The following is a 277,106-nucleotide window of genomic DNA, read 5'->3' as shown; positions in this document are numbered from 1 at the left end:
GAAATATTCACTCATCTACTGTCACTTTGGCTCGTCCCGAAAAGAAGGATGCTCCTAATTTTCCGTCTGTAGAAGGAATGGAAGGTGGTCGTACCGTCTGATTGGCTAACTCGGTCAACGAGTATTGCCATTCTCATTGGCTTACAAATATCTCTGTCAACTTATCTTTAGATTTACTATTAATTCCACCAATCACACTCCATTTTCTTGTATTGTCTTATCCATTCATGTTTATCCATTCATCTATTCACTTTTTAATGCTGGGATTGCATTAGATTGCCATATTTTTTGCCATAATATTGCCATTATAAATCTGTTTCTTTTATCACTATTTCGGATGACAATATCTTATTTATTTGTTACTGGCTAGTTAAAAATTATTTTTATTTCACTATCTGTTCAACTTTGTGCCATATAAACCTGGGTTACACCAGCTTTGGTGAATCAAGGTTTGTTTACACCCTGAATCCAGCAAAACCTGGCGAGTACCCCCTTGAATCCTTACCGGTATCCAGTACATCCCCTCCTGACCAGGGGAGGGGGCTGGCAAGCCTGCGACCTGCATCACTAGCCCCACTTCCATCAGGGGACAGTCCCTGCGGAAGTGGTCGGGCCACCCACAACGCCAGCACTCCTGTCCAGGCATCTGGGGAGGTCTGTGGGTGTCCAGTGCTGCCACCACTGAGGTCGGGGGGCTGTGGGGGAACAGGGAAGGGGTTGTGGGGAGATAGGGTATTGGGGAGAAAAGAGGCAGAAGAGGCATGTCTGATCTACACCAAATTTGGTACACACGCAAAGTACATTATTTTGAGGAAGCATGCAAATATGGCACCTCTCTGCTAATAGTTGACGTTATAAGAACCAAATAAGTTTAATAGTCTATCACTCTTCAAATGTTTGACTAATCAGGCTGAAATTTTGTATTCAACATCTCTGTGAAAGGCCCCAGCAGCGACCAAAAGATATTTTAAAAAACATGGCGGCCTTCAGCCAATCAGATACCAGCAGCCATTTGACAGGTTTAGCAATGGCCGATCATCATGACACTTGATGAGTATATTGACTTGATACTAACTAGGAAAATATGGGATCAGTTGGCTATTAGGTGGCACTATAGCAAATATGCAGGTTTTGAAAAAATGTAGCTTTGGCTATGATTAATGGAAAATCATGTGTCACACACCGTGACTACCCTGGAAGGGACGGAAGAGCTGGACACGGGGATATGCAGAAATTCTGGATACTCCGGCATTTTATTGCGAGCGAGAGAGCAATCAACAAAACACAAACGAAAAACATTCGCCCGTCACCCTCACGGGATCTGGGAAGAAACAACAAACTAAAACAACAAAGACAAAATAATAGAAATTATACGCGTCACTTTTCAGCTGGATATGTTGTACGGGCTTGGGTTCTCTCTCTCCATCGTAGGGGATCCTGGTCTCAGACTCCTACTGTGGAAAGAAGCACACTTTTAAATCCTGTACTGATTCGTAATATCATCCAGGTGATGGTAACTACTTATCTAGTAGGCGTGGTCTTCCAATTACCCTGAATTCCTCCTGTAAACCGAGCCGTGCCACATCATCAAAAAACATCAACATCAACACCATCCATTTTGATTTTCTGCCAGTTTTAATTTTTACAAAACCTACTTTCGTGAACTAGCTAAGCTAAGCCATTAAGCTAAGTATCACCAAATTTGGTGTGAAAGAACTGTGGAGTCTGAAATTAAATACTCAAAAAAATGTTGAACTCTGAAAACAATATGGCCACCAAATGTTAAACAGTTGAGGGCATAGCTATTGTACAAAAGGCCAGCAGGACCGGGGGTTGGGAGCCACATTCAGTAGATTAGGGCTGTTATCACCTACCAGAACTGGTTTTACTGCTTCCGGGGGCCCACTTCTCCCCCCTGCCTTGGGTCAAGCGAAGGCTGCATTCACACCAGGAAAGGCACTGCGGCAAAAACGGCAGTCTTCCCATTGATTTGAATGGGGGTAGTGCGTTTAGGCTGCGGCAGTGTGGACTGCATGGGGTGCCGAAAAAAAACGCAGCAGCCTGCGGCAAGTTGAACCAGAATCAACTTTTGCCATAACGCAACCCAACGTCACACTGCAGTGGCCAATCACATAAGTTGTTTAAATTACCATGTAGCAGTCCGCTGTTTACCGAGCAACTGTCAGATGAATTACTGACGCGATTCATTACATTGAATTACTGACGCGGTTCATTACATTACATTACAGGCATTTGGCAGACGCTCTTATCCAGAGCGACGTACAACAAAGTGTATAACCATAACCAGGAACAAGTATGACGAAAACCCTAGAGAGAAGTACCGGTCCAAGTGCAGGGAACAACCGCATAGTTCAACTTGGACCCTGAAGGTTAAACTGATTAACACTAACACAAACGAGAACAGCAACAACGCAGTCTATGGAAAAATACAAGCAGTAATTAAGACAGGTGCATTAGCTAAGTCACTTACGAAACAGCTACCAAGTTACAACCCTAAGTTTACAGTCATTTAGGAGATTACAGGGAGGTAGGGAAGGATGGGGAGAGGTGCAGCCTGAAGAGGTGAGTCTTCAGTCGTCGCTTGAAATGGGTCAGTGTCTCAGCTGTTCTGACCTCCACGGGGAGGTCATTCCACCATCGTGGGGCCAGAACAGACAGGAGAGGTGTTCTGATTTTTGAACCAATCCGACAGCAGCCAATCAAGTTTTGCGAGCGGAGAAAAAAAGTTCCGTGAGCAATGCAGACCAACGGTCAAATCATAGAGTCAAATTCAGAAAGACGACGTCGAAATGTTACCGAAGATAATCACATTTGCGTATAAAGACTACGCCGTGGTCAACAAAAAACGAATTGCAATATGCAAAATCAGCATTTGAGGCTACACAAAGAACGGTAAATTGATAACACTAGTTAGTTATCTAGGGATTAGGGCATTGCGAAGAGCTCTCGACACAGTTTAGCAACATGATGATTACACCCAATAATTGGTAGCCTAATGTTGTCTTATGAAATCAATCAATAACGTTAGCTATCTGCCATTGCTGGATGACCAGCAGTAGCCTAATGTCACTGCTTTATGGCAAGCCATTTTAGTTTTAATTCATTTCTAGAGGATATCGCAAATTCAAATTCTAACTAGTTAGAATGCAAATTCTTCATATCAGAAATTCAACTGTTCAATTTTCAAATTCGATTTTAACTAGTTAAAATGCATATTATTGATATCGGAAATTAAATTTTAACTAGTTAAAGTTACAATCTCGAAGATTTCTGTTTCGTTCTCTTTGGCATTACCAATGGCGAAAAGCAGTAATTGCAGCTGTGTTTTTGGACCTCACTTCCCAGAGATCCAACCGAACCCAACCAGTGTCGCCTGTGTGACGTCAGTCATTACTATTTACTGAATAAAAAATGGTTGTTATAAAAGTAACGTTATGTACACACTCATTCATTGTTTAACATTAGGCTAACTTAAGATGCCTTTACACTGCCGAGCTGGGTTAAAATGCTGTAGCAGACCTGGGGTAGAATTAGTGATGATCAATTTCTACAGACGTTCTTCATCCACCTGTTGCCCGGTATGAACATCTTTACACTGCAGAGAAGAATTTGTGGTATTCGCTGCGGCTCGTACAATTATGTATCTCGTGCACACTAAACAGTCTTTCTCGTGAATGATTGTTGTGTGATATTTTTGAAACAACTGCCTTGCAAAATGTTACCGCTGGTGTTTCTGGTTTTGCTAGCAAACTGTTCGAGAATAAAGCGGAGCTGGGTGTTAAATTAGCAATCAGAACAATAGGCTAATAAAATAATAACGCTAATCCATACTGCTGTATTCTTTCATTTAGTTTTCTCCGGTTTGACATTTTACACTGAAATCAGACCTGGCTCTGCTCCACTTATACCCCTGGTTAATGCTCTGTGTAAAGATGGCTTTATTCCAATCATTATAATATATTGATGAACTTGATGGCAATGTAAATAATGGTAACGTTAAGGCCAATTCAGATCAATGATTCGCAACGAGACGAAACGGGTTTAGAATGTTGCAGAGAAAATTGCAGTGGTGTGAACTGGTTAGTTGCAGAGCGTCTGAAGCCGTTGCCTAGGGTCTCAAAAGACCAACCTTGTCAAATCGCCAAGTGCAGTTAGAACGTTTACAATCAGACGTCTTGGAATTTTGCAAGTTGCATCCAGTCTCGTTGTGAATCATTGATCTGAACTGACCTTTAGTTAGCTACATTGCAACGTTGCAACAAGGTAGCATTGCATTCGAGAGACATTTGCGAGGTCGGTACCAGTCGGTAGCATTAGCTAGTGTTTTTTCTAATTGTTAGCTGACAGTAAATTCTGTTAATTACATTAGCTAGCTAGCTAACGCAACGTTACCTGATATGAGAGATGGATACTGTGTGCAACGTTGTCTAAACTAATGTTGCCTTTCTTGACATGGTCCTGTAGCTAGCATTAGCTGTGCAAATAGCTAGGCTATGTAATTTAGTAACGTTACATTGTCATCAAATTTAATACGAAATCTACATCAACAAATAATATGACCTCTCATGTTACACAAAAATATTTTAGGGTTCCATAACCCCCCTTTCTCTGTTATTGTAACGCTAGCAGACACCGGAAAAAAACAGTACACCGCTCACACACAAGTGAGTTGAAGAGCGAGCCTACCCTCTCTGGCGGACCAACCACTGATGGGTGATGGAAAACGCGTCACTAACTATGTGCCGCTTGTGATTTTTTCCCGGGAATGTCGCCACAGACACCCAGTTCTTTAATCATAAATTATTATATTAATAATAATATAAATTAATATAATAATAGGCTCAATCACCATTGTGTTACCTAATTCGGCGATAGATAGTGACTTAACAGACATTTATTTTAATGAAAATCTTTGAGATTATTACTTTAAAATGCCAATTCTTGATATTGGAAATTCTATTTTAACTAGTCAGATTGAAAACGTTTTTCTCATTCATTTCAATGGGAGTTGGAATTTGACCTAGTTAAAATGCCAATTTCTGATATCAGAAAATCAATTCCTGATATCAAGAATATAATTTTAACTAACAGACCTATTTCTGATATCATGAATTCAATTTTAACTAGTTTTAATTAGAAGGTCCAATTTTAACTAGTTAAAATAGGAATTCTTGATATCAAGAATTGTATTTTAACTAGTTAAAATTTAGTTCTTGATATAAAAAATGAAAGGTCCCATTGAAATGAATAGGGAACACGCTTGAATTATAACTAGTTATAATTGAATTTCTGATATCAAGAATTTGCATTCTAACTAGTTAGAACTGTATTTGTGATATCCTCTAGAAATTAATTAAAGCTAAAACGGCTTTCCATACTGCTGTTCCTAAAACCATTGACACGTTACTGCAACGGTGACAGTGTCTCTCTCCCGCCCCTTCTCTTTCCCTCTTTGATTTTCTGTGTGGTTAGGTGAGAGAGAGGGAGAGGAAAAGTAGGCGCGAGAGAGGGAGTGTGTGTGTTAGGGATGAAACGGTTACCAGTTTTAATGATAACCACACAAAATTCCCAATGGTTAGTATTACCGTTTCAAATTTTAATTATGATTAAAACCGTGTTTGATTACCGCTCTTTGAAAAACTCACGGTAGGCCTAAATACTGTCCAGACTGTTCAGTATCAACCAAAGTTAGCAACAGTCTCCCAGGCGCAGGCGCACCATGCAACTTTGGGTTTTATTTTTATTTTTTACATTGTATCCATTTATGTAGCTGGATATATACTGAAGCAATTCAGGTTAAGTACCTTGCTCAAGGGTACAATGGCAGTGTCCTACTCCGCTCTTATGGCTCGTTCCCAGTCCGAACCATTGCAAAGAGAGCAAACTTTTTTATTTTTTGTCAGTGACATTCCATTTTCACGACCCCAACGTTTTTGCATTTTTGTTTAGACGCTTTCAACGGTAACAATATAAACAAACGTTACTGCGCATGTGCGTTGTTCTGGCCCAAACTTAACTTCCGGCAGACTTCCGCAAACAATCAATAACAACAGAGTCCCTCTAGACTATTTCTGATAACAAGCAAAATAAATAACAAGTAAATTACGTTAGCTAGCTAGTTAAAACTATGTCTACCCAGTATTATTTGAGGTTACCAGTTGAGGAAAAGAACCGTTACTCGGCCAAACTCAAATGCGATAACGTTACGCCGGGCACCCACCGCACGCGTAGCGTAAGCAGCGCGAAGCAGCACGGCGCAGCAGCGTAGCGTAAGCAGCGCGAAGCAGCACGGCGAAGCAGCACGGCGCAGCGCGTCGTGTGTCTACACGGGTTCCGTCTGTGTCGCACAAAGGCTTGCTTAAAGCTCTATATTCCTAGTAGCTCTCGCAGTCTGCAGTGGGATTACATTGTGTATTTCACACTTGTTCACGACTGTTGATTATGGGTCAAGTGAATACTTTTTTCAGTTTGTTAATTTGGTAATATTTTGTTAACTCATGTAAATACGTGAGAAAGTAAATGCTTTAAAGAATTACCATAAGCTTAAATCGCAACGTAGCCTACATAATAAGCAATCTCAGACTGTATTAATTTATTTGCTTGGTTAACAAGCGTGCCAAATTTATGAAGAATATGTAATGATCATAATAATAATAAATAATCCATAATCAACCATTGGGAATTCCCATGTCGTCTTGTTATTCACGTCAAAACATTTATATGATCAGATTTAGTAAAATCAGTTAATCATCAAAAAGATAGCGTAACAGTTTAAACTTGAAGGGATATGAACACCACAACACCATGAACACCGGAAGCTTTGAAGTACAAGTGCAATAAAGGCTTGCTTACAACTTCATTTATAAAATAGGTGCATTTTCATCAGCAAGACCACTAAATCTGATTTTTTTAAAGCTCTGTGGATTATCAGATTTTTTATTAACAAGCCCCTATTAAAAGCACGGCGAACGAAGACATTGGAGAAGTCAAATAGGCTGAGTAATGGTTGGTTAAAAACTACCTTCCAACACTCAAGCTAACAAACCGCTGCTCGGTGCATTCACTTCTACATCATTCAATAGGCTACGTCTTTCTGTGGTGTATTTTCAAATTTACCCCACCCCCTCCGCAAAATAAGATAGCGAATCTAAGTTTGCATTTTTCCCAGGTTCCAGTTTTTTTTCCCCCCCCTGCAAGGACAATACTAAAACGAAAAGGCTTGTATTTTTTAGCTGCTTATAAAATATATGTTAGGGAACTAGGGACACACCCCCAATAGCCTAATATAAGGATGAAATATAAATCAGAGCATGTATACCTAGCATTTTAGAGCATATTTCTGTGTATAAACAGGTCATCATGACGCGCAACAAGCCAAAAAATCTGGTGTAGAGGACGTCGCCCGCTGCCGTTGTAATAACAGTACTTCAACTACGCTTCAGTTACGCGCGTAGTGCGCTCGCGGTCGATACGCGTGCGGTGGGTGTCCGGCTTTAGAATCTTTATCGCCGCAGAATGCAGCAAGGCTGGCAGCATCGGCATAGCAACGGACGCCGCAACGAAACTTCAAGCATGTTACAGCGGGTACAACAGCTGTTTTAGAATGTCATTGCATCATTTTTGCAGCCCGGATCAAAATCAGATGAGACATTTGTTTAGTTTGTGCTTGCAGTGCCACATCCAAGACACTAAAACCGCAAAGCTACACCAAAGCTACACCTCCAACCTAAAATCGGTAGCCAGCTAAGTTAGGTACACATTAAAGTAATAGGCCAATATAGCTTGCTTTGTATTAACTTACCTTTTATTGTACTGAATAAAATATTACTCTGGAACTCTTTTATTGGTCCATGTGGAAAGGCAATCTTGGTTGTTATCCTACCTTTAAAATGGATATGGTGATCCTTATTTTTTTTCAATGAGCTACTGAAATGCTTTACTCAAGCAGCTCTTTCCCAAATGATCTAGTTGGAAGACTTACTTACCCCGATTCTGATTATTATTCGATTTTTTTGAAATTAGTGTTTTTCCAACAAGTTGATCATGAAATTAATAAGTGATACAGAGTAGAGTAGTATCACAATTCATACAGAGCGGTCTGGCATTTTCTGACAACTGCTTGATATAATTCTCTTACAGATTTGAAGAATACCAGATGAACAAAAGTGAACCACAACAGCCTCCAATCTCACAGGCTGTTGTGGTTCATGGAGAGCTGTGGAGTGCAGTACAGCATGAATCATCCACAGCAGAAAGCTATCACCAATGCGATACTCTAATCGATTGCAACTTGCCCCTGTCTATTGTGGAAAACAAAAGTTTGTCACTTTCGGTCAGTGGCTGATAGTAAGTACAGCCCAGTGTGTCACAGAACAACAGAGAACCTTGCTGCAGAGAGAAGATCAAAACTGAAAACTCAGCTGAGCAACAAAGACCATCTTTTAGTCACAGTGGACATTTGGTCTGACTGAAAGATGAGGGGCTTCCTTGGGGTCACTGTGCACTATATATGGAGGAAGACAGAGAGGATACAGCTGAAGTCTAATCTCTTGGCCTGTGAACGTTTCAAAGGGCCACACACAGCTGAAATAATCTGAACAATTTGAAGCCATATGTGATGAGTACAACATTAAAACAAAATTGGACTATCATTAGTGACAATGCTGCCAATATGAGAAAAGCATTCACAGTGTGCTTCCCCATTAAACAAGATGAAGTACATGAAGATCACCTTGATGACCCACAGCTCTGGAATGACCTAGCCCTGGAAGACCAGGACACAGTAGATGCTGCAATGGCAAAAACGCAGCGCTTGCAGTGTTTTGCCCATACTCTCCAGCTGGTGGTGGGAAACGGCTTGAAAGAAAAAAGAAAAAAAAAAAAAAAAAAAAAAAGTGGTGAGCCCTGCGCTTTCAAAGTTATCAAAACTCAGTACGCTGCTGCACACAAGCACAACATTCAAAGACATGTTTGAGGCTGAATTTGGAGAAAGAGGCATCCCTGCTGCAGTCAACACAAAATGGGACTCTACACTGAGACAAGCTCTCTCAGTGTCACAGGTCGAGGTGAGGTGGACCCAAATGCAGACTCAGACAACAGAGTGGCGAAACTCCCGTAGGAGATGTTCAATTCGGAAGTACACAATACAGCAGGCAGTCTCGTAGTTAGTTCGTGCAAAGATCAAAACCAGAAAAATCCACCGGGGCAAAAGTACAAAATCGGAAGACAAAATCAAAGTCGGTAAACAGGCAGAGGTCAGAACAGGAAATCAGCAAAACAAAGACAGCAGGCAAAAATCGGTGGTCGGGAAAACAGGCGAGATATAAACACGAGTGAAACAAACGAGAGGGTAAATGCGGGAAAGGCACTGTAAACAGAAGCACAATTTGGCATGGAAAAATAGGGGGACAGAGAATATATACCAAGGAAACCAGGTGAGTGAAATGAGAGATAATGAACATAGCATGAACATGCAAACAGGGAACAGGTGAATTAAATGACTGATCAACCAATGTGCGAGAATGCGGCCAGAACAGGTGACAGTGATCAGCTGAGGGGCGAGAGAGTTAGAGGAAAAACCACGCCCACACAAAAATCGAAACAAAGATCGTGCAGGAGAAAAACAGATAGTTAACTAAAAGGTGACGTGAAACAGAAACATCACACTCAGGTTGTTGAAAAGGCTGGGCACAAGGAGTTGTTCACAGTACGGGAGTGGAATCAGATAAAGAAGTTGGTGGACGTCCTGAAGCCGTTTGGAGAAGCAACAGATTTGACACGGGGAGAAAATAGTTACAATCAGTTTTGTTGTTCCCTCTGTCTTGGCCCTGAATCACCACCTGGAGAAACTGAAGCTGCAAGTCCGTTTCATGGGGGGCTTGGTCAGAAGTCTCCAGGCATCCCTGAACAGAAGATTTCTTGGAATCTTCATCAATCTGAAAATGGCCAAGACACACAATGTTCAAATTCTAGGCCTACGTGAAGGTCAGTAGCAGTTGTTTTGATGTGGCTTTTAATAAATGATTGTAAGAAAGTGGCAGAGTCTTTTCTGATGCCTAGAGTATCTGTGGGGAGAGAGGGACAGAAAATTGTTGCTACTTTGTTTACACTACTTGTTTTTATTATGTTCAGTTGCCCTTGTTTCATGAAAAAAGTTGTTTTTTTGCTTGATATTGCCTTTCTCACAGCTACCCATGTATTCCTATGGAAATATAAAATGTATTTGGAAAGTAATAAATACAAATGTTAAAAAGCATTCATGATTTGCATACGTTTATTATACTTATTAATCTGTTGTTAAAATTTTTAATGGTTTAAATTTGGTAAAGAGCATCTTATGACTTGATTAGGACTTGATGCTCAAAGTTTATGACTTCGGACTTGACTTTGTACTTGTCGGTCTTGACTTGGACTTGACTTGTGGCTTGCCTGTCTTGACTTGGGACTTGACTCGGGACTTGAATGCCAAGACTTGAACTTACTTGTGACTTGCAAAACAATGACTTGGTCTCACCTCTGGTATTCACACTGGTCAGTGATTTTTGCTTTGTAAAGCATTTTTTTTACTTGACTACACTCAAATAATTCCATAATTGGATTCTGTATCACACAGCAGTAACCTGAGCATATATGCAGTGTCTTTGGAAAGTATTCAGACCCCTTCACTTTTTCTACATTTTGTTACATTACAGTCTTATTATAAAATGGATTAAATTCATTTTTATTATCATCAATCTATACACAATACCACAATAATGACAAAGCGAAAACAGGTTTAGAAATTTTAGCATATTTATTAAAAAATAAAAACTGAAATATCACATTTACATAAGTATTCAGACCCTTTATTCAGTACTTTGTTGAGGCACCTTTGGCAGCGATTACAGCCTTGAGTCTTCTTGGGTATGATGCTACAAGCTTGGCACGCCTGTATTTGGGGTATTTCTCCCATTCTTCTCTGCAGATCCTCTCAAGCTCTGTCAGGTTGGATGGGGAACGTTGCTGTATAGCTATTTCCAGGTCTCTCCAGCGATGTTCGATTGGGTTAAAGTCCGGCTTGGCCACTCAAGGACATTCACAGACGTGCCCCAAAGCCACTCCTGCATTGTCTTGGCTGTGTGCTTAGGGTCCTTGTTCTGTTGGAAGGTGAACCTTCGCCTCAGTCCTGAACGCTCTGGCGCAGGTTTTCTTCAAGGATCTTTCTGAATTTTGCTCTGTTCATCTTTCGCTCAATCCTGACTAGTCTCACATTTCCTGCTGCTGAAAAACATACCCACAGCATGAAGCTGCCACCACCATGCTTCAATGTAGGGATGGTACATGGTGATAAGCCAGGTTGGCCAGGTGATAAGCGGTGCCTGGTTTCCTCCAGACATGACGCTTGGCATTGTAGCCAAAGAGTTCAATTTGGTTTCATCAGACCAGAGAATCTTGTTTCTCATGGTCTGAGAGTCTTTTAGGTGCCTTTTGGCAAACTCCAAGCGGGGTGTCATGTGCCTTTTACTGAGGAGTGGATTCAGTATGGCCACTCTACCATAAAGGCCTGATGGTTGTTGTTCTGGAAGGTTCTCTCATCTCCCAACTCTGGAGCTCTGTCAGAGTGGCTATCAGGTTCTTGGTCACCTCCCTGACTAAGGCCGTTCTCCCCCGATTGCTCAGTTTAGCTGAGCGGCCAGCTCTAGAAAGAGTCCTGGTGGTTCCAATCTTCTTAAAACTGATGGAGGCCACTGTGTTCTTCTGGACCTTTAATGCTGCAGACATTTTTTGTACACTTCCCCAAATCTGTACCTTGACACAAGCCTGTCTCGGAGGTCTACAGACAATTCCTTTGAATTCATGGCTTGGTTTTTGCTCTGACATGCATTGTCAACTGTGGGACCTTATATAGACAGGTGTGTGCCTTTCCAAATCATATCCAATAAATTTTATTTACCACAGGTGGACTCCAATCAAGTTGTTTAAACATTTTAAGTATCAATGGAAACAGGATGCACCTGAGCTCAATTTTGAGTGTCATAGAAAGGGTCTGAATACTCAAGTAAATGTAATATTTCATTTTTTATTTTTAATAAATTTGAAAAAATTTCTGAAAAACCTGTTTTCGCTCTGTCATTATGGGGTATTGTGTGTAGATTGATGAGAATAGAAATTAATTTAATCAATTTTAGAATAAGGCTGTAACATAGGGGTGAAGGGGTCTGAATACTTTCTAAAGGCACTGTAACTAAATTTTGGTCGCCTTACAGCAGTGGGCATGTGACAGCCTTAGCAATGACTGATCATCATGCAATTTCTATGTACGTTGGTGTCTTCCTTGTTCTGCTTCCTGCTAGACTTAACGTGACACAGGCATTTCGCAGACACTCTTACCAGAGCAACTAACACAACATTTTGCATAGCATTTTACATTGCATCCGTTTATGCATGTGAATATACTAAAGCAATGCAGGTTATGTACCTTGCTCAAGGGTTCAATGGCAGTGTACTACCCAGTAATCAAATCTTTGTGAGGTTTCAAGGTCAGCTCTTTACACACTATAGTACACTGTCACCTCAACGTCATGGGAGCGCAATTCAGAAAGAGAAAACAGTCAACTTACCAAGGAAGATTTCACAGAGTGACTTCATTGGATTTCACATCCAATCCCAGGACCCCAGTTCCAGCATTGAACCTAGTGGTTTTACACAGTCTGAATGAAGACACAGAATGGTATGCATTCCAAGATCTGCATGATAAAGACTGTTTCTGTGTCTGTGTGTATTGTATATAGCCGGGTTTCCACCCAAAGTACCCGGAACTTTTAGTCCCAGGAACTACTTTTCAAGGAATTAAAAGGTTCCTTCAGTCCATTGTTGTCTGCGTTTCCACCGCGGTCTAAAGTCCTGCGACGATTAGGCAAATTAGCCCGCTGACGTATGAAAAAGCGACGTCGTTGGTCCATCTGTCATATGGTTTCTTCTGTAACTCCATACAGTCACCAAAGTATGTTATTTTCCAATAATGCGACAGCCCGGATGGGTTTATTTCACTTATACAATGGGTTACCAACAATGACTATATATGGTTACTTTAGTATTTACTGATTTTTATCGACTTAATCACCTGAAATTGAAATATTCTTCCGTGGCTGTTTGGGCATATTATTTTACCGTTGCCAAGCAAAACTCTCATTGGTAGTTCGACTTGGACCGTTGTTATGCAACAAACAGGATATAACAGATCAATATACAGATTGTAGCTGTTTTATATATCCTCTCAAACACATTCATTATGTTTTTATGCGAACATTCACTTTCATGTCTTGACATCCGAGGCGACAGAATGCATTCACATTCCACAAATAACTAGTAACAGCATTTATAGCAGAAAACATGCACACGTCGTAAACAATTGGCTGTTGAATTGATTAATTTGACTCTCATCATCATTTCCATATAATCGCAAAATGACAAGAATAAATAGAATGAAAACTCGGACTTGCGTGAAAATTTAAATTAATATTGCAGTGGCAAAGCCACCGTTTGCTTTTATCTTTTAAAGTTACTGCTAGCGGAGCAGCTAAATACTGTGTGCCCTCCAGATGCAAACCACGCACCATAAATTAGAGTCCATCTAGAGTCTTCCTGGTCTTTTTGTGGAATTGAAGAATCGCATAGTAAAATTATGGCAGTTTGAAAAAGCAAAAGGGACGATTACTAGAATTAACCCGTTATTTTACCCTGACAAAAAGCGCGGAAGGTGATTTTTTACAGTTTGCTTTTACTGTATTCCCAATGTAAATTACGCATAACTACTGCATACCTCACATAACCGTGTCAAGCGTTTTGAGTCAGTTATAACGGGCTAACAAAGAAGGTCCGGATGAAAATATTCAGCAACGAATTAAATTGTTTGAATGTTTTGGAATGTAATATGCTGTCCCAGCACGAATGCTTAATATTTTATACAACAGACTTAATGCTAAAGCAAGAAAAGAACAGAAGAGCACACAAAATAATCCTCAATCTTAATTTCTCATTTGTAGACGTTGGAAGGCTATAACCAAAAGTAGGCTACTGTGCCGCCTAACATTAAGTTTGAATTCAAGTTATTATTTTGAAAATAATAAATTGGTTTGCGGCTGGAAATTTTTAAAAATGGTGATTGAAATAAAATGCTGCGAGTACTTGACCAATCAGAAATGTTCAGCATTTTTGTCTCTATGTGCAAGAGAAAAAGTGATAGGGAGAGAGATTGTGTGAAAATGTGGGAAAGGGATAGAGGGGAGGTGGAATAGAATGTTCAGTTCTTAATGAAACAGAGGGATTTGTCTTATATATTGATAGATGGCCATTCAGCCCAGTGATCTACTTGTCATTGTTAAGATACAGTCAGACAGAGGAGTACCAGAGAAAGACATAAATTGACATAAATGACCTGATGTGGTGATCTCTGTCTCTGAGTATTAGCCTCAACAGCTGCCTCTAAGGTCCAGGCTGATATTACAAAAACACAGCAGTCTGAATACAGCCGATGAGATGTCCACCATTACAGTACATAGCAGATAAAGGGAAACCCAAATAGGAAACAGGAAATAAATTTGGGTGACCAAAGTGTGTAATGAGCCATGGCATATGAACATCATGCCATGCAATTTATGTCACACTCTATTTGACATTTTACTTTTTTAAATTAGCGGAAAGTGTAATTTGTATAATTTCAATGGTCACCTTTTCATCAGAGCTTGATATTGTGAATGCCACGTTTGGTTTCATATAAATTTGGTTGTTAGTCTGTTATTTGGAGGTCCATTTCTCTGAGGTTCCGCTGAATGTATTGACACTGGTCACTGGTTTTTTCTTTGTAAAGTTTTTTAAACTTAAAAACACTCAAATAATTAATAAGTCCATAATTGGATTCTGTATCACACAGCAGTACCCTGAGCATACTGGCAGCACAATAGAAGTGCATGTGCCGTCTGCTTAGGAGGAGAAGAACCAATGGCAAGCCATTTTAATTTTGTTTCCATTTCAACATTCTCGTACCAGTTCAGTTTTTAATTATTAGAATGATAATGGAGCATCGCGTAGTTCTGGCAGGCCACGAGAGTCAAGCGCTCCGGCTGAATCAGCTGATGGCTCAGCTGAGTGATGTTCGCCTATCACAGTACATTCACTAACAGGGCGGTCTACTTAAACAGCCTCCCTCTACTCATTCGGCTGCTCCTCCTGCATGCAAGCGCTGCACGTTGCTTCGTAAATCGGCGCTTCTTCCTGCAATCCAGCTACGGCATGCTGCTAGTGTAAACCATGTCTGCTTGCTACATGTTAGCTGCCAGTCTAAGCTCACAGCCTAGGCACTATGAGGAAGTCTTTTAGGCTATTTATTTGCATTGCTCCTTACCTCTAAGCTCTATAGCTGCAGCAGGCAGGCGATCCATTTGGGGCCAGCCACGCAAAGCGTTGTTTAAGCGGCATATTCCAGATATTGAGAATACCGGTGCACTGTCTTCACTGCTAACTGACCAGGGAGCTTCATTGAAGGAGCACTGCTTTGCGGCCGCCACCGCCCCTCCATGGAGGACGCCATGTTCAAGCCTGGAAGCTGCTGTCACGTCCATATCTGCTAGCTGCAGATTCTTGCCGAGTAATGTCATCAACCTTATTTAAATTCTGCTGAGCTCTGAGTCTAGCAGTAACGCATAATATACACAGTGTTGCCAACTATTTCTATTGAAAGTAGCTATGGCCTCCTCTAAAAGTCGCTAAATTGACAACACCGAATATACACATTCGATTGCGGGGACGTCTCACAGAGGGGCTGGTTTCACGAATATCGCAAGTCTTTCACTAAAAGCGGAAACGTTCCAACATATGCGGGCACAAGTTAATGGCATGCTTATTGTCGAGTTTCTCACCACCAGAGTCAATGCTAGATGCTGTCACTGCTAAAGAATCCCTGGCGTGAATGCTTTCGGCTACCTTCCGGAACGCAGTAGAATTGGGTCGTACGCTATATCCTCTACTTGATCAGAGCGGGGTCTTCCAATCAATCGTTTTACGCGAATTTGGGATTCGTGCACGTAAATCTAAGCGGAAATGTCTGAATTGGGAAAACGCCAAAGTTCTCACGCTTGGCTGAGATGGAAAAGTAGGTGTATCGATAAAGAATCTTTGTTCATTGTGAACGGCTAATGGATTAAGGGCAGTCGCTACCACGCAGCTACTAGATAGCCCCCATGTCTCACACGGGCTATAGTTTGTGTATTTGTAGGCTAATGGCCTACTTCCTGGTGTAAACAGTTATTCCGGAAAGATTGGGCTGCGAGATGGCAGTTAAACTCTGGCTGTTATAGGTTTGGCAGATTGAACATGGGCGGCAGGGCGCGTTGCAAAGAGCAGAGATGCAGAGTCATCTAAATTGTTCAAAGCTGCATTCTACCCTTCGCTGAATCGCTACACTACAAGGAGTGTTGGACTGTTACCGGCAAGTAGACTACAGCCAATGTTGTAAATGCAAACCAGCTTCGGCTTTCAACTTTCAGAAACAGAAAGTTTTCTCCACTGATTCACGATTTGCGCTTAAAAAGCCGGTTCCCTATCGGGACCCAATCATCGCGACAGAAAAATGAAAACATTAAATTCATATTGGTGTTAAATCTGCGAGGATACAATTTGGTTGGCTATCTAATTTAGCTGTCAGATCACGATGCTGAATGTTTAGGGATTGCTAATGTCCATTGTAATGAGACAAATTAGGCTAACGTTGTCTTGTCCAGCTGGTTCTCTCAATATTGTGCTGTTGCAAGACGCGAATGCGTAGGCCTACGTTCCGCATTCATAAGTGTATCGTTGCATTCCATGACACCTAAACGGGCGTTTGGGCTTATCACAGCGGAGAAGGGATTTCATGTAGCCTTCTCCACGTCACTGCTCTGACCTCTTCACCGTGCATGTGATCAGGCATGTGACCACACGACTGAGCACACATGTTGAGGAAAAAAAATTATACCTCCTGCTACGGACATGCTCCACATAGCCTAGGTATTGGCCTCGCCGTCTCTACAATTGCATGCTCACGCGAATGGCGTTGCGCGTCATCCTTGGATCTGCTCCCGGTTATGGCTGGTTCCAGGCAGATTTGTAGCATGTGCTTTCGCAACTTTGTCATAGTTTCTTTAATCGTACATTGCATTTTCGTCTAAATAGAGTGCAATACGATGGCTAATAAAATTAAAATAAATAAATAAATAAATAAAATTTAGGCTCGCCTTAGGCTTGCTCCTGTGGGGGTTCAGGTCAGGGTTGTCCGTAAAGTGCATTGTGACAACTGCCGTAAAATACACTATACAAATAAATTTGATTGATAGAAGCCAAGGCCATACACGTAGGCATAGCCTTCAACATTACAAATAGTATTTTCCCCTGGTTTAAATTTTACTCTTGCTTCAGGGGAAAGGTCAAAAAAAAAGCCACTCACCCACAATTTTAGAACGGCCTCGAGCTGACCGGATGAAGGGCCCTTCCGGTAGCCGAATGGCGTTTCACATAGTCATCACTTCAGCCGGAGACTAAGTACTAACAACATGTCGGCGTATGGTTGTTTTGGGGGTTTTTGCTGCTGCCCCCTCCCGGTCTTGTCCATGCATGCTTGTATGGATGGCAATGAGTGAGGATTCATTTACACTGATGCAGGTAGTAGCATATTTCCCCCGGTTTAGTTTAAATCTCGGCGCTCGAGGGGAAATACCGACAAGCTGTCGGTACACAGCCTAATATTACATCTCACATAGTATGTTCCCCTGGTTTATTAATTAATAATTAATCTAACTATTGGCCTCAGGGGAACGTCCAACATGCTGTTGGTACACATAACCACTGATCCATGTAAAAAATAGACGGCCTCAAGCCGAAGGGCTTGACTGGACGAAGGGCTTCCTCCAGGTGGTCGTACACATAGTCATCACGTCATCGTTGAACACGTGCTTCACATCACTGCTCTTACTGCTGCTGCGCTATGGCTCCTACGCTGCTGCGTTACTGCCACCGCGCTCCTGCTGCTGCTACTACTGACTCCTCCAGTAGGCTTATGCAACGAGTGAGGATTCATTTACACTGACGTAGTCGGTAGTATATTTCCCACGGTTAGTTCAAATCTCGGCGCTCGAGCGGAAATACCGACAAGCTGTCGGTACACATAGCCTAATATCATACCACACATAGTATGTTCCTCTGGTTTATTAATTAATAATACATCTTAAAGTATTGGCCTCAGGGGAACGTCCAACATGCTGTTGGTACACATAACCACTGATCCACGTAAAAAATAGACGGCCTTAAGCCGAAAGGCTCGGCTGGACGAAGGGCTTCCTCCAGGTGGTTGTACACATAGTCATCACATCAGCCGGAGACACTTATTAATAGCACGTCGGCATATGGGCCTCCCGGCGGCTGGCCTCCCGGCCTTATCCACGCGGGCTGCGTGGTTGGCGGGAGAGCTCCAGAACAGAGCCATACCGCCAAACATAACTGTATTGCCTTTATTGTCAATAAAGTTCTACTTTGATGACAGTGGTCCTGACAGAAACATGATTAATTCCAATTCATGGTTGTGAAGGTATCATAAGCACAGCATCATATAAATATGTGTGGCTTTAATTCCAGTCACCTTAAAACACGACAGGAATTGGATAAGAATGTTCAAAGCACATTCTGAGAAAGGAATAGAAAATCTACATTCATTATTTGCCCCAAGATGGAAAACTGTGCAACAGTAGGAAAAAATGTTAGTACATTTCCTTGTTTGATATATTCACGGCAATTTGTTGTGAACTTCTGCATTGGTCAAAGTCTTTCCTGATGGAAATGTTTGAGAATATACAAAGGAAAGAAGTTAAGGTTTTTCTGAGAATATTAGCCTATTTCTGTCCCAAAAGAAATTAGTTGTGGAGGGTCCACATTGTCTCTTGTTAACTATATACTAATGGGAACATTCGTCAGAGTTGACTTAGCTTTGATAAACCTCATGGATCTCTGTCAATCTCTGTCAAACTGTGATCACCAGGCCCTGTAGGGCTGTGACAGTGATTGACAGCCACTTTGGGTTGGACACTAAATGTCAATTTATCACATGTGGCAGTTGACCTCTTTCTAAATCATTTTAGCTGGGCTGACTTATATATTTCCTAATTTCTGTAGCAGAATATTTATGGATTTGTTGAGGCAAACTGTACTGCTGGAAAAGCACAGAAACAATCAGCTCTATTTTCCAGCCGGCCCATGACGTGTTGCGTGCCTCACACTGGCATTTTTGTCAGATTTTGACACACCTAAGCCAATTGTTAATTTCCTGACTCACCGCACAACAAAATGGGAGGAGATTCACTGCTGAGGGTGCATCAGTCAAGATTGAGCAGCAGACTGCAATTCTGGTGCAGTTAATTGAAGTTTTTCCCGTCCATCTGGTCGGTGATTTGCGCCCTTGCCACCTGCCTTCTCAGACTTACGTCTACGGCATGTATTTGCAGCCCAACATAGGGCAGATTGCTAATGTCAGGGCAATGCACTGCACACATGATCACAGCCTATTAAAAAGCCAATCAATGGTTTTCATGGATCACATGCTGTCCAATTTGACTTTGATATAAATACCATAAGCTGGAAAAAATAATAATATGCATTTATTGTTCATTGTCTTTTTTCTTTTTTGTAATTTTAATTCCTGCATTTATTTGTTTTTAATAGTTTATGGATTTTCCTATACTGAACTGTGGTCCTGGGGGTATAGTATTCTGTTATCTGTCTTACACCTGACTGTATGGACAATAACAATAAATGCAACTTAAAAAATCTTTTCATTTTAATTATGTATCTGCAGATAAAATGAATGTATGAGCCATGATGCCCCAAGAACAAAATTCATGTGAATATTTCCAAAGAAAGTTATCTTCATTAAAGGCTTAACATTTTACTAATTAGGCTGGTTACACCTACTTATGTATCAGTATCAGGCCTAATATAAAAGTAGCTTTGACTAAGTGAATTGTATATGACGCTCATGCAGATTAAGGAGACAATTCAAGGAAGATCTGACAAATTGCCAGAAGGATTATTGTATTTGGCAAGACAGAAAAAACTCTGTTTTTGTGATTTCTTTAGTCATATGTTTATTTGGATGACTATTCTTTATTTAAATTTGTTGGCATAATGGTGTACATAATTGCTCGCCACAGGTGCAGAAGTTATAAAACCGAGATATTTAAGCATTGACATACCTTCTGTGAACTGACTGATGAAGAGTAAAAAAACTGCATCTATCCCCTGCCATGTTGAATGAGGTCTGTGGGATAGTTGCAGCTGACATCAAGGGCAACACAACAGGTTCCTGCACACTCCCACTTGTGCTCAATGTAATATCAGTTCTTGACTTTCTTCTATGAGTTTTGTGGCTGGTGTGAGCCAGAGCTCTGTCAATTTGGTTTTTCATGCAGTTTGTTCAAGTTTAGTCCAACATGCCAGTATGTACATTGTTTTTTCTTCATCATCCAATTTCCCAAGGTTTTGGGTGCCATCGATTGCAAATATGCGTGTCTACCCAACCACTCACCTAGGTGAATCAAAAGGGGATCCATTCCATTAACATTCAGGTAAGTGATTCTAATTAATTAGTAAATGGACGCAGGAGGAAAGTATCAAGACGGTCGGATCCTGTCGCTGTTATGCCTTCACCATCAACTATGCGCACATTTACAACACTTGCGCAAGGTGGGTATAAACTTGGTACATACAGACGGGTGACAAATTAAAGAAAAAACCAACATAAAATGTCTTAATAAGGCGTTGGACCACCACAAGCCACCAGAACAGCTGCAATGTGCCTTGGCATAGATTATACAAGTCTCTGGAACTCTACTGGAGGAATAGAACGCCATTCATCCAAAAGATACTCCCTCATTTTGTGTTTTGAAGATGGTGGTGGAGACTGCTTTCTATCACGTTGGTCCAAAATCTCCCATAGGTGTTCAACTGTGTTGAGACCTGGTGACTGTGAAGGTCATAGCATATGATTCACATTATTTTCACACTCATCAAACCGTTCAATGACCACTTGTGCCCTGCGGATGGGGGCACTTTCAACCCAGAAGAGACCACTCCCATCAGGATGCAAATGTTTCATCATAGGATAAAGGCGATCACTCAGAAAAACTTTGTATTTATTTTCAGTGACCCTTCCCTCTTAGTAGACCCAAACCATGGTTTTTGCACCACTGAACTCTCAAATGTGCATTCATATTGTAGAAGCTTTTATACGGGTGTGTGTTCATATTGTAGAAGCAGTTGTTGAGGCGTGTTCATATTTTAGAAGCTGTTGCAGATGTGTGGATTCATATTGTAGAAGCTGTTGTACTGGTGATCTGGTATCAAGATTTGCATGGATTTTGAATCCAATGGTCAAAGGCAGAATTTCTATGAGAATGCTGTTGACCTTCAGGCCAGATGTTTCCCAGGAAACAGGACACTGACCGGGCACATTATCAGCCGTTTTGCATAGGACAGAGGACACGGCTCCTCCAGTGAACCAGCAGGACATCCCAGTCTTCAGCCAGCAACTAGACAGCTTGTGTATAAAATCCTCTGATAATTAAAGGCTTGAGAGTATAAATATTGTCTCTGAGCATAACATTTTCCTTCTCTCTTAGTTCTCTTTGTCTTTGGTAAATGAATGTCTTATGTTAAAAAGTGTCCTGTCTCTTTCTTTTTATATGCGTGCTGTATTGAGCTAAACAAACTCAAATTAAAGGTCTTGGTAGTTCACTCTTAAATTATAAAAAACTCTTCATGGTAAATAATTAGCTGGTGCCCTGTTGCCGGAGAAAATACTTGAGCCAACTCAGAGGTAGAAAACTAGAAGGGTGGAGTAATACAAACTAGCTAATGCCACTAGACTTCCAATGTCCCCTGATCAGACTTACCTCCCCATTTCCAAAGTGTCACACTAATCTAATCAGTTTCAGCAAGCATATACTGTCTCAGACAACCATTTAATAAAAATTTGTTTAGTTATCCACCCAACCCCTTCCCCCGTTTTCTCCCCAATTTCTGATTACCTGATCATGCTCACCACTGTCAAAGGTTCAGAGGGAGGAAAGATGACCCCTCAATAATTACCCACCAATCATCAGGACAGTCTTCAGTGGAATATGTACTTACCATAAAACGTCCAATAGATTTAAAGTCTCTAAAAATCACTAGTCTCTAATAATAAAAATTATGAGACCATGATGCGCAATGTTCATTTTGAAAGCAAGCATTGTGGTAACCATTTTCACAATCTAAAAAGATGTTTATGTTTTGTCCATGTCCATGTTAATTTGTACCATGATCATAAACATATTTTTTGTGCACCATTTGTTGTAAAATGGTTATAAGCAAATGTATCAGGAGAGCTAGCACAGACTTAAAGTACTTTTCATAAAACACATCATTTTCATGCACATTTTTTATTTAACTCCATACGTCCATGTAGTCTCATGACCTGTTGAAGACCAAAACCCTTCATCAGCTCAGAAACCTCGAGTCACATGGATGGCTAACAGATCAGTCAACAGGATGATTTTCCACCATATGACAAGTGGAATTGTAGGCAGGTGTGATGCTGATTGTTAGGAAAGTTAGGAAATTTGTGTTTGGTCGGTCATATCTCTGTTGTCACTGTATTATTAGCATTGCATGTTACATCATTGGAAAGCATGTTTGTTTCCCTTTCCAATGATGTCCCATTTGTAAGGATCATGCATTTGTGGGATGAGCAGCACAGCTGATTATGTGGGTGGGGTCCCAAGTGAAATGTGCCAAATTTCCCTGCCAATGTCAAACAGTGTATTGTCCTGTTGGTACTGACTCTATTGTTTTGAGTTGTTTGGGGGATTGGATGATTGAACTCTCTATCAGTAACAAGGAACAAACAAGACATATTGGTAATTTTACGCTTTATTCATTGAACAAACAGTCAGGAGCCTCAGTAGCGGGTGGAAGAACCATACGCAGCCACAACAGCCTGGCACCTCCTCCTCATGCTGGTCACCAGCCTGGTCACGCATTGCTGTGGGATGGCATTCCATTCCTCAACCAGGATTCGTCGCAGGTCAGCCAACGTGGTTGCGTTTGTCACTCTAGCACGTACAGCACGCCCGAGTTGTCCCACAAGTGTTCAATTGGGTTGAGGTCTGTGCTGTTCGCAGGCCATTCCATTCAACCACGTTGGCTGACCTTCACGGAAATGAACAGACTTTCCAATGGTATAAGATACAATGCTAATAATACAGTAACAACAGAGATATGATCGACCAAACACAAATTTCTAAACTTTTTTTGAAGAGTTTATTAACTGGAGTGCCATGAAAATGTATTTGCCCCCTTCCTGATTTCCTCTATTACTGCATATTTGTCACACTGAATGGTTTCAGATCTTCAGAAAACGGGAAACTGACTCAAGACAAAACACATTTTATAAATTATTATTTCATTTATTTAATTAAAATAAATTATCAAACACCCATATCATCATCCATGTGGAAAAATAATGGTCCCCTTAGTTACTCAGTCAACCAAATAACCACATTCCATTGATTATTAGATTCAGCTGACTGAACACAGCCAGGCTTCGTTGCAACCCGCCCTGTTCAATATAAACATCACTCATATTGAACCTTACCATCAGAGTGAAATAGCCACCACAAAGTTCTACAAGCACACAATGCCATGATCAAAGGAAATTCCAGAAGAGTTGAGAAAAAAGGTTGTTCAAATATATCAGTCTGGGGTTACAAAGCCATTTCTAAGGCTCTCTGACTCCATCGAACCAAATGGAGAGAGCTTGAAACATTGGTGAATCTTCCCAGGAGTGGATAGCCTGCCAAAAGTTCTCAATGCGTGCAGTGACAACTTATCCAGGAAGTCACAAAAGGTCCCAAAAGAACACTGAAGAACTGCATGCATCTCTATCCTCAGCTAAGATCAGTGTTCATGACTCCACAATAAGAAAGATACTGGGCAAAAATGGGATGGGAGAGTAACAAGGTGGAAACCACTGCTTACCAAGAGAAACATCAACGGACATCTCGCAAAAAAGCACCTGGATGATCCCCTTACCTTTTGAGATGTTGTTTTATGGAAAGATGAGTCAAAAGTAGACATTTTTGGATGACACAGGTCCCATTATTTCTGGTGTAAAGCAAATATGGAATTTCACTTTAAGAATATCATACCAACAGTTAAACATGGTGGTGGTAGCGTGATGGTGTGGAGATGCTTTGCTGCCTTGACATGAACAACGTCCTGTTGTTGAAGGGACCCTGAATTCTGACAGACAATTCTTAAGACAATTCTGTACCAGACAATTCATATGGAGAATGTGGGCATCTGTCCGTGAGCTGCCGCTGGAGAATAATTCAGTTATGCAGCAAACCAATGATCCAAAACACAAAAGCAAATCTGTTCTGTCTTGAACTCAATAGAGATATTGTGGCAGGAACTTAAATAAGCAGTTTATGCTTGAAAGCCAATTAATTTGTCTGAATTAAATTTCCACCAAGAAGAGTGTGCTATAGTTCCTCCACAGTGATGTGGAAAGACTGATATCAAATTATAGAAAATGTTTTGTTGCAGTTATTTCTGCTTACAGTGGTGCAACCAGTTAAGTTTAAGGGGGCAATTAATTTTACACACGGGTGATATGGGTGTTTGATAACTTTTTTCATTAAATGAAACAATAATTTTAAAAAATGTGTTTTGTGTTTACCCAGGTTCCTTTTATCTAATATTACATGTTGTCTAAAGATCTGAAACCATTAAATGTTAAAAATATGCAATAATTGAAGAAATCAGGAAGGGGCCAAATATTTTTCACGATATTTGCAGTATATATTGTAGTGAGATTCACTCAGATGAATGGAGTTTCAACAACTTATTGAAATAACACAGACACGACAATGGTTTATAAATGAAGAATATACATTTATTGATTATGATAATGAGTTGGTAACATGCTAATTGAAAACAATAATTTGTATAATATGATGAATAAGATTATACAAGGAAAGGATGATTTTGCGATGGCTAAACATAGGAGGTTGGCAGTACTACCATTTAACAAAGGTTAGTTTGTGTTATTGATTAGTTACACGCTACTCTGTTACTTGGTTAATTTGTTGTATCAGTCTCATAAAAATAAAGTTTAACAACGTAAACTATAAGGTCAGGGAATTTGCTATGCCCAACCAACATACGCACAACAAACCAAACACAATAACAAACAGCAGTAAAATAACCTAAACAGGTATTTAAAATTTTACTCTATGCTATACTTTGATGTCAGTGTCAAATATGCGTTTCAATACTCAACAGTGATAATAAGGGAAGCCAGTCCTTAATTCCGTCAGGTGATGCTCGTTCAGCTCGTCAGCTGGTCCCAGGGGTCTGTGGCAGGTGCGCAGAGACCTGGGAAACGTCTTCAGTGAAGTCGGGGTTGCAACGGTTTCCAGTCAAGATGACAGATGTGCACAAATCTTCCACTTGGGTCTCAGCCGCAAGGGAGATACGGAAGAAAAGTATGTAGATACGTGTTCCTCAAACAGCTGTAGGTGGAAAATAAACCGGCTTGGTTTATTTCGCGGACAATGGCAGGCCAAATCAGGCAGGTCTCCAGCGAGGTGTGAGTTGGGAAGCGCAGCAGAGTCCAGCAATGTCCTTAAGGAGATGCGCGCCTGGTCGTTTAGGCAATGTCTTACCTCAGAGCAAAGTTTTTTTGGTTACTTTTATGGCTCAAAAGTCACTGATGCGACGGAACCCCACGTGTGATCTCTGAAATGTGATTGGTTTATTATTATGGCAACACAAACATTTGATTGGCTGGTGCTATTGCAGCGGTCAATGAAACATGGAAAGATAGACCATTGATGACTGCATTAATGTTTAAGCTTGTTAAATCGGGCTCCCCATTCCTCCAAAATGGGGGTGTTCCTTGCCCAAAGCTGATGCTTAATTGATCACACAGAGAGTTTATTGCAGTGTCACAAGAGGAAGGGGATTGGCACGTACTTCCTTGGATGACAAAGAAAGTTAATGATTCAGTCTCGTGGTGTGGGAGCCAGAGGCCCCAAAGTTCCTGTGTATAGCTATATATTGTTACAATATACACCGTATAATTACACTCAGACGCCACATTATAATGTACACCAATCTAGAATGGCGTAGGACCCCCCTTTTGTCTCCAGATTCAACAAGATGCTGGAAACATTCCCTGGGGATTTTGGTCCATGCTGACTCGATAGCATCACACAGCTCCAGCAGATATTTTGGCTACAAATTCATGCTGCAAACCTCCCGTTCTGCCTTACCCCAAAGGTACTCTATTGGATTGAGATCTGGGGACTGTGCAGGCCACTGTAGTAAACTGAAAGCTCTGCCATGTTCGTGGAACCAGCTTGAGAGGATGCATGCTTTGTGACATGTTGCATTATCCTGCTAGAACTATCCATTTTCAGAAGGGTAGACTGTGGCTATAAAGGGGTGCACATGGTCAACAACAATATTTAAGTAGACTGGAATTCAAATGATTCCTCCATTGGTATCACTGGGCCTAATGTGTGCCAAAAAAAACTAGTCATTGTAATATCCTATGTTGCACTGAGTCTAGGAACTCAGGTGGATGACGCAATCAAGTGCGCCACAGTGTGGAATGGAAGTAAAATAAAATGGTTGCACGAGTGTGCTGAACGTGACTACTAGTTTTGTTTATTTGAACAATTCACTGTCGAATAGAACAGAACATTACAGTCATGAACCATTATACCAAGACCAGCTGCCTGTACTGTTGACAAGGATGGATCCATGGATTCATGCTGTTTACGACAAGTTCTGACCCTACAGCAGTGACCTGTCACAGCAGAAATTGAGATTTTTCAGACTGGACTATACTTTTCCAAACTTTAATCATTTTAGTGATCACCTGCCCACTGTACCCCCATCTTCCTTTTATTAGTTGACAGTAGTCAGCTGCTGTAACTGAAGGTTCAATACGTTGTGCATTCAGAGATGGCCTTCTGCTTGTCACTGTTGTAAGAAGCTGTTATTTGAGCATTTGTGGCCTTCCTGTTGGCTTGAATAAGTTTGCCCATTCTCCTCTGACCTCTCTCATTAACAAGGTGTTTTTTCTCACAGAAATGCTGAACACTGGATGTTTTTGTTATCACATCATTTTTAGTAAAGTCTAGAGATTGTAGTGTGTGGAAATCCAAGGAGGGCAGTTGTCTCTGCAATGCTGGAACCACCACACCTAGCATCAATCACCACAGTGGGCACTGAGTGGGCATATATAAAAAAATAATGTATTTACAGAATTCATGTCAAGGTTTGTAAATGGGAAATGGAATGGATTCGTAGATTAAAATATTGGATTTTGAGAATTCATCATTATATGTGTGTGCGTGTCTGTGTGTATTTATACAAACAGTGTGAGTATATATTTATCTGCCATGTGCAGTAGCCTATATGTGTGTGGCACGCGTGACTTTAGCTCACGCAGCACATGTGAGAGCACTACTCCAGTGTGCACGTGCCAGGGAAGTCTGCTGTCTTAGAGACACAGCCCTCTCTGCCCACCTCCCCAATGGCTGCCCCCTTTCCCTAATTACCATCTCCTGATTCCAGTACGGCATACACCCCCACAAGCCCCCTGGAGCTACAGAGCTAATTCTGAACACATTTTTTCTTTTCATCTGAAACAGTTTCTCCCTCTCTCTCATTCTGCCTGATCCCATGGGACCCATTCCTCGCTTCGCTCTTAAGAACTGGTGTGAGAATCCAAAAAGAGAGGGAGCGAGAGAGAGAGAGAGAGAAAGAGAGAGAGATGAGCTTCTGCAGCCCCCCTCCTAAAACATTTCTCCCAAAACAACAGCAGCTTCCTGCAGTCTTTGCAGTGGTACTTGCAGAAAGGTAGCATATTAACAGATCTTTTCAAGTTACTTTACCACAAAGCAACACCAGAGAGGGTCCTCAGGATCCCTAGGCATTATTACACCGCCATATTGTAATGAGTGCTTGCGCACCACTACTGTATCTCTGGAACAGACATAACCTTTTCCTTGTGGCTCTTCTCAAGACGCCTAAGCTCATGGTCCCTCAGACCTTACTAGGACCATATTGATAGTCATATTGCATGGACCACTGGGACACCGCAACCATATTCAGTCTTTCACAACATTTATGGACAGAATGGACCCCCCAACACACACACTAGCAGCATGGCTATGAATATATATCTCATAAAAAACACGTTTTCAACGTACAAAAATGCCAAGTTACTCACACATACAAGACATACACCGTCTATAACTCATTCATTCACACTGCCAAAATCCAGGCCTGCCATTAAAAGTATTGATATCAAAATGACGCCAAGTTACGGTACTACAAACAATATAGGCTATCTTGCCTCACCGAAATTAAATAAGATGTATTCCAAAGCAATGCTACCCAATATTTCCTCAATTCTTTCAAGTCACTTGGCAGGCCAAACATATGTGTGGATGGTTTTCTCACAGTCAAGATTGATCGAATAGGCGTCTACATGTCCAATTTGTATTGGTATGTATGTATTTCACTGCCCAGCCTTTCTGTTGCGTGAATGATTGTATGTTTCTTGGTATAAATGTCTGTTCATAAATGTAACATGCTGCGAGGGAAATGTCCCCATGGGGATAAAGAAGTTCTCTATGTATGTATGTACAATATGTATTTCACATGCAGTATTTATTGTACGTAGCAAATATACAATAACTTGTACATTTACTCAAATTCAGTTCAGAAGCAAGTATAAACATATGTTTTCTGGAGAAATATGCTTCCTGTACTTTCTACATGAATTCCAATGTGTTCCATGAGGCAATTCTAAATATTTCACACTTTGATCTCACACAAATTTTGCATGACATTGTCAAATGGTAAGATTACAAAACACAGGGCCAAGTGACTTGAAAGAATGAGGAAATATTGGGTAGCATTGCTTTGGAATACATCTTATTTAATTTCGGTGAGGCAAGCCTATATTGTTTGTAGTACCGTAACTCGGCGTCATTTTGATATCAATACTTTTAATGGCAGGCCTGGATTTTGGCAGTCTGAATGAATGAGTTATAGACGGTGTATGTCTTGTATGTGTGAGTAACTTGGCATTTTTGTACGTTGAAAACGTGTTTTTGATGAGATATCATTTCTTTTTGCAAAGCGTTTTATTATGAGAGTGAGAAATGCGAAGTGATCCTGTAAGAAACAGTTGTGGATTATGGCTATCGTTGTGTGAATTTGTACAGTCTGATGAGCGTGTACCGTTTAGCAGTTTCGGTTTGCTATATATGTAAAAGAGTGGCTGTGACAAAGGGTGCGGTGGCGTAATCATAAACGCATCAGAAACGCAGGTGAAATATGGCCAGTATGTACTCACGGATTTGACGGCCATCCAACGAGCCTTGATTGACAAAATAATCAGCAAGCCCGTAGAATTAGAGCTCCTTAGGTCGCAACTTGTGTACCCTTCTGTCCTGCTCCGTTGTCTGTTATTTCGTGGAGATGCACTTTTAGTGTTTGTAAGGTTTATAAGGCATTTTGATAGGCTTATCTGCAGGTAGGAATTCTCTTCGCTGTTTTGCTAAGCTAGAACCGGAAAATTTGATAGTGGAGAATAGGAGCAGACGCATATGTCCCAGCAGGCTATGCATATGAGAAAATATCAACAGTGTGAGAGAAATTAGGAGAAATGATGAAATTGCGTAGTTGAAACAATATGTTTTTAGCAGAATGGGCATGTAGGTGAAGGTTGACATGATCACAGACTATAGTGCGAAGTAAATGAAGTGACCATGAGCGAGCTTAGTTTCCTTAGCGAACGGTATATATATGAAATCTGTAGGAAGCATTAGTCGTTAAAGTGGAGGGTTAAATAGCGGGAGATCTATTGCATTAATGTGCTTTTTGTCATGTTCAATACTAGTAGTTATAATTATGAGTGAGTCATGATTTTAAATGTAATGTTTTAATGGGAAGTTGCAGAACGTACATACGTAGTAATTGTTTGTATGTGGCTAGATAGAGAACAGGGCGAGGTAACATGAATGTAGAAATGTGGCGTTTGTTGATAAGAAGGTTTTGTACGGTAGCCAAGTGAAGAAATATAGTTAGTAGAAATGGCACAGTGGTGAACTGAGTTTTGGTAAAGCAAATGTAAGCGTAAGAAAACGTTAGTGTGAAAGAGGAAATGATCTGCCTGAGGGCGAGGCGGGATTCAATCCTTCAACCGGAGGTTTACCAGTCTGTGACTTTGTTAGTACAGCACCATGACATAGCTATGCAATGCGTGAAATATCATTAGCAAACCTGTCCGTGGTTTTAAAGAAGAACACAGGCCAGTAAGCACAGAAGAGCTCCCTTGAATCCATATGGCTTTGCAATATTGTAGCCGGTTAATAACTGAACGTGCAGACAGTATGTCATAATGCATTGTATACGTTCGGTGAACGGCGGGTAGATATGGTGCAAAAGCAATAATTGAGAAGTAGTAGACAATTATTAGTGAGGGTAAAAGCAGGTTAAAGAAACATGTTCCTCGCTAGGCTTGAACCTCGTACCCCGTGTTCCCAAGACTGTAGACTTTTTGATTGGGTCGTGTAGGTGAAGATTTGGCTGGTGTCGGTAAAATGTCCAATGGGGAGATATGTTGTTAGTGGGATAGGCGGCAGGAAAAATAATAAGAAGAAGAAGGAGAAAACGCAAAATCCCCTTAGTTTGGGGCTTTATTGTGTGGACATGTGAAGTTATTTATGAATTCTGTCTGTTGAAATGGGGTGAGAATGTACAGAATTTAATGTTTTTAAGGGCTGAGTGTCTGTGGCTGTTGTGGTTATTTCTGTGGGGAACCCTGAAAAGTGCCAAACTCTCGGTGCTGTATAGGTATGGGGCATGCCCCCGCCAAGGCGTAACTTGGCGGGATGGCATACCTGCCATCCCAATCCCCCCTGCCTTTGCGCCAACTGTTCAATATTTAGCTGAATATTTTACTTCATTTATATGGCAGTGCATTTATGGAAGCTATTCAGGTTTGCTACTTTTGCTTAAAGTTTACAATATATTGCAGTATATTCCATGTCCATATTTCCATAATGGAAGACCACCACCACTCAAACTAACCTGCTGTCTCTACTCACTAGCCCAAAGACACCAATTGACCTCCTCTCACAGAAAGATACTCAGAGGATGTTTTTTTTTTCTTGCCATTTTCTCCCCAGTTTAGTCGTTATACCAATTCCCTGTGTGTATCACAGTCCTGTCGGTCTGGAGAGGGTTTAGACTACCACATGCCAGCCTCCGATACATGTGGAGTCGCCAGCCACTTCTCTTTAACCTGACAGCGAGGAGTTTGACTGGGAGACTGTAACGTGTGCGGAGGTTCACACTATCTCCCCCAGATCCCCTCCCTGCTGGACAGGGGCCCCAACCAACCAGTAGGAGTCCTAATGCAATGATCAGGACCCATACCCTCACTGGCTTCCCACCAGTGATTGCCAATTGTGTTCGTAGGAACGTCTGACCAAGCCGGAAGTACCGCTGTCAGGTCTACCCAGACGGCCAGAGGATGTTTTTTTAACAGGACATTAACCCCTTAGCGCACATGCCAAATTTTGCCAGTCCTTGTCAATTTAAAGCTTTATAACTCCAGATGTGAACACCACAGAGACTTGAAAAATGGTTTAAATGAAGCACAACATTTGTACAATTTACAATACTAACGCAGATTCGTTTATATTCATAATTTTTGAAGAAATAAAGTGCCACAAATGCAATTGTCTAGACAAAAAATCAAAAATTAATTTGCACTTTTTTAGTTTGCAATGAAATACTGAGAGATTGCACATATACATGAGGTTAAACTATACATGTGCTGGATCAAAAACTTCTTGACCACAAGTTCATAAAATCTAAGGATGGATATGTAGAACTACTATAGATGTATAAAGCAAAAACAAAGCATTGTAACCCAGCGTCTCCAAATCTAAAACGTCTAAATTATGCATTTCGGTAAATCACAACATATTCATGTATTTCACTACAAATCAACTGTTTTGACTCAAGGAACTCACTGTTGCATCATTTTCAAGTGGGAATTACAAGCTTTCTGTCAGCACAGTGGTCTAAAACATCTAGGGGTCCAGAAACATATCCAAAATCTCTCCAAAAATGAATAAAATGCTTTTTGTCCATTATAAAGCATATAAATGAGCTCCTTATGAAGGTTTAAGATGAAACATTGCTATCAGATAAAAAATATAATGCAAACATATTGTCACACAATGCGGTACAGTACCTAAATGTGTAATAATTAACTATTGTATGTATTTCTATACTCTGTACTCTCGTATGTTTTCTTGTATGGGGATGGGACAACATGAAGACAATTTTCAACTGTCCACAACGTTTTGGCAATGTTCCAACTCTCACGTCATCACTGTTGTATGCTTCATGAAAACTATTACACTACTAACAAACGCTTACGTTACAGTGTGAAATATCCACATTATATAATACCACTAACCTATTTAAAGACACTCAATTTCAAAAATAACGTATATAACCGAAATATTTTGAGCAGTAATACTTACATAGCAATGATGAAATCTTATCTATGTTCAGTAGATGGAGACAGAGACAGTAAATCAATGATACTGATTTGCTTCTGTTTTGCTCCAGAAAACGATGTCAGCTAGGTCTATCAGCAAACATATGGCTTAGCTATGCCCAGAAGTCCTCAATAATAATAGTATTTTCCAAGAAATTACAAAAAATCGTTGACCATGTTTCGTTAGGTGCAGCCTCTTTTACTGCTACCACAGAGTGAATGCGTAAGTGAATGCGATGATAAGAAAAAATTTGGCTATGCAGACCTAAAAACACTATTCCAAAAGCAAAATTAGACATGTTATACATCGTTAGAAAGCTTATACTCTCACCTACTGAATAAATGAATTGTCAATCAAGCCAGACTACACTTGGTATTAGGCACAGCTATTTTGGAAGGTACCCAGGCATCACAAATTTGTGTATATTTCACAAACGGATTGTCCAAGACAATATATGACCACTCAGTCTCAAAAGGGACATCTCTACGCGTAAAACCAAAGGTAAGGTTGTATATTTATTCAATATTTAGTCCCAGATATTGACTGTAGAATGGTGGTATCATTTTAAAAAATGTTTTCTTGTTTATTTTGTTATTCAGTGAGCAGTGTTTTCACTGCAATATTGGCATATCTTATTATGGCTATTGTCGAGTTTATCTTGTTGCTATGACGGAATATGATTTTTTTAGTGGTGAAAGAATATTTTTATGAATACCGATATAGACAATATTGTCCATTATGTCATGGGTGGGGGGTGTAGTTGAAGATGAGACTGCAGGGAGGGGGTGCGTGTTAAATGAACAACCAGAGCGACAATGGTGGCGCTGCGAAATTCCGTAATCGGCATAGTTGTCCTGTATCCTCTACTAATGAAACCAAAACAACGCGTTTCTGTTTTTAACTCATACTTTGGTTGCATTAGCACTGAATGTCTGAGTTTAGTAATCTAGGTATGCCGGCGTGCCGACCACTAGGGGCTTTGCGCTAAGAGGCTAATGGTCTGTTTCATTGTGTTGCCACTGTTCTCTTATTTATTTGTTTTTTTAAACTTTAACTTTGGTAGTCACATTGAGGTCTCTTTTGCAAGTGAGCCCTTTGTACCATTGGGAGGTATTAATGTTTTACTGGTTATTCTGTCAAAACAGGACATTATTTACTGCAGCCAGCTCCGCCTGGCCATGGCAGATTAGCCCAGTGATCCTTTCTGACCGCTCTCACATACAGCTTTGAAAGAACCTAGAACAGGATTCAGCAGAGCACATTCTATGTATGTGAAGCCTGGCAGAACTACACCTCCGGCTCTGAAGTAGGAACCACACTACTGTTGGCTGCTTTGCTGATGTCAGAACAGCCAACGGCTTTTGGCTTCCTTTTCAATAACTTTCTATCCCCCTTTTGCTTTAGTCCCTTAGCTTGAAATCTCCAGTACTAAGGTATACAAGTTTTCTGGACAGCGCAGAGTAGCCTGAGCCATCCTCGAAATGCCATGTTGAAATGTGCAGAACCAGCCATAGTGGTATGGTCATTGCGTCAGATAGCACATTACATTACATTACATTACATTACGTTACAGGCATTTAGCAGACGCTTTTATCCAGAGCGACTTACACAACTTTTTACATAGCATTTTTACATTGTATCCATTTATACAGCTGGATATATATACTGAAGCAATGCAGGTTAAGTACCTTGCTCAAGGGTACAACAGCAGTGTCCTTACCCGGGAATCGAACCTGCGACCTTTCGGTTACAAGCCCAGTTCCTTACCCACTGTGCTACACTCCGTCTTAGGTAGCTGGAGCACGCATAACGCAGACACCCAATCGACCAGAGAAGTCACAAGTGAGAAGGGGCTTGAATGTTTTAGTTGAACTGGTCATTTGACAGCTCTGGTAAGTGATACTGGGAAAAAAAACATTTTAATTGTACATTCTATTGTACACAGACTGGCACTGGAAGATACACTGGACACTGGAAGATACACTGGTTTGGGATGATATCCAATTCCCACAGTCAGCAGGCCATTATTTCCATGTACTATACAGGGATAGCACACCTCTGGGAGTTTATTCATATTTCACTTGTAATGTTTGGTTTTAATTGCCCAATACATATTTATTTGTGAAGAAGGATATTTTACATATTTACAGAGTTTCTCACATCCTAACAGGCTCACAGCGGCTGGTATGGGGCAACAATGAGTTTGTAGTTTACATTCAGGTCCAGAATTACTGGAACCCTTGATGAAAAAGGGTTCCAGTAATTGCAAAAAATTAAGCTTGCAAAAAATTAACAACACAGAAAATGAACAACACAGAAAATATGCATTTTTTATCAAAAACATAGGTGTCAAAATCATTTTCATGACCAAAGATTATTTTAATTTACTCAAGATTATTGTCTTGTAGTTATTGAACTTGCATAAACAGGTAGCCAAAGTCATAAGCCGCGTTTCCACCGCAGGAACTTTACCCCGGAACTAGGAACCTTTTGAGGAACTCAGTGCGTTTCCACCGCAGGAACTAGGGTCTAAATTTAGTTCCGGGGGCTTTATTTTACCCCCCAAAAAGTTCCTGCTCGGGGGGTAGTACTTTCCGAAAGTACAGGAACCTTTTGGGTGGAGCTTGCAGCGCTGAACATTTCTGATTGGTCGAGTACTCGCAGCATTTTTTTGTGTTTGTTTTCAGCCGCCATGTTTAAAAATATGCAGCCGCAAACCAATTTATTTTCATAATAACTTCAAATCAAACTTGTATGTTATGCGGCGCAGTAGCCTAGTTTTGGTTATAGCCTGCCAATGTCTTGGAATTATAACGTGTGCTCTTCTGTTCTTTTCTTGCTTTAGTATTCGTTTTATGAATTTTTTTTATAAAAAGCATTTGTGCTGGGACAGCATATTACGTACCAAAACATTCAAACGGATTAATTCGGTTGCTGAATATTTTCTTCCAGATTTTCTTTGTTAGCCCGTTGTAATTGACTCAAAACGTTTGATACAGTTATGTGAGGTAGGCTATGCGGTAGTTCTGCGTAATTCACATTGGTGATACAGTAAAAGCAAACTGGAAATCACCTTCCACACTTTTTGTCAGGGTAAAATAACAGGTTAATTCTAGTAATCGTCCCTTTAGCTTTTTCAGACTGCCGTAATTTTACTCTGCCATTCTTCAATTCCACAAAAAGACCAGGAAGACTATGGACTCATTTATGGTGCATGGTTCGCAACTGGAGGGCACACTTCGCTGCTCGGCTAGCAGTAACTTCGAAGGAAAACAAACGGTGGCTGTACCACTACTAATTTAAATTTTCACGCAAGTCCGAGTTTTCGTTCTATTCTTGTCATTTTGCGATTAGCCTATATGGAATTGACGATGAGAAAGTAATCAAACAGCAAATTGTTTACAACGTGTGCATGTTTTCTGCTGTTGTTGCCAGTTATACATGTGAATGCATTCTGTCGCTTCGGATGTCAAGACATGAAAGCGAATGTTCGCATAAAAACATAATGAATGTGTTTAAGGTATATCCTTACAAACAGTGATTGAACTCTATTTGTAGCCATTTGCCTCTAACAATGGGAAGCAGTTACAGAGTGTGAGTGTGGGAAGTCACAGAGTGTGAGTGTGGGAATGTATATTCAGATGAGTTTAAGACGCAGATAGGAACTGAATTGTTTAAACCTATCACATTATTATACAATAACCTATAATAACAATAACCACTAACCTATTTAAAGACACTCCATTTAAAAGATAACATCCCAGCAGCAATACTTACATAACGAAGATGAAATGTTATCTGTGTTCAGTTGATAGAGACAGAGACAGTAAATCAATTCAGTCATTCTCTCCTCTTCTGTCTTACTCCAGAAAACTATGTCAGCTAGGTCTATCAGCGAATATATGCCTTACCTATGCTCAGTTCTGAAGAATAATAATATTTTCCAAGAAATGACTAAAGTCTTTGATAAAGTTTCGCCAGGTGCAATATACTTTTACTGCTACCACAGACTGAATGCGTAATACAGCGATAACAAAACAAAACTTTCATTTATGCTATGAAACGCTATTCCAAAAGTAAAACTAGACATATTATACATTGTTAGAAAGCTTATTCTGTCACCAATTGGATAGATGAATTGTCAATCAAGCCAGATTGTACTACAAATGATGACAGCACTGTAAACAACATGTGTGGTATTACGCACAGCTATTCTGGAAGGTACCCAGGCGTCACAAATGAGCATATATTTCAACGGATTATCCAAGATAATATATGGCCACTCACTCTCAAAAGGAACATCTCTGTGCGTAAAAACAATGGTAAGGTTATATATACTTATTCCATATTTAGTTGCAAATATTGACAGTAGAATGACATGGTATAATTCTTGAAAAATTCCTCTTGTTAATTTCAGTGTTCAGTGAGCAGCATTTTTCACATCTGTACTGGCATATCTTCAGCTATTGTTGGCTTTATCTTGTTGCTACAACGGAATACAAAGTTTTATTGAGGAAAGAGTGTTTTCATGTATGCCCAGATATACACTATTGTCCAGTGTATCATGCGTGGGGGGTGTAGTTACAGATGAGACTGCAGGGAGGGGGTGCTTGGTAAATGCACAACCAGCACGACAATGGGGGCGCTTAGGAACTCAGTTTTCAGCATAGTTGTCCTGGATTGTCTACTAATAAAGCTGGAACACAGAGTTTGTGTTTTCAACTCACAATTTGGTTGCAGGCGCAAGGATGTCTGAATTGAGCAACCTAGGCATGCCGGCATGCTGACCACTAGGGGCATTGTGTGAAGGGGTTAATTTTCACTGAGCTGCTGACACTATTGGATGTTTTCGTTGGTCAGGCAGCAGGAAACACAACTGCCTTTCAATGCTAATTGTGTCTGTTTGAGATTAACATTTCTAGAATATTATCCATCCATCATCTATACACACTTATTCCTGTTTAGGGTCACAGGAGGTGCCGGGGCCTATCCCAGCATGCATTTGGTGAGAGGCAGGAATACAGCCTGGACAGTGTGCCAGTCCATCACAGGGTAAACACACCATTCACTCACATACACACACTCATATCTGGGGGCAATTCACCAAACCTGCATGTCTTTGGACTGGGGAATGAAACCAGAATACCTGGAGGAAACCCACGTGGACACAGGATGAACAGGCAAACTCCAAACAGCCCCCTCTCTTCCATTAGCCCAGTGGTAACCAATCCTGTTCCTGGAGATCTATCATCCTGTAGGTTTTCATTCCAACTCTAACAAAGCAGACCTCATTCAACAGCTAGAGACCTTGTTAAGCTAATTAGTAGAGCCAGGAGCGCCAAATTAGGGTTGAAATGAAAACCTACATGATGATAGATTTCCATGAACAGGGTCAGTTACCACTGAATTAGCTTAACTGTCTATGACTACCTTGTTTTTTTAGACTCCTATCAAAGTGCTAACACTTACATAATGCCTCGGGAAGATTAATCAATTTATATTCTGTGTATTTACATACCGTTTGCATTGCTGATTCCCTCTGGAAGATATACCACCATGAATGGGACTTAGCCTGGTATATTTAGGTTGCTGGTTTCCATTACCTGTTCACTGATTCTCCTGCCAGAGGTCGGTAGCGCTTATAGCTGCTGACACGTAATTTGTGCCTGATATTTGTGATATCACGTCTGCTTAGTTAATTTCATATCGCTGTCGTATCTATTGCCTTGTACCATTTCGATGCACAGGAAATAATGTGAAGACGACTGTTGACTGGCATATTTTATATTAGCTGCATCTCTTGCACAGTATTAGGGATCCAAGCAGCGAAGCTGGTGGAACCCTATTGTATCTGTTAGGATTATTATTATTATTTTTCTCCGCTAAAAGTGTCTGAGGCTCAGCAACCATAAGTCATTGAGCAACCAAATTTGGTAGGTGGGTTCCTACTCAGGCACTACAAATCACCTATGTCGGCCGGAAGATGGTGCTATAACAAAGGGTCATGCATAAAAGGCCATAACTCCCACACCATAAGTCAGATCAACACAAAACTTCATCAATCTATGCATCTGAATGTGCTCTACAACTTTGCTATTGGAGCCACCTATGTCCGCCATATTGTTTGCCAGCCATTTTAACTTTTTAGTTGCAGCATGGAAGCTTTCTTCGCTAAAAGTGTCTGAGGCTCAGCAACCATAAGTCCTAGACCAGCCAAATTTGGTAGGTGGGTTCCTATGACCTCCCACTACTCAGACACTACAAATAATCTATGTCGGCCAGATGGTGGCGCTATAACAAAGGGTCATGCTTAAAAGGCCATAACTCCCACACCATAAGTCAGATCAACACAAAACTATTGGGACCACCTATGTCCGCCATATTGTTTGCCCGCCAATTGGACTTTTTTATTAGTTGTGGCACAGAAGCGCTGCAGCTCTAGATCTAAGTGTTACAACATGCCGCCGAGGTGTTACGAAATAGTAAAGGCCTTTACGGCAAGCGGCTAGGAGACATCCATTGCGACGCAACTAAGTAATCCTACACCGTCAGGTCTAGTTTTTATCAGTGAGGGAAGAATCTGAACTTCATAATGGACAATATTATCTATCTGGGCATTCATAAAAATATGCTTTCACCACTCAAAATTCATATTCCGTCCTAGCAAAAAAGATAAACCTGACAATAGCCCTAAGATATTCCAATACAGCAGTGAAAACGCTGCTCACTGAATAACGAAATAAACAAGACAAAGTTTTAAAAAATGATACCATGTCATTGTACAGTCAATATCTGGGACTAAATATTGAATAAATATACAACCTTATCATTAGTTTTACGCGTAGAGATGTTCCTTTTGAGACTGAGTGGTCATATATTGTCATGGACAATCCCTTTGTGAAATATACACACATTTGTAATTCCTGGGTACCTTCAAAAATAGCTGTGCGTAATACCACACCTGTTGTTTACGGCGTTGTCGCCCTTTTTAGTACAGTTTGGATTGATTGACAATTCATTTATTCAGTATGTGAGAGTATAAGCTTTCTAACAATGTATAATATGTCTGATTTTGCTTTTGGAATAGTGTTTTATAGGTCAGCGTAACCAAAAATGTTCTTATCATCGCTTTCACTTACGCAACATAAAGGTTGTTAATAAATCAGGTTGTTAATAAACCGTGAATTCGAAAATGAGGTCAATCCTTGTGGACATTACGTTTCTGATCTATTAAGGATAATTTCAGTATCGTTAGGTACCGAGTATCGAATCAGTATCGTTTAAGTTTCAAATATCGTTTCAGTATCGAGTATCGTGATGCTAAACCTGGTATCGGTATCAAAGTCAAAATTTTGGTATTGTGACAACACTAGTCTGACACCTTTTTTAGTTGCGGCGTGGAAGTGCTGCAGCTTTACATACACGCCGGGCCATCTAAGTGTTATGACATGCCATCTAAGTGTTATGACATAGTAAAGGCCTTTACGGCAAGCAGCTAGGGCACGTCCATGGCAATGCAACTAACTAATCCGACAGCATCTCTTACCACAAAATTGGCCATAAGTGATCAATATTTTATACAATCATCATGATATTCAGTAGATATGTTAGGTGAAGGAATATGAGTTAACATGAGGACAAAACCATTTTAAAATCGCTCCATAGGGGCCGCGTGCGGCTTTAATTGTTTTTGCTCTTGTACCGCATATAGTACACAAATGCAATACTGGTTGGATGTGGTTGGATGTGATTGGATATTTACCTCAATGTACCTAGTTAGGCTAATGCGATCTCGTTAGTTTTGTATTTGGCAGGATTGTTTTGTCTGATTCTGATTAGGCAAATGTGATTGCAGTGCTAGTTTTGTACTTGACAGGATTGTTTTGTTTATTTGCTCAACAGGTTACCCTACAGGGTTGGAGTCCTGACCTATGTGGTCACTTCTGGCACTATGATCTTTACTTCACTCTAGTGTGTTTTTCTGCACCTCTGCACTTTGAACTGATGCACTTGTTGTATGTCGCTCTGGATAAGAGCATCTGCTAAATGCCTGTAATGTAATGTAATGTGCATATTGTATTATTGTAGCCTATTGTGAGTACATTATTGCTGCTAATTTGTTTCTTTGCATGGGATTTGGTACATTACTACCTTATATAGCATAGTCTTATCACATAACACAAAATCCAATTAATTTCTTATGGTGTTTCAGTAGTTTATTCAAATTAACTTTATTACTTTCTAGAGTTTGTAGATTTGATAATGTGTTCCAGCTTGCCGTTGCTTGATTAGTACTTGCTGCATTGAATTCTTTCTGCATTTTGAAGCAAATGACTTTGACAAATGCCTTGTGGAATAATTTGCGCCTGTCTGAGCTGAGGACAAATTCTTATTTGTATTTCTGGACATTTTGTTATGGATAGGTTCTTTAAAAGCAAAGTAATTAATAGATTATCATTTTAACAGCCAATTCAAGCTGTTATGTATTATTTGTGGCTATATGGACCATATTTACCATCAGTGGCGCAGAATTCTGCATCACCGCATTTTTTCAATTATGCTGGATATTCTCTAAGACTGGTGTAAATGAGCACAGCCGCAGCAAGTTCATTTAAATGCACTGCTGGTATTTAATATGGGTCCTGCGCATGGCAGGAAAGCAACTTGTTGTACCACTCCATCACTGGTGAAGTTGGGTTTTGGACAGGTGTCAGGATCCATGGATGCAATGGATAGACATTGTCACCTTTAAAATATTAACAGGTCTCATTAGTTTAAAAAAAAAAAAGTTAGAACCCAGTTTTGATATTTCAGGTTGTTTAATTGTGTACTGAATAGCCAACCATCCCCAGAGTCACCATTTCTTAGCTTCTCTAACAAGCAGCTGTTCCCAAAGAAGAAGGAGTCAAGTGTTTTTAAATTATTTTTAAAAATTCTCTCGGATTTGCCAGAAATGTAGTGCTTGATAAATGTAACACAATAACTTAATGTAAAATGCAGCTATCATAGCCTTTTCTGTTTTGTACATCCAATTTAGTCCCCTACCTCCTCCCAAAGGAACAGTGCAATGTGGTGTCATACTTCCAAAAATTGTTTTTGAGTGAGCTAAGTAAAAATCTATTCCGGAAATGCGCACAAAAATCCTTAGTAAATATGGCCCTTATTTGTCCTACATCATCAAAAAGTGCAGATCCTGCCACTTTATTTTGTGCTTTATTAATTTCTCTTGTTGCTGCAGTGGACCAAAAACAGATGAGCAATCTAAGGGCCATATTTAGAGAAGATTTGCAGGGCTTTTATAGACGCTAACTAGACAAATAATGTTTTTGCCGTAAATGTTTGCACTGGTAAAAGGAGAGATTTGCGAGTTTGATTTAATGCGTCAAATGTATTTTAGGACATTCTGATGGTAGACAAGAAGCACATGGAAGGAGAGAATGTAAATGTATGCATATGACCTGCTACAGATGATTTATCATGACTGGTGACCCTTACAGCAAAGGTCATTGGCATCTGTTTTTTAGCATCTACTAAAAGCGGGTGTTAACTTCTTTCCGGCACATGATCAGAATGGCCATTTTTAAGAGTTGCCAAAGTTAAATATTAGAGTTTAGGCTAAGGCTAAATGTCCTATCGGTTCTATTCCTTTGGTGTTCTTGGGTATTATGTGAAATAGTAATTTCATTCAAACTTCCCTGCCCAGAGAGAAACTCTCTTGCATTACCGACATGACCTCTTTTATGTCAATATCATACAGAGCATTACCAAACATGATTTACTTCTTTGTTGGGTCATTTTAATTTTGCAATGATGAAAATTCAAGGATTGGGATGGCAGGTATGCCATCCAGCCAAGTTATGCCTTGGCAGAGCATGACCCATACCCAGGGCCAGATTAAGAACACAAAGGGCCCTGGGGCTACACCTAATCAAAGAGCCCCCTCAAAATTATCACACAATCTTTTCAGGCTCTCTCAGGTCTTGGCTTCTTAAATGGAAAACAAACAAAGTGGCTTGGACCGAGCCATACACTATTCCAGCCAATCAACACGTTGCTTCAGGAGCATGGAAGGGAGGGGTGTAATTTGATTGGCTGTTGAGCTCAATTATCAACAACCTTTTGCCAGAATCGAGGACTGTACCTTTAATCTGAGTTGAAAACACAACAATATTAAGAAAGACGAATAGGTATGATTAATGAGTAAACAATTTATTTTGTGGAAACAATTATTTCTAACCTGAGACATGGACAACATCAAGGCTAAATGTACAGGAAATCACGGCATAACTATAACATAATCAAAATCATTGTGCAAATCACTGGAGTATTTTTCTTGTAATTTCATAGATGCTGAGCGAAGCTCTTGTCCAGAATGTATTTGGATGTTATTCAAGAAAGAAACGTGCTCACTCACATCCTTGTAGGATGCGTATCTTCATTCAAGTTCTGCTAATAGCCTGTCATTAATGACATTAAATACGTCCACAGTAAATTTTTGCCTGCTGGTCATTGATAACTCGGACTCAGGCGTTTCATCAGTATGTATTTTATGCATGCGCTTTCTCTGAGTCTCGTTTTTATATGTCTTAGACACAGCAGGAGACGTACTAAGTGCTGCAGTTTCAAACCTATCAAACTGGTCTCTCTGTGTTGCAACATAGTCTTTTAATGAGGAAATCAACTTAACTGCATTCACGAGATCTAGATCTACCCCTTGCAACATGACACTTATTGTCTCAAACCTCTGCAGCACACAATTCCAGAATTGGCAAAGGAGAACTATCTCCAATTTGGTCATTTTCTTTGCAAGGGCTCGCTTGCTCATCAGCTAAAGAAAGTACTGTTTCAGTTACGTACTGTAAGGGTAGCTACGCAGTGATGTATTCGGCTGAACAAGCCAGCAGCAAGCTAGCAAAGCTAGAAAAATTGATAATGATACCCCAGTGCATTATCCATTTAGCTAACCTAGCTCCTAACGTTAGCGTGCAGACTGGGTGTGCTGATCGTTACCCGTGTGGACACTCCGATTTAAAACGGTTATCTACCTACTTATAGCTATATTTAATTTTAGGCCTCTAAAAATGACAACTACCTTTAACAGAATGAACCTGTGCAAAGGGTACATAATACACTTTAAATAATTAACCAAACACAGGCTTACATTTTCTGAACCTCAGTGATATAGTGGTGTAGCTAAGACTAGCTTCTAGCGCTAGCCAGCGCTACGATACCATCAACACAACGCACACAGCACTCATACGCCGGTATGCACTTATAGCCACCTCTACAGCATTTTCAGTAATACAGGAGTATGCAGCTTAAATCCTCTATGGAAAGCAACCTCACAGCGATTTTATCTACGATCAGTAGGTAATGTTGTGCTTCACTTTGGGGTGTTTATTCCGCTGGAAAAGAGAGAGAGCCAACTTTTTATTTTTATTTTAGTCAGTGACATTTCATTTCCTATGACGGCGATCGCGACCACACCATTTATTTTGCCTTTTTGTATAGCTATTTTCGTGGATAAAATTGCATTTATTATTATTATTATTATTATTATTATTATTATTATTATTATTATTTATTAGTAAAAACATTTACTTCATATCCAGGGAGGTAGCCAACTACTTGAAAGTTAGATGACGTGTAGTCGTTTACTAATACGATTGCATTTCAGGCTGGAAAATAACCAGTTAAACCAGAGAAATTGCTGAGTTGTCTTAGAATCTTTATCACAACAGAATGTATCAAGGCTAGCAGTGTCGGCATAGCAACGGACGCTGTAACAAAACTTTAGTACGTCACAATGGGTAAAACAGCTGTTTTAGAATGTCAAAAACATTCTAAAACATGAACGACGAACGGGCTGCAAATTTATAGGCTACCGAACCAATGTAGGGTTACTTCCACTGTCAACCAGGGCCCTGCCAGCCTGCGGGGCCTGGGGCTTAAGCCCCCCTTAGCCCTGTTGTTAATCTGGCCCTGCCCATACCTATACAGCACCGAGAGTTTGGCACTTTTCAGGTACAACTTTACCTATGAAAACTTGGACTATGTCCAAAACAGACTCCTAACTACTGTGTCCTCAAAATATGTATGCTGTCTAAGCATACTGTTTAGTCTATATTTTTTAATATGCCTGTGCAATGCGTAAAATGAAAATTAATTAAATAACTATTATTATTATTATTATTATTATTATTATTATTATTATTACTATTATTCATTAATATCCTCTGTCATGGATTTTACCTTCAGTGCAGGCAAATAATTTAGTCAGGTCACAGAGTAATTCAGCAATATAACTTTTATTTGGCCAAATTGGAGAAACTGTTCAAGCACTCATTTCAGAGTTCAAGAAGAGAGTCTCACTTCTGTTCACAAGTTCTGCCTTTTATATCTTTCTGTGAGCTATCTTTCTGTGAGGTAATTCGTATGGCATGACACTTTCTTGTTCCCCTTCCCATACCAACTTTCTGTTTTCCTGAGGACGTTTTTGCTTCATCCCAGAAATTTTGAGGAAATTCCTAGTTTCCTGGCGCCTCACGGCGGGGGAGTGTGTTCCTTCTTAGACTAACTTCTTATTCTCCCTTCGCAATACAGTCTTGTTTTGTACAGCTTGTCTTCATTTGACATCATACACAATACATGCAGTATTCAATAGAAATACAGGCTATTGATTAGGATATGACATTTTGTAAGCAATGGTCATACATATACCACCTGATTATATGCTTATAGCAAATGTACTTTTGAATGAATTTTACTCCATTTACAAATTGTGGGTGAATTTAACATACTGTCTTTTCTTTTGTCGAAACTTACAAAGACGACTTGTTTTGAATGCATATCTTTATGTCTAGTGCCTTATCTTAGTTTACTTGCTGCCCAACATATAGTTTGGGTAGGTGGTCAAGTATGTAACCTCACATTTTTACTTAGATTCCTTAGAAATATTTATTGTTGTTCCTTGTCTTTCAAAGAACTATGCGTCTATCTGCCAGTCTAGAAACTATAAAACCTGTTGAATAAACTGTATTCTTCAGAGAACTACACAGAACCCAGACTCTGTATTTCTCTCCATGATATCATGTATTAAAGTTATTCCTTGACACAAAGTATCCCTCAATTCATCTTTACATACATGTGACCTTCTCAGACATCTGTGTCAAGCATCTTGTCGCCCCTTTTGTACCAAAAATGATTGCAGTTGAAACTTTGCCGTATGTCCAGAACGTTATCTATCTGACTCCTTCAGCTCATCCACATTTCTTCCTCCTCGAAGGTCGTTCCTTCCCAGTGCCTTTCCATTTTGCACATTTAGTTACATTACATTACATTACAGGCATTTGGCAGACGCTCTTACATACATAGTTTTGTTATAAACAACAAAAAAACAACAACAAAAAAAGTTAAACACAGACAGTAAGGAAGCTTGTTTTCACACCTCCATACTGTAATGTGGAAGTGTCCTAAGGTTCTGTCCTTGTACTCATGCGTCATTGAAGGAAATGACACATGAGTACAAAAGCCTCACCCTTTTTTCCTCCATACATAGCGCTGATCATTATGGCCAAACAGTTCAATTTCTTTTCATCTGACCAGCGAACACTCCTCCAAAAGGCTAGGTCTTTGTCCTGGTGATCTCCTGAAAACTTCCTTCTGGCTTGTTTTATGCCGGTCTTAGAGTAGGGGCTTCTTCCTTGTGCAACAGATTTTCAGGCCATGGCGATTTAGGATTCTTTTAATGGTGGATGTAGATACTTTGGTACAGGGGTGGCCAACCCTGGTCCTGGAGAGCCGCAGGGTCTGCTGGCTTTTATTTTTACTCAGTGCTTAATTGATCAATTAAAGCAGTTGATTACACAGTTAACTCACCTCACCTGGTTTCTTTTGTCTAAGTGGTTGTTGTATTTAAGGTGAAAACAAAAACCAGCAGACCCTGCGGCTCCCCAGGACCAGGGTTGGCCACCCCTGCTTTGGTACCTGATGCCACCAACTCCTTCACCAGTTCCTTTGTTGTTGTCATGGGGTTCAGTTGAACCTTTCGGACTAACGTTCGTTCAGACCCAGGAGTTAATTTGTGCCTCCTTCCTGAATGATGCAGTGTCTGTGTGGTCCCAAGATTTTTATATTTGCATACAATTGTTTGTACAGATGCTCGATGATTCAGTTGTTTGAAAATTGCTCCTAAGGAGGAACCAGACTTGTGGAGGTCCACAATTTTTTTTTTCTCAGGTCTTGGCTGAGTTGCTTCGATCCCATGCTATTAAGGGCAAAAAGGCAGTGGCTCTAAAGGTAGGTACATATATACATACATAAATACAGCCACAGGTGCCAATTAACTCCCAATTAACTCCTAATTATGACAAATGGCCAATCAGAAGCTTCTAAAATGTCATTACATCAATTTCTGGAACCTTCCAGACTGTTTAAAGAGACAGTAAACTTGGTGTATGTAAACATTTGACCCACTGGAATTCTGATATAGTGAATTAAAGCTGAAATAAATCTGTCTCTAATCGATTATTTTCAAAATTACCTCTGATGTGAACAAAGTAGATGCCCTAATTGACTTGCTGAAAGAAATGTATGGTAAGCTGAAATGTGCGGAGTTGTGAAAAACTGAGTTTGAATATTTTTAGCCTAGTGTATGTAAACTACTGGCCTCAACTGTAGTACCTTAAGCAGATTTCATACCAACACTGAGGTACTCTGTCTCATACAGCCACTGAGATATTCTAACTCATAGACACTGAGATCTACTGACTCATACCGACTTTTAGGTACTCTGTCTTATACAGACACTGAGATACTCTATTCCATAAAGACACTGAGATACTGTGACTCATACAGATACTGAGATATTCTGACTCATACCGACACTGAGATACTCTATTCCATACAGACACTGAGGTACTTTGTTTCATACAGACACTGAGATACTCTGTCTCATACAGACACTGAGATACTTTGTCTCATACAGACACTAAGGTAGTCTGTCTCATACAGACACTGAGATACTCTGTTCCGTACAGACACAGTGACACCTTTACTCCCCATTTTGCATTTTTCCTGAAGTAGATTCTCTTATAGTGCCAGGCCTCTTCCATCACCATTTTATCATAGAGAATATTTTAATATTTACAATATATATAGTCCTGTGAGTTCATACATGTTGAAGGCTCGGAATAAAGTTTTAACATTAAATATTAGTAAGTGTCATAAATATCAGATGTGTTCCAAACATAAAAGAAAACACAATGAAAAATTATTTTTAAAAAACCTCAGATTTCTTTTGCTGGGAGAATGACTCACGTTATTTTGAAGCATGCACTGTAATCTTGTTTCCATGGCAACCGGTTGCCGCAGAAACCAATGCAGGCTCAGCAGCAAATGCAGCAAAGATAGGCTCTCCAAAGGAACAGAACTGAAAGATTACAACACCGCAGTCATTACTGGTTCAAAACAAAAAAGAAAAACTTTGCAAAAAATGTCATATTAAGCACAAGTCTATAAGCAGTTTCTCATGGTGCTTCTTCTCAGCAAATATTTAAGGTTATTTAAGGTTGTTCAAATTAACATTTTTTCCCCATTCAAGATTAAAATGCAGTGCTCTCACAGGTCTTTGGTGGCGATCACATCAGACATGTTTTAACAGCTTGAGGGTGCCTTTTTTCTAATTATTATAGATGTGTTTGAATCGTCTTCTGTGCTGCTTTTGCGCACCAGGTGGCTCACGTTTACCTGCCTTGGGCACCTTGTTGTTTTTAGGTGCGCATGAAGCTTAAAATGATCCTATTTTGATGCACTCCGGAAAAAAAGCAACCTACGTCACGTCATTCTTTTCTGTGCTGTCCAATCGCGTGAATATAGAAGTGGGCCCTGATTCTGCCATTAGCTTCCACTGTAAATAAAGAGGAAGAAAGAGATATTTGTCACAGTTTCTGGGCACTCAAATCATAAAACATAATCAAGTGTTGTAACAAACAATAACAAAAATAAATGGTCCAAGCCATGGCGACAAAGGCACGGGGACAATTTTATGCCATGTGGATGTAGATGGCAAGTTATTTTTGGGTGAAATTAGTTAGCTAATGCTGTTAAATATGTAATGCAAGTGATTGACAGGAGCAGAGTGCAGTTGCCCAGCAACAGCAAAAACTGAAAAAAGGCACTCCTCCTGTGCCTTTTTCAGAGTAGGCTTCTTACAATCAAGATAGGTAGTGCATATTATGTTTTCAAGCCAATAAAATGTATCCATTGTGATCACAGCCTTAAGCAGGTGTCTATTGTTCAGAGAATGGATTGACTGACAATGTGAGGTGTAGCTGATATACAGTAGCCAGAGCAGTCCTTTTGTGGTCTCTCGGCAAAAAACATTTGGGGGCCCCTCCAAAACATTAGCACCTTCTGATTGGCAGATTGGCACTTTTTGGAAACCAAAGTCAAAGGAAGGCAATAAGGTGTGGCCCTAGATGCAGTGCCTGATCTGCCTAGTGGGAGGGACGGGTCTGACAGTAGCATAAGACTGTGAAGTCAAGGCCAGACCCAAAGTTGACATTTTGTTGGGTAGCTCTGCCCCTCAATGACTCTGCATAGATAGGTTGCTTTTTCTGAAGAGTGATGCGCACTGAGCGGAAGTATGATGTGCAGTATAATAATGTAATCAAGAACAATACAATGCATTTGTGTAATTACTGTAACACAATGCAGTGTCATGTCTTTAGTCTTTTGGGCATAATATCAGAGACAAAATGATGTCATAAGTTCCTTAAAAATTCAAGAGACAAATATATGTATGGGCTATGCATGGGCTACAGTTTCCAAAAGGACTCACTTATCCTATCCCACAGTTTGATTGTGTCCATCTGAGAAGGAACCTTCACAAATATCTAGAAAGTCAGCCATTGCAATTCCCTTCTTTCAAATGTTAGAGTCTATAAATGTGGTAAACTATATACCTGCCAGCTTTCTGTCTGTTGTAACTAAAGTTTCTGAGAAATGGGTCCTTAGTCACTACATCCAATGTAGTTCAGTTTCAGAGCTCATCATTCAATGCTAACTGCCAATTACTTTTGCTTGTAAAACACTAAGTCAAAATTGGACAATGGTGATTGCAGAGTCAATGTTCCTAAACCTAAGGATGATGTGAACCACATACAGTGAGCTCCATAACATTTGAGAGCAAGACATATTTTTTCTATGTGTTTAAAATGCAGATTTACAACTTTTATAAACAGGTATATTTGTAATTTTGGTTTCACCAAACAGAAATTACAGCACTTTTTATACATAGTCCAATCTATTTCTCATTTGATACAATTAACTGGAGTATGGCTCAACTCAACCTGGTAAATCTTTTCTATATTATAAATGACCTGACCAGTGAAACTACCAAGCTCTATTCCAATGTTTTTTCCTATCCAACTTATCCTGTGACTAGACTCTTTGACAAACTTTCTCAAATGAGAAAGTCTGTCAGCAGACTGTTTCAAGACATGAAATGACTAATTGAAAATGTAGGCAAGAACTCGATGTTGGATGTGGCGGAAGCTGAGTAGGCTCAACCAATCACAGTTACTGTACATGGTGCTCAAGAAAATAGAACCCATGGAAAACACCACATGGGTTCTGAGGGTGATACTGATTGTATCGATAGGAAGTGCCTGAATTACCTGAAAAAACACCCCAAAAAATTTAAATAAATAAAATAATGGAGGCGCGAAAACCTGCTCCTCCATAATGGACCAAAGCAAACTGACAACCAGCATGATGGCATCTTCTTGCCAGTGGATCTCAGAGAAGTTCTGAGCTAGTATTGTGCAAGCTGTGGGCCATCTCGCTTTCCCAGTAAATATCTCATTATAAGGCACTGGTATTATAAGTGGTTTGAAACTTCAATACAATGTAAACTTATAATTTGTTATATAATCCTGTTGAAAAGTTGTTGTTTTTTCTTGTTCGAAGAATTGCCAGTCGGACTATGAACAATGCAGGACTTCCACAGAGAATGCTCCTTGGACGGATATGGTATGCCTACATCTGCTGGGGTACTTCCAATTCATTGTGTCGCCCCCAGAGGTTAAATAACAATTCTAACTCTGATTTAGCCGATGGGTTCCGGGATTGTCTTGTGACAAATTGGTCATAACCAGGAATAACCACATTTAAGGCCTGTTGAGATTTTAGCAAACATTGAAAGTCCTTGAGAGGCAGCCTAAGTGACATCACCACTGCAGTATCCTAAGAAAGTCCAACCTCCTGAGATGAAATTAGCAGATTCTTTCATTGTTTAAAAAATTTTTGCATGGTAATTATTTTTGGCTGTTATTATATTATGTCATTATTACCCATTCTGGCCTGTGCTATTATATTTTATATGCTATGCTATTGCCTTTGAGTGTCTGTGCTATAAACTGTATTGCTGCCACTAAATGTGATGTAATTACATGTTTGAATCTGCTATTATTATCCTGTAACTTAATTTACCTATTTTTTTAACCTGTTCTACTACTGATGAAGATATGCTTTTCAGCTAAATCTTGCAATATTACATGTGTGTAACTATTGTCCCAGCCAAATAAAAGTAATAAAATAATGTTTAAATGGACCTGTTAGTATAATCTGCAGCTTGGATGCGATTGTGTGGTTTTTAGCTGCTGTTTCCCAACCTTTTCAAGAGACCTGAAGGGCAAGGTTTCATTAATATTCTGGTCATCTCTCCCGTTGTTGGATATATTAGACATTATGTAACTTGGGTAAAGTGCTGATAGCCCTGTGCTATGCTTTGCCTGGGACTGCTGTTACATAAGCCTGCTCCTTCGCCATACAAAAAAACAGTCTAAGATTGCAAAAAAAAATTAAAATCTTCTCAAATATCTTGCCGTGCAAATGTACAACTCATTTAGCGTTTATGTGATGCACCAAAAAAAAAAACAAAACCAGGCCCCCTTTAAGATACAAAAAACACATTAGAATGATGAATCAAATTTAAGGCCTTGGTGCTTGCATACCAGGCAGCTAAGGGGTCAGCACCAGGATACATCCAGAGGATCATCAGACCCTACACACCAGCCAGACCTCTCCGTTCTGCCACCTCTGGACACTTGGCACCTCCCCCTCTTCGCGTCTGTACTTCCCGCTCCCGTCTGCTGTCTGTCCTGGCCCCTCGCTGGTGGAATGACCTCCCCGTGGCGGTCAGAACAGCAGAGAATCTGACTACCTTCAAACGCAGACTAAAGACTCATCTCTTCAGGCTGCACCTCTCCCCACCCCTCCCTAGCCTATAGTTTAGCTCAATGTACTAGGCTAATACGATTGTTAGTTTTTATTTGGCAGGATTGTTTTTGTTTTTGTCTGGTTCTGATTAGGCAAATGTGATTTCAGTGCTAGTTTGTACTTGGCAGGATTGTTGTTTGCTGAACAGGTTACTCTACAGGGTTGGAGTCCTGATCTATGTGGTCACTTCTGGCACTACGATCTCTACTTCACTCTAGTGTGTTTCTTTTGCACCTCTGCACCTTGAACTAATGCACTTGTTGTACGTCGCTCTGGATAAATGCCTGTAATGTAATGTAATTAAATGTGCAATGCACACCCCACCCCCTCCATATATAGAGCTCAAGCAGTACTCCTACAACCTAAGGTTATCTGCAGCTGGAGAAGACATTTACAACAAATCAAAAATGTTAAAAACTAAAAAGATATTTGGTGAAGCTGTGGTGCTTATTAAAATACATATAAGAATGAGCAAATTCTGTTCTTTTCATCCATAACAATGCTGATTTGTAAGCCAGTTTTGATAGCTTAATTTTAATGGTGGTTACAGTCCTGTAGACATTTCTATACCATTGTGCCATATGAGGTCACATACTGTGATATCATGCAAAATAGTGGTGCAAACTTCTATGCAATACTCTGAAACACAACATTAAATAAAGTTGAATGATGGTAAGCAATGATTGGTTAAAATATAACTGAAGTTGCATGTGCAAGAAAGTGTTGAGTAGACAGAATGTCCTGTTAGATTCCATCTATTGCGCATGTAGTTTGCTTCAGAACAGTTTGCTATGCTTTGCAAAACTCCTTGGGAGTTCTGTGGGTGTGTCATCGAGATGGGAATGTTGGCACCACTGAGTTGGCTGGATGTTGGCTACAGTATAAAGGCCAGACACAATCACCTTCCCAGTACCCATACTAGCAATTTACTGTAGCTATGTATTAATTTTTGCCCCATTTCTGTTTTATTACATTCACATAGTGCTTTGGTGCTCTTGAATATGTCCATTCATTCAAAATGATGTAAATCAAATCTTCCTGTAGTGGGCAGTATTACAACATTGTTGTTTTCAAGAGAAAACAAAACTTCTACTGAATTAAATAGACTTAGTATCACAGTATTTGTTTGTTTTGCAGTTGTCTCAATGTACTCTGAAATTAAAGTATAGAACAAATAATCATTTGAGATAAATAAAGAAATCAAGCAATTCTGTTTAATACAATTTAATCTAAATTTTTGACTCATCAAAGTAGCCACCTTTTGCAGATATAACAGCCGAACACACTCGTGGAATTCTTTCTACAATGGAAATCAAATATTGTTCGGAAAGTTCTTTCCAACACTGCTGCAGAAGTTCCCACAAATGTGTTGCACTTGTAGGCAGCTTTGCTTTCACCCTTCTGTCCAGTTCATCCGAAACCAGCTTGATGGGGTTTAAGTCTGGAGGCTGTGCTGGCCATTCCATGATTTGAAGCCTACCGTCTTGTTCTTTTCTTCTAAGGTAGTTCTCACATAGCCTGGAGGTATGTTTTAGGTCATTATTTTGCTGTAGGATGAACCCTGAAAATGTTCTCTGCCTCATTGCCTAGAGCATATATACGGGTGCTAACCTGTACTTGCCCTTCCTCCTTGTCAAGCTTGGTAGCCGTCCTGTACCTAGCAAAACGTGTTCTCCATTCCATCCATTCCGTTGGTCGATTAAAACTGAAATTCTCGGGTGGGCTAAACTTTGCCATCAACCACTTTTCTAGCAGAATGAAACAATCCTGCTTCTGACACCATGTAATATGCTTTTGTAGACCGAGAAATAATCAAATGTCCAGGCAGAGGTTTAGTCTTTCTTATAACCTTTACTCACACTCTCAGTGTCTTATAACAACCGGGCTCGTCATCACATGGTGACCTCTTGGAACTTTCCGTGCATGCTCTGACAGTGTCAACTGAAAAAACAAGATAATTTCTGATATAAAGATAAAATTTATGTAATGTTTTTTTTACACTTTATTAAAGGGGACATTTCAATTGATATAAAAAGCTTTTAAAAATAGATTTTGGTGACCCAATAGATAAAATACACTTAAAAAGGTCAGAGGGACTCAAATCATACCGGTTTCGTGGAATGACTCATCTGCATGTAAAAATTATAGCTAGTATAATTTATGTGTTATAGGCCTATAATTTATATGTTATAACTATAGCCCCAGTGCTGTACACACACATCCATTTCCAACATAGGGTGCAAATCAATAAACAATGCATTCACAAATTTATTGAATGAGTGCAAATCCTTTATTGGAATGAAAGCAATTTGCAAAAACACACACGTGAAACTTCATCGTGATGATGCAATGTCATTCAAACCAATTCTAACACTCCTGTGATTAAGAACATTGCTTGCTTGCTAGGTTGATAGCGGGCCTAATGCGGCTAGCCGAGTGCCTTTATAGCAGGGTTGGTGAAGTGTCTTCATGGCTGTCTCCCAGAGCACAGACAGAAGTTAGTTTTAACTAGTAACTAGCAAATGAAAGTGCCTTTGTTTAGATCCAACTCTCAAACATTTGCTTGATTGTTTTTTAATAACTATTATCATTAGCGCATCAACTAGATAACGCTAACTAGGAACATCGCTGATTAAGAACCTACTAGCCAGCTTGCATGGCTAATGCCGCAGGCCACAACACTCAGTTCCCAGCCAGCAGAGCTGTCTCCCTTATTACTGTCACTTAGAAAGTTTTAACTAACTACTTTACACATGCCAGTGCCATTGTTTTGATCCAGCACTCAAACATTTCCTTAATATTTTATTAATTATTCAGCTGACATTAGCAAATTAAGAACAGCACCTGCTTGCTACAAAGCTAGCAGATCTAATGCCTCTAGCCACCTCACTCGCAGTTCCCAGTTAGCACTTGGTCTTTATGGTTAGGCTATGTCTTTGCACACTGACAAAGCTGGAAAGGTGGTTTTACCTAGGGACTAGAATAGAAAGTGTGGTTAATTTTGGTTCAGCATACAAGCTTTTGCTCAAATCTTTCATTACTTTTTTTGGTGTTTTCACCCATGTAGTGCAAAACAAAACATCCCGCTGCCCAAAAAACCCAGAAAATTATTTTCTTGTTGTGTATGTCTGCATCATACAGTCAGTAGATGTATTACCTTGCCCCTCCTATCTGAGTATTATAACGTCATAGCATTGAAACAAACTTTATCGTGAAAATAACAGCGGTGAAGGGAGATTTATTTAATTATTTCAAGATAAAATTTATTTAATTATTTACCAATGCATTTATTAATTTACAGTGCCTTTGGAAAGTGTTCAGACCCACCTTTTTTTGTTACCCTACAGCTTTATTCTAAAATGGATTAAATTCATTTTTATTCTCATCAATCTACAAACAATACCCCATAATGACAAGGCGAAAATAGGTATTTAGAAATTTTTGCAAATTTATTAAAAATTGAAAAAAAAAGTATTCGGACCCTTTGCTATGATACTCAAAATTAAGCTCAGGTGCGTCCTGTTTCCATTGATCATACTTGAGATGTTTCTACAACTTGGACGGAAGCCACTTATCAGTAAAAGGCACATGATAGCCTGCTTGGAATTTGTCAAAAGTACGGTGACCGAGACGTGTCAAACGAACTGCAAATTCGAAAAACACAAGCGCATTAACGGAAAACACAAATGCAAAAATCACAACATAAGTGAAGTGAGCAACAACGAATGTTGACAATTAAATGACTATTATTAAATGGAGCTTAGAATGTCGCCAGCAGTGTATGCGCGTAATATAGGCTATAAATGGCATGCGGTTTCTGTCAAAACATTTGATGGATTGAAACTCCGCCCCTTTCCCCGCCCCCTGTAGTAACTGTCAAAAAGTTTGATGGATTGAAACCCCCGCCCCTTTCCCCGCCCCCTGTAGTAACTGTCAAAAAGTTTGATGGATTGAAACCCCCGCCCCTTTCCCCGCCCCCTGTAGTAACTGTCAAAAAGTTTGATGGATTGAAACCCCAGCCTGTGTTTTATTATTTTTAATAATATATATATATATTTTTTTAATATAGTCATTGTTTAATATCGTTTTATTTAGGCTTGTTGGTTTTTAGCGTAGCACATGCGTGATTTGGCATATATTTTATTTTAATGGAAATGTTCGTTTTTAAAAGTAATCCATGAGGGAAAGTGTTGATTATGTTTGTGCTTTTTAAACGTGTTTGAAAAGGGTAGTTTTGTGTAAAAATGCTTTAGCAACTTAAAACACTTTATTGTTTTGAAACACCAATCGCCACCAAATAACCAAAAAGGCAAATGAATGCGTTAATAGGGTTACATGCGTTAAAATGTTTAAAACAAGTACAAATTATGTTAGAAAGTTTGGTAGTTGTTTCATAAAGTAGATTAGTTTATTAGTTAGACGAGGAGACAGCATTGTGTGTATGAGCATTAGTTTTGTGTCAAATAGAATTTAAGAAAAGCGAAAGCGTGTTAACATTACATTACATTACATTACATTACATTACAGGCATCTGGCAGACGCTCTTATCCAGAGCGACGTACAACAAAGTGTATAACCATAACCAGGAACAAGTATGACGAAACCCCTAGAGAGAAGTACCGGTCCAAGTGCAGGGAACAACCGCATAGTTCAACTTGGACCCTGAAGGTTAAACTGATTAACACTAACAACGAGAACGGCAACAACGCAGTCTATGGAAAAAATACAAGCAGTAAAGACAGTTAATGCACCTAAGTCACCTACGAAACAGCTGCCTAGTTACAACCCTAAGCTTACAGTCATTTACAGGGGGGTAGGGAGGGATGGGGAGAGGTGCAGCCTGAAGAGGTGAGTCTTCAGTCGTCGTTTGAAATGGGTAAGTGTCTCAGCTGTTCTGACCTCCACAGGGAGGTCATTCCACCATCGTGGGGCCAGAACAGACAGGAGACGTGTTCTGGAAGTGCAGGTGCGAAGAGGGGGAGGTGCTAGGCGTCCTGAGGTAGCAGAACGGAGGGATCTGGCTGGCATGTAGGGTTTGAATATCTTGTGGAGGTATGCTGGGGCTGATCCCTTGACTGCCTGGTATGCTAGGACCAATGTTTTAAATTTGATACGAGCTATAACAGGCAGCCAGTGGAGGGTAGTGAGCAGGGGAGTGACGTGGGAGTGTCTGGGGAGGTTGAAGACCAGACGAGCCGCAGCATTCTGAATGAGTTGCAGGGGTCTGGTGGCAGATGCCGGTAGTCCAGCCAGAAGAGAGTTGCAGTAGTCCAGGCGGGATAGAACCATTGCTTGGACCAGGAGCTGGGTTGAGTAGGTGGTGAGAAAGGGGCGGATTCTGCGGATGTTATACAGGAAAGATCTGCATGCCCAGCTTACTGCTGCAATGTTCTTGGAGAGGGACAGCTTGTTGTCCATCACCACTCCGAGATTCTTGGCACAGGGTGATGATGTCACTAAGGTGTCCCCTAGGGAAATGGAAAAGTCGAGGAGGGGAGAGGATAGAACAGGAATAAAGATTATCTCCGTCTTTCCCGGGTTGAGCTTCAGGTGGTGATTGTCCTTCCAGCTCTGTATGTCCCTCAGGCAAGCGGAGATGCGGGCAGGGACCTGTGTGTCCGATGGGGAGAAGGAGAGAAAGAGTTGCGTGTCGTCGGCATAGGAGTGATAGGACAAGCCATGGGCAGATATTACAGGGCCAAGGGATCTGGTGTACAAGGAGAAGAGAAGGGGACCGAGGACTGAGCCCTGGGGAACTCCGGTGGTGAGGGGACGGGGTGGTGATACCTTACCCGCCCAGGCAACCTGGAAGGAATGGTCAGAGAGGTAAGACTCAATCCAGTCAAGGACTGTGCCGCAGATCCCTGTTGCTGCCAGGGAGGACAGGAGGATAGAGTGCTCCACAGTGTGAAATGCAGCGGAGAGGTCTAGAAGAATCAAGACAGAGGAGAGGGAGGCTGCTCGTGCGGCATGGAGTGACTGACCGAGAGGAGTGCAGTTAACTCCATCCACAGGGGATAAATTAGGCCAGCCAATCCCATCAAGACTGCATTATAACTTAATTCCACTGAGAAGCCATGATCGATGGACAGGAAACACTCGGGCAGCCTATCAGGTATGTAACTTGCTAGGCCTATAGTTTAATTTAATTTAAATTCTATAACTACATGCATAAGAAAATTATTAAGGCTCGACGTCTTGACTTATTTCGCAGATTTAAAAGAGTTCCTGCTCGCGACAGACGCACCCGATTCAACGCTTCATGTGTTTGACCCGTCAAACTTTCATCTTGCGTGCAGCCAGGAAGGGTCTATTCGTCAGAGTACGTTTGTCAGTTCTGTGTGTGTGTGTGTGTGTGTGTACTTTTAAAATGTTTATTTATTTATTTATTTATCCACTTTTAGCCGACAATCGACAGAATCGACACCCGTAGTAGCGGATTTGGAACGGCCGACGCAATTGCTAGAAGCACAGGTTCACGCAGCAGTGGGCACCGAAATATACAACTTTCTACAGAGTATGAAACTTGAAATTTGAAACATGAAAATTTATGTTCACTTTTTAACTTCTATTTTTCTGTCATCTGAGTTGTGTTATTTATTTTTTTTAAAAGCCCCTGAAAGTCAACCAGAAGCGGTCACTGAGGCCCCGACTTCTTCGACGGATACCGGTTTGGTACACTTTCCAAGTCTGAAGAGAAAACGCGGTGAGATTTTATTAATTTATTATTTTGTAATTTGTGAACCTGCAGAAACAAATGTGTTCAAATCATAGTTAATTATGAATTTCTTTCTTTCTTTCTTACTTTATGCCACAGAGAATAGCATTTCAGACTCCAACACGGATTTTCTAGACGTGGAATTGGATCGAGAAGCGCTGCTTCAACCTTCGGAGGCAGTACTGAGCCCCGGAGCCGCAACACCATCAGAGGGCACAACGCCAGCAGCAACACCCCCGACAAACGTGGAGGCCCAAGAAACCGAAAAATCAGAACTGTGTATGCAAATTTTGTCGCTGTTGAACCGTGAGTTGGACGCTTCCAGACAACGTTTGAATATTTTAGAAAAAATATTAAATGGCACCGAAACGCCCGCAAGATACACGCTCTGGATCTCATAGTGATAAAAGACACAATGATGACAACCGGATGTTGATGCTAATCATGATACTAACCATGACACTAACAGTTTAAACTTGCAACAGCAGCAAGCAGAGGTTAACCTTCACCTGTTACACGTTATGAATGATCTTAATCGAGGCACAATTAACACGCATGCAGAGGTTGAACCTGTAGAGCATAGGGGTGATGATGTGTTTGGGGGGCTGCTACGCGCTTTGGACGCTGTAAACCGTGCGATAGGTAATTACGTAGAACCAGAAATAAGACCTAACATTGTTGACAATAACGTGCATGCGGCTACAGATAGTACTAATGATGACCAAAATGGTGGGGGCCTTAACGATAGAGATGCAGGTGATACGCAGACCACGTTTCAACAATACAGAAATTAGGTTACGGTTTAACTTTGCATATTTGTACGATGTGGACAACTACGCAGTTTTATGTTCATGTTTTAAACACCCTAGAACATTTAATGAACAAAGTTCACAAGCTGGCGTCCCCCGACAATGTTGTACAGTTAGAGTTGCGGGGGGATTCTCTGTCTGAGGGTGTAACTGTGCAGTTAACAGGGGGTGAAATTGATTTGGATGTTTTTTTAAGCATGACTGAAAATCTGGTTCACTGAAATTTTGAGGTGTTGTCTGATGATACTTTGGAGCTGGTGGCTCACATTAAAAACCCTAATAGTGGTGTTGGAACCCGTCGAAAATTGTCAACGTGTCTCAAAAATCAAATAATTTGCAAGAAATTACGCCATTTAATTGTCAATAGGGGCAATAACCTCTGTTTTGCCACTTGTTTAGCGCATCTTTTAAATCCGACATTTACAACGTGCGAGGCTGAGAGAGAGGCCGAACATTTACAGCGGTCTGTAGGTCTGAGTGTCCACCATAAGGTCAACTTTTCGGACATTGAAATGTTTGAGCGGCTGTTAAGCGTCCAGATAGTTGTGTGGAGCCATGGTGCCGCTAATGGTGTCTTTACAAAGTTTCAAACGGCCTCCAGACCACACCCCAAGACGTTGTTTCTTTACCTCGACGGTGACCACTATTATGACATAAAGTCCTGTAAAGGCTTCTTGGGCAGTGCATATGTTTGCAACTATTGCTATACGCCCTTTAGCGCAAAGAAAGACCATAGCTGTCAGTACCACTGCAACGTGTGTTACAGCGCCGAATGCTTTATGAACAGCTTAAGATCAATACAGTGTAAGGATTGTTTGCGCATATGTCGGTCAGAGTTTTGCTACAAAGAGCATAAAGTTGTGAAACCACAGGGTGTCAGTCGCAAAATGCGCAGCTCATGCGATACTACCAAGTTTTGTCCCAAATGTTGCACAAAGTATGTTGTCAGCAGCAGCAGTGATGGGGCCACACAGTTGTAGTCCACAGCGTTGCAACACCTGCAAGGCTGTGTTGACTCCTGAGAGTAGCCATGTGTGTTTCATACAAGGGGTGAAACCTGAAAGCCCCAGCCACCGTTACGTGTTTTATGATTTTGAGTGTCGGCAAGACCAAGGCCAACATATAGCAAATTTCATAGGCTGTATTGATTTTAACGGCGAGTGTTGGGTGGCGTCTGGCAATAAATGCGTAGAGGCTTTTTAGCAAAGGTATCGGACTCCAAAGTACAAGGGCTACACATTCATTGCACACAATTCAAAGGGGTACGACGGCTACCTGCTGATGCCGTATTTAATTGACCAAGGCGTAACACCGCATCTAATTGTACAGGGCAGTAAACTAATGTGCATTACTGATGAAGCTTTTGAACAGAGGTATGTTGACTCCCTTTGTTTTCTAACAATGAAACTGAGTGCAATGCCTGCTGCTCTAGGTTTTGAAAATTCAATAAAAGGCTACTTTCCCCATTTCTGAAATACAATCGGTAACCAGAATTACATTGGCCCGTACCCACCACCCTTGTACTATGAGGTCGATACAATGATGGAAAAGGAGAGGGAGGAATTTATGCAGTGGTATAATAACGTGTCTGGAGGGGTGTTTGATTTTAGAAAAGAAATGGCTGAGTACTGCCAGAACGACGTTGTCATTTTGTGTGAAGCGTGTTTAAGGTTCCATCCCAAGGTTCTTGGGAGCACAGGTCTAGACCCTTTCCAGTGTGTAACTATAACCTCGGTTTGTATGAAACAGTACTGCACGAGTTTCTTACCAAGAGACACCATTGCTGTAACATCGCCCGATAACTACATTCAACAGCAAAAGTCATTTTCCACACCAGGCATTCAATGATTAGAATATCTGAGTCACCGTGACAATGTATTCATTCAGCATGCTCTGAACCGGGGTGAGGTTAAGATGGGTGCTTATTATCTAGATGGGTATTCAGAGTCAGAAGGGGTGCGTACAGCATATGAAATAGCCGGCTGTTTTTTTCATCGGGTGTCCGGAATGCTTTGACCCAAACACTGTTAACCCTCTGACAAAAATGGATTTTGGTGCAATGTATAACAAATTTCAAGAAAAAGTTGATACTCTGCGTAACACCTACAATCTGCATGTGCTTGTAATGTGGGAGCACGAATGGGTAAGACTTAAGCAGGAGAACGCGGAGGTACAGACGTTCCTACGATATCTTGATTATCCGGAACGTCTGGAACCGCGTGATGCTCTGTTTGGTGGTCGAACTAATGCATTAAACCTTCATTACATTCAAGAAGATGAGCAAATACATTATTTTGATTTCACCAGTCTATACCCTTTTGTGAACAAGACTAAAGTTTACCCTACAGGGCACACCACCATCATCTTCTGTGACTTCGACCAAATCAAAGACTATTTTGGTCTGGTCAAAGCACCCCCCTAGACAACTTTACCTACCAGTGTTACCGTACAGGGTTTCGGGGAAATTAATGTTACCAATTTGCAGGACTTGTGCGGAATCTGAGCATCAAGGTCGGTGTGAACATTCTGATGAGTTGTGTTCTCTCACAGGTGTATGGTGTACCGTTGAATTGGCTAAGGCTGTTGAGAAAATTAACAACATTTTTGAAGTTTGGCATTTTCCAGAAAGGTCTGATTCTGTCTTTAGTGACTACATTAAGACGCATTTAAAGGGGAAACAGGAAGCTTCTGGCTATCCCTCTTGGGTGTCTAATGACACTGACAAGGCAGAATAAGTTACTGGGAGAAGGAGGGCATCCGCTTAGATCGAAACAATATTTCTGTCAACAAAGCCAAAAAACAGATATCAAAACTGTTTTTAAATAGTCTTTTGGGTAAATTCGGACAGAGAACCAATCGGCCAAACACGACCTTGATCCGGGACCCCGAACAGTTCCTGCAATACATGTTTTCAAACAAGTACGATGTCTCACATTTTTCATTTCTTACAGAAGACGTGGCTCTGGTGCAGTGGAAACTGGGTTTCCCAAAACCGCCCACAGCAATGTGTTCATAGCAGCATTCACCACCGCTTATGCCCGGCTCGAGCTTTATTCCGTCATGGATAAATTGCCTGACAGGGTTCTGTACCACGATAGAGATTCTGTCATCTTTGTGAGTCGGCCGTGTGACTGGGTACCTCCTCTCGGGGACTTTTTGGGGGAGCTGACAAGCGAACTGGACCCAGGTGACCACATTGTCGAATTTGTGTCGGGGGTCCCAAGACATACGGCTATAGAACACTGCTAGGTAAATCTTGCATGAAAGCTAAAGGTATAACACTGCATTTTACTAACACACAGGTTGTCAATCTTTCATCCCTCACAGATTTGGTGCGTCATCATGTACGTAACCCAAAAGCTCCAGCCCGCAAAATTTTCACAAGCACACAGCAAATTGTTAGGTGTAAGAAAGGCTTCTCACTCAGCAACCGTACAGTTTCTAAAAAATTCAGAGTAGTGTACAACAAAAGGGTCCTGCTCCCCGATTTCACAACATTACCATATGGCTTCTAAATCAGTGTTTGGGGATGAGGGTTTTGACAGCCGTCTTCAACATCCGTTTTCATGCATCATCTCAGGACCATCAAACTGTGGTAAAAGTGTCTTTGTGAAAATGATATTGGAAAACGCATCTCATGTTTTGTCCACCATACCACAGAATATTGTCTGGTTTTATTCATGCTGGCAGCCAATGTACGATGAACTGCTTTGTAAAATAATGTAAAATTTGTAGAAGGACTTCCTGAATCTTTGACCGATGAAGCGTTGCTTCCTTTACACAAAACCAATTTGATCATCGTTGACGACTTAATGGAAGCAGCCAGTGAGAGCTCAGAGGTGGAAAAAGCTTTTACCAAGTATACGCACCACAGAAATTTGAGCATTATATATTTAGTACAAAACCTTTTTTTTCAGGGTAAAAAGAGTTGCACAATAAATCTTAACGCAAACTATATTGTTCTGTTCAAAAATCCTCAAGATAAAATGCAAGTTAATGTTTTAGCTCAGCAAATGTCCTAGACATTCAAAGTTTTTCCTTGAATCTTTTGAAGATGCGACCAGAAACCCTTACGGTTATCTTTTGGTGGACTTAAAAGCACAGACACCAGAAGAGTTTCACCTCAGAAGTGGTTTGTACCCTCCAGAGTGGCCCGTGGCTTATGTGCTAAAGAAAAAGTAATGTCGGCAGGTATTAAACGGTGCTGGCCGCTTTTAAAAGCTCTATTTGAAGGCAATGCACAGCAAATGTTGCACACTCATAAAGATGACTCTTCAAGCGTGCATGTTGTTGAGGGTTCTTTATCAAAACTCTGCAATATCCAATACAATGCACAAAAGAATGATCACTTCGTAGTAGCATGTTTCACTTTCACTGCTTTGGCAAACACTGAACTCTGTGCCAAAATAATAACACAGTTATTATATTATCATCACATTAACATTCCTATCTTCGCATTTACATCTCTTGTTCCACCCTCCAGTCCAGTTGGTGGCGGTAATGCACCTATACGCTGGCTTCCCAACCGCCAATAAACACCAGAGAAGACGAACTTCAATAAACCATCTGCAAGCAGTTTATGTTCTACAGCACTAGTTAACTTCACAAGCAACTGTTAGCTAGCTTGCTTGCAGGAGTAATGAAAAGCTGACAGTTTGGTAATTTTGAATACACGATGGTCATGCAGAAAGTTGGTTAACTGGCTGTTAGAAACCAGTGATAATAGCGCTAATGTGATTTAAACTTTGACCAACTGGTTATAACGTAACTACTTGGATACCTTGCTTGATAATTTGCCCCCTTCATCGCAAACAGAAGAAACAATTAAAACTTTGGCAGCTGCTATTACCGTAGCCCTGCAACACATAACCTACTAGCTAACGTTAGTACCATTTACTGTATACGTTATCTCATAAAAAACACGTTTTCAACGTACAAAAATGCCAAGTTACTAAAAAGTATTGATATCAAAATGACGCCAAGTTACGATACTACAAACAATATAGGCTATCTTGCCTCACCGAAATGACATAAGATGTATCTCAAAGCAATGCTACCCAATATTTCCTCAGTTCTTTCAAGTCACTTGGCCCTGTGTATAAGCATGCACTACATGAACAGGCCAAATATATGTGTGGATGGCTCTCTCACAGTCAAGATTGATTGAATAGGTGTGTGTATGTCCAATTTGTATTGGTATGTAGGCCTATGTATTTCGCTGCCCAGGCTTTCTGTTGCGTGAATGATAGTATGTTTCTTGGTACAAGTGTGTTCGTGAATGTGAATGTAAGATGCTGCCAGGGAAATGTCCCCATACGGATAAAGAAGTTCTCTATGTATGTATGTACAATATGTGTTTTACATGCAGTATTTATTGTACGTAGCAAATATACAATAACTTGCACATGTACTCAAATTCAGTTCAGAAGCAAGTATAAACATGTTTTCTGGAGAAATGTGCTTCCTGTCGTTGCTCAGCAGCAGTTCTGTACATTAATTAATTTATACATTAATTTCAATGTACAATGTTCAATGTGTTCCATGAGGCAATTCGAAATATTTGTCTCTTTGATCTGACAGAAAGTTTGCATGACATTGTGAAATGGTAAGATTAGAAAACACAGGGCCAAGTGACTTGAAAGAACTGAGGAAATATTGGGTAGCATTGCTTTGAGATACATCTTATGTCATTTCGGTGAGGCAAGATAGCCTATATTGTTTGTAGTATCGTAACTTGGCGTCATTTTGATATCAATACTTTTAGTAACTTGGCATTTTTGTACGTTGAAAACGTGTTTTTTATGAGATATCAGTTCTTTTTGCAAAGCGTTTTATTATGAGAGTGAGAAATGCGACCCTGTAAGAAACGGTTGTGGATTATGGCTATCGTTGTGTGAATCTGTACAGTCTGATGAGCGTGTACCGTTCAGCAGTTTCGGTTTGCTATATATGTAAAACAGTGGCTGTGAGATAGGATGCAGTGGCGTAAGCGTAAACGCATCAGAAACGCAGATGGAATATGGTATGTACTCACGGATTGGACGTCCATCCAACGAGCCTTGACTGACAAAATAATCAACACGCCCGTAGAATTATAACTCCCTAGGGCGCAACTTGTGTAGCCTTCTGTCCTGCTCCGTTGTCTGTTATTTCGTGGAGATGCACTATTAGTGTTTGTAAGGTTTATCCTTCTGTCCTGCTCCATTGTCTGTTATTTCGTGGAGATGCACTTTTAGTGTTTGTAAGGTTTATAAGGCATTTTGAAAGGCTAATCTGCAGGTAGGAATCCTCTTCGCCGTTTTGCTAAACTAGAACCGGAAAACATGATAGTGGAGAATAGGAGCAGACGCATATGTCCCAGCAGGCTTTGCATATGAGAGAATAACAACAGTGCGAGAGAAATTAAAATGAAATTACGAAATTCCGTAGTTGAAACAATATGTTTTTAGCAGAATGGGCATGTAGGTGAAGGTTGACATGATCACGGAGTATAGTGCGAAGTAAATGGAGTGACCATGAGCGAGCTTATATTCCTTATCAAATGGTATATATAACAGTCGGTATTGAACATTGGTTGTTGAAGTGGAGGGTCAAATAACATTGCACACATTATTTACCTGTAACGTAATCTATTGCACGAATGTGTTTTTCTCATGTTCAGTGCTAGTAGTTATACTTATGAGTGAATCATGATTTTAAATGTAATGTTTTAATGCGGAGTTGCAGAACGTACATACGTAGTAATTGTGTGTAGCCTATGTGGCTAGATAGAGAACACGGCGAGCTAACATGAATGTAGAAACGTGGCGTTTGCTGATATTAAGGTTTTGTACGGCCAAGTGAAGAAATATAGTTAGTAGAAATGGCACAGTGGTGAACCGGTGTAACTTTTAAATAAAAGGAATACATTTGCGTCATGAAATGCATATGGGTGGCCGTGAGTGAGTGAGGTTTACCATTCTGTGACTTCGTTAGCTAATGCCATAGCTATGCAATGCGTGAAATATCATTAGCGAACCTGCCGGTAGTTTTAAAGAAGAACACAAGCCAGTAAGCACAGAAGAGCTTCCGTTGAATCCATATGGTTTAGCAATATTGTAGCCGGTCAATAACTGAACGGTGAACGGCGGGTAGATATGGTGCAAAAGCAATAATTAAGAAGTAGTAGACAATTATTAGTGAGGGTCGAAGCACGTTAAAGAAACGGGTTCCAAGCTGGGCTTGAACATGCGACCCAGTGTTCCCAAGCCTGTAACCTTACCCACTAGGCCACAGACGGATTAGCTGTTCAACCTGCGGAGTTGCGGAATGTACATAAGTACTAATTGTTTGTAGCGTATGTGGGTAGATAGAGAACAGGGCGAGGTAACAGGAATGTAGAAACGTGGCGTTTGCTGATATTAAGGTTTTGTACGGTAGCCAAGTGAAGAAATATAGTTAGTAGAAATGGCACAGTGGTGAACTGGTGTAACTTTTAAATAAAAGGAATACATTTGCGTCATGAAATGCACATGGGTGGCCGTGAGTGAGTGAGGTTTACCAGTCTGTGACTTCGTTAGCTAATGCCATAGCTATGCAATGCGTGAAATATCATTAGCGAACCTGCCGGTGGTTTTAAAGAAGAACACAAGCCAGTAAGCACAGAAGAGCTTCCGTTGAATCCATATGGCTTAGCAATATTGTAGCCGGTTAATAACTGAACGTACAGACGGTAAGTCATAATGCATATATCTTAGCAATATTGTAGCCGGTTAATAACTGAACGGTCAACGGCGGGTAGAAATGGTGCAAAAGCAATAATTAAGAAGTAGTAGACAATTATTAGTAAGGATCGAAGCAGGTTAAAGAAACGTGTTTCAAGCTGGGCTTGAACATACGACCCAGTGTTCCCAAGCCTGTAATCTTACCCACTAGGCCACGGATGGATTAGCTGTTCAAATTGCGGAGTTGCAGAATGTACATAAGTAGTCATTGTTTGTAGCGTATGTGGCTAGATAGAGAACAGAGCGAGGTAACATGAATGTAGAAATAGAAACGTGGCGTTTGCTGATATGAAAGTTTTGTACGGTAGCCAAGTGAAGAAATATAGTTAATAGAAATGGCACAGTGGTGAACTGGTGTAACTTTTTAATGAAAGGAATACATTTGCCGTGACTTCGTTAGCTAATGCCATAGCTATGCAATGCGTGAAATATCATTAGCAAACCTGCCGGTGGTTTTAAAGAACACAGGCCAGTAAGCACAGAAGAGCTCCCGTTGAATCCATGTGGCTTAGCAATATTGTAGCCGGTTAATAACTGAACGGTGAACGGCGGGTAAATATGGTGCAAAAGCAATAATTGATAAGTAGGCTAGTAGACAATTATTAGTGAGGGTTGAAGCAGGTTTAAGAAACGTGTTCTAAGCTGGGCTTGAACTTAGGACCCCATGTTCCCAAGACTGTAACCTTACCCACTAGGCCACAGGCGGACTAGCTGTTTGAACGGGAAATGTTTCAGAATAAAAATGTATGGGTATTTTTCGTGTGTATGCGCGTTTTTGATTGGGTCGTGTAGGGCAGATTTGGCTGGTGTTAGTGAAATGTCCAATGGGGAGACATGTTGTTAGTGGGATAGGCGGCAGGAAAAATAAGAATGAGAAGAAGAAGAAGAAGAAGAAAGAGAAGAAGAAGAAGAAGGAGAAAACGCAAAATCCCCTTAGTTTGGGGCTTTATTGTGTGGACATGTGAAGTTGTTTATGAATTCTGTCTGTTGAAATGGGGTCAGAATGTACAGAATGTAATGTTTTTAAGGGCTGAGTGTCTGTGGCTGTTGTGGTTATTTCTGTGGGGAACCCTGAAAAGTGCCAAACTCTCGGTGCTGTATAGGTATGGGGGCATGCCCCCGCCAAGGCGTAACTTGGCGGGATGGCATACCTGCCATCCCAATAAGGGCTAGTACTCGGTCGGGAGCTAACGCCACGGATTGTCTGCGATTCAGGTTAACGTTTGTGGTCGGATATGCCAACGTTGAGTTTTGACGCTTCCTGTTAACTAAAATAATTATCTCAATAACCCATTTACACTGGTCATATCCCATACATTCATCACTGACACCGACTAACTTAGTCAAAAAGTACCGCAAACTACAGTATAACACTCCAAATCTACACTCTAGTTCCTCAAAACACATTATACACATTTCCCTCCTAATACAGTGGCGCTGCATCACTTATAAACCATTATCTCACCTGCAATATCCAATACAATGCACAAAAGAATGATCACTTCGTAGTAGCATGTTTCACTTTCACTGCTTTGGCAAACACTGAACTCTGTGCACCGAGTCATCCCATTTCCTTCCCAAGCAGCTCCGCTACTGCCCTCTGCTGTGCATTGCGAGTACTGCATACTCAGATAGCCATAGATACCTGACCCAGATGACCAATATACATGAATACTAACAGTAAAATAAAAGAATACATCCCACAGCCGCTATACTTAAATCTAAACAATGTAAACTAAAACAAGAAAATAGGGAATGGGGGGGGTCACCCGTCATTGTCTCTATATTGCCACACAAAGACATGCCATTTTACAGTCGGCTTCTCCGGAACTCATAAACACAATTTGTGAAATAGCTCTCAATGTTTCATGCGATAATATACCCCTAACGGATACTCAGTTGAAAAAATTAAGGAAACACCGATCAGGGATTAAACTACTTGCTAACAAAAAAAAACTCAATCAAAAAGAAGAAGAAAGTCATTAATCAAAAGGGGGGATTCCTTCTACCTCTGCTGAGTGTTGCAATACCCTTTCTAACAAGCTTGATAACATCACGCAGTGGTTAAACCATGGAGCACGCTCAAAAGATGTATCTAGTACCCCAAAAACAACTGGATAAATGAAAGAATTTCACTTATACCCCAGAGCCAATCGGTCAAACTGTTGAAAATGAATTAGATCAAACCATACGCAGCATCTTAGCAAGAACTGATGTAGGGCCTCATGAGAAGGCAAAGCTGGAAACGGCTGTTTTACAAAGATTCAGCTCTTGTCAAGCAAGGTGAAAAAGAAAAAAATCAATTAACATTATAATTTCCCACTGATGGGGGTTCAGAATCAGAAGCCAAAGATGGTCAAACACCCTCTAGCGGTGTTACCAATACTGAAGATACCACGCTGATTCAGGACATTATACAAAGCGTACCATCTAGAAGCAAAAAAAACGCCACCTACGTCTTAGACAAAATGGCTAGATCTGGAAATGTTGCAACTTGGAACGACAAAGGGGAGTTTGTCTTCAAGGGTAAAGCTGTAACCGGCTCGCATATGCTGGATCTAATAAAGAACATTACAGCGCCTCACAAGGTTGCTGATGATAGACGACCCCTGGGGTGGCAAACATTTATTGAGGCTTTAGCTACAATTAATATGCCTCTTTCTGTCATACCTAATCATGATAGCACGATAAGCTCTCACAAAAAGTTACCAAAGGCCTCCATAGCAAGCAGGACGCCGTTGCAAGCTCAAGAAAGAAGACACAGTCTAGAAGACTATGAAATCCCAGAGCCTGTTTTTTCATCCCCAGTTTTAGACCGTTCAACATGGTTAGATTTTTAACAGGTTTAGTATAAATGATACGCTGTGACAATTGATTTTGATTCATGTTTATTTGTTTTAATAAAATGACATTAAATTTTACATTGGATCTTTTGTCTCTTTACTTACAAGCATGACATTTTTTAAAGGTTTTAAAAGAGTTTACAGTCTGTATACTGTGACAGACGGCAGGGAGAGGTGCGGGGATTGGTAGTGGAGGACAGGTACCTGGCAGCACTTTGGCTCCACCCCTGAACCACTGAAGGAGGTCCGGCAATAATCAGACGCACCGGTTGGTCATTACGCAATCAAGGCTCGGGGATAAAGCGAGAGCCAAAACATGAGGTAATTGCAAAGTACCATGAGGGAAACGCATTTGGTGAGGAGAGAGAGAGCATTGCGAATAGCTGATTGAATTACTGTTGTGACCTGGACTGCCTGACTACAGGTTGAAATGGCTTAGCCAGAAACTGCTGCCCATCGTTTGAGCCCTGATCCAGGTCTGAAGTGCAGCGTTGCTATTACTTTCCCGTAACGGAAATTTACGTTCTGGTTCTGATCCGTTTTCAGTTCAATTGTAATGTTGTCAATGTGCTTCTTGCTCACAGGTACGTAGTGAGGCTTCTCATACGAGATTGTGATGATGTCGTTGTTTGTTCCAGATATGTACATTTCGTAGCAGGGGTACAAAGCTGTCACCAACACGTTAGTAGTCGATAACGTCCGTGTAGACGTACAGTGTGTAGAACCCGGAGCTGATATCGACAGGGTGTGGCGCCACCGATTTAACGGCTGTCAAGTCGACTCCTGGTTCAAGACCGAGTATCCTAGCTAGTTTTCCTGCAGCCACCATTGTGATGTGTGGCTCGCTTACAATGTAAATTTTTTTTTTTATATGACCGTATGCAATTTCAAGTCCTTCCAGCATGGGTACCGCATTGTGGTTCATTTCATTCAGTAGACTAGTGATACTCTTGTAATATCCGGTACTAATTGCATGAGCTCTTCTGATTTTTTTAATATGATCGTAGGTATAAAAAGTGTTGTCATCACGTGTTATTGAACACCAAGTATGTGGGTACTGTATTTCGGCTAAGCCAACCTCCCACGTCCCGCCCAGTTCAATAGGTCTGGAAAAATTTGTCGTATAGCTTGAAATTTTGTTGTCAGGGTAAATGCTCAAAGATGCATTACTCGGGAGAGTAACGTAGAAACCTGTGTCCTCCATGGTTACCTAATGCGTGTGTAGGGTCATGTAAGCTTTTCGAGTCACTTATTGCCTATATGTCCTAGATGTCAACCACATGGCTTGCCGGTATCCAACTGTTGAACTTTTCAGGCTAGCCAACCCATTTGACTAAAACCAGCTTTTTACCCTTCTGCTTCTTCTCTGCCACTATCTTTCCAACCTTAAATGTTTTGTCTTTTCTCACAATAACCATCTGTAATTCCTCCTCATAAAATGTACCATCAATATTTTCACCATCATAATCCTTCAGCCTGTACACAGGAGGTATTCTGTGGACCCTTTCAGCAACTGTGAAATATTCATCTGTATACGTTTGCTCATAGCCTTTTGCAAACTTTCCACGCACTTTGGAAACTCGGACTGTATCACCCTCCTCAAACTTAAACTTCAGCTTTTTAGGCCTTTTTGGAAAGAGATCATACATATTTTGAAACACTTTTAAAGCGTTAGTATTATTTACTTCAACAGGATTTGTTTTAATCGTACTGTGGTAGCTGTTATTGTACGACCGAACCAAATCCTGTACAACGTCTATGTACCGTCTAGTGTTGCGCGCTGTGAAGTAACGCCACATTCTCGTTTTTAGGGTCCTATTAAAATGTTCAGCCACAGAAGCTTTCACATCATTACCCATGGCAAAATGTGTTATGTTGTGTTGTTTCAGCAGTGTTTGGAATCCTTTGTTGAAAAATTCTGTACCTTTGTCAGTTTATAATTTTTTAGGCCTGCGCCCCTGTGCAAGAATCTCTCGGAAGGCCTGAGTCACCTCAGTACCGCTCTTGTTCTTTAGAACACAAACCAAAGCAAACTTTGACAATATATCTATACGTTATCATAAATTTCATATTGTTGTTGTGTTCAGATAAACTTGACATGTCTACTAAATCGGCCTGCCATTGCGAATCAATGTTGCAGACAAAAACCCTGTTTCTTTTGAAATTAAGTCTGATGTGTAAAGTGTAGGCATCTTCCCCAGACAACCAATCTGTAACTTTCTTGTTAGACAACCTATGTCCTGCTGTTTCCAGCAAACCCCTTTGCAACCGTTCTTTACTGCCATAAGAACCAGGGTTTTCTGGTGAATAATAAACAGACTTCAGACACTTCTCTGCATCCATCCTTACAGTTGCAATGATGACACAAGATATAAAAAGCCAAAGCATTTATTATTATTATTATTATTATTATTATTATTATTATTATTTTAAAAATAAAAAAGCCACAAAATACATATACATATGACTATTTGGCATAGCTTTGAAGCGTTGCTAAACAGTTGTCATCTGCGGCGGTCCGTCTTCAGACACGTCACGTTTCAGACCAAACACTTTGAGCGCATTGGAGAGTAGGCACCCCAGCCACGGTGTCTTCACTTTGGCGACCAGCTTGTCAAAGTTGGCCTGAAAGTAGAATGTCTCTGGTTCGAAGAGACAGCTGTGTTGCAGCTGGCTGGGGTGGTCATATTCACACCCCAGACAGTCGCTCTTCAGCTGATTTTCAATTGTCGTGTCAAGAAGGCTGGCAAGGATCAGCTTCAGGACACGACAGCTTCAGCTTCTTTAAAATTAACATATGTAGCGGTGGTCTTTTAAAGATCCTCATATGCGTAGTCACGCCTTGAAGAAAACAGCCTATTGAGTGCCGTGTGTGTGTGCGTGGGAGGGCGTATGCTTGGGTTTTGCTTCAGATTTTATCATGGATTTGGCGTACGGTGTAATAATAATAATAATAATAATGTATAAATAACAATCAAACAGCAAAAAAATATTTATTTATATTTATTTTAAAAGCTCACATTAATCACCAAAACGGTAAAAGACACCGTCATAACATTCTATACAGTCTACAACTTCATAATATGCATGTCCTAAATGTAACAAGACATTGTTTTAACATTTCAAAAATAGTTTTAAATCATTCAGGATCAGTCTCTTCGTCTTCAGATGGTCGGTATTGCTTTGTGTAGCGTTTCCTCAAAACTCTGACACAGGTTAATTTTCACAGAGTCAAATGAGCTCAAAAACTGGTGATCTTCAAAAATTTTATTAGCTTCAGCAAGCGCGTTGTTCATTAAATTCTGTTCTTCAAACAGAAAGAATGCGATGTTACCATCAGTTGTTAAGTCCGATAAGACGCACCAAAACGAAAAATGTTATCCATAATGATCAGTCTTTTTTTACCATCCACAGTTTGCGTCATCGCCACCAATGTAATCCACCGTTTATGCATGGCATCACTGGTCCGGCTTAAAAATTTACTTTTGTCTTTTGAACCGCCGGCTACCTCCTCGTAGCATCTTCTAAAATCACAAGCCTCGCACACGACTCTGAAACAGGTGACAGGGCTGTACTCCTCATCACCATGCAGGTTGAAAAAACATTTTTGGAGCATCTTCAGCCATGTCAAAATGATAACCGCCGCGGATACCCTCCGGCATCGGCCCCCACTCACGGTGTAGAGCCCCTGCATGGACTCTTGACATCGCGGAAAAAGGCTTCTTCTTTGGGAGCCTCGCCGTCTGCGCCCCGGTCTTCACGTCTTCAGAGGTAGGTGTCGAAATTTCAGAGGTAGACATGTTTTGTAGGCTAAGGAGAAACCAAATTTTGTATAGGCTACACAGAGCTGATGTCCGATTCTGACATCTGTGTAAAATGACCCCCATTTTATGCGAACCGTGAAGGCTGGATTTGCGTACGGGGGAGGCGCTGGGTTGCGATGTTGTAACTCTGTACAACCCCCACATGATTCTGCTTTTTTCTGTATACTTGTGCTGTCAAAGATTTCGTTGCCCCGCAACGTTGCTTCGTGGGCCAAATCCCCCAAACCACGGCCTGTGCTCGTCACATGACAAAAACCCGTCACAATACATACCACAGCCTATGCTGTCACATGACAAAAACCCGTCACAGCCACACCCACAAAACTTTCTCCGAGGCTGTCCGTGTGGAAATGATTCCAGTCGGACTTAGACATCGGACACAGCTGCTCTTTTTGATCAATCCGAAGAAGGATTTCCGCAGAGAAAATAACCTAGGTTTGCTCAACTATGCCGAATACGGAATTTCGCCACACCACTATTGTCGCTCTGGTCGTTCATTGAACACGCACCCCCTCCCTGCAGTCTCATCTGCAACTACACCCCCCACCCATGACATAATGGACAATATTCATAATGGGCATTCATAAAAATATTCTTTCAACACTCAAAAATCGTATTCCGTCATAGCAACAAGATAAACCCGACAATAGCCCTAAGATAGGCCAATACAGCAGTGAAAACGCTGCTCACTGAATAACGAAATAAACGAGACAAAGTTTTTAAAAATTATACCATGTCATTCTACAGTCAATATCTGGGACTAAATATTGAATAAATATACAACCTTACTATTGGTTTTATGCGTAGAGATGTCCCTTTTGAGACTGAGTGGTCATATATTGTCTTGGACAATCCGTTTGTGAAATATACGCGCATTTGTGATGCTTGGGTACCTTCCAAAATAGCTGTGCCTAATACCACACGTGTCGTTTACGGCATTGTCGCCCTTTTTAGTACAGGCTTGATTGACAATGTATTTATTCAGTAGGTGAGAGTATAAGCTTTCTAACAATGTATAACACGTCTAATTTTGCTTTTTGAATAGCGTTTTATAGTCAGCGAAACCGAAAATGTTCTTATCGCATCCACTCTGTGGTAGCAGTAAAAGACGCTGTTATTGTTACTCTGGTTTTATTAGTTTTTTCAATGAACTGACGGTGTGAAGACAGTAGTAGACAGAGCGCGCCAGGTTACAGTTGGCTAACCACGATGTACTGTATGTCTTGTGATTTCAGGTGAGCGACGACGTCTAAATTTGCACAAAAGTGATATTACATTAGTACAGTGGATGTATAAGAATTCTAGGATCAATGATGCTAGTAGAGTGTGTGTATGAGATTGCTAAATGTTAGGAAATACAAGTACATGCTTATATCATGTAGTCACTAGCTAACTGGCTAGTTAGCCCACTGTAGCAGCTAGTTAACTGGCTAGTTAGCCCTACTGTAGAAAGCTAGAAGCTAGAAATGTCTGTTTGTAATCAGTAATATGTGCTTACGTGTTTAGCTATGGTGAGAATAATGTGTTGATTCGAATCTGAGAATTGCAAACTTTATTTTATTGAGAATATATGACAATAGATAATAGATCGCTGTGGACAGAGTGGCTGTGATGACGGCAAGATTGTATTGTTTGGCGCAGCAGCAGTGAACTTTCTATAGAGGAGGAGCTCTTTGTGTGGCTGGCCTATCACCAGTACAGATACTGACACATTTTACTCGGATGGTACTCGTGCTCGTAAAAAGTACATTATCCGTACCGGATACTCGTTTCATCCGAGTATTTGGCTCAACCCTAGTTTATTATCTGTATTTTGACAGGACATACATTTTAATAGGTAACGATGTTGCTGGGAAAGTGGAGACGTATACAGACGTATAGAGTGACGTAATGATGTGGCTCTCAAGCCCGTGGAAAAGCAAATCGGTTCTTAGAAGGTTCGCAAGTTGAACCAGCTGCGAACCGGCACTAGCACCAGCCCAGAACCAGAACTAGGTTCGCGTTGGAGGAAAAGAGGTAAATAAAACAGTTGAAACAGTTGGTTTACACAACCATAGAATTTCTACACAAACTGTCAGAAATCTCCTCAGGAAAGCTCATCTGCGTGCTCAACGTCCTCACCAGGGTCTTGATTTGTCTGCAGTTCGGCGTCACAATTGATGTGAGTGGTCAAGAGCTCATCTTCGATGGCCACTGGCATGCTGGAGAACGGTCCTCTTCACTGATGAATCACGGTTTCAACTGTACAGGGCAGATGGCAGGCAGCGTGTATGGCATTGGGTGGGTTTGCTGATGTCAACGTTGTGAACAGAGTGGCCCATGGTGGTGGTGGGGTGTTGGTATGGGCAGGCATATCTATGGGCAGAGAACTCAAGTGCATTTTATCCATGGCAATTTGAATGCACAGCAATAACGTGATGAGATCCTGAGGCCCACTGCTGTGCCATTCATCCACCGCCATCACCTCATGTTTCAGCGTTACAATGCATGACCCCATGTTGCAAGGTTCTGTACACAATTCCTCAAAGCTGAAAATGTCCCAGTTCTTCCATGGCCTGCATACTCACCAGACATGTCACCCATTGAGCATGTTTCGGACCGGTGCATACAACAGCGTGTTCCAGTTCCCACCAATACCCAGCAACTTCGTACAGCTATTGAAGAGGAGTGGGACAATATTCCACAGGGTACAATCAACAATTTAATCAATTCAATGCGAAGGAGATGTTTTGTGTTGCATGAGGCAAATGGTGGTCACACAAGAAACCGTTATTCAAGGTACCGGTATTCTGTTCATTTCATGGTATCTTCTGTGACTAACAAATGCATATCTGTATTCCCAACCACATGAAATCAATAGATAAGGGCTTAATGTATCTATTTCAGTTGACTGATTTACATGTATTACTTTTGAACTCGATAAAATCTTCGAAATTGATAAGTGTTGCATTTATATTTTTGTTCAGTGTAGATTTAGTAATGTGTATGCTATCTATTGTTTATGCATATGTTTGGTGTTTTCCCCATGTATTTTGGTTTGAAGTTGTGAACTGTAACATACTCAACAAGCCAAACTGTTTTCACCATACAGCAGATTCAGTGGGTTTAATGTGGGTTGACTAGGTGAACCTTAATTTTATTTATAATTTGGATACCAGTCTGAGTGAATGGTTTGTGTGCCCTGTGATTGGCGACCTATCCATGGTGTATTCCTGCCTCTCACCCAGTGCATGCTGGGATAGGCTCCATCACCTCCTGCGACCCTGATCAGGAATAAGCAGGTATAGATAATGGATGGATGGATGAATTTTGACCTAGAGCAAATTTGGAGAAGGGCCATGAGCTTGCGCAAGTGATCACAGTGGTTTGGCGGATGCTGAGAGCGAGAGAGAAAGAGAGACTCTGTTATTTCTCTCTCCCTAGCTTTCTTTCTACCTCCCTTCTCTCTCTGTGTCTTCCCTTTTCTCTGTGTCTCCCTCATCATTGCCCTTTGTTTCAGGAGCCTGATAAGTGAAGGTATTTCAGGTATGCAGGTAAGGAAGCGCAGCAGCCACATTGCACAGATTCACCAGTGTTTGCCGCTACCCTGTGCTTGAAGCGGCACAGCCCTGTGGCTCATAGTACAGCCTACTCCAAAAGGCTGACTTCAGAAACTGTTAAACAGAGAACAGGTACGCATAGTGAATTGCTGTGTGGCGCAAAAAAGATTTTTGTTTATCAGGACTCACACTAATGGAAACTACTTTATTATTCTGTTGTGAAAATAAATTTGCATCAGCCCTTCACATCAAACTTTTTGGCTGTGATTCTTTTTGTTTGTCTTTTTTCTGCTTGGCCTACAAACATTTTGACACAGAAACTAAAATAGGAACTGGAACTCCTTTCTTCTACTTTTGGAGGGTAGGTATTATGACAGTTTCAGATTCCCTGCTCCAGAGACCCATAATGCACTGGAGAATGAGGCTTCCCTTGAACTCTTCCCAGTCTTCAAATGGCTTTTCAGTCATCACACATAATCTGCTATACAACTGCCATACCAAAGGTATCTCATTTTAGTCTGCTGGGGGAGACCAGGGTTAAGGTTATGCAGAAGGAGGTTTTTTTTCCTTTATCCTGCAATAGGTTTAATGTAAGTGCATGAATCGCAAATGCATTAATCTGTGTGAATGAATGCACTGACATTTTGTACCAGACCAAAACCGGGTGGAGGCAGTGTTGATTAATGATGTTCCAGTTTTCCGTGATCATCTTCAGTATGCATTTGTATTTTGTATGGGGGTGTTGTTCGTCCACATATTTATGTCCATCTCAGGCATTTCTGGGAGGGGGATTCAAACCTTCTTGGCTATGTCTCTGGTGAACCCGCTGGGTTACAATGCTCCTCTCTGTGAGCCTCCATGGCTATGGTTGACTGCTCTTCCTAGTGCTAGTGGGCTTGTGTACGCATTAGTGTGGGTTGATGTGCTGACCCAGTTAAAGTGTGAAGCAGGGGAATGCACATCAAAGCCAGAGAATCCCAAGCTTTGTTATTGCTGATGTGTGGAACACGTGCACACCGCTCACATGGCATGGAGCTCCACCACAGGGCACTGTCTCTGCCTACTGACACATTTTTAAAAACTATATAATGAACCTGCCTGCTGCTATAAGGTAATTTATCATTTGCAGAGTGTCAAATGATACTTGACCACTGCTACACACTACTACTCTGACCACTGCTCCACACTGCTACTCTGACCACTGCACCACACTGCTACTCCAACCACTGCTCCACACTGCTACTCTGACCACTGCTCCACACTGCTGCCCTGACCACTACTCCACACTGCTACTCCGACCACTGTTCCACACTATTACTCCAACCACTACTCCACACTGCTACTCCGACCACTGTTCCACACAACTACTCTGACCACTGCTCCACACTGCTGCCCTGACCACTACTCCACACTGCTACTCTGACCACTGCTCCACTCTGCTACTCTGATCACTGCTCCATGCTGTTGCTCTGACCACTGCTCCACGCTGCTGCTCTGACCACTGCTCCACACTGCTACTCCGAGCACTGCTCCATGACATTGTTTATGAGAATCTATGTGGAGACCCTAGATCAAGCAAGATAGTTCGAACCAGTAATTAAGCCTCAGATAAAAAGTCAACAGTGACACTCTGGCTTTCACTTTTTATTCAGAACCAGGCCTGACCCAGAATGTCCAACTGCCTGTAGGTGTATTAATCAATTTGTTAGATACATATGTAAAGCCCACGGGAACAGGCATAGAGTGGAATTTCCTCTCTGACTGTCGTAAAGCAATTCGCCAGGTGCAGAGTCTGATGCTGTCGGGACAGAGTGGCCCGTAAAACCTTGGCATCTGGTTTTGCGACAGTTAACAGTTGACACCTCTTTTCTACGGGAAAGCAATTCTGAAATTACCCCAACGTCCTGGAGGTTTCAGATTGCAAGTAATAGAATAACATGACAGAAATGGGGCAAATTGCTCAGGACAGTTTAGGGACAGCCACAGTGCCCTCACCTGGTGTCACTGGGTAACTTGTCTCCATACCTTCATAAGGAGAGAAATTTACTCAAGCACACTTTTTGTTAGGAAATAATTCCAGATTTGGGTTGAACACATTGCTACACTACTCTATGCAATCTTGATACACTGTGGAAAGACATTGAGAGTTGGCAGTTGGTTCATGTAAGAGATTGTGCAGTTATTTAATGTTTTTCAGAGTTTTCATGACAAACACAAGAACAAATATTCATATTTGGTATGGTTTTTATGGTCTCTGCGCAAGTGATGCTCTGGTTTAGGTTTGAAAACCAGCAAACCTATAGAAAATCTATTTTTAATAACTTTGGAAGTAAACTGTATTTTTGTGACACTCCTCCAAGTAAATCCATCTGTCTGACCCTCAGGAAGGAACCAAATTCCAATCTTCCCCCTCCAAGTAAATTTATGATTTTATGAGCCTTTTGTGGTGACATCAACCCGCCTGCGCTGGGTTCTTATAGGAGAGGAACAGGGCCCTCTGGGAATCTGCAATCAGACTTCCCACACAAGACTCTTTCTGTGTGTAGACTGCTGTCAGGTATGCTCATCTTTATCTTTGATATTATGTACCTTTATTGTTTGACTATTTTCTAAATTCTGTAACTACAAATTGACTATTTTAAGTGTATAACCTACCTGACATTAAAACTGTTAATGACTTGATTTGTGTGGTCTTGGTCAATGTTTCGTTCTTGTAACAGCCCTCTAAGTCGGTTTCCCCCAATTATGACTAGGGAACTGCCCGTTGGACTTGTTTGATCACCAAGTTTTCAGTTAAGGCAGGACCGTCAGCAGAACCAAGTTGATCCTGGGATGACCAATATTGGCCCTTTCGGAGTCCCTGAACCCTAATTAGGTTATACTCCCCATGAGGGAAATCTCACAACCGCTGTGTCGTCTGCAAACAGCTAGTTAAATTGTCGTTACGGGCGCATCCGCGGTGCGTACCGGGTGAAACTGCGTTGACCCTCGGTGTAGAACTTCAGACGAACTGAGTTCCATTCTAAATCAAGCCTAAATTCTAATTTGGAACATAACTTTTAATTTGGAGCCAGATACAACGAGTAAGATCAGCGGGGATAGTAGAACATAGATACAGTATTCACAGGCTGCTTAAAGAATAACCTTTTTCCAACAGCAACAGAGGAAGACATTCTGCATAAACCTTCACTCCGAACTATTTCCCTCCTTGGTGTAGTTTCGAGAGCCTACACATACTTCTATGAGTATGAGGAATGCCTGCAAGGGGTTCCAGAGGCCACCCCTGTTGACACACCCACACACATATTCAAAATTCACTCAAAAGTCTACCCACCCCCTCCCCCCAGTTCCCCTGTGTCATATATCCAGACCTCTTGGACTAAGCCCATTGAAGTTTCCTAGAGCCCAAAACAGGTCAAATGGTGAATTAGATGTTCATTATTATTATTATTATTGCTTCATATTTTTTATGTTTTATTTTATGTTTATTGTTTAAAATGAAAGTGAAGTGCAATATAAAGATTTATTATTATTTATTATATTCTGGATTTCCTTTTTGTTTTTTGGTTTGCTTAGTGAACTTGCATTAGTGAATTAGTGATGTTGCATATACATTTTCTGGTCTGGGAATGTTGTTTTTCAGGTCTGGCACCATAGCTCACATATGTATATAAATGCACTGAATTTATGTTCTTTTACACTGTTGCTCTGTTTAAGAGCTACTAAATAAATGTAATATAATGTAATTGGTAACACTTTACAATAAGGTCACATGAATTGGCATTGTAGTTATTAACTACTAACTGCTGAACAGTTAATATTTAGTAATGTGTATGCTATCTATTGTGTATGCTATCTATGTCAGGGTGGGGAGCGGGAATGGACCCAAGCGCAGAGAGCGGGGAAAAAACGCTAAACTCCAAAAGTAGATAGAACCACGACTTTACTGAAAATAACGGGGAACAAAGGGAACAGAAAGCCTCGCAGGGCGGTTATAACAAACACAAAGAAAATCCTCAAAAAACGCGGGAAAACAAAAAAATACAAAAGTCCCAAAAAAAGTAGAGAACAGTGCTGGCAAGGAATAGGCAACAGGCAACGAGCAGGCAAGGAACAGGCAACAGGCAACGGGCAGGCAAGGAACAGACAAGAAGCAAGAATAAGGCAAGCATAGGGCACGCAAGGAACAGGTAACAAGCAAGCAAGGGGCAAGGAGCATAAGGCTAGCAAGGGGCAAGGATCCAGCACCTGAGTCAGGGAGAAAGGAGACTTAAATAGATCTGACGCAGACGAGACACAGGAGGGCACAATGAACAATCAGGCCACAGAGAGGGAAGGGAACACGAGACAATCAGCAACTAATAATGGGATAATTGGAAACAATAAAACAATTAACAGGACACAAAGCAGAGGTGCCGCCATCTGGCGGCCCAACCAGGAATAACAGGGGGAAGACACAGAACCCTGACAATCTATTGTTTATGCATATGTTTGGTGTTTTCCCCATGTATTTTGGTTTGAAGTTGTGAACTGTAACATACTCAACAAGCCAAACTGTTTTCACCATACAGCAGACTGATTCAGTGGGTTTAATGTGGGTTGACTAGGTGAACCTTAATTTTATTTATAATTTGGATACCAGTCTGTGAGTGCACTGAATTTATGTTCTTTTACACTGTTGCTCTGGTTAAGAGCTACTAAATAAATGTAATATAATGTAATTGGTAACACTTTACAATAAGGTCACATGAATTGGCGTTGTAGTTATTAACTACTAACTGCTGAACAGTTAATATGTACAGGTTTGTTAATGTTGTTCATTTGTACATCATTAATTCATGTTATTAACTACATTCATTAATGCCAGTTCATATTGAGATTAAAAAACAGTAAATGTACGCTACCGGTCAAAAGTTTTAGAAAAACTTTTTCAGTTTTATTGAAATTTAAGCAGTGCAAGTCCAGTGAATGACCTGAAATGGTACGAAAGTAAGTGGTAAACTGCCAGAGGTTTTAAAAAAAAGTTTAGGTTACATAATGTAAATATCAGTTATAAAAAAGGCCTTTTTCAGGTTACAAGTAACGGGTTAACAACTTACAGCTTTTCTGCAGCAATGGAAGTAAATTAAGTTCATGCAAACAATTCCTACAGGTGTCCCAACTTTTGTTGATTACTTACAAACCCTCTGGCTGCATAAAATCAGTGTTGGAACAGACTGTATTACTACACCCTCCAAAGCATTATTTTGACAATATTGCACTGCAGGAAGTAGTATATTGCTATCATGATGGCGAGAAAAAGGCAATCAACAAAGAAAGACAGACAGACCATTGAAACCATTAAAAGTATAGGTCTTTCCTTCTGAGAAATTGCAAAGCAAGCCACGGTGTCAGAGTACAGTTTCCTACACCATTGAAAGGCACTTGGAAACAGGAGGAAACTCTGACAGGAAGAGGTCCGGCAGACCCACAACAGAATCAGAAGACAAGTTTCTGAGAGTGAACAGCTTGCGTGATAGGCGGCCCACAGGACAATAGCTTCAAGCACAGCTTAACAGTGGTCGAAGTAAGCAAGACTCAGTTTCAACTGTGAAGAGATGACTTCAAGCTGCAGGTTTGACAGGTCGAGTGGCAGTACGAAAGCCACTGCTAAAATGGCTAAATAAGAAAAAGAGGCTAGCCTGGGCCATGAAGAACTGGCAGTGGACTACTGAAGACTGGAAGAAGGTCTTATGGACAAATTAATCAAAATTTGAAATCTTCGTTTCATCACACAGGGTTTTTGTATGTCGTCGAGTAGGTGAAAGGATGTTTCCTCAGTGTTTCACACCAACTGTCAAACATGGAGGAGGAAGCGTGGTGGTCTGGGGCTCTTTTGCTGGATCCAGGGTTGGTGACTTGCAGAGAGTGACTGGCACCCTGAAGCAAATGGGCTACCACAGCATTTTGCAGTGCCATGCAATACCCTCTGGTCAATGCCTAGTTGGTCAGGGGTTCATTCTACAGCAAGATGATGACCCAGAACATACCTCCAGGCTATGTCAGAACTACTTTAGAAGAAAAGAACAAGACGGTAGGCTTAAAATCATGGAATAGCTAGCACAGTCTCCAGACTTAAATCCCATCAAGCTGGTTTGGGTTGAACTGGACAGAAGGGTGAAAGCAAGCAACCTACAAGTGCAACACATTTGTGGGAACTTCTGCAACAGTGTTGGAAGATATTTCCGAAAAATATTTGATTTCCATTGCAGAAGGAATGCCACGAGTGTGTTCAGCTGTTCTGCAAAAGGTCGCTACTTTCATGAATAAAAAAATTTGAATAAATTGTGTTAAACAGAACGATTCCATGATTTCTTTTTTTTAATCTCAAATTGTTTATTTGTTCTATACTTTAATTCCAGAGTACATTGAAACAACTGCGTAAATTTCAATTAAAATTGGAAAAATTTAGGTGTTCTAAATCTTTTGACCGGTAGTGTATATGCTAATGGTCAACTAATTATGAATTTATCCAATGTTTTGATAATGTATAAATAATCATGCAAATAATACATTAGTTGATGTATTTGTTAAGTACTAATTTGATTTAATGTTTAATTAATTTATTTGTCCATCATTAATTCATGTTACTAACTACATTAGGTAATGTCAGTTCATGTGACCTTATTGTAAAATGTTACCATGTAATTTAATGTAAGTCCAGTTCTTTTTTAGGTATGCATTGTGAAGTAGGTCTTCTGTGGAAGTGCAGCACCAAATAGCTAAATCTGTTCAACCCTAAAAGTGTACAAGATAGCATGACGGCATATGACCTCATAGAGCACACTGCATATATTTTTTGTGTTTAAATGAATGGACCCTATGTATAGCCTGAACATGCTTTGATACAGACTGTTAGAAAAACAGGAATATGTACAAGTGTTTACAGTATGAAACTTGTTTTGGCAAATATTATAACATCCAACCCAACATGTTGTTTATATCTCACAGTCTCATCTTGTGGTAAGAGCCAGTTTAACTGACAGTAGCTGGTGCCACCACAACACGGCACAGAAACATCCATGAACTTCCTGTAGGCATTCCTGTTAACATACCAAATAAAACAGAACAAAGCCCTGACTACATTAATACACAATACAGCTCTTTTCTGTCCCAGAAATACAAAGTAAACCTTTTTCTGTTCCACACACACACCCTGATAACACAGAATCTTCCACTTATTACAGTAGACACAGAGAATATTTCATTCCTTACAGAGAATGTTTACCCCTTCAAAAATCTGGAGTTTCCATGGCAACCACCCCCTCATCCTGGGATCCCTCATCGGCTGGATTAGGGATGCAGGTGGTGTCCATCTCCATGGCAACATGGACAGGATCCTGACTGTGATGTGTTGTGTTGGCGGATGAGCGTATTTTTCACACTATAAAAGGTCCAGACTTAGTGGATTTTTTAAAGTAACTGTTGGCAATTACTGCAATTAGAAATAACATACAAATTTTCAGGCCATTTTGAACTTTACTGTAAACTCTGTAATGTTTGGGACAAAGACATATTTTTCCTTTTATCTCTGTACTACACAGTTTGAGATTCATATTCAAACAATTCAGATGTGGTTAATATTTTATACATTTGAGAATTATATACTTGGTTTCACCATATATAAATTACAGCTCTTTCAGGGCATCATAATGTTTGGGACATTAATGTTATGGAAATGAAAGTAGTCATGTTTAGTCAGTTATAGCATATCCTTTGCATGAAATGACTGCTTGAAGTCTGTGACCCATAGACATCACCAGGTGCTAAGTATGTTCTTTGGTAATGCTCTTTTTGGCCTGTACCACAGCAATCTTCAGGTCCTGTTTGCTTCCGGGGAAGTTTTCTCTCTAGCATATGAAACACATGTTCAATTGGATTTAGATCAGATGAATGCCAGCAAGTCAGGAATTTTCCAGATTTGTGGTTTTGGAAAAGTCCTTTGTGGCATTAGGAGTGTATTTGGGATCATTGTCTTGTTGAAAAGGACTCTGCAGGCTCTTTTAGGTGGTATTGAGAGAATTGTCCATCCTGTTTTTGTGACTAAGAAGTGATTTGCATCTTGTGGTGTGGCCTCTTTAGTTCTTGTCATATTGATATATTAGGTGGGGTTGATCATCAATTGCAATTTGTTTAAGAATTATTTTATACTCAATCTGGGTTTAACTATCATGAAAATAACCCCTTAGGGATCACTTCCGGTTTCCCTGTGGGCAGCTCAGCACTCAGAATACTGAACCCAGAACAGTCGCAGTTCACCCTCATCGACCTTAACACTTAAGTTATATTCGAGAGGAATTTCCCTCTATATATATATATATATATATATATATATATATACAGTCAGGTCCATACATATTTGGACATTGACAAAGTTACTGTTATTTTAGCTGTCTACCACAGCATATTGGAGTTGAAATTAAATAATGAATATGAGCTCAAAGTGCAGACCTTCAGCTTTAATTTGAAGGTATTTACATCCAAATCGGGTGAACGGTGTAGAAATTACAGCACTTTTTATATGTGGTCCCCCCATTTTTAAGGGACCAAAGGTAATTGGACAATTGGCTGCTCAGCTGTTCCATGGCCAGGTGTGTGTTATTCCCTCATTATTTCATTTATAAGTAAGAAGATAAAAGGTCTCCTTGATTTCAAGTGTGGCATTTGCATTTGGAATATCAAAGGGTGCGGTGGCGTATAAGTGTAAATCAGCAAGTCCGTAGAATTAGAGCTCCCTAGGTCGCAAGTTGTGTACCCTTCTGTCCTGCTCCGTTGTCTGTTATTTCGTGGAGATGCACTTTTAGTGTTTGTAAGGTTTATAAGGAATTTTGATAGGCTTATCTGCAGGTGGGAATCCTCTTCGCTGTTTTGCTAAGCTAGAACCGGAAAACTTGATAGTGGAGAATAGGAGCAGACGCATATGTCCCAGCAGGCTTTGCATATGAGAAAATAACAACAGTGTGAGAGAAATTAGGATGAAATGATGAAATTGCGTAGTTGAAACAATATGTTTTTAGCAGAATGGGCATGTAGGTGAAGGTTGACATGATCACAGAGTATAGTGCAAAATAAATAGAGTGACCATGAGCGAGCTTAGTTTCCTTATCGAATGGTCTATATAACAGTCGCTATAAAGCAGTAATCGATAAAGTGGAGGGTTAAGTAACGTGTGAAGTCTCTTGCACGGATGTGTTTTTCTCATGTTCAGTACTAGTAGTTATAATTATGAGTGAATCATGATTTTAAATGTTATGTTTTAATGGGGAGTTGCAGAACGTACATACGTAGTAATTGTTTGTATGTGGCTAGATAGAGAACAGGGTGAGGTAACATGAATGTAGAAACGTGGCGTTTGCTGATAAGAAGGTTTTGTACGGTAGCCAAGTGAAGAAATATAGTTAGTAGAAATGGCACAGCGGTGAACTGGTGTAACTTTTTAATAAAAGGGATACATTTGCCGTCATGAAATGCATATGGGTGGCCGTGAGTGAGTTTTGGTAAAGCAAATATAAGCGTAAGAAAACGTTAGTGTAAAGGAGGAAATTATCTGCCTGAGGGCGAGGCGGGATTCATTCTTCAACCGGAGGTTTACCAGTCTGTGACTTTGTTAGGGCAGCACCATGACATAGCTATGCAATGCGTGAAACATCATTAGCAAACCTGCCGGTGGTTTTAAAGAAGAACACAGGCCAGTAAGCAAGAAGAGCTCCCGTTGAATCCATATGGCTTTGCAATATTGTAGCCAGTTAATAATTGAACGTGCAGACGGTACGTCATAATGCAGTGTATACGTTCGGTGAACGGTGGGTAGATATGGTGCAAAAGCAATTGAGAAGTAGTAGACAATTGTTACTGAGGGTAAAAGTAGGTTAAAGAAACATGTTCCTAGCTGGGCTTGAACCTCTGACCCTGTGTTCCCAAGACTGTAACTTTGCCCACTAGGCCACAGGTGGACTGGCTATTTGCACTGAAAATGTTTCAGAGTAAAAAGGTATGGGTATTTTGTTCTTCTTCTTCTTCTTCTTCTTCTTCTTTGGTGTTTTACGGCGGTTGGCATCCTTTTCAGTTGCATTGCCGCCTCCTTCTGGATCTAACCATGTACTGCTGTCTGGATCTCTTATATCCTGTTTCTTATTCCAGTTGCCCTCAAAAAACTAAATATCACCTTCTTTCCCTCCACCGTGTCCCCACACTCAAGCAGATCTGTAAGCCTTGCCTCCACTCCTAGTCTCTGTAATCCTGTAAACATTACCCTTCTTTCTTGCACTGATCGCAATAGCCAGTTGGATGTTTTCCTATAATAAATAGTTTGCTATTCAAGTTGCTGTGACCAATTCTTAATCTACTTATGATTACTTGCTCTCTTCTATCGGTTCCACTGTTTCTTACCGTTCCTACTTTATTTTGTATTTTATATAAATATCTTCCTTTTGTTTCACTATCCCAATGTTGTTGCCATTGTTTGATTACTCCCCTCCAAACGATGCTTTTCCACTCTGATTTTGAAAGTTTGACCTTAAGGTCCACATACTCTCCCCTGACCGCCTCCTTCGCCAACTTATCTGCTTTTTCATTTCCCTGGATTCCTGAATGTGCTGGTACCCACATGAACTTTATGTTTTTCCCTTGATTAGTTATCCTTGAATTATTAAACAACAGTTCATATAATATGTCTTGGTGATCCTGTTTTAATGCTCGACAATGCTGATACAGAGTCACTACAGATGAGTATATTATTTGCCGTCACTCCTTCCACACACCTTAATCCTAACAGAACTGCAATTAGCTCAACAGCATAAATGGTCAAATAATCTGACGTTCTTTTACTGATTCCAGTCTGGTGACTGGGAATCACCACTGCAGCCCCTGTCACCTCTGTTATTGGATCCTTTGACCCATCTGTAAAAATCTGTGAATAGTCATTGTAATTCCTGTCCCTATGCATGTAATATTCCTGAACTAAATCTGCTGTTTTATTTCTGTGCTTTATATTCAATAGTTCCATGTCCACATAAGCATTTTGCAACATCCAGACTGGTCTCACAGGCCACAACACAGTTGGACAAAATTAAATTTCATGAATTTGCATTTGTTCTGCAACGTCATTGCCTACCCATCCAAAGCTTGTTTTTTGTGCTTTTTCCCTCTCCCAACTAGCCTCCAATACCCTCTTTGTTGGATGACTTTCTGTGTGTCCCCTTAGATTTATCCAGTAATTGGCCATCAACTGTTTCCTACGAATCCAGAGAGGCATTTCTCCTGCCTCAACTTGCAGTGCACACACTGGCGCCGTTTTTACTGACCCTAGGCAAATCCTCAGAGCACGAGCCTGCACAACATCCAGGTCTGACAGCACAGTCTTGGCTGCTGAGCCATACACCACACTACCATAATCAATTCTTGCCCGGATTAGCGCTACATATATATACTTCAATGACGCTATATCAGCTCCCCATTCCAGCCCAGCAAGACATCTCATAACATTAATGACTTTCTTACTTTTTTCCACTATGCTTCTTATATGCTCTTTCCATGTTAGTCTGGGATCAAAATGTACTCCCAAGAAACAAACGCATTCTACTCTCTCTAGGTTACTTCCGTATAACTTCAGATTCCTTGCTTCCCTGATTTTCTTACTTGTGAAGAACATAATTTTTGTTTTTTCCACAGAAAATTTAAAACCCCATTCTATTCCCCATCTTTCCACTCGATTTATCCCTTCTTGTAATTTTTTAACTATATGTTCTAGGTTCCCTCCCCTCTTCCATAAAGCCCCATCATCTGCAAACAGAGACCTTCCCATGCCTAACGGTATACTTTCAAATATATCATTTATCATGACTGAAAATAATGTAGGACTCCCCTGGGGCGTACCATTTTCTACAACATGTTTACCTGAGACCTCTGACCCTATCTTGACCTGAATTGACCTATCACTTAGAAAATCCCTAATCCAATTGAAGATGTTTCCCTCAATTCCCATTTTATGAAGCTTGATTAACAACCCTTCTTTCCATAGCATATCATAAGCTTTTTCCACATCGAAAAATACTGCAGCCACAATCTCTTTATTCACCTGGGCTTTTCTTATCTCATCCTCTAAACACAGAACTGGATCCATTGTGTTCCTGCCTCTCCTAAATCCACTCTGATATGCAGCCATCAGTCTCCCTTTCTCCAGAAAGTGCATGAGCCTCTCATTAACCATCCGTTCCATTAGTTTACATATATGTGACGTTAAAGCAATGGGTCTGTAGTTTCCTGGCTTACTAGGATCTTTCCCAGGCTTTCTGATTGGAATTATAATTGCTTCCTTCCAGCTCATAGGGACTCGCCCCTCCTTCCACACTTTATTGAATAACATCAGCAATTTATTTAATCCTCCTTCACTTAAATGTTTAATCATTATATAGCTTATTCCATCTTTTCCCGGTGCACTCATTCCTGTTTTGCCTAATGCCCTCTTCATCTCTCCAACAGTAAATGGGACATCTAGTTCATTTCCACTGGTATTCTTTCTCCTTAGTGCATCCATGTTTCCAGCTTGGGTTTTTTCCCTGCCTTGCTTTTCTTCCTCATTCAGATTATAGGAACTGTGTACTGTAACAAAAGTTTTTAAAAGTAATTCAGCCTTTTCTTTATTGGTTATTGCCACTTCATTTCCGGTGCTCAGGACAGGGTAGTTCCATTCCCTCCTATCTCCTCCCATTTTTTTTAACATTCCCCAAACTCCTATTCTCCTAAAACTAAACTCTCCTATTAGAGTGGTGTTCCCAATTGACCCACAGAACTTCCTCCAATATGACCTCTTTGTCTGTCTTATCGTTTTCTTAACCATTGCCTGTGCTTTTTTGTACTGGACCAAATGCTGAAAATTATGGGATCTTTTGACCAGTTTAAATGCCTTGTTCCTACTCTTTACTGCTTGTTTGCACTTATCATCCCACCAACATGTACTAATTTCCTCTTTGTTCTACCTGTACTTTTAGGAATACAACTTATTGCAGCTGCCATTATACCCTGCAATAGTTTGCAGTTACTAATTTCTATACTCATATTGTCGCTAATCTGCTGTAGATGTTTATCACTTTCAGTCATGAAGTTTCCCCAGTTAGCTTTTCCAAAAATCCATTTACCACCTGTGTTCTCTGTATTCTGTATCATTACTATATTTATTTTACTGTATATTGGATAATGGTCACTACCTATGGTCCCTTCCTGATACACATCCCATTCGCACAATGGCGCTAAGGTATTGGTTACTAACGTCAGATCTATTACAGACTCTTTTCCTGTGTTCACATCTATCCTTGTGTTTCTGCCATCATTAATACAGACAAGGTGTTTTCCATCCAACAACTCTTCCACTACCTGCCCATTGTAATCTGTTTTATCACTCCCCCATAACGTATTATGTGCATTGAAGTCTCCACACAACACAATGCTTCCTCTATTTAATCCTTCTATGTCTTCCAGTCTGCTGAGTTCTAATTTCCTGCATGGATTATAGAAATTTATAACCACCAGGTTCTTCCTTTCTGCCCACACTTCAATAACCACACACTCCAACTCATTTCCAATATCAATATTTCTATAAGAAATGCCCTCCTTCACAAAGGTGACACAACCATCCTTCCTCCAACTTTCACTGTTTTTGCGACTTTAACTTTTCCTATACACAGTAGCTTTCTCGCCTTTTCTACTTGGTTCTCAGAGTTACATCCAATTAGCAAGTTGCCATCCCCTAGCACTTTCGCAAACTTGACTTCACCTACTTGTGCCCTGATTAAATATGTGAGTCTAAGCGGGTCCATCTTCTTCACTCCACCTTCTCCCTCATACCTCACCACAACATTAAGGGATCTTGTCTTTGAACTCCTTGCCTCATCCTCCCGTCCCTCACTCTCTGTTTCTCCTAGATTACAGTCACTCTTTTTCTTCCTCTTAGCCGTCCGACGCCCACCTCCCTTCCCCACCTGTTCCCATTCACCCCCATGCCCCTCCTCCTCCTCATTCAACTCCATGCTGTTATAGCTGTCTTCATCTACCTCCTTCCCCGCCATGTTACCACAGTCAACGAGGAGCAGCGTGAGAGTCTCGCTACCGGACCTATACAGGCCATCGGCCGACACTCCCACCCTTTACTCCTCACTCGACCGACTACCGATGACCAAATCTAACACTCAATAAATTTATTCCAGCGAACCAGTAAGAAGCAAACAGATTCAAAACTTCCCGCCGCGCCGCACTTCCAAACCACCGTTTTCCCTGTTTCAAAAAACCCACTTCACCCGACAATCAGTGGCCGCAGTAGTCAGCTACCTACTCCTAGCTACCGCAAACACTCCCCGAACTGGCGCTTTCCCTATTTCAATCCTTTTAAAGGTCTTTCTACACGGCTAACCCCGGCCGGAAATCCCAAACCGGGATGCGCTCATGCTTCTCTAAATCCTAATCCTTTCAGAAGTGTCCGCACCTAACAGTCAAAAGAAAAAAAAACAAAACAAAAGCCATAAACTGTTTGAATTTCGCTGCCTCGCCGGCTCGACAATCTCCCGACCAGCCAACCTAAACTGAGATGCAGGATGCCAACCGCCTTCACTTCCTCTCCATTCCTGGGTATTTTGCGTGTGTATGCGAGTTTTTGATTGGGTCGTGTAGGTGAAGATTTGGCTGGTGTCGGTAAAATGTCCAATGGGGAGACATGTTGTTAGTGGGATTGGCGGCAGGAAAAATAAGAATGAGAAGAAGAAGAAGGAGGAGAAAACGCAAAATCCCCTTAGTTTGGGGCTTTATTGTGTGGACATGTGAAGTTGTTTATGAAATCTGACTGTTGAAATGGGGTCAGAATGTACAGAATGTAATGTTTTTAAGGGCTGAGTGTCTGTGGCTGTTGTGGTTATTTCTGTGGGGAATCCTGAAAAGTGCCAAACTCTCGGTGCTGTATAGGTATGGGGCAAGGCGTAACTTGGCGGGATGGCATACCTGCCATCCCAATAAGCCTAGTTAAGGTGTTTGTGTGCATTCATGAAACCGTAAGTTGCCTTCCTGTTTTTCCGTTGCATTTACCTTTTAGAACTGTAATTAAGCGTTGAACCATTGTAGCCGGTATGAGGCTGTTTAATGTGTGCATTGAGTAGCCTAATGCCAGAAGGCATGAAGATTACTAATAATGCTTAGGAGGTTCAGAGTAAACGGATCGCTTTCTGTGAGGTATATATGTTTATGAATGCAAAATGGAGCAAAATTAGTACTGTTTATCGCTAATGCCATTAAGTTACGTTACTTTGGGGAGTTGACCTACTTTTGGTTATGTACGCATGCACATTTAGTGCACATGTGCCTTGTACGCGGAAGTGCATGCTGTTGTATTGTGGACCATATGCGAATAGCACTTATTAGGCATGCGAGTGATCTGTGGAGTGCATTTATATATTATTCTACAGACTGTAATTTAAGTAGGTTAATAGTGAACGTATGTGTTATGTTTATTGACAACATGTATATTTGAAAGTGTATATTATATGTATAGATAATTCTATATTTCTGTATTTTGTTTATATTTGCAGAGACCACACATACAAAGCTATTGCACCTTAATTGATGTAAATAAATTCCTTCATTGCAACTACGGCCTGGTCATTGGAACCCCACCAATAAGCAAACCAGAGTTCTGACCGACTCTCCGCAGTGATTTGAACCATCCTATCACCAGCACAGTACACTATTTTTCAGTATCATTGATTTACTATCTCTGTCTCTATCTACTGAACACAGATAAAATTTCATCATTGCTATGTAAGTATTACTGCTCAAAATATTTTGGTTCGTTCCGTTGCTACCATAATATAACAAACTTTCTTGTGTCTACAGCTGCAGTTTCTCGCTGCAATTACTAATATGGAATATAAACAAAAGATGCAATTTATGCTGTAGTCTGCCAATGTCTAAATAAATAATACGGTACTCTGCGGGCAGCATGCAGGTAGCAGGGATGGCGAGTTGATATTTCATTTTTTGTTTTGTTTTTTTCAATATCGTATTTATTATTAGAAATATGAATTATTATTCAATCTGTCTCTGAGGCGCTCTGAAATGTGCATTCTCTGCTAAGCTGAGCAATGGATTGGAATATGTGTCTGACGTAGTGTTGCACGGTATACCGAAACTTCAGTACCTTTTCGGTACTTAGAAAAAAAAATGGCTCGGTATTAGAATTTTCGGTACTTTTAGGTCAAATGTAAAAGCGAGGGAAATGTGTCTCCCGCATTACTGATTGAGGGGATGAAAGGTGTAATTTGTCAGAATCTTCGCTAGATGGCAGTAGCAACTAAGGTTGCCAAGTGAGGTGACGTGCGTTTGTGCACTCATCTCGTTGATACAGCACAAGCTTCGTCTCAGTTCACTTCAGTAGCAATAGGTGTTCTAATTTGGAAATATTTTATTATAGGAAGATGTTGTATTGTTATTAAAATCTGCTGTTTTTAGATTTATTCAAAAGTGAAAGACCTGTTTAAAGATTATTTAGTTTACAACTGTTTAATTTTTGAAATATATTTAATATATTTTTCTATTGTCAGATTCAGATTCCTTCTGTACAACATCAGAAGGATTCGACCATACCTGACGAGGCACTCCACCCAGCTGCTCGTCCAGGCTACGGTGACCTCTCGCCTTGATTACTGCAACTCTCTCCTAGCAAGCCTGCCAGCTTGTGCCATACAGCCACTACAGATGATTCAGAATGCCGCTGCCTGACTCATCTACAACCTCCCCAAATTCTCCCACGTCACTCCTCTGCTGCGATCACTTCACTGGCTATCGGTTGCCGCCAGGATCCGGTTCAAAGCCCTGACCCTTGCCTACACTGCTGCCAACAGGACAGCCCCCATCTACTTGCAGGACATGACTCAATTCTATGTGCCTGCTCGACCACTCCGCTCTGCGGCAGCAGGGCGCCTTGTAACCCCTCCCACCCGCCCAAAGGGATCACAGAGCTTCTCCACCCTAGCTCCCCAGTGGTGGAACGAACTCCCCGTCCCTCTCCGAACCTCCCCCTCACTACCCATCTTCCGCCGTGGCCTGAAGACTCACCTCTTCAGACTATACCTAGACTAACCACCACCACGCTGCATATTTCACTCTTTTATAAAAAAATAAATTAAAAAAACCCTTTTCCTGTTACTTGTTACATGTTGCCCCATCCCAGCACTTCTTGGTAATTTGTATTTGTCCTAATACTGTAGCTTATTCTTCTGCCTAGTTGGCTTTGCAGATGTTAGGCCAGAATAGTGTTCACTGTTCTCGGCTAGAAATAGCTGTACAAAATAAGTATTGTACCTTACTGAACCCGTGTTTAGCAGTTGTCTACGACCATGAAATGCACTTTTTTGTACGTCGCTTTGGATAAAAGCGTCTGCCAAATGAATGTAATGTATTGTTTAGTGGTGTAACACTATAGGTCTATGCTTATTAATATGTTGAACAGGCTTCAACTTAAAGGTTGTTATTAAACCAGGTGTTTAATAAACCGTGAATTTGAAAATGAGGTCAACCCTTGTGGACATTACGTTTCTGATCTATTAAGGTAATTTCAGTATCGTTAGGTACCGAGTATCGAATCAATATCGTTTCAGTATCGAGTATCGTGATACTAAACCTGGTATCAATATCATGGCCAAAATTTTGGTATTGTGACAATACTAGTCTGACGCCTTTTAGTTGCAGCGCGGAAGCAGTGCAGCTCTACATACACGCCAGGCCATCTAAGTGTTACAACATGCCATTTAAGTGTTACGACATAGTAAAGGCCTTTGCGGCAAGCAGCTAGGACACATCCATGGCGACACAACTAAGTAATCCGACAGCGCCTCTTAGCACAAAATTGGCCGTAAGTCATCAATATTTTATACAATCATCATGATATTCAGTAGATGGGTGAAGGTATATGATCATGAGGACAAAACCATTTTAAAATCGGTCCATAGGGGGTGCAATAGTGCCAATGCTTGGACGCTTGCGGCTTTAATTATTCTTATTATTTTTCTCCGCTAAAAGTGTCTGAGGCTCAGCAACCATAAGTCCTAGAGCAACCAAATTTGGTAGGTGGGTTCCTATGGCCCCCCACTACTCAGGCACTACAAATCACCTATGTCGGCCAGATGGTGGCGCTATAACAAAGGGTCATGTTTAAAAGGTCATAAGTCAGATCAACACAAAACTTCATCTACAACTTTGCTATTGGGACCACCTATGTCCGTCATATTGTTTGCCCGTCATTTGGACTTTTTTTATTAGTTGCGGTGTGGAAGAGCTGTAGCTCCACATCTATAGTGTTACGACATCTAGTAAACTCGTTTAAGGCAAGCGGCTAGAAGACATCCATGGCGACACAACTAAGTAATCCGACACCATTGGGTCTAGTTTTTATCAGTGAGGGGAGGATCTGAACTTCATAATGGACAATATTTTCTATCTGGGCATTCATAAAAATATTCTTTCACCACTCAAAAATCGTATTCGGTCATAGCAGCAAGATAAACCCGACAATAGCCCTGAGATATGCCAATACGGCAATGAAAAGGCTGCTCACTGAGTAACGAATAAACGAGACAACGGTTTAAAAAATGATACCATGTCATTCTACAGTCAATATCTGGGCCTAAATATTGACTAAATATGCAACCTTACCGTTGTTTTTATGCGTAGAGATGTCCCTTTTGAGACTGGGTGGTCATATATTGTCTTGGACAATCTGTTTGTGAAATATACGCGCATCTGTGATGCCTGGGTACCTTCAAAAATAGCTGTGCGTAATACCACACCTGTTGTTTAAGGCGTTGTCGCCCTTTTTTGTACAGCCTGGCTTGATTGACAATTCATTTACTCAGTAGGTAAGAGTATGAGCTTTCTAACTATGTATAACATGTTTAATTCTGCTTTTAGAATAGCGTTTTATAGGTCAGCGTAACAGAAAATATTTTTAGCATCGCATCCACTTACGCATTCACTCTGTGGTAGCAGTAAAAGACGCTGCACCTAACGAAACGTTGTCAACGATTTTTCTTGGAAAATACTATTATTATTGAGGACTTCTAAGCCATATGTTTGCTGATAGACCTAGCTGACTTCTTTTCTGGAGCAAAACAGAAGCGAATAGAACAGTATCATTGATATTGTCTCTGTCTCCATCTACTGAACATAGATGAGATTTCATCATTGCTATGTAGCCTAAGTATTACCGATCAAAATATTTCGGTTATATGTGACGGGTGCTGGAGGAAAGGTCCGCAAGTCGCAAATCTTGAAATCGCGCTAGGAGGCAAAAAAGGTTTTTTAAATTTTTTTTTACTGTTTTCCTTTTTTTTCATATTACGAAAGTTGAAGTGTTGAAGACATCACTCAATAGAATAAACAACATTTTTAGGGTCACTAAATACTCATAATTTGTCAGCAAAGTCGGCTTGTTTTAGTGATTCTTACAGCCGGGTTTTGGAGGCGTGATGGCCGTGCAGTTTAATTAGCATGTTTGATTTTGTTGGCTATTGTCACTTAGTTTCGGTCAAGCCACCGCCCATAAATAAAGCCGTGTGGTAGTAGCCTATGTTTGTTTACTGTGTGAGGTTGCTACAATGGCGGACGCTCAATCAGTAGGTGAGAGTATAAGCTTTCTAACGATGTATAAACATGCCTAATTTTGCTTTTGGAATAGCGTTTTATAGGTTAGCGTAACCGAACATTTTCTTACCATGGAATTCGCTCTATATATGGTAGCATTAAAAGACGTTGCACCTAACGAAACGTTGTCAACGATTTTTTGTAATTCTATGGAAAATACCATTATTATTGAGGACTTCTGGGCATAGCTAAGCCATATGTTTGCTGATAGACATATCTGATATCGTTTTCTGGAGCAAAACAGAAGCGGATAGAACTGTCATTGATTTACTGTCTCTGTCTCCATCTACTGAACATAGATAAGATTTCATCATTGCTATGTAAGTATTACTGCTCAAAATATTCCGGTTATATACGTTATTTTAGAAATTGAGTGTCTTTAAATAGGTTAGTGGTATTATGTAATGTGGATATTTCACACTGTAATGTAAGCGTTAGTAGTGTAATAGTTTTTGTGACGCATACAACAGTGATGAGGAGAGTGTTGAAACATTGCCAAAACGTGCAGCATTGTGTGACTATATTTTTGCATTATGTTTAAATGATATCTATGTTTCATCTTAAACCTTCATAAGGGGCTCATATGCTTTACAATGGACAAGCATTATATTCCTTTTTGGAGAGATTTTGGATTTGTTTCTGGACCCTTAGCTATTTTAGACCAGTGTTAATAATTTAGACATTTTGGGTAGATTTGGAGATACTGGGTACACTGCTTAGTTTTTGCTTCATAGATCTTTAGTAGTTCACATATCCACCCTTAGATTTTATGAACTTGGTCAAGAAGTTTTTGATCCAGGACATGTATACTTTAACCCGCAATCTCCCAGTATTTCATTGCGAACTAAAAAAGGAGCAAATTCATTTTAGATTTTTTGCCTTGACCATTGCATTTGTGGCACTTTATTTCTTACAAAATTATGAATATAAAGTAATCTAAGCTAGTATTGTAAATGGTACAAATGTATTGCTTCATTTAAGACATTTTTCTAGCCTCTGTGGTGTTCACATCTGGACTTATAAAGCTTTAAATAGGGTAACCCCTAAATGGACAAGGATTGACAGGTACTCTAGTGGGGGAGTGGTTGGGGTGGAGTTAACTAGCTATTGTTCCCACCCATTATCTCCCTGTGAGAAGTGTGAAAAGTTCAAGATCTTTCAAGGGGATTTTCTCTGCTACTTGATTTTAGGAGTACCAACATTCAAATAAGCATATCTTCTTCAACTATTTTCATATTTCAATGTAAGACACACCATTCGAAAGCTTATAATATGCACTTTCATAATCTGTAAAAAACTGAAAAATGACCTTGCCCTACTTGAGGACCAAAACACCAGCACCTGTCACATACACGTTATTTTTTTAATTGAATGTCTTTAAATAGGTTAGTGGTGTTATATAATGTGGATATTTCACACTGTAATGTAAGCGTTGGATGGTAGTGTAATAGTTTTTGTGAAGCATGCAACAGTGATGATGTGAGAATTGGAACATTGCCAAAACGTGGTGGACGGTTGAAAATTGTTTTCATGTCGTCCCATCCCCATACAAGAAAACATACGAGAGTACAGAGTATAGAAATACATACAAGAGTTAATTATTACACATTTAGGTACTATTTTTGCATTATTTTTTAAATCTGATACCAATGTTTAATCTTAAACCTTCATAAGGGGCTCATTTATATGCTTTATAATGGACAAAAAGCATTATATTTAATTTTGAAGAGATTTTGGTTATGTTTCTGGACCCCTAGATATTTAGACCACTGTACTGACTTAAACCTTGTTATTCTGACTTGGAAATGATGCAACAGTGATTTTCTTGAGTCAAAACAGTTGTAGTGAAATACGTGAATATGTTGTGATTCACAGCAATGCATAATTTAGACATTTTAGATAGATTTGGAGAGGCTGGGTACACTGCTTAGTTTTTGCTTCATACATCTACAGTAGTTCTACATATCCACCCTTAGATTTTATGAACTTGTGGTCAAGAAGTTTTTGATCCAGCACATGTATAGTTTAACCTGCTGTATATATGCAATCTCTCAGTATTTCATTGCAAACTAAAAAAGTGCAAATTCTTTTTTGATTTTTTGCCTAGACAATTGCATTTGTGGCACTTTATTTCTTCCAAAATTATGAATATAAACTAATCTGCAAATTGTAAATTGTACAAATGTCTTGCTTCATTTAAGCCATTTTTTTAAGCCAAGTCTCTGTGATGTTCACATCTGGAGTTATAAAGCTTTAAATAGGGTACCCCCTAAATGGGCAAGGATTAGCAAGATTTGACATGTGAGCTAAGGGGTTAAGTTACCACCGAAGTGGAAACCACTAGGTCTCAGTAAGAGACTTGAGGAAGGGGTAATGAAAAGAAAAGACTCAACTCCTAAGGGAGAATATCCCAACACAAAATAATAGTCTCAGTAGGAGAAGAACTAAGGCGTAAGGGGTGAATAGAATTTTAGTAAGATTGCAGTGAAGTCGGAAGAAAAGCAAAGAAAAGGTGCCTCGTAACGAGGAAGGCAAAAACGGCGTTTAAAGGAAAATAAAGAATGCAGCTAAGTGATTAGTAGGACTGAAGTCTTACTACTAATCAAAACAAAAAGCTATGTTCAAAAATCCTAAAACTTTTTCCTTACCATACTTTTCTGGAAGAGAGCTTTTCTCTGTACCGGCTATCGTGTATGTAAGTAGACACTAAAGTGAAGAACAGATCTCACGTGAGCGTATACAAGCTCTCTCAATCAGGTGAAAACAATCAGTAGTAATCACAGGGAATCTCGGAGCGCCCTCAGGTGGTTCTGAAGATTACCACACTCAGTTCCCTAAATAAGCACTCAGTTTCCTCAACAGGGATACTGAGTAGCCGATTAGCACAAAAAGGCGTTGATTAGCACAAACCACGACACCGAGTCGCAAACGGAATATGGAACCATGACAGAAACCAAAAGAATCAGAGATGAAGGCAGACCTAGATGCAGGACTCAGATTCCCACTTCCAACTGTTACAAAACTACCTCCTTCCAAGTTGCCCTAACTTAACTGACTTAACTCAAAGAAAGCCGCATATTTTAACCAGTAAAAAGGAGGAGGGGGCAGGGGCATGGACATCCTCTCTGACAGACACACACACACACACACACAGATTCATATTTCAGATGGTAACCCCCCAGTTCCTGCTCTGTTTTATCTCCAGGCTACGCTGGCTGAGCACTTTGAAGCTTCCTCTGGCTGAGAATGGCCAAATAGTGAATTGTATGTCTGACAATATCTACAAGTGTCCGCAGTAGCCTGAAAAAATTAATATGATTCTGATGTAGGTAGAAATCATTTGATGAATGCTGTTTGCAGGTAGGTGTGGTGGGGTGGGCGTGGTTTGGGCGTCGGCTGCAGAGAGAGAGTGAGAGGAACGGCTCTCGGATCCTTCGTCACAACTGTCAGGTGGAGGTAATCAGCGCCGATAATTGTCAATTGTTTGATTGCGCTGATTGCCTCTGATTGTTTTCAACAGTGAGCCTGGGGTTTTAAAAAGCGGAGACCGGGAGTCTTCAGCAGTGGATGCTGGAGAAACGACAGAAGTGCACAGTGTTAAAAGAAACAAAAGAAAAAAAAAATCCTGTGTTACGTTGTTTCCGACCGAAAGCCGCGGGCTTTAATAAAAGAGCACGGAAGTGCTAAAAAAAACCAAACGGTTGTCTCACGTGAGTGTGTTGGAAGGCAGGAGGGGTGGCACTCACTTGCCACAGTAGGCAAAAGGTATATCACCATTTCAAAAAAGAGCTAGCCCCTATGTGCACACATACACACACACAGACACACATACACATGCATATATGGACATGTTGGTGGTCTGGCAATCTGACAGCCTGATTTCAATTGGCTGCTATTGAAGCACCACCAAGTTGTATGCCACATTTGTGTGATCAGATGACATGTAATACAATGTTATGTGGGAAGTACTGGCCATAGGTTGGTGTGAGGAGAAGAGGAGAGGAAAGGCAAAGCAGCGAAAGGCAGCTGAAGTAATCATAGAGCTTCACAAACCTTCTGATATTTCCAGATTTCAATAAACCCTTTTTTTTCATTTTCCCATAAAATACAAAAAGATCGATTTAACATGTGCCTCTGCTTTAGCTAAACTACAACAGGCATGTTTTTGTCATTTCCAAATATTTGTTGCTAATCTTTTCCTCAGAAATTCCAGAAATATGAGGGCTTTTCAGTTCACAGCCCACAGAAGACTAATGGTAAATGGACTGCATTTATATAGCACTTGTATCCAAAGCGCTTTACAATTGATACCTCTCATTCACCCATTCACACACACACCAACGGTGAAAGGCTGCCATGCAAGGTACTGTACCAATAAGCTCGTTGGGAGCTAGGGGTTAGGAGTCTTGCTCAGGGACACCTCGACACGCCCAGGGCAGGGGATTGAACCGGCAACCCTCCGACTGCCAGACAACCGCTCTTACCCCCTGAGCTATGTCGCCCCTGCACAGTAAGGTGTTAATTAAACTCTAACAGAGTACATATGGTCCCACTCTGGACCATAGCACGACCATATTTAAACTGCAAACATCAAATTGTTTCTTAAATAGTGTCTTATACAGCAACCCGTTGTTAATAAAATCCCACTTTGATGTGGATCGTATGACTGTGTAATGTTTATACTAAAAGTTCACTGCCTGCTGGATATGTGAGGGTACTGAATGTTTGAAGGCTACACACAAATCCCTGAAGTGGGCGGTGTTTACCCTTTCAGAATAAAATTTGATTGCTAATCCATTTTAGGCATGAAAAAAATGCTGAATTGCAACCTTATTTAGAGGAAAATTGCTGTTATTGTATTCACAAGGCAGGGTAATTGAAAAGCATGTTCACGTCAGTTCAAATTGAAGTTCTGTTGATCAACAGAACTTCAATATGAACTGACTATATACACTCACCGGCCACTTCATTAGGTCCACCTGTTCAACTGCAAACTGCACCCGTTAACGCAAATATCTAATCAGCCAATCACGTAGCAGCAACTAAAGGCATTTAGGCATGTAGACATGGTCAAGATGATCTGCTGAAGTTCAAACCAAGCATCAGAATGGGGAAGAAAGGTGATTTAAGTGACTTTGAACGTGGCATGGTTGTTGGTGCCAGACCGGCTGGTTTGAGTATTTCAGAAACTGCTGACCTACTGGGATTTTTACGCACAACCATTTCTAGGGTTTACAGAGAATGGTCCGAAAAAGAGAAAATATGCAGTGAGTGGCAGTTCTCTGGGCGAAAATGCCTTGTTGATGGCAGAGGTCAGAGGAGAATGGCCAGACTGGTTTGAGATGATAGAAAGGCAACAGTAACTCAAATAACCACTCATTACAACCGAGGTATGCAGAAGAGCATCTCTGAATGCACACCACGTCAAACCTTGAAGCAGATGGGCTACAGCAGCAGAAGACCACACCGGGTGCCACTCCTGTCACCTAATGAAGTGGCCGGTGAGTGTATATATATATATATATATATATATAGTCAGGTCCATAAGTATTTGGACAGTGACACAGTTTTCATCATTTTGGCTCTGTGCGCCACCACAATGAATTTGACATGAAACAATCAAGATGTAATTTAAGTGCAGACTTTCAGCTTTAATTTAAGGGTTTTGTCAAAAATATTGTATGAACAATGTAGGAATTACAACCATTTTTATACATAGACCCCCCCCCCCCCATTTTAGGGGCTCAAAAGTAATTATAAGTAAATTATCAAATTAAATTGTCATTTTTAATACCTGGTTGAAAATCCTTTGCAGTCAATGACTGCCTGAAGTCTTGAACCCATACTCATTACCAGACACTGGGTTTCTTCCATGGTGATGCTCTGCCAGGCCTCTACTGCAGCTGTCTTCAGTTCCTGCTTGTTCTTGGGGCGTTTTGCCTTCAGCAAGTGAAATTCATGCTCAGTTGGATTCAGGTCAGGTGATTGACTTGGCCATTGCAGAACATTCCACTTCTTTGCCTTAAAAAAGTTTTGGGTTGCTTTCGCAGTATGCTTCGGGTCATTGTCCATCTGCACTGTGAAGCGCCGTCCAATGAGTTTGGAAGCATTTGGCTGAATATGAGCAGATAACATAGCCCTATACACTTCAGAATTCATCCTTCTGCTTTTGTCAGCAGTCACATCATCAATAAATATAAGGGAACCAGTTCCAGTGGCAGCCATACATGGCCACGCCATAACACTATCTCCACCATGCTTCACAGATGAGGTGGTATGCTTTGGATAATGAGCAGTTCCTTCCCTTCTCCATGCTCTTCTTTTCCCATCATTCTGGTACAAGTTGACCTTTGTCTCATCTGTCCATAGGATGTTGTTCCAGAACTGTACAGGCCTTTTTAGATGTTTTTTTTTTGGCATACTCTAACTCTTACTTTTTTGAGGCTTACCAATGGTTTACATCTTGTGGTTAACCCTCTGTATTTACTCTGGTGAAGTCTTTTCTTGATTGTTGACTTTGACACAGATATGCCTACCTCCTGGAGGGTGTTATTGATCTGGCCAACTGTTGTGAAGGGGTTTTTCTTCACCGGGGTAAAAGTATTCTTCTGTCATCCACCACAGTTGTTTTCTGTGGTCTTCCAGGCCTTTTGGTGTTCCTGAGCTCACCAGTGCATTCTTTCTTTTTAAGAATGTAACAAATAGTTGATTTGGTCACACCTAATGACTTTGCTATCTCTCTGATGGGTTTTTTTTTCAGCCTAATGATGGCTTGCTTCACCGACAGTGACAGCTCTTTGGACTTCATATTGAGAGTTGACGGCAACAGATTCCAAATGCAAATGCCACACTTGAAATCAATTCTAGACCTTTTATCTACTTACATGTAAATGAAATAATGAGGGAATAACACACCTGGCCATGGAACAGCTGAGCAGCCAATTGTCCAATTACCTTTGGTCCCCTAAAAATGGGGGGACCACATATAAAAAGTTGTGTAATTTCTACACCGTTCACCCGAATTGGATGTAAATACCTTCAAATTAAAGCTGCACAAGATCTGCACTTTGAGCTCATATTTATTATTTAATTTCAACTCCAATATGCTGTGGTAGACAGCTAAAATAACAATAATTTTGTCAATGTCCAAATATTTATGGACCTGGCTGTATATATCACAGGTTCATAAGCTGCAGATACATCACTTTAAACTAATGTAAGCAACTCTGTATGGTCTCTGTTATTTTTATAAATTCAGTGTAAGCACAACTTGGGAAACAATCTTAAGATTATTCTTAAGTGCCGCTTCAAGAACATTTATATAAATGAGGCCCTAGGACCTTTGCTTTCTGTTTCTGTTTCCCATCATCACCAACCGTTAAAAGACTTCTTCCTTCCTAGTTGCCCAAAAACTGACTTAGCTAAATGATAGCTGCATATTTTAACCCTCCTGTTATCTTCAGATTTACTAACATCTTTTATCCTTGGGGTCAATTTGACACCAGCAATTTAAACCTCCAGAAAATGATTATAATTAAAATTGTTACCACAAGTTTGTGTCAGGTACTTTATGTTTCTTTGTCAGCCCTTTATTATTTAATTAGCCCTTTAAATAAAACATAACCACATGTAATGTTATGACCATTCAGTCCTTCAGCCATGTCTAGTACCACCCTCATGCCCTTTATTTAACAGTAAAAAGGAGACATACAAAGTTATAGTTAGTTATACACAAGTTATCTAGTTATACACAATAATCAAAGATGGAAAGTAAACCAACACAACAGAAAAACTGGAAAAAAAATCAAAAACAAAAAATAAAAAGATACGTTGGCTCCAAAACTTTTTTTTTTTAAAGAAAAACATAAAAACAAAAAAAAAACAGTAAAATAAAACCCTAAGACAGAAAAAAAAGAAAAACAGAAAAACACACAATTATATAAGCCAAGTAATAATCTCGAAGATTTTCATTAAACTAAATGTCTGTTAAGTCACTATCTATCGCCGAATTAGGTAACACAATGGTGCTTGAGCCTATTATTATATTAATTTATATAAGTATTATTATAATAATTTATGATTAAAGAACTGGGTGTCTGTGGCGACATTCCCGGGAAAAAAATCACAAGCGGCGCATAGTTAGTGACGTGTTTTCCATCACACATCAGTGGTTCGTCCGCCAGAGAGGGTAGGCGAAGCTAACGAGTAGTATCCATCTACTCGTTAGCTCCGCCTACCGAGTGCGCAGTATCCATCTCTCATATCAGGTAACGTTGCGTTAGCTAGCTAGCTAATGTAATTAACACAATCTAATGTCAACTAACAATTAGAAAAAACGCTAGCTAACGCTACCGACCTCGCAAACCGTCTCTTGAATGCAATGCTACCTTGCTGCAACGTTGCAGTGTAACTAAGTAAAGGCCAGTTCAGATCGATGATTCGCAACGAGACTGGATGCAACTCGCAAAATTCCAAGACGTCTGATTGTAAACGTTCTAAAACTGCACTTGGCGATTTGACAAGGTGGTTCTTTTGAGACCCCAGGGCAGGCAACGGCTCTGCTACTAACCAGTTCACACCGCTGCAATTTTCTCTGCAACATTCTAAAACCGTTTCGTCTCGTTGAGAATCATTGATCTGAACTGGCCTTAACGTTACCGTTATTTACCTTGCCATCAAGTTCATCAATATATTATAATGATCGGAATAAAGCCGGGGTAGCTATACGTGGAGCAGAGCCGGGTCTGATTTCAGTGTAAAGATGTCAAGCCGGAGAAAACTAAATAAAAGAATACGGCAATATGGATTAGCATTGTTATTATTTTATTACGCTTCCTCATATGTTCCTTCAGCCTTGATGCCCTTTTTTTGATGAAATCTCCTTTGTTTTTGTTTTATTCTTCTTGTTCTTGTTCGTGTAAAGACAGTTTAAGTTAGCTTAATGTTAGACAACGAATGATTATGTACATAACGTTACTTTTATAACAATCATTTTTTATTCAGTAAATAGTGTTATAGTTGGCGTGGCCCAGGTGCCGACTGACTGACGTCAGACAGGCGACACTGGTTGGATCCGGTTGGATCTATGGGAAGTGAGGTCCAAAAACACACCTGCAATTACTGCTTCTCGCCATTGGTACCGCCAAAGACGAAACGGAAATCTTCGAGATTGTAACTTTAAAAAAATAAATAAATAAAAACTGTTTAGCCATTAACAGTCCACAAAACTTCAAGGAAGGCACTCATTGTACCCTTATTCTGTACACACATACACTGCACCCATACTCTTTTAAACTCCTCATAGTTGCTTGTCCATTCTGCATACGCAAACTCTGTCCTTAGACGTGACAGAACAAACTGTCTAAAGAGAAGTTTTGCACATTCAGGCCCATCTGATCTAATTTTGTATTTTCTTGTGAGCCATATAGCCAACTTCGCTTGACCGAAAATAAAATGAACTAGGCAGCATTTCCACCTCTGTTTATATGAATACCCCAAGCCAAACACAAACACCTCTGGTGAAAAAACTATGCCCAGTCTGCCACACCACACCTCTTCCAACATGGAAAACAAACCACCCAGTCTGTGACACTCTGTAAAAATGTGAGCTGTGATCTCGCGCTTGGAACAGAAAGGACACTCCCCACTGTCCCCTGGGTCAAGATGTGCTATGTGGGCATTGGAGGCAACTGCCCCATGGACAATCCTCCACTGGAGGTCCCCTGACCTTTTTGGTAGCGGTAGTTTATAAAACACTCTCCATGCCCCTCTTGGAAGACCTGTCCTACTGAGAAATATGTGCCACTTGCTTTGTTTCGCATGCTGTAATGAGTTTAAGTGGCATGTCTTTAAGTGGATAGCATATCATTTTTCCTTCCTTGCAGTCTCAAAATCCCCAATTTTTTGGTTTTTAAAAGACAGTAGGTCACCCTCCTCCTCCTGCTATTCCCTAACTTCAGGTGATATTTGTAAGCCAGGAAATACCAGCCTATCACTCCCCTCCTGGGAAACAGACCTGTTTTCACACACTTCCCGAACTGCGACAGGCAAAGTCCCCCTTATCCTATCCAGGAGTTTTCCAACGATTCTGACAGAGTGAGACCCTATCTGCTCTGCCACAGAGCACGCTGTCCTCAACCCCACTGGGCCCCTCAGGTGAGTCAACTTGCACAGATCAGCTCTAATGAAAAGATCCTGCAGAGCATTTGAGGAAACCGTCTCCAGCGGTATTAATGGGTTGCAGAAAATGGGCTCTTCTAGGACCCACTGGCTCGAGTCCATCCCCCAATCTCGGGAGATCCGGAGGCTCCACCATGCCCTTAGCACAGATTTATAAAAATCCGTACAGCCATGAGTATTCATGATGCCTGGCTTCATTAGAAACCAGTGACGGTCCAGTCCCATTTCCCCCATCTGTCTCAACAGACTACAAGCTGGAGCCCTCCAGCATACCTCTTCTTGATACAGCAGCCTTTGCACTGCCTGCAACCGAAAAGTTTCCACTTTGCTTTCGATGTCGATTAGGCCCTACCCCCCTTCTTGGAGTGGTAAATATAAAGCCCCTGCCTTCGGCCAGTGCTGCCCTGACCAAAAAAAATTGGCCAGGGACCTCTGCACTGCTCGTAGCAGTTCAGTAGGAGGTTGTAACACTGCTACCTTATGCCACAGTGTGGATGCCACCAAGTTGTTTATTATAAGGGCTCTGCCCCTATAAAGCCGCGTTTCCACCGCAGGAACTATACCCCGGAACTAGGAACCTTTTGAGGAACTCAGTGCGTTTCCACCGCAGGAACTAGGGTCTAAATTTAGTTCTGGGGGCTTTGTTTTACCCCCCAAAACGTTCCTGCTCGGGGGGTAGTACTTTCCGAAAGTACAGGAACCTTTTGGGTGGAGCTTGCAGCGCTGAACATTTCTGATTGGTCGAGTACTCGTAGCATTTGTGTTGTATTTATTTTCCGCCATTACCCGCCATGTTTGAAAATATGCAGCGGCAAACCAATTTATTTTCATAATAACAAATCAAACTTGTATGTTATGCGGCGCAGTAGCCTACTTTTGGTTATAGCCTGTCAACGTCTTGGAATTATAACGTGTGCTCTTCTGTTCTTTTCTTGCTTTAGTATTCGTTTTATAAAATGCTAAGCATTCGTGCTGGGACAGCATATTACGTAGGCTACCAAAACATTCAAACGGATTAATTCGGTTGCTGAATATTTTCTTCCGGATTTTCTTTGTTAGCCCGTTGTAATTGACTCAAAACGTTTGATACAGTTATGTGAGGTATGCGGTAGTTCTGCATAATTAACATTGGTGATACAGTACAAGCAAACTGGAAATCACCTTCCGCACTTTTTATCCGGGTAAAATAACTGGTTAATTCTAGTAATCTTCCCTTTAGCTTTTTCAGACTGCCGTAATTTTACTCAATTTTACTGCCATTTTTCAATTCCACGAAAAGACCAGGAAGACTATGGACTCATTTATGGAGCATGGTTCGCATCTGGAGGGCATACTTCGCTGCTCGATTAGCAGTAACTTCGAAGGAAAGCAAACGGTGGCTGTACCACTACTAATGTACATTTTCACGCAAGTCCGAGTTTTCGTTCTATTCTTGTCATTTTGCGATTAGCCTATATGGAATTGACGACGAGAAAGTAATAAAACAGCAAATTGTTTACAACGTGTGCATGTTTTCTGCTGTTAATGAATGTGTTTGAGAGGATATATGAAAATCAATAAATACAAAAGTAACCATATATAGTCATTGTTGGTAACCCGTTGTATATAAGTGGAATAAACCCCTCCGGGCTGTCCCGGTTATTAGAAAATAATGTAGGCTACTTCGGTGGTAGTATGGGGTTACAGAAGAAATCATATGACAGATGGACCGACGACAACGGCAGTGGGCTAATTTGTCTAATCTTCGCGGTACTTTAGACCCCGGTGGAAACGCAGACAACCATTGGCTGAAGGAACCTTTTAGTTCCTGGTAAAGTAGTTCCTGGGACTGAAAGTTCCGGGTAATTTTGGTGGAAACGCGGCTTAAGACAGCCGAGGCACAATCCACTTCCATTTTTCCAGTTTCCTGGAAACATTCCCCTCAATATCTTCCCAGTTCTTGCGAACATACTCCTCCGAACCCATGTGGACCCTCAAAATCTTCAACCCTTTCTTACCCCAATTCATATTCCCTGGGAGTGTAGGGAGTATCCTTCCTCTCCACAGACCACCCAACAAAGCCTCACTTTTTTCCCAATTGACCTTTGCTGATGCAGCTCGCCCAGGGCCTGTACATCCCTCTGATCCTGAATCAGCACTGTAACATCATCTGCTTATGCTGACAATGTTACGGCTTTTCCAGCCCCAGGAACCATCACACCCTTCACCCTTGTGCATAAAAGATTTAATAAAGGCTCTATGGCTAGGGAGTAGAGCTGTCCTGACAAAGGGCAGCCCTGTCTTATTCCCCTCTGCACTTCCGACGACAACTTGTTGGCAGCCATCAGGCACTCTAAGAAGACCTCCAGATGATCAGTCCCAAGAGTTCCCCAGAAGCGCTTATAAAAAGCTGATGGCAGTCCATCCACTCCAGGTGCACGCCCTGATGCCATCTGTTGCACTGCTGCAGTCAGTTCCTCCAAACTGAGCACACTGTCCAACCCAGTCCTCTGGTCCTCCCCAAGCTTCGGGAGGTTATGAATTAGAACATCTACCTGATGCTGATCTGCATCCCCAGCACTAAACAAATCTTCATAAAAACTCACTGCTGCTTTCGTAATTTCCCCTCTATCATAAGAGAGTCTGCCATCTCGTAGCCACAGACAATGCATCTGCTTCTTTTCCCCTACCACCTTCTCCAAATTAAAAAAGAAAGAGCTAGGAGCATCCATGTCTTTTAAAAAATTATACCGAGCCCTCACGATTGCGCCTTGTGCTCTACCCCACAATAAAGCACCAAGATCACTGCGCATGCGTGTTAAAACTGAATTCAGCTGTTCGTCACTCCCACCCCCATTTGCTTTTCAATACTTAGTATATCCCTTTCCGGTTCCCCCACCACCCTGTTTAACTCCTGTGTTGCAAAAACAGTATATTGCTGACAAAAAACTCTAATTTGTGCTTTCCCTATTTCCCACCATTTGTGACTTGTAATTAGGTTTCATTCCCCTCCACTCTTCCCAAAAAGTTACAAACTTTTCACAGAAGGAAATATCTTCCAAAAGTTTGTCATTTAGTTTCCAATATGTTATCTGAGCTTGTGTTTTAGCAATAGATAAACATACACTGACTAAATGGTGATCAGAAAAACCACAAGGAGTAATGCTGGCTTTACAACTCTATTGGAGTTTCTCCTACACAGATAAAAACGATCAAGCCTTGCTACACTCAGCCTATTCCCCCCAGCTCTGACCCACGTATACTGCCTGGCTGTAGGGTGCTTATCCCTCCACACATCATGCAGATGAATCTTCTTTAGAATACCTTCCAAAAGCACTGCAGAAGCTAAACGTGGTTCCTCCCCATTTGGTCCATTGTAAAATCAACAGTGCAATTAAAATAACCCCCTAATACAATAATGCTCTCCTGACCAATTTTTGCAAGCTCTTCCTCCAGTCTTTTAAACTCTCTCACCCTCTCTCTGCCACCGTTGTGAGTGTATACATTTATAAATACAAAAGAGAGGCCCTTTAATAGTTGCATCCACTATCAACAACCGCCCTGGCACAATTTCCGTTATTCTTTGTATATTTATCTCCAAGCCTTGTGCAAAGAGTATGGCCACCCCCCCACTCACGTTTGTTCCATGGCTTAAAACATGGTCCCCCCTCCACCAAACCCCCCACTCCAGCTCATTGCAACTGTCCGTATGCGTTTCCTGTAAAAACATTACACTTAGCCTCTTTCGGCTAATTAGGTCAGAGAGCAAGAATCTTTTCCCCACTTCCCTGCCACTGTTCATATTAAGTGAGCCAAGAGATATGACCACCATGTTTAAAAAAAGGTGAAGAACAAAAAAAGAAAAAACCATGAAAAGTGCTCTGAAACCAGATGTTTTGTGCCTCATTTCCATTTTTTCTGAGGTGATGCAGAAAACTGTGGATGAAGATACAATTTAAATTTTTCCAGTTATTTACAGACAAGCCCTTACGAACAGTCATGCAGTGCTTTTTAAGCCTAAACCACTTTTGGCTCGAAAGAATGTCTAAACCCACAGTCTTCATGTAGTGTTTTGCCGATCGCAAAAACTTTTTGCCGTCCGGAAACGACTTTATGACATTGACAGCTTTTCCTTTAGTGTAATCCAAATAGTCGCTTATTTCCTCAAGTGAATAAAGTGTAACGTCCCCTGTTTGGCTAGCTGCAATGTCAGAGATAGTCGAGGAATCTGATAACTCTCCCTCATCTTCCTGCATATCATCCGTTTTTTTACTCCCCGTATCTGATTCCATAATTTCCGCCTCTTCCCCTACCCCCGGAGCAACTCCGCCCGTCTCTGGGGCTGGCTGCAGAGGCACCACTACCTCTAAACACTGCCCTCTTACCCCTACACGCATATCGGCCCCTTCCGATAAACCTTCACAATCAACCCTCCCCTCCTTTCTCTCGGTAGACTGACCCGTATCTCCCCTCTGTCTGCGTGTGCTACTATTCGTCCTTTTAAACTCAGGCCGCCCCACTCTGGCCACAGCCTGATTCCCCTCAGCAGCCTTACTGCAGCACTCTTGTTGATCTACCGTCCATTCCTCATCCCCGGCCTGCTTTACTGTCTTGCTTGTACCCTCACCCGCACCCTCGTTCGGCTGACTCCCCGGCTGTGCACCGGTCTGAGGATCAGGCGCAGCGCTGGCTTCCCCCCTTACCCCATCTTCATTTTCAACACCATTTTCTCCAGCTGGCACATTCTCCCGACCCTTGTCTTTATGCGGGCAAGCTCGCCTCATATGTCCGATATCCCCGCACTCAAAACATTTCAGACTGTCCGTACTAGCAAACACCACATACAAACTTTCAGTGTGTTTTAAACAAAATGACACGTCCATTGTTTGTGAAGATGAATTTAAAAACATAAAAACCTGTCTTCGGAAAGATAGAACATGTTTTAATTCAGCGGTTTAACATCCCAACGAGATCATTTTCATGGGGCGAGTGAACTTTCCAAAACGAGAGAGCTCATCTTCAATTGCTTCATTCTTAATAAACGGGGAGACATTTGAAATTGTTACCCTCGTAGCTGGAGCCGAAAGTGGATTTACCTGTAAGAATACCCCTTTAATCCATAAACTGCTTGCAATTACTTGTGCCTTATTCATTTGTGATGCCGAAACAATATTATCGCCCCCTACCTGCTCTGCAACTGCAACCAGCACCTCTTCAACCGACACACTATTCTCTGCTACGCACCTTACACCATGACGGAGAGACAGTGCCTCCCCGTCAGATTGAGACGCCATCTCGGCGTCTCCACAAACAAACAAAAAAAACCCCCCACTAACTCCACTAAACTAGTTCAAAACACCAAAAAAAGATATTGAATATATACCTCATTAAGCAGTAATATCAGCTAATTTCAAGAAAGTATACCAACACAAATACAGAGAGCCCTCTTCCCACAGCCACCCTCCACCTCAGAGAGAGAGAGAGAGAGAGAGAGAGAGAGAGAACCAAAAATGGTTTAAGAGAAGGGTCTTAAGGGCCAATCTTAATGTTTGTCTGCATGCCTCCAAAGGGCATCCCTCATTTTCTCTCAGTTCACTGACTCAGTCCTCTCTGCCTCAATTTCAATGACCATATGGTCAGAAAAAATGGGGGGGAAAGACGGAGCTATCTTGTCATTAGGTAACTAGATACCTAAGCTAGCTGATATTAGCGGACTAGTAAAAATGCACAGTCTGCACAATCATCTGGGCCAACATAAAAATCAATGCCAAAACTGGTAATGTTACCAGTTGTGTGTCCTGCAGTTGTCTAGTTTCTGTTATTCTCCTATATCTGTTATTATTTGAAGCAGATATATACTAATGGAGGACTCAAGCATTTTTGATGCTTTTGATTTTTGTAGGTGTTTGAATAATGTTAATGCTATTAAGGAGTGAGAGTCTAGTCATTGTTTATGTGACCTTGGATAGTGTAGTGTTGTGGAAGTGTAACCGAGTGGAAAATATGTTCCTACTAAAGTCACTAGATGGCACTGTGCCTTTTTGGGTATCCCCTAATTGAGCGGTGCGCCAGAGGAAATTGCACGAGAGGAAGCAGGAAGTGGAGAGCCTTCCATTTTGAGCAACTTGCCTCATGTGGAGCATTTGCAGTTTTAAATGGGTAAATATTCATAAAATGTTGTTTCTGTACAAAATGATCGAAAGATGCACACTAATATGGTTGTATAGAAGTACAAAATGTTACGTTTACCGCCGATGGTAATTTAGTTGGTCGGATGTTTGCAGATTCTATCCACATGTGCTGAGTAACTCGGGAGAGAGCTGTGAGGCTCATACTTTCTGAAAGCATTGTAAATTCATTTTGCAGAGATATGTTGTTATCAATCCTACTTGAGAACATTTAATGTGTGTACAGTGTACCGAAAATAATGTTTGTTTTCCTTGTGTAGTGCTGTATGGGGGGGTTGATGGCCTGCCGCCACATGTGCACCTGGGTTAGCACAAAGATAGAATACAGTGAGTATATTGAGATATAGGCTACTGCACACTTCATTTGAGATTTATGTACCAAATGTTTCATGTTCTATGTACTGCCTTTGACTGTTTGTAGTTTTGTTTATTTTCTTTTATTTAGTTAATAGAATGTACAGAGCTACTGCTACAGTTGTTTATGCATTGACTGAATTAGGCACTTCAGCCCCTTAGCGCACAAGCCAAATCTGGCCAATCCTTGCCCATTTAGGGGGTACCCTATTTAAAGCTTTATAACTCCAGATGTGAACACCACAGAAACTTGAAAAATGGCTTAAATGAAGCAAGACATTTGTACCATTTTCAATACTAGCTTAGATTACTTTATATTCATAATTTTGGAAGAAATAAAGTGCCACAAATGCAGTTGTCTAGGGAAAAAATCTAAAATGAATTTTCTCTTTTTTAGTTCGCAATGAAATACTGAGAGATTGCATATATACAGCAAGTTAAACTATACATGTCATGGGTCAAAAATGTCTTGAGCACAAGTTCATAATATCTAAGGGTGGATATGTAGAACTACTAAAGATCTATGAAGCAAAAACTAAGCAGTGTACCCAGCATCTTCAAATCTACCCAAAATGTCTAAATTATGCATTGCTGTAAATCACAACATATTCACGTATTTCACTACAAATCAACTGTTTTTACTCAAGAAACTCACTGTTGCATTATTTCCAAGTGGGAATTACAAGCTTTCTGCCAGTACAGTGGTCTAAAATAGCTAGGGATCCAGAAACATATCCAGAATCTCTCCAAAAAGGAATATAATGCTTTTTGTCCATTGTAAAGTGCATAAATGAGCCCCTGATGAAGGTTTGAGATGAAACATTGATATCAGATTTAAAAAGAATGAAACAATGTTGTCACGCAATGCTGTACAGTACCTAAATGTGTAATAATTAACTCGTAACTTGTATGGATTTCTATTCCCTGTCGTCTCGTATGTTTTCTTGTATGGGGATGGGACGATATGAAAACAATTTTCAACTGTCCACCACATTGTGGCAATGTTCAAACCCTCGTCATCACTGTTGCATGCATCACAAAGACTACTAGACTACCAACGAGCACTTGCATTACAGTGTGAACTATCCTCATTATAAAACACCACTAACCTATTTAAAGACACTCAAAAATAATGTATATAACCGAAATATTTTGAGCAGTAATACTTACATAACAATGTTTTGTAAGTATTACTGTTTTCTGTAGATAACGACAGACAGTAAATCAATGATAGGCTATAGTTATATCCGCTTCTCTCTTACACCAGAAAACGATGTCAGCTTGGTCTGTCAGCAAACATATGGCTTAGCTATGCCCAGAAGTCCTCAATAATAATAGTATTTTCCAAGAAATTATGAAAATCGTTGACAACATTTCGTTAGGTGCAGCGTCTTTTACAGAGTGAATGCGATCATAACAACTCTTTCGATTACGCTGACCTATAAACGCTATTCCAAAAGCAAAATTAGACATGTTATACATTGTTAGAAAGCTTATACTCTCACCTACTGAGTAAACAAATTGTCTGTCAGACCAGACTGTAGTAAAAAGGGCGACAACTCCGTAAACAACATTACGCACAGCTATTTTGGAAGGTACCCAGGTGTAAACACCTCACAGCTAGACCAATGAGGGTTTGTAGCTGGAGGGGAAGGCACCGCGTGTTTTCCTTTGGCTGGTGTGAGTCAACAACTGAGATGTTAGTTATTTTTCCTCTGTTCGTAAGAACAGGGCACAATTACACTTAAGAATGCACTGGTTCCGTCGCCGCAGGTTAGATATGAAGGCGCTGCTTCATATCCCGCTTAAGACTGGCCTGAAACGGGCCAGTAGCATTCTGGTTACTCTCCGTTCGCAAACGGGGCTATGCTGTCATCAGAAATATATCTGATCTGTCGCCGGACTGTCAATATTCCAATGGGAGCATCAGAATATTCACAAATGCGCGGAACAACACATCAGATATATACATGACCACAGCAAGTAAGCGTAACAGTTACTAGGTTTTACTCTCGTGATAATCTGACTCCAAATGAAATTAGAATTTAAAATTTGGGTTTAACTATACGTGGAACTTGGGAGTGGTTACACTCGACTCTATCTTGTGCCATCATTCCTCAATATATGCTCCCGGGCTTTAGCATTATTGTTAAATCTCAGTTCGGTGAAGGACCCAGAGGGTAGGAGGCTGACCACCATAATACATGCCTTCCTTTTTGCATAGATAGTTATGAGCCCAGGACAGTGTGTATGTATCGGGCTCCTTAAGGCGAATTTGACAAGAACCGGCGTATAACGCCCATGGGTCCTCTTAAGCCAAAACACCAGAACCAATACCACCAATCCCGTTAGCGGGCAGATCGTGGTCGCCTATCTAACTTGAAGACCTCACTAAAGACGTTCACTGTACTAGAACCCTGATCAGTAGGTCCTAGTCATTGTCCCCCTGAGTATTTAATCGGAATTTCGGCTGAAAAGAAGATAAAATGGATTAGAGTCATGAAGACCACGCAAGTTAAAAATAATAAGAATATATTTAACAGGCAGGTAGGTCATTAGCTTCAAATTCACAATCAATTATAAGGTTTAAAAACATAAATACAGAGTAAAAAGTTCTTACCCAGCCTGTTTAGCTACACACGAAATCAGAGTCTGCGCAGTGTGGGAAGTCGATTGCGATCTTCCTCGACAGGATTGTCTCCCTTCCTTTTAGGCCAAATCCCGTGTTTGATCGAGGTGGCATTGCCATAAATTAACCTGGCCGAATAATAAATCTCGAATTTCGGCCCCCACCATTTGGAGGCTGCTGTTAAAACAATTAGTGGGGAAATCGGGAAAAGGAGATGATTACCAGAGAGGACATTCCATTGTGTTAGTTTTTCCCTGAGTTTCTGAAACTATGTTTTATTAAATGTTATTTGGTATGCAACATATTTCATTCAATTTCTTGAATTTACCTGAATACGCCCATACCAAACATGTCCAGGGGATGTAATATTATGGTGCAGTTGTCATGAAAATACCCTTTTGTTGTACCATTTTACATGCAATCCATGTTATTATTACATAAGGCATAATACAGTAATACAATGAAAACATGTGCATGGTTTGTACGGTTTTCCGGGGTTTGTAAATAGGATAAACAGATGGTTTAAAGTCCAGATCCAGAAAAGAAAATAAAAAGTGTAATGACAGAGGGGAGTCAAGCGCAGTTGCCCCACCATTTTGCCAGAGGCCTGATGATCTTTTTACCCTTAATGACCCCAACACACACACCCCCACAACCATAGACAAAGAGACCAGTTCCCCTTATCTTAGTTGTGTCCAGATGGCAACATTCCAGAGAGCCAAATAGCCTGCTCATCCCGAGGAAGTCCGAGTAACTTATTGTTTTAGCACTCGGCTCTGGGTTCTTTGAAGTCCAGGATGAGTCCCAGCCTGCAGGCTCATTCAAATGCCAGCCTTTTCTGAGTCCCAGTTTGACCCCCCTCTACACAGGCATCCCAATTGCGCATATTTCACAAACGGATTGTACTAGACAATATATGACCACTCGGTCTCAAAAGGGACATCTTTATGCGTAAAACCGATGGTAAGGTTTAGAGCCCGACCGATATATCGGTTTGGCCGATATATCGGCCATTATTTGACTTTTTTGACGACATCGGGATCGGCAGTTATGCAGCCGATGTGTCCCAATTTTTAAATAAGTATAATAAACAAAAAAAAACATTGATTATTTATCTGCACTTGTCTGTTCGAACGTTGTAATTGCTATTTACTAGAATTATCCAGTAGAGGGAGGTCTAATACAAATGTGAACTGCAGCAGCTGACACGCTACTTCTGTAATAAGACTTTTTTCACTTGTGCCTCATCCAATATTCTCTACTGCAAGACTTGTCTGTACAGATTCGATTGCCGCAATGAAGGTATGTATATTTAGTGAAAGTTTTTAATTAAATGTGTTTATCATTCCTCATTATCAAGTGAGCGAGCTAGCTAACATATTTGGTTCACTTTAGCAAGCTAGCTGGCTAGCAAGCCTTTATGAAGTGGCAGTGAGCACATAAGCAGCGTAGGATCTACATTTCCAGAGGACATCGCTGTATTTTCAAATAAATAACCTGCCAAAATAAAATGGTGATTGAATGCATCACACATTTGTTTTTTATCTGAGATAATGATACTATATGATGCTGTGTAGTCAACTCGTTATTGCAAGCGAGTGTGTCATCTAGTCACGCGTCATCGTAGCAAGCTAACCAGACAGTAAAAACGCTGATAAAACACTTCTAACGTGGATCATTTTAAGACATGTTATCTAGCTTTGTCGTGATAACATGAGAGAAGGATTGCTGTTGGAGAAGTGAATCAACCAACAGTTAGCGTGGGTAACCTGCACGAAAGCGCATTGTAGTTTTTTTCACGTATTTCATCCTGTCAATTTAATTTCATTTAACGTTACACTTGATTCACTCATTAGCTCCGCTAGATAATGTCTTACTCTTTGAGATCATGTAGTAGAAATAAAATAAGAAAATATAATTCATTTAACTTACTGAGAATATATAATAAGAAATAATGAGGCTGTGTCAATAGCTAATGCGTTATTGCGAGCGACTGTGTCATCTAGTCACGCGCCAGAGCGCATTGTAGTTTTTTTCACCACCGAATTCTTATGGACAGGGAAGCTCGCTAGATAAAGTCTTACTCTTTGAGATCATGTAGTAGGAATAAAATAAGAAAATATAATTAATTTACTGAGAATATATACTAAGAAATAATAACAAATCAATAACAATAATAATAATATTCATAAAAATACATGTTTGAAACTGATTTTTTAAAATTAATTTTTTATAGATGGCTGGAAAAGAAAGGAGTAAAAGCAAGGTATGGAGTTATTTTGATTTCACACACTTAAAGATGGTGTGAATATATGTATATATTTAATTTAATATAATCTTTTACATTTTTTTTATCTAAAAAGTTCTTTGTGTGTTTATTTTTATTTTTATTTGTTTGCTTATAAGTTAAATATTCTTAAGTATAGAAACTTCAATAAAATATAAGTTTTTCAAATTGATTTGAAAATGTTGCACTTTTTGACAAAATATCGGTCAAAACATCGGTAATCGGTGGGCTAGGACTCTCCAAAATCGGGATCGGCATCGGACCCAAAAATCTGGCATCGGTCGGGCTCTAGTAAGGTTGTATATTTATTCAATATTTAGTCCCAGATATTGACTGTAGAATGACATGGTATCTTTTAAGAAAACTTTTTCTCGTTTATTCAGTTATTCAGCGAGCAGCGTTTTCACTGCTGTATTGGCACATCTCAGGGCTATTGTCGGGTTTATATTGTTGCTATGACGGAATACGATTTTCGAGTGGTGAAAGTATATTTTTATGAATGCCAAGGTAGACAATATTGCCCATTATGTCATGGGTGGGGGGTGTAGCTGCAGATGAGACTGCAGGGAGGGTTTGTGTGTTAAATGAACGACCAGAGCGACAATGGTGGGGCTGCGAAACTGCGTATTTGGCATAGTTGTCATTTATCGTCTACTAATGAAACTAAAACAACGCGTTTCTGCTTTTAACTCATTGTTAAACTCTTTGGTTGCAGTAGCACTGAATGTCTGAGTTTAGTAATCTCGGCACGCCGGCGTGCCGACCACTAGGGGCCTCGCTAAGAGGTTAAGTTAGCCTAGAATTTCAGTCACTCCATTTAATTTGTTTATGCACTTAACCTCTTAGCGCATTGCCCCTAGTGGTGGGCACGCCCGCGTGCCTAAATTACTAAACTCAAACATTCGGTGCTACTGCAACCAACGTGTGAGATGAAAACAGAAACGCGTTGTTTCCGTTTCATTAGTAGACGATACATGACAACTATGCCGAAAACGGAGTTTCGCAGCCCCACCATTGTCGCTCCCGTCGTTCATTTAACACACACCCCCTCCCTGCAGTCTCATCTAAAAAACACCCCCCACCCTTGACATAATGGACAATATTGTCTATCTTGGCATTCATAAAAATATTCTTTCACCACTAAAAATCGTATTCCGTCATAGCAACAGATAAACCCGACAATAGCCCTAAGATATGCCTATACAGCAGTGAAAACGCTGCTCACTGAATAACGAAATAAACGAGAAAAAGTTTTTAAAAATGATACCATGTCATTCTACAGTCAATATCTGGGACTACATATTGAATAAATATAAAACCTTACTGTTGGTTTTACGTGTAGAGATGTCCCCTTTGAGACTGCGTGGTCATATATTGTCTTGGACAATCCGTTTGGGAAATATAGGCGCATCTGTGACGCCTGGGTATCTTCAAAAATAGCTGTGCGTAACACCACACCTGTTGTTTACGGCGTCGTCGTCCTTTTTTAGTACAGTCTGACTTGATTTACAATTCATTTATTCGGTAGGCGAGAGTATAAGCTTTCTAACGATGTATAACATGTCTAATTCTGCTTTTGGAATAGCGTTTTATAGGTCAGCGTAACAGAAAATATTCTTAGCATAGCATTCACTTACGCAATCACTCTGTTAGCAGACAAATACGATGCACCTAACGAAACGTGTTCAAGGATATTTCGTAATTTCTTGGAAAATACTATTATTATTGAGGACTTCTGAACATAGCTAAACCATATGTTTGCTGATAGACCTAGCTGACATCGTTTTCTGGAGCAAAACAGAAGCGAATAGAACAATATCATTGATACCGTCTCTGTCTCTATCTACTGAACATAGAGGAGATTTCATCATTGCTATGTAAGTATTACCGTTCAAAATATTTCGGTTATATACGTTATTTTTGAAATTGAGTATCTTTAAATAGGTTAGTGGTGTTATATAATGTAAATATTTTACACTGTAATGTAAGCGTTAGACGGAAGTGTAATAGTTTTTGTGAAGCATGCAACAGTGATGACGTCATAGCTGGAACATTGCCAAAACGTGGTGGACGGGTGAAAATTGTTTTCATGTTGTCTCATCCCCATACAAGAAAACATACGAGAGTACAGAGTATAGAAATACACACGAGTTAATTATTACACATTTAGGTACTGTACCGCATTGTGTGACAATGTTTTTGCATTATTTTTTTAATCTGATAGCAATGTTTCATCTTAAACCCTCATAAGGGGCTCGTTTATATGCTTTATAATGGACAAAAAGCATTTTATTCAATTTTGGAGAGATTTTGGATATGTTTCTGGACACCTAGCTATTTTAGACCACTGTACTGACTGAAAGCTTGTAATTCCCATTTGAAAATTATGCAACAGTGATTTTCTTGAGTCAAAACAGTTGATTTGTAGTGAAATACATGGATATGTTATGATTTACAGCAATGCATAATTTAGACATTTTGGATAGATTTGGAGATGCTGGGTACACTGCTTAGTTTTTGCTTCATACATCTATAGTAGTTCTACATATCCACCCTTAGATTTTATGAACTTGTGGTCAAGACGTTTTTGACCTAGCACATGTATAGTTTAACCTCCTGCATATATTCAATCTCGCAGTATTTTATTGCGAACTTAAAAAGTGCAAATTTATTTTGGATTTTTTGTCAAAACAATTGCATTTGTGGCACTTTATTTCTTCCAAAATTATGAATATAAACTAATCTGTGTTAGTATTGTAAATTGTACAAGCGTTCTGCTTTTAACTCATTTTAAGTCTCTTGGTTGCAGTGCTGAAAGTTGAGCTTTATAATTAGCGGTGCCACCTAATGGGCCAAAGGATTAGCAGAATTTGGGCTGCCTTAAGGGGTTAATATAGGTAGATTTGGAGCCAAGATTTATGAAATCTTTTGAATGCTTGAATAGTGAGCTACATTTTGAAGTGAGACTTTGTGTCTGAAGTTGTAAATTTGCTTGTGTAGCAAAATCTCTGTTAAATTTAAACCAAATTGAACACTCCAAATTAATTTAATACTACTCTCCCATTGTGAGAGTATGTCAGGTAATAAAGATCCCTGAATATGTTTTTGTGTCCTGTGTCATTCTAATTTCACCAGGCTACATAAGCATGGAGTAAGCCCGGCCAACCTCTAACTTGACACTTGGCAGATGGGATATCTGCCATCTCAATATGTTGGCAGCTGCAAGGAGGGACACAATGACAATTCAGAACGGCACTCAAATTTTCAGGATTGCACATTCAGTCTGGGTGCAGCGGTAGTAATAATAATAATAATAATAACGCTCTTGCTGTGCTTGGAACAATGCATTCATATAGTGCCTTTACTTCATGATCTCAAAGTGCTTTACAGTGAAGGGATAGTGTCACACACCGTGTCACACCCCGTTGGTGAACAGAAGACACAGGAAGATATGGGAATTCCAGAATATACTAGTTATTTTTAAATGGAGAGAGAGAGCACGGTCATACAGAAATTAAGTAAAACCTTTTTGCCTTTCACCCTCATGCGATTCAGGTAAGAAATTATAATTTAATACAACAAACTAAAATAACAAATACAACATAAACTAAACAGTTCAACATCTTTTCAGCTTCTTGCCAGTTGGCGCAGCTCTCTCTTGGCTTGGCGATTCCTCTGTCACAGCTGCCAACTGGGAAGAGGGTACACTTTAAATCCCTAATTCATAATACACTCCAGGTGTGTTCTCCTACTTAATCAGTCGGCGTGGTCCTTTGATTTCCCTGAACCCACAAACTGAGCCCTGCCACAGATAGAAACTCATCTCAACGTCAGCATCACTGGACATTTTCTACACTATATGATGTGTTATAGATGGCAGCATGGTCAGTATTTTTAATCGATTAAAAGTATAAAAACATGGCTTAGTAGGGAGTTTGTACAATCATTGTTGATAAGCAAGGCCCCGGAAAATATACAGAGCGAGTTTTTACTCTATCTTGAACAGGATATCCTTGAATCTTTTCCCCTCACGAAGCTATACTTTGGGTCGTTGTTGCCGAAGTTAAAATATTTCCAAAGTAAATACATGCTGTTTCTCACAAGGTTCACATGTTAGCCAGTGAGACCTAGAGAGAATCATGCACTATCCCTGCTGAAATTTCTAGAAGACAGGGGTATTGTTTATGGTACAGAGCTACCATGAGGCAGCTGTAGAGTCTACCTGCTGCTGGCAGTACGCTGTGCTGTGTGCAGATGAAGTTTTCTCAGGCTGATAAGTTAAGGCAAGTTTGACTGTGAGATAGTGTTACAGTTTGTCTCAAATGACTTTAGTATCATACATGCACACACACACACACACAAACAAACCTACACTCACACGTGCACACGGACATCCCACACAGCCTCACATACACACAAATACACAGACATGCTTTCATTTACACAGCTAATGTTTAGTATTTAGCTATTTTGATAGGAACTGGGGGTTATGGCCAGATTGGACAAACATTACATTTTTAGGCCATGAATACCAGCAGTGGGTTTGAGGTTGGAAGCATGCTTACATTGAAAAGGGCATCACAGCCACAGTGAATTATGTCTTCTTATGGTGATGAATGTGTGATGTTATGGGGTTGTTTTGGATATACTGGTCCTCTACCAGTCTTTTCAGTAAGACAATGCTCTGGCGTGTACATCAATCTCAACCAAGAAATGGCTAACTGAAAACACAGTTATTGTTTTGCAATTGCCATCTTAGTCTGCAGACTTTAACACAATTAAAAATTTGAGGATTGAATTGAAAAGGACAGCCCTGAAAGACTGGATGGAGGATCTGAAAGATGTTGCAAGATTCTGTGGCAAAAAGATTTATTTTATGTTCATCAATCTCATACACCATTGTTTAAAAAATGACTCATTTTTTTGTTATCCTTGCAAAGGGAAAGAAGTTCTGAAAGGGGTGGGAATAGTTGAATATCACTAAATAAAATGTTTTTATTGTGTTAGCAATGGTGTGAATAATTTTGGAGGGCATTGCAGACTAACATATTCATGCACACACAAATATAGACTCATAGAGACATGCAGATAAACAGATGCAGAAACAAAAGCTGGTACACTCTCTCTGTCTCTCTCTCTCATATATATGCACATGCAGATAAACAGATGCAGAAACTTAGACTGGTACTCTCGCTCTCTCTTTCTCTGTCTCTCAGACCCTTACAACCAGAGGAGGGGAAAAAGAGAAGAAAAAAAGTAACCTCCCCCCTTCCCATACACATATGCAAGTGTAGATAACATTTCCAGTTTATTGTTTAATTTAGTTTCTTCAGGCCGATTGTCAATGTACAGGTTTTTGTTGGGCTTGTCAAATTTTATAAATGTAATGGGTATGGTATTTTCTCATATATTTTGTAAGAATTGTTTTTTGATGGCCAGTTGTCCCAGGGGGTCTCTGTCTGGGTAGAGCTGGATTGCTCATCAGTGCCTTGTGCTGGTAACAGTGTGGCTCAGTCTGATTCAAATGAACCTAGAATTTGAGTGCTCTTTTTCAATTGTCAACAGGAGCAGGAAGCGACCTGATTTGGCCCTGCATGCGTTATTTGGGGCATTTCTGTGGACATGTGGTATATTTTTGCAAAACTCATGGAGAAATTTTTCGATTTGATTTCCATCCCACTGTTTTTAGTTTTTTAGTGGGGGGGGGGGGGGGGGGGGGGGCAGGCATAAAGGAGGATGGGCATGATAATGCCGTCCAATATTTTTAGCCTTTAAAAAAAAAAAAAAATTACATAGTAGCCCCTGTGTGCTTTGTCCCTTAATGCATTTATTGCCATGTTGAAACTTCTTGAAGCACTAATCACCAGACCCAGGTAAGTATAGCTGGTGGTATGCTACAGGGTTTTGGCTCTAAGGGTGAAGTGGGTATGGCTCCAAGAATTGCTCTAGGTATGATAGGCTGTACTGTAACCCCTGTTCTGTGGGTGAAAGAAAAACTAGGTCATCCGCATAGGGTGAACATTTTTTTAAAATTTATTTATCATGAAGTGTGAGTCCAGGAGCAGCAGTCTGTTCCACAGGGTTCGTACGGTCATGAAAAACCTGGAAAAGTCATTGAAATTTAAAATGCAATTTCCAGGCCCTGGAAAAGTTATGGAAAATAATATTTTATAAAGCCTAATAAAGGTTTTGGAAAAGTAATGGAAATATAGCTAAAGTTGCATCAAATATAATTACTAATTAATCCAATCATAAAAATAGTATGTATAGTAATAAAACGTAAATTGGCACGTAACCTTCGCGGTATTTTCGTGATGTGAGAAGTTAATTCGGTCCGGCTCAGTCTGTTTACAGGCACGCCTCTGCTGATGTAGCAGTTAGTAAACGTAGGCCCTACTGTGCCGACAATATGCCAAGGAAGTGCAGCTTTAATAATATATCAGGGCTCGAAATTAACTTTTTTACTTGGTAGCACTGGTGCTCCCAACTTCAAAAACTTAGGAACACCCACCGAAATGTAAGGAGCACCAACAATATATGCAATAGATTTTTTATTGATAAAAACGACAACATAACAGTACGGTTTACAAGTAACAGTTAAACTGTCACGCATAAAATGTGTCGACTCTTCAAGGAATTGCGTGTTATGCATTCAAACGACAAAGCGCTTCTCGTGACATTAATACCGCTAATTAAATCAACCGCCAGTAAACTGCATCGGAGAAATTAGCTGTTCCAACCGGGTCGCTACACAAAACGTCCGCTTCAACTTTTCAGCTTTCGATAACGCTAATAAAGTGAACATAAACTTTTGTCTTCAGGTAACATTAGTTAACGCGTTAGCTCTCTGTGTCGCGTGACAGTGGAGTGCAGCGAAAGGGAGTGATTGAAGGCTAATATTAACCAATTTAAAATCAGCGTTAAAGGTGAGAATGTCAAGCTCGCGATTGGTTAGAAGGGTCACCGTCAGCTCACAAGGGACATGCTGAGTGTTCTAACTAGCGAATGTACAGAGGTAGAGACGTTAGAGTGTAAAAAGAAAAAAAAAAAAGGTTGTACCAGAACAATTATTTGCACTCGCACAAATGCTCCCAATTATATTTCGAGGTCGCACAGATTAAATTTCGGGAGCATATGCGACCAAAATGGTCGCAAGTTCGAGCCCTGTTTGAGACATTGACAAAAATGTTAAACTATTCGAATTAAAATATGAGAGAATGTATCTAAGTGTGTCTGTCTGGTGTTTATTTGTTTTAGAGAGGCACCATATGTTTCAGATGCAGACCTAATTTTACTTAGTGTTATTTATTTATTTATTGACCTTTCAGCATTATTACAGGTTCATAAAGACAGTTGTCATTAAAAACACTGAATTATTTTGCTGTTACAATAAAACATCAATACTAAGTAGACAAAAAATTTTAAATATTGCAATTATCTAAGCTGAGATCGAATCTCGTATCCCAAATTTAAATTTAAAATCCGCTGTCATTTAGGAGTCTGCACATATAGGGGATTGGTGATCTCCTGTATCTCTCAGTTCGACATCTTGGGATGGCCAGTTTGTTTGAGTTCCTTGTCTGACGACCTGTGAGCTCCTCCCTGAGGGGTGGTAGCCAGTCACTGAAGTTGGACTTTAGCAGCTTTCTGGCAAAGCCAAGACACAGTTGAGTGTGTCTCTCTGATAGAGTGCACAATCCGAGATGCAGAGAGCCTCTGGGTACCCTGAGTACCTCTGGCCAAGTATGGTTTTACAAGCCCGTTTCTGCTTTCCAGCCTTTTAGCCTGGTCTTTAGTCAGGGAACTGTGCCAGACGGGGACTGCGTACTCCAGCACCGGGCGTACGTAGCCTGTGTAGATGGAAACCAGTTCTGGGTCTCGGACACCAAATTTCTTCAGGCGACGCAGAGCAAAAAGCTTCCTGTTCTCTGAGGTCAGCATGGTGGACCAGGTGGACCACCTGACTGTCCCAACGCAAATTACTCTGGATGGTGACCCCCAGGACCTTGACAGTGTCACAGACTTCCAGGATGTTCTGCTCAATGGAGAGAGTCGGCAGGGCGGGTGGATGCCTCATGTGGGTGACATGTAAAACTTTACATTTCTTTGGGTTGAGTTTCATTTTGTGCTCCTCTACCCAGATATCAAGACCATTCAGGGTCTGTTGGAGGGTACAGGGTAGTTGGAGCTGTTACAATAAATCATTTTAAATCATCCCGCTGAGATAGTCATTTGTTTTGGTCATGGAAATTCAGTTAAAGATTGTGGAGAAGTCATGGAAAAGTCATTGAAAATCATTGGTGAAAAAGTGTATGAACCCTGGTTCCAACTGTAAGGCCAATTCATTAATGTACAGTAACTTCAGAAAGTATTCAGACCCCTTCACTTTTTCCACATTTTGTTACATCACAACCTTATTATAAAATGGATTACATTAATTTTTCTTTATCAATATTATTTTATTAATCGATCTACACACAATACCATGTAATGACAAGGCGAAAACAGGTTTTTAGAAATTTTAGCAAATTTATGAAAAATAAACTGAAATATCACATTTACGTAAGTATTCAGACCCTTTACTCAGTACTTTGCTGAGGCACCTTTGGTGGCGATTACAGCCTCAAGTTATCTTGGGTATGATGCTACAAGCTTGGCTCACCTGTATTTGGGGTATTTTTCCCATTCTTCTCTGCAGATCCTCTGAAACGCTGTCAGGTTGGATGGGAACGTTGCTGCACAGCTATTTATAAGGTCTCTCCAGAGATGTTCAACTGGGTTCAAGTCCGGCTGGGCTACTCGAGGACATTCACAGACTTGTCTTGAGGCCACTCCTGCATTGTCTTGGCTGTGTGCTTAGGGTCATTGTCCTGTCGGAAGGTGAACCTTCGCCCCTGTCTGAGGTCCTGAGCACTCATATCTCAAGGATCTCCTTGTACTTTTCTCCGTTCATCTTTCCCTTGATCCTGACTGGTCTTCCAGTTCCTGCCACTGAAAAGCATCCCCACAGCATGATGCTGCCACCACCATGCTTCACCGTATGTATGGTATTGGCCAGGTGATGAGAAGTGCCTGGTTTCCTCCAGATGTGACGCTTGGCATTGTGGCCAAAGAGTTCAATCTTGGTTTCATCAGACCAGAGAATCTTGTTTCTCATGCTCTGAGAGTCCTTCAAGTGCCTTTTGGCAAACTCCAAGCCGGCTGTCATGTACCTTTTACTGAGGAGTGGCTTTCGTCTGGCCTCTCTACTCTAAAGGCCTGGTGGTGGAGTGCTGCAAAGATGGTTGTGTTTCTGGAAGGTTCTCCCATCTCCACAGAGGAACTCTGGAGCTCTGAGTGGCTATCGAGTTCTTGGTAACCTCCCTGACCAAGGCCCTTCTCCCCGATTGCTCAATTTGGCCTGGCAGCCAGCTCTAGGAAGAGTCCTGGTGGTTCTAAACTTCTTTCATTTAAGAATGATGGAGGCCACTGTGTTATTCAGGACCTTCAATGCTGCAGATTTTTTTTGTACCCTTCCCCAGATCTGTACCTCGATACAATCTCAGAGATCTACGGACAATTCCTTCGACTTCATGGCATGGTTTTTGCTCTGACGTGTACTGTCAACTATGGGACCTTATATCGACAGGTGTGTGCCATTCCAAATCATGTCCAATCACTTGAATTTAACACAGGTGGACTCCAATCAAGTTGTAAAAATATCTCAAGTATGATCAATGGAAACAGGATGCACCTGAGCTCAATTTTGAGTGTCATAGCAAAGGGTCTGAATACTTATGTAAATGTGATATTTCCATTTTTTTTTAAAAGATTTCTAAAAACCTGTTTTCACTTTGTCATTATGGTGTATTGTGTGTAGATTGATGCGTATAACAATGAATTTAATCAATTTTAAAATAAGGCTGTAACGTAACAAAGCATATAAACAGTGAAGGGTTCTGAATACTTTCCGAAGGCACTGTAAATATTGAAGAGTGTTGGACTCAGACTGCATCCCTGTCTCACTCCACCTCCCTCCAGTTCTTTTATTTCCAAATTTGATACTGCACTTTGTGGGTGGGGATGGCAGATTTAACCTGTGCGCAGTGATTACCTCACTACGCACAGGTGCAGCCACTCCTGTTCCTGGGTCCAATTAGCCTGGCCAATTATCTAATTATTAACCAATTATCCAATTGGCCAGGTCTAATTAGCTTGACCCAGGCAGGTGTGGCTGCTTAAACCAGCCATCCCCACACCACACACTTATTCTGAGTACATTGATTTTATGATGTCATAGACTTTACCTCCTACACCACTTTGTAAGATTTTAAAGAATAGTCCATTGTGCCAAACTGAATTAAATGCTTTTTTGAAATCAACAAAACATGCAAAAATTATTTATTTATTTGTTTGGTGGACGTGCTTGTTTATGAGTGTGTGTAGGGTGTAAATATGGTCAGACGTGTGATGATTTGGTAAAAAGCCAGTCTGACTCTGACTCTTAAGATATTGTGTTCTTTAAAGAAGGCCAGTATCTGGGCATTGATTGTACTGCAGAAAACCTTCCCTAGATTACTGTTCACACAGATGCCTTGATAATTGTTTTGGTTGGATTTGTCTCTACTTTTAAATATAGGGGTAATCAGGCCTTGTTTCCAGATTTCAGGGAAACGCCCAGTAGTAAGTGCTAAATTAAATAATTTGAGGATGGCCTCAAGTAATTTAGTGCTGCTATGTTTTAACATCTCTGTGCAGATACCATCAAGCCCAAATTATTTTCTGGCCTTTAGGGTCTGTAGCTTGCCTTTAATTTCCTGCAGAGTAATAAATTATTTTTATTGTTTTTAATAGTCTTTTAAAAGTCTTTTAATTGTTGAAGTCTGATTAGAATTAAATTTTTTGCTTTTAGGTTTTTCATAAAGTTCTTTACAGTGTTTTTTCCAGATATCGCCGTTCTGTATTGTCAATTTTTCTGTCATGTTTGTCGAATTTAGTTCCCCAAGTCCCAAAATGAGTTTTAATTCATTGCATTTTCGATTTAGTCAATTTCTTTGGCCATATATTGCTTATTTTTCCTTCTGAGAATAATTTCAAGTTTCTTCAGTTCGACCTTATCCTTGTTGAGTATAGGTACCGGACTCTTTCTGCAGAAACGAATCCTATTTCTTGTATGATACACCTCGTTGTGCCTGGTTATTCAAAGGAGGTAATTTTCTCTGCCCAACCATTAATTGGTAGATATTTGAAAAAAAAACAGGATAATTTATTGAATAATACATTTATGAGGACATGCTAAATAAAGACATGCCTCACAATTTACAAACTAAACCACAGACAGTATTAACCACACGCACAGCCAGGGTAGCAACTATGGTTCATTGACAAACTTAACAGTTTCTACCTATTGCCTAATGTGGCAGAATATATGAAGGTCTCCTTCACAGGTCCGGGGGAAAACTGTTGGATGCTGTACAATTCTCATCAGCCATACTCTGGAGAACTTGTCATTTGGAAAGTGATGCCTTTTGTTAGGGTTTTTTTATTTTATGTTTTCTTTGTTTTATGCCTCTTGTACCCCCAAGAAGTAAACATCAGAAAGCCACAGTTGTTATTGTCCATTCACCACTTGACAGAGTGACTGCCCCCGGCACAGTGCCACTGTAGTGGAGAATGTGGGAAAGGCTCACTTCCCCTTCCATGTATTGAGCTTTCTGCTTGGCCTTCAAATTTGCCAGGGAAAAGACTTGGCACCAAAACTAAGTAAAAAATGCGGGCAAACTATTTTTGAGGCCAGCTGGGGCCATTACCTTGGAAGACTTGAAAGTCTATTCCTTGAATTTCCTGACTGAAATGTCAACCCAGAGCCCAGCACAGCAGTATGCACCCGTGAGTAGCACCTCACCACAAGATGGACCAGGAAGTGGATGAGGTCCTATAACCCAGGACCTCAACCCCAGGACCTCAAAGAAATTGGGAATGAAGAGTCCTGTGTGTATCTCATGCACCACTTTGCATGGTGCGAGTGGTGTGGAGAGCCTACCAAGCATTGTGTTCCCACTTTAGAATCCACTAGTTCTGGTGCCGTGTATCAATCTGTATTACCCTACGTATGCTCCTGCAGCCAATGACAGAAGATGAACGGTATGCACCGGCTATGTACTGCTCTCCAGGGCTCACTAGACACAGACATCCCAGACTCCTCCAGTCTCCAGCATTCTTCAGCTGTCCCAGACTCCCAGTTGGCGGTACTAACACCAATAATATGGTATACAAATAAGTAAAACATTCACAGATGCCATGCTGATGATTGTTTGGACAGTGTTGCACAAGGAGGAGCCATTTTAATTGAATCAATAATACAAAAATCCCAGTTGCCCAGCCTACAGCTGATGGGGAATAATGCTGCTATTACATCCCAGTTTTTTTTTTGTGCTTTGTGTTTTTGCCGCGATCCTGTTCGGAAGATGCACCAAAGAGGAGATGTAGGCTGTTGCCTGACAACCTCCTTTGGGAGACTGACTCCACTGGATATCGGCAACTAAATCAACTGAGGGTTGCCTGTTGATGCGGATGCCAAGACCATCACAAAGCAGCATTATTTTAATACTTCTGGACTATATATTCATTATATGCATTTTTTTTGTTTGTCTATAGTCCCCAGTCCACTGTCCACAATCCATGTTTTCTGCCATCTGCTTATCCTGACAACACCATCACGTCTGTGCTTACAAACCTTTCTGTAACGTGTTTGTTAAGTTGCCAGTTGTTGAATTTGTGTTAACTTTAAGTTATACAAAATTATTTTTGGTAAGAGTAGAGGTTTTTAGGATAATCAACAATTGCCCCAGTTCCTACTCAGATACATCTACGAGGGACTGAAGGACAGACTTTTAGAAAAGAGGACCATTTACCAATATGGCTAGGTTCCATCTATCCACTGGTTGCCCAGTGAGACCCTGTGACTTGAACTTCTATATATGCTTTTTAACATGTTTAGAATAGATACATGTCCCTGCTTTGCTGTACAATAAACAGTCGCTTATTGTTTTACAAATCACTTTGTTCTCAATTAAGTCTTTTAGGCTGTAGTTATTGTTGAAGTGCCTTCATGTTACGTCCAATAGCGCACACCTGTATTGTATTTCCGGTGGATTTCGGGTCATGAAAGTGCTAAACCACAAAAAGGACAGTGAGTACCACACTCAGCTTTATGTTTATGTATCTTATGCACTATGCCCTGGACAACCTTTTACCACACAGTGCCTAAAACCTTTCCCCTCTATGAGAAGGGCTTAAGGGGTGAACTCGGACAAAGATGCCTTAGGAAATTGTGTGTGTGTGTGCGTGTGTGTATACATGTGAGTGTGCGTGTGTGTGTGTGTGCGTGAATGTGTGAAAGTTTGAGTTAATTGTTTGACAGCGAGGAAACAATCTCTTTCTCATACTCTCTCTTTCTTCTACTCCAGATGCAGCACCTCTGTAGCTTCTGGAATCAGACTGCCTGAGCTGCACTTTGCCAATTAAGCCCCATCCAGAAAGACATAGAAAGAGAGTGAGAGAGGCAAAAGATAAGAGGCAGTCAGGCTTTGAAAAGCCTTCTCATTTGTGAAATTCTCAGGGTGTCTCTGCATCAGAACTTACTTGCTCTGCTGTTTTGCTCTGTGGATGAATGTGTACACTGTGTACAAACTGCAGGCAAAGAGCAAAACATTGCAGGATTCTTCTGAAGTCTGACAACTTGTGTGTGTGTGTGTGTGTGTGTATGTGAACGAGAGAAACGGAGTAGTGCAGATGGGCGTATGTATGTGCAAAAGAGAGAGTGAGGACATGTGCATGTGGGAGAGAGAGGTAGATAGAGACTGAGTAAGGATGCGTTGGTGATCCCGGCTGTACAGTAAGTTATGTAAAAATGGGCCAGTCCCATGCACTATTTTGGCAGCACCTGTTTAATAACATTGCCGATCATCAACTATTTGCATTAAGGTACACATTATGTTTTTTATACATTTATACAGTATTTCAGTCTTAGCGCTCAGTTGATCCATTCACATCTGATAAAACCAAAAGGCTTCTGTTCCAACCATGCCCATTTCCTTTTGCCTGGCAGAGAGCTTTGTCTCCTGTTGTGGGAGACACATATAACTGACATCTTTGGGCACAGGCATAATATAATTCAGAGATTGTTGACAGTGTTCTTGTTTTAGAGGACTCAGTGCTGTAAAACATTACGGGTATACTCTTTGTTTTCTTTTTGACTGAACAGATCCTTTCGACTTGTTTGGTGTAAAACTTTTGTTTTGATTATAAATGCATATTTCCATATCAAAAGCTTTTTTGTTTTACATCCTGATCCGATCCCAATGTAATAAATAAATACATAAATGTATAAATATAAGAATAGATAAATGGATGAGGAAATTCACATTTATTTATTTGTTCATTCATTTGTTCATTCATTCATTCATTCATTCATTCATGTTGCACTCTTGGTCCTCCATCAACCATCTTGTGTGGCAGAAAATCCATGAATCTATTGATGAATCATTCATTGCTGATTTTAACATTAAGCTTCATTGCTTGGTTTAGTCAGTATTTTAGTATTACTGCATGTTTAACTTTGTTTCACACCTTGCATGTGTGGAAGATTGAGTACCTGTGGTACCACAGTTGCTACATAGCTGTAAAAATATTTGTGGCATCTAGCAATGCTCTAGTCTTCAAGATTTACACTTCGAGGGAGAACTGTATGGTTACATAAAATAAAGTCACATTTGCTTCGGCTAGAAATAGCTGTACAAAATAAGTAATTGTACCTTACTGAACCCGTGTTCAGCAGTTGTCTACGATCATGAAAATGCACTTTTTTGTACGTCGCTTTGGATAAAAGCGTCTGCCAAATGAATGTAATGTAATGTAATGAATCCACCTTCCAATGTTCCTTCCCAGTCTTTCCTGTTGTAAGCTATTGTCTATCCCATTGGGCTACCCCATGTCACATGACTAGATTGGCTAGACAACTATTATATTTTGTGGTGAAAACTTGCAATGAAAAAATGAGAACAGCTTTTCTGATGTCTTGGCTCTGAAAACAAGCAATTATTGCCTTTGCAACAATTATCTTTATTTCTGTCTGAGAATATTGAGAAGATGTATAGTGTAAGCACTGAAATATTGAATCTGTGGGCCTGGATAAATAGGAGGCACACGGGCAGTGTGATGGTATACAGGGAGGATTGTAAAACCCTAAATGATATCACAAAGTCATGTATGAAATGTATGACTCAGTGTGCTGCAGTTTCCCAATGGCTAACCTTTGACGGTAGAGCCTGGGGAATAGACCAGGCACCCACCCCAGTGTGCTTTGACTCTCTTTCTCTCATTGGCTCTCTGGCACAGAGCTCTGTTTATGTTCTCCAAGCCTGCTTTCCACATAGACACAGTTGCCGGGGAAACCCCAGTTATAATTCTGTTCACGATGTCTCTGCAGCCCATTAGATTGGAGGTTTCCATTATAACTAATGGCTTTCTCTCACGCTTTCTCACTCAGCTCTGACCTGAATGTGTATGGGGGGGTCCTCACCATACCCCACCCCAGCACTGGAACCTCATTCATAAATACCGTCACCTATAACAGCAGCAAAAAAAAAAAAAGAAGACTGGGGGAGGGGAAGCACCAGCTCTCTATTTCTCCCATTTCTCTCCCCCTCTCGCTCACTCACTCACCTGACTCACATTCACAAACACAAAGACAATAAGCAGCCAGCCCTCTTCCTGGTTTATTCATTCAGCTAGTCCTTCCTTTACACCATTCATTCATGGACTTGTTCATTCATATTTCAGTTGGTGCAATGAAACCAAGGTCTCTGTCAGTCTCTCTTATCAGGCAGGTCACCCAGTTTTTATTCACAATTTAAAAATCATGACTTAAATAATGCACTATTTGTATAATTGTTCTCCACTCATAGTGGCTCCACTCTAGAAATAGCTTTTGACCAATATTTTTAAGAAAAAACATTCATGATAATCGCAACATTGTTGCCACCTCATTGCCAAAAAAATCAAGTAATTGGTTCAAAGTGTGTTGTTTTTTGACATATGGCTCCAACAAAGCAGTCTAAACATCAGGACAGAGCTGTAGTCAAGACTAGCTCATTCGAGTCAGTTTGCAGTCCGAAGTCAATGGTAATTTGAGTCAAGACGATGACCAAGGCAGGTCTAGATGATACAAGACCAACACCAGACCAATTAGATTCCAATTGGAGACAGTCCTTAAAATGATAATACCATATTGACCATATGCAATGCAAATAACAATATTTATATATAGAAATATTCTTTCTGCTATTTCTGGTATGGAACCAAAGTCATATAATATTGTTTCAGGTTTAAACTGTCTCCTTTAATGTGCCTTTGGAATATAAGGTGAAAAGTGTTGGGTCACCACTTGTATTTAGATTTAAATCCACATAGCAGACATTAAAATATTGCAGGTCATACCTTAAAGCAGAGGAGCATCTTTGTATGTTTTGATGACAAAATGAACAAATCTTAACCAATACCATAATGCTGTCATTTGCCAAATTGGCAGGCATGATTTGTCACCTTTGCTGGATCTCGTCTGGGCACTGCACTTGCCAGGCAGCTTAGCTCGCATACTAACTCTCCCCACCTCTTTAAAAATACATACCAGAAAATACAGATTAATATAATTAAAAGGCTTAGACATTTTAGAACAGGTAGAAGCAATATTTGTGGTATCTTTGAATAAAGAAATAGTTTACATATTTGTAGTTTTTGTTACCAATGATGTCCAAGCAACTTCAAATATGACAGCAAATGTTCTGATGGATACTAGCACCATTGATCCATATGCATAAAATTTCATAATACAATTTTATGTTTTTGTTCAGATACCTTCCAAAATTGGTATCTTAATCTAATCCCTCGGCCCAGCTCTAAAATCGCTCCCACCCACGCACCATCCCCAGTTCCACAATCTCACCATGGGCTGCAGAAAGACTACAGCCGTGCCTGCCATCCAGCATGCATTAGCCTGCTAATGACGCAGTGTGTGAGTGTGTCACTGTTTGATAGATGTGCATGAGTGAGACCTAGGAGACAGGCAGCACTGAACTGTAGAAGTGTGTGTGACTAATTGTGTGTGTGCAGATGTGCACTTGTTTCTACGTGCAAGCCTGTGTGTGTATGTATGTACATATAAGAGAGTGTATGTAAGAGACAGGCAAGTGAAAGTGTGCGATGATGTGTTCATCCCAGCAGAGAGGGAATATGGGTCATTGCATGCATGTGTGGAGATGGGCACATGCTCATGTAACAGAGCAAACATGAATTTCACCCTCGCTCAGCTGCAGCTTGCTGAGCGTTTACAAACGTTTACATGGATTACAAAGGGATTTGCTTACAGAGAGGCTTGGCAGTACACATATACTCTTTTGAGTGCAAATGGAGAGAGCCTGGCACATAGTGGCAGCACAGTAAAGCAGGGAGCCAGCTCACTGCTGCACTACCCCATTACTGAGTAGAAAGTGCTTGTCGTTCCCCGACCCAAATCTCCGAAGTCCAAAAGCACTGCCATGCATGCAAAACTACTTACCGCAATGGTGTGGCTCAACACTGCCCTCTGGAGGAACTCAGAAGTGTTACAGCAAAGCCGCCCCCCCCCCACCAGAGCACAGAAATATAGAGGTTGCCATCCTCCCCCTGCACCAAATTTCCAAACCATTCACAAATAACCCTTATCCATTGTCACCATTTCTCATGATTCCATATGTTTGGGACGTGCTACCATGATGACGTGTGCATAGTGGGTACCAATAGGCATGATGAGCAGAATGTGTTGACCCTTTCAAGCCGAGTGAAGCAAATTGCGTCAAAAAAACATTCCCTTTAAGCAAAACGAAGATGACACTGCCTTGTTTTTATAATTAATTATTTTATTCATCATTTTATATATAAATATATTTATATAAGTATATTTATTAATATATGGCAATATGTTATCTTTGTGTGGGATCTGAGGAGAGAAACTGAAAGATATGAGAAAGCAAACACTCAAATCAAATTTGGAAGATGCCACATCTTGCTTATTCCATTCTTTTTTACAGGCAAACATGTTCCATCAAATACCATCATTGGCAGACAGTCAATGTATACTGTACCCTGTGGGAGCTTTGTGAAATGGGTTATCATGGCTGAACAGTCACACGCAAGCCTAAGATCACCATGCGCAATTTCAAGCGTCGCTTGGAGTGGTGTAAAGCCATTGGACTCTGGAGCTCTGGAAGTATGTTCTCTGGACTGATAAATCACACTTCACTATCTGGCAGTCTGATAGAAAAGCTGGGTTTGACAAATGCCAGGAGAATGCTACCTGCCCAAATGCCTAGTGCCAGCTGTAAAGTTTGGTGGAGGAGGAATAATGATCTGGGGCTGCTTTCAAGGTTTGGGCTATGCCCCTTAGTTGCAGTGAAAGGAGATCTTAATGCTACAGCATACAATGGAATTTTTAAGAATTGTGCACTTCCAACTTTGTGGCAACAGTTTGCCCTTTACTATTTCAACATCAATGCCCCCGTGCACAAAGCAAGGTCCATAAAGAAATGGTTTGCTGAGTTTGGTGGGGAAGAACTTGACTGGTTGCACAGAGCCCTGACCTCTACCCATCAAATACATTTGGGAGGATTTGGAACGGCGACTGTGAGCCTTATTGTGCAACATCAGTGCCTGACCTCGCTAATACTCTTGTGGCTGAATGGAAGCGAATCCCTGCAGCCATGTTCCAAAATCTAGTGGAAAACCTTTCCAGAAGAATGGAGGCTGTTACACGAGCAAAGGGGAGACCAACTGCAGATTAATTCCCATGTTTTTGGAATGAGATGTTCAATAAGCACATATGGGTGTGATGTTCAGTCTCCACATACTTTTGGCCATGTTGTGTAAGTGCGTAGTATCGTATTGGACTTGGTATAAGATATGAAATACATACATCCTAGTGCATGTTGTACATAATTATAATGGTGGGGGGTGTCGGAGAACCAGAAGCGAATAATATAGGGGAACGAAAAGCTAACGCTACAGGAAGCGTTAACCACCAAGTCCCGAAGGACAAAGGAAAGGGAACACCAGAAACTAAAACACAAAAGATCCTTGGGAGAGCAACTCCCACACACACAGGATCGTATACCAACAGAAAGCATGGAGTAAAAAACGACTCCGAAGGACAAACCTGTCCAGCCATAAAACTGGCTTGAGAAACCAAAAACTACCCGTTACAAACCAGGGCGAAAAGAAAGGGACCAGTGAAACACAGGCGAAGCTCTGGTACCAAACCCGAGACTGGTCTCAAAAATAAAAAGACAACTGAGTAGAGAACATACTCAGCGAAAAGAAAAAAACTGAGACGCAGCTCAGAGAAAAACAAAAAACAAAAAACAATACCAGGGCCAACGTCCCAATACCCAACAGCTCACACAAGCTCAAAATAAAAGTATAAATACCCTAAGGCATCAGAATGCGCTCACTGCGCTAAGAGACTGAACGCCTTTTTAAATGAGGACACAGAATCACACACAAACAAAATTCTGTACAGAGTCCACCGAGTACCAATACCTTACCGGCTTAGTGTAAAAGAGGTTTAACACAGAAGCTCTGATTGCTGTTCTGTCAGTGCTTATAAAGGCACCTCCCCAGGTGAAAATCATAAGGAATCAAACACCTGAAACAAATTAAGAATTTCCCAGACGCTGGGTGCCTTCTAGTGGCAGCACAAGGCCACTGCACCCCAGAACCATGGCAATAATATTGCACACTTGTTGTGAAAATATCTACATTATAGTAGTCAAAGTGAAATATTTGGTTCCATTATATTACATTACAGGCATTTGGCAGACGCTCTTATCCAGAGTGACGTACAAGAAAGTGTATAACCATAACCAGGAACAAGTGTATGGAAAACCTAGAGGGAAGTACAGTTCCAAGTGCAGGGAACGACCGCGTAGTTTAACTTGGACCCTGTAGGTTGATCTGATTAACACAAACAAAAACAGCAACAAAGCAGTCTATGCAAATAATACAAGCAATAGTTGAGTAGGCACAAGTGCAATAACTAAGTCAACTAAGATAAACAGCTTACCTAACTACAGCCCTAAGATTGCATAGTCAATTAGAGACTACAGGGAGGTAGGGAGGGATGGGGAGAAGTGCAGCCTGAAGAGGTGAGTCTTCAGTCGTCGCTTGAAGGTGGTCAGGGTCTCAGCTGTTCTGACCTCCATGGGAAGGTCATTCTACCATCGTGGAGCCAGAACAGACAGGAGACGTGACCGGGAAGTGCAAGTGTGAAAAGGGGGAGGTGCCAGGCGTCCTAAGGTAGTGGAATAAAGGGGTCTGGGTGGCATGTAGGGTTTGAAGATCTTGGAGGTCTGCTGGGGCTGATCCCTTGACTGCCTGGTATGCTAGGGCCAATGTTTTGAATTTTATGCGAGCCATAACGGGCAGCCAGTGGAGGGTAGTGAGCAGGGGGGTGACGTGGGATTGTCTGGGGAGGTTGAAGACCAGACGAGCTGCAGAATTCTGAATGAGTTGTAGGGATCTGATGGCATATGCCGTTAGGCCAGCCAGAAGAGAGTTGCAGTAGTCCAGGCAGGATAGTACCATTGCTTGGGCCAGGAGCTGGGTTGAGTAGGTGGTGAGAAAGGAGCAGATTCTCCGGATGTTGTACAGGAAGAATCTGCACGCCCGGCTTACCACTGCAATGTGTCTTTTGTATCCATGTATGCTCTGAAGGTTTTTTCTTTATATATATTTTTGTTCTTGTAGCACCTGAGCCATAATTGGGCTGAATGTGCAGAGGTCTTTTCACTATTTAGGTTTGTTTAGATCAAAATACATAACTAAACAACTAACATGTGTCACATCATCCTTTTCTAGTTTTCAAATAATATTTATAGCATCATTTGCCTGAGGAGGCTTTTTCTGAGGTGCCATGAAGCTTGACTACATATCACCATGTCTGGTTTACTTGTCTAGCTTTTGTTCAGGGGTATTAAAGGAAAAGAAAACATCTCATCCAATTGGCAATGATGAAAGGAAATCTCCACCAGACCCACAGGTAAGTTATTCCTTATAGATGAACCTCTTTTACACCCCTGCCACAGTTGTGGTATGTCTCTAATCACAAAATTACAGAAATTGAGTTGGACCTGCCTTATTTGTCACCACCTTGATTTAGCACTTGAATGTAACAATTAAACCTTGTCATTGGAAAATTTAGGCGTCTTGTATGTCTCCCGGTGCACAAAGTCCTACTTTACCCTGTATTGTTCTTGCTTTTGATGCTTCAACTGGTAATGTCTGACAGCATTGATTATAAGAATAAATGTATTGTGTTCTGTGGATTCCTGAAAGTCCCTTGATTGGGATGTTAGAGTGACACCCTGTGGCCATTTATATTTTATATATATTATATTTTAAGCGCCCACCATGGCCCTGTCTGTGTGTGCATGTGTGTGTGTGTGTTCCTTCTGGTAATATTCTTTACATTTTAGTCTTTACAATTTTTAGATCAATTCTGATGTGGTAGAATTTACTGTGATAGAATATCCTAGGGTGCCACGGTGGTGCAGTGGGTAGCACTGTTGCCTCACAGCAAGAAGATGTCAGGTTCAAATCCGGCCTGGGCCATTGTGTCTGGAGTTTACATGTTCTCCGCATGTCTGTGTGGGTTTCCTTGAGGTCCAAAGACATGCAGGTAGGCTAATTGGAGATTCTAAATTGCCCACAGGAATGAGTGTCTCTGTACCCTGTGATAGATTGGCAACCTGTCCAGGGTGTCTTCCTGCCTCTCACCCAATGCATGCTGGGATAGGCTCCAGCACCCCCTGCGACCCTGCCCAAGATAAGCGGGTAGAGATGATGGATAGTCCCCCTGATCTCTCTTGGACACATATTGACTCTGTTGGAGTAACATTTAACTACCATTGAATATTTTAATCTGCAGTCATCAGGGCGTTAATGTAACATTATTTTCTTCTGCATTAGACCTTTAAATATAAAGGTATAAAAGAAACTGCACTTACATAGTTTCTTTATTCCTCTCCAATTAACAAGATGCTGAATCACCCACCAGCATGATCACCACACATGAACATGTAGTCTCTACATCCAGAATACCTCCCTACTCCCAACATAGAACACTACTTTTGGTGTCAGCCATTTCGTTGTGTCTTATTTGTAAACCGAAAAAAGCGTACTACAGTGCCGTCCAAATATTCATATCCTTGATAAAGATGAGCAAGGATGGCAATATTAAATACAGAGATAGCAATCTGTATATTCACATTTTATATATGCAAAAATGGGGAATTTTACATTCTTTTAAATTCCAAAGGCAAGAGAAAATATTTTGCGAGAGAAAAGTAGTATTTTTTTTCCAAAAACATGGTTTTGCAGACCCACAATAATTATTTAATTTTTAAAAAATTATTTCAGCTAAAATAAAATCTGCAATAACATTTAGGTAAATCTCAGTCTAAGGGAATGGTATAGTATACGTAATTGTATAGTGGTCTTCCATAGATTTCTGGGGTAGAAGATGATGTAACACCCATGTAAAATCAATGTGTCATTCCATTCATCATTCGGCCATTCTTTGTCAATGCTTAATGTAAACTCTTCCACAGGAAGAGACACATCTTTCTCCATCAGCAGAGTTGGAAGGGCAGGTATCATTTGACCTTATGCGTAATATGTGAAATGATACCAAATGAAACAGTACATTTTTATATTTTTTAAATAATAAAAACTAAATTTTAGTCTTTGTGTATACTTATGTTTAGTATTTTTGGGACCATGACAGCTAAATTGCAGCTTGCAGCCATTTTGATCATGGGTCCAATCAGCAAAGCTTTATTATTTTTTCAACCGCTATAACTTCTTTCCAAACCAATGAAAACAAATTAAATTTTGTCAGGTTGCGGCGGCCAGTGGAATTACAAGCCATATGAATATAGGAAAACTTGGCCACATGATGGCACTGTAACAAATGAAGTTATTTTATAAACGTTGAATGATGAGTTCCTATGTGCATTAAACCTAAATTCCGGAAATTTGGTTTGTTGGTCCATTTCCTCATGTACATCAAATTTTATAAAAGGACAGATAATCTTGGTTATTCATATGCATAGTAATTCCATGCCATCTGTAGGTCTGATGAATGTCCATAGAAATTTGGACTTCAGTCAAATTCCATTGCTGACCTGAGAACGAGTGGCTTGAAACTGGATCTGCAGTCTTAGATAGATGTAATAATAATTCTAAATTGTTACAACAAACAATTATTGTGCTCGTTCTGTTGTCATAGTGTTCATTATCATTAACTTGGAAAATAAAGAATTTTCTTTGAGAGTTGTCAAAAGTTCTGTCCTTTCAGCACCCCAGGTGTTTTCACAATCTGCAAGGACTACAGAGCCAGGGACAGCATCAGTCCCACTGGCAGACGGGCACAGCTGGAGTCAGTCTCAATCAAGGCAATTGAAACCTGTAGCCTTAATTAGTGAATTAGTGCACTCTATAAAGGTCTTGTTTCCAGGCCAAACAGACAATTACCTTTTTCTGTTTGGCCACCATGTGAGCTCACCGGTGCAACTTCTTAATCCTTTTTGTTATGTCTTTATGTTAGCACAGTGGTTTCAAAATGTTTTCGGTTCGGCCTCCCTTTGGTAATGCTATCTGTTTGGATGCTATTTTTTTATTGCTATTTTCTTCTATTTCTTCTGTCCCATATCTCTATGCACTATGCTGCAGGTGGGAAAACTGGCATGTAGCAATTTTCCAGTCGCCACCAAGAAATATTTTGAGAAGGCCTTTAGTTTTGTGAAGTTTCGACATTTGAAAACTTTTTAAGGACCTGTGGAAACCTGGACACATTCTGAAAATTGTGAATCTAAAACAATAATCACAGTACAACTGCATATGACACTGGTACCTATAGCTGTAATATCTGTATCAGCTGGAAATGATGTATAACGTGAATTTTTCCCCATGTTCATAACAGTGGCGTAACCCTATAACACCTATCTAAGTGCAGAGCAAACTCAATTACCAGATGGCATAATCCACAGCAGGCATTCCAATCAACAAGTATATCATAAGGGATCAAAGGGCGGGTCTTGTAACGTTTTTGATTGGGAGCAAGCTGGGATCTCTTATGTGTTTGTCTCCAGAGATGTTACATGGAGTAAACAGGAGATCACATAAAAGAGTACTTGTGACACTTGTGCATGCATCCCTGTGTCAGGTCAGCATAACATAAAATAAACCAATTTTACCAATGTTTTAGAGTTGGAAGTGAGAGCCTTTATATCAACAACACATGCCTCCAACCAAGAGAGCTGAAATACTTCACTTGGCTTAACTGAGACATATAAAGGCATGTCATCCGCATAGCTCTCTGTCACCCCCCTCTGTCTCAGAGATGCAAATAAAATAAAATTCTTCAGAAGATCATTTGGCTCAGAATGCCTTATGTGCCCAGATCCAGCATATACTGGTTCAGCAGTGGGATTAATTAAACAGAACTGAGCAATAACACTTTATCAGTCCTGCCATACAGTTTTGTCTGTGGTTGGTGATGGTTGTGCTCCAAGCAGCATAATGTGTACAGAGCAGATTTATGACTGACTCAGCACTTCTACTTCCTCAGCCCCAGGAGGGAGAGAGGGAGGGAGGGAGGGAGAGGGAGAGAGGGGGAGAGAGAGAGATTCCTTTTTTTCTGCTGTAGCAAGCAAATTCCAGCTTGTTTGCCTTGGTCTCTCCGCTATCAACAAAATCACAGGGCTTTGTACAATCTGGCTTTGACCCTGTGGGTCCAACAGCACCAGCCCTTTCATTCCTGAAGGTTGTGTGCTTCCACTGGAGCTTTTGCATCCTGTAGGCTGTTTGAGCTTTAGCTAGGATGGGGCTGTTGGGCAGCACTGAAACATCCTCTGTTGATCCAAAAAGAGTGAATGCATGAATGAATGAATGGATGAATGAATGAACTGATGAGGCATTTTTGCGTGATATTACACTGGATAAGAGTGGTTGTGGGTTGAGGGAGGACAGAATGGATTGAGGTCAAAGGTGTTTATTAGCATTTGGCTAGCTGTGGTATGTTCCTTTGTGTGTTGTGACTGGTGCTCATTGGCAGTGTTGATCAGGCATGCTAATGATGTTTTCTCCCTTGCCATCTGCAGGTGGAGAAGACTGGAAAATAGAACACAGTCCCCAGGGCATGGCAGCGTGTTTCATGCAGAGCAGAGCTCTCCAAAACTGAGGCTCTGTGGAGTCTCAGACATTTCTCAGCAAAAAATAGAACGGTCTTCACAATATGTTTTTATTAACATATTTATTTTTATTTATTTACTTTATTTTGTTCAAACATTAAAAGACTATGTCTGTTTTACACACCAGTGGCATTACAAGCATAAATATCTATATTTATATTTACTGAGTAGCTAAGCTTTCTTAAGATTCAAGGTATAATGACATCAATGTTCATACACACTTCCACATGAACAAAGCTACGATCAGAATCATTGTATCGTTGTAATTATTTCAGTTCCTTAAGAAACTGAGTAAGGATTATTTGTGTATGGTGCAGAGCAATCTGGTAGGATTTGCTAGGCCATTTTAAAAGTAAAACTCACTCCAAAACAATAAATATATCTAAATATATCATATGTACATGTGCATGTATTGTCGTTGACAACTGAGCAAGTCTGTATGTCAGTACAAATCTTGACAGAGCTTCAAGCTACCATAGTTCATTGCGAGGTTTTCATGGAAACTGTATTACAACACCAAATTAGAAGGCCACACCTTCCAAGCTTGACAGACTTTAAAAGGATAGGATAATGGATAAAAATTAGGATAATGAATCAAGCTGTATATCAGTTAGTGTACAACCACTGTTAACATGCATTATTAAAATGGGCTGATGTTTTCCTTTTATAGCACGACAGCCTACACTGCTAAATGTCAAGGAAAATCCTTCTAATGCAGTGTTGCACAAATACATGTACACACAAATGTGATCTGTGTAACTGTTTTTATTTTTTTCCATTGGTTTCTGCAACTGAGAGGTTGATAGATAAGGCGGATATCATGTGTTAAAAGGTCGTCAAGATCTTGTCTGAAGACCTTTTGTGGTGCTGGGGTGCATTTTGGGTAGTTTCTCTCAATGCATCTGCATGTCCCCAAGTGCAGTTGTTTACTCAGTGGTGTCCTGGCTCTACAATCTTGGAGGGCGGCAGTGCAGCAGCTGTTGCATCTTTCCTCTGTGAAAATCTGTACTCTGTGAAGATACAGCTGTGCTGTTTTTATCAGTGTTATTAGAAGCAAGGCTGCTTGGCCCACACTTCTGCCTCGGGGTAAGCAGGAGAGGAATGCTGGTCCTATAGGACTGATGTAGATGCCAAGTTCACGCAACACAGGTTCACTAACAGGAAGAACAGAGAAGCTCACTGCAACCGCCAGTTCAACTTCAGGGAAATTTAACTGGACAACAGTGTTAATGATCCCCACTGACCAACAGTAGCTGGCCCCTTAAATCCCAAATATCGTTTTATTCTGGTGTTCTTTCAGAGCAGTAAAAAGAAACTTTGAGTGAACACTGGAACAGTCTACATTTGTTTATCCATAAGGGTCTCTATAACTGCCCAAGGAGTCCTCATTCATTTTGGGAGGGAGGAGAGAGAGAAACAGACACAAGCTGCTGACCAGGCTAAAGAGAACAGTCTACTTTGCAGCAATGGAATATGGCATGTGACCATAAACAAGTAATTCAGTATCAAAACACACTGTCCATCCCCCATATTGCATGACATGGAAAATAGGTAGCTGGCAATATAACTGTGTGTGTGATTTTGAGTGTGCATATATATAAAATGTACAGTGCGTTCAGAAAGTATTCAGACCCTTTCACTTTTTGCACATTTTGTTACGTTACAGCCTTATTCTAAAATTGATTAAATTCATTTTTATTCTCATCAATCTACACATTACCCCATAATGACAAAGCAAAAACAGGTTTTTAGAAATTTTTGCAAATTAAAAAAAAAAACAGATATCACGTTTACATAAGTATTCCGACCCTTTGCTATGACACTCAAAATTGAGCTCAGGTGCATCCTGTCGCCAGTGATAATATTGTTTCTACAACTTGATTGGAGTCCACCTGGTAATCCATCCAGTTGATTGGACATGATTTGGAAAGGCACACACCTCTCACTACAAGGTCTCACAGTTGACAGTGCATGTTAGAGAACAAACCAAGCCATGAAGTCGAAGGAATTGTCCGTAGACTTCCGAGACAGGATTGTGTCAAGGTACAGAGCTGGGGAAGGGTACAAAAAAAATTCTGCAGCATTGAAGGTCCCGAAGAACACAGTGGCCTCCATCATTCTCCATAATTCAATGGAAGAAGTTTGGAATCACCAGGACTCTTCCTAAAGCTGGCTGCCTGGCCAAACTGGGCAATCAGGGGAGAAGGGCCTCGGTCATGGAGGTGACCAAGAGCCTGATGGCCCCTCTAACAGTGCTCCAGAGTTCCTCTGTAGAGATGGGAGAACCTTCCAGAAGGACAGCCATGTCTGCAGCACTCCACCAATCAGGCCTTTATGGTAGATTATGAAACCAAGATTGAACTCTTTGCCCACAATGCCAGGTGTCTGGAGGAAACCAGGCACCGCTCATCACCTGGCCAATACCATCACTACAGTGAAGCATGTTGGTGGCAGCATCATGCTATGGGGATGTTTGCAGTGGCAGGAACTGGGAGACTAGTTAGGATCAACGGAAAGATGAACAAAGCAAAGTACAGAGAGATCCTTGATGAAAACCTGCGCCAGAGCACTCAAGACCTCAGACTGGGGCGAATATTCACCTTCCAACAGGACAATGGGCCTCATTCACCAATATCTTCCTAAGTTCCTAAGGTCCTAAGAAAAGTCAGACTCATGACGTGTTTTTAAACCGCAGAATTGTTCACAACCGTGTTCTTATAATGATGAATCCCATTGTCCTTGTAAACTGAAAGCGCATGCCAGTTGTTCCTAATTGGCATAGGTAAACACCCTGCCAATCCCCATAAAAGGGCATGAGACTGCAGGGCCGTGTGCACACACACAAATCACACATAGAAATTGAAAAGAAAAGTTGATCTAAAGACGGTGGAGCACCGGACTCCAAACATAAGAAAAACTTCAGTAGTTCTGAAGTGGAGGTACTGCTGCAGGAACAGCAAACGACCTGTCATATTACATTACATTACATTACAGGCATTTAGCAGACGCTCTTATCCAGAGCGACTTACAACTTTTTTTTTTTAACATAGCACTTTACATTGTATCCATTTATACAGCTGGATAGATACTGAAGCAATGCAGGTTAAGTACCTTGCTCAAGGGTACAACAGCAGTGTCCTTACCCGGGAATCGAACCTGCGACCTTTCGGTTACAAGCGCAGTTCCTTACCCACTGTGCCACACTCCGTCCTATATAGTATTTAGTAGCGTCAGTAGTAGATATAAAATAACACAAAAAAAAGATGCATGGGATGCTATTACTCGTTCAGTGAACGCTGTATCCGGAGAAGGTCGCACAACCGATGAAGTAAATGATGTTTGATGTCAAATCTGAGGCAAAAAAAAATGCTGGTGGGAGTGGGCACAAGGAATTGCGTGTCATGCATTCAAACGACGAAGCGCTTCTCGTCACATTAATACCGCTAATTAAATCAACCGGCAGTTTGCTGCATCGGAGAAACTAGCTGTTTCAACCCGTCACAAAAAATGTATTGCCAGTCATTTTGGTGTCACCCCCCCTCTGATGGTGTCACCTGGTGCGGTCCGCACACCGCTAGTGATGCCTCTGAATAAGTGTTCTCTTCTTCAACATGTCCATGTGTTTAAAAAGTGTTACCTAAGTGCTTAGTTTGTATTCAAAATTTAAACATTTGCTTTTGCAGTATAGACCAAACATTGCATAATTGAAAGCCCCAAAAATAAAAGGACACTACAATGGTTTGATTTTTATCATTTATTTATGAACTCCTGCTGTGGCAACCACCACCTGAGGCGAAACCTGGCACCTTAATGCTTTGTAAAATAATGAAAATAATAATTAAAAAATATTATAAATGATAAAAATATTATTTTAATTTAAATCCTATAATATTATACAACTGTATAATATTAAGAAAACACAATAACCAATTATTTTTCACAAACATGTCAGCATTCAAATGTGCATAAGTGTGCTCTTGAGTGTGCGTAGATTCTATTCTTACCTAAGAACAAATCCCAAATAAGAAAACATTGGCGAATGTCAGAATCTTCGTGAAAATTGCGTAAGTGCGTTTTAAGAAGAAAATTCTTCTTAAGAACGGTTGGTGAGTGAGGCTCACTGACCCACACAGCCAAGACAATGCAGGAGTGGCTTTGGGACAAGTCTGTGAATGTCCTTGAGTGACCCAGACTTGAACCCGATCGAACATCATAGCGGTGCAGCAACTGGATGGGTGTGCGTGCGTGTTTGCATGTGTGTTGTGTGCGTGTGCTTGTGTGTGTTCTGGTCTGACCGGCAAGAGAAGATATACACTGAACAAAAATATAAATGCAACACTTTTATTTTTGCAGCCATTTTTAATGCGTTTAAATAATACCTCAAAGTTTGTTCTATGTGCACAAAGATCTTATTTCTCTCAAATTTTGCCCACAGATTTGTTTATATCACTGTTAGCTAGCATTTCTCCTTTGTCAAGATAATCCATCTCCTGCACAGGTGTGGCATAACAACATGCTGATTAAAAGCCATGATCACTACACAGGTGTTCCTTATGATGGGGTTAATAAAAGGCCACCCTAAAATGTTGATTGAAAATGTTTTTTGTTGTTCAACACCATGTCACAGATGCCTCAAGAGTTAAGAGATCATGCAATTGGCATGCTGACTGAAGGAATGTCTTGTAGAGCTGTTGCCAAAGTAATGGATGTTCATTTCTCCAACATAAACTGCCTCCAGCGTTGCTTCAGAGATTTTGGAAGTTCGTCCAACATTGTAACATGTAACCACGCCAGCCCAGGAGCGCCACATCTGACATCTTCACCTGCAGGATCGTCTGAGGCCAGCCACGTGGACAGCTGATAAAACAGTTGGTTTACACAACCGTAGAATTTCTGTACAAACTGTCAGAAATCTCCTCAGGGAAGCTCATCTGCGTGCTCGACGTCCTCATCGGGGTCTTGATTTGTCTGCAGGTCAGTGTCACAATCGATGTGAGTGGGCAAGAGCTCACCTTCGATGGCCACTGGCATGCTGGAGAACGGTCCTCTTCACTGATGAATCACGGTTTGAGCTGTACTGGGAAGATGGCAGGCAGCGTGTATGGCGTCTGGTGGGTTTGCTGATATCAACGTTGTAAACAGAGTGGCCCATGGTGGTGGTGGGGTGTTGGTATGGGCAGGCAAATCCTATGGGCAGAGAACTCAAGTGCATTTTATCAATGGCAATTTGAATGCACAGAGATAACGTGATGAGATCCTGAGGCCCACTGCTGTGCCATTCATCCACCGCCATCACCTCATGTTTCAGCGTGACAATGCATGTTGCAAGGATCTGTACACAATTCCTCGAAGCTGAAAATGTCCCAGTTCTTCCATGTCCTGCATACTCACCAGACATGTCACCCATTGAGCATGTCTGGAATGCTCTGGACCGGTGCATACGACAGCGTGTTCCAGTTCCCACCAATATCCAACAAATTTGTACAGCTATTGAAGAGGAGTGGAACAATATTCCACAGGCTACAATAAACAATTTGATCAATTCAATGCGAAGGAGATGTGCTGCGTTGCATAAGGCAAATGGTCACACAAGATACTGATCGGTATTCTGTTCATTTCATGCTATCTTCTTTTTTTGGGGAATCTGTGACTAACAAATGCATATCTGTATCCCCAATCACATGAAATCAATAGATAAGTGCTTAATGAATCTATTTCAGTTGACTGGTTTATGCTTATTACTTTTGAACTCAATTAAATCTTCGAAATTGATAAGTGTTGCATTTCTATTTTTGTTCAGTGTACATGACTGTGAATGTACGTGTTTGTGTGAACATGCCAGTGTGTGAAAGCATGTGAATGTTCACAAACATATTTACACACATGTGATTGTGTGTTTAAGTATTTGGTCTGAGCATGTTTATGTGTTCATGATGTGACCAAGAGTGCGAGAGTGTTTGCATATATATTTGTGTGTGAGAACGCATGAGTGTCTGTGCATGTACACTGAAGATGTGATGCTCTGTGAGCTGTTTGCAGCTCGCTCATCCTGTCTCTTGCCCAGCCCTACAAATTATTCTCTTCACTGTGTCATGGGCAGCCTAGATAGCCAACAGAGCAAGAGACTGCCCCCATGGTAATGTCATGACTACTGTAGGGACTCCATTACACCTTTTCTGGATCTCCACCTGGCTGGGGGAACATACAGAGGAACACCTGTCTTCCTGAGGGATATGTGTGTGGGAGAGCAGAAGAGCTAGCTCTGCTCTCTGTGGACAGTCCGCACAGCCCACATGCTCATGACTAAAACAAGAGAGCCTGGAAGAGCCCACACAATTTGTGTGTGTGTGTATGTGTGTGTGTGTGTGAGAGAGAGGGTGTGTGTGTGTGTGTGTGTGTGTGTGTGTGTGTGTGTGTGTGTATTGACAACCATTTTAAAAAACCACACCCATATCAGATCAAGTGGTGGAAGTTGACTTAATCTGGTATAAACCCAGGCTTTCTTTTTTTAATGGCCCACATCGGAGGTGGGACCCTTGTGCCTATTCAGAAAATGGGAAGATAGCCACGTTATCGCACCTATATCAGTCACTAGGCCAGTGTGCTATAATATTGTAGTTTATGACCATGACCAAAGAAATGTTGGGAGCAAAACCTGAGGCCAAATTTGCCACATAGGCAAGAAACAACAATTTGACCAGAAGGGGGCAGCATTAATCTTTAAGTTATTATTTTCCCACGAGAAACATCCTTCCGGGCGTGCACCTTGTGCACAACATGTATATTTCTCATGGTGACTGGAAAGTGAGTATAGTAGTTAATTGAAGAAGACTATCTATCATTTTGCTGCAGGCCTACGTCATTTGCCCTTATTAATGCAAAAATGTATGCAATTAAAGTTGTTTGTTAAAAAAAATAAAAATAAATCGGATTCATTACTCTGACCGGTATAGTATATTTACGCATTTGTACGAATTTGTATATATAGCCCAGGATTTGTATATAGTCTACCAGAGTCTGAAATCGTCTGATCACGGACTTAAATTTTAAATGTTTCGCCGTTACACTGAGAATATTCTAGATCAAATAAGTGAGATTGTGAGATCGGCAGCTTTAAGTGTTTGGACAGGCCTTCTCGCGAGACTTTTTTTGGTTGAACAGATCGAAAGAGGGAGGGGAGGAGAAGGAGAAAGGAGACTGTTAGAATAACGCACACAGCGGTGTAAGGTAAACGCACAGCAGTCGAGATCGGCGTTATCTCTTTTCTTCACCGCTGTAAAAAAAGATTCTATCTCAGGATGGCACTCTGAACGTGCACCCTACTCAAAAAGTAGATTTCAACAGTGTCGGTCTCGTGTAACCAACAGGGGCTGGGGTATTGGATTGGATTTACATTGCAAAAAGTAGCGGATTTCAGTTTATTATTTTCATTTACACGTTATTGACAGTGTTTTAAACGGAGAGAACTGCTCATCGACACCACAATCGGAAAGACATAGCCAACATAAATGGGTAAGTTTACACATTTTGTGATGTGTCAAGCTTTAGGAACGGTCCTAAGTAACACGGGATTTGCAGATCAGTATTCCTTGAAATGCCACTGTTGGGAAATTTGGCAATGTGCAGCAATTTTGCATTAGTGGATAGTGTGCCTTCCAGCTTTTAAAAGTTAAATCGGAGTAACATATCGTAATTAATGAAATCACTGTAGACCATCGGAGCTGTCTGCAGAGCCCTTGCTAATTGGTTTAAAGTTGGAGAATCATTGATGAATTCAAGATGTTGACACGTTTACATTTTTCTTTCGCTACCGAGTGAGTTTAGCACAATATCCGTAGAGGCCACTGCATGATATTTATCTACACACTGCCGACTTAGTTTTGGACGGAACCGCTCTTTTGTGTACAGTAACATCAAGCTAATTAGTTACACATTTCTTCACAAAAGTAGAACGTATAAAAAAGTAAATCGCTCGGTATTCTGTTGGCTGTAGATAAACAAGCAGATGATCTTGTACAGTACTTGAGCCTGTTTCCCTCTGCACTGCCGTTTTACTGTCAGTACATACAGGAAAACAGGGGCGCTTTCCACTCTCCCCTGTTTACACTGAAGTGGGTCCCGTTTAACGTGGGCGGGGGGTGTCCAGAAAGAACCATTTTTACTTAAGACTGCATAGACTCTTATAGCGACACGTTTCTGCCTACACATTATTGTTGTGTGTTTGGTTAATAATTAGGTAACAGAAGACAAATTAAGCCGATGCGTAAATCGGATTACTCCTTTTAGTAGCCTTGGCAATTACGCCGTGGATAGCAATAACACGGTCGATTACGTGGTAAACCTTAGGGTGCCCGAATCATCGTGCAAGCGACAGCCACCATCAAATGGAAAGGCTGATTCGTCGCTCTGCTTTTAACTGAAGTGTCCAAATGCATCAGTCGACTCCCTCGGCTAGCCCTATATCCTATCCCACTTCATACAACATTTCGATTCGGTATGTAGAATTTGCTAGTAGGGACAGTAGCATTTCACAAATCCAAATGGCAGTCCATTGTACTTTAAATTGAAATACAATTTTATGTATTACAAACTAAAATGGAGGCCTTTCAACACTATTGACTTGCCTAAAGCTTAGAGTGACATCATTGCATCGGGTTCTCAAAACGGTCAGTCAATCAATCAATCAAATTTTATTTGTATAGCGCATTTCACAGTGATTGTCACAATACGATTCACAGACAACCCTGGCCTAGACCCCCACAGGAAGCCTAAAGCAACAGTGGCAAGGAAAAAGTCTCTGTGGCAGATGGGAAGAAACCTCGGAAGGAACCAGGCTCAAGGGGGAAACCCATCTTCCTCTGGTTGGCTCAGGGTGTTGATTGGTGACTAACATGGTCAGTCAGTCAATGTTTACATTGTTAATAATGCAGCTCAGATGATGGGCGGGGCCAGGTGGCGGTGGTGGGGAGCAGCAGGTGGCGACAGATGTGGGTAGGGTGGAAGCAACGACGAAAGAGGGGCTGGACCGCAGTGGTGGGGGAGACCAGACAACAGCACTCTCGAAATTTGGGGCGATTGGAAAGAAAGTAGAATTGGTGATTAGGGAATGTGCAATAGAACAGACAGGGACCGAGAGCCCATGCAGTCAGAGGGGGGACAACCATCTTCGCCTATCAAGAGCCAGCCTGTTTAAAGTGGGGTCACAGCTGATTGATAGGTGACAGTAAGGAAAGGATGCCACCCCACAGTACTCTATGACTACAGGCTTCACCCACCCTGTCTCCAGACTATAACTGATTATAAGCCTGAGCATAAAGGTGCGTTTTTAATCTAGATTTAAATATTGAGACTGTGTCTGACTCCCTTATAAATTTTGGAAGCATGTTCCACAGCAATGTGGCTCTAGGAGAAAGCTTTACTACCTTTTCGATTTTTAGAAATTCTTGGGACTGCCAAGTATCCTGCATCTTGAGGACAGAGTGAATTTGTGGGCTTATAAGGTAGGAGCAGGTTAGTTATGAACACTGGTGCATGTCCATGCAGAGCTTTAAAGGTCAGGAGCAAAACCTTGAAATCTGTCCTATGCTTAATGAGTAGTCAGTGAACTGACGCTTGCACCGGGGTAATGTGCTCACACTTCTTAGTTCTGGTCAAGATATGAGCAGATGCATTCTGCACAAGCTGGAGACTCTTTAACGGGTTATTAGGGCACCTGGATAGCAGGGCATTACAGTAATCTAGCCTAGACGTAACAAAAGCATGGATCAATTTCTCTGCGTCCCCCACTGACAGGAAATGCCTGATTTTAGCTGTTGCGTAACTGAAAGAAAGCAATTCTGTATGTTTTTTATATACGTATCAAAGGTTAAATCAGGATCAATGGTAACACCAAGATCTTTAACAACCATATTTGTTCAGCCAAAAAACCATCACAGTTTAGCGTAAGAGTAGACATTTTCTCCCTTAATATTTTGGGACCTAAAACCAACATTTTGGTCTTATCTGAGTTCAGGAGCAGAAAATTAGAAAGCATCCAAACCTTGATATCTACAATACAATTTCTACAATCTCTAAATTTCTAAAATCTACAATTTCACTAACTGTGAAAGCGGCAGTGCTTTGCCAGGTTTCATTGAAATATATATCTGTGTATTGTCCGCATAGCAGTGGAACTCCATGAAACCACAGTGCCATGTGCCCAGATAATAATGCCAAGTGGTAGCATATATAGTGAGAAAAGTACTGGTTCTAGCACTGATCCTTGTGGAATACCGTATTTCATTGTTGAGTAGCTGGACTCTTCTTCTTTTAATTTAACAAACTGTTTCCTGTCACATAAGTATGCTCTAAACCATGCGACAGTATGATCTAAACCATGCGACAGTGTGATCTAAACCATGCGACAGTATGATCAAAACCATGCAAGTCAGCCTGAAGAATCTGCGGGCATCACTACCTACTGGTGACAAAACACGGATGATCGGACTTCTAAATCGGTTCCATCTTCTAATTAAAATTTATCTGATTGTTAATTACTCTAATCCAGTACGCCTTATTCTATTGCACAAAAGGCCAAAGAAATGCTAAATGGCTAATTATCTGTCACATTTCTAAAGGAAACATGAAACGATCAAACAGTTCTGATTTGCTGACGAGTATATATAGGAGGCTACCATTATCTGAGTAGATGGGTCAGACACTGTGATGACGATGGATGGCAGTCCTATGATATTTTCATTGAAGAACTAGTTCTGCTCTGCTGCAGTTCAACTGACCGAACGGGTTGTGTTCAGCTTCCTCGTGTGCGGCAAACACGTTCTGCTTAACAGTGCAACTTTCTCGACCGTCCTCCCAAATCAACATATCCCGTGTAGCTGAGCAGTTTCCAAAAATGAACATATTCTGAATCACAGTAGGCTGCAGGATACCATGTCCAGTGTGTGGTCCTGGGCATTCTGCAGGCATGGAATTTCAAGCAGTGGAGAGATGATTCGTCTAATTCATTACCCACACTGATGCTTTGCTTTTGTTTTGTTTTATCATTCTACTGATTTTCCTCCTAAGCTGCAACCTGTTTTACAAGGGCCGTTTACTCTTCTATGCTTTCAGTCCCCTAGCCTTATTGCCACCGCTCTTAAAGCCTCTGCTGGTGTTAGAGTTGAGGCCAAAAGTTTACGTACACCTAGGCTAAAGACATTCAAACTAATTTTTTCCAAACTCCACACATTTCATGTTACCATATATTTCTTATGTTAAGTCAATTAGGGTATCTACTTTATTTCCTTGTGATAATTTCAAAATAATAGCTGAGAGACAAATTTATTTCAGCTTTTATGTACTATATCAGATTTTCAGTGGGTCAATAGTTTACATAGCTACATCAAATTGACTGTCTCTTTAAACAGTCATGAAGATTCCAGAAATTGATGTAATGACTTTTTAGCTTCTGACTGGCCAATTGTCATAATTAGGAGTTAACTGGGAGTTAATTGGCACCTGTGGCTGTATTTAAGGGCCTACCTTTAGAGCCACTGCCATTTGGCCCTTGATACCATGGGAAAATCCAAGCAACTCGGCCAAGACCTCAGAAAAAAAATTATGGACCACCACAAGTTCGGATCCAATTGAAAGTACCACAAGCATCTGTACAAACAATTGTATGCAAATATAAAAATATTGGGGCCACACCAACACTGCATTGTTCAGGAAGGAGGCCCAAATGAACTCCCAGGGCTAAATGAACTTTGGTCCGAAAGGTTCAACTGAACCCCAAGACAGCAACAAAGGAACTGGTGAAGGAATTGGAGGCATCAGGTTCCAAAGTATCTACATCCACCATTTAGAGAATCCTACATCGCCATGGCCTGAAAGGCTATTGCGCCAGAAAGAAGCCCCTACTCCCGAGACCGGCATAAAAAAAGCCAGTATGTAGTTTGCAGGTGATCACCAGGACAAAGACTTTTGGAGGAGTGTTCTCTGGTCAGATGAAACAAAAATTGAACTGTTTGGCCATAATGATCAGTGCTATGTATGAGGGAAAAAGGGTGAAGCTTTTAATCCGAAGAACACCATCCCAACTGTGAAGCGTGGGGGTGGCAGCATCATGTTATGTGGGTGTTTTGCTGGAAAAGGGACTGGGGTACTTCAGAAAATAGATAGCATCATGAGGAAGGAGGAGTATCTAGAAATACTGAAGCAATGCCTGAAGACATCAGCTGGAAAGTTACTTTGTTGCAACTGGGCCTTCCAACAGGACAATGATCCTTAGCTTACCTCCAAAGTTGTAACAAAATGGCTTAAAGATAACAAAGTAAAACCAGGGTTTCCCCCAGAAAAGTTGTTAGGCCCGGTGGCAAGTATCTTTTGATGGAAGCCGGCGGCCAAGTGTATTTTTTATGTATAAATAAATAATTTATTCAACACACATTTAAAAAAAAATCAACAACTATTTACAGCATAGCAGAATCTTACAAAGAATCTGACAACAATGTACAGTCCTGGAATGCTGTGTTTTCAACAACAACAAAAGAAATTAAATTAAAATAAATAATAGTTTTTGCACTCTACAAAAAACTTGTATTCAAGTCCTGATTGGCTACTGAATCTTACAACAAGCCTTGGAATGCTGAGCTCATTTAAACATTTAAAAAACTGTCTAAGGTTTTTTGGCTTTTACCTTTCCTCTTTGACATTATCCCTAAATGTCACAAAGGAAGTATCTGTGTTACTGACTGTTTGGCTAGCTAGCTAAGTTAGCTAAATGACCACGTTGTCATAAAATTTTATTTTAGAAAAATCCTAAAATTTCTTCTTGCGGTGAAGAGTTCGTATTTCTCAGGACTTACCCAAAACACAGCCTGAAGTTTTCCTCATATCTACTGTTGTCTGTAAACCGAGAGCTGGAAGATTTGGTCTTGCAGATATAAATGTGTTAACACAGCGGCAAAATTAGGCTATATCTAGAAATACCATCTTCGGGGAAAAAACGCTACAGTTGAGGATCAGGCACTCTTCACGGCAAGAAGAAATTTCTGAATTTTTTTGATATTGCTTGTGTCGAAAGTGCTTCGACAGAAACAACGATAGATTTACTCCGGAGCCACATCTGTCCAAAATGTAAACAAGTCAGGCAGTTTTCACGGTCGGGAAAAATTGTATGACAACGTTGTCGTGCACATCAATGTCATCAAGCTAACCTTATTAATAAACAAGTGAAGTTGTTATTTCGATGGCAATTAATAAGTCATGTAATGTTACAATGTATTGAACGTTACATTCATGCTACTAGTTTAACGTTACCTACACACTACTTAAGTTAATGTAAAAAGAATGTACTTACTGACAAGATGAAGTGATAACGCAGTTTGTAACTAAGTTAGTTAGCCTATTAAATAAGAAATGGTGGCTTGCTAGGTAACGTTAGCTTGTGATAGTTGGAAGCATCAAGTGTTGAACGTCACTCTATGCACAATGAGGCTATAGAACACTGATCTCAGACCTGCTGTTTCCTATAGTGCGTTCACGATTTAACCAACGGATGTCGCTGGTGAGCTTTCCAACCGAGTCACCCCACTATAACTGTAGTTTAAAAAACATCTTAAAAATACATTAAAAAAATAATTATAAAAAAAAAATTCCCCGATGCTTAGCCCCGGCGGGGGGTCAACTTAGGCCCAGTGGGCCGCTGGGCTTGCAATACACTGGTGGAAACCCTGTGAAACTATTGGAGTGGCCATCACAAAGCCATGACCTGAATCCCGTAGAAAATTTGTGGACTGAACTGTAAAACCATGTCCGAGCAAGGAGGCCCACAAACTGACAGAACTGAGTCAGGAGGAATGGGCAGATAATCCGGCAAGGTATTGTGAGAAGCTTGTGGAAGGCTACCCCAAGCATTTGATTCAATTTAAGCAATGAAAAGGCAATGTCACCAAATACTAACAAAGTGTATGTAAACTTTTGACCCACTGAAAATCTGGTATAGTACATTAAAGCTGAAATAAATCTGTCTCTTAGCTATTATTTTGAAATGACCTCTTATGGAAAGAAAGTAGATGCCCTAATTGACTTAACACAGTAAATGTATGCTAACATGCATGTGTGTCTGTGTGCCTACCCTAATTTCTTTGCGCAGGAATACCGTGGGTGAGTCATATTAAAGCCAAGCAATTAAAGCCATTGAAGTATTGTTATTACAACGGCAGCGGGCGACGTCGTCTCCACCAGATGCGAACGCGTCGCGAACCGGCTGCGAAGCTCGCGCGACACAAGTGAACTGAAGCGTAGTTTTTCGCTTCTGTTCTATTTTTTCGGCTTGTCGCGCGTCACGATGGCCTGTTTATACACAGAAATATGCTCTAAAATGCTAGGTATACATGCTCTGACTTATATTTCATCCTTATATTACTGGGGGTGTGTCCCTAGTTCCCTCCCAGATATTTTATAAGCAGCTAAAAAAATACAAGCCTTTTTGTTTTTGTATTGTCCTTGCAGAAAAAAAATAAAATAAAAACTGGAACCTGGGGAAAAGGCAAACTTAGTTTTGCTATCTTATTTTGCGGAGGGGGTGGGGTAAATTTGAAAATACACCACAGAAAGACGTAGCCTATTGAATGATGTAGAAGTGAATGCACCGAGCAGCGGCTTGTTAGCTCGAGTGTTGGAAGGTAGTTTTTAACCAACCATTGCTCAGCCTATTTGACTTCTCCGATGTCTTCGTTCACCGTGCTTTCAAAAAGGGCTTGTTAATAAAAATCAGATAATCCACAGAGCTTTAAAAAATGAGATTATTTAGTGGTCTTGCCGATGAAAATGCACCTATTTTATAAATGAAGTTGTAAGCAAGCCTTTATTGCACTTGTACTTCAAAGCTTACGGTGTTCATGGCGTTGTGGTGTTCATATCCCTTCAAGATTAAACTGTTACGCTATGTTTTTGATGATTAGCTGATTTTACTAAATCTGATCCTATAAATGTTTTGACGTGAATGACAAGACAACACGGGAATTCCCAATGGTTGCTGAAATGATTACGGATTATTTATTATTATTATGATCATTACATATTCTTCATGAAATTGGCACGCTTGTTAACCAAGCAAATAAATGAATACAGTTTGAGATTGATTATTAAGCAGGCTACGTTGCGATTTAAGCTTAGAGCTTTAAGCAAGCCTTTGCGCGACACAAACGGAACCATTGGAGACACGCTACGCGCCGCGCCGTGCTGCTTCGCCGTGCTGCTTACGCGACGCTTACATGACGCGTGCGGTGGGTGCCCGGCGTAAGAGTCACATTGGATTGGTCAGTCATAGACTGTGCTGTGGCTTGGGAATGGGGTTTGTAACCAGAAGTTGCAGATTTGATTCCCCAGGTGGAGCAATGCCACTGCCTCTTTGTGCAAAGTACATTAGCTGAACCACTTTGGTACATTTTCAGCTGTAAGCAATAGGGCTGTCACTTTTTCCCAAAATGACATTTGAATGAATTCCAATTAAGATGGAATTCGTTCAAATTAATTTGAATCTTTATGTAATGTACCGTAACTTAACATGCCTTGGCTCCCTCTCCTTTTGCAATCCCATCCCATTTCATAATCACAAACAAACATTAATTAACAATGTATTAATTCAGTAGGTGAGAGTATAAGCTTCTTAACGATGTATAACGTGTAATTTTGCTTTTGGAATAGCGTTTTATATCTCAGCATAACCAAACGTTTTCTCATCATCGCATTCACTTATGCATTCACTCTGTGATAACAGTGAAAGGCACTGCACCTGACGAAACGTTGTGAACGATTTTTCGTAATTTCTTGGAAAATACTATTATTATTGAGGACTTCTGAGCATAGCTAAGCCATATGTTTGCTGATAGACTTACTGACATCATTTTCTGGATGAGAAACACCTACAGGTTGTTGGACAGAAAAACAAGTCTATCGACTTGATCAGTATGAAGTGCGGCTCGCTTTTTATTTACAATATTGCCAGCAGATGAAAACACTCTTTCGGATCGCACAGTAGTTCCAGGCCCGCACAGGTATTTGTGAGCGAGCAATGAGAGCTGAGGGTATCTGACGCAAAATACTTCCAAATATCGCTTCTGAGGTGCGCTGGCGTTGTAATTGTTCTCATGGACTCGCTCAGCTCGCTCTGAGTAGGCCTGCTAGATTCCGCCATCTTGAATGAATGAAACATCCGCCGTTGGTTGTGCGTGGCAGCGGAACACCACTTTTCGGAAGACAAGGCTCATTCCATCAATCCGCAACGTGAGAAAAAATAGAACCAGGCAGTAACATTAATTGAATTCCCCAATTTAGAATTTGAATGCATAATTACATTTCGAACTTTTCATACTTCACTTGATTCAAACAAGAATTCAAATTTGAAATTGTAGTTGTACTACATTCTATGAAATAATGCTGCCTGGTAGAATATGTGCAATAGATGAGATTTGGTTCCGTTACACTTGCAAAAATCTCCTTGTTGAAATTTGCACTTGTAAAAATAAATAGCCTATATGTGCAATAAATATAAAATTTACTGTAGGTTTAGATTAAAAATCAGAAGGGGCCACCTCTCATGGTCTGCTGAGTATATACTGAGGAGCTGGCATTTCTGCAAGATCACTGAGATAAGTGTGATGTTTAACTGCAAGCACATCTCTGTTTCTTAACCACATAGGCTTTTCGCATTGTGGAGTTTGGGGGGGGGGGGGGGTGTTGGGGTGGGTGAGTAGGTTGGTAAAGAGGATGTTGCAGACTTTAGTTCCCCTTTCTGCAACACCACTCAAATTTTGCAGCTCAGCTTCCCCCTTTCTTTCTAAAATCTGCCTTTTACGTGTTCACCACCGCGTATTTCTCACAACGACATCCAATCTCTCTGGAGCTGAGAGCAAGCTACATTCTGCAGTCACATGCCTTCAGAACACAAAGAAACATGCATGCACAATCACACACGTGTTTTGGTCTTGTAATAACAATAATAACTGAATAAAAATAACTTTGTCAACAACAGTGTTTGGTGTCTGTCAAAACAACAGTGTTTTAACCTCTTAAGGCACAGCCCCTAGTGGTCGGCATGCCCCATACCTATACAGCACCGAGAGTTTGGCACTTTTCAGGGTTCCCCACAGAAATAAACACAACAGCCCTTAAAAACATTAAATTCTGTACATTCTGACCCCATTTCAACAGACAGATTTCATAAACAACTTCACATGTCCACACAATAAAGCCCCAAACTAAGGGGATTTTGCGTTTTCTCCTTCTTCTTCTTCTCATTCTTATTTTTCCTGCCGCCTATCCCACTAATAACATGTCTCCCCATTGGACATTTTACCGACACCTGCCAAATCTTCACCTACACGACCCAATGAAAAACTCGCATACACACGCAAAATACCCATACCTTTTTACTCTGAAACATTTTCAGTACAATCAGCTAGTCCGCCTGTGGCCTAGTGGTTAAAGTTACAGTCTTGGGAACACAGGGTCCGAGGTTCAAACCCAGCTAAGAATGCGTTTCTTTAGCCGGCATTTACCCTCACTAATAATTGTCTACTACTTCTCAATTATTGCTTTTGCACCATATCTACCAGCCGTTCCCCGAACTGTATTATGATGTACCGTCTGCATGTTCAATTGTTAACCGGCTACAATATTGCAAAGCCATATGGATTCAACGGGAGCTCTTCTGTGCTAACTCGCCTGTGTTCTTCTTTAAAACCACGGACAGGTTTGCTAATGATATTTCACTCATTGCATAGCTATGTCATGGTGCTGCCCTAACAAAGTGACAGACTGGTAAACCTCCGGTTGAACGATTGAATCCCGCTTCGTCCTCAGGCAGATAATTTCCTCTTTTACACTAACGTTCTCTTACGCTTATATTTGCTTTACCAAAACTCACTCATGGCCACCCATATGCATTTCATGACGGAAAATGTATTCCTTTTATTAAAAAGTTACACCAGTTCACAGCTGTGCCATTTCTACTAACTACATTTCTTCACTTGGCTACTGTACAAAACCTTCTTATCAGCAAACGCCATGTTTCTACATTCTTGTTACCTCGCCCTGTTCTCTATCTAGCCACATACAAACAATTACTACGTATGTACGTTCTGCAACTCCCCATTAAAACATTACATTTAAAAACATGATTCACTCATAATTATAACTACTAGTACTGAACATGAGAAAAACACAGCAGTGCAATAGATTCAACACGTTACTTAACCCTTCACTTTAACAGCTAGCGCTTTATAGCGACTGTTATGTATACCGTTCGATAAGGAATATAAGCTCGCTCATGGTCACTCCATTTACTTCACACTATACTCCGTGATCATGTCAACCTTCACCTACATGCCCATTCTGCTAAAAACATATTGTTTCAATTACGCAATTTCATAATTTCATCCTAATTTCTCTCACACTGTTGTTATTTTCTCATATGCAAAGCCTGCTGGCACATATGCGTCTGCTCCTATTCTCCACTATCAACTTCTCCAGTTCTAGCTTAGCAAAACAGCGAAGAGGATTCCTACCTGCAGATAAGCCTATCAAAATGCCTTATAAACCTTACAAACACTAAAAGTGCATCTCCACGAAATAACAGACAACGGAGCAGGACAGAAGGCTACACAAGTTGCGACCTAGGGAGTTATAATTCTACGGGCTTGCTGATTCTTTTGTCAGTCAAGGCTAGTTGAATGGACGTCAAATCCGTGATTACATACACTGGCCATATTTCACCTGCATTTCTCATACGTTTTACACTTATACGCCACTGCACCCTTTGTCACAGTCACTGTTTTACATAGCAAACCGAAACTGCTGAATGGTACACGCTCATCAGACTATACAAATTCACACAAGGATAGCCATAATCCACAACCGTTTCTTACAGGGTCACTTCGCATTTCTCACTCTCATAATAAAACGCTTTGCAAAAAGAAATGATATCTCATAAAAAAACACGTTTTCAACGTACAAAAATGCCAAGCTACTCACACATACAACACATACACACCGTCTATAACTCATTCTTTCAGACTGCCAAAATCCAGGCCTGCCATTAAAAGTATTTATATCAAAATGACGCCAAGTTACGGCACTACAAACAATATAGGCTATCTTGCCTCACCAAAATTAAATAAGATGTATTCCAAAGCAATGCTATCCAATATTTCCTCAATTCTTTCAAGTCACTTGGCCACGTGTTTTGTAATCTTACCATTTCACAATGTCATGCAAACTTTGTCAGATCAAAGTGTCAAATATTTCGAATTGCCTCATGGAACACATTGAAATTCATGTAGAAAACTGCTGGTCAGTAACTACAGGAAGCATATTTCTCCAGAAAACTTGCTTCTGAACTGCATTTCAGTAAATGTACAAGTGATTGTATATTTGCTACGTACAATAAATTCTGCATGTAAAATACATATTGGACATACATACATACATACAGAACTTCTTTATCCCCATGGGGACATTTCCCTGGCAGCATGTTACATTCACATTTACGAATAGACATTTATACCAAGAAACTTACAATCATTCATTCAACAGAAAGGCTGGGCAGTAAAATACATACATACCAATACAAATTGGACATATAGACGCCTTTCAATCAATCTTGACTGTGAGAAAGCCATCCACACATATGTTTGGCCTGTCCATGTACTGCATGCTTATTTGCACAGGGCCAAGTGACTTGAAAGAATTGAGGAAATATTGGGTAGCATTGCTTTGGAATACATCTTATTTCAGTTCGGTGAGGCAAGATAGCCTATATTGTTTGTAGTACCATAACTTGGCGTCATTTTGATATCAATACTTTTAATGGCAGTCCTGGATTTTGGCAGTCTGAATGAGTGAGTTATAGACGGTGTGTATGTGTTGTATGTGTGAGTAACTTGGCATTTTTGTACGTTGAAAACATGTTTTTTTATGAGATTATAAAATACTACTAACCTATTTAGACACTCAATTTCCAAAATAACATATTTAACTAACATATTTTGAGCAGTAATACTTGCATCGCTGATGATTAAATGTTATCTGTGTTCAGTATATCGAGATAGAGACACTGACTCAATGCTGTCATTCTCCCCTCCTGACTTCTTCCAGTGAATGATGTCAGCTAGGTCTATCAGCAAACATGGCTTAGCTATGCTCAGAGGTCCCCAATAATAATAATATTTTACAAAATAAGACAAAACTCATCGATAACGTTTTGCTGGATGCAGTGTCTTTTACTGCTGCCACAGAGTGAATGCGTAAGGCCGCGATGATAATTACAGCTTTCGGTTAAAAAAAATTAGACATATGTGACAGGTTCTGGTGTTTTGGTCCTCAAGTAGAGCAAGGTCATTTTCAGTTTTTTACAGATTATGAAAGTGTAGATTATAAACTTTCAAATGATGTGTCATACATTGAAATCTGAAAATAGTTGAAGAAGATATGCTTATTTGAATGTTGGTACTCCTAAAATCAAGTAGCAGAGAAAATCCCCTTGAAAGATCTTGAACTTTTCACACTTCTCACAGGGAGATAATGGGTGGGAACAATAGCTAGTTAACTCCACCCCAACCACTCCCCCGCTAGAGTACCTGTAAATCCTTGTCCATTTAGGGATTACCCTATTTAAAGCTTTATAACTCCAGATGTGAACACCACAGAGACTAGAAAAATGTCTTAAATGAAGCAATACATTTGTACCATTTATAATACTATCTTAGATTATTTCTTACAAAATTATGAATGTAAAGTAAAGTGCCAAAAATGCAATGGTCAAGGCAAAAAATCTAAAATGAATTTGCTCCTTTTTTAGTTCGCAATGAAATACTGTGAGATTGCGGGTTAAAGTATACATGTCCTGGATCAAAAACTTCTTGACCACAAGTTCATAAAATCTAAGGGTGGATATGTAGAACTACTAAAGATCTATGAAGCAAAAACTAAGCAGTGTACCCAGCATCTCCAAATCTACCCAAAATGTCTACATTATTAACACCGGTCTAAAATAGCTAAGGGTCCAGAAACAAATCCAAAATCTCTCCAAAAAGGAATATAATGCGTTTTGTCCATTGTAAAGCATATGAGCCCCTTATGAAGGTTTAAGATGAAACAGATATAATTTAAACATTACATAATACCACTAACCTATTTAAAGACACTCAATTTCTAAAATAACGTATATAACCGAAATATTTTGAGCAGTAATACTTACATAGCAATGATGAAATCTTATCTATGTTCAGTAGATGGAGACACAGACAGTAAATCAATGACAGTTCTATCCGCTTCTGTTTTGCTCTAGAAAACGATGTCAGATAGGTCTATCAGCAAACTTATGGCTTAGCTATGCCCAGAAGTCCTCAATAATAATGGTATTTTCCAAGGAATTATGAAAAACCGTTGGCAATGTTTCGTTAGGTGCAACGTCTTTTAATGCTACCATATATAGAGCGAATGCCATGGTAAGAAAATGTTCGGTTACGCTAACCTATAAAACGCTATTCCAAAAGAAAAATGAGACATGTTATACATCGTTAGAAAGCTTATACTCTCACCTACTGGTTGAGCATCCGCCATTGTAGCAACCTCACAGAGTAAACAAACATAGGCTACTCCCACACGGCTTTATTTATGGGCGGTGGCTTGACTGAAACAAAGTGACAATAGCCAACGAAATCAAACATGCTAATTAAACTGCACCCCCATCACGCCTCCAAAACCCGGCTGTAAGAATCACTAAAACAAGCCGACTTTGCTGACAAATTATGAGTATTTAGTGATCCTAAAAATGTTGTTTATTCTATTGAGTGACTTCTTCAACACTTTAACTTTCGTAATATGAAAAAAAGGAAAACAGTAAAAAAAAAATAAAAAAACCTTTTTTTGCCTCCTAGCGCGATTTCAAGATTTGCGACTTGCGGACCTTTTCTCCAGCACCCGTCACATATTATACTTCGTTAGAAAGTTTATACTGTCACCTGTTGGATAGATAAATTTTCAGTCAAGCCAGATTGTACTACAAAGGGCGACAATACTGTAAACAGCATGTGTGATATTACGCGCAGCTATTTTGGAAGGTACCCAGGTGTCACAAATGAGCGTGTATTTCACAAACGGATTGTCCAAGACAATATATGCCTACTCAGTCTCAAAACGGACATCTTTATGCGTAAAACCAATGGTAAGGTTGTATATTTATTGTATTTATATTATATGTATATTATATTATGTGTTGTATATGTATATTTATGTATTTATTCAATATTTAGTCCCAGTTATTGATTGTAGAATGACATCCATTCATCATCTGTACCCGCTTATCCTGAGCAGGGTCACGAGGGTTGCTGCAGCCTATCCCAGCATGCATTTGGCGAGAGGTAGGAATACACCCAGAACCAGTCGCCAATCTATCGCAGGGCACACACACCATTCACTCACACACACTCATATCTATGGGCAATTTAGAGTCTCCAATTAACCTACCAGCATGACAGTGGGAGGAATCCGGAATACCCAGAGGAAACCCACGCGGACACAAGGAGAACATGCAAACTCCACACAGAAAGGCCCAGGCCCTATGACACAAATTAAATAATTGAAATATTACAAGCTATATTACAATATTACAATGTTCATGTTCGCCATGTTCATATGTATAATCGCTGGACTTGGTTTCTCCTCCTCTTCTGACCACTTCCCAGGAAGTTGCTTTAGGTATGCTAATGAGTTGCCAAAAGTTTCCAAAACCTAAAGGAAAATGCAATCACACCTCAACAAGTGTATCTTCTATTAGTAAAGCTTGAACACAGAGCTTATTGTTTCCACTTAGACATTCAGTGCTCCTGCAACCAGGCTAAGTTGAGCAATCTCAGGATGCTGGCCACTAGGTTGCTTGCGCTGTGGGGTTAATCCTGCAAGCTCCATGGAGATTATGTTTGACATCTGCCGGACATGCTTGTTTGTTTGTCTCTGTAGTACAAATGAGTGTCCCTGTTAGCTGCTTCTTAATTGAACATGGCTTTATAGTTTTTTTTCTTCTACCGAAACCCCACAGACAACTGTTTCACTAAAGAAGTAAAGTGTCAGAATGCCTGCTTACCACACAGACACTCACTTGGGTGCGCGCACACACACACACACACACAGTCAGTTCAAATGAGCTTTTCTGGAATGACAAACAAAATGACATGACATATATTCTTAAAGCAAATATTATTGATCCTTATTCCATGAACCTTGCCCTAATAAACTGAAAAGAGCACCAGCATTTGAACAAATGCTAAATATATGCACGTCAGTTTCACTCTGCACATCAACAGACCACAAGCACTCACGCTCAGCTGTTTGGCATTTAGAGTCATGAAGAGAGGAAGTTTGTCTCACCACAGCAAGAAGGTCAGCCATTTCATGCCAAGGTTTCAGCCAGCTGAGTGCTAATGGTGTTTTCAATGGAAAAATCAAGCATTAAATAAAAAAAATATATATATTACCATTTATCTCTCTTGCACAAATGTGCACACACACACCCACATACAAGTGCATATGCCTATATTTGTGTGTATAATATAAAGCCGGTGATATTCAAATGGAACGTTATTTCTAATTAAATATTATTTTGGCCCTTGGTTCAGAGGACTAGGCAAATCCAATATTCCCAGCATAGCCTGTGCTGGTATGCACTGTACTCTGTCCCATACTCGGTGTGGGTCAGAGCAACCATTATGTTGTCTCTGTGCAGTGAAGATTGGGATGAATGAGAGAAGAATGGATTTCCTGTACTCTGATGGTACTTTGGGGTGAATATAAGTGATTTCCTTTGTATTTATGCTCATAGCTTATTATTAAGTTGGTTACACTGGTATTCATCCAGGCCAAGAGCATTTACTATTTGGCCTGCAGGCTTTGAAAAGGTTTTGGTAGTTTGGTAGTCACTGCTTGGTAGTCCGAGAATAAAATCATTTATTGTATTGTATGTATCCTGGAAGGGTTAAACAACAGAATTTTTCTTTATTAGTAAAATCTGATGCCAGCTAATTTAATCACACTGATGTCCATGAGTTTCTTCATAATTACCTCTCTAGTAAACCGTGTGACTGAATGTAATAACAAGTGGGTTTTAGAGTACACTACCATCACAGCAATTTTGTGGTTGAATTGCAGTATAATTTCAATTGGATGCTTGGACCCCAGCTTTTCAGTTTAAAACTCAATTTTTAATCTGTCAGTGTCTTCAGTACTGTGGGCCATTTTTGTTATTTCTGAGACAAATCAAACAGGTGGTAGATTGGAGCTTATGGCATTTCTTTATGAAAGGATGAGTTTACAGCTGTCATTACCTTGGCAGAGAAGGTTTCCTGTGCTGCAGATGACATCTTTACTGTAGGCTTTGTGACTGTGTCTTACAGATGTAATGAGGTCTCTCTGTCTGTGTTGTTTCTCCTTGTTATTTTGTCTGCTGTATTATATTATGTATTTTGTCTGCATTGATTGAGTAAATCAATCGAAAACAATCCTCTGTTTTACATGAAGAGAGCAGCACTGCTCCAGTGTGTGTGTGTGCACGTGTGTACGCATCTATGCGTCTATGCACACACATTTTTGTGTGTGTGTGGCATGCATCTGTAATCTATCAAATTCAAACTGCAAAAATTGAGAAGTTTGCGATAATTTGTTGGTAAACATTTATTATATATTTAATATTTTGTATATATTGTGAACTCTCTCAGCCAATGCGGGGTTGAGTGACGGAAGTCCAGAAGAACCAGAGCAGGGAGACTGAGGTAGTGATTAACAAAAAGTTCTTTAATGGTGGTAACGAGTGGGGGTAAAGGTAGGGGGAGCCAAAAACAACTAAAACGTCTTCCCGGTCGGGGTATCGGTGCTCCACTCCAGGTATTCACGCGGTCCCCTTCTGGAGAGAAATAAGAAGCACATCGGTTAGGGGGGCGGGGCTTGGTCAGTCCGGTCCGGGTCCGGCTCCTTCTTCCAGGTGCCGACTGGTGCTCCTCCCATCTGCGAGGGGGTGTAGGGGTGAAGGTCTCCCTCCCCTGTGCGGTCGCGCTCCAATCTTCTCCCCGCTCCAGCCCTGAGCGGTCCCTGTCGTCGCCCCCGGTCACACGGTCCCCTGGACTCACGGTTGCTCTTTACACAAACAATTTGCAAGTTGTCACACCTATTCCTCTACGCGAGGAGAGAGTGGCCCACGGCCGCTTACGGTCTCTGATCCAGGTGCAGAAAGTCGCCTGGTGTAGCTCCGAAGACATCCCCAGCAGCCCTCTCTTCCTGTGGTTGTGCTGGTCTATAAGAGCCTGCTTGCTCGTCAGCGCAAGCAGCTTCAGGTGGGCGCCGGCAGCCAATCTACCAAGCAGCTGCAGGTGTGCAGCAGAGTGGAAAATTCCCCTTACCTTCCCTCTGCTGCAGCCCTGTCCATGGTGCTGCCTGGTGTCACCTTAGGTGTTCCGTCTGGTGCAGTCCAGGGTCCTGAACGTCTCCAGGCTGTGGTTTGGTACGTAGCGCCCACTCACGACTTTTCCCAGCAGCCGCCGGTGTCGATGGGCTCGGCCGTCTTGGTGGTATCGGTGGTATCACAATATATATAACATATTTGCCTTTCATAGTATTGAAAATGTTTTTTACTTATCAATTTTAAAGGATTTTACAAAGCATTAGCAGCCATGAAATGGTACATCTTTTTTGCCTTTTTAAGTCATCGAGGCCTCATACAGGCCCTTCCTTAATTTTATAAACTATGCTTGTTGCTGGGGTTCTTGCTATTTTGTCATGTTATTTTAGCATGATTTGAGACTGAAGGAAAGAGGTTACACCTGCTCTTCTTGTTTTGTTTCACTGCTCACACAGACAGCTCTGAGTCTCAGTGCATGGAGCTGTGTCTCAGCTTTATGTGGTTTGAGATTTTTTTTGAGATTTTCTGAAAAGCTCTACTGTGACCCTGAATTCCTAAAATGACACTTTCCCCACTCGCCCCTTGTGACTCCTGGAGCTGATGTGAGGAAATTGCCTGACAGCTAAAGGCATTAAGTGCATTGCTGTGTTCATTAGTGGTCAGATGCTTGAATAAAGCTGGCGGTATACTCAGTAAGAAGAAATAACTTCAGGATTGAGAACCACCGGCGAACATGTCCACGAACACCGTTGTCAGTATACTCAGTGAGAATACCGAACCATTTAAAGTCGGACTGAAATTTGAAATACTGTATCATTATTTATATTCTATACCATTGCAAAATTGTTTTAAAAAGTTTCTTTTTTTAATGATAAAAATGTATACTTTTGGACATAGTAACAAAAGTGTTACTATCATGTTACTATGGAGGTTGGATACTGCGTGGGCGGTGTCCAGGGAATACTCCTTGCGTTTTGAGTGGACGGACCGTCTGAGGCTGACACTACAGCTAGAGTGACCCATGGTGCGCAGAAAAATACTTAAAAACTACATTTTAAAATGACAGAAAAGTAGACAGCTGAAGTCAGAATTAACCCCCCAGTAGGCTAGTACAATGAACTCGGGCAAACTCAAATTACGATGACGGAAAAAAATAAATGAAAGTGCGGATGGTGGGAAAATGTTGACTGTGACAGCCATCAAGATAAAGTAATAGGGTGACAGGCTACATTTCAGTAGATAGGTAAAGCTAAATGAGTTGTCATATTGCACAAAGTCAACAAATCTCCTTAGCTTGCTAGATAAATAATATTCAGCTTTCCTGAATTGTTGCTTTATTTATTTTGTGATAATTATGTTGATGCTAAGATTGCTTTTCAGCTATGCCAGCTAACGTTAGCGAATGTAGCTGTTAGCTGTTGTGGATATGGCTGTGGTTATGCTCCGTACTGTGCTTGATCGTATTGTGGGGACTGCTCCAGGGTTCAGTCGCAGTTCTTTGCAAAATCCACTCTGTTTTTGCGCCCAATTCAAAAAGTCGTCTGCAGACTGCAGACTCTCCTGTTGTTTGACACTAATGAACCTGATAGAAATTCTACCCACTTGTTTTTTACATTTGTGTCCTTCGGGATTGCGTGTAGTGAGTCACTATTTGTGCATCCTTCAACACAACAGTGCCGCTTGCAAGGTGCCATTTTTGCCAGACTTGACAGTGGCAAATGCAGCCTAGCCCTCAATGTCAGTCATAAGCAAATACATGCTGTGATTGGCTGCATGCAAATGAAATTGCTTCAGGAAGCGGCAATTTAAAAAATGTGGGGAAAAAAGCACAGTACGTGGCGCAGTGATTTTTAAAATGCCAATTTTTATAATTCAAAACAAAAAATTATAAATTGTAAATTATTTGATAATACAGCTGACACTGCCTATTTTACCACCAAGGGTAGTACAAAATATAAGCGAAGCAATTTCAGTCCGACTTTAATGTCACTCCACGTCGCTGGGGGGTGCAGAATAATTGTGAGGCAGCCATTAACCGGGGCTGGAATCTTGCCCAGACCTCCCTCTTGTGGCTACGCCATGGTTAATTTTTTGAACGTTATTTTTATTTTATTATTCAGTGGGTTTTATTTTATATATTCTATCTTCCCTGTTTTTATGTTCATTCTATGTCTATTTTCATGTGAAGCATCAATGTAATTTCTTTATTGTAATGCACTTTGAGCTGCATTTCTTGTATGAAAGGTGCTATACAAATAAAGTTTATTATTATAATTATTACGCGAGATCACAACACAAAACAACAATGGCGGCGGTGATAGAAGCACAAATGCGACAGAGAGAAGAGGAGTTTAAAGTGGCTTTAGTTTATCTAGCTATGCAAAAGAAGAAAAAAAAAGGCGAAGGAGATGGTACGTTCGCCCTCTAAATCATAGTAGGACGGAGAATGGAGAGTTTTGTCTGTACAGTCGGCATATGCGGAGTTTAGATGAAGAGGTCCACTTCTCTTATTTCCGAATGTGTGCTAGGCGTTTTGATGACATGCTGAAACGAGTAGCACCATTCATCAAACATGCGGGAACTCACAGAAATCCCATCTCTACAGAAGAGAGATTGGCATTGACTCTCCGTACATTAGCATGTGGAGCCAACCATGTGATATGCGTGTTTTTGTTCTTCAGTTGTTCTCATTGCGTCTTTTTGCTCGAAAAGTTCTACTTCTTACTAAGTATACTGCCTACTGAAGGCACTCACACGCCACAAGAATTCAGAAGCTGTTGGTTAATGGCTCGGACCCTCAAAATACGCATTGCCCCACCCCCCAGTGAGGAAGAAATGGGAAGGTGAAAGGGTGGGAGTGGTCCCTGCGTTTGGGTGTCTTCAGACTATGAAGAAAACTCTTTAATGGAATTGATATTTGGCATAAGGAATGTTATCCAAGATTTTATAATCTCAAGCAAAACATCACCTGGGGAATGCACGTTTGACAGGAATGCTATATTGAGAGGTAGTGTTAGGGCTTTTATGATCGCTGTATAACTGTCAAACTGACAAATTAAAATCTACACAATTTTATGAATAGAATGAGCAATGCTGAGTAATGCAGCTTACATCAGGATATACATCTTCCCCTAAAATGCACTCTCTTTTCCACATATAAATTTAGCTTGTTAACATGCTAGTTTGAATGTTACAAATAGAGTAACTTGTTAGTTAGTGGCCCTTAAGCCTGATTATACTTTGTCGTTAAACTGTTGCGACAAGTGTCGCATGACAAATATGATGTAAGTGTTGCACAGCACCTTTTTTCAGTGTGTTATGTATTGTTATTTTTGCTTTATCTGAGTAAGAGACCACCTTCTGTTTGCATACATTTTTTTTAAAAGTAGATATAAAATTCAGTCCTCCCCTATTTTTCTGTAATTTTACCAGGAATCGCAATGTTTTTACAGATATAAACATCAGCAGTTTGGGTTCTCGTTACCATAGACAATAGAACCCTCTCCACAGACCTTTGCCGAAGTATAAATGCAAAATGTTGTGCGACACAGTTTTGTTGTATGACACTTGTCAAAATGGTCGTGCAACAAAGTATAAATCAAGCTTTAACCCCTTAGCGCACATGCCAAATCTGGCCAATCCTTGCCCATTTAGGGGGTACCCTATCTAAAGCTTTTAACTGCAGATGTGAACACCACAGAGTGGCTTAAATGAAGCGAGACGTTTGTACCATTTACAATACTAACTTATATTAGTTTATATTCATCATTTTGAAAGAAATTACATTACATTACATTACATTACAGGCATTATCCAGGGCGACTTACACAACTTTTACATAGCAATAAAGTGCCACAAAGGCAATTGTCTTGGCAAAATATCAAAAATGAATTTGCTCTTTTTTAGTTTCCAGTGAAATACTGAGAGATTGCATATATACAGCAGGTTAAACTATACATGTTATGGATCAAAAACTCCTTGACCACAAGTTCATAAAATTTAAGGATGAATTTGTAGAACTACTATAAAGCAAATATCTATATCTATGAAGCAAAAACTAAGCAGTGTACCCAGCATCTCCAAATCTATCCAAAATGTCTAAATTATGCATTGCTGTAAATCACAACATATTCACATATTTCACTACAAAAACAACTGTTTTGACTGAAGAAACTCACTGTTGCACCATTTTCAAGTGGGAATTACAAGCTTTCAATCAGTACATTGGTCTAAAATATCTAGGGCGAAATATCCTCATTCTAAGAAGTAATTCAAATGAAGAAATAGAGAGGTGAGGAAGAGAACAGATTTCCAGGAGGTGGAAACCAATTGACCAGTTCCACCTCCCCTACCGGGGAGTGTGGGAGAAGAGAAAGACAGAGGAGAGGACTCCTTGGGTTGCAGTGTTGTCTGGGGTGATCTATGTGTCAGTGAGGGCAAGAAACTTGAGCGAGAGCAGGGTGGTTGCTTGCCAGTGGTACATGGGAGGTTAAACAAGCAGAATGGAGAAAATTCTGTGTTGAGGAGTGAAGTGCTTCTAAGGGAGAATCTGACCAGGATAGGAAGGAATCCCATGTAATGCAATGATCAACATGCAGCCTTACTGTACCAACATATCAGTACAACTGAGGCGGCTTTAAATATCACTTCAATAAATACTAGTTAGCAACTGAAAAGCCCTAGTCACTAATTGGTCCTCAAAAAAGTTTCAAATAACACTAGTTTGTTATATCTAGGTCCATAAAACATTGACCCTAATTAAAAGAAGACATTTAGCTCCTTAAACAATGAAGCACACCTGAAGTTTGTATACTGGGCTACCCAATCCTGTTTCTTGAGATCTACCATCCTGTAGGTTTTCAGTCCAACCCTACAAAGCACACCTCCTTCAACAGCTAGATATGTCATTTAACTGCTAATTAGTAGAATTGGGTGTGCCAAATTAGGGTTGAAATGAAAACCTACTGGACAGTAGATCTCCAGGAACAGGATTGGGCAGCCCTGGTGTAGGGTCTGATGAGCCATTCTTCGGTAGAAAGCTAATTTCACTCTTGCTCAAGTCTGTCTGTTTCTTTCTCTTTCACCATGATTTATGCAGTACATATGCTGCATGCCAAGTTAACCTCCTGTAACTTCCATGAAAGGTTGTTGTCAGTTTTTCCCATAGCATTGCGTTGTCACGAAGCTCAGTTCAGTGTATAGCAATGGGAACAGTAAGGAGAGGGTAATAAAGTACCTGAAGCTGCTGGTGAAGAAACTGGTGGTTCGATCACAAGGTCTTTAGTAAGGTCAAAAAGGAAGTTTGGATCTGAAGTTGAGTCAGACTTCCTGTGTCCTCTGCCTGAGCTCCCTCTGTGTGCTGCAGGATGGCAGTGGGAATGATATTTACATACATTTAGCAGAAGCTCTTATCCAAGGTGACTTATGCATGTACATACATAGAAGTTTATGCAACAAGCAGAGCTAAGGCCAAGCCGTCAGTGTCTCGACCAATAGTAGGGTTCATATGAAAACCTACAGCTTTAAGTTTAGTACTGTAATAGGTCCAGGAGAGAGATTGAGAATGTTCAAATCAGCAGAATCTGCTGTTACAGAGAGTCATTGTTGTTGAGAATTTGGCTTTGATGCCAGACTGATTAGGGTCAAGGAGGCTGTTCCGAGCCATGTAGTGTATTAACTGTGTTGAAACCAACCATTCAGTGGCCAGGATGCCATGAGAATGTGCCTACGTAGTGTTACAGATATCAGGTATTTTGAATTCAAGTGGCATGCAAAGTTGTTGATTGAAAGAGTGGAAAGAGAAGAAGGTTAAAGAGAGAGGACAAAGCAAAAAAGAATTGTGTGGGTTGTGTCTGCTTACATTTTGTATTGAAAAAATTGAGCCTTGGCAGATAAGAGCTGTGGTGAGCAGCCAGGTCAGTATGTAGATTTGATGAGGAGAGAGAAGCTCATTTCTCTAATCCTGTAACTTTCTATCTGTTTGTGTGAAGGGAGCCTCATGTCTGCCTGTCGGTGCTGTCTATGTGAAAACTGCCTTGAGAATTTTTCATCACCACAGTAAAAAAAAACATCCTCAGTCCTGAGAACTGTTACCGAGGAAACATCCAAAACAAAATAAATCACCTCAACCCTCAGGTAGCATGGGGGGGAGGTTGCTTAGGATATAAATGTTAGCACAGAAATAACTTTTTCTCATTCTAAAAATTAGCTGATTACAGAAACCATCTTTGTCTGCTTCTTCCCCCTTATCACAGCTAAAAAAAATTTAAACAAAAAAATCATCGGGCTGGTTGTGTCTGTTCAATACGTCAAGCGGAACCACCGCCCTGTCTCTTTTCCCTTTCACTCTAAAACCCTTGAACATTCTTAACTTCCTCCTTTTCTCACTCAGAATGACCTCCTAGAGCCTCACCAGTTTGGCTTTAGCACAGACACTTTACAGAGATGGCTCTCCTTGCAGTCAGTGAGGAGCTGCACTCTCACATCATTTGACACATTTGAGCATCACCTCTTGCCGTCTTCCATTACTACAGAACTTGATCTGTGGTTTAGCTGTCAACTGGTTTGATTCCTACATCAATTCCTAGTTGCTCCATCCATGTTGCATAACGGGGAGGTGGGCACAGTTTCAAAACCTCATAACCTCTCTACAATGTCCCCCAGCGTTTGGTCCTTAGTCCTCTCCTCTTCGGTCTCTATACTAGATCTTTTGGTTCTATCAACTCCTGGTCTCACTGGCATGTGTTATCACTACTATAATGGGGTTACACACAGCTTTTTTTTTACCCCCCCATTAGTTACACTGGTTTCAGAATTCATCTCAGCTGGCCTGCAAAACATCTTAAATTGGATGGAAAACCATTGCCTGAAGCTCAATTTAGCTATTGTGATAGAAAGTAATGTTTTCGAACTACAGTAGTTTCCAAAAAAAAACCAAAAAAAATGTAATGTGAACATTCGCTTCAATTAAGCAAATTCAAATAAGTGGTAACTGCAATATGAAAGTACAGTGTATCTCAGTCCACTATGTTATTTGAATGAGATCTGTCTAGGTGTCTTGGCTGTGGAATCTTCGCATGAAATTTAAGTTTGAATCACAGTGGTTGGCTCCCCATACAACTAAATCCGCAGTGCTCCAAAGAACTTCCATCCATTAAAAAAACCTGACCAGTATGTGAGAATGTACTGTAGGTCAACACTTGGTATCTTATTTATTGTGAATTACAATAACCAATTTTAAAGGTATGTATCCATATCACTATTAATTGTTGTACAACAGTATGTTTCAAGCAGAACAGTATGATCTCATATGTCACTGTCTAACAAACTATTTCTATTCCGTAATAAAACTTCATTTCCCTTTAACAAATTGTAAAAACTTTCATGAACAGTGTTGAATAAAGCTGAAGTAAAATAAACAGGATTGTGGTTACTGTTTTCAACTTCAGCCAATTGGCTTTCCTATATCTCAGCATGTGCCCTAAGATCACTTGCTCACACTTGCGCAGCATTAACAATTTAACATGTCAGATTTCATTTGCTGAGTCTTACTAATGTTTGCTTAAATAGTAACCAAACAATACATTCACTAGAGTCTGAACAAGTCAACATTCGGTTTCTTTACACAAATTGTACAAGGTTTTCCAATAAGAACACAATTTATACAAATGAATGTGGTAGTAATTTAGCTTATTCGCTATCTTTGATCAAGTAGCATGTTAGCCCATTTGCGATAATTGATCTCAGTAGCTGCTACATATGTCTGAAAAGCATGTACTGCAAATGGCAATTTTATCTCACAAAGCAATAGTTCCAGAAAAATACCTCAGACCAAAATAGAACATGTGCATCAGAATAATGCGTTAGCAATTTTAGCCAAGCAGCATGCCTTGCATTCAGCTAGCTAACATATAACCGGCTAGTCTGACGCCGGCGTCTTTGCTCAACTGAAACATTCTGTGCTTCTGCAACCAAATTATGAGTTAAAAACACAAACTCTGTGTTCTAGTTTAGTAGACAATTCAGGACAGCTATTTATAATACAGAGTTTCGCAGCGCCAGCATTGTCGTGCTGGTCATCCATTTACCAAGCACCCCCTCCCTGCAGTCCCATCTGCAACTACACCCCCCACCCATAACACACTGGACAATAGTGTCTATCTGGGCATACATAAAAACATTCTTTCACCATTATATATTCGTATTCCGTCATAGCAACAAGATAAAGACAAAAATAGCCGAAGGTATGCCAGTACAGCTGTGAAAAATGCTGCTCACTGAACATTGAAATAAACAAAAGGAATTATAGTAGAATTATATTATGGCATTCTACTATCAATATCTGTGACTAAATATGGAAAAAAATATAAAATCTTACCTTTGGTTTTACAAGTAAAGATGCCCCTTTCAAGGTTCAGTGGTCATTTATTGTCTTCAACAATCCATTTGTGAAATATACGTTCATTTGTGACACCTGGGTACCTTCCAAAATTGCTGTGCGTAATACCACACGTTGTTTACGGTGTTGTCACCCTTTTTTGTACAACCTGGCTTGATTGACAATCAATATATCCTGTAGGTGACTGTATAAGCTTTCTAACGATGTATAATTTGTCTAATTTTACTTTTTGAATAGCATTTTATAGCCTAACGTAGCTGAAAGATTTGAATAATTATTGCCACATTATGCATTCCAGAAACTACACCCAGTCATTTCTCGGAAAATATTATTATTCTTGAAAATTTCTGAGCATGGCTAAGGCTTATGTTTGCTGATTGGTTAGTAGTATTTTATAATGAGGATATTTTACACTTTAACATAAGCATTCGTTGATAGCTCAGTTGGTAGTTCAATATGGTTTGTGTTTAATGCACCGATGTGACGTGAGCTGGAACATTGCCAAAATGTGGTGGACGGTTGAATATCCCATCCCCATACAAGAAAACATTACATAGTGTAGAGTACAGAAAAACATATGAGAGTTAATGTTTAAACATTTAGGTACTGTACCACATTGTGTGATAATGTTTTTGAATTATTTTTAAATCTGATATCAATCTTAAACCTTCATAAGGGGCACATTTATATGCTTTATAATAGACAAAAAGCATTTTATTCATTTTTGGAGACATTTTGGATATGTTTCTGGACCTAGATATTTTAGACCACTGTACTGACGGAAAGCCTGTAATTCCCACTTGAGCATGTTGCGAAATTGAGTTTCTTGAGTCAAAACAGTTGATTTGTAATGAAATACATGATTATGTTCTGATTTACAGCAATGCATAATTTAGACATTTGGATAGATTTGCAGACACTGCTTACTTTTTGCTTCAAAGAGCTTTAGTAGTTCTGCTTATCCACATTTATGCACTTGTGGTCATGGAGTTTTTGATCCAGGACATGTAGTTTAACCTGTTTTATATATGGGATCTCTCAATATGTCATTGCAAACTAAAAAAGAGCAAATTAATTTGTGATTTGTTGACTAGACATTTGCATTTGTGGCACTTTATTTCAAAATTATGAATATAAACTAAGTATTTATTTACTTCATGTAAGCCATTTTTCAAGTCTCTGTGATGCTCACATCTGGAGTTAAAGATTGCAAAGATTGGGCAGATTTGGCATTTGTGCAAAGGGGTTAACTCACCAAATGCGGTCCATAATAAACTGCAAGTTCACAACGTGATGAAGGTAATTTTGGGGTAAAAAAAGCCTTCTAACTGAAGTTTCAATGTACAATAGTGTTTAACATTTTTACCACGGTACGCAGGAACTGGCGCCGTGGGCTATGCATGGCAAATTGTGGTTGCTCACTCACTCACAGGGAAGTTTTGTGGGACGCATGTGCAGGTGGTGCTTCGTTTAGTAGGACGCATGCGCAGCTGGTACAGCACGTTTCGCCTACTTTAGTTAACCTAGTTAGCTCGTACAGATCACCTAGTTTAGTTAACCTAGTTAGCGGGTATGGATGCTATCCTGCACGCATGAGTAGGAGCTAAGGACACACAGCTACAACCAACTGGTACAGATGTATGGACACACAGAGGACAACAAATAACGTTACAGAGGTGAGGACGTGCCATAGCTAGCTAGACAAGAAGTAGCCTAAGTGGTACTGTGTTAGCCTTTATTGATCGGCGTGCAAGGTTAATGTAAAGTAGCTAGCACAATCTGACAGCACTGACCCATAAAATGTACTGTGAATGGTACTTGCTCAGTCGAACGGTAAATGTGAAAAAAACATTTGATTATAGTCAGCCCACCGGAATTTTCTGTCACACCCTCAATAAATGGCAAAAGTCCCAGTAGAACATTGAATTAAATCTTTTAAAGTTATATATTTTCTGAAACGTTATCGATTCCGTTGGCCACAGTGAGTGAAACTAAGCGATCTGAGCATATAGGCTAGTTTCTGTGTGAATTACGTCAAAAGGATTCAGCTTGTTGTTTGCTACCTAAACTTCACAGCACTGTCATTGCCTTTATCATGTTTGTAGCATGGAGTGTCTATTTTCAAAATCTATTTAAACCATTCACAAATGACCTGGGACTTTGAAGTTATAAGGTGGGATGTATCAAGTGTCCAGTGAAAATATTTCCCTGGCTATCAGTCAGAATTCTGAGAGAACCAACTGCCATATCATTATCAATCCTCAGGAGGTCACTGTACACACCACCCAAACCTGTGTGTTCTGCTACATCTGGGTGCCTTGTGTGCCTGAGCTTCCTGGTCACTTTTCCTGTCTCTTCTACCACACCCCCCCCCCCCCCTAAAAAGAATGGTGGAATGAGCTTCGCGCTGTAGTGAGAATAGCAGAAATCCTTGCCAATATCCAATGCAGACTCAACACCCAGTTCTTCAGGTCCTTTTTAGTTACCCTCTTTCTCTTTAGATTTCCTTTTGGGATGATTTTATATATAGCTGTCTGAACACTGGTTAGTTGTACCCTAACATTTACCTTTGCTTCCAATATTTTGGGTTTTTTGAAGTCAATTTTATCTTTGGGCTGTCAATATACATAGTATTCTAAAAGAATACAGATATTCTATTATATTGTACTATTGCTTGCAAAATTTGCATACTTAATGTATCACCATTTTTGATTTACAATAAAACACAAGATACTTGTGCCCTAATGAAGAAACCCAATCACATTGGCAAAAGAAAGCTCAAGGCTGGCTTTACACAGTGAAACTTTCACGCAACTAGTTGCAGGTTGCAAATTTCATGAAACATAATTTCCATGCAACTTGACAGTTACACGAAGCAATTCAAAAATAATCAAAGTCTCATGCAACACACTTGATTTAATAGTTTATTTCACTAAGATTATCTAGCTAGATTGGTCATTTTTCATCTGTCGTATTGTTTTCTCGCTAGATTATATCAAGTGGGAAGTGTCATTGTAACTACATTTGCATCTTTGTATCTTATTTCGTATCGATTTCTCGCTGGATAATATCAATTTGGACGTGTTGTATCACTTTTTATTCTGGCACTGGCTGGCTACTTTGTTTCATAATTGCTGTCCCGGATAAGGAAGAGAGCTATTAATGCATTAATGCTTATTTATTTATTGTCCATTTTGGTGATAGGCCATGTTGTTGAGTTGAAATCAATCAGCTGAAATGATACCGCATCAACAGTAGTTTGACATGATCACCTGGCACGTTATCAGCGCTTTGATTGGCTGTTGCATGAAACTAGTTTCACAAAGTTGAGAGTTTTGCAACTGTTGCAGCTGAGTTTCAAGTGCGTTTCAGACGGCTTTACACTATGCAACTCAAGTGCAACTTAGTTTCACCTAAGTTTCAAGCAACTAAAGTTGCGTGAAAGTTTCACTGTGTAAAGCCAGCTTAACATGCCTATAAATACTGTATTACATGGCCCATAGCAGCCCCCAAACAGCATTGCCAACTTCAACAGACCCGTGCTCTGTTGATGTGAGCTCCAGGTATTGACAATGCCGATGCTACACACCCTACCACATGGCCCCTAATGGTCATCACACCGAACGTGTAGATAGACAGGCAGTGAGAGCCAGCATATCACCAGGGTTATCAAGTGGGCACCTCCCTTCACTGGTGTTTCGTCAAGTTAGGCCCACGACACCTCAGGAAGGCTCAACAGTTAGTTCCAGCATCCCAGAACCACCCCCATCCATGCTAGCTCTCATTGTAAGTAAGTAAGTAAGCTTTATTTATATAGCACTTTTCAAGGACAAGAGCCAGAAAGTTTCTTTACAAAGTGCAAATAAAAGCAGAAAATGTATACACACACATCCGTAAAACAACAACATAAAACAATTTGAGCATCAGTTAAAAGCCTGTCTGAACAAATGGGTCTTTAGACACTAAGGCTGTCAAAAGTGCCATGAAATTGAGTTAGAATATTAGCTTTTGTAATTAGTCAACGTTCAAATATATTAGAATATCATTTGCCTGTGATTAGCAAAAATAAGCCGATTGTTGTCGGGCGCAATATGCATGTGACGCTCCCTCTAAAGCGCATTGTTTTCCACAAGCGGGCAGTAGAATAGAGGACATCGGTGAACTTTCATACTAGGTTACTACATCTGGGGCCTGATTTATAAAACGTATTTTAGATCAACTGTGTGGCGCGTGTGTAGAAAATCACGTTAAAGTAGTGAAAATTTCAACATGACTCGATTTGACCATGGAAACGGCTGTGGCTCTACGTCAGGTCTTCACTTGACGTATGCACGCAAGTTCATTTTATAAATGAGCCCCCTGCAGTTTCTATAGCCTAATGCGCAAATGAATAAAGCACTTTCTCGTGGATGTAATTTGCCATTTTTGATTGTTTATAGGAACTCCCTGTTTATTTCTTAACACAAAAACTATTCAGACTATTCAATACCTGTAGCCTAAAACAACATAAATTACTTACTCAGTTTAGATTGTTTAACTTCTTTCATCATCCAATTTTATCAAAATCTTTAGAAAACAGCCTGCCATGGGAACATTATTTAGCCTAAATTGTTAGCTGACCAGTAACGTTAGCACAGGAAATGAACTTTGCGTGCATGAACATGATTCACCGCATGAAATTAAAGCCTGTATATTTATGTTAATTACAAAACGTGGAATCAAAAACGTGGGATCCAAAACAAATATTTGAATGCTCAAATTTAAGTTCGAACTTAAAAAAAAAGATTTTCGAATAGTTTTCGAACTTCGAATATTTTTTGACAGCCCTATTCGACACCGCTTAAAAGTGTCCACAGTGTTTGCATATCTAATATCAATGGGGAGGCTGTTCCATAACCTGGGCGCCACAGTGGCAAAAGCATGATCACCCTTCGTCTTCCGTCGAGACCGAGGGATAGCCAGCAGTCCTTAGTCCGAAGACCTAAGAGACTTACCGGTGGAATATGGAGACAGCAGTTCACTAATGTATGTAGGAGCCTGACCATGCAATGCCTTGTAAGTCATCACCATGAATTAAAAATCAATCCTGAATTTAATTGGTAGCCAGTGAAGCATGGCCAACATGGGGGTAATATGATCCCTTCAGCGGGATCTAGTCAGCAGCCTAGCAGCGGCATTCCGGACCAACTGGAGTCGATCCAGTCCTGACCTGCTAAGGCAAGTAAAAATGGCATTGCAATAGTCTAGGCGGATGAAATGAAAGAATGGATAATTGTTTCCAGCTACCCACATGCAGAACTTCCTTGTGTTATCCTATCCTTGTGTTGAAAACAGAACTATTCCTGATAACATCACACATGAAGCAGAAACAACAGAGAAGAAAAGGAATACTCTTACCCTGTGTTTAATTTGGCCCCCAGCTGACATTATTTCTCCTCAACCAAATCCACTGACTTCTTTTCAATGCTTTTTCCAACATCTCATTTACCGCCTTTCGCAAACTCTGCCCACGAATCCCCAGCTCTCCCAATAATGATGTAGTCAATCAAGCTATAAACCCTCTGCATCCCACTTCTACCAGACAAACCCTAGCTTTTCATCTGCATATCTAAGCTTTTTCCTTTCATAAAGCTGGCAGTATACTCAGTAAGAAGAATAAACTTCAGGATTCAGAACCACCGGCGAACATGTCCACGAACACTGTTGTCGGTATACTCAGTGAGAACACCGCACCGTTTAAAGTCACTCCACGCTGCTGGGGCGTGCATAAATACGAAGGCAGCTATTAACCGGGGCTGGAATCTCGCCTAGACCTCCGTCTCGCGGCTACGCCATGGATGTATAAAGAGAAGGACTACGCGAGATCACAACACAAAACGAAAAGTTTAAAGTATTTAAAGTGGATTTAGTGTATCTAGCTATGCAAAAGAAGTAAAAAAGGCGAAGGAGATGGTACGTTCGCCCTCTAAATCAGAGTAGGACAGAGAATGGAGAGTTTTGTCTGTACATTCGGGAAATGCGGAGTTTAGACGAGGGGTCCACTTTCTCTTATTTCCGAATGTGTGCTAGGCGTTTTGATTACTTGCTGAAACGAGTAGCACCATTCATCAAACATGCAGGAACTCACAGAAATCCCATCTCTACAAAAGAGAGATTGGCGTTGACTCTCCGTACTTTAGCATGTGAAGTCTGCCCTCTGAACTCTCAACTGTGACGTAACCAACCATGTGATATTTGGACCAATAGCTGAGAGGGGGAGGCGGAGAACAAGAAAGAAGTTTTCCAAAAGTTCTCCTTGGAGGCCGTCGCATACTGCACCGTACGAACACACAACACCCCGTCTTTTTGTTCTTCAGTTGTTCTCATTGCTTTGTTTTGCTCAAAAAGTTGAGTTATTATGAAGTATACTGCCTACTTAAGCCTCCTCCACTGAATCCTCCCAGGGCACTGTCAATTATATAAAATAAACTATCCGCTGACTCGCAGACCATAACACTAGGTCAGGCCTCAAGTTAGTGCTAACTATCTCTCATGGAACAACAAGTTTTCCTCCCAAATCTACCTGCATCTCCCAATCATTAGCTCCCATTAGGTGGCCTGACTCATGCCAGCCTAAAAACCTAGGCTACCTCCTCTACATTTCTCTCCCTCACGGACAAATTGAATGGCTGCACTCTACCCGATTACATCCTGAATTCACCTGTACTCTTCTGCTTTCAATTCCTGCTGCTAAGCTTTTCAAAACCTGGTTATGTCGCCATCCTATACCGACCTTGAGGAAGACTAGTCTTACAGCCTGACAGAATATGCCTCATAGTTGCCATCTCTGAACGCAGTGGACAAGACGGGTCCCCATCTACCCACTTTTTTAGGTTCTGTGGTGATGGCAGCACATCATAAGTAGCCCCTATCAGGAATTTTATACGATATTCCTCTGTACTCCACAGGTCCCTCTAGCTAAGCTTCCTCTTCTCTACACTTTCCCAGTTCATCCACTGTCCCTGCTTAGCCTGGGCCACAGTCTTTGTACACCTCACTACTTCCTCTTGTCGACGTACCTGCCCCACTACCAGCTACCTCTTTTCTGTGGGGCTTTGCTCCATACTGGTTTCCCTGAGCTGATCCCTAAGCTCCCCCGGCCTTGTTGCACCTTACCTACAATGTCTGTATGCCTAAGAGCTACCTTTGCTTCCTGTACTGCCTGTCTTGGGTTCCATTTCCTCCCTCTAGTTAGATTTGGGACCAAGTTACTAACTACTATATCTTTGCTCCCCGATAGCAACAACTCTGTTCTCACCTTGGGACACTTAAACTCCTCTGTTATACTAGTTACTGGTAGCTGGAGAATGCCTTTCCCATACAATGCCACACTACTAATACACAGAGGAACTCCTAGCCATTTCCTAATATATGAATTAACCAACCTCTCAAGCCTTTCCACCTTTGATATTGGCACTTCATGTACTGACAATGGCCACATCAGCATAGGGAATAAACCAAATTGCAAACACCATAACTTCAACTTGCCTGGAAGCCCTGACTTCTCTATCCTTCCTATCCCCTCTACAATGTTTTTCCTAAGTTGTTCTATCTGTTCACTCTCATTCAACTCCCCATTATACCACCTACCCAAACTTTTCACTGGCTTGTCCCTCATAGGTGGAATTTCTTCCTCATCAATGTAAAACTTTCTCTCTATTACCTTCCCTCTGGTCAATGAAATGCTTCTCGACTTACTAGGCTTAATCTTCATCCTAGCCTATTTGAGATTCTGATTTAACTTCTCTAGTAACCTTTTTGTACAAGGCACTGTCATGGTCACCAGTGTCATGTCATCCATGTAAGCCCTAACTGGTGGGAGGTGCCATCTCTCCCCACCTACCACCTACTTTGATGCTCTGATAATTACTTCCATCGCCATTGTGAATGCTAGTGAGGAAATAGTACACCCTGCCACAATGCCTATCTGTAGTCTCTGCCATGCTGTTGTAAAATCTGTAGTACTAAAACACATTCTAATATCTTGGAAGTATGCTTTCACCAAGTTTACAATCACCCCTGGCACTCTAAAGAAATCAAAAGCACTCCAAATAAGGCTATGCGGTACCGAACCAAATGCATTTGCCAGGTCTAAAAACACCACATGTAAATCTCTTTTCTTTATCGTGGCTGTCTGAATCTGGTGCCAAATCATGCTAGTGTGTTCTATGCACCCTGCAAAACCTGGGATTCCTGCTTTCTGCACTGTGGTATCTATTAAACTATTCCTTTCTAAATAGTTTGCTAGCCTCTGTGCCACTATACTAAAGAAAATCTTACCTTCTACATTCAGGAGGGATATGGTCCGAAATTGGCTTAAAACTGAGGGCTCTTTCTCCTTGGGAATTAGGATTCCCCCTGCTCTACACTAAGCTCTTGGTATAACCTGTTTATCCCATACTACTCTTTTAAATATATGATACTTTTAGGTGCTTCCTGTTACGCATGTTTTGTTCACAAAAGAGGTGCAAGAAGGGCACCAAAGCAAAGGAAAGCAAAATACTGAGGGTTAGAGTTGGTTAACCGTTATTGGTTAACAACGACCTTAAGTTAACAAAAAGCTAGGCTATCATAAAATTATACTAGATCATGTATTAACATTTATTAGTAACATAATTAAACCCTGATTTTATATTGACTGCAACTTTTTCATTCTGTAAGAATGACCTGCCTACAGGGGGAATACATTGGGAATAAAGTCATGAAAAACAGTTGTTTTGGTTGGGCAGCCTGTACACTAAATAAGCAAACAACCACATACAGTAACATGATTCAGCTACTGTGTATCTTTGGGCGATGAGGCAGCCTCAAGGAAGCATTACTCACACAAGATTACTAAGCTTAAAACACACCCCAGGCCTCAACCAGGGTTTGGACCTTAGTGTTTCCCGGTGAAGATCCACTAAAATTATCAAAAAATAACATGGTTGCTTTGGTAGTCATTTCAGTCATTTGGCAGACAATCTTATCCAGAGACTTACAGAACTACTTTTCACGTCTACTGTCAGGAAAGCCTTCATCAGATGGTGTAATTCATCCATCCATCCATCCATTCATTATCTAACCCGGTTATTTCTGGCAGGGTTCGCGGGGGCTGGAGCCTATCCCAGCATGCATTCGGCGAGAGGCAGGAATCCTCTCTGGACAGTCATCAATCCATCACAGGGAACACACAGCATTCATTCACACACTAATGCCTGCATGCAGTTTAGACTCGCCAGTTAGCCTGACCTGCATGTTAAGCTGGATGTGTACTAGCTGTGGAAACAAATTTCAGCTAGTTCGTACAAGCTAAGTAATGTAAAATCACGCGTTTGCAGGAGAAAACAAAGCTCCACATTGACTTTGACCACCGCAGAGGTATACACTCAACTTTAGGGAGGATACTGCAGTACCCTGAGGAAACCCTTGCAGACATGGATAGGGTGTTATTTCAGTTTTTTAGATGTAGGGCTGTTGTACTGTATGAGAAGTGCTTGTGTTTGCTGTTGACAAACAGTTGAAACATTTTAGGCCATACCATATTAGAGAAAAGAAGCCTTTATCATAAACCTTCATTATTTGTCCCTTGTTTTGATATCAGATTTGAAAAAATTAAATGTATGTAGTCTATTTTCATTGTTTGTTTCTTTTTTATTACAACACCTATAAAGATGGATGGTTTTGAAGAAAAAGGCATCCTTTCCCAACATACTAATACAGATCCAGGTCATTGACCAATCACAATGGACTATTTATGTATGTATGTGAAAGTTGAACACTGTTTACACTCTGTCTTGTGGAAGGTCCCAGACTGAAATTTAAACAATTAATGTGCAGATGTAAACCATGTGTGCAGGAGTATTCTTTCACTTTGAATCATTGAATTATGGGGAGTTAATTTTCTTCACCGTGAGATAAAGCATCATATGTGAGAGCTGTTATTTTTTTTAATGTTAAGTTACCAAGACTGTGTATTCCTGTGAGAACTCCTGGTGCATGTGTGTGTAAATGTGTACTGAATGTGCATGTGTGTGCATATGTGTAGTGTGTGCGTGTATGTATGTGCGCATGTATACTATGACTGTGTGTGTATGTCCAAGTGTGCTGCGTCTGTGTACGTGTTTGTGTATGTGCGTGTGTGCATGTACTGTGCCTGTGTGTGTGTGTATGCACGCCTGTGTTTGTGTATGAGGATGCAGTAGAGCTGCCCCGCAGTGACATATCTGAGTGGTGGTATAATGAGATGTAGATTGAAAGCACAGGGCTAAGTCAGTGATTCAGAGGCAGCAGCAGTGAGTTGATGGAGACCCCTGTAACTGCCTAAAGCGAGAGGCGTTATCTGCTTATCTCTGAATCATGTCTCATTACAGCCTTATAACACTGCATCACATCCTTGTATCCTGCTAACAGCCCTTAACAACGTATCTCACAGTCTTTAAACAGGGCCTCGTGCCTTTATAAATGGTATTGCTGCCAGTAAACTCTATATCATAGCCTTTTATGTACTAGCAAATACTTTGCGCAGCTTTTTTTTGTATGTTTTATTGGTGGCCAACATAACAATCATTCATCATCATCTGTCCGTCTTTCAATCTTGTATTTTTTGTCTTCCCTCATTTTTCTCCCCAGCTTTCCATATCACTATTCCTTTCTTATCTCTTTTCATCTTTGCTGTCCCTCCTACTCTTTCTCTTTTTCATTACCTCCGCTTCCCCCATCATCCATTCATTTTCCCATTCTTTGTGTCCTTTCTGTGATCAATTGATTGGCTTTCTAGCTGAAACGCTCCTAGTCACTGTCCCTGGATCAGCCTGAATCATGATCAGAGCATGTGCGTTTTATAGTGGAGTCTCTGTGGAATAACCCTGTACCTCTCACTCCTCTCCCTGTACAGTGGAAGCCATAGTGGAGTTTGACTATAAAGCCCAGCACGACGATGAGTTGACCATCTCTGTAGGCGACATCATCAGCAACATCAGAAAGGATGACGGAGGCTGGTGGGAGGGAGAGGTGGACGGGCGGAGGGGCCTCTTTCCCGACAACTTTGTCAGGGTGAGTCAGTTGTTCTCCCCCTCCTCTCTGCATTACTCATGCCACTGATCTAGGCATAATTTAACCTGGTCCAGGACAGCCACAGTGCCTGCAGGGCTTGCCTATCCTGGTCCAGGACAGCCACAGTGCCTGCAGGGCTTGCTTATCCTGGTCCAGGAGAGCCACAAGTACCTCTAGGGCTTACCTATCCTGGTCCAGGAGAGGCACAGTACCTCTAGGGCTTACCTATCCTGGTCCAGGAGAGCCACAGTACCTCTAGGGCTTACCTATCCTGGTCCAGGACAGCCACAGTGCCTGTAGGGCTTGCTTATCCTGGTCCAGGACAGCCACAGTACCTCTAGGGCTTACCTATCCTGGTCCAGGACAGCCACAGTGCCTGCAGGGCTTGCCTATCCTGGTCCAGGACAGCCACAGTGCCTGCAGGGCTTGCTTATCCTGGTCCAGGAGAGCCACAGTACCTCTAGGGCTTACCTATCCTGGTCCAGGACAGCCACAGTGCCTGCAGGGATTGCCTATCCTGGTCCAGGACAGCCACAGTGCCTGCAGGGCTTACCTATCCTGGTCCAGGAAAACTTCAATTACAGCTGTACATACCAATTCCAGGGGCATCATGGGTTTTTCTTACTTATAGTTACATTTATACACCCTGTACACCCAGTGTAATTGGATGTAATTACTCTTCTTTATTCAGACTGAACTAATTAAAGTTTAACTCATCCTTCCTGAATTGTGATGTTAAAGAGTGCTAGCAACCATATTTCCCTCATAGACTGATTTGATGAGAGATTAGGTTGTCTCTCGTGGCGTCCTATGTCTTGATAAATGTCCTAACTTTGAACCAGCAGCAGCATAGTCTGTGTGGAGTTTGTGTGAGGTTTCTATTCTTTTTTTTCTGAACATAACTGCTAAGGTATTAGAGTAATGCTTCTCTGAATTGACTCAGTAATTAAAGGTGGTTTTGAAAGTAAAAAAGAAGTAGATTTACAATGGGTAGTGCCAATGAGCTCCAGGGATGCAAAAAATGTTTTCAGTTTAGTGGATTATTTATGTATAATGACTGAGGAAAATGGTGCTTCTGATCTGGCAGGGCACAAGGTCTGCTGGTTATTGTTGCTAGCATTTAATTTCATTTTATTACACAGTTAATCCAGTTTACCTGGTTTCTTGGGTCTGAACTGGTTACTTTATGGTCAAAACAAAGACCAGCAAACATTGTGGCACTCATTTTCCTCATTTTCAGTGCTCTTGGGTCAGATTCAGTGAAACATACTTAGGGCCAGATTCCATAAAATACACTTAGATTGTTTAAGGGCAAACCCACTAGGATCAAGGACCACTAGTACAAATGAATACATTCACAGCTTCTTTATTTGAATAGCAGCAAAGAACCACTAATACAAAAAAACACATTAACAGCTTGTTCATTTGAATAGCAGCACTGCTTCGTTTTATGGATATTTTGAACATTTAAGGAAACTGCATTTTAACATAGAGCATAAGAAGAAATGTACAGTGAGCTCCATAACGTTTATGACAAAGATCTTTTTTCTTGATTTGGCTCTGTACTCCACAGATCTGTAATCAAACAATTCACATATGGTTAAACTGAAACTTTTTAAATAGGGTAATTTGGTATATATTTGGCTGTACTGTAAATGGATTGTAAAAAATGCATAAGTATTTCTTGACAAGACAGAACTGCTCTTCCTCCCTTACAAGACCTCCCTACTATGAGAGTTCTCCAACACTGTTGATGGTATTACAGTGATTGCCTCTGACTCTGCTAAAAAACTGGATGTAGTCCTGGATGAGGAACTTCAAGTTACTTGAAACAATGTAGGAAACATTGGGTAGCATTGCTTTGTAATACAGCTTGTTTAATTTGTGTGAGCTAAGATAGCCTATAGCTATTGTTTCATGTAACATGGCACAGTTTTAATATCAATACTTTTAATGGCATGGCTAGATTTGAATTAATTACCGATAGACAGTGCTTTGTATGTATGAGTAACTTGGCATTTTTGTATGTTGAAAATGTGTTTTTCATCAAATATCATGTTTTTGTAGTGTGTTCATTATGAGTAAGTGATAATAGCAATTCATATCAATGTAGGCTATGAGAGACATGTACACATAAATGCACGCAAACACACATTCTAGTTGAAAGAAACAGGTAGGAATTCAACAATTTCACACAGGAATTCAATAATTTTGAACATGAATGACACATATATGAAAGTGTAAGTCATATTTTAAATGTACGTGTTTTTAATGGGCTGTTGTACAAGACAGACCTACTAATTGTCAGTAGAGGATAATTGTATGTCAGTAGAGGATAATACAGAGCTAGCTAACATTCATTTAGAAATGTGGCAGTGCAGGGTATAGCTACAGTAGGCTAGTTAAAAAGTAGTCACCAGTACAGGCACAATGGGACCTAAAGAAAATGGATATACTTGCTGTGAAGAAGTCATTATCTTGCACCAGTTTCTATACTACCGGTAACGTTACCTACCGGACCGAAGTGCAACGCTGATTTTTTTTTGAGCCGTCTGTAGTAATGTTATACACTCAGCCTGTCCTCACGTTAGCAAGGTAGCTAACATTAAACTTCGTCAAAACAGCGAAAATGGAAGTGTCTAAGGTGCGGGTGTATTGCATTTGGATTTGAGAAATATAAATGAGTTTCCCGCAAAGATTTCACTGATGCAAAAGCAATATTTCAAATTTTTTTATTAGCCAACAATCCAGTGTAATTATTTAGAGGTTCATGTGAGTCTAAGGGGGGACTTGAACCCGTATCTGTCAGTTGTCCAAGAAGCTCCAAAGGCAAACGCGCTACCCGGTGAGATAAGGTATGAGTTAACTATACACAAGAGCTGCAATTTAGTTCTTTTAAACGTCTGCACTTGCATATTTTTGTGTATCTGATATTTTAATTACTTAATATGTACGTAAATGCCCAACGGGGAGATGTATTCTCTGTGGGCTTGGAGCATTTATGATGGTGTAATCAGGTGAGAAAAAGAAGAAGGAATAAACGCAAAATCCTCTAAGTTTGGGGCTTTATTGTGTGGTTGTGTGAAGTTGTACTGAATTCTGTACAACTTCAGAAGGTACACAAATTTATGTTTATAAGGGCTGAGAGTCTGTGGGTATTGTGGTTATTTCTGGTGGGGACCCTGAAAAGTGCAAAACTCCATGCTGTATAGGCATGGAGCATGCCGCCCCACCAGTGTGTAACTTGGCGGGATGACAGACCTGCCATCCCAATACATTTTGATCTCACCATGTAGAAATGACAGAACTTTTTAAACATGCTCCCCCTTCCAATTTCAAGGCCCCTTCATTTATGGGACAGATGGCATCACAGGTATTTCTGATTAGTCAGGTGTGTTCAATTGCTTCCTTATTTCAGGAATAAGAGAGCTTTCAGTATCTAGTCTGGATGGAACAGAATGGGGTACTGGTGAGTGCCTCTGTCAGAGTGACTAACAGTAATTCTGTAATTATATACTCAAAATCAGCTCTCTGGTCTGGTAGCTGATTAGGATTCTGTGAGTCTGACTCCTGAGCTGAGTTGACACTGAAAGCTCTTCGGCTCTCTTATATGTTCAGTGTACCCCACACTTCCTTCCTCCTTTCCTTCTTTCCCGCAGGCGTAAGCTTAGCTCAGTTGCCAGGACTCGAGATTCTTTGACTGGTGATGGATGTACAGTACATTGGTCAAATGGAAAATTCACTTTCTTCCTCTTATTATATAACACAATCAAATATTATATGCTTTATTTTAGGCCTAGAATGACTGACACCCTTGATGAAGTTTAGAAAAGAATGCTCTTTTATGTATAAATACATAAAAGAATGTAAAGTAAAGCATACATTAGCTATTAGCTATAATGTATGCACAAAAAATAGTCACCCAGGGGCACATGCAATTCAAACATTTCAATTGGAAACCCTCATCTGGCACCTTATCTCAGTAAAGATGGCATTGCTCTCAGTATAGTGAATAGACGTAGGAGGTTTATACCCCTGAAAATTATTTTTTCATGGACCGCTTGGCCCTCATGGACACAAATGATTGGTTAGACCACCCCTAAAACACCTGCGTTTTCATTTGAAAAACCATGTTTGGTTTGCACATTTTCAAGTGTACTAAATTTAGTTCAGTGTTCTCCATAGCACAGGACAATATCAGACAGTGGAAAAATAAACTTTTGCAACTTAAATAACTTTATATATGTGAGTAACTTGACTAATCATTTTCCAAATTCGGAAGATGAGTATGGCACAGCACTACTGATAAGAATAATAGAAAGTACTAATTTGTAGTGTAATACAAGATGCACTTTTCTAAAGTCATAGCTGTATTCATAGAATGCAAAATACTAGGGGTTGACCGATATGCTTTTTTCAGGGCCAATACCGATTATTAGTAAGCCGATATTCAGTTGCAGTAAATGCCAAAATTTACAGCAACACAAACCCCAACACAAGGCTGCCTTTAAATGAACATATGTTTAATAGAATATTTTGCAAAACATGAAATATTTGAAAAATAAATTTTAAAAAGTGCGTGAAGTTCGAGGCACTAGATTTTGAAACAATCTGAATGGAATTTTAAAATTAAAATAAATAACTTCCAAAACACAAAAAATGGAATGATGAATTACAAACTGCATGGACAGCAGGCAGTAAACTTTGAACAAACTGAATAATAAAAATGAATAAACATATAAAATAACTCCTAAAACATAAATTGGTTAAAGTGCATAGAGTTTCCAGCAGGCTTTGACTGAACTGGATGAAAAAATAGAATTGCATGTATTCATTCGTGTCATTTTCCCTTTCTCTTATCTTTATATATTTTTTTGTCACCCATTTATTCTCCTATACATTTTTCTGTTTTCCTTCACTTGGCAAGACAGAAACCCACTGAAAAATTATTTTTACAGACTTTACTTAGAACAATGTTTAAGTGTGTTTTTCTTCCGGTAAAAATAAATTAAATAAAATTTTAATTTAAACCCTTCCCTCCCTACTTTCCATTCAAGTCATTTTTTTCTATGCTGAATATCTCAGATCGTGACTGTATTCTCTAGGCGGTTCTCTAGTTCATAGTTTATGATATAGGCTAACTTGGTTTACATCCTACTTTCTCTTGTAGATCCGATCTTCGTGATTATTGTTAAATAAACAGATCGATATTCCCTGCATAGTTTTTTGCCCTATATTGGTCCTTGCATTGAACAGGAACGTGCGACAGACCGCACAATGAAATGCATAACTCACACGAGTCCAGATAACTGATGCAGACACCACCAATTCGAATTGGAACAAAATATGTTGTGAAGCATTAGCGGAAGAAATGGCAAGATTTCTAAGGTCAAAACACACTGTTTGTATAACTAAATATATCACACATTCGTTTTCTCTTTTTAGCCTAGTTACATTTGAAAGTTAATCGCAGCAGTGGAAATCGTGTTCTCTGTTTGAAGTGACAACCTGTTGTCAAGTTCATGTCGGACAGACAGGGTAAACGCAGGCGACTGGTGAGTTGAAAATTGGTGGGGCGCAAAACCTTCCTTTAAACTAATCATTGATCTCAACCTGTTTTCATTAATTTTCCTTTATTATCAAACGTTCCAACGATCGGACTAATCAAATGGCAAGTAGCCTAACACACAGCGTCTTCATACCGTGTTAGGGGGATTAAATCATAAATTCAATTTATCCGTTAAAAATCTGTTTTAATCACCAAGTAATCTACACTTGTCAGACTGGTGTATCTTACAAGATACACCAGTCTGTTATCTACCGTGTTAGCTTTCAGAATAACCAGCAAAGAAGAAGGTCATGTATCCACTAATAATGTTGATTAAAATGTGCACAATTTTGTACTGCAAATGAAAATAAATGTAGACAATAAGGCCTAGGCTACTCACTAAAACTGCCTATTTGGGGAGAGCTGGCTATATATGATAGTATTGAGTAGCCTATTTTGTGGATTAATTGTATTGATACTCAAGGAAAATCAGAGGAAGTCTCCGCCACTGCTTAGTGATTAAAATTGATTTTTCTAAATCACATTTATCATTTAATCTCCCTAACACAATGCGAAGAAACTGTGTGTCCCTTTCCAATTGCTTAGTCAGATCGTTTGCATGCCTGTTAATCACTGAAAATTAATTAAAACAGTTTGAGATCAATGATTAGTTTAAAGGAAAGTTTTGCGCCACACCAATTTTCAGCTCACCAGTCGCCGCTCCTTGAAAAGTTATGCCGCTTGATTGAAGGTAAAAGTTACGCCGCTTGAGTGAAGATATATAACTCCATGCTGCTTCTCTCACACGCTCACAGAGAAGAGTGCTGCGGGCGGGCCATTGAGTCAGAGAGTGAAGGCTGCATCAGAGGACCGCATGTTGCATTAGCGGAGTGCATGCATCATAAAAGGGGACTTTTTTATCAGCCAGCCGATAAAAATATGCCAATACTGGTAATATGAAAAATGACAAATATCGAAGCCGATTATCGGCCGGACAGATAATCGGTCGACCCCTAAAAAATACGCTATCAGTCTGTATCATCGCAAAAATAGTGTAGAGTTTCTTAGCAGCACTCACCTAGCACACTTAAACAGTAGGCATCCTGAAATGTATGCAACAAGGAAAAACACAAATGCACAAATCATTACTCAGATGCCTATCAACAGATAATTTTGGTTTCAGTCATAATGTGTGAATTGGCAAGAGCACCAAAATAGCACCATGCACCAACATCAGCATTAAAATGTGGACTGTTTGTTAAAAAGAATTAGTCCTATTTACCACCCTATTGCACCACCCAACCCATGTTCACACTGCAGACCATGTAACTACCAAACTGGATGCATGTGAAAAAATATTCAAATTGTACTGGACAAAATTAGCAATTCCAGTAGCACCCATACAGATTTGTGTCGATGTTGTCACACGCAGATGGGCTCACTGAATTAATTTATTTTACAGCTATTCAAGTCAAAACACATACCTGTTAACAAATGTATGCAGAACTGCAGAATACATTTCAGAGATCAATAGTTGTGTTTTCTAAACAATTCCACAGAATAAGTTGTAAATTCATGCAGGTATTTTAAAACCTGGTTGTTAAAGGAGTAACATGGTGGTTTTCACACTTTCTCGGTTTTATGTGCTATTTGCACAAGAGGCATTGAAGAAACACGATGAGAAAAGTATTAAATATGTCCATTCTTTATTTTTGGAGAAATATGCGTTTTAAATTTAACATCCTATTTTCAATTGGTTGCGAATGTTATCGACTCAGTAAGCACTCCCCTTTCCACGCCCCGTAAAGAAATCTGACTGGACACACCATAGACATGTATATCTGTCTATGGGACACCGTCCTGCTACAAGTGTGCTGTGAAGTTTAGGTAGCTCACGGTACTCACTGTGGCCAAGCGGAATCGATAACGTTTCAGAAAAGATATAACTTTAAAAGGTTTAATTCAATTCAATTCAATCCCCTACTGGGACTTTTGCCGTTTATTGAGGGTGTGAAAGAAAATTTCGGTGCCACTGACTATAATCAAATGTTTTTCAGATTTACCGTTCGATTGAGGAAGTGTCATTCAAAGTACATTTTTATGGGTTAGTGCTGTCCGATTGTGCTAGCTACTTCACATTAACCTTGTACGGCGATCAGTAAAGGCTAACAGCACAGCACCACTTAATTATTGTCACTTCTATCACCACTGTAATGAACTAAAAAAAGGTGAAAAACTACCTTTTCTGTGAGAAATGTATTGTCGAGCTCACATGCATACACTGCTGGCAACATTCTAAAGCTCCGTTTTGCCGTGATAGCTCATTGTAAATCATATTTGGGGACCCATGGATAACTTGTGACCCATAGTTTGTGCTGCTGGCTTATTTGACTAACGTTAGGTTCACTTATTAGAGTGGCTTTTAAGGACTATTAGACTACCTCTGGTTGGTTATATTCATTTATAGTTAGCTAGCTATGTAGTTTCCTACGCACCTGCACTTCCAGAACACGTCTCCTGTCTGTTCTGGCCCCACGATGGTGGAATGACCCCCCCGTGGAGGTCAGAACAGCTGAGACACTGACCCATTTCAAACGACGACTGAAGACTCACCTCTTCAGGCTGCACCTCTCCCCATCCCTCCCTACCCCCCTGTAAATGACTGTAAGCTTAGGGTTGTAACTAGGCAGCTGTTTCGTAGGTGACTTAGGTGCATTAACTGTCTTAACTACTGCTTGTATTTTTTCCATAGACTGCGTTGTTGCCGTTCTCGTTGTGTTAGTGTTAATCAGTTTAACCTTCAGGGTCCAAGTTGAACTACGCGGTTGTTCCCTGCACTTGGATCGGTACTTCTTTCTAGGGGTTTTGTCATACTTGTTCCTGGTTATGGTTATACACTTTGTTGTACGTCCCTCTGGATAAGAGCGTCTGCCAAATGCCTGTAATGTAATGTTTGCTTTTATACTGTAATGTTATCGATAACGTTAGCTAGTTTGCTTTCATAAGGATGTTATAGTTGTGGTTTTATCTTAACTTGGCTAGCTAGCTAGCAAAAATTATTATTTGATACAAGTCAACGTCCTTAGCTATCGATACTTGATATACTAAGTTAGCTAGCTTGTGAAAATTCAGTCTCCCAAGATGAGCGTGTATCATGGAGGTAGCTATGGTAACGGGGCACGGTCTGTCAATCATAGCTAACTGACAGTTCTCATTACCACACCCAGACAGTTTGGGTGAACTGTTATAGTGGGAAATTTAGGCTTAGAAAAATACATTTTAAAATACATTTAAATGACTGAATAATAAAAAAAATTATGCACATTTGTTTTGTTTTTGCCTAAAGACAACTGGCAAGTAACACATTCAACCACCATGTTACTCCTTTAACCCACACAAATCTGGCCAATCCTTGTCCATTTAGGGGCTACCCTATTTAAAGCTTTATAACACCAGATGTGAGCATCACATTGACTTGAAAAATGGCTTAAATGAAGCAGGGCATTTGTACCATTTACAATACTAACTTAGATTATATTCATAATGTAGGAAGAAATTGCCCCAAATGCAATTGTTTAGGGAAAAAAAATGAATTTGATCTTTTTTTAGTTTGCAATGAAATACTGAGAGCTCTCCTATAAACTATACTATTATGTCCTGGATCAGAAACTCTTTTACCACAAGTGCATAAAATCTAAGGTAGGATATGCAGAACTACTAAAGCTCTATGAAGCAAAAAGTAAGCAACGTCTCAAAATCTATCCAAAATGTTGAAATTATGCATTGCTGTAAATCACAACACAATCATGTATTTCACTACAAATCAACTGTTTTGATTAAAGAAACTTTTGTATTATTTTCAAGTGGGAATTACATGCTTTCCATCAGTACAGTGGTCTAAAATATTTAGGGGTTCAGAAACATATCCAAAATCTCTCCAGAAATGAATAAAATGTTTTTTGTCCATTATAAAGCATATAAATGTGCCCTTTAGAAGGTTTAAGATGAAACATTCCGTCCACCACGTTTTGGCAATGTACCAGCTCACATCACGTCTGGTGCATGAAACACAAACCCTACTGAAGCTAACAATTAACGCTTACATTAGTTTGAAATACACTGCCTGGCCAAAAAAATGTCGCACACTCTAATATTTCGTTGGACCGCCTTTAGCTTTGATTACTGCGCGCATTCGTCATGGCATTGTTTCGACAACCTTATGCAACGTCACAACATTTATTTCCGTCCAGAATTGCATTCATTTTTGGCCGAGATCTTGTACTGATGACAAGAGAGTCAAACCACTCCATAAAGTCTTCTTCAGCACATCCCAAAGACTTTCAATGAGGTTAAGGTCAGGACTCTGGTGGCCAATTCATGTGTGAAAATGATTCCTCATGCTCCCAGAACCACTCTTTCACAATTTGAGCCCAATGAATCTTGGCATTGTCGTCCTGGAATATGCATGTGCCGTCAGGGAAGAAAAAATCCATTGATGGGATAACCTGGTCATTCAGTATGTTCAGGTACTCAGCTTACTTCATTTTATTGCCGCATAACGTTGCTGAACCTAGACCTGACCAATTGAAGTAACCCCAGATCATGACACTGCCTCCAGAGGCTTGCACAGTAGGCACTGTCCAAAAAAATCCACACGGCGGCTTTTTTTTAGCCAGGCAGTGTATACTGATTATAAAATACCACTAACCTATTTAAAGTCACTCAATTAAAAAAATAACGTATATAACCGAAATATTTTAAGCAGTAATACTTACATAGCGATGATGAAATTATATCTGTGTTCAGTAGATAGATACAATCAATGCTGCCATTCTGCTCTTCTGTCTTACTCCTGAAAACTGTCAGCTTCGTCTATTAGCAAACATATGGCTTTGCTAAGTCCTCAATAATAATACTGTTTTACAAAATAAGACAAAACTGATCGATAATGTTTTGCAGGGTGCAGTGTCTTTTACTGCTACCAGAGAGTGAATGCGTAAGGCGGCGATGATGATTCACAACTTTCAATTACGCAGGTTTATAAAACACTATTCCAAAAGTAAAATTAGACATGTTATACATCGTTAGAAAGCTTATACTGTCACCTATTGGATAGATTAATTGTGAATCAAGCCAGATTGTACAACAAAGCGCGACAACACCGTAAACAGCATGTGTCATATTATGCACAGCTATTTTGGAAGGCACCTAGGTCTCACAAATGAGTGTATATTTTACAAACGAATTGTCCAAAACAATGTATGACCTTGAAACGGACATGTCTACGCATAAAACTAATGGTAAGGTTGTATATTTATTTCATATTTAGTGCCAGATATTGATAGTAGAATGACGTGGTATACAGTGCCTTCAGAAAGTATTCAGACCCCTTCCCCTTTTGCACATTTTGTTAGGTTACAGCCTTATTATAAAATGGATTCAGTTAATTTATATTCTCATAAATCTAAACACAATACCGTATAATGACAAAGCGAAAACAGGTTTTTAGTCATTTTTGTAAATTTTTTATTTCATTTTATTTTTTTTACTGAAATATCATATTGTGGCATTTGGTCCGCCGGAGAGGCAGTTTGGTCTCGGCTGTGCTGGCTGGTGGAGAGAGCACGCCCACCTGGGTTGCGTTAGCTAATTAGCCCGGGTGCTTAAAGGTGTACTGCTCTCCACAGTTGGGGACGAGACCGGGAGCTCACACGAGAGCGAGTTTCTTTATTTGAGTTGCGTTTAATTTCAGTTTCATTTCTTTTAAGACGGAGAACAGTGAACTCCCACTGAAAAGTCAGAGGAGATGGTCTGCTGGAAAGCAGTTCAGCAACAGGGCAGGGAACCAAAATAGTTGTCACTCTGTTTTACTTTTTTTGTCATTGTTATTTTAGCTTGTTGTTTTAGTTTATTGTTTTTGCCCTGAACCTGTGAGGGGGAAGGGTGAAGGTGTCCGTTTATTTTATTTCGTGTTTATGTGGGTGCGCTCTCTCTCTCCATGCGACAGACAACGGTGTTCCCCGGCATTGCCGCATCTCTCTCCCAGGCGTGTCACACTGGCGTGTCATGTACATTTACATAAGTATTCAGACCCTTTACTCAGTATTTTGTTGAGGCACCTTTGTCAGCGACTACAGCCTTGGGTCTTTTTGGGTATGACATTACAAGCTTGGCACAGCTGCATTTGGGGTATTTCTCCCATTCTTCTCTGTAGATCCTCCCAAGCGCTGTCAGGTTGGATGGGGAGCGTTGCTGCACATCTATTTTCAGATCTCTCCAGAGATGTTCGATCGGGTTCAAGTCTCTGGCTGGGCCACTCAAGGACATTCACAGACTTGTCCCAAAGCCACTCCTTCTACAAACCTGTTTTTGCTTTGTCATTATGGGGTATTATGTGTATAGTGATGAGAATAAAATGCTCACAGGCTCAGTCATTTTGAAATAAATATGCATTGAAAAAAATATAGGTCATAAAATGAATAGATATTATTTATTTGCTTATTTATTTCATTATCTATTTCATTGCTTATTTATGTCATTATCAGTTTATTTAATTTTGTCACATTTGAGGTACACAGAAGTTTACTTCTCCTTCTAACTACAAAGTTGACATTTGTTGACAAATAATTGTTAAATCCAACCAGTTGTAATCTTCACCTTTAGACAAAGTACTTTAAAAAATGTAACAAAACTAAATCGCAACACGCCAGTTTCTGCTTGAAAGTGGATCTGCTTCTAAAAATGTAGATTTCAATTAGGATACAATGTGTCCTTTGATGTTTGTGGAGCTGAGGGGAGACTGATGGAGAGAGAGCATTCCAATGATCAAACAGCACGTTGCTCAACCCCAATTGACACTCCGAGCCAGTTTTCCAGATCAGATTATATTATCTCACTCTCAGAGAGGATAATCTAAAAACTAGATATCCAACATTAAACATGGAGGGTGTTGCTAGGTTTATCATCAGTCTGTGAATGTGGTGTCTGAGCACGGTCTGTGCTTGTCGAATTGTGAGCACTATGCCATTGCTAGGCTGATTATCAAGGTGTGAACATGGCACCATTGCTTGTCTGATTATCAAGTTTTGAGCACAGCATCATCATTAGACTGGTTATTGAGTTGTGAACACAGCGCCATCATTAGGCAGATCTTTATGTTTTGAGCACAGCATCATTGCTAGGCTGGTTATTAAGGTGTGAACATAGCACCATCATTAGGCTGATTTTCAAGTTTTGAGACAGCACCATCGCTAGGCTGATTGTTTAGGTGTGAACGTGGCGTGAGACTTATTATGCTTTGTGCCATGTGTTCAGGCTCTATTCAAACTAGCCCCACTGTGAACCTGTAACAATTCCTGTATATTTCAGCATAATGCATACATCTGACATGTGTGAAACATATTCCTGATAAAATATCTACAGAAAGAGCAGGAGAGGAAGAACCACTACCACTTCCCCCTCAGCACAGGAAGTGATACGCAGGGAGTGACAGTGCTAGAGGAGGAACAGGAAGTGAGAAAATAGAAAAAATAGTTAGAGATCAAAGGTTAATGCGCACACACACACACACACACACACTCTGACACAAACATACATTAGTGTTACTCTGACAGATTTTTCACTAATTTAAAACCCAGCTAGTTGTGTCCAAAGTAGGCCTACGTGGAATGCAGAATGAAATCTTACAATTACCTGGACCTAAGTGTGTGAGAGTGATCTGGATTGGAAGGTGATCCCATTTTCAGAATGTATGTTTTTGTGTTAGTGAGACCTTGAGTTGAGGGTCATCCGCTCTCACATGAAATTAAATATATTACTGTCTACAGCTTTTCCCTGCCCGATAGTTGTCCATGGCAAATGTACAGTTGACGGCAAAAGTTTACATACACATAGGCTAAAGATATTCAAACTCAGTTTTTCGCAACTCATGTGCACATTTCATGTTACCATACATTTCCTGTGTTAAGTCAATTAGTGTACCTACTTTATTTCCATAAGAGATAATTTCACAAGTATAGCTAAGAGACAGATTTATTTCAGCTTTAATTCACTCTATCAGAATTCCAGGGGGTCAAAAGTATACATACACCAAGTTGACTGTCTTGCCTTTAAACAGTTTGGAAGATTCCAGAAATTGATGTAATGACTTTTTAGAAGCTTCTGATTGGCCAATTGTCATAATTAGAAGTTAATTTGGCATTAATTGGCACCTGTGGCTGTATTTAAGGCCCACCTTTAGAGCCACTGCCTTTTTGCCATTGATACCATGGGAAAATCCAAGCATCTCAGCTAAGAAAAAATTGTGGACCTCCACAAGTCCAGTTCCTCCTTATTTCCAAACAATTTAAGGTACCACACGCATCTGTACAGATATTGTATGCAAATATAAAAATTTGGGACCACACAGACACTGCATCGTTCAGGAAGGAGGCACAAATTAACTCCCGGGGCTGAATGAACTTTGGTCCGAAAGGCTCAGCTGAACCCCAACAACAAATGAACTGGTGAAGGAGTTGGAGGCATCGGGTACCAAAGTATATCCATCAGCCATTAAGAGAATCCTTCATTGCCATGGCCTAAAAGGCTGTTGCGCAAGGAAGAAGCCCCTACTCTAAGACCGTCATAAAAAAGCCAGAATGAAGTTTGCAGGTGATCATCAGGATGAAGACCTAGCCTTTTGGAGGAGTGTTCTCTGGTCAGATTAAACAAAAATTGAACTGTTTGGCCATAATAATCAGCGCTATGTATGGAGGAAAAAGGGGTGAGGCTTTTAATCCGAAGACACCATCCCAACTGTGAAGCATGGGGGTGGCAGCATCATGTTGTGGGGGTGTTTTGCTGGAAAATGGACTGGTGCACTTCAGAAAATAGATGGGATCATGAGGAAGGAGGATTATCTAGAAATACTGAAGCAACACCTCAAGACATCAGCTAGAAAGTTAAAACTTGGACGCAAATGGGTCTTCCAGCAGGACAATGATCCTAAGCATACCTCCAAAGTTGCAACAAAATGGCTTAAAGACAACAAAGTGAAAGTACTGGAGTGGCCATCACAAAGCCCTGACCTGAATCCCATAGAAAATTTGTGTACTGGGCTGAAAAAGTGTGTCCGAGCAAGGAGGCCCACAAGCCTGACTGAGTTGCACCAGTTCTGTTAGGAAGAATGGGCAAAAAAGTATTGTGGGAAGCATGTGAAAAGCTACCCCAAGTTTTTGATTCAAGTTAAGCAATTGAAAGGCAATGCCACCAAATACTAACAAAGTGTATGTAAACTTTTGACCCACTGGAAATCTGATATAGTACATAAAAGCTGAAATAAATCTGTCTCTTAGATATTATTTTTAAATGACCTCTAATAGAAATGAAGTATATACCCTAATTGAATTAACACAGTTAATGTATGTGTGGCATTTGATCTGCCGGAGAGGCGGATTGGTCTCGGCTGCGCCGGCTCGTGGAGAGAGCACACGCACCTGGGCTGCGTTAGCTAATCAGCCCAGGTGCTTAAAGGGGTGCTGTTCTCCACAGTTTGGGGCCGAGACCGGGAGCTAACACAGTTATGATTTTCGTTTCATTTTATTTTGAGCACAAAAGTCAAGAAGAAAGCAATCCTCAGCTGGGATGCTGGAAGAGCTGGACCTGGCCAGGAAGGCGGGTCAGCTACAGAACAGGGAACTGAAAAGTTGCTGCTCTGTTTTTACTTTCTTTTGTCTTTGTTATTTTAGCTTGCAGTTTTAGTTTATTGTTTTTGCCCGGAACCTGTGAGGGAGAAGGGTGAAGTGGTCCGTTTATTTTATTTAATGTTTGTGGGTCTGCACTGTCTCTCTCCATGCGACAGAAACGATGTTCCCTGCTACTGCCGCATCTCTCCTCCCAGGGGTGTCACGCTTGGAGTGTGACAGTATGGTAACATGAAATGTGTGGAGTTATGAAAAATTGAGTTTGAGTGACTAGGTGTATGTAAACTTTTGGCCTTAACTGTACGCACGCACGCACACACACACACAGTCACTGTATTCGTTTCTCTTTCCCTGTAAATTGAAGGTATTAATTAATTTTCAAGGTACCTTATTGTTGACTGTGCTGAAGTAGCTGAAAACAACATCAGTTACTCACACAGTTGAGCACTGACAGCTTTCTGTCTCAAAGCTGGGTAACGGTCATTCTGGTAGTGAGTCACCTGAGTTCCAGACCATGAAGAAAATGCAGTAAATCCACTTTCTTTTCTCTCCTATTTAACATCATTGCCTGACATGGCCCTGATATTTACAGAGGCCTGCAGACACAGATCTAGAGCTATGCAAGTGTGTGTGTGTGTGTGAGAGCCTATGAGATGCCACTGCTGAACTGAAAACAGTCATTGTAGTCAGAAATGTTCACCATGACCGCAGTGAAATCTGCAGCACGTAGTAACCGGATACAAGTTCTCTCTTTGGAGGGGGAAACTGCCCTGTTCTCCTTTGTGATCGAGAGTCAGATATTTAAATTAGACGATCTAAAAGTGGCATATTACCTGGGGTGTTCTACCAGAAATATTGGGGTGTTATATCTAATAGTAATGAGGAGGAGGAAGGGGGCTTAAGGGGGGCGTAAGGATAACTAGTAAAACTCTCCCAGGAGGCAGAATCCAGCAGCTACTTTCCTTTGCCTTTAACCCGGTTTTTCATGACTATGAATCTTGACTGTGCAAACTCAGGACATGCTGTATTGGCTTGTTTAAACTGAAAAGCTAAATACATTTTTTAAAAAGCACACCATTTCCTGTTTGGGCTGCCTGGAGTGAACCCGTGGCAGCCACTCGGTCGGATCCAGATCTAAGCAGATGGGTGTCATCTGTGCCTCCGTCTAAACACAGCGCAGAGAGACCTGCTGACACGAGAGGCTGTGCAGTGCAGGACAGGGAGTTATACTGTGCTTTGGCCATCCGTGTCGAACACCACATCATACACTGTATTGGGTGAATATGCTCTGCACACAGTGCTCAGTGGTACCAGTTACTTAAGTCGAGTGACTATACTTTCCATACATATTTGGCTTCATGTGACTATACTTTAAATACATATTTGGACACGTTACTGCTCTTTGGGAAACTAGCTCTGCCGTGATTTACCTTGACTAAAGGCTTGTGTTCTCAGAGGGCTGTAGAGTGGGCAAAATTCACCCTGATGAAATACGGCTGCTCTTCTGTAGATATTGAGCTGTAACGAAGCACTCGATTCTGAGTTTACTGTGGGTGCCTTGTGGCTTGTACTGCCAGCCTCAAGTTTGAGGATGACAACAAAAATGTTGCCACCCTTTCATTGTTCTTTAAAGCTTATTATCAAACTGAGGTAGCACTGACTCCACTGTTGAGATGACAGACAAGTGAAGACCTGAGGAAATGTATAAAAATGGCATCTCAAACATGAAGCCAGTGCTAACTCAGCTTGATAATTAGCTGTAAAGTTCAATGAAAGGGTGGCAACATTTTTTCAGTTTTTTCTCTAGAGAGAGATGTCATAGTGCTTTAAAATATTGAGAGAGCAGGATTTTACTAAATGTCTAGGAGAATACTTAGATTTTATAATCTGTCTGTATGCTAATAAACAAGTGGATAAATGAATGAAAAAAGCATAAATAAATAAATACATTTTAAAAAAATCAACTTTCAACTTCAATGTGTAGTGGTACACAGGAAAACTGGCCAGAACTGGTTACTGTCATCACCTGGTTCGTCTATATGTAGTTTACATTGAGAGCAGCGTCAGTAGTAATGTACCAGTGGTTTACATTACTTCGCCATGTTTTATCTTGCGTCTAATTTAAGCTTATCAGTCATTTCGTGTTTTGTAGCTTTCTGAAAAGCAACGAATAAGCAATCAAAGTTTGGCACGCACACTTCAGATGGATGCATGCATGCCTGGTGGACACTTTCAATGAGTTTATTAGCAGATGCAGTTGAAGTGCATTCCTGCAGTACTAACTATTTAATGAACACATTGTTTGTTCTGTTGCTCCGTTTGTAGAAACCAAACATTTATCAAGCTGCCAAATTTGTGTTTGTGTGTTGTGTGCAAACAAAACATACAGGAAACACAGGTGTTTCCTGTATGTTGCGTTTGCCGGTTTTATAGAGACTGTTTTCTGTCTCAAAGGCAGGGGGAAGGGGGCCTGTTTCTCATTTTACAAGCACTGCTGTGATTTTGGGTCATGTTACTAACCACTCTACATCTGCTCCTTCGCTCCTTCAATTTACATAACCTCTCCTCTCCTCCTTCCCCACCTTTTTCCTCTCCTCTTTTCTCTGTCAGTATGCCTCTGTGTCTAGGGTGTCATCATAGAGATTGATTAATTGGGGGGAGAGAGAGAGAGAGAGAGAGAGAGAGAGAGTCAATGATTATTGAGAATCAATGATTTCCTGATCTATATGGTTTTTAAAAAGTTTGATCTAATTTGCTATATGGTCATTTATCTTTACATTATCCTGACTAAACTTCTGCACTGTATCTGCAGTTAGGTCTTATTTCTGTCCTTTTCAGCAATGTGACTGAGGTTGAGGTGTGAAATGCACCGTCTGTGGAAGTGTGTGTCTGTGAAAGTGTATGTGTTGGTTTCCAGTGTAATGGTCTGGGGTTGTCACAGTTTGATCACCAAATATGTTAGTCTGCTCATATTTTTTGGTCTCACACTGTATAACATTTCTTAATGAACAAAAACAGTGTTTGATACACTGACTAGTCAATATGCCATTTTCTAATAATTATAATCATTTCTAATAATCTCTTTATAAAAAGTTGCAATTAAAGATTAATGGAACAGTTCAAATGTGTAGTCATGCAAGTCTGTGACATATCGTCCACGGGAAGTGCTGGCGCGCGCGCGCGTGTGTGTGTGCGTGTTTGCATGTGTGCGTGCACATATGTGCGCGTATATGCTCGTACCTGAGGGTGTGTGTACAGTATACATGCATGTATGCATGTATATTCTTGTTCCTCAGGGTGTGTGTGTGTGTATGTGTGTACTTGCATGTGTGTGCCTGAGCACGTATGTATGTGTGCATGCATGCATGCCTGTGCCTGAACGGGTATGTATGTGTGTGCACATGCATGCATGCTTGTGTGTCTGGGAGTGTGTGTTTGCAAGCATTCGTGTACCTGTGCAGGTATGCATGTGTGTGCATGCATGCATGTTCCTGAATGGGTATGTATGTGTGTGCGTGCATTTGCACATGCATGCATGCTTGTGCCTCCGGGAGTGTGTGTGTGCAATCATGCGTGTGCGTGGATGGGTATGTATGTGTGTACGTGCGTGTGCACATGCATGCATGTGCCTGAACAGGGATGTATGTGTGTGGGTGCATGTGTGTGCCTGAGAGGGTATGTATGTGTGTGTGTGTGCGTGCGTGTGCACATGCATGCATGCTTGTGCCTCAGGGAGAGTGTGTGTGAATGCATGCATGTGCCTGAACAGGTATGTATGTGTGGGTGCGTGTGTGTGCCTGAGAGGGTATGTATGTGTGTGTGTGCGTGTGCAAATGCATGCATGCTTATGCCTCAGGGAGTCTGTGTGTGTGCTTGCATGTGTGTGGCTGAGCAGGTATGTATGTGTGTGCATGCATGTGTGTGTCTGAGCAGGTATTTATGAGTATCTGTGCGTGTGTGGTGTCCATGCGTACGTTTCGGCTGTGGAACTGCAGCTTGCATGCCTGAGATGGCTGATTCAGTGCAGAGAGGTGGGTTATGAAACTGAAGTCATGACAAATGATTTTAAGGGATGTGGAATAGAGATTAATTTCTGTACTGAGCTCGCTGGAACCCAGGTTTTTCATTACTTCTGAGTATTAAGCTATTCTTATAGATTTGAAACGCTTGATGGAATAACTGTCTCACAAATCATCATTTTCAAAGAGTATATTATGTGTTTCCCCATCACTGGGAAGGTATATTGGGTTACTGGGTCAGACCAACTTCTCTGATTTCGCAGTCTGTAGGGGGGACTGGTTCTGGATTTAGTCAGTGGTTTCGGATTAGTTGTAATCAGTTTTGGATTAGTCTGTTGAGAGGAAGTGAAAGGACATGTGATTGATATAGTCTGGCAGTTAAAATCCCAGCAGAAATAAGCTCTTCTCTTTCTGGTTCTGGGCTGCACAGAGAGCTAACACACTGTTGTATGGCGTGGATTGAAGTTTGGCTGACAGCCCATTTCTGACAGTTCCATCTCAGCTTTAACTGTGACCTTACAGAAGGGTGTGTGTGTGAGGAGTAGGGGTTCAGAAAGGGGCACGTAAAGAATTGTGTGGATATGGGAAGGGGGAGAGATACAGGGAGAGATGGAGGGGAAAGGAATGGATGGAGAGAGAGAATGAGAGAGAGAGAGAGAGAGAGAGAGAAAGAAGGAAAGAAGAAGATGGTGCAAATGACCACCAGTGTCAGGCCTTTGCGCTTAAAACCCATGTGCAGAGCACCGGAATGCACCTCGGATTGTGTTGCCATGGAAACTGGGTGATGGGGAGGCCACTGTGCAAACGGCTAGAGGAACGTTCTATGGCGATGAGGATTACAGCTGCTAGTGATAGTGACTTATATACACACAGCACGCGCACACACACGCCCGACTGAGCCAAACACTCACACAACACACGTTCAAAGCCCCCTGACCTAACACTCGCTGGACAATCTCAATCAAAACCCACGCAAACATTCTCGTTCTCTGAAGTAGAGCCCATCTGCCCAGACATTTACAATGCTATATCATGCACCACATACTGATCCAAACTTTCACGTGAAGAATCCAGAGTTCATGCAAAACACATTCTCAAACAATATAAGATACTCCCACGAACACACAGAGCACATTTGTAACTTACTGTGCTTTCAATGATATGTGATGAGTTGACCCACACATGTATAGCTGGAGAACAAATCCCTAATAAATTTGCCACATCAGTGATTTGGAGTAGACACCTGCAGTACACAGTGAAATAAACAGTGTATTACTGTGGAAAAGTGGGTGGAGCCACATCTGGGCCGAACTGCATGATGTGCTTGCGTAAGTATCAGAAAACCTAAAGATAAAGTTTTTTTTAAACATATAGAATCTAACCAGCTAGCAATATGTGTAATTTCCAGGTCATATTACATTGATTAGTTTGCTATCTAGCTAATGTTTAACATTATTTAGGTACCACACGCCAGAATTTTGAAGTTGACATGTGAAATTACATGGCTAATTTACCATATTTGTACTTTGTATGTTTAGATCAGCTGTTATCCGCTTTGATGTATAGGCTGACTGGGCAAATTGTGCTGTTGGTGGAGCAGTGAAGAAGGGGTCTACAGTATTTCTGTTGTGGGTGGGGCAGTGGAGAAGGGTGCTACAGTATTTCCTGTTGTTGATGGGGCAGTGGAGAAGGGTGCTACAGTTCCTGTAGGTGGTGGGGCAGTGGAGAAGGGTGCTGCAGTATTTCCTGTTGTGGTTGGGGCAGTGGAGAAGGATGCTACTGTATTTCCTGTTGTGGGTGGAGCAGTGGATAAGGGTGCTGCATTATTTCCTGTTGTGGGTGGGGCAGTGGAGAAGGCTCCGACATTATTTACTGTTGTGGGTGGGGAAGTGGAGAAGGGTGCTACAGTAGTTCCTGTTGTGTGATATAACAGGTGTACACTGATTCAGTGCTGCTGTTATATAGGGAAAATGTGTTGCATGTCTCTTTCTGTCCCTGTATGTGTGTATTTGTATTTGCGTGTGTGTTTGTGTTTATGTGTGTGAGTGTGTGTTTGTGTGTGTGAGTGTGTGTGCGCGTGAGTGTGTGTGTGTTTGTGTTTGTGTGTGAGAGTATGAGTGGGTGTGTGTGTGAGAGAGAGTGTGAGTGTGTGTGTGTGTGTGTGTGTGTGTGTGTGTGTGTGTGCAGAATCAGAGCAGCTGGCAGTAGGTCAGTGAGTCACCTTGCCACAGTGTGGGTGCAAGTTCAAGAGATGACCAGGTCTGAATGAGCTGATCTGTTGGATTGAGCAGGTCTGCTGGAATGAGCTGATCTGTGGCAGAAAGCTGGGTTGTCCTCAGTAGGAGCTCTTCCGACAGTGACTGGAAACTTGCCTGTATGTAATCTGAGCTATTTCGGTGCTGAATGAAGTCTGCTTCCTGACAGATATTCCTCTGAGGGCGTTGATGTGCAAATATCTCTTTCTGAAAAAATTGAAATGTATCCATGGATTATTTTATTCAGGAACTTACTTTTGTGATTACATGCATTTTATGTTTATATTTTTTGTGTGTGATTGTGTTATTGACTGTTAGCAACAGGTTTTCTTCTGCTGCTCTATAAATTGAGTTCATTCAAGGCTGTTACACCCACGTACTGCTGCATTTACAGATGGGTGTCACACATTGGCCCATTTTTCCTCTGGTTCTGATGTTTTCTGATATTTGATTGGCCAGCACTCTTATTTTGTCCCTGGCCTATACTTTGTGTTTGTATTTGATTTACCTCACCCAGGCCTCACCCCGTCACATGACTGACAACACTAGGGAGGGTAGAGCACGCAACTCAAATGGAAGAATAGTTTGAACCGTGAGCTCACATTAACAAGAAAGTACAGTATGACAGATTGAATGTAGAAAGATAATTTAACATGTAAACTAGCTATGTTCTCAACGTTGAGACAGCACACTATTCTACTTCTGTAGTGCTATTTAATACGTTTTTTGGCATGTCCATGCCTCACTTTTGTTTCTTTGCCGTTATGTTTGTTGTTTGATCAAAACGGGGTGCCTGGCTCACCTCATAAGGCAACTCATTTTTTCCCACAGCACACAGGAACTGGCGCCGTGGGCTATGCATGGCAAATTGTGGTCGCTCACTCACTCACTCACGGACGACCTTTCGGGGACGTTTTGTGGGACGCATGCGCAGGTGGTGCTTCGTTTAGTAGGATGAATGTGCAGGTGGTACGGCATGCGTTTTGCCTACTTTAGCTAACCTAGTTAGTGCCTATGGATCGCCTACTTTAGTTAACCTAGTTAGCGCGTATGGATGCCATGCTGCACGCATGAGTAGGAGCTAAGGACACACAGCTACAACCACCAATACAGATGTGTGGACACAGGGAGGACAACAAATAACCTTACAGGGGTGAGGACGTGCCATAACTAGCTAGCTATATAGTACGGAGGGCAATACGGAGCTTTAGAATGTCGCCAGCAGTGTATGCGTGTGAGCTCGACCACACATTTCTCATAGAAAAGGTAGTTTGTGGCCTTTTTTTAGTTCATTACAGTGGTGGTAGAAGTGACAAGAGGTAAGTGGTATTGTGCCGTTAGTCTTTATTGATCGCCGTACAAGGTTAATGTTAAGTCGCCATACAAGGTTGTATGGCCATACAATGTATGCTCCTTCACTTCCTATGTACGTTCAATGTACGTTCAATGTACATTATCACAATCTTATGCACATATTCATCAGCACTCCTGCACTTTATATGTTTATATTTAAATATTTAATACTCCAATTCTCACTGTCCATATCCCCCATCTGTACAGGCTGGTACTGCTGCTGATATTTAATATTATGTTTAATATTATGTATATTTTAGATATTTCTTGATATTTTTGCTCTGCTTCTACGTAGTTGCTGCCTGCCATGTCATAAGAATTTCTTTGCTCAGAATGACCTTGTGTTATACTGTGCACTTGACAAATAAAAACTTTGACTTTGAAGGTTAATGTTAAGTAGCTAGCACAATCTAACACCACTAACCCATAAAATGTACTGTGAATGGTACTTGCTCAGTCGAACAGTAAATGTGAAAAACATTTGATTATAGTCAGCGCCACCGGAATTTTACTGTCACACCCTCAATAAACGGCAAATGTCCCAGTAGAACATTGAATTAAATCTTTTAAAGTTATATATTTTCTGAAACGTTATCGATTCCGCTTGGCCACAGTGAGTGAAACTAGGCGATCTGAGCGTACAGTTTCTGTGTAAATTACATTACGTTACATTACATTACATTACAGGCAGACGTACAACAAAGTGTATAACCACAACCAGGAACAAGTGTGTCGAAAACCCTAGAGAGAACAACCGCATAGTTTAACTTGGACCCTGTAGGTTAATCTGATTAACACTAACACAAACAAAACCAGCAACAACACAGTCTATGCAAAAAATACAAGCAGTAGTTAAGACACAAGTGCATTAACTAAGTCAACTAAGAATCAGCTACCTAGTTACAACCCTAAGCTTACAAGCTTACGTCAAAAGGATTCAGCCTTGTTGTTTGCTACCTAAACTTCACAGCACAGTCATTGCCCGTATCATGATTGTAGCAGGAAGTGTCTATTTTCAAAATCCATTTAAACCATTCACTAATGACCTGGGACTTTGAAGTTATAAGGCGGGATGTATCAACTCTCCAGTGAAAATATTGACCTGGCTATCAGTCATAATTCTGAGGATCCAACTGCCATATATTATGAGCGCGTAAAATCAACCAACAAATATAGTTTGCCAAGTTGCGCCGTGGCTCTGGATGGTTTCGTGCTTGTTAGCCAAGTAAACTGCTAATTTAGCACAGTGGTAGTGTAAATGTCTAATTTAGTAGTATTTACATTTAGAAAGTGTAAATTTACTCTACAAGCAGTGCACTATGAGCTGCCCTGTGTGCGAAAGATGTTCTACAAATAAATAAAGTTTCAGTTTTGAGTTTGTGTAAATGTCTAATATCAGTAATATTCCCATGTAGAAAGTGATTGCGTAAATGTCTAATTCAGTAATATTAATGTTAAGAGAGTGGTAGTGCAAATGTCTAATTCTGTAATATTTATGTTGAGAGAGTGGTAGTGAAAATGTCTAATTCAGAAATATTTATGTTAAGGGTACCCTGCCTGTTAAGACTTGTTTGGCCTAATATGGTGTAAATGCCCTCAACTTGTAAAAACCACACAAAAGATTTCAGTTCATCAAATATTTTTAAAAAACCAAGCCTTTAATATAAATTCAGTTGTTTTGTCCAGCAGTTGTGGTTATTAATAGTGAAAAATATCAATACAATGCCACAGAATTTGAGTGTGGTGTGATGCAAGGGATATCTGTGAATAGGATGGATTCAATAGCTAAACATCTAATATATGATGTATCAGCACATTTTATCATTAGGGACTATGCATTTAAAGGAGGTATTATCACTGACTTAAGCGCATACGACGTGGATCAATAATAATATTACATCATTTAAATTAATGGGGATGATGTACACGTTTCACCAAAAACGATAGTTTGATCCATATGGTCAAGTGACTTTTAACGGCTGCTGCTAGAAAGCAGAACTCTTTACAACAGAATACTTTTCCATCTCTCTTGACATAAGTGAGCAGTTACTGCACAGGCACCATCTCTTATGCCCTACTCTTGTTTTCTCTGGCCTCCAATCTTCATCGTTTTGATTTGTTTGATGAGGGTTGTCCTCGGTGCTTTCCTGCTGAGTAATGTCCGGCTCTGGCTTGAATCCATAGACTGCGAGACCTGTGCAACTATTTGACATCACAACCCAGAGTGCATTGTGACGGTAATAACAATGGCGACCTATGAGTCAAATGATTTTTTTTATTTTTAAAATAAATCTTTCATGTGGTTTTTATGACATGTTTAATTGAAAGCATTTACACCGTATTAAGGCCTACAAGTCTTAACAGGCGGGGTTCCCTTTAAGAGAGTGGTAATGTAAATGTTTCATTCAGTAATGTTTATGTTAAGTGAGTGATTATTTAAATGTCTCATTCAGTAATATTTATGTTAAGAGAGTGGTAGTGTGAATGTCTCATTCAGGAATATTTATGTTAAGAGATTGATTGTGTATATTTCGAATTGGTAGTATTCTGTAATACTTGAAGAGCGAGAGAGGCTGTTTAGACACTACTGTGTATAATTCAGTAATGTTTACACTCAGAGAGACAGGCACTGTAAAGGTTAGTGTCCCCCATTCTCCTCAGTAATTGTCAGATGCACAGTCGCCCCCTGGAGGATAAGTGGAAGTCTGCTGTGGAGATGAGCGGTTGCCTGCTCATCCTCTCGTCCGCTCACCTGCTGTTATGTGGCCCCCGGTGGTGACACCTGATCTGTTTCCTGGCAACTGTGACATACGGTCAGCAAGCATAGGGGTGGCCACACACAATTGACAGGTCACAGTGATATTGAGACTGAGTGGGTCTCTTTTTTAAATAACTTTTATTTAGTCTGAAACTCCTATTGAAATAAAAATCTCTTCTAGACACCTGGTGAAAATAGCTGCTGCACATTCGGTAAATACATGGTTTTAGGTAATAAAAATAAAAAAGAAACAATGCAACAGCACAGCAATACATACAGTACCAATGTGCATAAAATGACTATTTAATCTCATAAGAACATGGACTCTTAATATTTAAAGCAATATTTGCTTTGTGCAATTAATCTCAATTAAAAACATTTTCAATGTAAAAAATAAAATAAAACAAAGTTACACTCATACACAAAGCATACCCTGTACAAAAACAGTTCCTAAAAATTTCTGCATACCAAATTTTTGATATGAAAATGATGGTAATTACAATTTTTTACATTACATTATAGGTATTTAGCTGACGCTCTTATCCAGAGCGACTTACAACAGAGTAACCAAACTCAGGATCAAGTCCGCTTAAGTCCATTGAACAACATGTAGATAAAAAGCCTTTACTATGATGCATACAATAAGGAGAAATTTAACAATAATCCAACTTTGGACCTTTATTGTCTGGTTGAGCAAAGTTCTGTGTGTTTCCACAAGGTTGGTTATGAAGTTAATGTTTTAAGGAGTGAGAGTTTGTGGTCATTGTAGTTATTTTTGTTGGAAGCGTTGAATCCTGATTCTGTATAAGTATGGGTTCTGTGGATAACGTACCTGCCATCCCAGTCATCTGCCCTCCCAGGTTTTATTAGAACCAATGCCTGTGCTCCAGCTACTCTCAGGAGATCTGGCATGGTTACAGGTGCCTCCAACCCCCTTGTCTAAATTTACCATACAATTGTCATCTCTCTGCCTGTGTGTGCTTGGGTGCGTGCATGCGTGCGTGTGTGTTTGTGTGTGTGTGTGTGTGTGTGTGTGTCTGCCCTGTCTTGTCTGCCTTCCTGTGTGTGTCTGTCTAAAACCAACCTTTACACAGCAAAGTGTCCTTTTCAGGAAGCCTATTCAGAGTAGCAGCTATTATGTCATGAAAATATAAGAGAGAGAGAGAGTGGCCAGTAATTTCTTACTGAGATAAATAAATAAATGGAGATCTTCCTGTGGCTTCCTGACTTTGCCATTGTAGTTGCAGAATTACCCATGCCTGAGACAGTTGTCACCGTGTAAGTGAGATATTAATTTTGCTTGAAGAAAGTAGCCTAAATGAGTTCCAAGGTTCACATTGTCTCTCATCTCTTGTGCTCTGCTTCCTGCAGCTACGTCTTTGACACCCTGTGTCTTTCCATCTGCACCTCCTCTCTGATGAGAGGGGCCGGGAGCATGTGCCACATGCATTCACACCGTCTTTTTTTAGTGTTGAGTGTTATTTCTTATTAAAGCATTTTTCTTCTGTTGAGAGTGCTAGTTCTACTGTTTTGGCCCATGCGCTCTTAAAATACTTTTTCAGCCCTGCTCTGCCAATACCTTTCTCCCTTTCTTTTGCTTCCCTCAATCTCTCAGCATTGTGTATCTTTTTCATCCTCTGCACGTGTGCTTTTTTTGAACCAGCTGTGCCGTCTCCTTATGCATGTTCTTCTCTTGTTTTAAATGAATTTTTTGATGACATTTGTTTCCTCCCCTCCATCAAGCCACACTCTGCGCCTGTTCAATCAAATGTGCCTGTGTACAGTATATTAGCCAATCGGGTGGGGGACAGAGACATTAGAGGTGAGACGCATGTGTGGCAGGTTGTCAGGGGAAAAGGAGCAGGTGAATTGTGATTAGAGACAGACGGCAGGCGTGTGGGCGTGGTTGAGCAGGAGACAGATGCCTGGACAAAGACAGACAGTTAAGTGGTATATACACTACACGGCCAAAAGTATGTGGACACCTGACATCCAATGGCTCATCCAAAATTATGGGAATTAATATGTAGGTCCCAACTTTGCTGCTATAACAACCTTCACTCTTCTGGGAAGGCTTTATACTAGATGATGGAGCATTGCTGTACAACTTTGCTTCCATTTAGCCAGGAGAGCATTAGATTAAAGAGATGGGGCGATTAGGCCATGCTCACAGTTGGCTTGCCAATTGATCCCAAAAGTGTTGGATGGGGTAGAGGTCAGGGCTCTGTGCAGGCCAGTCAAGTGCATCTGCACCGTTCTCATCAAAATCATTTCTATATAGACCTTGCTGTGTGCCCGGGGGCATTGCTTTGCTGAAACAGGAAAAGGCCTTCCTGAAACTGTTTGTGAAGCACAGAATCGTCTAGAATGTGATTGTATTCTGTAGCATTAAGATGTCTCTTCACTGCCGCTAAGGGGCCTACTCCAAACCATGAAAAACAGCTGCAGACCAAGGTGATGTCCAGATACACTATATGACCAGAAGTATGTTTGCTGGAAGTGAAAGTGCACCCTGGGTGGTGTGGACTTGGATGCAGTGTGTCTGTGACTGTGCAGGGAGCCTGTGTGAGCTGCAGCGTTTGTGTGGCTCGTGCTGGGATTCAGCTCGGTTCAGGTGAGAGGAGACAGCCTGGTGTGAGCTGGCTTAGCTCAGGTCAGCGTGAGCGGTTGCCAGAGAGACTTTCTGTGCGTCACCTGTGGCACCGGCACTAAACTGGGGTCAACCTCATGGGCTCTTTCACACCAGAAACACGCCTATGTTGCAGTAAATGTGTTAACGAGCAGTTTGGCTTATCCAGGCTTGCCATTCTGCCTGCCGCCTCCAGTGGAGGGTGATCAGAACCGCAGGGTGTTCTGTTTTTTGTGCTTAAGTTCAACCACCTGAAAAACCAGGGGTGCTGAGCTTAATTTGTGATTAACTGCTTTGATGGATCAATTAAATGCTACGACACAGCGGTTTTCATGGACCAGGATTTGGGACCCCTGCTCTAAACAGTATCACGCACTATATAAAGCTGGTCTTGAACACCCTGAAAATGTCCTTTAATGTGTTTATGTGGCTCTGTATTTCAGACGGAGAGACTACTTGCATGGATCTTTTATTCTCTAAAAGCGGTCTGGGAATGATAGAGTTGTTTCCAGGGAAGAGTAATACTGCGCTTGGAATGTGGAATCTGCTCTTTGACAGGCGGTCACGAGGCAGTAATGATGTCCGATAACTTGATTATTAAAGTGAGGAATTCCCGCTCTGCACATTTTCAGTCTCTGACGGACTATCTGTGTGTATATGTAGGCTACATGTCTGTGTTTATCTGTGTTTATCTGTGAATGTGTTTTCCTGTGTGTCTCTCTGTTTATCTGTGAATGTCTGTGTTTATCTGAGCATGTTTGTGTTTATCTGTGTGTCTGTGTTTGTCTGTCTGTCTCTGTGTTTATCTGTGTGTTTGTGGTTATCTGTGCATGTTTGTGTTTATCTGTGCATGTCTGTGTTTATCTGTGTTTCTGCATTTATCTGTGTGTGCCTGTGTTTATTTGTGTGTCTGTTTCTGTCTGTGCATGCATATATCTGTGTGTGTGTGTGTGTGTGTGTGTGTGTGTGCATGTGTCTGTGTTTGTCTGTGTCTGTGTTTATGTGTGTGTGTTTGTGTCCCTGTGTTTATTTGTGTGTGTCTGCATTTTCTGTGTTTGTCTATCTGTGTGGGTCCCTGGGTTTATCTGTGTGTCTGGGTTTTTCTGTGCGCGTGTGTCTGTCTGTGTTTGTTTTTGTCTGTGTTTATCAGTGTGTTAGCCTATATATATATATATATGTATATATAGAGAGAGAGTGTCTGTCTGTTTGTTGTATTTTAGTGGCCCCAAAGAGTAGGGAGTGTATAGTGCATGCAGAATGGATGAGGTTTCTGCACTCCTCTGTCTCTGATACATGTGCAGCTAAATGGAAAAATGGTAAATATTTTATATGAAATGGTGTGTGTGTGTGCATGCCTACCAGCATCTGTATGTAGATGTGAACATGTGTTTGTGAATATGCACTTGTATGTTCACACACAACTCATGCAGCATTCACAGTCATTGGCTCCTCTAAGACTAAGGGCTCTATCTTACACCCGGCGCAAGGCAGCGTCAAGTGCAATGCAAGTGTCTTTGCTAGTTTCAGACCGACACAGTTGTCATTTTCCCGTCCAGTGCCTACGTTATTTAAATAGCAATTGTACTTGCGCCCATCTGAGCGCCCATGGGCGTGTTGGTCTTAAAATGAGGTGTGCTCAGGCGCATTGTTGCCGTACTGCTATCTTGAGGCGGCGGAAAGCGATTGCGTGATTGACCAACAAAAACCTGGTCTTAAGTCAATGCCGCAGTATTTTACTGTCATTTCAAGGGCGCATTATTAAGATGGTAATATGCACCTACATAGGTGGGTGCACAACGTGCGATATTTTAACAAAATACATGTCATAATGGTTAGTCATAATATTTATCAGAAGCTAATCGCAGTAATGGAAAACCCGCCATTATAATAGCAATCCGCCAAGGTGCAAGCGCACTTGGATTTTAAAGGGAATGGGAGATGACACTCTGATTGGTTTATTTCATGTTACGCCCAAAACACACCTATGATTAATTAATAGACTAAGTACAACCCCTTTGAACCATGCGCCTTACTTTGTGCTCAGATTATCCGCCATTAAACTAGCAAAAGTGGATTTGGACATGCCCTGAATGCACTTGCGCCATGCGTTTTAGACCGTGCACTTAGATCGTTAAAATATAACCCTAAGAGTTCTTTCAGTCTCCACTTACAGCAGTGCTCTGCTCAGTCTGAGCGGGGCCAGTTATACATATTTTCTTATGGTGGATTCATATAATCACATTTATATGGACATTTTATTTCTTCATTTGTCATATACTGATGTGAATTTTGTGTGTTTATTTGTAATAAGTGTGGTTATTTGATTCCCTTTCAAACCAGATAAATCTTTTTATTTTTTACAGATGGTCAGATGCTTCAGATATGCTGCAGGGGAATACTTAATTATACAGCTCCCATTCATAATATGAATTTTTTTCCAGGAAGTATTTTTTATGGCCTAATTATATTAGCAGTGTTGTTACCTCAGTTTGAATACCCTGTATGTCCTTTGACAAATGTATTCTGGATTACCTGTGATGACCTGTTCTGGTGTTTTCTCTCCCTCTCTCTGTTCTTCTCATAGGAAATCAAGAAAGAGGTCAAGAAGGAGGGCACCCAGACAGGCGGATCCAAGACTGAGCTCTCCAATGGCAGCGCCAGCCCTGGGTCTGAGTCCGGCCTGCGACCTGCTAAGAAAGGTTCTACACACTCTGTGCTTCTCCAACAAGAAACCATAATACTGTACCAGGGCTGACATCAATTCCATTTTCAATCAATTTATGAAATCAAAATGGCAATGACTCCTAACCTCTATCTCTCCAATATGAGACTCTATTACAGTAGCGTATAGGCCTACCTCTCCAGTAAGAGTCCCTAATACTGCATTCCCCCCATTACTTGGCTGTAAATACTATACCCTGCACCCCTTCACTGAGATAGCCTCCAATATGCGCACCATCACTAGTTTTATAGCAAGGGTACATCTTAGAAGCCTGTCATATTGTTGCTGTAATCAGTAAAAACACATGCACACATACACACGCGCACACAAAAACAGAGGATTATGTGAAATGTATTTAATTTCTGAATCCAGTAGGTCTAAGGATGAGGTTCAACTACCTTAAAAAAATAAAAATGTTTCAGACATGGACACAGTCACAAAAGAAATGAATGAAAGAAAACAGCAAACCACCGCTTATTCTCTCAAATTAGGCCCATACAAAAACCAAGATCAAAGTCCCTGTGCAGACCAAGCACCACACCAAGCCCCGATACAAGGTTCAGATTCCTCAGATGGCTATAATGTCCGCCGCAACAGATGTTACCTGCTGATGTTAAGCCGCCCAAAAACTACTTTCTTCTTCCTTACTCTGATAAAGAAAGATTAAGAAAAGTCTGCATTTTTAAATGGTTCTGTGAGGGAGGGTGCATGGTTTAGAGAGAGAGGGGCAACCTAGCTGCACTGATTTGGTGAGGCATGAAGTGTGGGAGCGTGGTTGCAGACAGGGACTGTCTTATTTGAAAACGGACAAATTTGCATAGTAAAGTTACCTTGTTGTTAGAAGCAGGGCTAAGTACTATGATATTATTGTTAAAAGATTCCCGGTTTTAAAGGACCACATCAGTGTTACTACATGTCATTGTCCTTTGTCAACATCGGCCACATAGTTTATATAAACCTTGAACGTTTTTCCAAAATTGCTTTATTTTTGAGATATCATGTTTGTTTACGTTTTGTCCAGACAGATGTCATTCACTGCCATTTATGTTGAAACGATGTGGAAAAACACTCTACAAGACTTGAAAGTTGCTAGGCACGCCATATATTTTATCTAAAATTACTGTATTACTCTAATACAAGCCATTCAAATTCGCGCATAATAGAGCGTCTCATTTAGGCAAACACCGGCCTCAATAACAAGCACCCTCTGTTTCTAGTTTCCGCGCAAGGAACACGTTTCCTTGGCCGCATCCCATTGGCCAAAACGTCTCTGGCTGGCTCTAATTGGACTTTGTAACCAGGAAGCGGTAAAGACACAAGTCTGAGGTGTAGCTTTCAGCCAGTCGTTGACCTCGATGCTTGTGCTTGTTATTGAGGCCAGCGTACGTCTAAATGAGACGCTCTTGAACTTGATATTATGTGCGAATTTGAATGGCTTGTATTAGAGTAATACAATCATTTTAGATAAAATAAACGGCGTAGTGATTTTCAAAAGGGTGAATTACCTATACCTAGCAACTTTCAAGTCTCGTAGAGTGTTTTTCCACACCGTTTCAACATGAATGTCAGTGAATGATGTCTGTCTTGACAAAACGTAAACAGACACGATATCTCAAAAATAAAGCAATTTTGTGGAAAATGTTTGAGGTTTATGTAAACCATGTGGCCGATGTTGACAATGGACAAATGACATGTAATAACACTGGTATGGTCCTTTCAGACCTTAATAATCAGACATGACTATGTTGGGAGGCAATCAAGCTCAGCTATCATAGAAAGAAACATGGTACTACTGCTCCTGACAACAAGAGGTTGAGAAGAAGAATTAAGAAGAATTTTTATACACAATTGTTAAATCGCCACCTTCAGGTAAAATATTTTCCATGTAACAAAACCAAATCATACCATGTTGGTTTCCACTTGAAACTGCTTCCATAAAAATGTAGATTTCAACTGTCATGCCTCAACAACCATTATCTATATTGACATTAAGATTTTCACTCAGTGATTTCAGTATGACAGCGTTCATCAAAAGGAACATTCTCTTTTTGTGGCATATAATCGTGCAGGGTCTCTGAGTGTTTGAGTTTCCTCAAGAAGGAAATAAAGCCATAAAACTTTCAAAGGAGAGAACACTCTCCAGGACCCTAATTTAGAAGACCTACAGGGTGACCCTACTACTCAGCCAAGGATGTCTACATTAATGCTTGTGGAGCGGGGAGGGGGATAGAGAATATACAGATATATTCCTTTGGTCACACACATGATATTGTCTGTTTCTTAAAGGTGATAATCTAAAAACTACATATCCGACACACTCATGCACACACATACACTTACACAAAACAGATGAGCAATGATTATTATTGTAGGTTTACTGGGCAAATGCTTTTAATAATCTCGTCTCTTGACGAGATTTACAAAAATCATGTCATAAGAGCCTCAGGAGAAAGGGCATTATGGGTACAGAATGGTAAACAGTGTATCAGTGATAATGTATGAATCCTAAGAGCACTACATACCAGACAAGAGTAACTGTTTTAATGTACACACATTGCTTACAAATAGGAACAGAATCAAAATCACTTTACCTTTAATTTTATGATAGTGTAGATGAACTGTAGTGTGCAACAATCACCCATAAGCAAAACTTCACCTTATTGGCATACTTATATAATTTCACATTTGTGCCTAACATTGATCTAAGAGTATCCTCCCACAAGATCCTCTCATCCTCTTACAAACACACAGAGACATCAGACACTTATACACTACTGCACACATGCACATGCAGACACACATATACAGATACGCTCATACACACACACACACACGCATGCACACTCTTTGACACGCAAACATATTTGCTGTGTTTGGCTCTTTCATGATGCAGTCTAGTAGAGTGCAGAAATCATCTAATAAGAAAGATTCTTGTTCTTGTTCTCTTGAGACTCAAGATTTTCCACTGCCATTTAGAACTGGTCACGTCATGCACAGATATCACGTTTTCCTGTGTGGTTTGGTCAGATTTACTGTTTCTTTCCAAAAGCAGCATTTCAACAGGAGCTCCAGGTCTGTAAGTGATGTATGGCTTGGTGGGCAAGGTGCGACACCTATTGGAGGAATGAGGTAAAGTTGATGGTACCCATGTAAAGCGAACAGGCTGTGGCCCCTTTGGTTTTGATTGGCAATGGGTTACTCGTTTAAAAATAAATGACCTTGTTGCTGGCACTGTTCGAGTGTATGGATGAGCTGCACCATTAGATATAGATTGTGGACTGTACCAGTGTCAACTACGGCCAGCAGCCCTGCCGGGTGACTTAAAATTGGTTCTTGAGACCCCCAGAGATGGGAGGCTTTCAATCAGCCATAATCTCACAAGTGACCCCGGCTGGTCGATCAAGAGCCTGCAAACCCTCCTGGGGAGCTGGATGGTCTTCCTCCAGCTCATGACTGAAAGACGGATTTTCCAACTGTAGTGTGATAAGAAGCAGCAGCATATATCACGTGCTTCAGAGGAGAACACATGCTTCCCTGTGCTCTCCCGAATCAATACTGGATGTGTAGAAGTAAACACTGATAAATACGATTGACATTGCAGAACTGGTGAGAAAAGGGTGGGGAAAGAATAAAATTAATAGAATAAAAATAAATAAATAGATCAATGAATAAATCTAAAAATTAAAAAATAATTAAACTGGGAATGGTAATAAAGAGAAAAGCTAAATCGGTCTTGTTGGGTTTCTTCAAAACAATATAATACATAATACAGCAGTAATAAAAGTTATTACAGCAGTATTAAGATATTGTCTGAAGCCATGATTACATACATACGATTAGCTATTAAATGTAATGGGGCACATGGTTAAGCATCAGAACATTTTAAAAAATTATTTATTTCAACTTAACTTTACCAGGTCAGTCTCATTGAGATTTGGCTAAGAAAAGCAGCACATACAGTTTTAGACAATGACAACAAACATATTACAAAATATTAAAATAGCAAAAGATTATAATAACAATCATTTTCAAATATAAATTTTAACATTTATAAAGCACCAAATTTAAACATTTTAGATTGGAAAAAAAAATTGGATTATGACATAAAAGATATAATAACCTAGTAAAACTTACATCTTTAATTTACTTTGATGCCTCTTACCCTTGCTCAATCACAATGTAACAAGCTCCTGAAGCCATTATGCCATTTTGAAGTTCCTTGAAGGAGCAGAGAACTTAAAACTTTGCCAAACTCAGTATGGGCCTTTGATACTGTAAACCAGATAGTGTCTTGCAAGTGTAAACTGTAATTTGCTTATTTTGCAGATTAATGTAGGCACATAGATAAGATGGAAGCTGTCTCAGTATAGCCTTGTATATAAACATGTACCAATGAGTAGATAGAGCCAGCCATTCCACTTTCATATAAAGAGTGCAATGATGTGTAAGAGCTTTACAGTTTGTAATGTATCTTAGTGTACCATAATGAACAGTATCTCACATGCATACTTCATCACATTATCAGGAATCCCACGCATTTATAGGTCAATTAAATACATAATTTTGCTAGATTATATAGTTTGCATCTGGGAATGAAATATTCCAGCTTTTGAGTCATTGCTGAGATTCTGGTTTGGCTTGGGTTTGTCTGGTTTATCATTTTAGTGTATGTGTATTTGTGTGTGTGCCTATGTCTTTTTTTTTTACAGTGCTCATAGTCATATTGCCTCATATAATTTGCTAGATGTAATTTTTGATTGACCCAAGTGTTAAAATGGGTCAATCATTTTAACACTTAGCAGCACAAAACAATGCATCCATTACATTACATTACATTACAGGCATTTGGCAGACGATCTTATCCAGAGCAACGTAGAACAAAGTGTATAACCAGGAACAAGTGTGTTGAAAATCCTTGAGGGGAGTATGGTTCCAGGTGCAGGGAGTGACCGTGTAGTTTAACTTGGACCCTGTAGGTTAATCTGATCAACACAAACAAAAGCAGTCTATACAAATAATACAAGCAATAATTAAGTAGGAACAAGTGCAATAACTAAAATAAACTAAGATAAACAGCTTACCTAGCTACAAACCTAAGCTTACATAGTCAGTTAGAGACTACAGGGAGGTAGGGAGGGATGGGGAGAGGTGCAGCCTGAAGAGGTGAGTCTTCAGTCGTCGCTTGAAGGTGATCAGGGCCTCAGCTGTTCTGACCTCCACGGGAAGGTCATTCCACAATCATGGCGCCAGAACAGACAGGAGACGTGAACGGGAAGTGCAAGTGCGAAGAGGGGGAGGTGCCAGGCGTCCTGAGGTAGCAGAATGGCATGTAGGGTTTGAAGATCTTATGGAGGTATACTGGGGCTGATCCCTTGACTGCCTGGTATGCTAGGACCAATGTTTTGAATTTGATGTGAGCCATGACAGGCTTTCAGTGGAGGGTAGTGAGCAGGGGGGTGACATGGGAGTGTCTGGGGAGGTTGAAGACCAGACGAGCTGCAGCATTCTGGATGAGCTGCAGGGGTCTGATGGCAGATGCCGGTAGGCCAGCCAGAAGAGAGTTGCAGTAGTCCAGGCGGGACAGTACCATTGCTTAGACCAGGAGCTGGTTTGAGTAGGTGGTGAGAAAGGGACGGATTCTCTGGATGTTGTACAGGAAGAATCTGTACGCCCAGCTTACCGCTGTGATGTTCTTGGAGAGGGACAGCCTGTTGTCCATCACCACTCTGAGATTATTGGCACAGGGTGATGATGTCACTAAGGTGTCCCCTAGGGAAATGGAGAAATCAAGGAGGGGAGAGGTTAGAGCAGGAATGAAAATTAGCTCCGTCTTACCCGGGTTGAGCTTCAGGTGGTGGTTGTCCATCCAGCTCTGGATGTCCCTCAGGCAAGCGGAGATGCGGGCAGGGACCTATGTGTCCGATAGGGAGAAAAGGGTTGTGTGTCATCAGCATAGCAGTGATAAGACAAACCATGGGCAGAAATTACAGGGCCAAGGGATCTAGTGTATAAGGAGAAGAGAAGGGGACCGAGGACTGAGCCCTGGGGAGCTCCCGTGGCAAGGTGACAGGGCGGCGATACTCTTCCAGCCCAGCATCCATTATCTTTGCTTATATCACTGACACAAAAAAGCATTGAATGCACATTGAATGGAAGCATGTCACGCTTTTCATTGATTAAAAAATGGAAGTCCATTTGCTCTGTAAATGCATGATTAGTCCATCTAAAATATGTGGGTTGGGAGCCATTTTAGAACAAGTGGCATAATTAAAAGAAAACAAAACGAATTAAAGCAGCTATTCCAATAAATTATTCAAATTAAAAATTAAAATCAAATGTAATATCACTTCTCTTAATGTTTACTCATTTTGGATGGGTTTGTAGCTCTGGAATAAGACTATTAGGAGAGTACATTGCCTCTCATTAGAAATTTGACAGTGTCTAATTAAAAAAAAATAACAAATGGTTATCCTTGGAATTAGGGTGAGAATTAGAATTGTGCTTGAAATGATAACCAGTTACATAGCAGTACCCCAAGTTTGTGGACCAGCGGTCTAAGCTACGAGCATACTGGAGTAAGTACACTATCTGCGTCCCCTGCACTGTCAGCAACCCCTTAATTCCAGTTCTGTCGCGATTGTAATGTATCAACCCCTTATTGGACACAATGCTATCACATGAGTGTGTATCTTGAAAGTGTTGCACTTGTGGTAGCCTCACTAGCCTGTGAGCTAGTAGCTAAGATGGCTACCTTACTAGTTAGCTGGCTAGCAGTTGTGAATTACAGAACATTCCTAAAACAGCTACCTACCTATCTACCTAACTAGCTAGGTAGAAGTTTTTCATTAAACCCCAAAAGCAAGTTAAACGCGAGCTGGTCGATCTAGCTAAAGTGCATGCTTTGCTACTGTATGTTAGCATTCATTCAGCTTTAGCTAACTACTTAGCTTGCAGTGCTATAACTTCAGCCAGCAGGCTAGTAATGACAATAAATTACGTGAATTAGTGGGCCTACACAATCATGTGATAGCAACGCTATCTAATAAGGGGTCAAAACATCACAATGGCAAAGGAACTGGAAATACCGTCGCCGACAGTATGGGGAACGCACTTGGTGCACTTAAACCAGCATTGGTATATCAACCTTATTTATATTTAGTTTATTGGATGAAATTAATTGGTGGAAACAAACACATCAGCCATCCAGAAATGGATTTGCCCAACTCCACTTCAGCATGTCATGTATCAAGTAAAAAACATTTATGCGTCACACATGTATTTTACACTTTTGATTTTTGTTTCTGTTTGCCTGCTGAGTGCAGAAAGGGACTAGTCTTTGCTTCATTGGCAAAATATCAGTAAGTAAATTATGGGCCAAAATGTGAAAGTGTTAAGTATTAAAAGTAAGTTTATAATTTAGTGACATTATATATGTTCCAGTGCTTTTACTGTGAATAACATTAATTAGCATGGTCTTGCATGGCCAGTTATCCAGTTTTCCACAATTTAGCTCAGTTGGAGTTATTCTGGTTCTTCCATCTGGAAATGCACATGCGGGTGATTGTACTGAGAATGCACCTTTCCCCCAGGTGAGGCCATCAGGAAACGCAGGTGCAGAGCAGCATTCAGCTATATTCCACAGAATGAGGATGAGCTGGAGTTGAAGATTGGTGACATCATTGAGATCCTGGGAGAGGTGAGGGCGTGGCCTTGTGGGCAAAGGTGTCTCATGGTCAGCTCATTGACAGGTGTGTGTATGTGTGCAGCTTACTGTACTGTGCTGTGCTTTGTTGGTATTTGTTCCTGGTTGGTGGGAAGGCGGCTGTGAGATGTGTGTATGTACGTGTGGTCTGTGACCGGTATGTCTGTGTATGTGTGTACAGGTGGAGGAGGGCTGGTGGGAAGGTTCTCTCAATGGGAAGACTGGGATGTTTCCTTCCAACTTCACCAAGGAACTGCTGGTTGACTCTGAGGACCCACCAACTCCCGTGGAGGAAGTACGCAGCACCAGGACCAGTGAGTCTCCCGCCCTTCCCACCAGTGTCACAGCCCCTCCAACTTCCATGACAGCTCCTCCTACCGGTGCCACAACCACTCCTACCTCTACCAGAACCCCTAGCATGTCTGTCAAAATGTAGCTCCTATTTTTACACAAGATCAATTTACCTTGCTTTATTTTATTAGACATTTGGGTTGAATACCTTGCTGAAGGGTGTAACAGTAGCACCCCTTCTCAGATGGGGTCATCAAGCTCACTACAGCATTCTGGTACTCAACACAGGGTCCTCAGTTGGCTTTGTCCAGCAGACACCCCCAGAAGGGCTCTTTACAGAGCTGAAAACACAGAAAAGAGGCAAGAGTTAGCAGGTCATGGGATTAAATACTCAGACATTGTGCACAACAAATTCTTAATGTGCACTGCATTTCTTTTTTGTTTGGACCACTGATATGCGCAGCAGGGTTAGCATTAGCACGTTCAGTGTGCTGTTGAGCATTGCATTGTCTCGCTGTTCTAACCAGTGGCATTGGTACTGGGATTTGTCTTAGTGTTAGCATGCTCAGTGTGCTTGGGTCATTCAGGGTTCTAGTGTTGAGGATGGGAAAAAAACATGTTTATTTTCCAGGGGTGCCAGCTCTCATTTTGTCCATGCATCAGAGAGGGGCATGTTGCATCTGCTTCCTAGGCCTTGTCAGTTGGTCCGTTAGCCAGTCTCTCAGTATGGCCCCTTTCTGCTGCATTCCTGTGCTGTGAAATACAGTGAAACCGTGACCACAGGTTCTGGATGCCTTTCAATTGCCTGCAGAAGCCTTCTGTGACTAGATCTTGGAAATAAATTTTGCAATCCATCCACACAGGTGCCAAAAAAGGTATCAGGAACTAAACGGTGGAGCTATCAGTCCTGTACTGATTTGACAAACGTAAACTTCCTGTGTATCTAAGCAAACCACCTGCCATTTTGAAATACCCGGTAGCTACAAATTAGTTGGCAAATTGGAAAGAAATGAATTTATTACAGCCTTACCAAATGTACAAATTGGACTTCACTTGATAATCAGTAGCCTTATTAAGCTTTTAATTGTCGCATATATTTACATGATATGCGGCCAATAATGTTAGGGATGTCACAAAAACAAACTTTGTATGGAAAAAAATATTGCTGGATAGGTGGGTCTGTCTCTGGTGCTTTTTAAGACATTAGTGCTTTGCTTTAAGGATGTACAGTACAAGAGAACATGTTTTGTGCTAGGTATGTGTCTGAAATAATTTATTCAGACATTATGCTATGGCCTATTATTATATAGTCTATTATTACAGTGAAGTTAAAACATGTTTGTATAGTATGGGCATGCCCATATTTTTGTTTCACTCTGTTAGGCCCGATGTACACTACACAGCGTTTTATGTTTTAACATCACAGGACATTTCAGATTTACTGACCATGATTCCTGACCTACCATCTTAATTGTGCACACACCAAAAGATGAGGCAACGACGTGAGGTTGCGCATTACAAGACAATGGCGAGGAACAGACTTTTGCACACATTGGCTGCCAACCAGAAGAAGAGAGGGTCGCCATGGATGAAGAGCAACTGGCGGTAGTGTTTGTCAGCGCCTTTAGCCTATATGCGCAGAAAAACAAGAAAACGGGAAAGTCGATAGTTACAGTCGACGTGACCAAAATGGACTCCTAGAGTTGTAGGTGAGAATTAAAATATAGATGATAATCAGGGCACTAGATAGTTTCATTCCTAATATTCTAACTATAGCTATTCTTATTTTAGCTTTAAAATGTTATAACTATGATTGTGGTTTTATGAAAAATCATTAGCATTAACATTTCATATACTGCTGAAATCTCATCGGCCAATGTGAAAAATTCGACAATTCAGGACAGCAATTAACAGGAGCTTGCTGACCCTCTAACACTATGCGAGCAACGATGCTCCTAGTGAGGTTTGCTACATGATATTTTTGCTCCAATCTTGAAAATGTGTCTGGGGAACCCGCATTGGCTGTGATATTGTTTGGTGTACAGGCTGTACACTGCACAATACAAGATTTAGTGATCCTTTATATCGTTCCAGAGAGGCTGTACTGCCAGGTGCACAACCACCTCATTAGGTAGAAAAGTAAACCTTAGTTTCCACATTCCAGCTGCAACATTGCTTTTCGCCTGCTTTATTCTAGGCCCTTAGAAGCTGAGGACGGGTCTTAGCCTGTGATATATTGGCAACATGGTTACTCAACCAGCCCTTATCAGATGGAAATGAACAAGCACTGTTGAATAGGATAGAATACATTATTTTATATAACCTGTAAAATAAAACATAATAATATGGATAAAAAACATTAACCCTTCAGTGTCCACTAGAACCCATGTTTGGTACCTGAGTTGTTTAAGTGTGTCTGGCTGCCAAATTACCTGTATAGCTATTCAGTATGAGAGTCTTGACACTGTATGGTAGGATGCTCGTTGGTACAGGATTTTTAAATCCACAGTTTTGTAAGCTTCCTTATATTGGACTGTGTTATTTACTCAGTAAATCCCGTTGTTATTGATTCAAATATTCGGGATAGAATGAGTGGCGGTCCCTGCAGAGTGTAGTGTAGGGAAAGTGACATTTATGTGAAATATGTTTAATTTCTGAATCTAGCAGTTCTAACCAGTTAATGCCCTTGTTTGACCCCCGGCACTCTGAATACCGAACACAAGTATATCAACAGTTAAAACACATCTCTTATCAAACTTGTAAAATAAATTTAGTCAATTTCATTTCTTAATTGTTACTAAAGATATCAATTATTATTTAAATTTCAGAATTTATTGATAGGCAGAACAGCCTGTTGGGTCAACTTTTATCAAATTTATAACTCACAACTCCATTAAAATTAAGTTATGAAATGTATTTATTTATTTATTAAGTTACAACAAATATTCATGTCTGATCTAAAGACATGGTCCAAATACCTTAAACAAATAACAGATGTTTCACACATGGACACAGTCACAAAATAAATGAATGAAAGGAAATGGCAAACCACATCTTCCTTCCAAAATAGTCCCAGACCAAGATCAAAGTCCAAAAACCAAAAGACAGTTGAATATTAAATAAATAATTAAAATGCAAATGTGAAAAGGATGAAAAAAAGGGATGAAAATGTAAAAATGCCAGGTAAGCTATAAGTAAAAAATGTCAGATCCTGCGCACACCAAATGCTTCACAACACAGACAGAGGGGTGGGGTTGACAGACAGAGGGGGACAACATGGCTGCAGTGATTCAGTGAGGTATGAAGTGTGTGGGTGTGGTTGCAGACAGGGACGGTCTTGTCTGAAAATGAGCTAATGCATTTATTAAAGTGGCCTTATGCTTTTGGACGCGGGGCACTATATATATATATATATATATATATATATGAATTATCTCCAAACATAGCCATGTTTGATCTTTTTATAAAGGGCTTAAAACCAGGAATCTTTTGATATATATATATATATATATATATATATATATATATATATAATCATATATATATATATATATATATATATAATTAACAAAAGATTCCTGGTTTTAAACCCTTTATAAAAAGATAAAACATGGCTATGTCTGGAGATAATTCAGCTCAGCTGTCAAAGAAACAAACATGAAAGTTTTTCAACTGCTCCTGACAACAAGAGATGAATTTTCATAGACAATGTTAAATTTCGCCAGTTGCGATCTTCACCTTCAGGCAAAATATTTTCCACGTTGGTTTCTTTTAATCAGAACTCAACAACCAAGATTTGGCTTTGTTGTTTTAGCTTGTTGTTTTAGTTTATTGTTTTTTCCCAGTACACGTGAGGGGGAATTGTGAAGGCGCATGTTTCTTTTATTTCGTGTTTGTGTGGGTGCGCTCTCTGTCTCTCCGTGCAGCAACCAACGGTGTTCCCTGGCAGTTGCCGCATCTCCCTCCCACGTGTGTCACATTGGTGTGTGACGGTGGCATATTGGCCCCACAGGTTCTCTGATCCCCAATATGATATCTTGTGTCTCTTTCAGGAGGTGATAACGTTGTAAAACTTTCAAAGGAAGGACAGCTCTCCAGGACACCCCAGACTTATCTAGAGATAAGACCTGTAAAGCTGGCAGTATACTCAGTAAGAAGAAAGAACTTCTGGATTGAGAACCACCGGCGAACATGTCCACGAACACTGTTGTCGGTATACTCAGTGAGAACACCGCACCGTTTAAAGTCACTCCACGCTGCTGGGGCGTGAATAATTATGAATAATTACGAGGCAGCTATTAACCGGGGCTGGAATCGCGCCCAGACCTCCGTCTCGCGGCTACGCCATGGATGTATGAAGAGAAGGGCTACGCAAGATCACTACACAAAACAAAAAGTTTAAAGTGTTTAAAGTGGCTTTAGTTTATCTAGCTATGCAAAAGAAGAAAAAAAGGCGAAGGAGATGGTACGTTCGCCCTCTAAATCAGAGTAGGACGGAGAATGGAGAGTTTTGTCTGTAGATTCGGCAAATGCGGAGTTTAGACGAGGGGGTCCACTTTCTTGTATTTCCGAATGTGTGCTAAGCATTTTAATGACTTGCTGAAACGAGTAGCACCATTCATCAAACATGCGGGAACTCACAGAATTCCCATCTCTACAGAAGAGAGATTGGCGTCGACTCTCCGTACATTAGCATGTGAAGTCTGCCCTCTGAACTCTCAACCATGACGTAACCAACCATGTGATATTTGGACCAATGGCTGAGAGGGGGAGGTCGGAGAACAAGAAAGAAGTTTTCCAAAAGTTCTCCCTGGAGGCCGTCGCACACTGCACCGTACGAACACACAACATCGCGTCTTTTTGTTCTTCAGTTGTTCTCATTGCTTTGTTTTGCTCAGAAAGTTCTACTTCTTACGAAGTATACTGCCTACTTAACATGTTAGTGGAGCGGAGAGCGGGGAGAGGGAGCAGGGAGAGGAAAGATACAGTTGAGGCCAAAAGTTTACATACACCTAGGCTAAAGACATTCAAACTCAATTTTTCACAACTCCACACATTTCATGTTACCATACATGTCATGTGTTAAGTCAATTAGGGGATCTGCTTTATTTCCATGAGGTAATTTCTAAATAATAGCTAAGAGACAGATTTATTTCAGCTTTTACGTACTGTATCAGATTTTCTGTGGGTCAAAATTTACATACACTTTGTTAGTACTTGGTGGCATTGCCTTTTAATTGCTTAACTTGAATAAAACACTTGGGGTAGCCTTCCACAAGCTTCTCATGATACTTTGCTGGAATTTTTGCTCATTCCTCCTGACAGCACTGGTGTAACTCAGTCAGGTTTGTGGGCCTTCTTGCTTTTTCAGATTGGTCCACAAATATTCTACAGGATTCAGGTCAGGGATTTGTGATGGCCACTCCAATACTTTCACTTTGTTGTCTTTAAGTAATTTTGTTATAACTTTGGAGGTTTTCGTAGGATCATTGTCCTGCTGGAAGACCCAGTTGCGACCGAGTTTTAACTTTATAGCTAATGTCTTTAGGCGTTGCTTCAGTATTTCTAGATAATCCTCCTTCCTCCTGATGCATCTATTTTCTGAAGTGCACCTGTCCCTTTTCCAGCAAAACAACCCCACAACATGATGCTACCCCCATGCTTCACAGTTGGGATGGTGTTCTTCGGATTAAAAGCCTCACCCTTTTTCCTCCATACATAGTGTTGATCATTATGGCCAAACAGTTCAATTTTTGTTTCATCTGACCAGAGAACACTCCTCCAAAAGGCTAGGTCTTCGTCCTGGTGATCAACTGCAAACTTCATTCTAGCTTTTTTATGCCGGTCTTGGAGTAGGGGCTTCTTCCTTGTGTGACAGCCTTTCAGGTCATGGCGGTGTTTAATGGTGGATGTAGATACTTTGGTACCTGATGCCTCCAACTTATTCACCAGTCCCTTTGTTGTCTTGGGGTTCAGTTGAACCTTTCGGGCCAAGGTTCGTTCAGCCCTGGGAGTTCATTTGTACTTCCTTCCTGAAAGAAGCAGTGTCTGTGTGGTCCCAAGATTGTTATGTTTACAGACAATTGTTTGTACAGATGTTCGTGGTACCTTCAGTTGTTTGGACATTGCCACGAAGGAGGAACCGGACTTGTGTAGGCCCACAATTTTTTTCTGAGGTCTTGGCTCAGTTGCTTGGATTTTCCCATGGTATCAAGGGCGAAAAGACAGTGGCTCTAAATGTACAGTAGACCCTTAAATATAGCCACATGTGCCAATTAACTCCCAATTAAATCCTAATTAGGGCAATTGGCCAATCAGAAGCTTCTAAAAAGTCATTACATCAATTTCTAGAATCTTCCACTTCCAGACTGTTTAGTCAACTTTGACCCACTGGAATTCTGATATAGTAAATTAAAGCTGAAATAAATCTCTTTCTAATCGATAAAATTTTAATTACCTCTCATGTGAAAAAGTAGATGCCCTTATTGACTTGCCAAAAGAAATGTATGGTAACATGAAATGTGCAGAGTTGTGACAAACTGAGTTTGAATATCTTTAGCCTAGGGTGTATATAAAGGTTTGACCTGAACTGTACAATCCTACGGTCATACAGATGATATTGTCTTTTTCTCAAATATGATAATCTAAAGACTAGATATCCGACTGTAGGTTGCATTTTCTGCATAGATCTGGCTGCATTGTAACGGGCTACTGACTGTGACTAAGAGAGTGGTAAAACCACGCTCTCTCAACCTCTGATCCACACATACACACAATTACTCAGCTCTGCATAAAAGTTTTGTATCCCTACTGTTGCAACCAAGATATTGACATTCAGTTTGGTGCATCTCATGAATATTCATTAAGAGGCATTTCCAAGGATAATGCTTGACAATGGATGTTTCATTCTTGTGCACTTTTTTGCACACATTATTTATAAAAACTGTGATACAGTACTGGTAACTCCACCTACATCTGGTTACCGGCCAGAATTTCTTATTGTTAGCAAGTAGAATGATGGAAGGAATGCAGCAGCTTGGTTGCTGGAGCCTGTGGTTAAATTGTGAGACCCTCAAGGGTGCAAACTGCTTGTGTGCAGCTGCTGCACATTGCTGCCCCCTGGTGGATATTTCATGTACACTTGTCATTTCGTCCTCGCCCCCATTGACATCGATGGAGCTGAAGTGGAGAGAGTCTCCTGCTTCAAGTTCCTCGGGGTGGTCATCAATGATGACCTCACTTGGTCCAGGCAATCGGACGCGGCAGTGAAAATTGCCCAAAAGCGCCTATACTTCCTGAGGAGACTCAAGAAGTTTGGCATGTCTGCCAAAACTCTCACCAATTTCTCGGGGTGCACCATTGAGAGCATCCTCACTGGCTGCATTACTGCCTGTTACGGCAGCTGCTCCGCTGCTGATTGCAAGGCCCTCCAGAGGGTGGTGAAGACAGCGGAGCGCATCCTTGGCTGCCACCTCCCCTCCGTGCAAGGCATCTACCACTCACGATGCCTTAGGAAAACACAGAATATCACGAAAGACTATAGCTACCCAGGCTATGGGCTGTTCGCTGCTGCTGTCAGGTAGATGTTACCGGAGCATCCCGGCACGGACTACCAGACTCACAAACAGTTTTTCCCCCCAGGCCATCTGGCTTCTCAACCAGTAACACTAATCTCAGTGATCACATTGATCTCCTCAATGTATGCTCTAGCCACTTTCTATGTACACTCATTATACATTGCCAAAATTTAATGTGCATATTCATCGGCACTTTATATTTATAATTACACTTTATATTTATAATATGTAATACTCTTATTCCTATTGTCAATATTCCCCATCTTTACAGGCTTTGGTACTGCTGCTAGTTGCTCTTGCTGATATGAATATTTTTGTTATTTTTGCTATTCTTGTTATTCTTGTTGTATTTTGCTTACTACGTAGTTGTTGCTTGCCATGTCCTAAGAATTTCATTGTTCAGAATGACCCTGTGATATACTGTGCACTTGATAAATAAAAACACTTTGACTTTGAACAAAGAACAATGTAGCGATTTTAAAGGGTGACGTCAGTTGGTGTCATTTTGCATGATCGCTAGTAAATGGACTGGTAAATGGACTGCATGTATATAGCGCTTTTATCTAAAGCGCTTTTCAATTGATGCCCCTCATTCACCCATTCACACACATACTCACACACCAACGGTGAAAGGCTGCCATACAAGGTACCAATCAGTTTGTTGGGAACAATTAGGGGTTAGGTGTCTTGCTCAGGGACACTTTGACACACCCAGGGCGGGGGATCGAACCAGTAACCCTCCGACTGCCAGACAGATGCTCTTGAGCTATGTCGCCCCCAATTTAGTAGGTTTGCAAAATTCCGGGAATATTCAAGGTGTAAACTTTTCATGGGAATTAACAGGAAATAACAGGAATAAAATGGAAATATGGCCCTATTTGCTCAGGCTGCATTTACCATGTCATATGCAGATAGAATCAAACCATTTACCATATCATAAACAGACGTAATTGCAAACATTCCCTATAACCCCCCTCCAAAAAAAGACTTTGCTCTGAACACCTAAAAAAAACCCCTGAAAACAGTCTTCCGAGTGTTGTTTTAGAATTCTATTTACATAGATAGTTGAAGCGCGAGTTTTTAGAAAAAGTCAAGGAATGACAGACGTGGAATAAACATTAACAAAATACATCCAATTTTACTGCGCAAAAGGTCAGCTGACCCCGCGGTTCTAGTGACGAGCAGTATACTGTGAGTAATGCCAGGTGATGTCGGCAGCACACTACGTGACCAAAGACAGAAAGTTTTGAAGAGAAGCTAACTGCTTGTCCAAAATGACCAATATTTATACGAGGTCTCCATGCTGCTTCACAGTGATAAAAATAGCCTACTTATCAGACGGCGTTAATTTCGTCAACGAAAAATACTCGTTGCGACCCCTTTTTCCATGACAAAAACAAAACATAACGAAATAACAATTCACTTTTGTAAACAAAAACATGACTAAATGTATTATTTTCATTGGCGAATATAAACTAAACGATAAACTGAATTAATACCACTGTCAGAATAGACCTTAGGGTTTAAAGTGAACTACTCATTTATAAAATAAATATTTTACAATAAAGAATGAATGGAAATAGATTAATTAAAACTCCTCAATTAGCATGCTCAATCAAGCTACATCACATGGTAACAGCTAGCTAGCAGAAGGTGTTAACAAGGTATAAACTGTGTACTTTGCATTAGGCTGCTATCTGCCGGTTAACTGAAATGTCATAAAAAATATAAAATATATTCACTCCAGTAATATAATCAAAACTTACCTGAAAGCATGTAGTCCTTTGGCTCAGACAGTGCAGTAGTGTTGGCAGTAATGTGGGCTGCACGCGTGATGGGAGAATTTTACTGAATTCCTATTTAAAGGGATGCTGGCAAATTATCAGTACATGTGATGGAAGAGTGCGCTGCTGAATGCAGTACATGGTTACAATTCAGTTAAATGGGCATACTTTTAACCAAAACATGCCATAAAACCTAGTATTGCTTTTTTATGTGTATCCCCCCCCCAAATAAGTTCACTATTAAAAGGTAAGATTTTTGTATTGAAATTGTGCAAAATTCCCCAGCTTAACTTCCCTTCCAAAATTTCTGGGAATTTACCGGAAATTTTCTGGCCCTTTGCAACCGTAATCGCTAGACTTCTGTCTATATTTTATGTACTGTTTTGTTGTAGGTAAGACTAGACTATGCAGAACATGTAGACTCATTGCATATACAGTGGTTGTTTACAGTACATACCATATTCTACAGTTCACATCACAGAGTTTTCCAGTATATTGTTCCTGTTATCCACGCGTAGTTTTCTTGAACTCCCAATAGTTGTTATTTTAACATAAGGTTCAGTCTCCTCATCATGATCTTCCTCTATACCCTCTTTTAATTTCACCAACTGGTGATTGTCATCTTTTGACTTCATTTTTCACTTGTGTGTAGGGTTGGGTATATTGAACCAGCTTTAGGAGTAGATGGATTCAGCCAATCGGAGTTGTGGTTATTGGGATGTGTTTGTGCCATCGACTGTAGAAATTATGTGGACCAAGTTACTGTGATGTCACCCATTGATTTTTCACAGGCTAGGTCAGGGGTGGCCAACCCAGGTCCTGGAGAGCCGCATGGTCTGCTGGATTTTGTTTTTACTCGGCACTTAATTGATCGATTAAAGCAGTTGATTACACAGTTAACTCACCTCACCTGGTTTCTTTTGTCTAAGTGGTTGTTGTATTTAAGGTGAAAACAAAAACCAGCAGACCCTGCGGCTCCCCAGGACCAGGGTTGGACACCCCTGGGCTAGGTGAAAAGCGTTTGGAAACTGCGGAACTGCAGTTTTCAGGTGCTGCCATGTTTAACTAACAGGAGCCAAAGACTGCAAGTAGGGAAAAGGGGGGTCTGTTATTATGGTCATGACATCCGCCTGAGTCGGGGTCATCCACTAAACTTCCTTGCTTCGTCCACAAAATATTACAATATTATCTAAATAACACAAAAACGTAACATGGGGAGACATTATACTAGGAAAAAACATTTATTGCTACCGCATTTGCTTGTAGGAAAAACGTATTGGCTTAGACTTTTGACCGTATTGTTACCATTGACATACATTGAAACAGGTGGCAACCACACTAGCGTTAGAGAGCAGTGTCTCTCAAAAGACCCGGAAGCGAGCTTAAAAAATGAAGCCCAGTTTTTGCCACTTGGTTTGTGTGTGTGAAATAGAGTGGAAACAGCTGTTGCCTAGAGCTCTATGGTATTCTGACCACGCCCCCTCTCCTTCTCAAAGAGTTTGGGATAATTAGCCCATAACTGACACATTGCCCCCCCCCCCCCCCCTGACTACATCTGCTCCCCGCCGGTGTAATGAATGTACAGAAGCTCTGTGGGGGTTTGGAGCCTGTCCTGGTGGGAAGTAGGAAGTTCTCTTCCATTTACTGGAAGCCAATGCTCATGTATTACCCGAGAATGTGTGCCCTGTATGTGCTTGTGAGGGCATCTGTGAATGAGTGTGCACTAAGTAGTGTTGTCCTTGTGAATGGAGGGTTTACAAAGTACTGATTTGTTAAAAAACATTTGGTCTGAACATTTATATTAGCATAAAAGAATATAATTTCCCAATTTTTGTGAATGCTATATAGTTACCTGTTTTATTAAGTGTTTATTTTAAGAAGCCTGTTTTTTCTTATCTTTATCAGGAGTTCCAGCCATGTGCCAGTATGTGTGTGTGTGTGTGTTTCTGTGTGACCTCTGACCCCACATGGCCATGTCCAGGTGTGAAGGACAGCACAGGTTCAGAGAGCGATGGGGGTGACTCCAGCAGCACCAGGTCAGATGCAGGCAGCGTGACGTCCAGCAGCGAGGTCCAGCCCAAGAAGGTCCGGGGCTTCGGCTTTGGGGACATCTTCAAGGACCGACCAATTAAGCTTCGCCCACGCTCCATGGATGTCGAAAATGAGGTTGAGAAGGTGAACACCATTATCCTAATCCCTGTGCTATTTCTCTCATACTTAACACAGTCTCTCTCTGTGATCCATCGCTCATCCACAAAGTTTTCCTCTGTGATCTACTGCTTATCCTTACCAATTTTTCTCTCTGTGATGAACCTCTCAGTCAGTGGGTTTACATGATGTTTGAAAAAGTTGATTTATTGTATTAGTCCAGCTAAAACTGGACTTTTAAAAATCATGTAAACATCATAGTCCAACTGAAATCGTACAAAGTCGAATTTTTCAAAGTCGGACTAACATACCTAGATAACATACCTGCGGTTCGGGGTCGATTTACTACGGCATGTATACGCTTCAATCGGACTACAATTGGCCTAGGCATTCTGCGCATGTTCCGTAATTTACATAGCAACTTTATGCTCACGCTGGCCAAGCGGAATCGATAACGTTTCAGAAAATATATAACTTTAAAAGATTTAATTCAATCTTCTACTGGGACTTTTGCCATTTATTGAGGGTGTGACTGAAAATTTTTGTGCCGCTGACTATAATCGAATGTTTTTCACATTTACCGTTCGATTGAGCAAGTAGCCTGCCATTTAAAGTACATTCTTATGGGTTAGTGCTGTCCGATTGTACTTCACATTAACCTTGTACGGCGATCAATAAAGGCTAACAGCACAGTACCACTTAATTATTGTCACTTCTATCACCACTGTAATTAACTAAAAAAAAAAGGGCAACAAACGACCTTTTCTGTGAGAAATGCATTGTCGAGCTCACGCGCGTACACTGCTGGCGACATTCTAAAGCTCCATTTTGCTCTCCCTAGTATCATGGCGAAAAAACCATATTCCTGGACGGACAAGGAGACCAACTTCATGCTATCATGATCCAATAATCCAATTAAATCTCATCTTTGGCCAAATCGAGCTATTAATATACAGTCCCCTCCAAAAGTATTGGAACAGCAAGGTCAATTCCTTTGTTTTTGCTATACACTGAAGACAATTGAGTTTGAGGTCAAAAGATGTACATGAGTTGACAGATCCGAATTTCAGCTTTTATTTCCTGGTATTTTTATCTAGATTTATAAAACAACTTAGAACATATCACCTTTTGTTTCAGACAACCCAATTTTTAGATGAGCAAAATTATTGGAACATGTGACTGACAGGTGTTTCTTGTTGCCCAGATGTGTCCTGTTAGATTGATTGGTTAAACAATAAATAGTTCTGAATGTCTACTCTTGGTTTTAACCTTGGGTTTTGCCTCTGAAGACTGCATTTGTGTTATAAAAGATAAACTAACATGAAGACCAGAGAACTGTCTTTGGGAGAAAAGCAAGCCATTTTGAAGCTTAGAAAAGAGGGAAAATCGATCAGAGCCATTGCACAAGCATTGGGGATAGCTTGTACAACAACTTGGAATGTCCTGAAAAAGAAAGAAACCACTGGCGTACTGAGCAACAGACATCGAACAGGTCGACCAAGGAAAACAACAGCAGTTGATGACAGAAACATTGTGAGAGCTGTGAAGAAAAACCCCAAAACATCAGTCAGTGACATCACAAACAATTTCCACAGGGCAGGGGTGAAGGTATCTCAATCAACCTTTCGAAGAAGACTTAGAGAGCAGCAATATAGAGGCTATACCACAAGATGCAAACCACTCATCAGTAGTAAGAATCGGAAGGCTAGATTACAATTTGCAAAGAAGTACAAAGATGAGCCACAAAAGTTCTGGAACAAAGTTTTATGGACTGATGAGACCAAGATTAACCTCTACCAAAGTGACGAAAAGGCCAAAGTGTGGAGAAAGAAGGGATCTGCTCATGATCCAAAACATACGCGCTCATCTGTGAAGCACGGTGGAGGAAGTGTCATGGCTTGGGCTTGCATGGCTGCTTCTGGAGTGGGCTCACTAATCTTTATTGATGATGTAACTCATGATGGTAGCAGCAGGATGAATTCTACAAAAGTCTACAAAAACATTCTGTCTGCCAACTTACGGAGAAATGCGTCCAAACTAATTTGGAGGAACTTCATCATGCAGCAAGACAATGACCCAAAACACACTGCCAACACAACAAAGGACTTCATTAGTGAGAAAAAGTGGAAGGTTTTAGACTGGCCAAGTCAATCACCAGACCTTAACCCAATTGAACATGCATTTCACCTCCTGAAGAGGAGATTTAAAGGAAGAACCCCCCAAAACAAACATCAACTGAAAGAGGCTACAGTAAAAGCCTGGAAAAGCATCACAAAAGAAGAAAGCAACAGTTTGGTGATGTCAATGGGTCGCAGGCTTGATGCAGTTATTGCAAGCAAGGGATATGCTACCAAATATTAAGTGTTATTTACTTTCATTTACTTAAATACTCTCTGTTCCAATACTTTTGCTCACCTAAAAATTGATTGGTCTGATACCAAAAGGTGCTATGTTCTAAGTACTATAACACACCTAGGTGTAAATACCAGGAAATAAAAGCTGAAATTCTGAACTCTTGTCACATGTTCATCTTTTTTTCTCAACCCCAAATGTATTGAATGTATTGCAGAAACAAAGGAATTGGCCTTGCTGTTCCAATACTTTTGGAGGGGACTGTAGCTCGATTTCAACTGTGCACTAATTGTAAACACATTCTCTGTCTATGAACTACTTCTCCTCCTTAATGTAGTCCTCTCTGTAGTCTACCACATCCTTACCACTGTCATTTTTCACTTTCTGAGCTATCTCTCATCCTTAACATAGTCTTTTTTTCTAGCTAGGGCTAGTTGTTATGGCCCCGTCTAGGTTCAGACCATAATAGGATATATGATTAGGGAAGTGAGTGGGGAATAGCTGATGGGAATGAATGCTGCAGACCGACAAGCAACTCCGGTCCCTATCTGTCTATTCAAAACTAACGAACTAGTCTTGCCAGGTATGGGCCGACTTTGAATGCTGAGCTTAGGGTACCCCCAACAGAGGTTTAAAATTCCACACAGAGTCCCCTTCAAAGTTAATGAAGAAAAAAATAACAAAGCAAAATAACAAAATAATGCCCTGATGGAATGATTTGTAGTCCAGCTAGGAGCACTTTGACTAACCGGATTCCCTAAACTTCGAGCAGAGGGCCAAACAAGAGTCGAGGTCGAATTGAACAAACTGAGTCAAACCCACCAAATCCACTGTGTAAACAAGCAAGAAGGGCTAAGGCAAAAATTGGAGTCAAACACAAAATCCAATCAGCAAACAAACCAGAATTGTTGCAGGAGAATCAGAAACAAATAGAACTAGTCAATGGACAAACACAAAATCTAATCATGAGACAAACCAGAAGGGTTAGACAAGAATCGGAATCGGACAAAATAAGGTTAAACACGCAAAGTCTAATGAAGTATCATAATCCAAGCATATAAATTCGAAGAGCTAGTCTTCGCTAGTGAATGACAAATGGCGGCTTTTTCAGACTGAGTAACTGAAGACAGAAATTTGATGACAAAAAGGAAGAACAAGACACCTGAGACAAATGTAAACACTTATGACAGGTTTTGTGTAACATTGTTTCTTTTCCTGATACTTTAAACTAATTTGACTTCATTTCAGAATTCATTTTCTTCAATTTTTTTTGCTGTCAGCTCTGTCCATTTCATAATATTTTTGTTTTTATTACTGTCATCCCTTTCTGTGATTATCCTGGATCAGCTGTTTAGAGTGAATGTAAGTGATACAGACTGATGGGAAATCACCTCCTGAGGCCCAGGCAAAAAAAGTTGAAGTATTTTCATTTTGCTTGATGCTTTATGTGTTCATTGGTAGTAGGTGTGAATTTGGAGGGTATGGGAGAACCCCCATGGCACACAGATGAGCCTGCCATGTCTAGTTAGGTGTGTCCTTTATTAAATAAAGCAGTTTGTGATGTGCTGTGGGGCTTTCTGCCTGCTTGTCTCTGGTGCTCATCCAGCATTTTACATAGAATGGAGAATCTCAGAATAAATTGATCCTAACAAAGGAGGTGGTGTTCCCCCAAATGTGCATGCAGCCTTTTACATGTAATGATCAGGGACAGGACGGTTTGCGTGTGTGGGCACTCCCATACGCTGGCAGGATTTGCTACTTGCTGGGATAATTTAAATCAATTCTGGTGGTGTTACAGAGAGAGGCGAGCCTGTGGGTGGTGCTTGCTGCTCATTGGTCATATCCTTTGTGTTGTCATTACATTTAAATTTAGCTGATGCTCCTACCAAGAACTACTACACAACTTACATTTTTACACAATATTTTATACAGCTGGTTGTACAGTACAGTAATTCAGGTACATTGTTTCTGTGATATAAAGATGCCCTGCCTGGGAATCAAACCAGCGGCCTCTGGGTTAAAATCTTGGTTTCATAACCATATACACCAGCAATACAGCACTGTTACATTGGTAATACATCAGTGTTACCAATATATGGTTTGACACATCACATTGGTTATTTGCATACATATTTTCTGTTAATTATATTTGATTTTAAGTTTTTTATTTTTAATAAATTTCTAAAAACCTGTTTTCGCTTTGTCATTATGAGGTATTGTATGTAGATTGATGAGAATAAAAATGAATTTAATCAATTTTATAATAATGCTGCAACGTAACAAAATGTGGAAAAAGTAAAGGGGCCTGAATACTTTCCGAAGGCACTGTATACACTAATAGGTCCATTTTGCTGAACATTAATATCTCAGGTAATGGTGAGCTGTCTGTCTCCATCTCTATTTGCCTGCCCCTGTATTTCTGTAGACGGGCTTGTTTCATTTACAATGTAAATGGCTGGCAGTGGCACAGAGATCACGCCTTAGTGCAGGCCTGACTGGAAAATCTCTGGGCCTCTCTCTATCTCAGCTCTCTCTCTCTTTCTCTCTGCCCCACATCTTTCCAGTGTTTAGATCTGAAAACTGAGAGTTAATGTGTCCCAAAGGTAAACCAGTGGCAAGCAGAAAAGGAGAAATTTGTTTTTAAGCATTTGTTTTTTTTTTTAGAAAAACGTTAACCCTGCGAGTTTATGCATTGGAATGTCTCTAAGTTAGGGTGTAGTTCCCCATTTAGGGACAGGATGTGAGGTCATTGGTGGTGTGTGGTGTGTAGCTGTGTAGCTGGGGTAAGCTGGAAGGAAGAAGGGCTGTAACACCGCCCCTCCCCCCACCACACACACACACATTGTTTCTGTTTGATCTGTACAGGAAATTACACTTCAGCTTCCCTCTTGCCACACTTCAGAGGACATGGTGACTATGACACCACACTGTCCTCAGTGCACAAACTCTGCATGCACTCACACACTTGCACTTTATAATGTACCCTCTATCCACACTTATTCGCACATAGATAGACACATACACATACACATACATGCAAACACACATGCATGCACGCCATTTTACCTAGCTTCTGTAGACACTCTTTGTCATACACACTCCGTATGCCATGTCCTGTCTACACACCCTGGCCCGCAGAGGCACTACCCTCTCTATGCAAACATATTTATGCAAATGTACCAAACAAAAACCTCACCACACCACTGCCATGCCCAGCCCCTACAAATCTCTCTCTCTCGCTCTGTCTCACTCTGATTTCCTGAGGAGGTGATTTAGAGAGGAGGGAGGAAGCTGTCCTTTGCAAATTGAACAGACTCGTGAAAACTTCTAGACTAAGAGAGAGGACAGAGGAAAAAGAGGGAAGGAGATATGTGCTTCAGATAGAGCCCCAGGAGGAGATACAGAAAGGAGGCAAAGTTGGGCAAAGGAGACGCAGGTAACTACAGTGTCTTTCTTAATCTGATGCCCACTTTATTTGCTGCCAGTTTACCTCAGTTTTGTTTCCTAAAACAGATGGTGATGTGGAGAGACAGATGTGGAGCTAATTAAGTTGAGAAATGTAGTGTTTAAGTCTGTACTGAGAGACGCCTGTTAAAGTTTGGGGGGTTTTCGGTCTGATGAGGCTCTGAGGCTGGGTAATAGTGGGGTGGGTGGCAGACATCCTGTGGACTTGCCCCCCCCCACCCACCCACCCACCCACACACACTGTTAGACTCCTCTACTCTTAGTCCCGAGAGAGATGGAGAGAGAAACAATGAAAGATAGCAGTGGAGAAAAACTTGTAGAACACCAGTAGCATCGGCAGTAGCATATTTTAAATTTAAACTCTTAAAAAAGAATGAAAGATGAAGGGAAAGAAACCAAGGAAGAAAAGAGGGAAAGATTGAAGTAGAGAGGAAAATAAATAGGGAAAGAGAGAGAGAATCAGTTCTTTAAGAGATGTAGGTGTGTGGAGGGTGTGTTTCCTGCTGGAACAGAACTTGGAGTGTGTTTGTGCTGCTGGCTATCTGGCCTGGTGTGAGAGAGCAGTGTTGTGTGCTAGCCTGAGCCCCTGTTTATGGAACGAGTGTGGCTCCACCACAGGAAGGGGCTGAAACAGGGCTCTCTCACACAAAACACACCATCTGTTTTACACCAACTCCCAGCTCCAGAGTTTGGTGTGTGTGTGTGTGTGTGTGTGTGTGTGTGTGTGTGTGTGTGTTTGTGTACAGTATGTGTACGTGTGTGTGTGTACAGTATGTGTATGTGTGTGTGTGTGTGTGTGAGAGAGAGAGAAACAGGAAGCAGACTGCATCAACAATTAAGCATCATGCTCACATGTTTCAAATGGAAATACTGCATGTAGGAGAGGACAAGGGCAGGGGACTTCTCTGAAACTATGTATTGCACATTTTGAGTGGAGTCTAGGATTGTACAGAGCAAGCATTTGCATCTCGGCATCCGTCTCTCTGCCCTTGTGTTGTCATGTCTGGTGCCATGTTACACTGCCGGTGTCTGGTCATGTCGCTGTGTCAGTTCGGGTTTTTATGTTCCTTCAGTCCTGGCTGTCAGTCTCTTCATAACAGGCTTGTCTGTGATCGTGTAATCTTTTATTTGACCTCCCTGTCTCTGCTCTCTATAGCAGCAGCAGCCTCAGCAGTCTGTGAAGAAAGGAGCTGCCGCGCCTTCTGTTGCACCAGAAGCCATGAAGGAGGAGCCTGACTGCAAGGTCAAAGGTGAGCGAGTCTAGGGCTCTCCCACAGGGGAGGCAGGGAGGCTCACTGGTGAGCTACAGCAGGTGCTCCTAACTCTGCTCTATGAATATATTTCCCCCTTTTAACAATATGTTGTTCCTATTTTCTCGTATTTACTAAATAACTCATTTTATCATTTGCAATAAAATTAAATGCTTTATGCATCCTTGGTGATGTTATTGTTAGAATTTCTAAATGTTAAATTGTTCTAAATAGCTGTGTGTCATACAGATCCATTATATAATGACATCATGATTTTGGCATCCCCCTATTTTCTAGTGTGTTGAACAGCCACTGCAACAGTTGGAGTTCAGAGTTAAATGTTGTATTCAGGCTGGGATTCTAAGCCACAGGATGGTCATTTTTGTGGCTTTGAGATTAAGTTCAGGGACCCCTGGATTATGGACCAGAGGGTCATTGATTCAAGTCCTCGTCTGAGCAGTAGGACAGATCAATTCACTTCAATCACAGGGAAAAATCCCTCTGTGTGTGCATGCATACATGTGTGTTTGCATGTGTGTGTGTGTGTGTGTGTCTGGATAAATGCATGTGGTGAGAATGTAAGCGCAGGTGTCTGTCTGAGCTGAAAGAACTTGTCTGATGCTTTATGAAAGTGCTTACCTGCGATACTTCATGTCCTGCACTCTGTCTGTCCCACAGCAAAGGAATATTGCAAGGTCCTGTTTCCTTACGAAGCACAAAATGAAGATGAACTGTCCATCAAGGAAGGGGAGATTGTGGCAATCATCAGCAAGGTGAGGGGACGACTGTCCAATCCATAACCTGGGGAGCTGTAGTGTCAGTCAGGGTGTTCACACAACCAAGCTTGCTAAGCAAAGCTTGTGGACTGCTGTAACCAGAGCAAGATACTTTGAATTTTCTTCAAGTTAAATGTCCTGTTGTTTAAATGTGCAGCATTGGTCAATCTGCACAGTCATGATATATACTAAGGAAATTAAGTCTCCTGTCAGGTCCTCAGCTTGCTCGGCATGTAGACATGGAGGGCACAGCTTGAAGCTGTGCTTACTGTGCCCTTCAGCGGTGAGGAAGCAAACCTGGAAGCTGACATGGTGTGTCCCTGCTGCAGTCCCGCTTTGCAGTGCACGTCTGTTGCATATTATTGCCTTGCTGCCCAACACAATGAAATGTTTTGATTTGTTAATAAAACTTTGGATACATATTGGTTGCAGATTACATTGTTATATTACTGCATGTGTGTCCGTTGTTCCCTTCTGTACCAGTGGGGAACACCAAATATTTTAATAAGTGGCTAAAATACTAACAAACAAGCCTTTTAATTGCCATATTGTCCTGAAAGAAAGTGACGTTAAATTCCTGGAAAAAAGGTGGCAATATCTTAAATCGTGTGGAGGGGCAGGGTGATTGTGAAAAAAACACAACAGAAGTGGTGATAAAATGGTCGAGCTTGGAAGTGAAGGGAAGTCATCATAGTTCAAAGTTAAAAAGTACAAAATGTGAACTTCATTTCACATTTTCCTTCTCTATGTTTGCAACCAGGGCCTTTTGACAACACAAGATAATGTGTGAAGGATTCAAAACTGCAAATTTTCATTTCTGATGAAAATGCACCATTTTGTGAATTAAGTTTTCCACTAGCCATTATTGCTCTAACCATTCAAAGCTTGGGATTTTACTGGGGTGATTTGTCTCTCCAAGATAAAGACAACGTTACCCTGAGAGACAAAAAGGAATTTCCAGTGGATATTTGTTCTAATGGTGTGTTCCATCCCAGGAATTTCAAGTTAATGACATATCACTAGCACTAGCTGAGCTGTGTTAATAGTTTCAAGAATAATTGTAACAGTAAATGAAAACACTATAATGTGCATATGGCGGTTTTATCTGCACATACTAATGTTAATCAAGGACAACGCATTTCCAATGGTACCATAAGAACAGCCACATCCTCAGATTTTGAAGCATGGGGCTTTATTCATGAAAAAAAGACAACCTCATAACTTACCGTGAAGTCGGTTGTGGTCCAAATCAATGAGTAAAGCTGCTTTTATTTGGTTCCTAACACTCAGGTAAGCTTTTGCAAAGCAAATAGCCTACCATACAGACCAAACTGGTGTGTGCTTATTACAAATGCCTGTGACCACATCACTGTTTCTTTTCCATTAATCACTTGGAGCATACAGAAGATGAGGCTATGTCAGTGCAGCTTACAAATTAACTGAACACATTTAACATTAAACACTGAACTTAAAAATTCAAACGCTTTGATGAGTAAAATTCTTTTTTTAATAAATATTAAACATTATTTAAAATGCCTAAGGTCTCCCCAAAAGGCACTACATGTAGATGGATTTCAACACCATTTTGTGTCCCTAATCTCCAAATCTGAAGCCCTCTCTATGACCTCCCTAGGTACCAACCCTCTTGTTTTCTTTTTAGATGGCCTTCTGTAAACTTATAACAGCCAGAAAGCACATTGTTTGTTATAGCAACTCAGAGGGGGCATAACTGTGTAACAGCTGTTACATTTATACAGACGGAGACATCATTCAATTCCCACTAGAATACACTTCGAAAACCATAATAACTTTTCAATGAAAGATAACTTTTTAAAATGATGTATGATTTGATTAATTGAAAATAAAAATAAAGCCTTATACCCAAATATTACTTCCGGAACAGTTATTTACTTATTTTGCTCAAAAAACTTCCACAAAGTGTTCCTTTGGGAGGTGGTAGCGGACTGAATTGCACATGTACAAACCTGAAATGGCTATAGTAGCCGCATTGCACATTAAGTTATTGACCATGTTACATTTATCAAGCATGATATTTATGGCGACCCTGCCCTACACAAATAATTCTGGCTCATAACTGAAGCAAAAAAGTGTTAATCAAACAGAACGAATGTAGGCACACAAGGTGCGTGCTGTCCTGCTTCTGCAGTACATGCTGCACATGCGCTGTGGCTGCTAGACGTGCAGTGTAGATGCAGTTTGTCGCTCTTGTTAAAATTTAGAATTTTGTTAGTGTGCACGCTGGTCAGCTTATTTAAGATGCACACACCCAAGCATTGATCACTTCCTGTGGTGTGAAATCCCCTGGGCTGCTCTACCAGTTGAGATGTTTGTTTCCAGTAGTTGCAGAGCCGGCCGCTGGCATAAACACTCTATGCAGTTTCTGAGGGCCTCAACCATCCCTGTGCCGCACAATGCCCATTTAAATGGTGGGTGTGATTTATGTTGGAGCACTTTGGGTCAACAACAACATGGTTTAATGGCCCCAAAACCCTAAGGCTAGCTATGATTAGTTATGTGCCCCTTTATAATTTATCTGAAGTTGCTGAGCTACATCAGCATGTGGTAGTGCTAGTGCTCAACAGTTGTACTTAAAGTATAGGTACATTGAAATTTGATGCCGCATGGCCTTGAATTTTGGGCCTGAGAATTCTGTAAGTGTTTTGACGAGATACCTTCACTTGAATACTGATTGGTTGTAAATAAAGGCCTAGGCTCTGCACTGCAGTCAGAGGCGGTCTGTGCTTATATATCTCAGCTAAATGCAAGGTTGGCACCATATGGCTGTATGGGGAAGGATAAACCCCCCAGGCAGCCATTAAGCCTAAAGTAGCTAATTGCAGCTCCAGCTCTTCTTTGCCCTTGTCTCCTGATGGTGGAATGCCCTTCCCCAATCAGTCAGGAAGGCAGATACCTTTGCTGTTTTCTGCAAGTATCTAAAAACCAACCTCTGAAGACTAGATCTTTAAAGAAACTCAATAAATAACCCTTCTCTCTTTTATTTTGCAGGTCTTTAGACATGCACCTTGACCGTGGCACATATTTCATTGTAACTTTGCTATCTCTAGCTCGAATTGTGTTTGCTTATCATTTTGAGTGCACTTCTGTAAGTGACTTTTGCTAAAAGCATCTGCCAAATGACTAGTTATTGCATTAAAAAAAACAAAAGTTTCAGGGTTTCTCTTTGATCCTTGCTTTGAAAATAGTTGCCATGCATACAATTGAGGCCAAAGGTTTAAATACACCTAAGCTAATTTAGTGGTGGTTGTAGGGTGTGGCCTGGGGCCACCCCTGAAATCTTATTGGCCACCCCTGTGGCCACCCCAGATCTGATAGGTGGTCAAGTTCATCAACACAATAAGGCGGGACAAATGCTGGTCAATCAATGATGACCTGATCCACTGATAGAGGGCCAGTTTTCCATTTCCAACTACTACAGTAATGGTAGGACTGAGGCCATGAGAGCTGATCTCTGGTCAGTAGGGGTGTGCAGAGACGTCATTATCTGTATCTGTATCTGTATCTGTATCTATTCAACCAACAAAATGACCTGTATCTGTATTCGGATAGAAGGCCGGACGTGGGGGTGGTTTATACCGGAAGTCACGTTAAATCAGGCAAATGTTGTATTTTCTAACCTAATATTCATTGGAAATGCAGTGGCATATAATTAATTATTGAACAATCAGAAACAGAAAAAAATGTTTTATAAATTGAAAGATTCTGTTTTTCATTGGAAATTACTATTTACAGTAAAGATATATAGAAACATATCCTTCAGTTGAAGGGAATAATCTTAAATTTCAATGATGCTGCGTTCGCGTTTCTTGATGTGTTAACGTAATTACTGCAGTTCGCTAGGGAATTACTACTTTACAACAGTAAACAGTTTTTTTGCCTGTTTTATTTTTATTTATTTTTTCCCCTACTGAACTAAGTTTGGATAGACTGCAAACCATCTGATGTCCTCATATTTTCCCTTGGTGGCAACTGTTACCATGAATGGATTTCGTGTTCGTTATAGCCAAGACCTATGACTGATACATACAGCATTTTACATCTTAAACGGATGAATATTGACTGAAATACAAGGTAAAACGTCGTTTTTTTTCAATATTTCGACTGGGTTTTTTAATGGAGGAAATTAACACATACAGCTAAAAACTACAGGTTCTAAGCTTGATTTTGATGTATAGGTTGCGGGGGTTTGAAAGAAATCCAGCTGCCACACCAGGCTTGTGTCTCGCTAGCTCCCGCACCTCCTCCTCGATGCGAGAGTTTCCCTGAGTGATAGCCGGGAACGGTCAGCTCTCAGCGCTGACTCGGTGGAGGCGACGACTAGTTAGTGAAATCAAAGTCCTATGTTGCAAACAGAATGGGCATTTTTATTTAGTGGGCATCCACAATGATATTCGATTTGAAGAAACATAACTGACGCATATAACTTATTTATTAAACGTTTTGCAGCGCAGTGGCTCAAAGTTTGTTGGTGTGTGTAACTGGTGCCGCCCTCTCTCTCTCTCTCTCTCTCTCTCTCTCTCTCTCTCTCTCTCTCAGTTTTTTTCCCCAAATCCGAATAATAACAAGCAACTTCGAGTAGAAGAAATATCTGTTTCCATCGCATTATTCGTGCTTTCCCAAATACAGTATTCGGATTCAGATGCATCCCTACTGGTCAGTGGACTTTTGACCATGAGTCAGAAAAAAGCAGGTCTCGAAATTGGAAGTACTTGAGCACGCCAATGGCTGCATCCACATGCTGGGCGTCAGACTCAGGACTCAGGACTCAGGACTCCAGTCATAGTGATGACAAATGGACAAAAGCGTATGGTCATTTAATGTTTAGTTATGTCGACTTTCCCTCTGAATGTGTGAAAACTTTATCTAGCACTTAGCAGCAACTAAATGTAGGCAAACTACACAGTACTAGCTTGATAGCCGGACTGTGTACACCCTACAACCACCACTAAATTAGCTTAGGTGTATTTAAACCTTTGGCCTCAATTGTATGCATGGCAACTATTTTCAAAGCAAGGATCAAAGAGAAACCCTGAAACTTTTGTTTTTAAATGCAATAACTAGTCATTTGGCAGATGCTTTAAGTCACTTACAGAATGACTCAGAGTGTAGAAATACATACAAGAGTTAAAATACACATTTAGGTACTGTAGTGATAATATCTTTGCATTATTTTTTAATCTGATACCAATGTTCCCTCTTAAACCTTCATAAGGGGCTCATTTATATGCTTTATAATGGACAAAAAGCATTTTATTCATTTTTGGAGAGATTTTAGATATGTTTCTGGACCCCTAGATATTTTAGACCACTGTGCTGATGGAAAGCTTGTAATTCCTACTTGAAAATGATGCAACAGTGAGTTTCTTGAGACAAAACAGTTGATTTGCAGAGAAATACGTGAATATGTTGTGATTTACAGCAATGCATTATTTAGACATTTTGGATAGATTTGGAGACGCTTAGTTTTTGCTTCATAAATCTATAGTAGTTCTACATATCCACCCTTAGATTTTATGAACTTGTGGTCAAGAAGTTTTTGATCCAGCTCATGTATAGTTTAACCTGCTGTATATATGCAATCTCTCTATTTCGTTGCAAACTAAAAAAGTGCAAATTAATTTTAGATTTTTTGTCTAGACAATTGCATTTGTGGCACTTTATTTCTTCCAAAATTATGAATATAAGCTTTGTAAATTGTACAAATGTCTTGCTTCATTTAAGCCATTTTCAAGTCTCTGTGGTGTTCACATCTGGAGTTATAGGGCTTTAAATAGGGTACCCCCTAAATGGGCAAGGATTGGCAAGATTTGGCATGTGCGCTAAGGGGTTAAAAGCCTCCTCCTTTTTCCTCCATACATAGCACTGATCATTATGGCCAAACAGTTAAATTTTTGCTGCATCTGACCAGAGAACACTCCTCCAAAAGGCTAGGTCTTTGTCCTGGTGATCACCTGCAAACTTCATTCTGGCTTTTTTATGCCAGTCTTGGAGTAGGGGCTTCTTCCTTGCACGACAGCCTTTCAGGCCATGACGATGTAGGCTTCTCTTAATGGTGGGTGTAGGTACTTTGGTACCTGATGCCTCCAACTCCTTCACCAGTTCATTTGTTGTTATCTTGGGATTCAGTTGAACCTTTTGAACCAAAGTTCGTTCAGCCCTGGGAGTTAATTTGTGCCTCCTTCCTGAACCAAGCACTGTTTGTGTGGTCCCAAGATTTTTATATTTACATACAATTGTTTGTTCAGATGCTCGTGGTACCTTCAGTAGTTTGGAAATTGCTTGCGATGGTCAACAATTTTTTTTCTGAGGTCTTGGCTGAATTCCCTGGATTTTCCCATGGTTTCAAGGGCGAAAAGGCAGTGACTCTAAAGCTAGGCCCTTAAATCCTGCCACAGGTGCCAATTAACTTCTAATTGTGGCAATTGGCCAATCAGAAGCTTCTAAAAAGTCATTACATCAATTTCTGGAATCTTCCAAACTGTTTAAAGATACAGTCAACTTGGTCAGTGTAAACTTTTGACCCACTGGAATTCTGATATTGTGAATTAAAGCTGAAATAAGTCTGTCTCAGCTATTGTTTTGAAATGACCTCTTATGGTAATAAAGTAGATACCTTATTGACTTAACACAGGAAATGTATGGTAACATGAAATGTGTGGAGTTGTGAAAAACTGAGTTTGAATATCTTTAGCCTATGTGTATGTAACCTTTTGGCCTCAACTGTAGGGTTTAGTAGGAGAATGTTGTCAGTGTGTACAATACCCATGATTCCCCGTTTGTATCCTTTGGTGCTGAATGGCTGGTCTGTTCAGTAGAAAAAAAACTGAACAGTAGAGTTGAATTGTGGATTCAGATTGGCCATGTGCATTGTCTCATTAGTTTAGAGTTTTGTGCCTGTGGCAGATATGTTGGCATCACAGACATCATTTGAGCATTTTCATAATCAGAGCACAGATATAGCCAAGTCATAGACATGACGTACCCATAGACACTTGGCCTAACCACAGATATAATATAACCACTGACGACTAAGCGTGGACGTGGGTTAACTGGAAACAAAAAATATGGTGTTTATTACCAGTATTATGCTCTGTAACTAAGATACCAATGACTCAACATTGGAAAGAGTTAATCTTCAGCAAAGATACCCTTGAGAGAAAGTACCATTGAAAGCAGTTAGCTACACAAAATCTACTTGAAAAGGTGCACTTAAATTTCACTACATTGAAACTAATATTTTTTTTAAAAACATCAAATATCCAATAAACTTCAGCTGAAATGTCATGTTGTAAAAATGCATTTGACTGTTCATCTGTCTGCCTGTGCTGTGGCTACAGTACAGCATGCATCTGTCTTTGGATGCATGCTGGCCCCTTTTATACCTGATTGTTCTTGCGACTTGTATCTAGATCAGTGGTCTCCAACCCTGGTCCTGGAGAGCTACAGGGTCTGCTGGTTTTTGTTTTCACCTTAAAATCAGCACCCAATTGAGACCCAAGACACCAGGTGAGTTAAGTTAACTGTGTAATCAACTGCTCTAATTAATTCATGAAGTGCAGAGTCACTGTGAAAACCAGCAGACGCTGTAGCTTTCCAGGACCAGGGTTGGAGACCACTGATCTAGATTGTATCCGGATAAGTTTTAACTGCTTTGCATTTACACTTGGTAGACAGATGTGTCTCCGGTTAGCCGGATTGAAATCTGATTGCAATTTTTGCGCTTAAAGTGTAAAAGCCTAACAACCCAATTCCTGTTTCGTTCAATATCGCAATACTTTATATAGATATTTTCCAGTTTCTTAAAGTTAAGGTAAGATGCCATATTCTGCTGACAATGTACAACAAAAGACCTAGGTTCTATCTGTAGCATGAGGGACTGCTATGTCACGTGACTTTATACTTTGGGAGGAGTATTGATTGTCACATGTATCTTTGTGAGATGAATGCATTTGCACTTGTATAACATCAGTCTCGTTTGCATCTCAGACCATCTCTTCAAGTGGTATAGGCAATAGGATTTCCGTCTGTTCATAATACATTGTGCGTGCATTTACATCTGCATTTTTCATGTGGATAATCCTTATCCACATATAATTCAGATGTTCAAGACACATGAAACAACAGGTGTAATGGGGCCTATGTTTCTGTGTCGGTTTTTTTGGTACAGTATGTTTCCATGTCTGTATTTGGATAACTATTTTTGTTATTATGTTTCTGTGTCTGTCTTTGATAGACTATTTTTCTGTGTTTTTGGATACAGTATGTTTCTGTGTCTGTCTTTGGATATGGTATGTTTCTGTGTCTGTCTTTGATACACTATTTTTCTGTGTGTTTTTGGATACAGTATGTTTCTGTGTCTGTCTTTGGATAACTATTATTTGTGTATTTTTGAATACAGTATGTTTCTGTGTCTGTCTTTGGATATGGTTTGTTTCTGTGTCTGTCTTTGATAGACTATTTTTCTGTATGTTATTGGATACAGTATGTTTCTCTGTCTGTCTTTGGATAACTATTTTTTGTGTATTTTTGAATACAGTATGTTTCTGTGTCTGTCTTTGGATATGGTTTGTTTCTGTGTCTGTTTTTGATACACTATTTTTCTGTGTGTTTTTGGATACAGTATTGTTATGTCTGTCTCTGAATGCAGTATGATTCTGTGTCTTTGGATATAGTAAGATTCTATGTCTGTGTTTAGGTATATAATGTGTCTCTGTCTGTCTTTGGATGCAGTATGTTTCTGTGTCTTTGGATGCAGTAGGGTTCTGTGCTTGTCGGTCTGTCTGTGGCTATAGTATGACCTTTGACCCCATAGGAGTGTGCAGATACCGGCTGGTGGCTTGGAGAGCTGAACGGCAGACAGGGAGTTTTCCCAGACAACTTTGTCAAACTGCTCGTCCCAGACACAGAGAAGGAGGTGAGAGTGCAACCATCGCTGTGTGGCCGTGCCTGGACCTGCTACACCTGGGCTTCTGCTCCTGCCTGGGTAGCGCCCATGCTAGGAAAACCCATTCTCATGCATCTCATGCAAAAGAACGGAGTGGTCTCTCTAGGGTGGAGGGTACAAGGGTACGGTCTCTTGTAGGGTGAATGTGGGGAGATAATAGGGATTATCAGACATGGGATTTAGTTTTTTGTTATGATTATCATGGGGGTTGTCAGGATGGTCTGTTTTATAAGATGTGTGATTGTGGGGGAAAGTTTTAGGGAGGGAATAGGGGACATTTTTGTCAAGGTAGGGCTCCATGGAACGCTCAGATTTGATTTGGTCATGCCCTGCTTATGATCGAGCCAACCAGTGACAGAGTGACAAATGAAGAGGATGCCGTGATTTGGGAGGCGGACATTGTGGTGGAGAGGGCAGGCGGTTTCAGTGAAAGCCAGTTACAGTGACTGGGGTACAGATATTGTTGTTTGCTGTAATAAAGTAAAGATTAAAATGGTTGTTCATGACACGGGCATAACTCACTGAGTGAGTCTTGGTTCATGTATGGACACAGAGGGTCTCAGTCTCTATCAGTGTGTGAGTGAGGGGAGCAATCACCCTTCAGATTTGATACACACACACACACACATATGCACACATGCACACCTGTATACACACACACACACACACACACACACACACACATGCTTCTCTACACAGCAGAAAAAGCAGCACTGCAACATGATTGGTGTTGAGTGTGTAAAACACTGGCCTTGACCACACCCTGCCTCACTCCCCTCCTTCCTGACTCACTCCTGCACCCCACCCAATGTTTGGGCTGGTCTACCCCGTTGTCCCGAGGCTCTGTGTTTCTGAATGGGGGGGGGGGGGGAGTTTGAGTTGTTAAACTGTCCTTATTTTCACAGAGACCTAAGAAACCCCCACCCCCAGCCACTCCCACCATGAAGCAGAGTACAGGTAAAGTCCTCTCCTTTCTTCTCCTATCCCTCTTTTTCTTTCTGTCCTCTCCACCTCTCTCCATGTCTTGCTCTATACCCCTCCTGCTCTCTTTCTGTTTTTTTCTCACCATCTCATTCTTTTTCACTATGTGTTGTTGCCTTCTGATGGCTTTACTGAATTCCAGGAATTTGGGTGGAGTGTATTTGGTTGTCAGCACAAAGGGATCTGATCGCCTGACCACCCTTTTCTCTTATTTTATCCACTTTAAATCACCTGACAACCAGGCAGCACTACAACATAACTATGGCAGATGGCACAACTCTCCCCCTCCTCCTGTCTTCCGGAGAGGAACCCTCATTTTATCATATGGGCTGGTACCCACTCCATAGACTAAGGTGTGCTTTGGCTGGCTTGTTGCTGCACCTACTGGCCAACAGAAGAATTGCTGTGTGGAGTTTGCTGCTAATCGACGGCTCAGAAGTCTCAGAATGTGCCGTGCTTTCAAATGTGTTAGTAGATCCTCACAGGCAGCTCTTAATAGCCTGTCTCTGCTCACCCTCCCCATGTGTGTACCAGCACCTCACAGAACTGGGCTCCCATAGTTCAGATTAGACTAATGTTCTACATTAAGCCTTCCCTGTATGAAGAAAGAAGCTCAATCAATCAATCAATCAAACTTTATTTGTATAGCACATTTCATACAGTAAGTGCAACTCAATGCGCTTCACAGAAAATAATTGCAAAGAATAAAATAATTCAAATGAATTATTTTAATTATAATTAAAAAGAGAGAAAATGAACAAACAATAATAATAATAATAATTAATAAATAAATACTTTATAGTTGTCAGTAGAGGGCAGAGCAAATGGATGACTTCATGGGACCCAAAAATGAATGAATGGAGTTTGAAAAATGAATTTCTCACCATAAAATCCACCTTAAAAGCCATTGTCCACTAGATACTTTATGATAAATCTAATTTCATTGTGGAAAAAATGTAATACTGACAGTTCTTAGTTTACTTATACGGCAGGATGAGTAAACTAGGAGGAGAGCAGGCGCTGTGGCTTCCTAATGCTGATTGGCTGAGCATGGTCATGAAAAAGTAGTATTTCAGCTGAACATTGTAGCAAACAATCTTTATTGAATGCTATGTTATGTTCATTTGTATTATTTTGGTGTTCCTTTATACAAGGATTCTTCGATGGTAGCCATAAACCAAGTCCTAACCTAGTTATACAGTCACTTTGACACATACACCCAATGAGCTACATCCAACATAGATGAATATTAATTGTATATTTGCCTGTGCAACTTTTTGTGTAAACTGCCCTATGTATATACATTTTTTTAAAACTATTATGTTGATATTTTGTCAATAGTATTTGAAAATAATATCATGCCCCTGCTTGTTAGAATTTTACATGCATGATCTTTGGGGTGGAGCTTCAATGATTCTCATTCATTCTTTATGTATTCTCTCCTGCTTTCAAATGGTAAAACAAAAACAGAGAAGTGGTTGACTCATTAACTATACTTTGGTTTTAATGGCCTCCACATCTTGTCAGGGTCCTCTGTACATGTGTTTGTGAGTGTGAGTGTGCGTATGTGACCTTGACAGGGACATAGTACATTAGCCAAATTTGCCGATATTACATTACATTACATTACAGGCATTTAGCTCTTATCCAGATCGACTTACACAACTTTTTACATATTGTATCCATTTATACAGCTGGATATATACTGAAGCAATGCAGGTTAAGTACCTTGCTCAAGGGTACAACGGCAGTGTCCTTACCCGGGAATCGAACCTGCGACCTTTCGGTTACAAGCCCAGTTCCTTACCCACTGTGCTACACTCCGATACAAAACTGGGAGGCACAGCTAATAGTTTGGAAGCTACTAAAGTAATCCAAGAAGATTTAAATAAAATCCAGAAGTGGGCGGAAACCTGGCGAATGAAACTTAATATATCCAAATGTAAAGTTCTGCATGTGGGAAATAAAAACATTAGGCAGGATTACCTTATGAGAGGAACAAATTTGGAATGTGCTTAGTTTGAAAAAGACGTGGAAGTAATGGTTGATCAAAGCCTTTCTGGTTCTAGGCACTGTGCTGTAGCAGTAAAAAAGGCCAGCAGGATGCTGGGATATATAGCCAAAAGTATTGAGTATAAATCCAAGGAAGTTATACTTATCTTATACAATACACTTGTTAGACCACACTTGGAGTATTGTGTGCAGTTCTGGGGACCGTACTACAAGAAAGATATAAAGGCTCAGGAAAAAGTTCAAAAAAGAGCAACACAATTGATTCCTGATATGAAAGATAAAAGCTATGAGGAAAGACTTAAGATGCTTAACCTCTTCAAGCTTAGTAAAAGGAGACTCGGTTGATTTGATTGAGTCTTTTAAAATCATAAATGGGATCAGCAAAGTGACTACAAGAGATTCTTCAGGTTGAGTTCTGTTAGTAGAACGAGGGGACATAAATGGAAATTAACAAAAGGTAGATTCCATACAGACATTAGGAAGATTTTTTTTTCGTGCAGAGTAGTGTGGAATAGCCTGCCAGGTCACATAGTACAGGCAGAAATCCTGGGGATTTTCAAGACTAGGCTTGATACAGTGTTAGATACTACCTAGTCTGTAGGTAATCAAAGCACTAATTTAGTAGGAAAATGGCGAGCATAGTTGGACTGAATGGCCTGTTCTCGTCGTTATGTTGTGTGTGTATGTGTGTTTGTGTTTGTATTTGTTCTGTGTTGATAACGCTGGCTGTTGGTGTTGTGGTCTGAAGGCCAGTGATTTTGTTTGTTATCACAGTTACCTACATGGTTTACCTGCCCCTCTCAATTGTCCTATGCTGGTGCTCATTAGTTACTCTATGGCACAGTAGTGGTTGACACACTGACTGAGCCAGGTGCTACAAACATCTCATATTGTTCTGGTACAAGCTTGACATCATGTCTACCTGACTCTGGTGACCTTTGACTTCCTCAGACAAAAAGCCAGATGCTAAAAAGGTCCCTCCAGAGCGCCCCGAGTCACTGCCCCAGAGAGGAGAAGAGAAAGGTATAAACTGTTCTGGCCTGCTTTGGTCTGTTCTGGCCACCCTCTGTTCGCTTTGCCCTACTTTGGCCCACTTTCCTCAGTTTGTATGTTTGTTTGTGTATGTGTTTGTCTGTGTGTAGGTGTGTGTGTACGTGTCCACACTTTTGTACAAATATCAGTGTGATGTCTTTCTAGCCTCTGCAGATTTGTACTGTATCTGAGCAGTAATGTAGTACAAAAAGTCCAGTCTTCTGAATAGAGGCTTGTGTGTGCGTACGTGTGTGCATGCATTCATGTTGCAGGCGAGGACATGAAGCCTGGGGACATTCCAAAGCCAGCACTCCCTGCCATCCCCCCAAAGAAGCCTCTACCCCCAAAAACAAACAACTCCTTGGGTCGGCCTTCCACCTTTGCCCCAAAACGCCCAGAGAGACCAGAGAGGCCTGCTGTCCCGAATATCCAGTGAGTGCTACCACATACACTCCTGGGCAAAAAAATGGGCCGAGCCCAAAATGGCAAAAATTAAGCTTTTAATGGTCTTAACAACAAATCATTGGTCAGAAAATTAGCAAGAATTAAACAAATGCACTCCTGAGACCTCCTGTGCCACCATTTGCTCGTTTACTTTTGCTGCAGTGAACTGTTTGGGGAAAAGCTAGAAACAGGGAAATTCACTTATACAGTAGACAAATTAACATAATGCCAAATAAAAGAGTCATGTTTTGTATTTGGTTGCATATCATTTGCATGCCATGACTTCCTGATGTCTGTGACCTATCAAAATCATCAGAGTCTGGATATCTTATTTTCAGGTTGTCCTACAAGCAATACAAAAACTCTTTGCATTTGAATGGATCTCCATGGGAATTGAGGGGTGGGACTAGATTCATCAACGATCCAAGGTATCAAATGAGCCTCAAATCACCGTGCTGCTGCCAGATATGCAATAGATACTACAAGCATTGTTTCTCCTGATTAATTTTCCTGTTGAACTCAATGGAAAAAATATTCAGGAGAAACAACACTTGTAGTACCTACTGCATATCTGGCAGCAGCACGGTGGTTTGAGGCTCATATGATACCTTGGACCCTTGATGACTTAAAGCCATTTAGCCAACAAATGTGTTCCATACTGTATCAGCATAATTTACAGCTGAATCTAGTCCCACCCCCCAATTCTCATAGAGATCCATTCAAATGCAAAGTTTTTGTATCACTTGTAGGACAACCTGAAAATAAGGTATCCAGACTCTGATGATGTTGAGAGGTCACAGACATCAGGAAGTCATGGCTTGCAAATTGAAACTATCTTAATGTACTTTGATGGACTTTTTAATTTAATGCTGCATTGCAGTTAAAGTATCGATGGGCATAAACATTGCCCTCTCTACTCATTTGCCCGATTAAGTGGTAATTTAGTTATTAAGTTTGATGATTAATTAATTCATTTTTTTTTATTTGGCTTCAAAAAGAGGTTACATCAGTCCCTTGATCAAGTACTGAAGGTCCTGAGAAAAACTAAGAAGTCTTTGGGCTGTACTCATTCCTTCAAAATTATACTGAAAGAAATGAAAATGTGGGAACTGTAGTGAACACTTTCCTCTGTGCCTGTTCCCTCCTTGTGTTCTCTCCTTCCTACTTTCCTTGTTTCCTTTCCTTAGAAGGAATCAAAGGTGACAAAACTCAAGAAGCCTTTTCAAAACTTTCAGTGCAGCTTTAATTGACTGAGAGCGGGATGTAGGGGGGAGGGTTGTCTGTCTCACTGCTTCAGCTGTCTTCCCAGCCCCTGGGTGATTGGCTGCAGAACACATCCATATAAGGCAAGGGGAGGGTCTGTGTTCAGCTGGGATTGGTCAGAGGAAAGTAGTGTGTGGATAGGGAGAGTAGCATTCTAGGCTGTTTGATCCTGCCCTCTCTCTCTCTGTCTGCCTCTTTTTCTCTCCCTCTCTCTCCATCTGTTTTTCTCTTTATGTCTATATCGTTCTGTTTCTTTCTCCTCCCATTGTGCTTTCTCTCCCCTTGTCGTTCCCCTGACTGTTTTTGTGGTTGTTTGTGGCAATTGGTCATCTATCTAAACTGACCTCCCCCCCTACCCACCCGTGCCCACAGGTGTGAGGTTCCCAGGTGGGAAGGCGGGGGTTCGTCGCTGGAGAAGGGGTCCTTGGACAGGGCCAATGATATTGGTGAGTCTGACCGCCTGTCTGCCTGTGCTGAGCTAAACATAGTCCTGACAATACCTCTCGTCACCCCCACATACACTGGTGTAGAGTTACCACAGAGCCCATTCCACTAACACTGTGTTTTTATTCCCTCTAGGGGGGAGTGTAGATTCAAGGGATGGTTTTAAGTTCCAAATTTAAGAATGGTGTGAAGAAAAGGGAGGAGTGTAGAGCCAGTTGGGGGGGGTGGAATTAGAAGGGGTAAAATCGGTAGAAATAGGGGGCATGAGTCACAGGCTGGTGTAGTGTATAGAAGTGTCAAATGAGGATGGTTTAGAATTTGTGGGGTTTTTGGATCAAGGTACTGTAGGATTTAGTGGTGTGTGGGGGCAATGTGACGTAGGGGTTGAATCGTGTGAGATCAGAGTTTGAGGGGGTGTGGGGTCAGGGTGGTGGAGATTTTGTAGGTAGCATGGAATCGGGATGGCGTATAATTTATGAGCCGGGTGGTGTATAGTTTAGGTGGGTGTAGGAGCAGGGTGGTGTGTAGTTTGGGCGAATGTAGGACCAGGGTGGTGTATAGTTCGGGCGGGTGTAGGAGCAGGGTGGTGTATGGGAGGATTTTTTTGCACCCATGGCACCCTTAGTAAAAAAATAGGAAAAAATTCTGCATAAGAAATAAAACAGATGGTGAGTTGTATTTTATGCTCAAAAATGTGTACCGTAAAATTATGTACTTTCATTTTCAAACAATTATTCTTTCTAAATCTGTTATGTTATTTCTAAAAAAACATAGGTGTCAAAATTGTTGCCCACCCCCCCAAAAGATTATTTTAAATGAAATCAAGAAAAGTTAAATCTACAACAAAATACTATTTAACGTCATCTCAGTCTTAAGGAATTTTAAGTTTCGCTAAGGCCAAATGAGGTAGCACAAATGCAAAGTCCCTTTATCATCCATTACCATGGGGAAACCCAAGGACAAGAGGCAGATGATTGTTGACCTACATAAATCAGGTAATGGCTACAAAAAAAAAAAAATGAAATATACCACTAGGTATGTGTTGTAGAGTAAAAGCAGCCAAATGGGGTGACGACAGTTTTTCAGGGTAACAGCAGCATTGTGGGGTAACATCAGCATTTTAGAGTAACAGTGGCCGGTTAGGGTAACATCATTTCTATAACAGCTACTACTGGGTGGTCAGAAGTCACAGCGAAGATCCACTTATTGGCCACTGCTTGTTCCAGTCGAGTGAGTTGGTGTTTAAAAGGGGTGGAGTCATGTATTAATACATCCAGTCAGGTTCATGTTCAGAGTGGGCCAATCAGGTCAGTTCATCTAAAGGGGCTCTCTTTGGACTTCTCCTGTACTGCACCAACCAAAGGAAGCTTTTTATGCAACTTTCCAGATTTCATAACATTCAGTTGTGTCCCTCTTTCACACTTTCATTTCCTATCTCCCTAGTTCAAAAGCTGTGATAGCCATTATTGTTGTTAGTTCCTTATTTCTGTCCTTATTTTGTAGTTGGGTTTAACGGGAAAGTGCAGGTGTATATAACTTTTACAGACTTGATTACTGTATCCCCTGGGAGCAGATGGTTACTGACTTATTCTTCTCTATCATTGCTTCCAGACTGTCCTTTCTTGTTGCGGTTTTCTTTTTGTTTCACATCATCTGTCACCCAGCTCCTAGCATTCTGTCACTTTCTCGCTTTGTCGCTATGGGCAACTTCAGCTCTGCGCTCACCGCTGGTAAGGCCCTTTCCCAACCCCGCCTCTCTCCTTCCCTCTCCTTCTCTCAGTTTCCCCCTCTTTCCCTCTTCCTCTACTAGCTCCCTCCCTCTCATCTCCTTTTCTCTCACCGTTTTCCCTCTCCCTCTCCCTCTCCATCTCAGCATGCTTGTCTGTGCATGAAGTCCAATACTCATTACTGTCATCTTCCCCTGCCTCTGTGGCCCCATGTTATTAGCCCAGGTGCCAGTTGGCTTGCTGACATTACCCTTTATTTCTGGCCTAAATACAGGCAACACAGCCTGGTACTGAGCCATTAGTATAAGATGAACCGTTACATCATTAATGAGTTTGAGCAGTTGGTGGGTGGGACCTCAGTGGTAGTGGCGCCTCTGGTTGGTAGAGAATTCTATGGGCTGTTGGGTGAGGGCATCCCCGCTGCTGCTAAATGGTATTTCCATCCACTGTTCAGGTATGACATACTCTAGCACTGTACACTCTATCTGTTCTCCCTGGATTCATTCAACTTCTGTCTTTGTCTCGGATTAAATTAAAACATGTAAAAAATTAAGTGCAAGAGTTTTCCTTCTCTTCATAAAAACTGTTTGACAAAAATGAAAATGAAATATGCTGTATTTAAGAATTTAAGATAACTTTTTATTTTTAACTCAGGACAAGTTCTGACTCTGTCTAGGCTTGATTTACAAAGTGGTAAATCAACTTTTATCCAAGAGGCTGATGTCAGCAGACTGGCACCTACTCAAGATTTGACTTTACATTTAACCTTTTTTGTTATTTTTTTGGTGAATTTTTAACATAGTAAACATTTACATTTTTTCTCGTGTGTAAATGCATACATGTTTCTCACAAATTGTCCTACTCACAGTGCAGTATTTAACCTCCTAAGACAAAAGTAATTGAAGGCAGACCCTTTTTTGAACCAAACCCATTCATAAACCCATCCCATTTTCGGAATACCCTCTGCCAGTTTGGGAGTGTACTGAGACTAGCATGCATGCTAGCCGCTGCTTCTTGTAATCCTGCAGTCCACAGGCTCAACTGTGTATCTGTCATTGCACTGGAAGAGTGCACTGCAAGGGCAGAAACATAGGGAGCGAAATGACCCTGGGAGTCGCAGGGGTGTGTGATGATGGGGAATGTACCCCCAACCGGGTTGCACAATGGGATTTTGGAAACCCTGCCTGGGAAGAATTTTAGTTAGCGGGCTGTTTTAACACCTGTTTTTCTAAACACTGGCAAACCGCAGCTGGCACCGATGATGCTTTGATAGTTGCTTGCTTTCGGGGTTCCAAGCTATCAATAGCTTTGAAACAGTTAAAAAAATTTCTTCTTTGATTGTTCTATTACTGAGACAATGATTATGGTCCTCTCAACATCCTCAGTAACCAGAGAAAGTATGCTAGAGTACACTGGTGAAAGGAATGGAAGCATACAGACAAAGTTGGACTCCACTGCTTGTGAATATTCAGATATTTGAGTAGTACTCTGTGTACAAGATGCTTTTTTTTCAATGTTTTTTCCTCTTTTTATTTCCAGTTGGCATGCCCAGTGATATTAATGTGCACTTATTGCTGCAACCACTGCTATGAATTCCAGAAAGTGCTGACAACTATATTCCTCTGAAGTCTCTGCCACTTCTTATCACAGTGCAGTTCGCAAGTCAGGCTCTCGCTGACATGAGTCAGAGAAAAGCACTTCATGTACAGCTCAGCAAGTGGACTCAGCGGATGCCTGATTGACCTGTGTGGGTCGCTAGTGAGCGTTAAGGCTAATCAAAACCAAATGACACTGGACCATCCCTGGTGTTGCTCAAACCAGTCACGTGTTGCCCTGTGAGGCTACTGGCCAGAGCTGACATTGGCATGGCCTGGAATTCTTACATATTCAAAGCAAGGAAGATATCAGTCAAGTGAATTTAGATGAATGGTATAAAAAAGTGCAATGGTTTAGAGGCACAGCTGCTTGAATATTATATTAGGAAAATAGTAAGAACAGAATTACTTGAAGTGGACTCAAATAATAAATATTTTGTTAGAACACATGTTAGAACACAGGAGAGGACCATCTCTAACTATTTAGAACCTCTGGTCCAGTTTTTGTGTACTGCTTTTTTCTGAGGGGTAAAAGTATTGTTGACTTCTTTGGGTAAAGGTCAAAGTTCAAGCTATACCTGAAGTCCACCTGAAAACCCAGCTGTGTGAATGGGTTATGTAGGCTACTGTGTATTGATGTAATTTTGTGATCTCATTTTTTTGAAGAAGTCGAGGACTTTGACTCCATCGTATCGTCCACGGAGAAGTTAAACCACCCAACAGCGTCTCGACCCCGTGTCACAGACAGACGGCCGCGGTCACAAATCTTCACGTCTGTGAGTAGACTGGTGGGGAACTGCGCTGTGGCAATGGTGTGATGGCATCACTGTGCAGGGCTGGTGCAAAACACACCATGTCACCTGCCTTTTGTTTACTGCTTCTGGAGTGGTGCTGCTTCTGCACCCAGCTTGTCCTTGAGATAAATTTAAACCTCCTCTATGGGAGGAGAGCTTGGGAATGGCACACACACACACACACACATACATGTGCACACAAACACAAACAAACAGACCAAAGACAATAGCATAGCAAGCAAGCATATACGCATAATGCGGTGCATAATGTTTGGGACCTTTTTTTTTGATTAGGCTCCACATTTTTGGATTTATAAGCAAGCAATCACGTGTGGTTAAAGTGCAAAGTGCAGAGTCTCAGCCTTTATCAAAAGCCTTTTATATATTTTGGTTTCACCATGTAGAAATTACAGCCCTTTTTATATGTGGTCCCCCCCATTTCAGGGTATCCTAATGTTTGGGACAATTGCTTCCTCAGTACAGATATATAAAAGAGATTTCACTATCTAGTCTTGATTCTAGGCTTTTGATTGCCTTTGGAGTCTGTTTTTGGTGTCAGCATGAGGGCGAGTAAAGTGAATGAAGCCATTATGAGGCTGAGAAATAAGAAAAAAAAAACAGTCAGAGATATACACAAAACATTAAGCTTATCAAAATGACCTAATTGTAACATAATTAAGAAGAAAGAAAGCACTAGTGAGCTCAGTAATCACAAAGGACCTGTTGGCCAAGGAAGACTACTGTCTGCAAACGACTTTACAAACAGAACTACAGAGGCTACACTGCCAGATATGACACACTAGTTAGCTGCAAAAACAGGATGGCCAAGCTACAGTTCGCTAAGAAGTCCCTAAAAGAGCCTGCAGAGTGCTGGAAAAAGTGGACAGATGAGACGTCCAAAGGAACTGCCCAAGAACCAACGCACCCCCCTTCATCTGTGAAACGTGGTGGGGGTGTTATGGTTTGGGCATGTATAGCTGCCACAGGTACTGGCTCATTTGTCTTCATTGATGATGTAACTGCTGATAGCAGCATCAGAATTAATTTTGAAGTGTACAGAGCATTTAATATGCTCAATTTCCAGCAAATACCTCCCAACTCATTGGATGGAGCATCATCCTACAGCAGACAATGATTCCAAACATACTGCAAAAGGTCAACAAAGTTTTTAAAAGCCGAAAACTGAAAAATTCTTTGCGGGCCAAGTCAGTAACCTGTTCTGAATCCAATTGAACATGCGTTTCATATGCTGAAAGGAAAACTTAAAGCAATTAGCCCCTTAAACAAGCAGGAGCTAAAAATGGCTGCAGTACAGGCTGGGCAGAGTATCACAGGAGATGCTACTCAGTACCTGGTGATGTCTATGGGTCACAGATTTCAAGCAGTCATTACATGCAAAGCATATGTGACTACTTTCATTTACATGTCCAAAACATTATGGTACCCTGAAATTGTAAAGTGCTGTTATTTCTACATGGTGAAACCATAAGTGTATAAAAATACCCTTAAATAAAGGTGAGAGTGTGCATTTTAACCAGATGTGAATTGATTATTACAAATCTAAAATTTTGGAGTGCAGAGCCAAATCAAGAAAAAAATGTATTTGTCCTAATCGTTAGGGGAGCTCACTATAAATCCCTAAATAACACCAATGCACACACCCTAGTACACCTGCATAACGCACAAACATGTATGCCACAAACAATTGTTGTTTCCCACAAACGGTGATATGGACTGGTTATTCTGATATTAAAAAGTGGAAAGTAAAGATTTAAAAGCATATTAAAAGTTAAACAAAGCCACACATCTAAGTTGGATATAGCACCACCTTTGTGTTGTGTGATATTTCATTTGTAATTCATGCGTAAGAAATAAATGACAAAAATAAAAAACAAAGGGTCAGATTCTAACAAACACAGACTTTTTAAGGGCATACTGTATTCAAACCCTCTTGACACTCCTGGTTGTTATTTATTGGTCACACCACTTTTAAAATGCTTGTCTTTTCATGGTAAATGCTCTGTTTGCTTTGTACTTAGTCAATCTTAAATTCAGTTTAATGTTTGCCATAGCACAGGACACTATAACTCCCTCACGAAAATAGGCTGTTTTTCTTCAAGATGACTTCTGACCATCCTGATAAAATTAAAGAGTTAATTCATTTTGCTTCACTGGTTTCCGTTGATTATACAAAAAATCACCTAGACAAGTTTTTTATATTTCGATTCCATTGCTCTTGAAATTTTTTAAATGGCTTGATTTACTTCAAGCCCGATATTTTATTAGCAACAAACCTGGAACGTTGCAAGTAAGGTTCTTGATTTATTGATGCACAATATTATACAGGTGTGAAAAGACACCAAAACACCATAGCCTATAGATTATTTGGTTTTATGCACTGTTCTATTGCAGTAAATGCCATTGCTTTTTAAAAAATGTAGCTGAATCTGCACTGAAACACTGGGACATTTTTTAATAATAGCTCTATTCCAAAAATGAAGTCTTATGATATTCCTCTATTTGGTGTTCAGTTTCAGCCCTGGGGACCCTTCTGTATGTTTGTATTTGCAACAGCTAATCTTGCTTAATTAAAATTGTTGAACATATTTTTTTAGAGTTTCTTCATAATTTTGTTCTTTGGATTTCTTTGTGGCTTTCATAACTATTTCTGATGTTATGTGGGGGGTAAACAAGAACCACTGCTCTATTCACTGAATTATTTACAAACTTGCACTGGTTGTATTTTATTTATTGTATAAAACAGTGAAGATTCTGAAGTTGGAGACTAACAGATTAGTGGCAAAGAGTGAGTTCCCTTACACTTTAAGACAAGCTCCTATCTCCAATCTGGACTCCACAATTGTCTGGCCCACACCTGTTTCTTGGATTTTTCTGACTTAAAGACCTTTAAGTCTTGTTTGATTAAATTGTCTAGTTTGATTGAACTGCATATACCCTCAACAGGCCCTTAAGTGCATTTCTAAGGGAAATACATAGAAAGGTAAACAGCGTATGGTTTTTAATTGTATAAGATATCTGTGACTATATTAACATTGTTTACTGTAAATATACTATACAATCTACTACACAAAATTATAAAATCACCCAGGCAAATTATTATGCTGTGTATTTAATGCATAGATTGTTTTGATTTACTGTTAATTTACCACCAATTTCTCGCTCTATTTAATATATTTTTTACCTTTTTTGCCGCTACCCTTAAGTCTAATTCATACTTTCCGCGTCCGCGTGTCCGCAAGGGTCCACTTTGGTCCGTGTGGCGTAAATGACGTCATCTGCCCATGTCCGGAGGGTCCACGCAGACCCCTATGTGGACGTCCGCGCGCAGCCCAAAATTTGTGACCGCGCGGACTGTACGCATAGCAAGCGCGCCGACTGCGCATGCTACAGATAACAAAATGGATGCTTGTTTTAAAGAGAGGTTGTGCAAGGAGATCCTCCGTTACCCACATTTATATTGTCTATATGGGTATTAATAAAAATATTCTTTCACCACTCAAAAATTGTATTCTGTCATAGCAACAAGATAAACCCTTCAATAGCCCTAAGATATGCCAATACAGCAGTGAAAACGCTGCTCACTGAATAACGAAATAAACGAGACAAAGTTTTTAAAAATGATACCATGTCATTCTACAGTCAATATCTGGGACTAAATGTTGAATAGATATACAACCTTTCCATTGGTTTTACACGTAGAGATGTCCCTTTTGAGACTGAGTGGTCATATATTGTCTTGGACAATCCGGTTGTGAAATACATGCGCATTTGTGATGTCTGGGTACCTTCCAAAATAGCTGTGCGTAATACCACACCGGTTGTTTGCGGCGTTGTCACCCTTTTTAGTACAGTCTGTCGTGATTGACAATTCATTTATTCAGTAGGTGAGAGTATAAGCTTTCTAACGATGTATAGCATGTCTAATTTTGCTTTTGGAATAGCGTTTTATAGGTCAGCGTAACCGAAAGTTTTCTTATCATCGCATTCAATTACGCATTCACTCTGTGAAATGCGCATGCGCGGAATGCCAGACCGATGCGGACCCTCAATTGTAGTATGAATGGACCGCGTGCACGTCCGCGCTACTGGTACAAGTCCGCAGCTGTCCGCGGACGCGGAACGCGGAGAGTATGCAGCAGCCTTTACTTCTGACTGGCCCCAAACCTTACCTCTGCCTGACTCCAACTCTCACCTCTCACTGACCCGTACCCTGACCTCTAACTGACCCCCTACTCTCACCTCTGACTGACCCCTACCCTTACCTCTGACTGACCCCTACCCTCAACTCTGACTGATCCCTACTCTCACCTCTGACTGACCTCTACCCTTACCTCTAACTGACCTGTACTCGTAACTTTCTCTGACCCCTGCCTTTTCCTCTCTCTGACCTCTACCCTTACCTCTGACTGACCCCTACTCTCACCTCTGACTGACCCTACCCTCTCCTCTCTGATCCCTACCCTTACCTCTGACTGACCCCTACTCTCACCACTGACTGTTCCCTACCCTTACCACTCTCTGGTCCCTATCCTTACCTTTGACTGGCTCCTCCTCTTACCTCTCTTGGCAAAAGCTATACAGAAACATGAATGCTAATATTGGGTGTGTTTTGGCAGAATGCTATATGTCGTTCTCTGGTGACCTTGTGCAATAGCTACGTTCTCTGGTGACCTTGTGCAATAGCTCCTCTCTCTTCACCTCAGTTTCCCCACTGTCATTGCTAAAGGCATTTTTTTTTCATCCAGGTTGTTTTAACCACAAAGTATATACTTACTAATCCTACCGAGAGGGGCTTGTTGTCCCTTTCTCTGTCTCCCCCCACCCTGTGTCTCTGTCCAACACTAACACCACCCTTTTTTCTTTCTTTTCCTCCATATCTCTCTCTTTTAGTCCTCTCTCTCCAGCCCAGATCTCCTGGACTACCCCAGCCCAGAGGAGGAGAGACGAGAGAAGGACAAGGGAAAGGAGGAGCTGGACTCCCCTTCTCCCAAAGCTTTCGAGGGCAACAAGAAGGTACCCCCCACCCCAACCCCACCCCCTACCTGCATGCACACCCATACCCAACCTGTTGCCTAGTCAATGAAGATGGAGACTGAGACCCTTTTAATGGGGTATGATGGGGTTAGGGGCCAGATGACAGTATTAAGGTGCCATTGAAATATCAGCTCCTACAAAAGTACTGATGGACAGGAAGTATGGTTTCATACAATGCGTGTGTGCTTTTTTCGGATGAGAGGGAGAGTGGAGACCATCAGGGATGTGTAAATGTGCTTGTATGTGTTTTTGGATGTGTTTACATGTGTGTGTGTTGAGATTTATTGTATGTGTGCTCCGGTTGTGTGCTCAGAATATGCGTAATTTTCCAGTTCAATTGCTGAGTAGAGGTATATTGTATGTGATGATGAATGTGTGGTGTGTACGATATCCTTGAGTACAGATTGTGTGTTGTTTTTCACTTATTGTAAGCATTATGTCTTGATTTAGGTAATTGTGTTTTGGAGTTTAAGGGTATCGAGTACACCAATTTGGGGGTGCATTGTGTTTGGGGTTTTGCAGGGTGTTGAAAGGTATGATTTTGGAATGGGTTTTTTTTTTTTTGTTTTTTTTTAAGTGCTTTGATGGGTGATTTTGGGGGCTCTTGAATGTGGTGATTTGGAGATACACTGAATTTGGTGAATTCAGGGTTTATTGAATGTGGAACATAGTAAATTAAATTTTTGTTATATTTGCTAAAGCCTTCCTCGTGGAAACCTGAGGTGAATGTACAGGCCTGCCACTGCTGGATTTTCCCAGAATGTTGCAAAATACAAAGAAGAGTTTGCTCTTTGTCTTTGCATCGAACCCATAGAACCATTTGAGAAGAATTTCTTCTCCATGCGCTCTTCATATTTATTTTTCATATTTATTATAGATTGTGTGGATCTAAATCAGAGACATTATACCATTGATCTCCCTCTGAAGGCAGCATCCAACAGAAAAGGAACCTCAAAAGGCAATGAATTTGGGACGCTCTTTGAAGGCAATATGATGTCACAGAACATTTGCATACCCACACAAGATTAGTGTTTACTGTTACAGCTGATGGCTTTTACTTTCCAACTGAGAGACCCAGTTGGAAAGTAAATACAGATTTTGTCAATGTACTTTTAGATGTGACTATAACAAATTATCGAGTTCACTGTATATTCATATTTCAACTGCTTCGCTGGTTTGAGCCACCATTAATTTAACGGAAGTGAAAAGTCTGAGAAAATCGCAACAACCTATGGGATATCCTTCCTGCTGAAGGATGCACCAGATGTTGCCTTAAAATTATACCAAATTTCACCATTTTGGTGAGTTTGGTTTGGGACATGCCTATGAAGGACAAGTGCGAAAAATTGTGAAAATGCTGCCTTCAAATGCTGGCTTCTGAGGCAGCTGACTTTGTATTGGGACACTACTAATGTGTTCATTGTGGTGATTTGAGGGTGTACTGAATGGATTCAGCCTGCCTAAATTCACTCGTGTAGCACTACTTTTGAACACCCTTCACTTCACTGCCCACAGCTCAGTTCTCTTACATTGGCATACCAAGCTGTGAATGGTATTGCCCCTTCTTATATTCAGACAAGATATGATCTCCTATCTTCTACACCTTACACTCCAAACAGACCTCTCTGTTCAACGCCCTCTAACTAGCTGGCTATCCCGTCCCTTCAAGCTGCAGCTGCTCCTCATGAGTTCAGCTTTTCTGTGCCCTCAACCTTCCTAGTCAGTCAGGAAGGCAGATATTATGCCTAATTTCCACAAATTTCTAAAAATGCACGTTTTCAGACAACACCTCAATGTTGTATTTTTAAAAAAAGAATCCTTCTTTTCCTTTTTTCACAGGTCTTGAAGCATCTGCCCTGATGATGCCGCATATTTGATTGTAACTTTGCCCTAGCGGTGTTTGCTTAACATGAATTGTGTTGAATGTGGCCGTTTGGGGATATATTGAGTGTTGATTTGGGGATTTGCTGAATGTGATGATTTGGAGGTATATTGAGCAGTGATTTGATGAGGAGCTGAATGTCTTAATTTGAGGGTGTGTTGAATGTGTTGATGACTTTGGCACGTCTTTACCTGCTGGGGTGTCTCCACAGGGTCCCGACAATAAGACGCCACTGCCGCCCAAGCCTGCGGTGCCTCCCTCGTCTTCCAGCGGCGCTATCCCCCCTGGTCTGTCCTCACTGCTCCCCACACCCATCGGCACTGCTTTGCGTCCCCCCTCACCCTCCACCCCGGACACCAAGCCAAAGAGTGAGCTGGGTCCCCAGGGGCCCCCAACCCTGGAGGAGCTGAGGACCCAACTGAAGGACCTGAGAGGAAGCATTGAGATGATGAAGAACCAGCACAAGTACGGCGGGGGGAGGGCGGGGGGCACTGTCTAGGGTAGTGGTACACAAATGTGGGTCAGAACATACCGATGGGTTGTGGTGGGTAGTAAGGGAGTATGTGTTGATGCAGTATGTGTTGTGTTTGTGTGTATGTGTATGTGTGTGTGTGTGTTTGTGTACAAATGTGTCTAACTGATGTTCTTTTGCCTCTTAGAAAAGAAATTAAACAGCTTATGAGTGAGCTTGATGAAGAGAAGAGGATCCGTCTGTCCCTACAGGTGTGCTTGATGTTATGCAGGTGTGACACTGTAATTACATGCATGTGACATCAGCAGACCAATATTGCATTGGTAGACTTGGGGTATATTCCAGATCTGCACTGGTAAACCATTTGGAATTTATACCACCTGTTCATAATTAGAGTGGATATATACTGTACACCAGCTCTGCACAATTAAATAGTTTAGGTATCTATCAGCTGACTACATGCCAGCAGTATTCCCAATTACCATTTTTTATCATGTTAAGAAAATATGTCTGAACGGTTGTGTGGTTTCCTAATGTAGGTGTTATGCCGTGTTAAGTGTGTTAATGTAGCCACTCTACTGTGTTCTGAGGTAAGCACTGTGCTGTGTTCCAAATTTGTTAAAGGATTATTCTGGTTTTGTTGAACATGGCTCTTATTTTCCTAGTATTGTCCATCATTCCTATCGGTTCTGATAGTATTTTATGCACCTGCTTCTTTGTCAGGTTTTTTGGTTTTTTCCTTTACAGTGATATCATATCAAGAGACAGGTTCTGTTTACCTCACACAAGCCCAGTTTATCTAAACATTTTATTTGTAAGTGAAAACTAATTTGAAAGTTGAAATTTATTCGCTGAAATTGAAAGTGAAAAATAATTCCATTTCAACTTGCAGAATTGACCTGCCGTACTTACAACTGGACTTGTTTGAGGTAGATGAACCTGTATCTTTATATGCTAGATGCTGTTGTGAAGCTACTGGCATGGAGAAAGAAAACTTAAAATGAATAAATAAAAACTCAATGAAGCAGGTGCATAAAATACTATCAGAACCAATAGGAATGATGGAAAATACCATTAAAATAAGGCTGGTTAAAAGAAGTTGAATGATCCTTTAATGCAGGCACTCTACTGTGTTGTGACGTAGACACTGCCATGTTCTTGTGTTGCAGATGGAGGTGGAGCATATAAAGAAGGTCTTGTCCAAATGAACAGGCTCTTGCTGGAGGAGTCACACAGACACAGACTTGCAGCAATCCACGCCACAGCCAAAATAGTTTGTGCCAAATACAAAAAAACCCAAACAAAACACGAAATTAACAGTGTCACAGAAATGCCCTATTACCCCCATTTTGAAACTTTTGTTTTATTTGTACGTTTTGTTTTTAGAGCCTATTTTTTGTGTAATGCATGAGTCACAAACAGGGCTGAAGGGGCATGCCCATGTGACATGGGAATGAGTGGCTGCAGTCATTGGCATTGACTGTTGCCATCACAATTCACTCCTTTTGTAGAACATTTACAAAGAATTGTGGTTACCATGATACCACACTGGTACTATTTTTGATTATACTTAAATGAAATAAAAGCAGAAACTTGCATTTCACTAAAAAAAGTTCACAAGTTAAATATTTTTCTTTGCCACGTGTGTGGTGTTTGTTATTTTAATTTTTTTGAGATATTGTATGTGTGTGTGTGTGTGTGCATGTGTGCACATGCGTGTGTGTGTGTGTGTGTATGTACATATGCACAGACAAAACTGTTTATAATGGACACCTGGACACAACTATTTAATGTGCTACAAGTCTCCATGACAACCTAACACTGAGGCCTTCTTCTATACTTTTTCCTTTCTGTCTTCGGTGATGAGAAAATCTTGTTTGTTTTTTCTGACTTGGTTATTTCTTTTGCAGAAATCTTCTATACACACTTTTATATTATAATGTGTGAAAAAAAATTATTAAAAATTAAAACACAACCAACATCTTGGATTATGCCCGATGTTCCAATTTCTGCCATAGAATACTGGGGTTGTGTATCTGTCAGTCCCAAGACCTCTCCGCTGCAGCAGTTCCTGTGTTTCTTTTTTCTTTTGGCCACTAGGTGCCACAATAGAGCTGTCTTGGAGATGCATCTTGGCAAACAGCATTGCAAGAACCCACAAACATGCACACAAATGCTGACCTAGGATCAGCTAACCAAGAACCTGATCTCAGTTACAGCCTTTTATACATTTATCTGAAACTGATCTAAGGCCAGCAGGTAGTATATGCCTTTAATAGCCTGTGGCAGCTGTGTGATCCTCTGAAAGGTCAGACGTCAGCAGAGATATTTTAGCTGTGCTTAAGGTTTCACTTCAGGCTCAGCAGCTGATGGTGGAATACATTTATCTGTGTTTTCCTATCAATCAAAATATATCAATATATTCATACACACACACGCATATGTATGCACATACACCGACCCATCACACCATGTACACAAATGCACGCGTCATCACAACACACATACATGCCTGCTGTACACATACACACTCTGTACAGTGCAGTGCATAAGTATTTGTGGACATGGACACAAATTTTGTTGTTTTGGCTTTGTACTCCAGTGCATTGGATTTTAAATAAAACTATGAATATGAGTGCTCAATGCCAGCTTTAATTTGCGGGTATTTACATCCATATCAGGTGACTCACATCAGAACCATGGCCAAAACATTGGGTGCGTCAAAATCAACTATTTGATTAATTTTTGGAAGAAAGAATGCACTGGTGAGTTAAGCCATAGCAAACGACCTGGTAGACCATGGAAGATCGCTCTAGTGGATGAATAGAAAAAACACTTTTCAACTGTCAAACAGATCAGGAACACTCTCCAGGATGTAGACAAATGTGTTAAAGACTACCATAAAGAGAAGATTATAAGTGCACAACCTCAGATGGTTCACTGCAGGATGCAAACCACTGATAAGCCTCAATAACAAAATGGGCAGGTTAGAGTTTGTGCCAAAGTGATTGAAAGAGGAAATTGTTGAGAAACCAAATGCCTCCAAACACCC

At 40.7% G+C, this 277,106-nt stretch overlaps 1 protein-coding gene and 1 long non-coding RNA gene across 6 annotated transcripts; both read left to right on the top strand.

Annotated features, from left to right (window-relative positions):
* The first annotated feature begins 113,714 nt into the window (after window positions 1–113,714).
* LOC135253422 (uncharacterized) lies at window positions 113,715–131,871 on the top strand. Its single transcript, XR_010329601.1, has 2 exons — window positions 113,715–113,892; window positions 131,282–131,871. It is a non-coding gene; the product is annotated as an uncharacterized LOC135253422 (long non-coding RNA).
* A 19,450-nt stretch (window positions 131,872–151,321) lies between these two features.
* On the top strand, window positions 151,322–276,033 carry sh3kbp1 (SH3-domain kinase binding protein 1). Of its 5 annotated transcripts, none has more exons than XM_064332679.1 (19): window positions 151,322–151,669; window positions 188,903–189,060; window positions 219,887–220,001; window positions 227,614–227,720; window positions 227,908–228,040; window positions 228,306–228,377; window positions 239,360–239,553; window positions 246,503–246,593; window positions 247,272–247,366; window positions 256,221–256,322; window positions 257,258–257,309; window positions 260,298–260,369; window positions 260,651–260,810; window positions 262,458–262,531; window positions 266,518–266,627; window positions 271,557–271,679; window positions 273,794–274,047; window positions 274,242–274,305; window positions 275,224–276,033. In XM_064332679.1, the coding sequence occupies exons 1-19, from the start codon at window positions 151,666–151,668 to the stop codon at window positions 275,260–275,262; spliced, it is 2,019 nt and encodes a 672-aa protein (XP_064188749.1). In that variant the 5' UTR covers window positions 151,322–151,665; the 3' UTR covers window positions 275,263–276,033. The 5 variants fall into 5 exon arrangements, with proteins under 5 accessions (XP_064188749.1, XP_064188751.1, XP_064188748.1 ...); XM_064332681.1 differs by having other exon boundaries at window positions 246,500–246,593; window positions 266,521–266,627; XM_064332678.1 differs by having other exon boundaries at window positions 246,500–246,593.
* Window positions 276,034–277,106: the final 1,073 nt, after the last annotated feature.

This window comes from Anguilla rostrata, chromosome 4 (genome assembly GCF_018555375.3).
Source record: "Anguilla rostrata isolate EN2019 chromosome 4, ASM1855537v3, whole genome shotgun sequence".
NCBI lineage: Eukaryota > Metazoa > Chordata > Actinopteri > Anguilliformes > Anguillidae > Anguilla > Anguilla rostrata.
The sequence above is the reverse complement of the archived record's forward strand: the minus strand, read 5'-3'. Positions and strand labels throughout refer to the sequence as shown.

Coding starts and splice junctions, on each gene's coding strand:
- sh3kbp1 (XM_064332678.1), top strand. Junction 228,378..239,359: donor GCTGAAAACACAGAAAAGAG/GCAAGAGTTAGC, acceptor GGCCATGTCCAG/GTGTGAAGGACAGCACAGGT. Junction 246,594..247,271: donor GCCTGACTGCAAGGTCAAAG/GTGAGCGAGTCT, acceptor TCTGTCCCACAG/CAAAGGAATATTGCAAGGTC.